Source organism: Prionailurus viverrinus, chromosome B4 (assembly GCF_022837055.1).
Source record: "Prionailurus viverrinus isolate Anna chromosome B4, UM_Priviv_1.0, whole genome shotgun sequence".
Taxonomy (NCBI): domain Eukaryota; kingdom Metazoa; phylum Chordata; class Mammalia; order Carnivora; family Felidae; genus Prionailurus; species Prionailurus viverrinus.
Window position 1 is genome coordinate 69,550,059 of NC_062567.1, and position 288,358 is coordinate 69,838,416.

A 288,358-nucleotide genomic window follows, 5' to 3' on the forward strand; every position below is an offset into this window, starting at 1 on the left:
CACTGTTTTCTTATTGAATTTCTGCCTGGATGGTCTATCTACTGATGTAGGTGTAGTGCCAGAGTCCCCTACTATTGTTGTATTACTGTCAATTTTTCCCTTTATGCCTGTTAATATTTGCTTTATGTGTTTAAGTACTCCCATGTTGAGTGCATAGGTATTTATAATTGTTATATCCTCTTGTTGGATTGACTCCTTTATCATTATGTAATACTAGGGCACCTGGGTGGCTTGGTCTGTTAAGCGTCTGACTTCGGCTCAGGTCATGATCTCATAGCCATGTCAGTCTCTGTGCTGACAGTTCAGAGCCTGGAGCCTGCTTCTCATTCTGTGTCTTCCTCTCTCTCCCTCCCCTGCTCACACTCTGTCTCTCTCAAAAATGAATAAGCCTTAAAAAAATTATCACTATGTAAAAACAAGGGCACTTTTTTAAGATTCCATATTGATGAGGCATTTTCATGGAGTGGGTGGAGCAATCAGCTTTTGGAGTCGTACATTTGAATCCTAGTCTTGCTGCTTGTGCATGCGCTCCTTGTTTTTTGTTTTTTGTTTTTTTAATGTTTTTATTTATTTTTGAGACAGAGACAGAGCATGAGCAGAGAGGGGCAGAGAGAGAGGGTGACACAGAATCTGAAGCAGGCTCCAAGCTCTGAGCTGTCAGCACAGAGCCCAACATGAGGCTCGAACTCACAGACTGTGAGATCGTGACCTGAGCTGAAGTCCGATGTTTAACCGACTGAGCCACCCAGGTGCCCCGCACTCCTTGTTCTTAAGACCTGTGCTCGTACCTAAGGAGGAATATAGTGTCAAATGACACAACTAACAGCTTAGTAGAGTTTGATTCAAGGGTAAACAGTGCACAGATTGGGGGAGTACAGTGCATTACAAACACATTTCCCACGGTATTTGGGGCAAGAGCGAGTTTTGCAGAGCATTAGAAGTGGCAGTGCAGAAAGAGATTATGAATGACTTGGGTTGCATAGCTGACCTTATTCAAAAAGATGAAGGAAAGAGGAAATAAATATGGAGCCCAAAGTTTTCTTGGTGTTTGGGGATTGGCTCAGTAGATGTATAGCTGACCCTTGCACAACACAGATTTAAACTATGTGTGTTCATTTATATGTGGGTTTTTAAACTAAATCCAGTACAGTACTGTAAAATGCATTTTCTCTTTCTTACAGTTTTCTTAATATTTTCTAGCTTACTTTATTATAAGACCATTGTATGTAATACATACAACATACAAAATATGTGTTAATCAATTGTTTATGTTATTAGTAAGGCTTCCAGTCAACAGTAGGCTATTAGTAGTTAAGTTATTGAGGAGTCAAAAGTTATATATGGATTTTCAGCAGTGCAGACAGAGGGGATTGTCACTCCAACCCCCTTGCTATTCAAGGGTCAACTGTCCTGTGTTTCTGGTCAAGCAGAGCATTTATAGGAACACAAAAGTTTGGTTTGCTGACATGACAGCCCAGACAGGAGTGGCTTCATTTGGGGCCTGGAAATTTATCTCAACAACAGCAAATGTTTAGAGGCACAGATGCTGGAGTCACACTGCCCAGCTTTGAACCCCAACCCAATGGAAAGATCTGGTGTTCCCCAGGTAGCTTAGCGATCAAACTTAACACCAATAATGGTAGGACAGTCTGTCAGCGGACACCTCCTACTGTAATGCCACATGAAGAACACAGCATGTTCTATGACAGATTCTGGCCAAAAATGTTTTACTAAAATGTTTCCAGTTAACAGGAAATACTAGACTTTGAAAAACAGTAGTAAGCAGAAGAAATCATCCACAGCTGCTCTGTTCTCTTGAAAAAGTCAAAGTCAAAGTCACTGGGAAAAAAAAAAAGTCAGGGAATATAACCAATCACAGTATGTGAAATGTGGTTGGGTGTTTGTATGAAAAACCCGACTATTAAACTCTCTGAGACTTGGATATGGAATGGGTTGATATGAGGGAAATATTGTTAAATCTCTTTTATGTGAATATGTTATTTATGTAGGGATGACATATCATGAAGTCTGTGACATTAACATGGTTCAATGAAATATATACAGAGAGACAAATAGATAAATCAAATATAGCAAAATGTTCACAACTGTTGAAGCTTGGATGGATGTATAGCTGTCTGTTACATTATTCTTTCAACTTTTCTATATGTTTAAAAACTTTCAAAATAAACATTTTGGGGAAAAAAAGACAGCTTCCACAGCTCCTACCAATACACCTACCAATATGCCTGCATCTATATCCAAATACTATATTTTCCCTATGGTTTTCATGATACAATTTTATCCTGCTTTTTACAGCCATTATCTCCAGTTTACAGGAACTCATCACTTTTACCTACCCAAGGACATCTCGACAGCAATTTTCCCTTCTGTCTTCTACATACCTCCTGTAGGCCCTACATACCCTTCTATCTACTACTGCATTTATCTACTACCCTTTACAGAAAAATTCAATTCAATTTAATAAATATTTATTGAGTACCTACTCTGTGCTGGGGATATGGTAATAAAAGACAAAAGTACTTGCTTTCACGGAGCTTATCCTTTAGTTGATGAAGACAGATAATACAGAGAGTAAGTAAACAAATGATGTAGTATATAAGAGGGAACTAGGTAATAAGGAGAAAATGAAGCAAAATAAGAAGGAAGGGGAGTACATGTGTAGTGGTATCCAGGGTTCCTGACAACCTGTGTAGAAGCCTGTAGAGACCTTTCACCAAAGCATGTGGCTTGGCGGGTAGAGGCTGAGCTAGCTATCAGGCCTCATTTTACTCCCCTTGCCCAGGCACCTGTGTACAGTAAACATCTTGCACAGTCATCTGGGGTAGCTCTGGAGATTTTGCAATTTAAATAGGGTGGCTTTCAAAATACCTTAGATTTTCCTACAGTTCAAATGGGGAGCTATTGCTGGTTTGAGCAGAGAATATGATCTGGCTTATGGTTTCATAGCATCACTTGAGCTACTGTGTTGAGAATGGACTGTGCGGGGGACAGAGGTGGAAGTAAGGAATTTAGAAAACCAATCCAAGTAAGAGAGGATGATGTCACAGATGAGATGTTAATAGGGAATGTGGTGTGGATGGTCCAATTCTATATATATATTTTAATAGATCTGTTGATGGAGTTAATATGGAATGTACAAGAAAGAGAGAAATCAAAGATGATGCCAGGCTTTGGGTACTGAGCAATCAGAAGGTTGGAATTTTGATCATCTGAGATGAAGATTATTGGTAGACCAGGGTTTGGGAAGAATATCAGGAGATTGATTTTGGACATTTAATTTTAGCTGCCTATGAGAATCCAAATGGAAATGAGTATAGAAGTCTAGAGATCATGGGTTTCAAAGAATTTCAAGGATTCTCAAAAGAGTTGTCTATAGTCATTTTTACCATTTCTTTTTCCTTCGTTCTTCTGTGAACCCATGGTATAGCAAGAAATACATTTGCTCTTTGTCCTTAGTTTCTGGTACAAACCTCCCTAAACTCTTGGAATTTTCTAAGTGATAAGAGTGTCTTTTGTCCTTCATTTGGAGCCTTTTTGGGCTTACACTAATGAAGTGACTTGGGGTAGTGCCCTTAGATAGCCTCAGGATGGGGCTGGTCATCCAAAAGACTAAGTGATTAGAGGGTTGAAACTTTCAGTACCACCCACTGGTCCCTGAGAAAGGGGTAGGAGGGTGCTGCAGATTACACTCTATAAAAACTCTTTAACAAGATTTGATGAACTTACAGGTTGGTGAACACATGCACGTTCTAGGAGGGTGGTACACCCCCGTTCCTTGGGGAAAGAAGCTCCTGTGCTCAGAAACTTTCTGGATCTTGCCTTATGGACTTCTTTATCTGGCTGTTCATCTGTACCCTTTATAAACTCCTTAATAATAAACTGATATATGTAAGTAAATGTTTCTCTGAGTTCTGTGAGCTGCTTTAGCAAACTAATCAAATCTGAGTTGGGGGTTGTGGGAACCTCCAATCTATAGCCAATTGGTCAGAAGCACAGGTGACAACCAAGACTTGTGATTGGAGTCTGCAGTGGTGTGTATGTATGTGTGTGTGTGTGTTTGTGTGTGTGTGTGAGAGAGAGAGACAGTTTTGTGGGACTGAACTCTTAACCTGTGGATCTGATGCTATCACCAGTGTCAGAATTGAGTTTACTGTAGGAAACCCAGTCAATGTCCATTGAGAATTGGAGAGTTGCTTTGTGATCTTGTAAAAACTACTTTTGTCCCCTATCACACTCCTCCGAAACTGCTTATGTCACCTATTACCTCCCACTGCTAAATCCAATGACAAATTTTCTTCATACTCAAAGAATGCTATTTGAGCTACAGAAGAATTTGCAGTCTTTATAAAGCCACTTTATCAGAGTCATTTGACATAGAAGATCATTTCCTCTGGTTTTGAAAAAAAAATTAACCAAACTTCACCCTTTCCTGTTCCTCATTTTTCACTGGACATGCTTTCCTTCTTAGTCTGCTTTACTGGTTTTTCCACATTTTCCCAATGCAAGTGTTGGAGGGCAAAGTCCTAGAGCTCAACACTTGGATCCTATCTCTTTACATAGATTAACCTTCCATGCAGTCCTGGCTAGTTCAAAGTTTCTCTCTAGTGCAGATCTCTCCTCCAAGCTCCAGACCATGACTGCTGGACATCTTCATGTGGATGTCTAGCAACAAATTCAAACTTATGGGTCCAAAACCAAACTCCCACGCCCTCTTACTCTCCTGTAGTCTTACACATCTCAAAAATAGCAACTCCATTTTCACAGTTTCTCAGGTCAAAATCTTGGATTCCCTTGACTCCTTGACTCCCTTTTTTCCCCCTCAGACTCATATCCAGTACCTCAGACACTCTTCAAATTTATTTCAAAACATACCTATTATCCACACCCACCACTACCATTCTGGTTCAAGGCCATTATCCTTTACTTGTATTAAAGAACTAGTTTCTTTAAAAAAAAAAACAACATGTTTTTAAATGTTTATTTAATTTTGAGAGAGAGAGTGCACAAACGAGGGAGGGGCAGACACAGAATCCGAAGCAGGCTCCAGGCTCTGAGCTGTCAGTAACAGAACCCCATGTGGGGCTTGAACCCATGAACTGCAGGATCATGACCTGAGCCAAAGTCAGACGCTTAACCAACTGAGTCACTCAGGTGCCCCTAAAAGATTAGTTTCTTAACTGGCCTCCATGCTTTTTACATTTGCTCTTCTATAGTCCAGAAGACTGTAGCCATCAGAAAGATCATTTTAAAATAGAAGTTATGCCACTGATGTAGTCAAAACTTTCCAAGGCTTTCCATGTTATCCAGAATCAAAGCCCATGTCCTTCTGATGGCCAAAAATGATTTGCCGTATGCCCCCTCCTCTGCCGTCCATGACCTCCTATCACTCACCTCCTCCATCACTATGCTACAGTCACCATGACCTCTGCTTTTCTTGAAGACTTTAAGCTTTTGCACTTGCATTTCCATCTTCTTATAACTCTGTTTCTGGGGCGCCTGGGTGGTTCAGTCAGTTGAATATCCGACTCTCGGTTTTGGCTTAGGTCATGATCTCACAGGCCTGTAGGTTCAAGCCCTGCATCTGCCCCTGTGCTGACAGTGTGGAGCCTGCTTGGGTTTCTCTCTCTCTCTCTCTCTCTCTCTCTCTCCCCTACCTTGCATGAGCATACTCTCTCTTTCAAAATAAATAAATTAAATTTTAAAAAACCTGTTTCCTCAGGGACTTACATGTTTTTTCCTTACTTTCTTCAGATCTCTGCTAAAATATCACCTTATCAGAGAGTCTTCTCCTAACAATTCATTATAAAGTCCTTCTCCCAACCATCACTCTCTATGACTCTTGCCCTGCTGCATTTGTCTCACTAGTACCCATCATTTCCTGACATGTACTTACTTATTTGTCTCTATCCACTGGAGTGGAAAGTCATGATGGCAGAGATGTCTGTTTTTGCTTTTTGGTTTTACTATTGAATTCCCAACACCCAGGAAAGTGGCCAGCATAGTTTGTTCTCAGTAACTAAGAATGAAGAATGATATATACAACAGTGATAGTGGACCAACAGCCTCCAAGATGGCTCCCAATGATCCCTGTGTCTGGTATTCATGCTTTTGTATACACCCTTCCCACAGGAAGTAGAACTGATTGACCTGTGTCACTAGTGGCAGAAATGACAATGAGTGACTTCCAAGGTGAAGTCATAAAAGATGTTGTGGCTTCTATCTTGCCCACTCTCTTGCATTAGTCATTGCGTCAGGGAAGACAGGATTGTGTCATGAGGATGTTCAAGTGGTCTACAGACAGGCTTGTGTAGGAAGGAACTGAGGTCCTGCTAACAAGCAGCACCATTCAAAAGTGAAGTATTTTAGGAGCAGATTTCGAACCTTAGTCAAGTTTTTAGGTGACTGCAGCTTTGGCCGACATTGTGACTACAAGTTAGAACCTAGGCCAGAACCCCTTGATTACCTTGCTCCCGAGTTCCTGAACCACAGAAATTGTGTGAGATGATGCCTGTTTTTTGTTGCTGTGAGGTGCTAAATTTGGTAGAAATGTATTATACCACAGCTACTAGAGCCTCTTTGCTGGTTCTCCTTGGGAATTTTGCATTTGCTTTCCCTTCTGCCTAAAACTTAATTCCCTTAGATAGTTTTATGTCTTAATCTCTTACTTCCATCATTCTTTAGCTAAAATGTCATGCTATGCAGTTATGCACCAAAGCAACAGTGGATACAGGATGTGATATCTGGGAGGTATATGTAATAAGATTAAGTAACTGATTGGACATGGGGGATAACAGAGAGGAAGAAGTCAAAATGATTCTCAAATTATTGGCTTATGTAACTAGTTTGTGCCATTCCCAAATTTTGGGAAAGAGGATTGGGGCAGAAATTATACATTGAATGTTGGACCCACTAAATGTGAAATGTCTAAGAAATAGCCAAGTGGAGATATCCAGCATGCAACCAAGCATACCATTTGCAACACAGAAGAGAGATCTGGGCTGGAAACAAAGACCTTGAAATCGGGACCAGCTATACAATTTGCAGTGCCCAGTGCAAATGAAAATTTGCAGGGTTCCTTGTTCAAAGAGCGCATGAGGTCCACCAGCTGCCAGATCCCCTTCCCACCAATTTGTAGGACTGACAGACCATGCCCTGGCTGAAGGTGGGGAAGTGGAACCAAGTATCTCCCCTTCTCATGGACTCTAGGCTCCAAACCACATTAAAGGGACAGCCTCCAAGAGATTCCAACTTCCATGCAGGATGCCCTTAGGTAGAGGATGGGCAAGAGGCTCACTCTTGCTGGTCACCCAGCGGGTGCACTGTGGCACTGCCACTCTAGGGCAGGAACAGCTGCCATCTGCCCCAGCTTACGACACCATGGATGCACGCACATGACCCCGACCTTCCCTATGCCTGTGCCTACGTCCTCTTGGTGCTAGTGGTCCTGGTCCTGGGTAGGACAAAAAGGAGCGTGGGCAAGGCTGAGACCCTATCCCTGGGAGACAGAGAGTCAGTGTGGGGCAGGACTGTATGAGAACTAGCACACTTCTCTGTCTCACTGAACTCCAGATATAAAACAAAAATTCAAAGATAATGTTATTAAGAATTTTAAGCTGGCAACCACAGAGCATTAAGACCCCAAGCATTAAGTCCCTTTGAGCTCTGGAACCTCTGTAATGGAACTGTTCCTATGCCCATGAAACTGGCCCTGTTTGGAAAAGATGGTAAATTTGTAAGACTGAATGACTTCAATAGGGAAAGATGAGAAGGAAAAGGGACAGGATCAAAGCCAGAGAAGCAACAACATTTAAGAAATGGGCAGAGAAAGGGCATCCTGTGGTGAGGCAAAGGTTGTAATTAATCAGAAGACCAATGAAGGAGAAAATACTCGGTCTACCTCCCCTGATTTGGAAAAGCTTTGCAAATCCAATAACCTGGCCACATATTATTAGGCACATTTTATTTCACTAACTATTCACAACATAATGATAGTTTTTCAGGGTCAAGGGTGTGGTTCTTACATAGGCCTATTACCTTGATTATGTTTGAAGCATATATTATTCAGTTGGGAAAAAAATATTGCATGAGAGAAGCTACAGGAAATAAAATAGATTGAATGAAAGAATGGAATTTACCAATGATCGACTCATAGGTAACCTAAGTAAATAATTAATTTCCCTTCCAGCAACAACAGTTACCTTTACATATAAGGCCAGCAATGTCTCTCTGCAACATTTATAAAGCACCAAAATGTAAACCCTAAAATCTATGAAGAATTTCAAATGACTCATGGGACCTGTTACAAAACCCACCACAAGAGTTTTATAACTACTAATGGAATTTGAGCAGTCTTAGGCCATACAAACCAGACCATTTGGGGAGAGAACTATAGCACAAAGTTGATGAGACTTTAAAAGCTTACAATTGATGGGGAAAAAAAAGTGATTTTTTTTTTTAACGGATTCAGAATGTCTCTGGAAGTGGTTTATAAAATGGCCAAGAGCCCAGATTCTAGATGCTTGGGTTAGAACCCCAGCTCTGCCACTTACTTCCTATATGTGACTGATTTTGGATTATTCAGTCATCCTGTGTTTGAGTAAACGTGGTAATAGCTCCTAGGGTTGTTATGAGGATTAAATGCATGACTATAAAACATTAAAAACACTATGGTTGGCACATAAAAAGCACTATGTACACATTTGTTAAATGGAAATTGTGATAACTGATCATGTCACTAAAATGTGTCGGGAATTTCTACTTTAGTAGGTCTCATAAAGCTTTGGGGAGAGAGTTGACTAAGAGAAAACATTCTTTTTTCCCTCCTTCTTGTTCTTTTTTTCTTCTTTATTCTCCCAGCCCTCCCCCCTTCAGATACTGGATATTTTCTTAAAAGTAATTTCCACATTCCTTATGGTGCATATTCATGGCTGTTCTCCACTTATGATTGCTCTCAATGCTTTATTTCTTTCTTACAGAAACTCAAAAAATAAGTATATGGGAGCATATGATGCACAGTAGACTTAGTGTTATCATAATAATCATAATAATTCTGCTACATTAGTGGAAAAAATATAACAAGTTTCTATGGGAAGTGTTAGACAATGAATGCAACAAGGATCTCAAATATAACTTCTAGCCCTTTTGACAAGTCAAAATGGACACATCTGAATTCGTCAGCTTCTTTGAAAACAGTTCTGCAGACTCACAATCCCAGAAACCTGCAGTTCAAAGTACCCCCGTGTGTCTTAAAAGTAGAAACCCCTTTGTATTTGTCTTAGTGCTTCCTTTGGTCTCCGGGAATACATTCTTCCACTCTGCCTCAACTTTACTTTAGTACTTTCTTTGTTTCCTCTGGTTATTATAGTGTCCCCCCCCCCCCCCCCCCCCCCCGCCTTAGAGTTTGCACCTAACCATTGTCGCGTTCTTTGGCCTCGTTTGCATTTTTGATACGGAGGACTGAGCTTTCATGGCCCAAACGGGCTGCAGGATGATCCTCTTGCGACCACTCCCTGCGTGTGCTCCCGCGGGCGGGGGTAGGGGGCGCTTTTCTCGCCTCCTACCTCTCTTTATGCGGAAATCTTCCTGCCTTTTGTGAACACGCTTCTTTAGATCCCTCTCTCTCACTCTTTGTCTTTTTTCTTCTGTTGCTTATTCTCTACGAGTTTGCCTCTTTCCTGTATAATCTCCCTCTCCCTTGCCCCCCGTGGAATACACGTTCCCTCACTTTGGAAGCAGAGTAATTGATGCTTGAAGATCCTCCATTGGCTCCACGGAGCCTTTAACCCCGTTCTGGCGTGCTCATCTTCAGGGTTCTTCACCTGAGACGTGGTGGCGTTTACTGCAGAGGCAGTAACACACGTCAAAGAAAGCAAGCCCCAGTATGTGTCCATATATGACCTTAGAGCAGAATTCGGGGAACCCTGTCCACTCCCACCCTCGTGTGCTCTCCCCCCTCCGCCCTTCCCCGAGGTCAGTCGCAGGCAGAACGCTAGCGCCGACTACTCCTTTTCGCGTCCCGACTTCCTTCTGAGAGCCCAATAAACCCTGGGGAAGTTTAATCATTCCGCAGCGAGCCCGGGCTCTCTCACTGGGCATGCTCAGTGGCCGGGCCCCGCTCGGCTGGCGAGTGGTTCGTCTGGGGCGCAGGGCTCGGGTCGGCGGCCGCCTCGGCTGGCTTCCAGGAGCGCGGGCTGGGCACTGCGGGCCCTGAGCCGGGAGCCAGAAGCACCCCGCGGTCCTCGCCGGGACGCAGGGCCCCGCCAGAGCCGCGGTGTTCCGGAGCCCGGGGGCCCCCAACTTCGCTCCAAGTTCGGAACCGCCTTCTGGGGGAGCCATGCAAATGATGACCAGGGACGTTCTGCTAGAAATGGATCAGGAGGAGGAGGACGACGACGACGGGGATATCGGTGAGCGGGGGGTTCTCCGGCGTGGGCCGGGGCCGGAAGAAGTTGGGGACTGCGCGCGGGCGCTGCGCTCTGCGCGGGGGCGGCTAGCGGGGACCCGCGGGCGCCGGGGAGGTGGGAGCCTGCACCGCCGTCCCGGGGCCGCAGTGCGGCCGCTTCGCCGCTCGGCTCTCAGCGGGTCGGCGCCCGGTGGAGGCCGGGAGGCGCGGGGCGCGCACGGGCCCCCGACCGCAGGATCTGGGCGGGCCGCGGACGCAGCGCCTAAGCACTCGTGCTGGATACGGGGAAGTCTGTGGACTCTGAAGCGGCAACTTTTGGGTCATTTCCTTCGCCTGGAACCTGCACTGGGGACCCGGCCCCGTTCAGAGAGCAGGGGTGTGACCCACCTGCATCCGCTTTAAAGTGAAAGCAAGGAGCTGCTCTGGGGGGAGGGTGGGGCGCCTCGGTAACTGATTTGTGGCCGCGGGTGGCAGCCCGGGATCCTTTTTTCAGCCGCAGAGCCCGCGGGGGAAGTGATTGGAGGAAGAAGCCCTTGTCCGGGGTGGGGCTGGGGGGGATCTCTAAACATTTCCTGCAAGTCCAGAGGGCCCTGGCGCTTGGCGGGGTGGGGAGTGGTTGGGTGGGGCAAGCCTGGGGTGTATCATTTCTAGTTTGAGTTAAAAATGTTTAGAAGTTGTAGACGGAACGAAGGGAGAGCTGTTTAAGAGTGAAATAACTACAGCAACAAACAAAAGGGATTGGAGGAGGTGGGGAAGGGGAAAACAATTGGAGGAGCAGGGAGAACATCACTGTCAGGGAATGATGACATATTGGGTCTCTCCAGAAGACTGGCAATTAAATTACCGTGCTGGTCTGTTCAGCGACTCCGAGTCTGTTTCCTGCACGCCAAATCAGTTTAAAGCGAAACAGTTCCTGCTCAGATCCTGAAGTCCTATTCTTCACTAATAACAACTTTATAAGTAACTTAATTCTAGGAGCTAGGTGTGGTTTTTCTTTATCATTTTATTTTTTTTATCATTTTATTTTTTTTCCAGCTGTATTGAGCTACAATTTACATAGAATATTTTGCAAGTTTAAAGTGTAGAACACGTTGAGTTGATACGGTTACATGTTGCAAAATGATTACCACTATGGCTTTAACCAATACCTCCATCAACTCACAAGTAACTGTTTCCTTTTTGTGGTGACAGCATTTAAGGTCCACTCTCTTAGCAACTTTCAACTACATGATACAGTATTAATTATAACCACTGTGCTGTACCTTTCATCCCCAGGACTTGTCTTATGGCTGGAAGTTTGTGCCTTTTGACCAACATCTTCTCCCCTCCACCATTCAATTTCACCTATAAGTATTTGTCTTTGTGAGACTTACTTCACTTAGCATAATGCCCTCAAGTTCCATCCATGTTGTCCCAAATGGCAGGATTTCCTTCTTTCTCATGGTTGAATAATATTCCATTGCCCACATGCGAGGGTGAGGAGGTTGAGGATGGTGCTGGTGGTGGTTATTATATACACACACACACACACACACACACAAACACATCTTTATCCATTCGTCTATAGATGGACAGTTTTCATATCTTGGCTATTATAGGTATTGTTCACTTAAATCAAGAGAACGTGGTAATTTCCTTGTTGATGAGGAACAAATTGAATAGAGGAGCTTATGCTCCACGATTTAGCATAATTGTTCTCAATTGAGAACAATTTATTAGATGGAGGGAGCAAGTAGTGTTTTTTTTATTAGAAAGCTGAAGCTCACAGGTTGATCTGCCTAGCTTTTCACATAGCTAGTAAAGATTCAAAACCAGGTTTTCTGACTTGCAAGACCTATGTGGATTAATCCCCTTTCCACCTGGTCACCAGCAGTCAGATAATATATAATGCTACTATTTAACAGACTTTACTGGTAAATCATAGTTACATAAAAATATAAATCATAGGAGCAGACTGTAAAAAGTTACAGTAAACTAGCACAGTCCATTTCATAGGAAAATACTCTTGCCTGTTATGGTGAGGTATCATCACTGTTTATACTGAGTATTGTGAATAAATAGGGTAAAAACCCAAATGGTAACTGAAATAAGAGACTCTGACCTTTGTTTGTTCCACTGTGCCATCAACAGATCTCAGTTTAGAAAAAACGACTTTGGTCTAGTCTGTGTTTACCAGATGAGGCATCATAAAATTTATCTTAAGTGTGTGGCAATAGGTTATTTTTATTTAAGTTTATTTACTTGAGAGAGCGAGCACACGCACATGACCAGGGGAGGGTCAGAGAGGGAGACAGAGAATCCCAAGCAGGTCCCACACTGTCAGCACAGCATTCAACTCAGGGCTTGATCCCAGGAACCATGAGATCACGACCTAAGCCAAAAATCAAGAGTCCATTGCTGAACCAACTGAGCCAACCAGGTGTGCTGGTTCTTTTTACTTTTTATTTAAAAAAAAAAAATTTTTTTTAACGTTTATTTATTTTTGAGACAGAGAGAGACAGAGCATGAACAGGGGAGGGTCAGAGAGAGAGGGAGACACAGAATCTGAAACAGGCTCCAGGCTCTGAGCATTCAGCACAGAGCCCGACGCAGGGCTTGAACTCACGGACCGCGAGATCATGACCTGAGCCGAAGTCGGACGCTTAACCGACGGAGCCACCCAGGTGCCCCTTATTTTTTTAATTACAGATGTAATTTATGCTGGTTCTATCAAGTCAACCAGTAAATATGTTTTAAAAAGTTAAATATCTCGGGGTGCCTGCATCTGACTTCAGCTTAGGTTCATCTCGTGGTTCGTGAGCTCGAGCCCCGCGTCAGGCTCTGTGCTGACAGCTCGGGAGCCGGGAGCCTGGAGCCTGCTTCAGATTCTGTGTCTCCTTCTCTCTCTGCCCCTCCCCTGCTTGTGCTTTGTCTTTCTCTCTCAAAAATAAATAATAAACATAAAAAATTTAAAAAAAATATTTAGAAAGTTAAGTATCTCTATCCCTCCATCACCCCTCCCTCTGTGGGCTACTGATATTATTACTTTACTGTGTGTAGGGGTCAATTCAACATTATTTTATGTTAGGCAACAGATATCATTTAAGTAGGTCTCCACAATTTTTGTTTGTTATACAAACTCAATGTGGATTGCAGTGATTTTATATCAAGTGGAAATGTTTACCATGTCAATAGAAAGTTTATGACATTGTAAAATAGGTAAGTCTTTTTTTTAAAGGTTAGAAGTAGGCTGATGGTATATAGCCTTTTACAAAATAATTGTAATTTTTTTTTTTAATTTTTTTCAATGTTTATTTATTTTTGGGACAGAGAGAGACAGAGCATGAACGGGGGAGGGGCAGAGAGAGAGGGAGACACAGAATCGGAAACAGGCTCCAGGCTCTGAGCCATCAGCCCAGAGCCTGACGCGGGGCTCGAACTCCCGGACCGCGAGATCGTGACCTGGCTGAAGTTGGACGCTCAACCGACTGCGCCACCCAGGCGCCCCATTATAATTGTAATTTTCAACTTAGGGGAGGTTGTGGTGAAATGACGATTATAATTTTAACTTGTGCCCCTAGTTTCATATGCAGAACTATGGTTAAGCTGTTGACATCTTTCTCCTAGTACTTGTCATTACTGATAGTTGTATAATTTAAAATCCACTCAGGTACTGAAGATTTCTACGTAATCCCTCTATCAATATTAACTTTATAATTCAGAACAATAGAGTTATTTTTGACATAGTTCCTGAGTAAAACATTTATCATCAGCTAATTTACAAAGGATGAAAAGAGAATCTTTTTAAACTAGATGTGGTCCCTGGTTATATCATATGAATGTTTTACATACATATATGGAAGTGTTCCTGTAGTGGACTGGGACTTAGGGCTCCCCCCCCCCCCCCCCCCCCCCCCCCCCCCGCCAGTGGGTTTCTGCTTACCTTTACCTTTAAAGCACTATTCAGTGCTTTAAGTGTAAGGATTACCTCCTTGTTTGACACGAACCTGTCTAAAGAATCAAAGATGGTAAATGTTACTATGAGCGTCTTTTCCATATTTGCTTAACTCCTTGCCACCAGAAATTGGTCCCAGAGGTTTGTGAATGAGGCAGCCTGTTGGTATAAGAGCATTTTTTCAAAAGACCACTTATTTTCTAAATCAGCTCCAGCAACCGAATGCAGTTGTGATCCCTGGGCACTGGTGGCAGGAAATATGTGACTTTTAGCCCTTATTTCACTCATGCTGGTGGAGATCACATGGCAAGGCAGGTTTTGTGCACTTGGTGTGCAGAAGAGCATTCCTGGCTGCCTTTCTCCCTCCTCCCGGCCTTTAATCAGTGAGTAGAATGCAACATTTCTTCCTGTTCGTGTAGAAAGTGACAGAAAACTCTTTTACGGCCAAAATGTAGATATTTTGTGTGCTGTTTTTATTTTGCGTATGTAGATATTTTGTGTGCTGTTTTATTTTGCGTATGTGTGTGGTTGTTTTGCTTTTGCATTTCTATGGTTCAGACTTCGCTTAGAGAGAAAAAGTGTTCTCAGGAATAAGTCATGTAGTTCAGGCAAAAAGATTTTGTTTAGATGCTTGGCTGGTTGCTTTGGGATCCCCGTCTGTTTATGATAGAGTTTAACTCTCTGATCCCCACAGCTGATGGTCATGTCATTGATTTGGGGGAGTTGTAGGAAGAAGCCCATCACCTCCGAGTGATGATGGTCCAGCTGTATCTCTCAAGTGTCATTGTCTCCCTTTTCGCTTTTGCATTTTTACAGAGACTTCTTCATGATTTCTATCCCTTCACTATAAAGTTTGCTTAATCACCTACAAATATGGTCCTAGCCTCAGTTTTGCTTAGTCAGTATTAACTGAGAAAACTTTCTGTGCCAGGTCCAGGATTAGGTGCTGGGCTGGGTGTTGGGAAACTAAAAATAAGTGTTGCACCCCTTGGCCGTGGAGAAGTAGGTTCGATGGAACCAGTCACTTGCAGGAAGTGCTATTACTGAGGTATGTACACAGCTGTGGGAGGATAATGGGAGGCATTTTCACAGAAGAGATTGCTGGGCTGGGTACTGAAGGACCAGGCGGGTGCAGTGGCATAGCAGAAGGAGAGTCTGGATTTCCACGTAGTTCCCTGTGGTGGAAGGCAGCTGCTACAAGGCTAGGGAGGCAGGCAGGGGCCACACCATGAAGAAGCCTCTGTATGTTTTAAGGATTTAGGATTTGGAGCTACTGAAAGATTTTAAGGAAAGGAGTGATGGGATCAAATTTGCCTTAGGAAAAGATCTCCCTGGCAGCATGTTGGAAAATGGGATTGGAGAGGGGACATTGTAGAAGTAAGTCTTTCTAGCAGTTGGGTTTGGAAATGCCTGTAGTGGCCATGGGAATAGAGGGGAGTGGTCTGAGAGTTTAGGAAAGAGGTGACATCTCCGAGGCATCAGACCCATGGCTTCCAGAAACATCGTGACTCTTAGACTTCAGCTGAGTGATTAGGTAGAAAGTGGTGGCAGGTGTGCAGGGGGGGAACTTCTATTGTTCCAGCAAGTCTTAATACTTTTCCCCTCTGCTTTAGCTCAGACCAATTCCTTTCTTTGGTAATACCAGACTTACCTCCTCTGTTTTTCAGGAGGAGCCTGTCACAAAACCCGGAAAACTGTTACTGATCTTCATTGTCCAAAGTGCCCACTAATGAATTGTCACACCCCTTCTTTTTCTGTGCTACACAATCAGCATTCACTTTGTATTTTGTCTTTGTTGTTCATTATCTTTATCTGCACAGCTAGAGTGTAAATTTCTTGCATTGGAACTAGGTCATCTGAGCCTTCTAGAGATCATGCAAAATATCCCAAACATTGTAGACATTCATTGCTATAATTAAAAAACAATTTCTCTTCCTCACCTGCCTCTAACATATCATAAGCTCCCTGAAGGCAGGTGTCTTGTGTGTTTTGTGTTCCAAGCTATGTCCCTCATGCCTAGAATGGTGCTTGCTATTGAGTAGAAGCCAAGCCAAGCATTATTGAAAGAATCAAGTGAATTGCTCTTTTTAAATAATTTGATTAACATTCTGCTGAGTGGTTTTATGGCTCTAGTAGACTTCCCTTCCATGGCACTTTGAGATTCCCTACTATCTGTTATAACAATGTTGATTGTACCTACTCTGCCAGGTTCCTGGGTCCTTGACCCACCAGTACCTCACTATCTCAGAAGGAGGCAGAGACATGAATAGATAATTGCAGTAAGTCTGTGATTAATGCTGTAATCAAGATGTGTACCTGGGTAGTGGTGGTACCAAGGAGATTCTCGCTGCAGGGACTCCAGATACCAGCCCTGGGAGGGATGAGAAAGAGATAAGGGGCTGGGGCTAGGACAGTGTGGCTCCAGCATTCTTAAATGTGATTTCTTAGAAAGTAAGCTTTGGTGCTACCTTTGCCTTATTTGCTCTGGCAAAGGGATCATAGATATATATTATATTCTCTACCAGGAGAATGATAGTTAACAAACAAAACAAAGTAAACTATCCTTATACTTTTTTCTTTGAGTATAGTTTTGTCCTTTTTTTTTTTGTTTTATAAACCTGTTACTTTCAGTTTCAAGTCCTTAGTCACAATTTATCTGATGTGTTCTAACTTTCAAGTCCAAGAATTGCTTTCCAAAAGGTTTCTTGTCTCCTTTTATAATTCCCATTGTTGTTTAAACCTGACACAAACACAGCTCTAAAAAAGTTCCACATGACATTCCTTTCTTTTTTATCCAGTAGTTTCAATAGTCATTTATGTTGATTGCCGTGTGTGTGTGTGTGTGTGTGTGTGTGTGTGTTTTCCTTTTGGAAACCAGTAAATGTAGACCAAAGGCTCCTGTGAAGGTTTCTGTCAGATATTTAAACTCTGACATTCTTGAAGGGAGATTATAATACATTATTAAGAATCTCGCAATCTAGCTTGAAGTTAAAAGTTGGTCTTAAACTTTCAAAGGGTGTTTGTAGCATTTTAGATTAAAATGATTACATTTTCATAAAGGTTTCTACTCCAGCTAATAATTGAGGTTTTCTTCTGTTATCGGTGCTTATCAGTTTTGTGTTTTGTATTCTAGCTGATTCAATCATACATCTGAAGGTAAAGCTTATATAGTCTTAGAGGGAGAAGTGCTGTCTTACCTTTGTACTTCACAGCCTGAATATCATGCTTTTCACATAGTAGATACTCAACAAACATTTGCTGAGGGACTGGTTTTAAGGTTTTAATGGAAGCTTTGTATGCTGTAGATTAAGGCTTGATCTGCTTTTTTTTTTTATTTAGCATTTATTCATCTTTGAGAGAGAAAGAGCACAGGGGAGGGGCAGAGAGAGGGAGACAGAGGATCCAAAGCAGGCTCCATGCTGTGAGCGCAGATCCTGATGGTGGGCCCCAACTCATGAACCATCAGGTTCATGACCTGAGCAGAGCTCTTATGTGAGCCACTCAGCCCTTTGAACCACCTGGGCGCCCCAGCTTGATCCGCTTTTTGATACAGGCCTGAGTCTGGAAAAATCACCAGTTTTAGAACAGAAAAACATCATTTCCAATTACTTTCAACCAAGGAAATGTACTTCTTGACTGGTAACTCATGTAAAGACAGAGATTGTGAAAATTTCATGCAATCAAGTGATTCTCTCAAGTCGTTATCATTATTACTGCTCTTCCTTTAGTTTTGCCTTGCTTTATAATACTGCAACTAAAATTAATTAGACTCCATCCCAAGAAGTAGCCTATTGAAGAAATACTGGATGCAAATGTCAACAATAGCATATTGTGGATGTGTACCAAAGAGCAATTCAGATACTCCTCAGCCAAAATATCAGATGGAACGTTTGCATAGGAGACTACTCGAAGGGTTGATAGGCAACTTTCTCTGCCATGGTCTTTACTACTGCTCTGGCTAGGGGTCCAAATGCTGACTGGGAGAGCTAGCTGCAGGCAGTTATTCAGTAGGTAAAAATCCGAATGAAAGAAAATCTATTCTTTGGTGAAACCCAGATGTTGTTTTATATTTAATGCTTGTAATCTAGGACATTGAAACTCTACCGTTTCCCACATTATTTAAAAATACAAATACTTGAAATTGGAAGGAAAAGGATATGGATCTTTAAAATTATCTTTTTTATAATTTTAATTTTAACCTTGGCAGAACGTTAGCCATTGGTCAGGCGTGCAAATAGATGTTCTTTTGCAAAGTACAATTATGCAAATTATAGGCCTGTTTATAAAGCTTGTTTTATATAAACAGATTGTATTTGTATAATTGAATTTATCACAATTTCTCCAGACATTCTATCTAGATATTTGAAAAATAATCTTTGGCTTGGCACAGACAAAATGATGGCAAAATTTTTCTCGTGGCATTATATAGACACAACCTTAAGTATGTTTTTTTTCTCTGATTTGTGCTTAGATTTTAAGAAAACTAAATTCTAAACAAGAATTATACACCCTTCTGACATATAGAACTCAGACCTTTAACATTATTTTACAAGTTTATATATAATAGGTATATTATACAATAATTTTTTTCATTTGTATCATTTTATTTCTTCCTACTGTTACTTATTAAATAAACAAGTCTTAGATGCTTAATTTGTGTAAAAGGTCCTCTTTTAAGAAAAAAGATTTTTTTTTAATGTTTACTTATCTTGGAGAGAGGGAGAGATAGAGTGTGAGTGGGGGGAGGGGCAGAGAGAGAGGGAGCTACAGAATCTGAAGCAGACTCCAGGCTCTGAGCTGGCAGCACAGAGCCTGATGCGGGGCTTGAACTCAGGAACTATAAGATCATAACCCGAGCCAAAGTCGGAGGCTTAACTGACCAAGCCACCCAGTCCCCCCGATCCTCTTAGTATTAAAAGAAAAATCAACAAACAAGACCGACTATTGTTTCTAAGTGATACAAATAATGAAGAAATAGCATAAATTGACTGATGGTAGATGCTACCTAGGAAAAGTAAGAGATTTTAAAGAGAAAGGGTGGAAAGTGAATCCCTGAAGAGGAGGGCAGGGGGAGGGAGAGTTTGTGAAAGCAGTGTTGATGCAGAGTTGGGAGATCAGGAGAAGAGAAATGGGGAGTGGGAAAGGAAGGGCTGGCAGTCAGAAGACCTGAATTTGTGGTTGGCTTTGCAAGCCTGAGGCAAGTTTCTTGGCTTTTCTGAGCCTGTTTCTTCAGCCCCATGGGGTTGCTAGAAGGATGCAAGGTATATGTACAGTGCTAGGTATTTCCAGTCACACTCCATGAGTGGCACTTACAGTGTCACCATCATAATGAATTCATATATTTAAAAGCAGTCATGGAAATGGCTACTGTTTTAATTTTTTAAAAAAGATAATCTTATTTTATTTTATTTTAATTCCAGTGTAAGAAATGGCTACCCTTAACCTCAGAGATCTCTAAGTCCTTTCCTCATAAACATTGCTGTCTGTTCTGTGTTGCTTGTGTCACATTATGCGTGCAGAAAGTGCCCACTAAGTGTCAGGTTAAGGATGATCATGACAGTGGCTGTGCTGCAGGCACATGTGTTTAAAGATAAAGGAGTTGAAGAATAGCATGTGGGTTCTGCAAAGAGATAGTTATTGTGTGTGTTTTTTCCTCTCACAGATCTTCAGACAGATGGACAGTGTCCTCCAAATTCTCTCAGGGAATCCTAGCAAAAAATCCTAAGGGCTGACACTTAGTAGGCTCCCAGTAAATGCTTCATAAATTTAGGAATTGTTTTACCATCGGGAGTACCTGTGGCTTATCCCATTCTCTAATTGCTGTCAGGCAGTTCTAGCCCACGTATGTGTGCTCCTGTGTGTCACCAGATAATTGTATGTGCTGTAAGTGAGGAAGGAGACATTTAAGTAGGAAGTAAATAGCTTTTATTGCCAATTGAATATTGTAGAACAGAGGAGAGGAAGATCAATGATGAGATTCTCAGTGGTCAGGGTTCTCCATGACTCTGGTACTACTACTGAGATGTGGAAACATGGAAGATCACTCAGAGATGTTCTCCATTCAGTGAAGGGAGGGCAGTCATGTGGCACATGGTGGGCATGGTTGTTGACTTTATATTAAAAGCCCATTTGACATGGGGCTCCTGGGTGGCTCAGTAGATTGAGCATCTGACTCTTGATTTTGGCTAAGGTCATGATCTCACAGTTTGTGGGATTGAGCCTCATGTTGGGCTCTGCACTGACAGTGAGGAGCCTGCTTGGGATTCTCTCTGCCTCTCCCCTGCTCATTCTCTTTCTCCCCTCCATCTCAATCTCAAAATAAATATTTAAAAAAATTTTTTGACTCTATATCCTTCCCATTGCCCTCACCCCAGTTCTTGACCATTGTATATGCAGGCAGTCAGTATTGGCCCCTCATTTTCTAAATGTCTTTAGAATTGGAAATGACCTTGTGTCCTGAGCGAGGACCTTCTCAGCTACCTTGTTATTCCAGCACACCCAAACCCCACTCTCTGATGGTTTTGGGGATGCCTTGGGAAGCTACATCCATGTGGGTCTGAAGGGGAAGGGGAGAGACCTGGCCCTTTGTTTCCCTGTCTGAGGGATCCACCCTCTCCCCTCAAAGCCCTGGATAAGTCTAGGTATTAGGGATCAGGTGAAAGTGCTTTTTTCTTTTTTTATTAAAAAAAATTTTTTTTAATGTTTATTTTTGAGGAGGGGGGAGGGGCAGAGAGAGAGGGAAACACAGCATCCCAAGCAGGCTCCAGGCTCTGAACTGTCAGCACAGAGCCCAACATGGGGCTCGAATTCATGAACTGTGAGATCATGACCTGAGCCTAAGTCAGAAGCTTAACTGACTGAGCCATCCAGGTGCCCCAAAAGTGCTCTTTTCATGCCTTTGGATTTACAGGTGAAAACCTGAATTTGGTTAGAGGTAATTATACTGGAGCTTAAAAGAAAAGGATGACTCTTTCCTATGTTGAAAGATTACTTCTGCCATCTATCTGTTATAGATTGCCTTACTTTGGTTGAAGGTGTGGACTGGCATCTCATACCGTGGCTGTCTATGGTGAGGAAGAAATGGGCCTCTCTGCTGGCCTGTGTTCCTTTTTGTTTATCTTCCATTGGCTCCTCTTCCTGCTCCTCATTTGACCATCCTTCTCCTTAGAGTCCTGTGTTCGACCTCTGGCCCAGTGTTCCCATTGGACAGATGGGCTTGCACAGAGATAAAGACCCCTACCGTTTACACTTCAGTTTTATACAGAGGTGATTCAAATTCTAGCCCAGTCATTCACTAGCTGTGTGACCTTGAGTGATTAACATAATGTTCCCCTCTGCACAGTGGAGCTACTGTTAGAACTGACTTCTAGGGTGACTGTGTCAATAATGACACAATTAAAAAAATCTTAACTTTGTAGGGTTGTGATACTTGACACACTGAAAGCCTCCATAATTAGATGCTAATGATGCCAATATTATGGGTAGCTGTTTTTACTCGTATCTCAACCCAGGTTTACCTCTCTTGTTTTCCACTAGAGGTTTTAACCTTTCTCCCAAGGCTGTACCTTCCATTTATATAGCTCATTGTATTTGTCTTTTTTTTTTTTTAATGTTTATTTACTTATTTATTTTGAGAGAGAGAGAGAGAGAGCAAGTGGGTGAGGAGCAGAGAGAGGGAGACAGAATCCTAAGCAGACGTCACGTTATCGGCTCAGAGCCTGATGCGCGGCTTGAACTCACAAACTGCGAGATCATGACCTGAGCTGAAACCAAGAGTTGGACGCTTAATTGACGGAGCCACCAGGTGCCCCTGTTTTTGTCTTTTTCATTAAACTGTGAGCATGTTGAGAACTGTCCCCTCATTGAGCAGCACAGCGTTGGGCACATGCCAGGAGATCAGTAAATTATTACTAAATGACTAAATTGATGAAAGATATTTATTTTTTATAATAAAAATGTATTGTTGAGGGTTTTTTTAAGTTTATTTTGAGAGAGAGAGCGTGAGCAGGGGAGAAGCAGAGAGATGGGGAGAGAGAGAGAGCAAGCTAGCGAATCCCAAGCAGGCTCCACACTGTCCACACACAGCCTGACGTGCGGCTTGAGCTCACAAACCATGAGATTATGACCTGAACTGAAATCAAGAGTCGGATGCTTAACTGACTGAACTACCCAGGCACCCCGAAACATACTGATTAGAGAAGGACTAGATTGGAAACATAGGCCCTTGTATATAGGCTGATCCTTGGGCAGGTCTTTATAACTTTGGAGCCTTGGTTTCCAGATCAGAAAAATGTCATAGAGATAATATAGAAGGGGGAATGATACTTATATTATAGAATTGTTAGAAGGTTTAGTATATTAAATATATTAATATACTGTATATGAAAGGACAAGGGACAGTTCCTGGCACATAGTAGACCAACAATAGAGTCATTAAAAAACAACCAAAAATGGGGAAATACAGTAAAAATGACTGGCGTAACTTAAGTTAGATTTTCCAGTAGGTAAGTGTCACAATATAAGTGTATAATCCCTTGGAATGTATATAATTTTAGTAAGAAAGGTAAAAGAATATAGTATAAAGGTTCATAATGGAAATTTAAATGCTACTTTGATAGTCTTTACACTAGAGAAAATGTGAAAGAAATAAGAACATTTTTTAATCTAGCAAACTTAAGATTTTAAAAATATCTTGTATTACAGTCTAAAGAGTGGTGTTCTTGATATTGAGCATGTGAAATTTTGATAAAATAAACCTTTAATAAAATATGTAGTTTTAAAATATGTAATATCACTTGAATGGTCAGTTATTTTAAATGGAGAAATTCTAAAATGTCTAATTTGCCCACAGGGCTAAAATTTCTCTTCATTAAGTATTATTAGAAAATTTGAAGTCAATAAAAACTGTTAAGATATAAATGATACAGAGCAAAATGATACAACTGAAGACAAGAGCACACGAAGAAATCATTAACTTTATGGTTTGAATTGTTTTGAATTTAGTGATATAAAATAAAATAATCCTTACCTAATTTGCAAAATAGGTATATGAAATAACATTTTTCTTTTTGTGTTTTTGAGGTTTGGGAATGATTCAGCCTATATCCAGTTGTCAGAACTTAACCCCGTCAGACCCCTTCCAGCAGCATCAGCCCTAAAAAAATTAGATATGCCATTTCATCTGGGTAGACCAAAGCAAGATGAAAGGAGGAAGCCTATTTTTTTGTTTTGTTTTGTTTTGTTTTTTGAGAGAGCATGAGTGTGTGAGCAGGGGGAAAGGCAAAGGGGTGGGGGGAGGGAGGGAGAGAGAGAGAGAGGGAGAGAACCTCAAGCAGGATCCACACTCAGTGCAGAGCCTGATGTGGGGCTCCATCCCACACCTTGAGATCATGACTTGAACTGAAATTGAGAGTCAGATGTCAACCAACTGAGCCACCCAGGCACCCCAGGAAGGCTGTTTTTATCCCCAACCAGAGTTAAAATTTCTTTATAGTTAAGTGTTGATAGAATTGACTTTCCAATTAAAGTTAAAATTTCATCTTTTGGTTACTGCACTTGGAATTGCAGTTCTTATTGCCCATGGATTTCAACCTATATTCCATCCAGAAGATTGCCAGACTGTCCCATATTTCTTTCATCTGTTTAAATTTAAATAGTATATAGTACCTGTGGGGTGCATACTTCTATAATGAGTACATTGCAGCTTACAAATCACAGAGGAGATGTGAACATTTCTAACAGGCCTTGTCATCTACTCTAAGGGCAAGCAACACAGCAAATGCCTTTTGAGCAATGGGGTAATCATGGTTTTCCTGAGAGTTACAGTTGCCTAAACTGTGGCTAGTGGCTTGTTTCATACTCCAGGATACTTATTTTGAAGAGTTCAATCACAATCTTGGCTAAGTTATTTGGCACACATACAAAAATCCCTTTGAAGGCTGATTGCAGAATTTGCTACTAGTGGTCTTCATAAATCAGGACTATTGCTCTTTTAAAAAGTCATGTGCATAGAGATTTCATTTAACTCAGAGCACTAGATTGATCTCTTCTCGCAATCTTTATTAATTCAGAAAATATTTACTGAAGACCTCTTGTGGGTCATGTACTATTTAAGGTTGGAGGGTACAGAACTAGATAGAATTCCATCTTTAGGGGCGCCTGGGTGGCGCAGTCGGTTAAGCGTCCGACTTCAGCCAGGTCACGATCTCGCGGTCCGTGAGTTCGAGCCCCGCGTTGGGCTCTGTGCTGACAGCTCAGAGCCTGGAGCCTGTTTCAGATTCTGTGTCTCCCTCTCTCTCTGCCCCTCCCCTGTTCAGTCTCTGTCTCTCTGTGTCTCAAGAATAAATAAACGTTAAAAAAAAAAAAAATTAAAAAAAAAATTCCATCTTTAATGAAGCTTGTTTTCTAGTAAGTGATAAAATAAAGCCCCAAAATGCATGCAGAAATATCCATTCATTTACCTAATGTCTATTCAGCACCGTCTACATGCCAGGCATTGTGCTCTGTGCTAGGAATTCAGCAGTACACAAGCCAGAAATGGCCTCTGCCCTCAATGAGTAGGCTGACTGGCAGGGAAGACAAACATGCCTACAGATTACCAGCAAATTATATTTAAAGATTGTGAAAAGAGACTCAAGCAGGATGGCACAGCTGAGAACAGGACTCGGGTGTTTCCAAAGCCAGTTGCCGTCACTGGGGGATGACATGTGCAGCTGTTATTCTCATAACTCTAAAAATAACATGGCCTTAGACTGGAATCTTCAGAAAGTAGGTCTATGAGAAGGCTCAAGATGTACATTAGATGAATGTGTAAAACACCACAAATGTTTTCAGGCTCACAACTCCACTTGTGCTGTGCTGGGGCAGTCCTCCCTGAGGAAGCTTTGTTCATTACTGATTTCTACAGCTGTTAGTGCACTTGAGAAAGCGAGCAACTTTGTTGCTGTTTGGTCCTGTGCCCCTTTATTCTTGGTACATTGGCCAAACTATTAGCACTGGGTTGGAAACCCACAAAATCCAGTAGGTCACTCCCAGTTCCTTTAATTCTTCCTTTATAGCTCAATTTAGCACACTATTCTCCCTTTCTTAAGTTAAAGAAGGGGCTGAGAGGTTGGGCTGCAGCGATTCTGCGCAGTTTCCCTGTGTTGACAGAGGAGGAGGAGGAACAAGAAGGTGCAGGTACATCTCCCCCCCCCCCCCCCCCCCGCCCCCGTGCTCCACCTTTTCCTCTCCTGACTGGAATGGGTCAGGGAGCTAGCAAAGAACACCTTTCTTGGATTTTCAGCCAGGGACTGGTTCTCCAGCCATCCTGCCCTGCTTTGCTAAGGGATGTGACTCATTCAAAGTGACTGACTTTGGCTGGGAGTTCTAACCAAGCCCCTGAGACATGAATCAGAATTTCTGTGAGGGTGGGGAAGCCCCACAGGAACCCTGGTGTGCTCCCTCAGGGATTTTCCTCTTGAGAAATCCTAATACCAGAGAATCACCCTCTACAAGTCCTTCTCTGTAAATAGCGAGTACCCTGGTAATGGAGTAAGTAATAGGGAATATGCAAATGAAAACTTGTTTTGTTTTCAGTTGCTAGGGCAGAAAGAAATGGATGTGAATGCTGTTTTCATTTACTATTTAAAAATCCTGTTTCTTCTATGTGTTAGGATCTTTCATACATGACTGAAGTCCAGCAGGCACTGTGACTGCATTATTAAACTGTTTTAGCCATTGCCTCTCATTCCTTCCAAATTGGGAATATTTTCTTTATAAATGCCACAGAGATCAAGTAGAAGAGATACTACCATTAACCCTTTGCCATGCTTTTACCTGAGCCCTCCGTTCTTACTAATGTTTGTTTAGTCCTGTGATATTTTTTTAACATTTAAAAGGCATATTTTACAGACAGGAAAATGCATAGTTAACTGTCCAGCTTGCTAACTTTTGACATACTTTTTATAAGCACCACCCACAACAAGATAGAGGACACTTCCTTTGCTCTTTCAAGTCCTGCCTTCCTCCCCCAGTCCAGGTGAACACGGAATGACTTCTACAATAAATTGGTTTGCCTGTTCTTGACATGCATGTAATGAAACCCTATAGAATGTGTGCCTGACTTCTATTATTTTTGGAGATTCATTCATGTTGTGGGTATCAGTCATACTCCAATATATTTTACATGTAAGAATATCTGGAAAAACATTTTGAATTAAATTGTGAAGCAGTACATCTCTCATAGGTGACAACCTAATGATTCTTAACCTTTTAATTCTGTCTTTAATGTCAAGTATTTTTTTGGTCTTAGTTATTTTTATAATTCTTTTAGCAGTTCACACAGTGCCTTGCCCGTGATAGGAAATGAGCAAATGTTTTCTTAAGTTGGAAAGGAATGTGTGAGGAAAAGTAACTCATATCTCATTTTATAGAAATTTAGATTTTAATTGCTGTGTTGTGATTGTGCAACAAGAATGCACATTCATTCTGAGCATTAGCCCACTGATGATTTTACTGATGAGTGTGATACCATTCCAAAGTGGACTCTTTGTGGATGCTTTCCTTCCATGCAAGGAGTTCAGGTGTAGTCATTTGTTTTTCCCAAAGGTCAGCTCTTATTGATGTTTTTGACTGGTAAAAATATTCCAAACAGATATTATCAGCCTCAGTTGGTAACTGAAAAGCTCTGAGAATAGAAAAGTAACGGTGACCTATCCAAAATGAGGGAGTGGTTCAATGTTGGTACAAGATATTAGATTCCAAATATTTGTTTGCGTGCATGTGCTCCAAGTTCCCAGAGAAGTTATTGACGCTGACGTCGTTTCCCTTAAGGATGACTCATGATTTCTTGGGCCTGGTTTCCACTGTTAGTCATCTTCACGGCTTGGGTTAAAGCAGACTTTCTGCCTGGATTCCAGCCTTCACAGACCCCACTCCCCACCCCCTTGATTTCCACCTCCTGGCTCAGCCAAACAGCAGTCTCTGCAACCAGTTCTGACTCTAGGCAAGAAGGATCTTAAACTTCAGCATTTAGTAGCAGCCCAGCACTAACCTTGTGTTTGTTTTTCCATTTTGATCATTTGGCCTGTCTTTTTTTCCCAGTTGCCCAAACTCCTATCTCAGAAACATGCTTAGGATCCCAGTCTCTTTATTCTTCAGGTCCTGTCTTATTTAGCAGTGTCATCTAATTGCCTTCATTCCCTGGATGTGAAGGCCTCCTCACTCCCTGGGGGGTGCTACCTGCCCGTGCTTGTACAGACCCTGGTAATGGCCTGCCTGTCTCCCCAGGTGTTTTTTATTTGTTTATTATTTTTGAGAAAGAGAGAGCCTGAGTGGTGGGGGTGGGGAGGGTGGTGGGGTGTGGGAGAGGAGAGGCAGAGAGGGGCTGCGGCCAGAGGATCCAAAGCAGGCTCTGTGCTGACAGTAGAGGGCCTGATGCGGGGCTAGAACTCACAAACCATAAGATCATGACCTGAGATGAAGTCAGATCCTTAACTGACTGAGCCACCCAGGCATCCCTGTATCCCCAGATTTAATGACTCAAGCTCTACTTCTGTTTTCTTCTTTAGCTGCTATACTAGTGGTACCTTAAATCTTAGGCCCTAAATTGTGAACAAAGTGCTGTTTATTTTCATGCCACTAACTTAGTTATGCTGCCATGGCTGCTGAAAGGGGGGCTGTAAGAGTGGGATAAAGTTTCCTACAGTAAGAGATAGGAGACTTCACTTCAACCTGACACATAAGAAAGATCAAGTGTTTACTGGAATGTGAGAGAACCGCCTCCCGGGCATAGTAGAAATCTGTGCCTCCAAGTAAACAATTCTATTCAAAAGCAGTTCCCCAAGGTTGGGGAGTGACCTAGTTGAGCAGCAGGGTATCTGAGCAAAGCTAACTCTCAGCTAGGAGGGCTGTAAGCCAGCCCTCCCTGTTATTCAGCATGGGAAATAGATATTTTCTCAATCTTGTACAGACACAACTTAAAAAAAAAAAAAAAGGCCCCTATTCAGAATTTCCAATATTTGAAAATGTGCAGGGAATCACACAAGGAGAACCACCAGTCTTGCCTTTTTCCTTCTCTCCCTGATGCTGGTGTTGTTCCTGAACTAGCCTGCCTGTCTCTACATTTCTCGGTTACCACATCCTCTCTCAGGTGGCCTTCCTCCTGGCTCCTGCCCTGGGTTTATTCCCAGGCCCTTGGTCTGCCCTTGAGTCAGGCTTCATTCCTCCCAGGCAGGCTCCAAACTGTAGATCTTAACTAAAGTTCTCATTTTACCTGGCCAGCCCATCTTGGGAAATGAAAGACTGTATACGAAGGGAAGAGAGATCTTGTAATCCTTCAGAGAGGGAAATCAGTTCTAAGTGATTGCACAGGCAAAACAGCCCTAACCTTGTTGTGATAGAACCTAGATATCCAGTTTAAATTTTAAGGGGAAAAAAAATGGTAAATGCTCTGCTTAGGTGAACTGTAGGCTTGTTGTGCAACTAGAGCGAACATATGCCACTATCATTTGTTTTACTAAGCTTTATGAACTCTTCAGAATAGATTCAGAAAAGTTCCCTTCTGAAAATTTTACTTTATGAAATAAGTAAGGTTACAGTGTTTCACATGTCTTTCAGTAAAGTTGATTGTAGGGGCACCTGGGTGGCTCAGTCAGTTAAGCATCCGACTTCGGTTCAGGTCATGATCTTGAAGTCTGTGAGTTGGAGCCCTGTGTCAGGCTCTGTGCTGACAGCTCAGAGCATGGGTCCTACTTCAGATATGTTTCCCTCTCTCTGCCACTTCTCTGCTCACACTCTGTCTCTTTCTCTCTCTCCCTCTCTCAGAAATAAATAAGCATTAAAAAAATTTTTAAAAAGATGAAAAAAGTCGATTGCGACTTCTGACTTTTAGTTTTTTTTTAATGTTTACTTATTTTTGAGAGAGAGACAGACAGACAGAGCATGAGTGGGGGAGGGACAGAGAGAGAGGGAGACACAGAATCCAAAGCAGGCTCCAGGCTCTGAGCTGTTAGCACAGAGACCGACGTGGGGCTCCAACCCACAGACCATGAGATCATGACCTGAGCCAAAGTCAGACGCTCAACCAACTGAGCCATCCAGGTGCCCCATGACTTCTGACTTTTTAATCTGCAACTAGTGTATCAAAAATATACGAATCAATATTTTACAAAATAGGTAGAAGGTCCATTACCTGTGCCTTCTGTGTCCCATGTTAATTTATCCAGTAGGAGTGAGGGACAATTTAAATAATAAAATAATTGTGATAAATTGCTTTGTAGCTTTTTAAAGTCTGAGTGAATTTGTTGCACATAGGAGTTACCTTGGCCATGCATTCTGAACTTTTTTTTTTTTCTTTTTTTTTTAAATTTTTTGACAGCCTGGGCTGATTTGAAATGACCCCATTAGGTTGTGGTTCTAGTGCCTGGTTGGTCCAGTTTGAGAGGCCCTGCCTTAATTCATCTTTTAAATTTGCATTCTGAACTTTTAAAACCACCACTTTCTAGGGCACCTGGGTGTCTCAGTCGGTTAAGCATCTGACTCTTGATCTCGGCTCAGGTCACCATCTCAAAGTTGGTGAGATTGAGCCCTGTGTGAGGCTCTGTGCTGACAGCACAGAACCTGCTTGGGATTCTCTCTCTCTGCTCTCTCCACCCCTTTCTCTCTTGCATGTGCACACATGCTCTCTCTCCTCTCTCAAAATAAATAAACTTTAAAAATTAAAGAAAAACTAAAACTACCCCTTTCTCAGTCTTGTCTAGCCATGACAACCTGGACTAAAGCATTTAATTTTTCTACGTATCTCGCTCCTGATATCTAAAGCTGTGATTGAATTTACCTGCTTTTAGGTCTTATTAGAGATGTTTACAGATAAATTTTTAGTATAATTAATTACTGCTGATTAAATTGGAGAGATTCAGACATAGTACAATTGCCTTCTCCTTTGTAGCAAGTTACCCATTGGAAATATGCAGTACAGAGAAAATAACTTAAAGCTCATTTTCTCGTAGGAATTGTGTATAAAGGGAGATTATACCAAGGGCCCTTTGTCCTTTGTTTTATAGAAATAATTACAGATACTTTATATAGTATAATATAAATGCTATGCAAAGCTTTCCTAGGAACTTAAAAATTGATGGGACAGGGAAATATAGTAGTAATATAAAATCACATTTGATTTTTTGAATAGTAAAAGTCTCTGTTCATGTTCTTCATGATTCCTGCCCCATTTTTATTATAACCATTAGAAGGTGAGTAGATGAAAGACTTTTTAGAGGCGAATATCTGTGAAGCATCTTTGAGGGGACTTGTGGGAGCTTTAGACATAGAGGATGACCTTTTTGAGAAACTGATCAGAAAGATGCTGGTCACTCCACATCTGTTTCTCATAGTGCCCATGCACTGGTCCTATGTGGGTTCTTAACTTGGGGTCTGTAGGTCTTCATGTGTAGGCTTGGGGGCAGGAGAGTTTTTCAGTCCCCAGACTGTATGGGAACTGTATTTATTTGGGTATTTCTAGGTCTCTGGTGAAGAGAATCCATCACTCTCCTCAGATTCTTTTTTTTTTTTTTTTTTTTTTTTTTTTTTTTTTTTCCAACGTTTATTTATTTTTGGGACAGAGAGAGACAGAGCATGAACGGGGGAGGGGCAGAGAGAGAGGGAGACACAGAATCGGAAACAGGCTCCAGGCTCTGAGCCATCAGCCCAGAGCCCGACGCGGGGCTCGAACTCACGGACCGCGAGATCGTGACCTGGCTGAAGTCGGACGCTTAACCGACTGCGCCACCCAGGCGCCCCTCTCCTCAGATTCTTAAGGGGTTCCTTGATCCAAAAGGACTGAACTGCCAAAACTGGGACAATTATGATACAGATCTCATGAGCTAAGGTTTGTCAGCTGCAGAGTGGTGTAAAATTGTTAATCCACACTGCTGCCTTTGAAACTGAAAGCCTGTTTTCGTGTGCTGTCCTCCTCAGCAACCACACTGACAATTCCTGAGGCCCACCACCTGCTTTACAATGTGTGCGCTATAATGGATTTCCTGAGGTGGTGGTAGTGAGGGAAGACTAGAAAAGGAACAGAGAATGCTGTTATGTTTTTCTGTTTCTTTTTTTTTATTATTATTTTAAAAAAAATTTTTTTTTCAACGTTTATTTATTTTTGGGACAGAGAGAGACAGAGCATGAACGGGGGAGGGGCAGAGAGAGAGGGAGACACAGAATCGGAAACAGGCTCCAGGCTCTGAGCCGTCAGCGCAGAGCCTGACTCGGGGCTCGAACTCCCGGACCGCGAGATCGTGACCTGGCTGAAGTCGGACGCTTAACCGACTGCGCCACCCAGGCGTCCCTGTTTTTCTGTTTCTTGATGTGTGCGTTGCTTTTTTAATTTGGAGTCTTTGGTCACAGGGGACAGAAAGCCAAGTCGAATGGCCTTGATAATGAGGGAATTTATTAGTGTAATAACTGAAAGGTTCAGAGGTACTTTGAGCCGCAGGACCCAGCTTTGCCCTCAGGTTTCATGGCAGGGATTCCCACTGGTTCCATCGTTGTACTTGCCGCTAAGTGGCAGCGGTGGTTTCCCACCTGTTAATTCCCTTTCACCATGTCATCCAAAGGAAGAAAGAGTTCTGGTAACTCCTCTTCCCTAGAAATCTCAGCAAGTAGCTCTCATGGGATTATAAGCCCATCCCTGCATCACCATCCTGATCGTGAGTTGCAGGTGTTGTAGAAGTCACTTTAGCCACATCACTGACAAAGGAGACTGTACACACCTCTTTTGAACTTTTGTATTATTACCTTCCAAAACTAAAATGGCAGTGAAGTGTATCTGTCAGTTCACTGTACTGAAATGCAGCATTTAATATTCAGAATTAATAGTTTTATATTTGCTTTTCTTAATGTAAAAATTGGAGACATCAGATATATTCTGTTGCTCTGTCTTAAAAACAAAATACCTGATTTTTTGGGTGGCCCTCATTAGAGTCCTCTTCTCTCATTAAATTGGTGGTGTTGGCAGCTCCTTCTAGAAAAGTTATGGCTAAATCTGCTCTGTCACTCTGTTACCACAAATGTTTTTCAATTATTTCACTAATACAAAGCAGTAGAAAAGGCTTGTTGGGAAGGGTTTCTGATGGTAGCATGAGAAAATTAAAATCTTTCCTCTGATACGTACTGGTTGGGTAACCTTAAATGAGTTGTTGAATCTCTCTCAGCCATTCATTCTCATTATAAAGATAAAATGAGATAATGCACTTAAAGGACTTACTATAGTGCCTGGGAATAGTAGCTGTTTCTACTAGCCAAACTATGCAAATCTCATGATTTCAAATAACATTATTATAATATGTACAAGAACTTAATTACAGGCATTCATGAATGGCCCCATGGCTAATTACTATGGCTATAGAATGAATCTATTCATAGTAGTTTTCCATGGATTCTCTTGGGTAGGATTCCAGAAGTTAGATTGACATTTTAGTCAAAAAAACCAAGAAGATTATTAAGTTGACAGAGATGGCATATGGTACATTAATATTGCTAATAAGCATTACTTGTGTTACTGAATTAGGTCTGAAAATATCAAGAGGGAAATTAGCTTAAAGCACTGAATTTCCAAGTCTGTCTGAATGTAAGTACACAGTACATCTTTAATTGATTTTATTCCTCAGGTGACTTTATTCAGTTTATACTGGGGCTCAATTTTCATAATTTTATAATATGAATGAATAAAAATGAATATATTTACTTTTTATAATAAATAGTTCCGATTAGAATTGTTGAATTAGAGACCTTCTTTGGAGCCACGACTGAAACCTATTGAAAGTTTACTTTGTGGTTTTTGGTTTTCTTGTACTTTCCAGTGTAATCCTTTTTGAATTCTTCAGGATTTTTTTAACCTGGGTCAATATAGTGCCTGAAATATTTCTACACTTGGGAATTCAAGTCAAAATAAATATTGCTGTTAGGAAAAACTAATGGGACCAAGGTTGCTGGGCTTTGAAAAAGAAGGTTGACTTGTAGACTATAATGTAGAGAGGCCAGCTGTGGAAATGGGTAGAGAGGGAATCCTAGTGGAATTAGGGAATTCATTCTTATAATTAACCTAGTGGTACAGATTGTTAAACACTTGATGAAGTCCAAATATAGACTTTTCCCTAAGAATGTTTAAAAATAGATAAGGCAGTGATTGGTCTGACTTTGATACAGTGCTGCTTCAACTGGGGCTAGACCAGATGGCTTCACATGGGTCAGTTCTATTCTTTCTGTTTTTTTTTTCTTTTTAAGTTATTTATTATTTATTTATTTATTTTTAGAAAGCGTGTGTGTGCATGCAAGTAGGGGAGATACAGAGGGAGGAGGAGAGAGAACCTCAAGTGCTCCACACCCAGCAAGGAGCCCAGCATGGGGCTAGATCTCACTACCTGTGAGATCATGACCTGAGCCAAAATCAAGAGTCCTGCACTCAACTGACTGGCGTCCCAGTTCTATCCTACTTTCTAGTGAAATCCATTAACCCAGGATTTAGGCATCTGCTATATGTCTATCAGTGATAAAAACTTAAGGTGCCTAAAAAGAGTAACCTATATTAAATGACAGGTATAATTATAAATATGTCATATGTATTCGCATGTTTAATAGTTAATGCAATTAAGTAGGTGCTAATAACCTTTTTATGGATGATAAAAATTGAGGGTCAGGAAAATTAGGTAACTTGCGATAGTCACACAGCAAGTAAATGGTGAAGGCAGGATTGGAATTTTGGCTCAATCATTAAGCTGATTCCTAGACAGTCTAGTCATGGGTACAAACATGAACGATAAGAGCAGTGTAAATATTTGATTAATAAACTGGAGAATTATGAATCTTCATAATCTATAGAATCTCATTGCCATTAATTTTGTTTCATCCACTTGAAAATCCTACTAATTTTTACTAGGCAGAAGGCTGATTTAGATATGACAGTACTCCTTAGAGTTAATGGAAGGAAAAAGTTTGATAAATACTACTGTAGAGTTACTTTTTTTCTGACGTGTGTATATAATGGTAATAACTTCATTATGTATGGCTGTGGTACTTTACAGTTAACAGGGTACTTGTGTTATTTGATTCTTATACAACTACGTACAGCTGGCAGGACATCTATTTTATGGATGACGAAACTGAAATGCTAAGTCACCCTGAACTTTTGCTATTACACTCTTCTGTTCCCCAGTTTAGAAACTTTCCACCAAGTAGTACAGCTGAATTTTCTTTGTGTCTGTAGGGAATATACATGAGGTGATAAAGCAAGTGTATTTCACGATTATGAAACTTTTTAGAAAAAAACAAAACCAAGAATTTGGGAGTCAGTTGACCTGAAGGAATATGGAGGAAGACTCTGGCAAAACTCATTTAAACAAAGCATTGTGCCACTAACTAGTACATGGTCCCACTGACTCAGTCTTAGAATGCTATTCCAATTCAAGGACATTTGGTTTGGGCCCATGTGGCCAGCCTTAGCCAAAAATAAGACCCACCTTGTATAATACCTCCTTCTTTTGGGATGAGTCTGCTGCAGAATTGGAAGCTGTTACCCTGAGTCAGGGTTGTAGTCTGTTGATGTAGCTTAACCTTTCTTGTCTAAAAGTTGTCCTAAAATCGTAATAATATGTATCAGTGGTACCACATAGGAGACTTTTTGTGAGAACAAAATGATAGAGTAGATGTTAAATTGCTTTGAAAGATTTTGAATTGTAGGCTGATAGAGGACGTCATCCCAACTGCTATAATGTCCTGGTCTTAGAATGCTTTTTTTTTTTTTTAATTTTTTCAATGTTTTTATTTATTTTTGAGAGAGGGAGCGAGCAAGCGAGAGTGAGCACAAGTGGGGGAGAGGCAGGGAGAGAGGGAGACACAGAATCTGAGGCAGGCTCCAGGCTCCGAACTGTCAGCACAGAGCCCAACGTGAGGCTTGAACTCCTGAACTCCAAGATAGTGACCTGAGCTAAAGTCACTTTAAAGATGCTTAACTGACTGAGCCAGCCAGGCACCCTGGTCATCGAATGCTTCATAAATACAATAACTTAGTTTCTGAAGCTGCAATTTACATATCAGAGAAACAGAATCACAAAAATGCATGATTAAAAAGTGATTATCTGATAATAGGAAAGAGTACACTGTATCGTAAATTTGCTTAATTTGTATCCTGTTCATAAGATGTTCACAAATACCATTTTTTAAGTTGTGATCAGCATTTCATTTTGAGCAGTTCTTCTGAGCTGTTTATTCCTTTGGATTACAATCTGCCATTTTGAATTTGGTTTATTAAATATTCTGCAAGTGTATAAAAGGTTTCCAAATTCAGAAAATCCTTTGTAATGTAATAGAACTCTTTCAGTTCTCAGGAGTACAGTCATGCATTTGAAAAATAAATTTTTTCTGAGGGCAAATTTATTGGCAGGACAAGCCATTCCTATTGTGAGGCGTTTCAGGGGTCTCTTTTTTGCGTGGAGGATAGGATATCAAAGGTATAGTTTTGTTTAGGGAGGAAGAGGACATCCATCAGGTAATAAACTTGTTTTTTTCAAAAATCTTGATAACATTTCGTGTAAATTTAAAGTAAAGCCGCTTCTGGTGGAAAATGTTAGACATTGACAATTCTCCAAATCATTCAGGCGTTTGTGGTCATCTGACCTTTAGATCCTTACAACGTGCTAGTTGCCTGAATGCCTATATCTTAACCACTTTTATTTTTAAATGTTTGCTAGAACTTGTTTCTTGATCTTTGGAATTGTCATCTTTTATTTGTTAACAGTTTAATGAACACGGTATCCAAAAGACTAAGGTACTTAACGAGAAAGCTTCTTACCTAGCAGATCATTAATCTGCAATTTCAGGTTCATATGGAGCCTAACAGACATCTGAAACATTTCCTGTAAACATTCACACAAAAGGCTTGGGAAGCTCGGTGTTGCTTTTAATATGTATTTCAGCTAACTAAAGAAATGAAACTCAAGAACCGTGTTACTAGATCCAATAAAAGGTCATACTTTTTTTAAAGAAGCTGGGATAAAATATTGATTGTGTAAGTACTGGAGAAAGTAACACCAAAGTTTACCTGAAGATATTTCATGTGAAAAGAGAACAAAGAGGTGAAATCTTATGCATAGGGTTTGAGGTTAACACTGTTTTTCCACATGACTGCAGCAAATGTTGGTCAGAACTTTTATTCCATGCTCTCCAAACAGTAATTCTTCCCTAGTTCCACTGAAGGAAAGTGTTTAAGATAAAGGCATAAGAAAGAAAATAGATCAGAATTATCCTTAACTTTTATTTTTTTTTTTAATGTTTATTCATTTTTGAGAGAGAGAGAGAGACAGAGCATGAGCACGGGAGGGCAGAGAGGGAGACATAGAATCTGAAGCAGGCTGCAGGCTCTCAGCCATCCGCACAGAGCCTGATGTGGGGCTCGAACGCAGGAACCATGAGATCATGACCTGAGACGAAGTGGGATGTTTAACCAACTGAGCCACTCAGGTGCCCCTCCTTAACTTTTAAAAATAAATAGAAGAGGGGCATCTGGGTGGCTCGGTTGGTTAAGCGTCCACCTCAGATCATGATATCACGGTTTCGTGAATTCGAGCCCCACATTGGGCTCTGTGCTGATGGCGTGGAGTCTGCTTGGTATTCATTCTGTCTGTGTGTCTGTCTGTCTGTCTCTCTCTCTCTACCTTCCCCCCCTTACACTGTCTCTCTCTTTCAAAAATAAATACATTTAAATAAATAGGTAGAAGAAACTTGTAAGAACATGGACTGGTACTTTTTGAGGTCACGCAGAACAATAAAAAGGTGGAGGTGGTTTGTTGATGAAACCCAAGATGGACTCTTGAAAGAACAGAACTGGGAGCCTGGAGACCTGGGTTCTAGTTTTATCATGATTGCTAACTAGTGACCTTGGATATTTAACCAGTTTGGATCATAGTTTCCTCAAAGCAACCAGTGTTTCACCAGCAGATCTTGAAAGTCCCTTTCAAATTCTGTGATTCTCTGTGTTGCATAGCAAACTCTCTTAAAGCTTAGTGACTTAAAGCAACAATGATTTTATTAGATCTCTTGATTTTACACAAAGATTTAGCCAGGGCTTGGCTGAGTAGCATTGAGTTGGCAGGCAGTATGGTCCAAAAAAGCTTCACTCATGTTTCTCTGACCTAGGTAGAGGTGTCTAGAAGGCTGAGCTTAGCTGGAGCTGTTCATTCAAGTGCCTACTTGCAGCCTCTTCAGCATGCTGGCCTCAGGGTAGTGAGAGTAACCCATGGCAATTCAGGGCTCAGAGAGTAGCATTCCAGGGAACAACACAGAAGCTGCATGGTCTCTTAATGACTTAGCCTTTGATGTCACAAGCACCATTTCCATTGTACTCCATTGAAGGAAGCAGTCATAGGCCTGTCCAGACTCAAGAGGAGGGGATATGAGCCTCTACCACCTAAGGAGAGGACTTTCCACGAATTAATGGTGATATTTTAAAGTTGCTGTAGTCCTGTTCACCATGTATGGTGAAGTTTGTTCAACTGTGCTGTGTAAAGCGTGCTGTTTTAAATTTAGCCTTCCAAACTCTTAACAAGATGGAAAAGTCATCCTTATTCTCTAGGACCAAAATTAATATCCTTCTGTTCCTTCTTTCTTGTCCATTCTCCTGTAGTCTTTGCTTATTATTTGATATTTTAAACTTTTATTTGTTCAGCCTATGGCTCAGAGTCCCCCAACCACCACTTAAGCTTTTTAAAATTGTTGTTTAATATAAAGAATACTGAGATCTTGAAAAGTACAGTTTGAGAGCATTTTCTTTTTAAGTTTATTTATTTATTTTGAGAGCGAGTGTGTGTGAGCAGTGGTGGGGGAGAGAGACAGAATCCCAAACAGGGTCTGCACTGTCAGGTTGGAGCCCAATGTGGGACTCGAACTCATGAACCATGAGATCATCACCTGAGCCGAAATCAATAGTTGGACGCTTAACCAACTGAGCCACCCAGGCGCTCCAATTTAATTTTATTTTAATTCAAGTGTAGTTAGCAGTTAACATACTGTGTTATATTAGTTTCAGGTATAAAATATAAGTGATTCAACAATTCTGTATATTATTCAGTGCTCATCAAGATAAGGGTACTCTTAGGGCTCCTGGGTAGCTCAGTTGGTTAAGCGTCTGACTTCGGCTCAGGTTATGATCTCACGGCTCATGGGTTTGAGTCCCACTTTGGGCTCTGTGCTGACAGCTCAGAGCGAGGAGCCTGCTTGGGATTCTGTGTCTTCCTCTGTCTGCCTCTCCCCTGCTCATGCTCTGTGTCTCTCTCTCTCTCTCTCTCAAAAAAAATAAATAAATAAATAAAGGTTAAAAAATTTAAATTAAAAAAAAGATAAGAGTACTCTTATCATCTTTTATTTCCCCCATCCCTTCACGCACCTCCCCTCTGGTAACCTTCTGTTCTCAATAGTTAAGAATCTGTTTTTTGGTTTGTTTTTTTTTTCCCTTTGTTTCGTTTCTTGAATTCCATTATGACTGAAATATGGTTTTTGTCTTTCTCAGGCTGACTTATTTCACTTAGCATAATACTCTCTAGCTCCATCCATGTTGTTGTAAATGGCAAGATTTCATTCGTTTTTATGACTGAATAATATTCCATTGTATATTTACCAAATCTTCTTTATCCATTCTTCTTTTGGTGGACACTTGGGCTGCTTCCATAGTTTGGCTATTGTAAATAATGCTGCAGTAAACATAAGGGTGCATTATATCCTTTCAAATGAATATGTTTATATTCTTTGGGTGGATACTAAGTAGGGCAATTACTGGATCATTCTGTTTTTAATTCTTTGAGGAACCTCCCTATGTATCCCATAGTGGCTGCCCCAGTTCGTTGAGAGCGTTTTCCATGACCTGACTTGGGGTGAAGTGCATAGGACATTTCCCAGCCTTTTCATTTCCAATAAGTGGTTGCTTGAAATAAAGAAGCTGATAATAATGCTGACATCAACTGGCAGAGCACATAGACAATTGCACAAAAAATAATTTCAGTTAGAAAACAGTAATTTATGATTAAACAACCAAACTGCCTGATGGGATTCATCCTCTCTTTCCATAATTTTGAAGTTATGTGAAATGCTTTGAGCTAATCTCTCCTGGAGACCTGTATTTATCTTGACTATAACAGGTGGTGGTGTAAATGTTTTAAAGAAATTATTAAGCAGATATTACAGGAAAGTGGTCAGAAAATTCTAAACATAAACATATCTGCATCTCCAAAGACGCTTAATCGTTTTTTTGAAGCCTAGGGAATTTTTTAAACTACTGTTTTTAATAGCTGCAGTTTATAAGAAATGACATCTCTCCATTGTTTCTTAGGGGCACATGCTGAAATTTGGCTGACTATCGGTGTTCTCATTAAATTCTCATTTCACTGCTGTGAAGGAGTTTTGTTACCCAGGCCCATCAAGCTTAGAGTTGCTAGAACATAATTACATAAAGCGGTATACTTGGATACAGGTTGGGAACAGCCTTCACAGTAGGTAATTTACCCTTCTATTAGGTCAAAACAATTCTCACATTTATGTGAATCTCACTGTTAACTATAAGGAGGTGGTGGGGGAAAATCAGCATTTATTTTATTTTTTTAATGTTTTTTTTTACATTTCATTATGTTTTAAATATAGTGGTTTGGTCATTGACACATTTAAATGTAAATATAAATTTCAGCTCTGAGAGGTAAGTCACAGTAAGGATAAGATCTTTATAATCTCTGTAACTTTGGAGATTCGTGGAAACCGTCACACAATAGGGAACTTTAATTCTTGACTCATTTGAGAATCAATGTCTTTTTTGTCTTTTTTTCCTTTTTTTTTTGAGAGAGAGTGTGGCGGGGGGGGGGGGGGGGTGGGGGGGTGGGGGGGTGTGGGGAGAGCAAGCATCCTGGATGCTTAACCAAATCAGTCACCCAGGCGCCCCTCGGTGTCTTTCCGTTGAGGCTTCCTCCAGGAAAAAAGTTACCACTGTATTGTTTTTGCATACTCTCTGCAGGTGCTGACATAATTAATACTGCTTTATTAAAGGCTTATTGTGTCTATTTTTTAAAATGATAGCTTTTCCTTGTTCTGTGAAAAAAAAAAAAAAATTCTTCACTATATTGATAGTGAGATATTCCAGAGGCGTTCTGTAGACATTCTGTAGATTGAGGCATAACCTCAATTAAGATCCTTACAGGAAGTAGTGAGCATTCTATAATTTGGCCTGTTTAACATCACATTTATTTAATTGCATAAGTATTACATAGGCACAGGTTTATATCGAGAATGAAATAAAAAAATCTTTAACAGTCCATATGGTGCCAATACAGGCACCAACTAATCAGAATGAGCTCTGGCCTTACATAACACCTACTGTCTGGTTAAAATTGGTCTGGGGTTGTATCCCTCTGAGTGTTTGCACACTTGTAGACTTGCTACCTATATTTTAAACAATCGTCTTTATTACCATGGCCCTCCCTACCCCCATAAAATGTTTGTAGGCTTCGTAGGCTGATTCCACCAACTAAATGTATGTATGAGAAATAGAAGTTGAGTCTACAAAATTGAAAAATAAGATTATTTACTTACCTATGAATTTCCTTTTCACTTACCGTGTTAAACATATAAGCATGGAAGATTTCCATTTAGTAAATGTAAGGTGACATGTTCATCCTTTTAAAAGCAGAGCACATTTTAGGAAAAGAAGTTTAGTTTTACAGATTATCCTCTTCCTGCTCATTCCTACTGGGCATTCCCATTTGAAGTCAGTGGGAGTCCAGAGCTTGCTTCTCATCTCCCTCCAAGCCTCCTACCATGGCTCTAGTTGCAGAGAAGAAACAAATAGAATTCAGAAATCTTTAAATATATAAAATTATTCGTTGTTTGAGCTAATTTATGAAAGGCATGTTGATGCCATTAATAACAATGAAATGTGAAATCGAGGTCCATGGAAGAAGCTCAAGATTTAAAAAGCTTAAATATTATCCCAAGTCTGTTCATGATTGTAAGTTAGAAGATATAACAATATCATTAACAACCTCAGTGGTTAACCTTTTGTTATATTAGAACATGAAAATGTATAATTAAGGTGTTATTTTCAAGCCACATGAATGCATTAGATTACTTTGAGTCAATTGTTATTAAAAAAATTTTTTTTAATGTTTGTTTATATTTGAGAGGAAGACAGAGCCTGAGTAGGAGAGAGGCAGAGAGGGAGGGAGACACAGATTCCAAAGCAGGCTCCAGGCTCTGAACTGTCAGCACAGAGCCCGATGTGGGACTTGAACCCATGAGCTGTTAGATTGTGACCTGAGCCAAAGTCAGACATCTAACCGAGCCACCCAGGTGCCCGAAGTTAGTTGTTATTTTAGTTATCAGTGATCATCAATATCCTAGTTCTTTTATCTGTGAAATGAAAGGTTTGGACTACACTATATCCAAGAGCCCTCCCCAACTTGCTCATTCCATAGTTGTACATTAGTAACCCTGACAGTGAGGCTAGAAACATTTGGTTTATGCTTTAGGTATTTGCAAAAGATTTTCAGAGATTTCAATGTAATAATTCCAGATATCTCATCAATCTTATAAGTGATCATGGAAGTTAATAGGTGCTGGATGGTACAGAAAGGAGAAGGCAGTAGGGAAAGACTTATGAATTATAATGTGGAGAGCTAGGGAAAAGTTACTCCAGGATTCTGGAAACCCAAATTTGTAACACATTTGTCCACGTCTCCTGACGGTGAGTCAGTAAGGGAGAGAGGAGGATGAGGACATTGTTGATGATTATTGCCGGGGAGGCAGTACCTGCTAGATCATGACTTTGGCCCAGTGAGGATGATTTTTTTCTGCCATGTTTCACACCAATGTCATGGGCATCCAAGGAATCTAGGCCACAACACTACATAATTGTATGTTTTGAATATATCTTCTTTGTTTTGACTGTCATCTATGGGGAAATATTTACCTTGGTGGGTTATTTATTTATTGGCTTATTTTTGCAGCTGTTGTAGTTTGCTAAAAGCCTGCTAAAATTAGGGGTCACCGTGAGAGGGAGCATCAACATGAGTCAGAACACTCATACGTGGGAATTTCCTGGTCCAGTCCTGTGTCTACCTCTCACTAGCCTGGGGCTAGTAATTGTCTTTTTATAGTTCACCAAAAGCATGCGTAGGTCTTAAATTTTAATTACGGTATGCTGAAATATGGTATTATATTATTATTGGTTAGCCCTGAGCACTCAGGCATGAATTGATTTTTGTTGAATGGAAAGCTCATGAAATAGATGACAGCTATAATAATGAGGATGATGATGATAATAGTTATAATCAGATAATATTAAGCCAAGCCTTACTGAACATGTACTGTGTGCCGGGGCTCTCCTAAGTGCTTCACATTCATTCATATGCTCCTCACAACAACTTAGATTGGTATGCACTGTTATGATCCCATTTTTACAGTTGAAGAAACTGAGGCACAGAAAGACTAAGTAACTTGCCAAAGTCATATGATTAGCAAGTGGCTGAGCTGGGAATTGAACTGAGGCCATCTGACTCCAGCATCCATGCCCTTGACCACAGTGCAGTACTCTGTCCTAGCAGACAGGTCTACAGTGGACTGGGCAAGTTTGTTGAAGGCATCGTTGATACCAACAACTGCTTGTAGTTATAGAACCAACTCTATCATCACATTTCAAGTTTGTTTTTGGGAAATAACATTAGTACGGTTTAGTTTGCATAATTTGTTTTTGTTTTATTAGAGGGAGCATGAGCTGGAGAGGGGCCGAGGGAGAGAGAGAGAGGCTCCACATGGAGCCTGATGTGGGCTCAATCCCATGACCAAGAGATCGTAGACTGAGCCAAAATCAAGAGTTGGACATTGAACCTACTGAGCCACACAGGTGCCCCTGTTGTTCCGTTTTTAATTTGGCTAATTAAGTGTTTATCACACTTTGGAGGGAGCATAAAATGGTGATACTTAACTAGTTATCATCAGTTGAAAGTGAGGTAGAAATATGCATTATGACCAAGTTCTTCTTAAAGAAACTCAACATATTTGTTTTTTTATTTTTCTTAATTTTTTATTTATTTAGAGAGATAAAAAGTCAAGCACAGGAAAGGGCAGAGAGAGGGGAGAGAGAATCCCAAGCAGGGTCAAGGCTGCCAGTACAGAGCTTGTGTCAAGGGGGCCTCATCCCACGAACCGTGAGACTATGACCTGAGGTGCAATCAAAAATCAGACGCCCAACCTACTGAGTCAACCAGACACCCCTAAACTCAATATATTTGAATGCATAAAGCAAAGTTTCCTGGTTCTGTTGTTTAATTATGTATTTTTACCCAAATGCGATGCCATAAAATAATCACTTTTTAAAATAACCCTGATTAAGATTTGAGTCATCAAATTTTTTTTTTAATTTTTTTTCAACGTTTTATTTATTTTTGGGACAGAGAGAGAGAGAGAGAGCATGAACGGGGGAGGGGCAGAGAGAGAGGGAGACACAGAATCGGAAACAGGCTCCAGGCTCTGAGCCATCAGCCCAGAGCCTGACGCGGGGCTCGAACTCCTGGACCGCGAGATCGTGACCTGGCTGAAGTCGGACGCTTAACCGACTGCGCCACCCAGGCGCCCCGAGTCATCAAATTTTTAATTCCCTAACATAGTTTGTAATTGAGAATAAGCTAGTTTGTTACTTAAACATGCCATATGTAGTGTCTCTTACATTGTAAACACTGATGAATTAAGTGCTCATAGTTTTTGCATGTCTAGATTACCAAGCTCAATAAGACTTTACTCCTATTTACCACGGTTTTCTTAATTTTCTAGTATCTACTTTGTGTCATTTATTTGTTTAATTCTTTTTCCTCTCCTTGCTTTCCTGCTTTTATTATTCCGGTCATTTGAGTGTTTGATGTATTGGAAGCCCTTCCTGTTGTTCACCTTTGAAAACGTAGAGAAGATTAGCCATCATTATCACATTCTCTCTCTTCCTTGGAATTCTCTCCTCCAATAAAAGCAGAAGTGTTGCTGGAGAAGGTTGAAATGGACATTACTCATCGGTCACCACCATCATGAAACCGTAGGATTCTCCTCAATTTAGAAAGAATCACCCCAAAGTCATTTTCGTTTTATTGAATTATAGTCTCTCCTAGTGGTGACTCCCAGTTCTGGGTGATAGTTAAGAAGTGAAATTGTGACTCCATGACTTCCTCCTGGATGAACATCTCTGGCATCTCCCTCTGGCCCAAGTCTCTCCACTGTAATCTGGAAGTTCTTGCGTCTCATCTTCTGATTAGGATGCTGTCAGTAGGTTTGTGCACATGCACATGCATGCACAGTGTTGAGAAAGATGACAAAAAAGGAAGAATCCACAGTATTTTGCCTTTCCTGGCTTCATCAAATTCTGCCGCGGTAATCATTTCAGATTCTGGTGCTTTCCTGGCTTTCTAAACCACATTTAGAAAGGTCATTTATTTTCATATCTGTCTGTCATTGCACTGGTCCTTTGGAAGGGCTAGTGTTTTCCATTTATTTGTTACTACTGTTAATCATTACAAAATCTTATTATTACTGCCCATATATAAATCAGGAAAAACAAATTTGATTTCTAGCATTTTAATGTGGTTAAAAAAATTCATGAATAGAGGAAACTTCTTATGCAAATATAAGCAACTGACAGAGAATAAATATGGGCACAAACTCTTGCTATTATAATCATCTTTTGACCTCAGCCACCCTCTGGATAGCCAAAGTAATGACTGTTTGATATTTATTATAAAGCATATTAAATTCCTTGATTAACTGAACCTTTCATTCCTCTTTTTTGTTTCATGTAGCAGTGAAAATAGATTGTTCTATTATCATTCTTGCCAGGACATTTATAAAATGTATAAAATTATTCATAAATGTATTTTAAACTGGAGATATATTAATGTATTATTGGGTGTACTGAGCAGAAAACATTTCTTTTCACATTTGAATGGCAGGCACCTGATTATAAATTCACTTCCTACTGAATATTAATCATCAACTCCATATGGCTGGTGGATAAAACTCTAAGAGGCACAGCCAGGAGATGTAAATTCTTACCCTCATCATGGACTTTTTATGTGATTTTGTTTAATTTTTAAAATAGACCGAGTGACCTTTGAATTAAAAAAAAAAAAAAAAAGTCATTCCTCCCGAGAAGTCCAAGGGCAATATGATCTCAAGATGGGTTGTTATTTTCTTCCACTCCCCTTTTGGCTCCTGTGATCTGGCTCTCTTGGCCCTCTTCCTACATCTGATTGTTCCTTCTTGGTCTCCTGCTTCTTCTGCTCTGCTTAAAATGCTCGTGTTACTTAGAGTATGAACCTCAGTCCACTTCTCTTCTTGCCCTTGTTTTCTCAGGGCTTTCCCATTCACACCTGCAGTTTAGAGGTTCTGGCCTGTTCTTCGACTCTAGAGACCTCCCTGCCCCCAGGCCATTTCCACTGGGATGCCCTCCCTTCTGTACTTCCTTCTTTCTCCTTCACTCTGTTACCCCCACTCCACCTGTCCTGTGATGACCTCAGTGGCTTGACTGCCGACTCCCCAGGACTCAGCCAGGCACTGGCATAAAGTTGGCACTCAGAATGTGCTCAGTGATTTAATGTCCACGGTTGAACCCCTTATCCTCCTGTGTCCAGTAGGCACACACTCAAAACACATGTCTTCCTGTGTTCTCTTTCTGAACGAATGGCATCACCATCCAGTTTCCCCTCCGACCTCTCTCTTCTCACACCACCCTGCTGCTGCTTTTTTTCCACATCCAGCCCTTTCGATTTTTTTTTCTTTTTTTGTTTATTCATTCTGAGAGAGGGAGCATGTGTGGGAGGAGGGGCAAAGAGAGAGGAGAGAGAGAATCTCAGGCAGTCTCCGTGCTGTGCTGTTAGTGCAGAGCCTGACACGGGGCTTGAACCCACAGACTGTCAGATCATGACCTGAGCCGAGATCAAGAGTCAGACACTTAACCGACTGAGCCACCCAGGTGCCCCAAGACCTTTAAATTCTATCTTATGTGTTTCTGAGTCCATTCCCTTCCTTCGCAAATATCACTACCGTGGTCCTTGGCTTTCCTCTCTCTCACCTGGACTGTGGTCATATCTCTTTGTATTTTAGCCTTCCAGTCTTCTCAAATCATCTTTCTTCAGAATACTATTGCCAGATTAATCTGTCCAAAGAACCTATGTGAACATGCCACCCTCCTACACTTACAAACCTATGAGGAAGAAAACTGCAAACTTTACCAAGACTACAAAAAGAAATAAATGCCGGGCGTTTTCTGTGCTCCCCGTATGGGGTGACAGTAGGAAAGTGTTGATGCTTTGTAGGCTTGTTTTTTTTTTTTTTTTTTTTTTTTTTCAGTTTACTACAGTGCTAATCAAGAACCCAAAGGGAGTTTTCTGAGAAAATTGGATAAAGTGATTCACTTATCTTATAAAATAAATGTGTGAGAATAAATATGAGAAACTGAAGTATAATTATCGCCTTTGAGGTAAGGAAACTTGGTGTTGAACCTCAGCTCTGGTACATATGGTCTTGTGCACTTACCCCCTGCCCTTTACTATGTCTTCCTCTTGAAAATGGCATTATGGTAGGAACCACCTCTAAGAATTTTTGTGAGGATTAAATGGCATAGTGGCAGAATGTGGGTAGTATATTTCACACAATGTCTGGTACCTCAGAAATGCTTCATAAATATTAGCAGAGGCAAAAGAACATGAAAACCACAGCCACATACACATACATACATGTTTACATAATATATGAAGATGAAAGAATAGTAATAGTGGTTGTCTCAATATGGTGGGGTTACAGATTTTTCTTATTTGTACCTTTTCTCCATTTTCTATAACTATCATTTGTCACTTTTTAAAAAAAAAAATTTTAATATTCATTTTTGAGAGACAGAGTGTGAGCTGGGGAGGGGCAGAGAGAGAACGAGACAAAGAATCTGAAGCAGGCTCCAGGCTCTGAACTGTCAGCACAGAGCCTGATGCGGGGCATGAACCCACGAACTGTGAGATCGTGACCTGAGCTGAAGTTGGAAACTTAACCAACTGAGCCACCCAGGTGCCCCTGTCACTTTTTAAACAGAAATTTCTCAGTGACTTTCCACCTTTATGCAATAAATCCAGATTCCCCTACACTTCATTCAGTGCCCTCCATAACCTCATTCTGTTTTACTTCTCTATCCTCATTGATTATGACTTTTTCCTGCCTACCTTTGAAGTCACCATGAATCCTGAATTACCTTACTCCCTGTACATATGGTTTCTTGCCTGCATGCCTTGCTCTCTCCTCTGTCTGTAATGTCCAATCCTGGCTTTGTCTTATTTCCTGTAGCTTCTCCTTGAAGATTTAGCTTATAGTCACTCATCAGATGAAGCATGAGGAGCACCGTGTTGAAAGTATTTGATCCCGTGTCTGTTTTCCTCAGTGCGGTGTTTTTCTCCCGAATGAGGATTTTACCGGAATCTGGAAGCAAAAGTTGATTACATTATAGTCCGTACATTCAGGTTGCTTATAATTAGCAGGAGGAGAAAGGGATAAATACACGAAGCCAGTAAATATTGTAGGATCTCTGATACAAGTACCTGCAGAGTTCAGTAGGGCAGAAAGAAGGGTGCAGGTAGTCCTTCTGGGGGCAGGTGAATTAGGGTGAAGAGTTCATGAATGTGTTCATTCAAGAGGTGATGCTTAAGTGGCTGAATAATGTTTCCTGGGCAGAACACGTGGGACAGGTGTTCTAGGCAGGGTGTGGGAGAATGATGACGAGTTGTGTTTGAGGTGGGTCACCATGGTGCTTGGCACCGTAGAAGCTCAAAAATATTCAAACTGAACTGTATGCCCCCTCCTAGTATCCAGTGATTCGGAAGTTTGTGAATCCCCAGAAGTTGGATACCATATTTTATGTTTATGTGCTTCTGAGAATTTTTCTGGAGAATTTCACCTGATTTTCCCAGGCAGTTGGACGGCCAATGAAAGGTTTAAAAATGTTTGACAAATATTATAGCACAGGAAATAGGGGAAGTGAGGGGTGGAGGATAGAAAATGATGTGCAGATAAGCTGACTCATGCTGCAGCTGGTGGTCATGCCCCTGGCATCTACAGGGCAGTTACCTGCTGGAGCCACTGAGGGCCTGGTCATGCAGGCACTTCTTGTAATAGTCCCACACACTCTCTTCTCGCTCCTTTCACCAAGCAGGCTCATTCCTATCTCTTTATTTGCTCCCACTGAGCCATTACAGTGTTCTCTCCCTGAGAGTCAAAGCAACTCTCCAGGGCAGGAAACATTATGGGGTTGAAAGACTGGGGAGAGAATGGAAGCACCATATGTTTTATTCTGAAAATAAAGTAAGGAGGTGAATATGTGAGAACAAGAAAGCAAATACAGTAACCAAAGCAATTTGGAGGAAATGGTATTAAATAGACTGCATTAAAAGACTGCAATGGCATTAACCTCCCCAGAGACACTGTGGGTCAGCTCATTCATTCCTCAGAGCTGGCCAGTAAAGCGATGTGTGAATTATCCAACTCTTAGAATCCTCTTGGAATCCTTAGAATCCAACTCTTAGCAGATCCAGGGTCCTCCTTCTCTACCCCTCTGTGGAGCTATAATAATACCCTCTATTATACCTTTGTTCTAGAACATATTGCACTCTGGCGGTGTAATTGTTGATACTCTTTTCTTGTATAAGGCATGACTGTCTTATGTTTGAATGCCCAGCATTTAGTGTTGGGCTCAGTTCATGTTTGTTAGAAGAATGAACTTGAGCTTTCTAGCCTGAAGGGAGTAGAGTTCATGGTTTAGCCTGCACACACCCATACACACAAACCCAAACAGCTGAAGATTTCCATTATCCTTTGCCTAAGGAGGCCCTCAAGTAAAAGCGCTAATCAAGGAAGGGAGCAGATCTTTTGCAAAGACGGGCTGTTCTTTTGAAGGGAGGTATTTGGTGCAGTATTGAGTCTGATGCAATATCAGATGCCGTCAGCTTGCTAACCGGTTTTGGTCAGCACAGGCAAAGCAAAGGAAAAAGGTTACTGGAGCAAACACAGCGGGCACTGTTGGTCACACTTGGATCTGCCTCAGGAGCACCCACACACCCTCATTTGTGGCCCAAAGTGAAGTAACCTTCAGAAGCATAATGATTATGTAGTTGTATTTTTCAAAGCTCAGCACTCCAGGCATGAAGCAGGCGGCTGGTTGCCTTGCATGATGCTCAGGTCTGTTCAGAGGCATTCAGAGGATCCCCAGCTAACAGGGTGTGTGGGGAGCTTGCGGAGGGCTCAGGGGAGTCACAGATGTGTTTAAAGGAATGGAAGATTTAAAAATTAGAATGTCAAAGAAGGAACTGAAGGGGCGCTTCATGGTCTCAGGCGTATGAAGTACACAGAGAATAGTGATTAGTATTTTCCAATTACTGAGGAACAAAGAACAGGAAAATTGTTCTGAACTATATCATGAGGGCTTCTGAAACGATGGAGTGTATTTGAAGATTATTGAAAATATCTTGATATATCTCTATCATGTTACCTTTATTAGTTATAGATAGCTGGTCATTTTAGACATTCAATTCATTTACACTGTTGCTTTTCCAGATTAGACACTTGCTGTAAAGAAGGAAAGGAAAATAAACTAGGGGTACTGCCTGAGCATCTCCTGACAACAGGCTCTGGGTTTTCCAACATCTCTGATTTACAGACATCATACCATTTTAACGCCTGAGGGGTAGGTATTACCATCCCCATTTATTTATGGGGAATCTGAAGCCAGGAGCATGCAAGGTGACAATCAGAGGTGGCAATCCTCAGTCTATGTTGTATGGTACTTCAGTCCTAAGTCTGTGTGACTCCAAAGGCCTTGCTTCTAACTTGTCTGTGAGATACAATGAGTCTAGTTTTCCTGAGGCTGTCTGGATGCCTCATTCTCCATGAGGAGAGACCTGGCCTGTCCCAGGTCCTGAAAACCTTCGCCTCGGAGTATAACTGTGTGTTTGTTCCAGTTTGGCATTTACATGTCCAAAACAAGCGTCTATTGCCATTTCTCAGCCTAGGCAAAGGATACTTACGGAGTAGCAAATCTGTAGTGCATGTTTTCTGGCATAGCAAAAAGAAAAAGAAGAAAAATAAATCTAATAAATAAATATCAAATAAATAAATCTAATAAATATCAAATCTAATAAATATCAATAAATCTAATCTAATAAATATCAAATTTTGCCTCCGCTGGCATGCCTGTGGATGATCTCCACTGTGAAGGCAAGCAGAGGTGGAATGTGGTATGTAAGTACATCAAGGATCTTAGCAAGGTGAATGATTCCCATGTACGTTGAGTTTGCTGGTGAGCAAACCTTCCTATCCCTGACGCTTGCTGTCCATATCTTTTTCTGATTGTATGCATTATACATGGGCATTTGTGGATATTTTGGAAAACACGGAAAATTTTAAATAAAGCAAAAATCCACCCCCCTAGTGCAACCACCCTAGGATAAACCAAACATGAGTACCTGAGTATGCTACTTTCTAGCCTTTTAGAAACACAGATGTAATTTCATGTCGTTTAGACCTAGGGTACCCCACCTTTTCATTTAACTTGCCTCATAAGCATTCCCTAATTATTTTATTTTTCATCATGGTAAAATATACATAACGTGATATTGGCCATTTTCTCCATCTTCGAGTGTGTAATTCAGGAATATTAGATAGTCACTGTTCTGTGTGACCATCGTTGCTGTGCATCTCCACAGCTTTTTTTTATCCTTGGTATTCTCTATATTTAAAAATGCTTCACAAACCACACTTAAAACTGCATAATATCCAGCCATAGATAACTTACTTGAAAGCATTTACTACTAAACTTTCAACAGATGCTGATTTTTGTGCTCACTGTGATGTAGACTTTATGGCTAAGGTAGTGAACCAAATGTGGTTTTTGCCTTCTTCTTGGACCTTAAGCCTGGTGAAGGAAGTAGCCAGAAGTGGACAGTTGGAGTCCTGCACAGGGTGAGCGTGGGGGCCGGGGGTGCAAATGGGAAGAGAGCCCCTAACTTAGGTATAATGTACACAATCTTTCCTTGATTATTGTAGATCTAGTGTGTAGCAGATTTTTTTTTAGCTGTTATAAGTAATATTGTGAGATATTTGTAGGTGTAAATATTTGTTCACATTCAGATTATTTTATGAACGTTTTGAAAAGTGGAATTACTGAACTACTTACTACAACAGCAAAGTAAGAGGTATTCTTTTGGAGCACTGGTTATTGTTAACCCAAACTTCACCATTCTAAAGGTTGGGAGCTGCCACCAAGCATTTCCCTTGCCTGTTCCATCTTGTGAGCTCTACTGACCTTTTTAAATAAATGTATGTCTGACTTGTAGGATTATATGAAGAGTTGGGGCTGAGAAGTGAGTGTATCCAACTGGGACGAGCTAAGGAGGACAGGGGCAAAGGGAATATGGCTGAGGTTGACATTTAGTGTCACAGGTGACATTTGAACTGTCCAGCTGATTGACTCCCATCAAAGGCCTTGGTCTGACTCCTGCTTTAGGGCTGTGCTCTATGTGTGTGCTGACAGAGTTTGGCTTCCTTCTGTGAAATTCAGACTTGCAGACTTGAAGCTCATTGTGAAGTAAAAAGTGTATAAAAAAACAAAGTATCTGTTTATCATCTAAACAGAAATTTTTGGTCTATTATCAGCTGGAAGAGAGTTTTGGATAGTATATAATCTTCCCTGTTCAGACCATAGATGAAGCTTCTGAGGTTTTGAAAACTTAAGAGACATTCTGAAGGAAACCAGTTGGGTTGATAGAGAAATCTCTCTTGAGTTCTCTTGTGGTTTACTCCATAACCTGCCCTGTGTTTTCTTAGCCTTTGTTCTTGTCCTTGGAGTTCTTCTCTTCTTTTAAATTCCTGATTTGGCTTTCTGCCATTTTCTTCTAAGATGCTGTTCATCTTCAGTGTTGCATACATAGATGTGTTGGTTGATGTCTATCAATAGTCATCACGTTCTGCTGAAGTGTTTGCATGCCTTTTTCTGTGTTGGTCTTAGCCTACTAATTTGTTTGCCAACTGCCGTCTTCATCTTAGCCTAGGTGTTTATTGGAAAGTCCCTGTTGGCTCTGGCAAAAGTACCCAGTGATGTTTTATTTTGCTCCCTTTGTGTTAGCCCTTTTGAGTAATTTTGTAGGGTTTTGTTTTTTTTTTATTAATGTTAAGTAGTACAACTTCCGGTGATGTAGTAAATATGGAAACCTGGTCTGGGGCCAAAGAGTAAATAGTTTTTAAATAGATCATTAATATTGAGAATCAAAATAGTACACAGATCTCTGATGTATTTATTTTATGATGACCGATAGATAACAATTAAGTTGGTAAAGCTTTACCACAGATACACATCGTTATATACATGTGCGTATACTTTTTTATGTATAGTAAATCTTGTAAGGTCAAACTTACAAAAAAGTTAACATTGCTTTGTGTTTGACAAAGTGCCATTATCTTCAGTAGAGCTTCATATCTAATGACTCTAAATATAGGACCAGAGGCCGGCCCCCTGACAATAATTAAAAAAAAAGAACTTGAAAAGCCAGAGCACCAAATTTGGGCTGAGGCTGTCAGCCCCAGTATGAAGTGATTATTATGTAGTTGGAAAATCCTGTAGCTTAGATCCTAAACAATTTCTCGTAATCCATAGCTCAAAATAATTCACAGAGTTATCAGGATCTTTCATTTTTGAGAGAAAGGAATGATTTCTCATTTATCTTAAGTCTTTTATGTTGGCAATTCCATCCTTAATTAAAAAGGCGTTGGCATTTTCATTATGAAAATGGTTTTCCTGGACTTATAGCTGAGTCCATTAATTTAGTGTTTCAAAACTGATTGGCATTAGCCTGTTAGTTACTTTTATATAAAAACAACTTAAAAATTCATTTTCGAGTGTCTTGATTTTAAAGACCATTCCAGACATCTGTTCCTCCTGGGTCTACTGGATCGATGTGTTAAGTTCTGGAGAACTAGGGTATAAATATAGCACACTCCACTTCCAAAAAAGATGACAGCCATTATCACTGTTTAAGGCACTTGAGGAGAGCCTAAGTAGATGCACCCTAGATGAATACCTTACACTTGTAATCTCTCTCATTTTCTTCCATATCTTTCAGTGTAGAGAGATAAATGTAATAGCAATGATATTTCCTTAAATGCTTACTATCAAGCCATGTGTTATGTCCTGTTAGCATTCATAACAGTCCTATGAAGATAGGTAGTATGATGCCCATTTCACGCATTGGGAGGCTGAGCCTCCCCAAGAGGTCACCTGATTAACCCCCTGACACCTCTTGATTGATCGATCCTTGTCATTCCCCTACCACCTCTGTTCCCTTCTGCACATCACTGCTGGTCCCATCTGTGTTCTTTGTAACATTCTCCTCCAGACACACCTTCTAAGAGTCCACACTGCATAGGGATAAAGCCCAGATTTCAACATGTGTACAGGTTGACCCCGACTTCTTTGACTTTATACCCCACAACCTCCTTACAAGAATCTGCACTAGATTCTTACACAAAGGTGTACTTCCCCAGCTGTTTCTCCTGCAAATGGCTATTATTTGCCAGACACTCCGTTAGGATCGTAGGTAAAGTTCTTACCTTCAAAACTTTAGACTAGTAGCAAGATAGATGTGCACATACATCACTTCTCCTTAACTTTTATGTATCTAATCCCAGATTGGCTTACAGCATTTGCCCTTGGTGAAAGTTTCCCGTACCATTCAAGGCAAAAGTTGATTCCACCTTTCTCTGAATGAAGCCTGAACTGACTGTACCAAATATTTATCTTCAAGTTTTAATCTTATTTTCATGTGCCTGGATCTTAGCCCACTTCTCGGTTGTAGACTCTATAGGCAAAGTCTGTGATTTTAATATATCTTTGATTTTTAAATTCTATTTTTAAAGAAAAGATCAATTTGTAAAACATCTATAAAATGTCATAAAGAAATTTCAGCATTGGGCCGCCATATTTTTAATATATTGCATGATGGTCTGAGACCACATGTGTTAAAGTATAAAAAATAAGGTTGGCACACAAAAGTGGCATGTCATTTGTTTTTCTGGATGTTTAAAAAAAAACTCTGGCACCAAGGTTTTTTTTTTTTTTTTAATTTTTTTAATTGAATTAATAATATTACTGTGATACCTTCCTTTTCACTAGTTATCAGCACAGGAAGAAAGCCTTTTGAACATGAACCAGGCCTTTAAAAGACGCTAATAAATCTCTTGAGTGCTAGTCCTTCAAGTTATGGGACTTGTTAAAAATACCATAAATGGTAAGTGAATGAGCAAATGGAGTCCTGACTAGGGAGTTTGGAAACCTGTTCTGTTCCTGACACAAGCCACTTAAAGGGGGGTGACTCTGATGTCAGAGGCACAGTGAGCCCCGGTGTCTTTGCGTACCAAATGTGGCCCCGATTTCTTTGTCCGCTATGATGCATGCCAAGGGATGAATCATAGCAGACATTGTGGGTTTTTGACACATTAAATACTTTTATGGGTGCCTCTCCCCATGTTGTGTTAGTTGAACTTCATTCATCTGTTGGTTTATAGATAAATTTATTTTCTCATAGTTCTGGAGGGTGGAAGTCCAAGGTCAAAGTGTTGGCACATTTGGTTTCTTCTGAGGCTTCTCTCCTTGGCTTGCAGCTGCCACCTTCTCGCTGTGTCCTCATATGGTCTTTTCTCTATGTGTGCATATCTTTGCGTGTGGGGTCTTTCTGTCTGGATCTTCTCTTTAAAGCCAGTCAGCTTGGATCAGGGATCACTCAAATGGCCTCATTTTAACTTCATCACCTCTTTAAGGTGCATACAGTTATATTCTGTGTATGGGGAGTTAAGGCTTCAGCATTTTGAGGATTTTGAGGAGACACAATTTAGCACATAACATCTATTTAAAATAACCTTCATTTATTTTATATAGAGACTAGTAAAAAGAAGAAACCAAAAATAGCCTTCTACCTAGTTAGTGCCTATTGTTAAAGAGGGAGGGTAAGAACATGAAAAGATAATTCAAACTGTATTCAAGGTTATAAAAGGAAATTGAATGCTCTCCTAGTCCCTTCCTTCCACACTAAGGCAACCTCTTTAAATATATTTACACAAATGTTTACTATGCGGAGTCCAGGTACATTTTTTCTCTGATCTTAATGTATCACACAAAACACAGATCTCTCGGTATCTACACACCCTCTGTATGACTACATTGTATTCCATTGTATATGTCCTGTATTTTAATGTAACTAGTGACCATTTAATGGGCATTTAAGTTGTTTCTAGGTACCTTCCCCAACCCTTGCCTCCATTACAAATGATGGATTTGGATTCCTTTTAAATACACATTATGGAGAGAAGAGGGATGAGCTACCTAATAAAAACAACTGACATTCGGTTTGGGTAAAGGCAGCCCTTTTTTTCACCTTCCTGTTTATTGGCCCTTATTAGTTGCTGTGAAAGGTATTTCAGTCTTCCTTACCCTCCAGCCCCTGACCATATGCCACAACGTCCTTCCTGAATAATGTGGAAGGAGGGGCTTCCCCTGGCAGCATTAGGTCATATCACGCCGCTGTCCTTCCTCCTATGGAAGAAAGGTCTATCTGAATCATGAACAGGCAGAAACTATTTTTAGTTAAGTAGAACAGTTTTTCTTGTAAGAATTGCTGTTTCCGTGCCCACGATGGCACATGAATCCTTTCTGGCTGCTTCTACCCTTTGGAGAGGGGCCAGCTTTCTAATGGAATGTAAGCAGTCTTACTGCTAATCAAGATTTACAGCTGAGACTGAGATGACCGGCCGCTCATTGGATTTGCAGACCCTCTAAGCTAGCAGCGGCGACTCTGAGACGAAGTGCAGTGCCGAGGCCACCCGTCCTGTTCTCCAGGCCCTCCCTCCGTCCTCAGGCCCGGCCTCTCAGCCACGGGTATCATCTGGCATTATTTTGTAAGCTGTGCCACGGTGCAGATGTTCTTTGCTGAAGAATTACTTTCATTTCTGACTCATTTCAGGAAATGAGGCAGTCTATCAGAGGTGTTCTTCATTTTCAGACCCATGGAGAATTCATTTTCTCCTGGGATTTCTAACCACATGTGGGCAGTGCTTTATTTACCCAGATGTGAGAAATAACAGTAATGAACAGCCCTCTTCCAAAGCAGGCCTTCCTTCCCGGCAGAATCCAATGTGAAGACCCACAGGAGCTTATGCTCTTATTAATGTAAATATTTCTGAGGTTTTGGTTTTGTGTGATGCTTGTGGACATGCTGTGTGTATGGGCTTCGGTGCAAGAAAAATATAATTTAGCAACAGAGTTAAAAGGTAGTCTGGAGTGTTTCTAATTACTGTTTGTTTAGTTCACCATTGCCCTAATAAGTGGATTTAAGTAACCTTGGGGGTAGGGAATGTAATGTTCATATTCTAGTCAGCCATGCAAATCAAATTCTAACTCAGTATTGCAGAAAACACGCCATGGAGTCATTTTATATGTATTCCACTGAATTTTAAATTTAGAACTGAGAGCATTTTGGAATGGGCATTTTTTACCTGTCCTGCATCGGCATGAATTGTGTACAGGTCCAAAATCAACTCTACTGTGTGCTACAACCTTATTAAAAATTTTTTTTCAACGTTTATTTCTCTTTGGGAGAGAGAAAGAGAGAGAGAGAATGAATGAATGAATGAGCAGGGGAGGAGCAGAGAGAGAGGGAAACATAGAATCTGAAGCAGGCTCCAGGCTCTGAGCTGTCAGCACAGAGCCCGACATGGGGCTCGAACCCACAAACTGTGAGATCATGACCTGAGCTGAAGTCAGATGCTTAACCGACTGAGCCATTGAGGCACCCCACTACAACGCCATTTAAAATCCATCAGTGGTCTTTGACATTCAGTTCTCTTTTTAATTTGAAATAAAAGAGAGGGAGAGACTTAAAAGTTTCTCTTTCCTTTTTTTCCCCATCCTTCAGTGGCTGTAATAGGAAATGGAAGTATTAAGGGGACCTAGAGCAGTGGTTCTGTCAACCTTGGCTGCACCTTGGAATCAGCCTGGGAACTTTAAAAACTACAAATGCCTGGGTCCCACACGCAGAGATTCTGGGTTAACTGTTTGGCATGCAACCTGCCTTGGGATTCTTCAAAAGCTCCCCAGTGGATGTTATTGTGCTCTAGATGCTGAGAACCACAGACATGAGAGACCTCTCATCCAGGGGTTCCCAGCCCTGGCTGCAGAGTAGCATCACCTGGAAAGCTGTTGAAAGAAACACAGATGCCCCCCAGTTGAAACCACATTTCTAGAGGAGGGAGCCAGTATTGCTAGAAAGCCCCCAGATGATTCTGGTGCACAGCAAGGGTTAAGGCAAGCTGACATAATCTAGCCATCGCATATCACAGGTGAGAAAAACATGGTCGTATCCCAGTTGTTGCAGGAGCAAGTTTGGGACTCAGGTCTGACCCTCCAACTGGTCTCTGCTGCTCGACACCACCCCCTGGTATTTGTCCGTTGTATTTATTGATGCTTCCTCATCCTTCAGGTGATGTTCCTGCCTCCAGGAGGCCTTTTCTGACTCCTCATACTCTCCACTCATCCAGTCGGGGTAAGATGCCCTTCTTTTATATTTGAACAGCGCCTCGAGCTCTCCTCTAAGACTGTCAACTCTGGGATGACAGGAGTCGTCCTTTCTGTAACATGCTGGCAAGATGTAGGCTCCCAGATAATTTGTTGAGTCGAGGTTCCCTGATTCTTTATTTTTCAGTTAGTCCACATGGACTGCTAACAAGAATCCATTTCTATATGTTAGCTTCTGAAAATAGCTTCTGAAAGCAAAAGTCATTTATTTTTCTAGGGCCCACTGTCCTGTGGGTCAAGATCTCATACACAAGGACTCCCCATCCCTACCTTCCAGAACAGAGGTTTGGGAGAAAAAAGAATTCATGGGGCTTTTGATAACAATGAAAATAAAATTTCAGTGACCTCACAAGTTGTTACTTAAAACATCTGGGGACTTTTGGATAACGTACTTATGAGTGTGTATGGCATCAGTGGAAGGGAGTATGTGGCATTTATTTTAAGACAAAAAGTTGTATGAGGAAAATAATGCTATTTCATGGAAATATGTTTTAGGGATTAAATTATGTCCTTTATCATACTGCATATAAAACTCTGAGAAGCCACATTCTGTTAGCATAGCTGAATTAAATCCTTTGGTTTCTCTGGATTCATACATTAAATTCTTTTCAGTTGATTTAAAAAAAAAAACTGTCTTCTGTCATCCCACTTTACTTAAGGTCATGCTTGGTCAGTGTCTTATTTTTATTTGAAAAACATTTCCAGGTTTGCAGTATTTGTGTTTATTCTTGTAGCTGTACCAGAGATTTGTCTCAGAAAGCAGATTGCAACTAGTATCTCTTCAATTGAAGAGGCCAGGAGGCTGCACACAGGAGTAACGGAGAATTTGAGGCTTATGTGGAGAATTTGAAGCTTTTGGAGCCTAGACTATAAACTGGACTGAGTTATATATAGGGTAAATGTGAAAATGATGTTAAGACGTTGCAGCCAGGAGAGAATGATGGGAGTGTGTGGGCTCGTTCTGAAGTCTTAGACTTCTAGGCTACTGCTTTATCCACTCAGGTCATGATCTCATGGTTTTGTGGGTTCGAGCCCCATGTCAGGCTCCGTGCTGACAGTGCAGAGCCGGCATGGGATTCTCTGTCTCCCTTTCTCTCTAACCCCACCCCCCCCATTCACAATGTCTCTCTCTCAAAATAAATAAATAAAAAAAAACTTAAAAAGGAAAGTGGCAGTGTGGCAGCAGGTAAGTGAAGCCACCATATAGTCGGGAATCTTCCTTAAACAAATATTCTTAAAAATTTCAGGAAAAAGCTAAGTCATTTAGCTGGAGGGAAATGTAAAATGCTTTTATATTAAAATATTTTTGATTATACTGTGGAATATAAAGTGCAACCTTTTGCATGACTTTTTTTTTAAAGGTGAAATATGAAATTTTAGAGAAGCACTTCTGTCCAGTCTCTCCTTTGCTGCTATTTGGGTGGAAAATGAATAGACTGATACAACTTTGCTAAGGAACCAGCCTCTATCATGCTAATTTCAGAGGCTCAGCAGTATACTGTGGAAGAGAAGGGGAATGGGGGAGAGGAGATTTATTAAACACATAAGACACCGTGTTCAGTGTTTCAACCATGTTGTGTCATCAAATCTTTAGGACTACCCTGCAAATTAGGACTTAATTCACACCAGCTTTTATGTGCGAGGACATATATATGCACCTGTCCACTACCGAGCAGAGCCAGAATTTAAATCCAGGTCTGTCTGATTCCAGAGTCCCTGTAATTTTCTTAATAACAGGACCTCTTAGTCATGAGAGTGGAAAAGTCTCCAGAGGACAGTATTTACTGTAGAAGTGGGCTGACTTTCAGCTTCCTTTACAGTTGTTATTGAACATTAATAGGTTAACATTTATAAGCTTCTGTGACATGGTTAAAAGCACTTCTTCATAATGTTCTATAAAGTTCTGACTTTAAAACGGCATGCCGGGGTGCCTGGGTGGCTCAGTCGGGTGAGCATCCGACTTTGGCTCAGGTCATGATCTCGCAGTCTGTGAGTTCGAGCCCCGCGTTGGGCTCTGTGCTGACAGCTCAAAGCCTGGAGCCTGCTTTGGATTCTGTGTCTCCCTTTCTCTCTGCCCCTCTCCCGCTCATGCTCTGCCTCTGTCAAAAATAAACAAACATTAAAAAAAAAAAAAAAAAACTTTAAAAAAATAAAAAATAAAATAAATAAAACGGCATGCCGTTGTTGCAGTGGTCTAGAGTTCAGGCGTATTCATCGCCATGATTTGAAGAGGGGAAAGGAATAGTCAGCAATGACCATTTTTGGTCCAAACACAGGCAGAATTTTGTAAATTCATCTCTCAGATGTCACGCATTTGACTTGAGGGAGGCAGCAAAGCAAAATGGTTGAGAGTTTGCACTTTGCCATGTGATTCCTGGGTTTGAGAGGCCTGGCCCTGTTGCCTACTAGCTGTGTGATCTTGGACAAGTCACCTAACCCCTTGGTGCCTTAGTTTCTTCATCAAAAAGGCAGGGATAATAATAACTTGATTAAACTTGCTGTTTTGAGAATTAAATAACATAAGGCATATAAAGAGCTTGGAACATTGTGTGAGAGAAAGTAAGTGCTCAGTAGATGTTTAGCTATTCTCAGTGGACAGAAGCTAGATGCTACATGACCCAGCAACCCCACTGCTAGGTATTGACTTGAGAAATGAAAACCCGTGTCCACAAAAGACCCTCTAGTGAAAGTTTATAGAAGTTTTATTCATAATTAGCAAAACGTGGAAATAAATGTCCACCAGCTGGCAAATGGATAGCTATGGTACATCCACACAATGGAATAGTGTTCAGTAGCAAAAAGGAACAGATTACTGATCCAGGACAACAACATGGATAAATCTCAAAAGTGTTCTGCTTAGTGAAAGAAGCCAGATAGAAGAGGCTGTGTATGATTTGATTCCGTGTATATGACATTCCGAAAAGGCAAAACTGTAGGGAGACATCGGATGGTTGCTTGCCAAGGACCAGAAGCAAGCAGAGAAGATTGAGTGTGGAGGGGCAAGGGAAGGCTCTTTGGGGTGATGGAAATACTCTGTATCTTAATTGTCCTGGAGGTTACATGACTACACATTAGTCAAAACGCATCAGACTTAGGGTAAATTTTTTTCCCGTGTATAATAAGTTAAACCTTAGTAAACCTGATTAATAATAATAATAAAAAAAAAAGTCAGGTGCTGCATCATATGACAAATAGTGGGAGAAAAGGGGTTTAGAAACAGTAATCGGAAGTGGCAGAAACTGAAGATATTTTGCAGTTTCAAGGACTATGGAAGATGGGTGGAATGATTTCATTAATTTTTCTCTCACAGGCTGTGAGTTAGAAAAATATAGAAACCTGTGGAATGGTTCTGTCCTACCCAAGCACACCTGATTCTCTTTGCTGTGCGCACTGGTCTGCTACCCCATTTCTTTTAAGCCTACCCACGAGAGCTGCTTGTATTTCTCAGGCCTGGGGATCTCCTGGGTTGCTTCCCAGGAGAATCCTGAAGGAGGGAGGGCTGGCTGTGTGATGAGGCATTCATGGAAACAGAGCATTGGTGTTCTAGATGAACTGAGGGTTACTATTCCGGTTTATTAAGTAGTCTGAGTGCATTTATGGATAAGATATGTTATCTCAGCGCATTGTTCATTCATCATGAGTCATGGAGGCCCTGGCCCTTGATCACGGAGCTCATGCTTATCGTTAGCAGCACTGGGCACAGCTGACCACTCCCTCCTTCCTGAAATTCTTTCTGTGCATGGCTTCTGTGGTGCTGCTCCATTTTGATTCCGCTTGCAACCGCGCTTGTCTTTTCTGTCCCCTCTGCTGGATTCTTCTCTTCCTAGTCCTGGCCTCTAAACGTTGGAGTGCCAACAGCTTTGTGCTCTGGCCGCTTCCCATCTCAGCTCACTACTTAGGTGATAGTCATTTCCATCTATTTGGTAATGACTTCCATATCTGCCTCCCTGATCTCTGTCTCTCCCTGGCTTTTCAGCTGCTTGCTTTACCTCTCCACTTGGCTATACTCTTGCAAACATGGCATCTCCAAAACCAACTTCTGGTTTGTTTTCTAAACCTACACTTCTTCCTCTTTTCATCATCTCGGCAGTGACTTCACCCAGTTGCTCAATCCCTCAAACCTAAAGTCTTCCTGGATCGCTGCCTTTCCTTCACACCTCATGTCGGACCCATTAGCATCTATCCCAAGCCCAAGCACCCCTCATCTCCCAACTCGTACCTGAGTCTAAACCCAGGCCTTCACCATGTCTTGCTGGGACTTCGAATCACTTCCTCAGCCCTCTTCCTGCCTCTATTCATTACCTTATGATCTGAGTTCACACAACAGCCATGGGGATTCTTCTGTATTATACTTTTATACTAGGTGCAGTGGCTTCTCTACAAACAGTATGAAGTGCAGGCTCCTAACCGTGTACCATAAGACCTCTGCCACCTCCTTGTCCCCATGTCTTCTTGCTATGCCTGTCTCTCATGGTGCTCCAGCTACACCGGCCCCTCACTGTCCCTCGATGTGTCCCCCTCCTTCCCGGAATGCTCTTCTCATCCTCCTCTCCACCTGCTCTCACCTCCCAACCCTTTTCTGTCTAGGATTCTTGCTCTTGGGGCTTCATTCAGTTCTCCTTCAGATGCCACCCCTTAGAGCTCGCTGTCCTCCCTTACTCATCGATCCCAAATAGCACTGTTAACTCTCTGTTCCCTTCACCTGCTTTATTTGACTTCAGAGCATTTATCTCTACCTGAAATTAACTTTGTGTGTTTTGTTTATTGCCTCTGTCCCCCAGTAGGTCATAAGCTGCATAGGAACACTGTTGTGGTGCTCAATAAGTGTCTTTTGAATGACTGAAGGAATAAGTGAATTAATGCTCAGATACCCCTATATTAAAAATTAAAGAACCTTCCTCAACCCTAATATCCCTCTCCGTCTCTCACCCCATTTTTCTATCTTTGTTAAGGGAGAATCCCTAAATGTTGTGTAGGGATACTACCCGTTTCCTCTTCACTCTGCTGCGATCTGGGGTCTTTTCCCTTCACTCTGGTGAAATTTCTCAGGGTCATTCAAGCTGTATGTGTTGCTGCTTCTAGTAGATACATTCCTATCCTGTCATACATTTAGTTTTTTTTTTTTAAGTTTATTTATTTATTTTGAGAGAGACAGAGATGGCACGAGGGGCAGAGAGAGAGGGTGAGAGAGGGGCAGAGAGAGAGGGTGAGAGAGAACCCCAAGCAGGCTCCGTGCTGCCAGCGCAGAGCCTGATGTGGGGCTCGAACTCATGAACCAGGAGATCATGACCTGAACTGAAACCAAGAGTTGGACGCTTAACCAACTGAACCACCCAGGTGCCCCCTTACGTTTAGTTTTATTATGGAACATCAGTTTCCTGAAAAGGGACTTTTTCTGTGTTGTTACCTGTTAATGTCTTCTGCATCTCGCACAGTGCCTGGCACATAATAGGTGCCAGAAGTGGCGTTCTTGTGTTTCTACGTGTCGTGTCCTGTTGTGAGATGTTTGACATGAGTCCTCACTTCCAGTTTTTGTAAATGGAAAAAAAATTTTTTTTTTACTTTTGGCAAAGTGTTGTATATAATTATTTTTTAAAAGTTTATGTAAGTAGACGAGTGAGTAATACAAGATTTGTTGTGAAAAAGAGCATGTCCCCCTCCAGTTTTTGTTCCTGAGAGGCAAGTATTTTTAACTTTAGCTGATTATGTTAACAATCACTTCTATATCTTTAATTAACATAAATTAACGTTTCAGTGGTTATCTACTGATGAAAAAGTTTAGCCCGGGTTCATCTACCCCTGCTCCTCTCCCCTCTCATGCAAATTTCCCAACCCCCATCCTCCCAATATTGTAATTGTATTGTAATTTTGGTAAGATCAATATGCAGCATTTACTTTGTTAGAACTATGTCGTACTTTCCACAGAGGAGCCCTGGAATGTAGTTTGATTACTTTTCCTCACAAAACTACACAGTGAATACTGTACTGACTTTTTTTTTTAATCTCTTCATTTTGGATGTACTTAGGAATATTCAACCTGAGACTCTACCCCAGTTGTAAATCTCTCAGTCGACCACATAGTGAATGCACCAAGTTCATCTGTTTGGAGTCAGTTCCTCTCAGACCCTTCTGATCTTGTCTCTGTCTAGGTTGCTTTCTTGGCCCCCAAACAGCTAGGGCTTCCCCTTCACTGCTCTCCTGCAGACTCCTTTTGCCTCTCTTGTATCGGAGCCACTGGTCTCTGGAACTTAATGACTTACTCTTTGTTGGTTCACTGCTTCACACAGTCTCCAGTTCCTTATGGAGGAAAGGTGTAAGAAGAGCTAAGTTTTTGAGACTTGCAGGTCTGACAATGCCTTTGTTCCCCTGGCTTTTAACTGACGGCTTGACTAACTTTATAATTCTTTTTTTTAAATTTTTTTTTTCAACGTTTATTTATTTTTGGGACAGAGAGAGACAGAGCATGAGCGGGGGAAGGGCAGAGAGAGAGGGAGACACAGAATCGGAAACAGGCTCCAGGCTCTGAGCCATCAGCCCAGAGCCCGACGCGGGGCTCGAACTCCCGGACCGCGAGATCGTGACCTGGCTGAAGTCGGACGCTTAACCGACTGCACCACCCAGGTGCCCCCTAACTTTATAATTCTTAAGCAGAAATCATCTCTACTGAGAATTTTGAAGCCTCTGCCTTCCAGTGTTGTTCTTGAGTAGTTCCTGCCATTTGGACTTAAAATCCTTGGTATGAAAAACTCTTTTGGGAAATTCCATTATGATGTACCTTGGTATAGTTGTTCTCTTTGCATTTAATGTGCTGGAAACTCAGCCTCCTCGCTGTGGAAACCCGGTCCCCTTCCCTCTCCCCATTCTTGTCTTATCTTTAAAGGGAAAACAGCGTCCTTTAGTTCTGGGTGAAAGATGTCCTCCAGTCCTGGGGGGAAAAATGCCCTTTGATGCTGGGAAATTTCTTTCCTTTGCAATCACTTCCCCTCCATTTTCTTTGATGATGAACACTATTTTTTGGACTTGGCTATTGTGAATTGTTCCCCAAACTTTCCAGCTTTCCATCTCTGTTTTTTTATTCACCTTTCTTGGCCATTTCCTGAATTGTGTCTTTCAAGCCTTCTATTGACTCTTCAATCTGTCATCATTTTAATTTCTAAGACTTAATATTTTTATTTCTCTCTCTCTCTTTCCGATAATATCTTGTCCTTATTTCATGAATGTACTTTTTCTCAGATATCTGAAGATGCTAGAGTTTTGAATTTTTTTAAACTTTCTTCTTCCTGTGATTTTTCTCTCTCTTCCAAGTTGCTTTGTTGTTTCTCTGTTAGGTGTTTTACCTAATATCCAGAAAGTCTTATTGTTCCCTCCTGTTTTAGATTAGCTATCTAAAAGGATGACTGGAGGTTCTTTGATAGCATATTGTGTTTAGCTTCATTCTAGGATGACGTGGCTGAGGTATTTGTTTTTGTTTTGTTTAGGAAATCCTAATGTTAGTATTTTTACGTTTTTCATTTTTATTTGTTTATTTATTTTTTGTTTGTTTGTTTTAACTGACCAGATTCTCCAGAAAAAAGATGACTAGTGAGAAAGCCAAGTACAAGGCTAGGGTGTCTCAACATTCAGTAACAATTGTAGCGTGTAATCTCTCTTCAGTATGGAATCCCAATCCTCACTTATGCCTAGAATCCTCTAGTCCAAAAATCCCTTACTGACTCTTTTCAGACCAATCTTCTAGGTGGGGCATGGGGGGTTGGAGGCAGTTACTTCAAGGAGTGAGGGAGAGAATTGGGTCTCTCTACTTCTTAAATGGACTTTCAGCCAATTCTGTGCCCCACCTCTACCCCCACTTCCAGAGGAACCTGATGCTACCAGTCCCTCAGCGCCTTTATGGTTTATAATTTAAATGAAATTGCTTCTAGATAGTCCTGGTTTTCTCCAGTCTGCTGAGCCATTGGCCACTAGTCTATTTGTTCTCCGGCTTCCAAAATTGTGTTACTATCTCTTCTCCTGTTCTCTTTATATCTGTTTATTTTCCAGTGGCATTGAGGTTGAAGCAGGACTCTGTGCAGGTGTTTCATAGTCCACCTTTAAATGAAATCCTCACTTGACGTGTTTTTCTTTGTTGTTTATGAGGCATTTGATCACACTTGTGAATCTCTATTTTCACCAACTCTAGTTCTTTTCTTACATACAGTTGGGGTTGAGTGTGGTGGAACGCTCTCTGGACCATGAGTTAGGAAGCTTGGGTTCCGTTCCCAGATTTCATATTTAATCCTGTGCATTCTTTCTCATCATTGTTTTCTCATCTGTCGTTCCAAGGCATTGAAGTAGATGATTCTGAGATCTCTTTGTACCCAAAAATTGCTTTTATTTGTAAGAAGTTGAGATAATCATGTGTAACTGAACACCAAATTAGGAAACAGAGTTGCAGTAGCCAGCTGAAGAAATGCACGAGTTCAGCCTTTCCCTGTATTAGTCTCTGTAACTCTGGTATCTTAGAAGTCTCAAGTAAAATTGCAACCCACATTTCATGAACAAGAAGCTGTTAAAAGGTTAAAAATTTTGAATTTTGTTTTCCTCTGCACTATTTTCAGCTGATAGGAGTTCAGCTGCAAAGCATACTTGGATCCATGTTCTCGATAGGGAGATAAAGTGTTAGTTTTGAGCCAGAAGAACAGGGAAGATAATAGAGAAAGAGGTCTGTTTTTTTCCCTTTTCCCTTGTAGCAGGGATGGCCATTCTTGGTAGCACCCCACCAGGAAATTGTCCTTCCTATGGAAGCCATGTGTGAGTACATGATAGCCACATCTGTATTTTCTCTCTCCTCCATGTTGCTATTTCTTGTTAGATGGAAAGACAGAGTGGACATTGCATGTCACTGTGGTTTTGACTGGCTGCTTTGATCAGTAACCCAGTGTGCTCAGCAGTGGTCATTACGGTGACTGAGGAGAAAATGTGATCTGTGAGGCCAGTGACCCTGTGGGCCAGAGACCAAGGCGAGGCTCCTTAAGGCAGTGCTTCCCAAACTGAGTTGCACACCAGAGCCACCCCTGCCCCCTGTTACTAACACAGAATCTCTGTGGGGTGGGACACAGGAATTGTTTTGTTAGAGTTTTCCAGGCTTTTAGGATACGCTTAATTCTTATACTGACTCTGGGGAACTATTGTCTTAGGGACAGGAGGCCAAAAAGAAAATCAGACTCTTGAGCGTTTGCAGAGCTCCGGAAAAAAACCACAGAACAGAACCTGAGCCCTGCACACCTAGCCAGCTGACACTCGTATCAGTCTTGGAAAGGATTTCCGACTCTCGCTGCTTTTCTCATGTTCATATTTCACACTCTTTTCCCTCATTCTTTGTAGATCATCTTGCTTTTTATTTTTTTTATTTTATTTTATTTTTTTTTAATTTTTTTTTTTAACGTTTATTTATTTTTGGGACAGAGAGAGACAGAGCATGAACGGGGGAGGGGCAGAGAGAGAGGGAGACACAGAATCGGAAACAGGCTCCAGGCTCCGAGCCATCAGCCCAGAGCCTGACGCGGGGCTCGAACTCACGGACCGCGAGATCGTGACCTGGCTGAAGTCGGATGCTTAACCAACTGCGCCACCCAGGCGCCCCGATCATCTTGCTTTTTAAACGCAAAGGGAATAGAAACCCTCAGGGGATGCTGCCTCAACTTCTTTTCTTCCCTCAAAAAAGAAACTGTGTGTGTGCAATGTGTAATGCACAGATAAATTTATGTTTACACTTAACTTTGCTTCCCCGATTAAGGTTAACCCCTCTGCCTGTGCCTCTCTCCATCAGTGACCCCTCCTGTGTATTTTTCTTTCACCCTTTCCATCAGTATTTGTGTATATGTATGTGTATGAGTATGTGATATATGTAATATGAATACATATTTCATCTTACAGGACAAGGTGCAACAACAAAAATATGCCTTCCTCAACTCTGTGGCCAGCCTAGGTTTATTCATTCAGTCATTCATCTGGTTAGGCCATATTTATTAGAGCCAGCTATGTGCAGAGACCTGGCCAGGCACTGGGCTTCAACATCAGACTAAACAGACATAACCCCCGCTTGCACGATGCTGATGGTCTCTTTGTAACCAGAGTCCTTTAAAAATTATCGTTCTTGGGGTGCCTGGGTGGCTCAGTCATTTAAGTGTCTGACTTCGGCTCAGGTCATGATCTCACGGTTCGTGTGTTCGAGCCCCGCATCGGGCTCTGTGCTGACAGCTCGGAGCCTGGAGCCTGCTTCTGATTCTGTGTCTCCCTCTCTCTCTGCTCCTCCCCTGCTCACACTGTCTCTGTCTGTCTCTCAAAAATAAATAAATGTAAAAAAATTTTTAAAAATTAAAAATTGTCGTTCTTACTTTCCTCCTTTACAGAAAGAACACATGCTTGTGATCATAAATTTGAAAATAGCTTCCTAATGGGAAGCCACGAAAGGGTTTAAAGCAGAAGAGTACTGAATTTCATTTTCAGAATTTCATTTACAAAGGTCACTGAGGCTACCGAAGGGGGAAAGGATTGGGAGGGGTGGAAATTGCTGGCAGGCGATCGGTCAGGGAATTTCTGCTCCAGCCCAGATCAGAGCTGCTTGGCATTGTAAGGAGAGAGGAAGACAGACTCAAGATCTGTTCAGCATGATAGGTTGGTGAATATTTGGTTGTGGGGATGAAGAAGAAGGGGGAGTCCAGGATGACACCCAGGTTTCCGGCTTACCCAGCTGCGTGGGTAGTAGCGCCATTTACTGAGACAGGAAATAATGGAGAAAGAGTAGCTCTGTGCGTGTGTATAGACCTAAGTCCTGTGTGAATGCTCCGTGAGTCTGACATGTCTTGGAAGTTTCTAGGTGGAGGGGTCACATAAGCAGCTGGATGTATGAGTCTGGAGTTGAGAAGAGACCACTTGAAATAGAGCAGTGCATTTGGAACCTTTAGTCTAAAGCTGCCAACAGATGCTGTGGGTAGATTACAGAGGAGCAGGCCACAGGTGGCCACCTGAATATTTTCAGAAGTCAAGCTCCAATCAGGAAGGATGCATCAACAGAGGGGACCAGAGAGATGAAAGAACCTCTAAGGGAAGAAAAGCAAGAGAAGGTGTCTTCAAAAACGGTTACGGTCAGCTGTGGCAAAGGTTGTTGTGATGTCAAATAAGGCACAAATGTAAAGCAGATGTTAGGTTCAGCCACGTGAAAATCGTGGATGATCTTAGCCAGAGTCAGGTGGCAGGTGGTCACAAGTGGAGTCCCTGGGAGAGGGGTGCCAGCTCATCTAAAGCCCTGGCAAGAGTATTAAGGATTTTGGACTGTGTTGTAATGTAGTAGGTGCAGTGGAAAAGGCTGATTAAAGTTGTTTTTCCTTTCTATGATAGCCTCTTATCTTTATTGTTTTATTTTGGTTATCAGAGCAATATGTACTCATTGTAAAAGTTTAAAACATGTAAAATATGACTCACAGTGGAGCGTCTGACTCTTGATTTCAGGTTGGGTTGTGGTCCCAGGGTTGTGGGATCGAGCCCCATGTTGGGCTCAGTGCTGAGTGTGGAGCCTGCTTAGGATTCTCTCTGTCTCCCTCTGCTCCTCTCCCCTGCTCACATGCCTGCTTTCTTTCTGAAATTAAAAATAAAAAATAAAAATTAAATACAAATATGACTGACAACAATCTTTATAAATGCATTCCCTCATATATAACCACCATATATTCCCTCATATATAACCATATATAACCATTAATAGTTTGGGGTATATCCTTGCAGGTTCTTCTGTGAATGTGCTATCACATACATACATTGATACACATTTACTTTCCAAAAATTGGGCTTATTGCCATATAGTCTGCTAAAGCTTGTATTTTTACCTGTGTATTTCAGACCTTTATTCACATAAAGCAGATGTATGTAGTCTGCTATTGTGCTGTAGTATATTCTCTAAATTTTTGAGTTTTATTTGGAAATCTTTGCTTTCTCACACTATGCTATACTGAACATACTTGTACATGTTTACCTGTGTTTTCCTTATATATGTGTGTGTGTACAGGAATCTTTGTAGAATAAGTTCCTAAAATGGAATTGTGGGGACAAAGGACATGTGCATTTGACATTCTGATAGTGTCACAGTGCCCAAGGAGAGGGGCTTTTTCTTCTTTTCTTTTCTTTTCTTTTCTTTTCTTTTCTTTTCTTTTCTTTTCTTCTCTTTTCTTTTCTCTTTTCCGTTTCTTTTCTTTTCCATTTCTTTTTTTCTCTTCTCTTCTCTTCTCTTCTCTTCTCTTCTCTTCTCTTCTCTTCTCTTCTCTTCTCTTCTCTTCTCTCCCTTATCTTAGTTGGAAGAATTTTGAGCATGAAAAATGTCAACAAGGGGCAAATGAAGAGCAGGTTGAAGTCACAGGAAAAAGTACTGAATGTCTTCTAGAAAGAAGCCGGTGGGAATGGGAACCAAAGTGTGGGAGGAATCTTCAAGCCAAGGAGGAGAGGGTGGGAAGCAGGGTCTTCAATCACCGCAGCAGCCCCAGAACCTTGATGGGTGCTGGCACCAAATACTTGGTGGTTGAATGAATAAATGAATGTAGTTTGGTTGATTTGGCAGTGGAACTTCATGATGTTTCTCTCTGAAAGCATCTAGTTTTGTACTTTTTCTACAAATCAGAAGGTTAAGATTTCTTACTGAAACCGGTAAAGGAGAAGTTGGAGATTTGAAAAGCCCTTCTTGCTTAGCGAACCCAGTTGCCCAGGTCAGGCAGGACTCCCAAGACAGGGCATCTCTAACCTTCCTCCCCAGTCACCTGCAGGGCCTGTTGATTTTAAGGCCTTAATATCCCTGGACTCCGTCTAATTCTGTTCATCCCCACTACCACCATCATTATGTTAGTTCCAGCCTGGATTTTCTTAGCAGCCTCTTAGATGGTCTCTTATGTCTTGTACATGGCTCAGAACTTGGTGTAGGGACCACCTACCTCCTCCAATCCCCCAGCCAGGCTGGCTCAGGAGCACCTTCCAAGCCTTGTGTGGCATCTCTTCTCCCTGGATGGTCACTTGTATGTTGCTTGCTTGTTTGTTTTTTTTTAACCTAAAACCTTCATATGTGAATGTCTTAACATTTTTACATCTCTAACACCTATAATGCTTAGCTCATGTTGCATGCTGCAAAAATGATTGATGTTATTTTGTGTGAAAGCCTGATGCTTATATAAACTTGGTACACAGAAAAAGGGGAGGGGATAAGGACAAAAGCAGGCTTGAGATGAACTCACAAAGGACTGGTAATTTAAGACATTTGATCCTGGAACAATCCTCAGGATTATTACTCCCTAGGGAAAGTCAATCTGCTCTAAGAGTCATTTGTATTAGTATTTCTGTAATTAGCATGTTAAATGCAGATTTTGAAAAATTGGAAATACCTCGCATCTCTAAGGTGATTTAGTTACATTCAGGTGATCTGTTTAGTTTTACAATCTCAAATAACTACTGTGTGGTATTTTCTAGAGTAGAAACACTTGAACCTCTTTAGTTGCATCTGGCCAGCTGGAGGATAATCACATGATTGAAGTCCCTGATGGGATTCTAAAAGAAATGGCCTTCCAGCCCATTAAATTAAGAGTTTCCAAATTAGGATTGGAATGTTCCTGTTCGGGTCTGCCTGCTTCCCCACCCCCATCACTGTGCCCCATGTCATCTATGGGAAGAGTACTGGGAGATCCTTACCAGCTGGTATTTCAAGTTACAGAATCAGAGTGTAATGAAAGAAAGAGACACACAGAGTTGGTTATTTTTCTGTGGAGCAGAGGGCCTGGGTTCATTCCCTAGGACAGTCTGGAGGGCGCTTGTCTGAGGCGTGCTTCTTGCTGTGATTCCTCTCTCCCCATCCAGGGTCTGTTTCCCTCAAACGGCTACCTACTCATAGCACATTCCCTGCATCCTCGGCAGTTAGGATGGCCATCCCTCCCACCACTGCTTCAGCAGAAGGGCATGACTGGAGCAGGGTCTGAGTGCTCACTTCCCCGAAGGCCACTGGGCTATAGAAGAGTAAAAAGCAAGAGGATGAGGTCTTTGCTGCTAGGGTTGCACTTGACTCTGTCGTGTTTCTGCTGAGCAGTGGCAGCACAAGGGACAGTGGCCAAATATGAATTTAAATCACCTTAACCATATAGACATTTGGGTCTCTTTAGCCTAAAATAGTATGTGGCACTATTAAAACTAATCCATTTGGAAGGAATTTTTGTCCTCCCAGTTTCTTATTTAACCGGCAGCTTAAAAAATATGCCCATACATCCAAAGTTTAAGTTAGGAGCATGATTTAGAAATATTTAAGTAATAATACAGTAGAGAATGCATAAAAATGGATTTACATGTTTCTTGAATCCTCTTTGTTTTCCGTATTAGACTGAATTTACACTTAACCAATTTTTTTCAAGTTTGTTTTTTTTGTTTATTTATCAATTATTTGAGAGAGAGAAACAGAGCTCGTGTGCAAGCCAGGCAGAGGAAGAGAGAGAAAGAATCTTAAGTAGGCTTCATGCTCAGCGCAGAGCCCGACACGGGACTCGATCCCATAACCCTGAGATCCTGACCTGAGCTGAAATCAAGAGTTGGACGCTCAGTGACTGAGCTACCCAGGTGCCCCACTTTCCTAATTTTTGATGTAACAGAACATTTAATAAACTGCTGTCAGCATTCTAATTTCTTGGCATAGTCCAAAGGCTGTAACCCTTTTTAAAAAAAATGAAAAGAACTTCAGGAAGGTTCAAACATAGCATTTTCCCCCCTTTCATTATATAATACGTGTAGCTAATATTCATCTAGTATTTATATGTGTAGGTACCATGCTAAACATTTCACATGCCACAACTTATTTCATGTTCAAAACAACCCCAAGAGTAAGTACTGTCATTCCCATTCTTCAGGTGTAGACTTCAAGGCATAGAAAGGTTGAATAAACTGCTCAAAGTCATAGTTAGGAAGTGGTAGGTCTGGGATTTGAACTCAGGTCTGTCTGACTCCAGCAGCCAGCTATATAGAAGTTATGCATCCATTTGGTAAGTCATTCAGCAGGTAACAATGGAGTACCTAACGTGGCTCAGGTACTGTTCTAGGGAATTTGGCTGTGCTTGGGATTCAGTTAGAAACAAGGCGAAGTCTTTTCCTCATGGAACTCAATATATAATAATGAAGATATTATTAGGTACTAAAGGAAAGTACAGCAGGGCAAGGTGGCAGAGAACAGTGGCTCTTCTTTAGAGCTGGAAAAGTTAGGATTTCAGGGACAGCCTTTCTGAAGCAGGGATATTGAACAGAGACCTGAGTAATGCGAAAGAGCAACTTCCTAAGGCCACGGGGCAGTGTCCTATGGCTACAGGCATAGTTTATGAGCTTCTAGGTTCAAATTCTGATTCTCCTGCTCATCAGCTGTGTGATCTTGGACAAAATATGCAACTTCTCTCTGCCTCTTCGTTGGTGATGTAAAGGTAAATATAATATTTATTAAAAGAACTTAGCTATAAAACAAGCACTGGAATGTAACACTCTTTTAAGTGTTAGCTGGTAGTCTCTAGGCACTATGGGAATTGTGAGAAGTAGCTGCTCTCTGGGTCTGTTATTTAAGTAAGTTAAATCAGGGACGCCTGGGTGGCTCAGCTGGCTGAGTGACTTTGGCTCAGGTCATGATCTCATGGTTTGTCAGTTCAAGCCACCCTTCTGGTTCTGTGCTAACAGCTCGGAGCCTGGAGCCTGCTTCTGATTCTGTGCCTCCCTCTCTCTCTGCCCCTCCCCCACTCACACTCTGTCTCTCTGTCTCTCTCTCACTCTCTCAAAAGTAAATAAACAATTTTTTTTAAGTAACTTAAATATTAAAATTTGGGTAGTTGAAAATTCAGCTGACAGGATTTATTGAGGAATTAAATGCAAGGGTATGGGGGAAAGGAGCCAGGGATGACTCCAATAGTTTTGGTCTGATTAATTTGGTTGATTTGGGGGCCATCTACTGAGATGGAGGAGATTTGGGTATAGCAAGTCTTTTTGGGGGGGAGAAGGTATACTGGAGGGTGACAATCAAGAACTTGGCTTGTAGTTAAGATTGAGTTACTTCTTAACACGTTCATGTTTTTTATTCACTGTAGAAAATTGGAAAACGTAGACAAATAATAAGAAAATGAAAACACTTGATATCCCATTACCCATTATCTTTTGCTTAAATTTATTCTTACCCCACAGAAATTTAGATCATACAGTATATATAGGGTTTTGTTTGTTTAAAGTTTATATATTTAGAGAGAGTGCGAATGGGGGAGGGGCAGAGAAAGAGGGAGAGAATCTCAAGCAGGCTCATCTCGGCTAGCATGAAGCCCACTGTGGGGCTTGAAATCATGAACCATCAAAAATGACCTGCACTGAAACCAAGAGCCAGGAGCTTAACTGACTGAGCCACCCAGGTACCCCTTTTGTTTGTTTTATATACACTTCAGTTTATTGGAAAATGGCTCCTGGCAAAGGGGAGAGGTAAAATATAGGCAAGGTGATAAGAGCCCTAGCCCTGTGAAAGCCCTCTACACCTGCCATCACAGACAGCAGGTATGGACTCAAGCCTTCAAAGAGCTCTCCAGCTAAGGAGGGTAGAGCATATGATAGATCTTGTTTCTGCTCTTCTGTCTTAGGACCCCCAGCACCTGCTAACCTGTACAATTTCATCCACAATTGTTAGCAGGTTGTTGTTGTTTTATTTTTTTAAACTATACAGTACTTTGTTTTCACTGTGGAGAGGGCACATCACCTAAAACTTACCATTGTGGCTGTTTTTAAATGCACAGTTCAGCGGTGTTAAGTACATTTACACTGTTGTACAACGGTCACTAGCATCCATCTCTGGAATTTTTTCATCATAGAAAATTGAAACGCTATACCCAGTAAACACAATTCCCCATGCTTCCCTCCTCTTAGCCTCGACAACCACTGTTTTACTTTCCGTCTCTGAATTTGACTACTCTAGGGATATCAGATAAGTATTTGTTCTTTTGTGACTGACTTATTTCACTTAGCATCGTGTCCTTAGGATTCATCCATGTTGGAGCATGTGTCAGAATTTGCTTTTTAAGGCTAAATAATACTGCATTGAAATTTTGTTTATCCATTCATGTGCAGGTGAGTACTTGGTCTGCTCTTACCTATTGGCTGTGGTGAATAATGCTGCTGTGAACACGGTATATGGATATTTGTTTGAGTTCCTGCTTTGAATTCTTTCGGCATATACTATATGCAGTTAAAAATGTTTTTTGACGTTTTTATTTATTTTTGAGAGACAGAGAGAGATAGACTGTGAGCAGGGGAGGGGCGGGGAGAGAGGGAGACACAGAATTTGAAGCAGGCTCCAGGCTCTGACCTGTCAGCACAGAGACTGATATGAAGCTTGAACCTACGAGCAGTGAGATCATGACCTAAGCCAAAGTTGAACGCTTACCTAACTGAGCCACCCAGGTGCCCCTAAATGCACCTGGCTTTTTTTTTTTTAGTCTGGCTTTTTTTTTTTTTTTTTTTACATTAAAGTACATTGTTAGAATTTTGTGTGAATATTTTTCTACAAAATTATTTTAAATAATTGCACTATATATTATCAGTAGCTATATTTTCATTGACTTAAGCAAGAATTGTTTCCTGGAGATAGAATTGTAAGGCAAAGAGTATGACTAATATTAAAGGTTTTGCTACATTTGCCAAATTGCCAACCAGAAACTCATACGACCTGACATTAGTAAAATCTGTATGTATTCCATGCTCCTTTGCTAATATTAGGTATTGGTCATTATTTTCTGTCAATTTGATCATTTAAATCCTGGTTTTCCTTTTATGCAAAGTTAAGGTTCATTTTCTGAGTTTTTTTTTGTAGCCAATTACTGGGAAGATACTGATTTGGTAAACGTTCAACTTGCGAGATGATGACAGATGATGGCTGCCCATGGGATTCTTCCTAGTCCTTAATTCTCAGGCAGTTGCAAGCCTTTTGCTCTGTGTATATACGACAAGCTGTGTAATCAGGTTTTGAGTTCTTCTGTTTTGTGTGCTAAATACATTCTTAATAGTTAAAATTTCACAGTTCCTTATTTAGAATTCAAAAATCTAAAAAGTGCTGAAAAGAGGGCCACCTGGGTGCTCAATTGGTTAAGTGTCCGACTTCAGCTCAGGTCATGATCTCATGGTTTATGAGTTTGAGCCCCTCATCCAGCTCTGCACTGAGAGTGTAGAGCCTGCCTGGGATTCTCTCTCTCTTTCCCTTTTCTCTCTGAACCCCTCTCCCCTTACTTTCTCTCTCTCTCTCTCTCTCGCTCTCAAAATATATAAATAAACTTAATAGAAAGTGCTGAAAAGAAATTTTTTGGTAATTCATTTGGTTATAAAACCTAACAGATCATAACACTGTGTGTCAACTATACTCAGAAACAAACACCTGACAGATCTGAACTCATTTGGTGGAGAAACCCGACCTCAACCAGCATGAGACTGTTAATATATTTTATTTATCCCATTTAGAGTGACTGCTCATATTTTTGGCTGCAAAACATGACTTTGTTTGAGTAAGGGGTGCTGTCCCAGATCCCACTGAGAGTGCATATAGTGTATACATATTGGTTATTTTGAAACACAGTGGTTTGGGCATCAAAGATTTTGGATAAGGGTGTATGGACCTATAATTTTTTTTTTTCTTGCATTTATATGTTCTCATCCCTCCTAGGCTTCAGAAACTGATTTTGAAATCAGACCTACTCTGGTAGGTTAAGCGTGGAGTTACAACTCAATGTGCTTTAAGTTTAAGGACAATAGAAATTTAAGTGGGGTATCTTCTTTGATCCCCAGGGCATGTATAATCACTATAATCTGGGAACTGACAGGTCAGTGACTAGAACCAGGTTTTAGCTGAACTATAACTAACTGCAAACTTAGGGTAGCATTCAGCTGGGAACCCTGAGGGTCTTAGGAGGAGACCAGTTGAACTGTGAAGTGACAGTAATAGCTTTCCAAGATTGGAACTTTCCAATTGTTGGAACATATTTCTATAATTAATACCACTTGTCCTTTATAGAACATAAACCGTCTTAGCCAAGCTTTTAAAAAACAATATCAAATTGGTAAAATTAAGTAAAATCACTCTTCAGTTATATGATTATTACTCATGTTCTTAAGTCTACATTTTTAAAAAAGTATTTATTAAAATAGTGAAGGTTGCAGAAATGGAAAAGCTGACTTGAATTCATATGGAATTGTAAGGAGCCCTGAATAGCCAAAACAATTTTGAAAAAGAACAAAGTTGGAGGACTCACATTTCCTGATTTCAAAATTTACTTCAATGCTACTATAGTAATCAAAACAGTGTGGTAATAACATATGGGTAAACATCTAGACCAGTCCAGAAGTAAATCTATACATCTACGGCCAATTTATTTTTGAAGTGTGCCAAGTACATTCAGTGAAGAAAGAAGAACCTTTTTATTTATTTATTTTTTAAATTTTATTGTTAACAGGTTGGTGTTCTTCCTGGTTCGCATTTTTATTTATTTTTTATTTTTTTTAACGTTCTTATTTATTTTTGAGACAGAGAAAGACAGAGCATGGACAGGGGAGGGGCAGAGAGAGAGAGAGGGAGACACAGAATCAGAAACAGGCTCCAGGCTCCGAGCTGTCAGCACAGAGCCCGATGCGGGGCTCGAACTCACAGATCGTGAGATCATGACCTGAGCCGAAGTCGGGTGCTCAACCGACTGAGCCACCCAGGCGCACAAAGAAGAACCTTTTTAACAGATTATGTTGTGACATCTGGATTTCCACATGCACAAAGAATGAAGTTGGACTCAACCTTACATCATATACAAAAATTAACTCAAAATGGATCAACAACTTAAATATAAGCGCTAAAGCTGTAAAACTCTTAGAGGAAAACAGGGGTAAATCTTTATGACCTTGGATTTGGCGGTGGATTCTTAGACATGACACCCAAATCATGAGCAACAATAAAGTAGATACATTGCTGATGGGAATGTGAAATAGTAGAGCCACTGTGGAAAATAATTTGCTGGTTCCTCAAAAAGCTAAACATAAAATTATTATATGATTTAGCAATCCCATTACTAGGTGTATACACAGAGGAATTGAAAATGAGACTCAGATACTTGTATGCCATTGTTCACTGCAGTATTATTCATAATAGACAAAAGGTGGAAACAACCCAAGTGTCCATCAACAGATGAAGGAATGATAAATAAAATGTAGTTTATTACACACACACACACACACACACACACACACACACACACAGTAGAATATTCAGTCATAGGAAGGAAGGAATTTCCGACACATGCTGCAACACGATGAACCTTGACATCATCATGCTAAGTGAAATAAGCCAGAAACAAAAGGTCAAATATTATATAATTCCACTTACATGAAACATCTAGGAGGCAAATTCATAGGGTCAGGAGTAGATGAGACATTATTATGGCCTGGGCGCAGGGGGAAGTGGGAGTTACTGCTTGGCAGTTACAGAGGTCTCTGATGTGATTAACAAAAAGTGTTGGAAATAGCGGTGATGGTTGCACAATTTGTGAACAGAATTAATGCCACAAAATTGTACACTTAAAAATTGTGAAAATGGCAGTTTTTCTGTTTTTTGTATGTTACTACAATAAAATTTTTTTAAGATGGTAAAGGAGCTAATGAGTTGGAATCTGAGAGGTTTGTGACATACATTGGGCTTTTCTGTAAAAGCATTAGCTAATCTGGGTGGGATGTGAGAATGAATAATGTGATGATTGTTCCCAGCTCTCCAAAAGGAGACAAGTTTAACTTCCAGGTATATTTTTGGGGCGAATTATTGAGGGAGGGTTGTAGGAACAGGGAGAGGCAGTGCATAAGAGGAGCTAAAACACTAATCCTAGAAATATAACAAGACGAAGAAAATTATGCTTATCAGAGCTCTTCTCGGGGATAATATAATAATAATATGTGTCGATGGAAGAAATCCTTAGGGCTGCCACCAGGATAGGGCTGGAAGGGTGAGATGCCCTAGCATCAGATGCCCTCACTGAACTGTGTGAGAAATAAGTCCACCGACCCAACCAAAGAAGGGACATGGAGACTCGGAGCACAGTGAAGTGAGGCTTAATCAGTGTTCTTGCAAGAGCGGGTCTCTGATGATAGGCACACTCGGGGCAGTTACAGCAGACAATTTATCTCCTAGTGTGCAAGCCTCCCCTCATTGGCTGAGTACTACAGAGGTGACAGCCTTGCCCGGAAGTTGCCTATGCCCATGTAAGGCAAAAAGTAGTCTGATTGGAACAAATGTACATTCTGTGAGGTGACGCAGGGACTTCCGTTCTTTGGTGCCTGCTTATTGTAAAGCCCATGAAAATAAGCCTGTGAAACAGAGAGGGGAAGAACCAGGAAGTGAAGTGTCCAAGGGTTGGGGACTCCGTTGTGGGGTAGCGGTGTTCGTACATATTTCCAATAGGTTGTAAACCTATTGTTAGCTAGACAGCACAGCTTTTGTTTGATATTTCTGAAATTGAATCATCACCCTTACTTCTCACACTGTCCCTCTTTTGTTCTTCTGTGGGGTCCCTTGTCCTGTGGGAAGAAGCACATTCCTGTTTGATGCATTGCTAGAGCAGTGGGCAGGTTGGAGGAGAGGCAGAAATCCTCCTTTTCATAAATATCATCAAAATATTTGCAGAATATTATCTTGGAGGGACAGTATGTTATTAGCCTGCTCTGAGTATGAACATACCTCCCTGTGGCCCAGTGCAATATGTTTCTGGAAGTGCAAAAACTCTTTTATCATTATGTAAGTAATTATATTACATTCTGAAGAATTGAAGAACACTAGTAACTTTTCTAGAATGACAAAGGGTTTATAATTCATTCCATTATTGGTTCACTCACTTATGGAGCCTCTGTTATATACTAGGTATTGTTTCAAATTCTGAGGAGACAAAGTAGAATAAGACCATGACTTTTCGTCTAGGAGCTCATGGTCCAGTAGTGAAGAAAAATAAGTCAGGACCATACACTGTGATGGGGGGGTGGACCCCTATGTTTTCCCCAGATTTTGTCTTCTGTGGTGGTGGCCAATTGTGAATGAGTAACTACCATGTGATTATTTGATACCCTGTTCAGTGTAAGCTGCAAATTTGTTTATAATCACTCATTTTTATTTCTCTCTCTTCCATAGTCTAGAGGACCAACTGAAAAATACTGTATTTTACTAATCAGCAGTTGAGTTTTTGGACACCTATAGTGGCCTGACGGGTTTTACTAGATAATGCAAAGTACTATAGGAGCATGAAGTCGAGGCAAGTAACTTAACTTGGTACATAAATGGTGACATTGAAATAAAAAGGTAAAGAAAGGGTAAAATGTGTATATGGGTCGGGGAGAGGGTGAAGGGATGTGCATACCAGATAGAATATCCTTAGGATGAGGTTAAATATAAAAAGGATAAAATCTGGTGACCCACCAAACATCAAGTGACGGAAAGAGAAAAGTGAAGAATGGCTCCCGCTCTGGCTTAGGCAGTCGAATTGATGCCAATACGATACGTTAATCAGAAAAGGCAAGCCCAACAGAGGGAACCTTCAGAACAAGGCCATTTTTACCATAATGTAGGAAGAATATGTAGTAATTTTCTAAATCACCTGATGGATAGGACTGAGTTTCAAACAGAGTCAAAATTTGCTTACCCTAACAAACTTGGCATCTTCATGAATGACTTTTTTCCTTTGCCTCTTTTTCTTTCCCCTTTAGCTAATCATCTGAGAGGGAGAGCACGTACAAGAGAGCGAGGGAGCGCACTTTTGCCTTAAGAGGGGAAAGATAGAACTCTAATAGAAACCATCAACTTGAATTTGAAATTGCATTGCAGAAATGATTTGAGGATAATGTCATTTTTTTCCCCCATTAAAATATTACCATCATTGAGTGGAAATGCCAGTAATAAACTGGGGTAAAAAAAAATGATCCATCCAGATTCGGAAAAATAAGGAAACATTTCCTGAGTCCTATCTCTTTTCATTTCATCGTAAGTAGTAGCCAACAGTGCATAGGACATTGAGGTCATTAAAAAAATATTTGCTGAATTAATGTTATCTTTTTTTACATTTGAATTTATTTTATTATTAACAAAAGCAAATAGTCCAGATAAAAAGTGAGGAGGAAAAATTGGTGCCTAACAAGGTTAAGAATGACAGAATTTATTAAAGATTGAAGTAAAAAAAATAATAATAGCCAATATTTATATAGTACTTCACACTTTTCAGGTCACTTTTATATATGTATCCGTTAATTTGTTCTCTACAATGACCTTGTGATGTAGGAATTATAATTTGCACTTTTATTGACGGGGAAAACAAATTTAGAGTTAAGTGGTGTGCCTGAATCCACAGAGTTATACTGTGTAGAGGTCTTACAGTTCAAGTCCACTCTCCTGTGTGGTAAAACACAGCCATCTTAGCCTTGAAAGAAACTCTTCTGTCTTTATGTTTTATGTTTCATTATTAACTTTCTTTTCATTTATGGTGACTCTTTGGCCTCATTTTAGAATTTCATTTAATACAACAGGGTCTGTAAGCTACAGGCTTACAACCTCTCGATAATATGGGAAATAGATTTTCCCCTACCTAATTGTCACCAAAATACAGTAGATCCCGCTAGACTGAGGCCAGAGAAAGAGGTACTGGAACCTGGGCACCAACTATGGCTACCACAGGATGACGGTGATGTGGGTTGTAAGATGAGGTGGGTCCACATAATACCTGGAAAGTATGAAGTGATAGGAAACGGTGGCTCAAGTGTATAGTTAACTTTAAAAATAGTGGTGGTTGGGTAGTAGCATTCAGGTCAAATATCAGATATGTGCTGAGACCAGTTTTCAGAGGCTTCTAGACAAATGGAAGAAGAGTTTCAGGTACAGGACTGCCTGGCACATCATTAGGCATCCTTCCCAATCAGGATGTATGAATATATCCTCATTTTCAAGGTGAATGGGCCATTCCTTTGATATTTCTTTAATTGTACATTGACTAGATTGTGGAATTCCTGAAGACAGTTTCTGTACTTTTTTTTCATCTTGATGTTTGTACTCCTGTCACCTGGTTCCATCCTTGACACATGCCTGTCTTTAGCCATTTGCCTGAGTATTGTATCTGTTTTCTTATTTTGTGGAGCTTTTCCATTAGTTCTAATTGTGCTGGCTATATCAATAAATTTCACTATTCTGTCATTAGTTTTTAAGATACATTAGTCTGTTATTTGTTAATACTTATTTGACTTATGTGTGCAATACTATCTTAATTCCTTATCAGGTTACATTTAGCAGTGGTGAGCCCCTTGGAATTATTCACAGCAGCCCAGGAGACAAATCAGTATATTCAAAAAGATGTTCAATTGTGGAAGTGGACAGATTCAGATTCTCATTGTGTCATTTCTGGTCTATTCTGGTAGTTGACTTTAGGCAACTCATAACCTCAAATTTTCATCATCTGTGAAAACAAAGACAAAAATAGGATTAAATAAGATCAGACATTTAGAAGTGCCAGGCACAAAATAAGACACTCAGGAGATTTCTGTTTACATTTTTTCATATCTCTGGGTCTGTGTACAGGAACTTAATTTATGGTTATATGCTGCTGTATTTTTTTTTTTACAACATGCTTTTGAGTTGTCATTTGTATCCTTTGCACAGCCCCGTGAGATAACAAGGGAAAGTAATTTTACTACCAGCTCCAGATAAATAAACTGAGACTAAGTTAATGGCTAGGGGAATGTAGTTAAATTGTAGAATCAGGACTTGAACTCAGTCTGTCCCCTTAAACCATGTCCAGTGCCCTTTGCACCAGATTCATCTATTTTTATCTGCCGTCTCTCTTACGTTCATTGTGTGTCTGATCCTTTCAGTGGCAACGAATCACCATTTAGACCCACTGACTTCCATGCCTGTCCTTTTAGATAAAGTGTTGAATGCCTAATTCTGATTACTTTTATTGCTAGGGCACCGCTTATCAGGCACTTTGTTTTTTACTTATTAGTTTCCTGAAAGGCTTTTTTGTGTTTTCTGATGAATAATAGATGGTCTATGTTTTAAAATTATAGATAATGGCTCCTTTTATCCCTCACTTTAAATAAGTCTCCAATTGGCTTTGCTGTAGAAGTTCTTGATTTTGCATATGAAATAAAAAGTGTTAGTTACTCCATTTCTTCTAATTGATAGACAAATACTCCTATGAATTGCAGCTTTCTGGTGAGGTTTCCACTGCGTTGTTATGAACCCATTAATGTGACTAGACTTCGAGATAGTGGCCCCTTCATTTTGTTCTGCCGAATAAGTCAGGACTGGTACCACCAATGACCATATTGCTTTAACCTTATTATACTAACTGTATTGATAGTTTTTAAAATATGCTATTCTTTTGCTTTTAACTAATTGTGATGTGATTATAAAATTTAGGAAAAGTAGAAATTTAGTGGGTTTCTTTTGCCCCAAACCCTCAATTATTTGACTTGTACCTACACAAACCAGTTGCTAAGTGTGTGTATAGTATTTTCCACAGTATTCCTTTGGCACTCCATAAATCTGTCTAGCTTACTAATTAGCTTAAAATTAATATTCATCATGTCTCAATTTCTTTTTCTCAAGAAGATGGAAACTTGCTTGCCTGGTTCTTCACCAGGGCCAAACAGCACAACGGCTGTGTAAAATTATAAACAACGTAGTGAATGTCAGTTGAACCTGACTTTCAGCTGTCTTTTCATTGTACATCCATACAAAATTCCACTGACAGGTCAAGACTAAAGTTTTTTCACGATACTGGAATAACTAGTTTTCAGTTCTCCAGTCAGCTTTTTAACGAAAGTTACATACAATAGAGGTCCCAGAAACATACTTTTATGTTCCAAATGCTTGAAATTAAATGAACAATCACGAAGCCATTCATGGTGGTACTTGGGTTGTATAAAGTGAGTCATGGTGACAATACTAAAGATACATTTCAAAATAGTGCATGAAAAATGATTGACATAAGGAAAAAAATAAAATTAACATTTTTACCTTATTAGAATGTTTTTTCCCTGATTCTGCCCTATTTTTCACAAAAAGCCCTCAAAGTGTCACCTTGATTTTGACTATTTTTGCTGAGAAATGAACTTTTTCAGCTGTGTTAGATTACCAGAAATGAGACTATCAAACAGTAACGGGAGCCCTCAGTAGTGGAGGTATAATTATCATATTAGCATCATAAATCGTTTGCTCCTCAGCACTGTATTAGGTCATGAGAGCAGCAGCTGCATCTTTGTTCTACCTAGATGATGTTTCACTAGAGCCATTTCTGTTTTTATTCACTCAAATTTACAGTTTCTCCTTTGTGTTGACATTAAGCAGTGAATCTATTAGTTTCCATTACCAGCAGAATAGCTAAAACTATACATAGTTCTATATTTTCTCTCACAAACCCTTTCACACTGCATAGATACCTTTACTTTGATAGAACATCTGGGCAATACATCTTGTTTCTTCTCTGTGTTTAGGCAAATGCAAACTTTCTTAAGCCTTCCCTTAAGAAAAAAAGAAAAAGGAAGAAAAGAAAAGAAAAATCCATAGCAGCTCCATCCTATCTTTTGACCTCAGATTCCTGATAGATAAATTGGGCATCTAATTGTAAAGTAATCCAGGTAAGATGCAGAAGTCCTATCACTCCATCAGATTTACAATACTCCTTTAAAAAATATCTGCTTTATTATGTTTCATTGACTTGCTGGCTCTCCCAAAACACCAATGTATCATGAATACCACATACATAATTTTTCCATATCTAAATATTATAAAAAGGTTAGTTTTTTTTCTCAATGTAAACCAAGCTGCAAAACACCAGTTTAAAAGAGTGTCATAGGGGCGCCTGGGTGGCGCAGTCGGTTGAGCATCCGACTTCAGCCAGGTCACTATCTCGCGGTCCGTGAGTTCGAGCCCCGTGTCGGGCTCTGGACTGATGGCTCAGAGCTTGGAGCCTGTTTCTGATTCTGTGTCTCCCTCTTTCTCTGCCCCTCCCCCGTTCATGCTCTGTCTCTCTCTGTCCCAAAAATAAATAAACGTTGAAAAAAAAATTAAAAAAAAATAAAAGAGTGTCATAGCCACTAGTATAAACACATTTTAGCAAGTTCTAGAGGCGGCTTTCAAGAAGGTAATTATCTTGGACCACTGTTGTTCTGATGTTGGAATAAACCAGTTTGCTATGGTACAAGTTGTCTAAGTGTGGCAGACTGTGCAGTAACTGTCATAGTTCTCATAGGGTTCTCAAAGGCAAGCACCCTAATTCTGGTATTGCCTGAAGTTCTGTAAGCCTTGGTTCACCTGATCTGTTTCTTGTTTCTGCCTTGGTTTACTTTTAGGGATTCTGTGATGAAGTCAGTTTTTAATCACTTGTTTATGTTGTCTTTATCTACTGGCATTTTTTTATTCCAGTGCATAGGTATACAGTGATCAGATACAGTGGGCAAGATTCTGAGTAAATCTGAAATCTAATCAAGATATTGAGATGTGCCAAACCTAAGATGTGCCATCTTAATGATGTGCCAAACCTAACTATTTGGTAGCTGAATTGTTGGCTGATGTTTTGATTATGTTAAACAGTCACTTAGAAATCTTTTAATCTTCCTGGTTAAGGTTTCTTTTGGGCCACTGAAGGGAATTTTTCTGGATTGATAGGGACTCAACCTTTTCCTTCACAAAAGCCTCTAGTGGATTTTTTTAAATTAGTATGCATTAAAAAAAAAGTCACTGCAAAGCCAAGATTAACATCACACTTCATAATATTAAAAGTAATTTCTTAACATAATTTAATGCTTATTCCATACTCAGTCTTCCTATTTTTGATAAATATGTCCTTTCCAGCTGGCTTGTCCAAATTTGGATTCAGTTGAGTATCCCATATTGCTAATGGTTTTTGTGATATTGTGATTTATATTAAGAAATATATATTTGGTCTTCCTCAGTTCCTGGCACAGAGCTCCTACAACTCACATAATTTCCTAAGTGATGAAGTAGGTAACGGTGCCTTTTGTTATGTTGATGAGGTGACTTTGGGAAAGCCTCAAGGTAGCCCCGGGTGGAGGCTGGTTGCTAAGGGAACTCATCACAAGATTAGAGGGTTGAACCATTCAGTCCCACCCTCTGACCTCCAAGGAGGTGAGAGGAGAAAGATTCAGTCAGTTGCCAAAGGCCAGTGATCAATCAATCATGCCTAAGTAATGAAGCCTGAGTAAAAATCCAGAAGGACTGGATTTGGGGAGCTTCAGGTTGGTGAATGTGTACAGGTATGAGGAGAGTAGTGGCCTCAGAGAGGGCACTGAAGCCTTGTGTCTCTTCTCACATACCTTGCCCTTGTACCTCTTTATCTGGCTGTTCATCTGTGTCCTTTATAATTAATTGGTACATGTAAGTAAATGTTTCTCTGAGTTCTGTGAGCCACTCTAGCAAATTAATCAACCTGAGAAGAGGGTGGTGGGAGCCTTTGATTTATAGCCGCTCAGTCAGAAGCACAGGCAGGTAACCACCTGGGACTTACTGGTGGCTGTCTTGGGGGACTAAGCCCTTAACCTGTGGAATCTGATGCTGTCTTCAGGTAGATAGCATCAGAATTCAGTTTAATTATTTGGTGATGGGGGGGAGGGTGGGAAACATACATTGGAGTTATATTCTTTTGGCTGTTTAAATCTCTGCCTTTTTTATGTGATTGATTTATTGAAGAGGCTAGACCTGCTGATAAATTAGAACATTAATTTACTTAAATGCTTAATGTTTATTTAAACACATTTACATATTTAAGAATATTTAAGTTCTTTTAATTAAGAACATTTTCCTACATAGCCCAGATTACATTGTTACACTTATTGATGAGGTTTGGGGTGATAATGCGGTCCAGAGCTGACAGCCAAGAAAGAATCCTTGAAGAGGTCATTGGTGCAAAAAGGTGATTTTATTAAAGCATGGGGACAGGACCCTTGGGCAGAAAGAGCTGTGCTGGGATTGTGAAGAGTGACTGGTTTTATACTATGGAATTGAGAGAGGTAAAGACCAAAGGGAGGCTTCCAAAGGGACTTTGATACGGTAAAGAGGACTCGGTAAAGAGGCCTCGGAAGATACTTCAGGCCTTGCTGTTGTCAAGCTAAGGTTGTTTTTCCTCTAGTAAGGCCTTAACATCAGATGGTAGGGGGTTCCTGGAGAAACGTTTTACTCTGTCTGCCAGAAGTATTTGTCAGTGGGCTGTAGGTTATAAGGAAATTTAATGGTTTCTGCCATTTCCTTCTTGCCTTTGTTCCCCATATCACTATGGAGGGTGATGTTGGGGCTCCAGGAAACTGAATCTACAGGTTACTGGAGATTAGTCTATTGATAAGATTACCTTTTTCTTATAATTTACCAAGACATTTGTAGAGAGACAAATGGAGACTCATGGAGAGTCATGGAGACTCATGGCCTGCATGACTGTGATCTCTGTCAGTTAACCATTTGTTTCCTTTCCTTTCCTTTGTCCTTGGGCAGCCAGGAGTGCCTGAGGAATATCACCATATCCCCCCTGGGGTGGGGGGTGGCTGCTGTTAGCTTGTACTTTGCCCTTAGGCTGCCTTATGCTCCCTCATCACTTATCAATACTAATAATTCCTGAATATAATCCAACACAATCAATATTCACATTTTTCTAATTTGTTTTTAAGTCTTCTATATCTGGTCTGTTTAAACCAGGATACAGTCTAGAAGCATGCACTGCAAATGGTTGTTTTGTTTTCTCCTTATCTTTTCATCTGGAACAGTCCCTTTTATTTATATCAGGAACTTGTAGACAAGGTGAGACCGGTGTCTCACAGAACAACCCAGCTTCTGGATTTGCTTCCTTTATCCCTTCCACAGGGTGCAGTGACCACTAATCACATGTGGCTGTTAACCTGTTGAAATGTGGCCAGTCCAAATTGAGATGTGTTGTGGGTATAACATACACATTGGCTTTCTAACACTTAGTATAAAAAACGTAAACTATTTCACTAATAAATTTTTATATTGAATACATGTTTTTTTTTTTGCTATTTTTTTCATGTTTATTTAATAATTTTTGAGAGAGAGAAAGAGAGAGAGAGAGTGAGTGCAAGTAGGGGAGGGGCAGAGAGAGAGGGGGAGACACAGAATCTGACGCAGGCTCCAGGCTCTGAGCGGTCAGCACAGAGCCTGACAGGGGGCTCGAACTTGCAGACTACAAGATCATGACCTGGGCTGAAGTCGGACACTTACCTGGCTGAGCCACCCAGTGGCTCTTCTTGAATATATGTTTTTTTTGTTTTGTTTTGTTTGTTTTGATATATTGTCAAGTTGGCTAACATACAGTGTATACAGTGTGCTCTTGGCTTTGGGGATGGAGTCCCGTGATTCATTGCTTATATACAACACCCAGTGCTCATCCCAACAAGTGCCCTCCTCGATGCCCATCACCCATTTTTCCCTCTCCCCTCCTCCTCCCCATCAACCTCAGTTTGTTCTCTGTATTTAGGATTCTCTATGGTTTGCCTCCCTCTCTTGTTTGAAACTATTTTTTACCCCTGAATATATGTTTAAATGGTAATCTGGGTATATCAAGTTACAGAAATCATTTTGCTAAAATTAATTTTACCTGTTTATTTTTCATTTTCTTGATATACCCTACTAGAAAATTTTATTTGGCTCCCAGTGTATTTCTACCCGTGCTATTCAACAGATTTTAAAACAGAAAATTGCTACCCCAAAATGACTCCACATCAGTTCCCTGAGATGTAGTTGAAAAAAGAATATCAACAGGCTGAAATGTTCCTAAGCTAGAGTTTTGTGACATAGTTGTAAACATAGTTGCTGTGTCCTTCCATGTAGAAGATAAATGATTTTGCATAGATTGAGCCTACAGCTTTTTAAGACTGAGTATCCTAGAAACATGGCCTTGTCCAGTGGATGAAATAGCTACTGAAGATTTTGAGTGTCCCTGATAACTGAAAGTGTTAAATAATGTAAACTTAGAGGTGTGCCGTAAATGCTAAATACAGTTGTTAAGCCTGTACTGATGACTTAAAGGCAAAAAAAGTGTATGAGCCAGTGAAAGTTATGCTTTATTTATTTCTTTATTTTTAGTGTTGGAAAACCTTGAACAGACAGTTGTCTCCAGTTTTGGAACCCTGGAAAGTCAGCCTGATTTCCAAACCCCAGAATTTGTAAGTACTCCTACTCTATCTTAAATTTGAATTGGTTAGCGAGAGATTTCTCACAAAATGGAGAAAAGGGTTTTTTGTGAAATCTTGCCTTTGGCGCCCGTAGATCTGGCACTGTCTCACTTGCAGTGGCTGTGTATTTAAAGCTCCAGTTCTCTGGGGGACAAGTTACTGAACTACGTACAGTGCCTTGGCATCATGCTCTGTAGGCTTGTTCTTCATACTGCTTGTAAACAGCAAATGGGAACTCTTTCTGCAGGAAAGTAGCGTTGTTACTGCCCAGACTCCTCCTTCGTTCATTAATAGCCTTGGTATCTGTTTCTGCTGTTAGCAACTCTGGAAACCAGTGTTTACTGAGCACATATAAGTGCATTGACCAGTCTGATTCCCATTTCACCCTGGAGCCTACAGTCATACAACCTGTATAGATGTATCTTCTAGGGCTAGGAATATTTTATTGGTTGTTCCTACCAAGAGGGGAACTAAATGCTCTCACTAAATTAGACTCATTAAAGATTAGCCATGGTTCCTACCCTCGAGGAATTAAAAATCTTATTAGATGCTACTGTGGTTTTATTAATGCCTTGTTTAAAGAAAATTAAGCACATAGGATGCCTTGTGCAGAATGTCCTTACTAAATAGATTTTATATTAGGCTCATTTGAAGAGGGGGATGGGAAGAAGTGTTTCTCTGACTCATGTACCATATTATTGCCCCAAATGTATAGGAAAAGCATGCCAGGATCCACCTAGATTTACTTATTTTTGCCCCTTGCTGTAAATGGTTCAGCTACCATGTTAGCAATGCAAAAATCTTTTTTTTTTTTTTTTTGCTTTCTTTTCAAAGTGTGATATACGGTCGCCACTCTAGTAATTGGCAGATCACAATTGTATTATTGATAAAGACACACAAAAAAAGAACTCATTATGTGTTTTTCCTCTTCTCACTCATTCTTTATGGATTACGTACTCAATTGAACCAAGAGTAAGGAAACTAGGCAGTGCTCTGGACTGAAAAGGGATCGCCCATAAAACTATATCCACAATGTCACTTTATTTCACAGTGTGGGACTCCTGTGGTGTACTAGCAGATTGCCTACTGTGAAAAGCACTTGGATATAATAGAAAGACATAGTATTCAATGACTTCCCTGTTATATTCAATGAGATTTTCAGTGAAGGAAAATTGTGAACGCTCACCAATATTCCCGTATCTTAAAGTAGCAGAGCAACTTTGCAGTTTTTCTAACTTTTACAGTTAGAGCCCCTAAAGCAGAATTGACACAGATATGTCACATTTGAATGTGGAATTGGCACAGACTCGTGGAGCTGGTCCTTTCTTGTTTCATTTTCTAACTGCTTCTTATTGGTACTCTTTAAACACTATAGGTAGTCTAAAAAAAGCTGTGTGCAATAAAGTGTCGATGTGCTTGGTAAACACCTATTTAGTTCACACTGATTCCCTGTGCAAAAATAAAAGTATTTTTCTCAAGAACAGCTTTTAGTAGATGATGATGTTTGAGATTGGCGTGCCTCAGCAAAGTCTTTGCAATAGATAGTCTACACTGGTAATTACACTGGTGATGTTATTCAACCTTCAGCATTAACTTCTTGACTCTACTGCATTTTCCTTTCCAAGGGTGAAGCCCTAAGCGACAATAGTCAGGCGTCGAACTTGAGGAGTGCAGAATATACTTCTATTTTGAGAGATTTGTCCTAACAATGGGTCTGAGAACACCCAAGTTGAAAGGAGATTTTTAAGTTAAATCCCCATATTTTTATTTTTCCCTGTCATACTTCAAGAATATCTAGAATCTTTAGACCACATTAGTGCAGGTAAAGCTGTTAATCATGGTTTCCTTATATGTGTGGTTGATAACAAGATTTCTAAATCCAGCTATTCTCTTTCTCTAATTGTGTGTCCTACCATGTGTAGTAAGGAGTCTGTGATTTTCTGGTGCATATTTATAGATGTTCACACATCTGATGCTTATTGCATGCCACATCTTTGGGTTACATGTACATGGCTGCTGGTATTTTCTCATCACATCACTGGAGCCCCTGCACTTCCAGTTCCCCAGTAAACGTGTATTTCCCAAACTGTTGTCTCCTTGATAAACAAACAGGAGATGTATAAAGTGCCTTGGGAACCGAGTACTCGAGGGAATCCAGCACGATGTTTAAGGGTAGCCTTTTTTGTAGGCAGAAAGTTGCAGCATCAGTGAGAACGGGTCGTTCCAGCGTGTAGGCAGGTGGATTGGGCAGATGCCAGGACAAAACCAGGTAAGCTGATCGAAACCAAAAATTTTCATCAGAAACAGGGGCAAGAGTACAAACCCAGGAGCAGAGGGAGCCTGGCGCAAAGCAAAATTGAAAACAGAAAGAAGGTGGGGAAGGTGGTAAAAGGAGCTGAAATATCAGTGCTGTTTCTCCGTCTGGCATTTGGAAGGTGCACCTTCCGTTTGCGGAGGTGAGCTGAAATAAAGTGAGGCACAGACCGTGCTTGTTCAGACTTTATTCTCAAGTCATTCAGATTTTAGAAGGATGTTTTCATACAGCGGAGTGTATTTATATAGTCTGGCCAACATGGAGAACAAAATGCTTATCATTATTTGTTTCCTTCAGGATTTCTGTTGTTCTTTCGTTTAAAACAAGGCCTAAGTGAGCAGTGCTGGTCAGGGCGCCTTGGTTACCGGCGTGAGAAGCACATTAAAGCTTTCCTTCACAGCTCAGGTGTCTGTAATGTGACTAGTCAGGCAAAGCCATTGTTGCTGATAGCCTGCGTGAATCATGGGTAAATAAATGCCACTGTGAAGCTCCTGGGTGTCTCCAAGACACACAGCAGGCCGCCTTTCTCGGAAGGGCCCACCCCGACGCTCCTTCTCAGGGTCCCTGCAGGGTTTGTCCATCGATGACAGGTCCCCTGCGTACCTGTGTTGTTCCTCTCCGCCTCTCATTCCACTTCGCAGACCGAGGAGAGTGAGTTTTGCCAAAGTATCTGAAACGCTAGGCTGTGAACAGAGATGTGGACCTAAAGTGCCTGTGTTCTTGCTACCCCAAAGCTTGTGACGTAGCCCCACCTGGAGGTGGGGTGGGTGTGTGGGTGGGGCTCAAGGTGTAAGGGGCCTGGCTGAATGCTGACTTTACAGAGAGTAACTAGCTTATCTCCTTGTGGTAGGACACCATCTTGATCCTGGTTTGTTATTTTGTTCAAATCCAGTGGAAACCTGTTTATAATCTGCTTTATTAACTTAATATTTTATCCTGAATATTTCCCACACTTGTTTTTCCAGTTGTATTGGGATATAATTGACATGTAGCACTGTATAAGTTTAAGGTGTTCAGCTCCATGCTGTGTTTTTTTTTCTCTGAAATTATTGTTATCTTCTCTAACATCTGTTCTCTTTTGTTGATGAACTATAATTAATCAACATTGTAATTTTCAGAGTAATTAGTTCAAGGGAGATCTAGTCAAGGAAATGGTGACATGGCCAGATGTTCTGGAACCCTGTGATTGGTGGCCATCATTTAGGGACATGTGTCCTGAAAATAAACTGGCTTCATGATGACAAGCATCAGCCTCTGGAAAAGGAATTTGGCCAAAGTGAGGCTGGGGAATGGTTACAGATAACCTTGTAGAGTTCAGACTTTGAAGTAGAGTCTGCAGAACTAGGCAGGCTGAACCAACAATGAAGAGGGGCACCTGGGTGGCTCAATCAGCTGAGCATCTGACTCTTGATTTCAGCTCAGGTCATGGTTCCAGGATCATGGGATCAAGTCTCACATTGAGCCCTGTATCAGACTCCATGCTGAGCATGGAACCTGCTTGAGATATATTCTCTGTCTCCCTCCCCCTCCCTCCCCCTCCCTCCCTCTCCCCCTCCCTCCCCCTCCCTCCCTCTCCCCCTCCCTCCCTCTCCCCCTCCCTCCCTCTCCCCCTCCCTCCCCCTCCCTCCCCCTCCCTCCCCCTCCCTCCCCCTCCCTCCCTCTCCCCCTACCTCCCTCTCCCCCTACCTCCCCCTCCCTCCCCCTCCCTCCCCCTCCCTCCCTCTCCCTCCCTCTCCCTCTCCCTCTCCCTCTCCCTCTCCCTCTCCCTCTCCCTCTCCCTCTCCCTCTCCCTCTCCCTCTCCCTCTCCCTCTCCCCCCCTTCCTCCCTCCCCCCCCTCTTTGGCCCTCTCCCTTGCTTGTGTGTGTGTATTCACTCTCTCTCTCCAAAATTTAAAAAAAAAAAAAAAATGAGGATGGGAGCACCTGGTTAGCTCAGTAGGTTAAGCATCCAACTCTTGATTCATGGTTCATGAAATCAAGCCCCGCATTGGTCTGTCTGCTGTTAGCACAGAGTTTGCTTCAGATGCTCTGTCCCCTGCCCCTTGGCCCCTCCCCTGCTTGTGCTGTCTCTCTCTCAAAAAATAAACATTAAAAAAAAAATGAGGATGAGGAGCCATCCACATGGTAATGGAACAGATAAAGGTTTTTTCTGCATTGTGGTAGCATTGCAACCTAGGTTTCCCCTGGTACTGTTAATTTTAGGTCTGCTTAAGAGCAAAGGCAATCTGACGGGTTAGTCCAGAGGCTCATCCGTCATGGCTGGCCCAGAGGACCCCAGGTTCTTTCCAATCCCCAAGGAGTGGGAAAAAAGTAGGGGGAAAGTAGGGGAAAGGTTGAGTAATGGTCAAGGCTCTTTCTAGAAACCCTGACTCTGCTGGTACTGACTCAGGAATGCTAATGGGCATGATTGACTTGAGTACACAAGGAGTGAAGAATGTGATGAGGGGAGGAACTCTGTGGACCGGTGAGGAATCTGCTTGTAGCTGGCTGGATGGAAACTGTGGTCCACACAAAAGCACAGAGAAGGAAAGGCAAGGCTGTGGAATTATATTTTATGAGCTGGTTCTCACTAGTAATATCCCCTTTTCCAGCCTTGCCAGAACTTAAGGGTTATGTATAACTCTTCTGGCTTTTTAGAGGCAGGACGATTCTTAACCAGCTCTTGTTTCATACCAGTTGATGAGGTTTTCCTTGGTTTAGCTTCTGCCAAATTTGGAGTAGATTATAGGAGTTTGGGCTGGCAAAAGAATATTAGGATTATCATGGAATAAACCAGGGAAGATGATGAGAGACCACAGGATTTAGGAAGACTAAGCTAAAACATAGACTCGGGAAGATGAGGATCAAAGTGGAACAAAAATACATCCCCTTCATTTCACACCTGTGGTTATGTAGAGAGAAGGAGGTCTGAAGAGTCATTATCCTATTTGGGATTTCGTGTAACTGGTTCCCTTTTTGAGGGAATATACTACTTTATAAAAAATACGGTTGATTTCCTGAAATTCAAGTTTGATTGTCTTTAACTAGATGAAAAGACATGTGATCCTTAAAAATTAAAATGTTAGGGGCGCCTGGGTGGCGCAGTCGGTTAAGCGTCCGACTTCAGCCAGGTCACGATCTCGCGGTCCGTGAGTTCGAGCCCCGCGTCGGGCTCTGGGCTGATGGCTCAGAGCCTGGAGCCTGTTTCCGATTCTGTGTCTCCCTCTCTCTCTGCCCCTCCCCCGTTCATGCTCTGTCTCTCTCTGTCCCAAAAAAAAATAAATAAACGAAAAAAAAAAATTAAAATGTTAATCTATTTTAGGCACTGTAGTGAATACAAAAAAATCCCTATACTTGTGGAGCCTACATTTTGGTGGGAGAGACGTAAAAGACAAAATAAATAAGATATATAACATGCCATAACAGGGTAGGTCCTTTAGAGACAAGTAAGGTAAGGATTATAAGTGTGTGTTAGGGGTGTGGGGGTTGGCTACAGTTTTAAATAGAGTGTTCAGGTGATTTCTCAGCAATAGAGTGGTCAGAAGGTGATGAGTCAAAAGACCCGAAAGCAGGAGTGCTGAAGCAGAGTATTTGGAAATCCAGATGAAGGGCATTCCAGGCAGAAGGAAGAGCATAGACAAAGGTTCTGAGGTAGGAGGTTGCGATATGTTTGAGGAAATGGAGGGAAGCCAACATGACGAGCAGAATGAAAGGTGGTGAAAATCGTAGATAGTGGGGACTTCACTGTAAACACTTTGGTTTCACTGTGACTTGGGAGATCATTTGAGGTAAGCCTTGGGAGGATAAACTGGGGGGTTTTGAGCAGAAGAGGGACTTGACCTGCCCTGCCCTGTGTTTTAACAGGACCGCTTTGGCTGTGTTGAGAATAGACCATGGAGGAACAAGAGCAGAAGCAGGGGGACCAATGGGACTTTTCAGGAACCCAAGTGAGAGGTGGTGGTGGCTTGGCCCTGAGTGTGACTTATATGGCATTAGTGAGACATACTCAAATTGTCAGTATGTTTTGAAGAACCAATAGGATTTGTTGACAGAGCAGGTGTGAGGTGTGTGAGAAAGAGCAGTCAAGCATGACTCCATGGGTTTTGACCTGGGAGGGGCTGGGGAAGGAGCAGTCTGAGGGGAGGGGAGGCGGCGGAAAATAAAAATTCTGTTTTCAACATGGAAAACTTGAGACATCCAAATAGAGATGTCGACGTGCAGTAAAATATATGGGTCTGGAGTTAAAGAGAGCTAGCGATGTGGGAATTAGCGCACAGGTGGTGTTGAAAGCTGTGGACTGAATGAGAACAGCAAGAGGCAGGGCGAAGACACCCCGGACTGAGCCCTGGGGACTCCGGTGTTCACAGGTCAGAGACAGGAGGAAGCAGCAGCAGTGGAGTCTGAGAAGGAGGAGCCAGTGAGGCCGGAGGGAAACGAGGAGAGTCCTGGAAGCCAGATGAAGGAAGTAAAAAGTCCGGGGGGGGGGGGGGGGGGGAGTGACCAAATCCGCTGATGAGGATGGGAAATTGGATTTCGTGGTGTGGAGGAGACCTTGACAAGAGAAGGCTCAGCTGAACGGTGGGCTCCAAAACTAGGGAGGATTGAAAACAGGATGGGAGAAAAGGAACTGGATACATAGCATTTAGATAACACTTTCCATTTTTTTTTTTTCTTCTGAACACAAATGCAGAGCAAGAGGTTATTATGGATTAGGATGAAGAGAGGTTTTGTTTGCCTTGTTTTCTGTTTTTGTGTACAGTTAGTGTTAAGATGGCAGGAATTGCCCCTGCCCCACCAGCTGGGTTAGATTGTAGGGCCAGGATGGCGGGCAGAGCTGGTTCCAGCCCGTGCTCTGCCTGCCTGGGAGCCCTACCAGAATATCCTGTCTTCCTCGGTAAGAGCTGTGGCAACATGCTGTTATTGGATGGTGTCATCCAGCATACAGAGGAAGGAGTTCTCCTACCAGGAGATGGCAGCCAGCCTGTGCCTCCCCTGCAGCCATCCCAGCCCATGCCAGGTGCTGACCATTGCGTGTGGGGATGGGGATGCCCTGCAGGCTGTGGTGAAGCGTTCCTCTGGGGAGTCCGTGGTCCGGTGTGAGATTGACGAGGATGTCATTCAGGTCTCTAAGAAGTTCCTGCTGGGCCTGGGCTGGACTCCTCCAGTGCCAAGCTGACCCTATACATGGGCGGCGGTTTTGAGTTCATGGAACAGAACCAGGGCACCTTCAATGTTATCCTCACAGACTCCTCAGACCCCATAGGCCCTGCCTAGAGTCTCTTCAAGGAATCCTATTACCTGGACCTCATCGAGGAGATGCGGCAGTTCTGTAGGTCGCTCTTCCCTGTGGTGGCCTATGCTTACTGCACTGTCCCCACCTTCCCCAGTGGCCAGGCAGTCTTCATGCTGGGCAGCAAAAATCTGAGCACTAACTTCTGGAAGCCCGTGCAGCAGCTGACACAGAAGCAGGTAGAACAGATGCAGCCGAAATACTACAACTGGGATGTGCACCAGGCAGCCTTTGTCCTGCCTGAGCGTGCTGCCGAGACCCAGGATGATGTAAGCTGAGCCCAGGTGCCACTGCCCAGGACGTTGGGCCAGGGAGCCTCCAGGACTCCTGGGCATGACCAAACCCTTTTTCCCTGCCTGTGTGCCCACCAAGCAAGTGTTACAAGCCCCAGAATGCTGTCCGGTGGGCCTGGCTGGGCGGACGGTCTCTCAATGTGGTGTTCAGCCTCCAGGCTTATGCCAGCTGTGTATAGCCAAAAACAAACAAACAAACAAACAAACCACAGGAATTACTGTTTGTAAGGTGATGGGAATAATCCAGTAGGGAGAGAAAACCTGACGATGCAGGAGTGAGAAGGAAAAATTTCTGGAATGACATCCTTGAGAAGGCAAGAAAGGAATGGAATCTGGTCCATAAGTGGAGAGGTTGGACACCCTTCATGGCCGTAGAGACCATTCATTCTTATAAAAACACCATATGGGGACCCAGGTGGAATTAGTTCAGTAGTTTCGCTGGTAGGATCTTGTTGTTTTTTCTTGATTGCTTCTTGTTTACCCGTGAAATGAGAAGCAAGACATTAGCTAAGATTGAGGAAGGAAGAGAGGAAGAGACCTGGAGAGAGAGGAGAAGGTGTGACACAGTCATCTGAGAGTGAATGTTCTGGGAAATGTAGTATAATTTCCTGGCAGCACTGAGAGCCCACTTGAGGTTCCTGGTCATGATGAGTGCGTGCTTTTCCCATTCAAGTCCAGCTTTGGGAAACAGGTGTACAGTAGGCAACGAGTTTGATTTCACCAACTTGGGGGTTTCTCCCAAGTCAGTTCAGTGAAGCAAGACAAGGCTAAGAGAGTTTCAGGGTGTTTGCAAGAGAGCAGAGGACCAGGGACAGGAGCCGGGTGAGACAATAGGATCAGGAGAGTTAGACCTTAGTGGGGCTTGATAATTTTTGCAGTTGGGGTATTGGAGAGAGTAAACTGGAAAAATAGGAAGTGTTGGTTGGAGAATCCAATCTTTCTCACTGAGGAAGGAATTACAATAACCAGTACAGACAAGGTCTGGGATATGAGCATTGGAATGAGGGGCTGGGGCAATGTGGAGTTGCAAGGACAGGGTGGTGGAAGGATCACATGTGCATGTGGAAATCCCCAAGAATTATGTCAGGAGAGATGTCTTGGAGAGGTTAACAGTGAGGCAGGGCTTAAATCTTTAAGGAATGAGGGGTAGTGACTCAGGAATGAGTAGATGGCTGCCAAATGAGATGACCAGAGGTAGGAGAGGAATCTGAAGAGGGGCAGGCTAAAAACCAAGAAACAGATGGAAGTGGTGAGTAGCTTTAGGAATTCAGTCATATCAGGATTTCTCAGCCTCAGCACCAAATTTTGGGCTGGATTTCTCTGTGTTGTGGGAGCTGTCCTGTGCATTGTAGGCATTGTAGGGTGTTTAGCAGCATCCCTGGCCTCTACCCATGAGATGCCAGTGTTCTTTACCCACCTGTGACAACCAAATATGCCCAGACATTGTTAAATGTCCCTGGGGGCAAAATTGCCCTCATTTAAGAACCAGTGAGTTAGATGAATACTGAAAAAGCATTGGGGTCCCTGGTGTCCTTCCCCAAAGCTCTTTCTAGGGAGTGCTGGGGATGCCATTCTAATCCAGATTAGAGCAGATTATGCAATGAGCAGGAGAAAAAACAAAGTACCTCTCTTTCTAGGAGTTTGACTGTGAAGGGCTGGAGGATGAGAGCCCAGTGAGCAGAGGAGACTCTGGAGAACCAAAGATGATTTCCTTCTGTGGGTCAGATGGAGCCATAAACAGATTTAAATATTGATGAGAAGGATCCATGTGAGGGGAACAACTGACCTAGAGAAAAGAGCGGTCTGAAATGGGCTGTGGAATGGTTTGTAGATGTGGAGGAGTCAACGTTAGATCAGAGGAGCAGCATCTCCAAAGATCCAGGAGCAGCAGGTGGATGCTGCTGGTTTATGATTTGTTGGAGAGAAGCAGAGGGAGTTCTCATCCAACAGCTTCCATTTTCAGCTGCTGAGAGTGAAGAGAACAGTGAGTGCAGGGGCGGAGGTGGGGGGGAGTTGGCACGTTGAACCAGTTGTGAAATGGGAGACCAAGCTGGCTTGGAAAACCTAGGAAAAGTTCTAGGATGTCTGGGCAGTGGCGAGGGCCTGTGTGGGGCTAGCGACCTGAATTTACAACTAAACCAACCTGTGCTGCTGTGCTTTCTCCAGCATCACTCAGACACCACGAAAGCAGGTAGCAGGATTCAGCCCAAGTTAGGGCTTTGCTAAATGGTTGTGATGGAAAGAGCAGAATATTGGCAAGAGTGTTATTAAAATGATGAGCTGGGAAATGTAACTATACAAAAGGAGGGGAGGGAAAGAAATGCAAATCTGCAGATTGGTTAGAAAATGTCACAGGGCCTCTGAGGTCATTGTGCAATTAGGACAGGATGTTAGTGGTGGTCAGAAAGGGGGATTCCTGAGTAAGTGATTTTGGAAAGGCAATTTGTCAAGTAATAACAAGGTCTAGGTTGGGACCATGGAAGTTAGTGCATGAAAGGGAGAACATCATTGGTGATAAGAAGTCAAGTTACTAAGGGGTCAAGGTGGCCCAGTCATGTCTGTGGATGCAGATGTCCTTCTGGATGAGGGAAAACTTGGAATGGAGAGGGAAATGTGAGCCAGGGGCCAGATTTTCTGTGGGCCGGGAGCGTTAGCTGGCAGGTAGGAGACGATAGGCTCTAGGAAACTCTGGGGTCATACTCTGCTTGCATGGACCTAAGGGGAACTATTTTCATCCCAAGAACATTGAGGACTAATGGTCTGGAAGCAACATATAGAATGAGGTGAATGTCAACCTTACTTTCTTGCCCCCAGTGTGAAAGGTATAAAAGAATAATCAGAGCCAGCTCCTCATATGTCTGCATATTTTTGTTTGCAGGCTTTGTTTCAGAGTGATTGATCAAGTTTTATTTCAAGGTGGGTTCCCACCTTCATCCCCTCCCACCCCCCCTCCCCTCCCAAATCCAGACGTCGTTTTGGTTATTTCTAGCCTAAATGGCCCTGAGGCAAATGAATTGATGTTGGGGCTATTGAGAGAGATTATAGTTTATTTTATGGGCTGTCCAGAGTCTTTCTGGCTAATCCCAGAAATCCAACTGAAGTACCAAGATCTGCCTCAAGCTCACAAGATCTTCTGGATCTGGAAGACTGGGAATAAGGCAGGACCCTTCTGCTCAAGCATTTCTTTACTTGGATTTTTGCTCTTGTATCTTCTACAAAGAAATAGGATGGCTTTGCCTTGTACCTTTTGGCACTAAGTTCACCAAAATAAAAAAGAAAAGGAACTAAACCAAAAAAGGAAACCAAACAAAGGAACGGTGATTTGGCAAAAGGAACTCTCAAAAGAAGAAAGGAGACCAAAGATAGGCTAGTAAGAACTGCTCAGTTAGCCCATTTGCTATGGCAGCAATTCACATGGCATTTCAACTTTGAAAGCATTTTGTACATTTAAGAGCAAAAGGTGAGGGAATGTGTACTTTGCCTGAATATGGAGGGAAGGGGATGTACTCTTTTGTTTTATGTGGCTGATTCCAAAGCTACATTTGTTGATTTGTTAGGATTGGAAGGTAGGAACAAGAATAGGCGGCAGTCCAGCATACAACGTCTCAGTCAAAAATCTTTCTGACTCACTTCTTTGGAATGCAGAATGTATTTTCCCAGAGAAACAGTCATAAATGGTGATTGGACTTCTGGGTCCAGCCAGCCAGACTAGCTAAAGCCAGTTTAACTCAGAGTGCTAACAAAACTGTCATCCCATAATAATAGTTCGCTGAAACACTCCAGTCTTATTTTTTCCATTATTATTAAAATTTTAGAATAAACCTCAAGTCCAGAGTGAGTGCATGAGTGGAACATTGTGGAAAAAAATGCTTAGCATGATGAGTGGAAGAGAGGATTGGTTTTGAGTTATTTAGATTCTGAAGCAGTGTTCTGTCCAGAATTTGAGGAAGACAGTGTAATGGTATGAGGTAACAGACAAGAGCTTATCAGCTTCCATATTCCTTTTGTCTTTTCTGCTAGTGAAGGTGAACTTTAGATTGAAAGGTTCAAGTCCTGGGAAGGAGCTGTAGAAGTCCATGCTAGAGGCGCCTGGGTGGCTGTCTGTTGAGTGTCTGACTTCGGCTCAGGTCATGATCTCACTGTTCCTGAGTTTGGGCCCCATTTCGGACTCTGTGCTGACAACTTGGAGCCTGGAGCCTGCTTCAGATTCTGTCTCTCTGTCTAAAAAATAAATAAACGTTAAAAAAAAAAAAAAAGAAGTCCTTGGGACACCTGGGTGGCTCAGTCGGTTGAGCGTCTGGCTTCGGCTCAGGTCATGATCTCACAGTTCGTGGGTTCGAGCCCCGTATCGGGCTCTGTGCTGACAGCTCGGAGCCTGGAGCCTGCTTCGGATTCTGTGTCTCCCCCTCTCTCTGCTCCTCCCCTGCTCATGCTCGCTCTCTCTCTCTCTCTCTCTCTCTCTCTCTCTCTCTCTTTCCCCTTCAAAAATAAATAAAAACATTAAAAAAAAGTCCATGTTGCGTGAGACTGTTGTAGGAAGGTATATCATTATTCCAAATGAGTTTAAATTTCTTAGCTAGAAAAATTATATATCAACCAGGGTATTGAAAGAGCAGGTGAATTCGCTCGTGGAATCACAGTTGCTAATGGAGGTGATATGAGGGCTGGGGCAATTACCAGAATAATAGAGGGACAAATGTGACAATTTTCCAGAAGGGGTAGGGTTAGGGTAGAAGTTGGACATAAACTAAATTCTGATAAATGGAGACATTGACAACAGAGTATTACTCTCCAGGAATATCACAAGATGAGATTTTTAAGTGGGTGGTTTGTGAATGTTAGAAAAAGGAAAGGTCATCAGGAGCCAGTGCAAGTTCAATATAAATAAGTCATGTCAGACAGAGCACATTACCTTTTTTTTGTTTTTTAATGAGGGTGATTATAATGGTAGAACAGGAGAAAGCCACAGACATGTTTGTGTTTTTTAAAAATTGGAGTATAGTTGACACATTTTTGTGTGTTTTGAGTTTAGCAAATGGTATGAACAAAATTGAATTTAAATACAGAATGAAGAAATGTGGACCTAGTAAGAGTATACTTATCTGGGCAATTGATCTTGGTACCAAGACTGTGGAACAATGGCTGGAAATCAATTTCTAGAGGAGACAAAAATCAATATGAATTAAAGTAACGGCCTGCTCCTGATTCACAAATATGTGCTGCCTAAGTACAAATCATAAGAGCTGAAGCTAATGACTGATTATGTGAAAAGACTAGGTGTTTGGCTAATTAAATCTTAGTATGAATCAAGCATGTAATAACAATGTCAAAAAGTTTATGCAAGTTTAGGTTGCATTTGCACCTATGTGTCCAAAACAAAGAAATTACTAAGCTTCTCCCATTCAGTATTGGTAAAGCCACTTGGGCCCTCCATTTTAAGGAGGGGAGGCCATGTTGATTGGGGAAAAACAAGTGGTAGATCCTGACACTTAGGCAAAGCAGGACATCAAGTTTAAATATTTGATAATAGCAATTGGTGGATGGAGTTGCAAAATATAGTATTAAGACCTATGACTCGGAGGTATAGATAGGCAGACATTTCATTTTAGTGGAAAGATGTTTAATTCTTCAGAGGAGTTTAAATATAGACAGACTGGATAACAATCTAGCAGATGATGTATGCTTTAACCAGGATGTATCAGTGGGGATGGGAAGGAAGAACATACATGTTTTATGTGTAGCAGGACTTGGTAGCTGATGGCAAGCAGGGAATGACAGAAAGACAGGATGTTTCTGGGAATATAACACCCTAGTAAGTGACTCACTGTTGAATCTGAGTTGCTTTTGTTTTATTTCCCCCCCTCTTTCAACCTATTGTCATCATCAGCCAAATTTCCTCCTTGTAACAGTGTTCATTCTACTGTTTTTCCCCCTATTTTCAGAAAGCCTCCACTGAAATGCCTTGTGAATTCTTGCCCCACGCAGTATCCCATTTGAAATTCAGTGATCTATCCATTATCTGGGGAAATGTCAACATTAATTTGACAAAAACAGGCATGAGGAAAGCAGGGAGCCCTGGGCATTCTGAACAAAGATGTAATATCAGTATTTACCATGGAACTCATTTGATTATAAGTCATCTAGAAGCGTGCCACAATAATGGCCAGAAAAGCCCACAGAAGCAAAAGAATCAAGTTAAAGTTGAGAGTCTGCTGGTAAATAACCTGACTGCCATGACCTAAAAAACAGCACTAATGGAAGAAGTTGTAATAAAAATTTAAAGAGAAACACAGAACTTGGCAGAAACGTATACACAGAATGGATTCACAGGATTCCTGAAAATTGAAAAGGAGAGAGATCTGTAGGATTTCAACTATAGCTATCCCTCCCCCTGTACCCCAAACCCCCGTATTTTGAATTTGTAATTAGTTTGAAAGGCTTAAGGGCTCTGGAAAGATCATTTAAAATCCCTTTATTTCTGAAGTCCTACTAGCTAATTGCAATTTTCCTTGTTTTGACAAATTAATAATAAAAAAGTGCATCTTTACTGTAAGTCTCAAATGTATTCCTTAAATCTGTCTCTGGTTAAAAAAAAACAAAAACCTGTAAGATAGGTTTTTAATCAAAAAAAAATTCTAATGGCCCCTTCAAAAGGAAAATGCATTTACAGTTCCTTCTCCCAAGGCACTTTTTGAAATGTAGATTAATGTGACCTGATAGATTGTAATAACGACCAAAGAGCATTTTCATTAATTATAATGAGCAAACCAATAATATAGATCTTTACAGTGTTAGTATGAATTAGAATATATCAAGACGATACTTGCAGCTGGAGTAAAATTTGACTGCTAAGTCCAAATCCCTTAAAATAAAAACACATAATGAAAATTTTGACAGATTATTCAGTGATGCTAATGGTATCACCACCATTTCATGATTTTTAACACAGTCTTAAGTGTTTTTAAAAAGTAAATACACTGTCTTGTGACATAAGTAGTAAGAAGGTTGAAGAAGAGAAAAGTGAATGAGAGGAGGTACTTCTGAGACTTTGAAAAGTGTTTTTCTTTTTTTTTTTTTTTTTCCTTTTTTCTTTTTTGTTAGAGTCATTTCTAAAGGTCCCCTCCCCGCCAGGAAGTTGAGCATGAGGTAGAATTCGAGGGATTTAGAAGCCCTCTTCCGGTTCTGCTCTCAGTCCCCTATGGGCTTTTTCTTTTAGGACCTCAGTCTCCTTATGTGAAAAAGCAGAAAAATCAGCAGATTTCCTCACTGGGGTGTTGTTCAGTGACTGCATGCACAGTGATTGAAAAGCATTTTAGCTATCTTAAAAGCATATTCATAAAATAATAATATAGTGAGAAGCCTTATCTAAGATTTATGGATGCTTATAGCCGGCAATACAGATTGCGGGCACCGGGATAGCCAACCTTCAGATGACCACAGCCCCACATTGCTCATCCCAGCTGTACCCCTTCCTGTTTCCTTTCAACTGAAATCGGATGGTGTTGGCATCAGAAATTGGTTCTGTTCTCCGTAGAAGAGCACACGGGCATTTGTGACTCAGTGCTTCCGAGAAAGTAGTTACAGGCATTAGATATCTACCAAGTTTTCACTGGGTTGAGAATTAATCCTACTCAGCAATATTGTAAAATACCAACAGTACAGTCTTATCAATAAATAAATATGTTGGGCACTTACTAACACTTGCTAATAGGATTTTCAATTGAACTAGAAATAAGAGCTATTTAAATTATGCACTATTTTGAATAAACCGCTATCAGCTTCACTAAATTTTGCCGTGAAATTTTCATGTATTCATTCATTCAATATTTATTAATCAAAGTGCTTTGAGGAATACCAAGCAGTATATCTCAACGTTTCCCCTCAAGGCCAGGAGTGGGTATACTGTTGCCTCTGGCCCCTGCACAGTGTCTTTGTATCTGACAAATGTTAGTCCTGCAACCACTGCTGGTTAGTTGGTTGAAGGAGAGAATATCAGGCAGTGTGCAGTGTTTGGTGACTTAAAGGCACGCACAGCAAAAGTGCTGGAGGAGTTCGGTTAGGATGGCAGTCCTCAGCTCTGTTGTGCATCAGAACTCCCCAGAGAGCTCTTTGGAAAAGTGAAGGTCCAAGCTGACCTTTATGTGCTAATATTGCTCTTGGTTAAAACCTGAATGTGTTTAAATAAAGTTTATGAAGGTGACTCTAATGTACAGCTAGTTTTAAGAGCCATTTTCTTTGAAAAATTTGTAATTAAAATTTTTTCTTTTAATTTTTTTAATGTTTGTTTATTTTTGAGAGAGAAAGAGTGCAAGCAAGGGAGGGACAGAGAGAGAGATACACAGAATCCCATGCAGGCTCCAGGCTCAGAGCTGTCCGCACAGAGCCCGATATGGGGCTCGAACTCACAAACAGTGAGACTATGACCTGAGCTGAAGTCGGATGCTTAACTGACTGAGCCACCCAGGCGCCCCTAGGTTTGTAATTTTAAAGGAGGGGTGGTATATAGCTCAACCTTGAAGGGTACATTTCACTAGGTACTGAAACCTGTACCGAAAGGTATACCAATCCAGAAAACAGAATCAGTAGTGTATATATATATATATATATATATATATATATATATATATATATACACACATAGGTACACACAGGTGCACACACGTTCAAATGTGTATGTATAGTTGTATGTATCTGTACATACACAGAGATTTAATAAACAGATGTATTTGTTTTTAAACTCTTTTGAGAAAGAGAAAGCACAAGTGGGGGAGGGGCAGAGGGTGGGGAGCAGAGCATCTGAAGCAGGCTCTGTGCTGACAGCAGAGAGCCTAATGTGGGGCTCGAACTCACGAACCGCAAGATCATGACCTGAGCCAGACGCCTAACCAACTGAGCCGCTCAGGCACCCCTGATTTATTAAACAGAGTTAGCTGAAGGAATTGGTTTATGCAGCTGTGGGGTATAATCCACAGAGCATGCTGGCAGGAAGGGCAGGGACGGCTGCTGCAGTCCATAGGTGGAACTTCTTTTTTTTTTTTTTTTCAGAGAAGCCTCAGGATTTTTTTTTTTTAAAGACCCATCAACTGATTAGGTGAGTCCCACCTAGATCATTGAGACTAATGTCTTTTCCTTTAAAGTCAACTGACTGTACATGTTAACCGCATGTATACAATTCCTTCACAACAACACTTAGATTAGTGTTTAATTTCATAACTGGGTCCTGTAGCCTGGCTAAGCTGACACACAAATCTGACTGCCACAGTGGATATATTACAGAGGGTATCCTACTTGCATGGGCAAATGAATGGAAGTGGAGATGAGGAAGATGTGTCCAGTTTGTATCCAGTTGATCTAGGGTAGTGGGAGGAGATGAAGTTAGTTTAAGGCTAAATGTAGCTGTATTGGACTTTTGAGCTGAAAAGACAAAGCAATGCTATAGCAGCACTGTCCCAACAGAATTTTCGGTATGATGGAAATGTTCTGTCTCTGTGGTGGCCAGCACCATAGCCCCTTAGCCACGTGCGGCTGTGGAGACACCTGAAGGGTGTTAGTTCCAAACCTCCTTGGGACCTTCCTGGGTAAAATCTGAAAGTGACGCCGTACTTGAAGAGAAGGAAAGACTAAAGAAAGAGGCCACTCCATATCAGGAGGTGGACAGTTTAATGAGCAAGGGAACTTATGAGGCTTTTCTTAGGTGGACCTAAAGGCAGGAAGATCTCCACCCCCGCCTGCCAGTATCTTAAAAGTTGCTATAGAGGCCTTAACTAGGTTCAGTCATGTATATGGACCAGATGGTCTGAATTCCACATCACTATCTCAAGGTTGTGTCCTTGGGGCAACTTCTGGGAGCAGGGAAGGCAAGTGGAATGTACTTTCCAAGGACGGTGGGTGGGAGCTGAGGCGGGGGGGGGGGGGGGGGGGGGGTGGTGGTGGTGGTGGTGGTGAGGAACCTCTGATTGTTGGAGTCCAGCTCCTGGGTCAATCAGCGGTCATGTCCTCTCAGTGACCTACCCTAACATGTGATTAGTGATACAGAGGAACTGAATTTGAATTTTTTAAGGTTTATTTATTTATTTTAAGAGCGTGAGAGAGAGAGAGAGAGAGAGAGAGAGAGAGAGAGAGAGAGAGAGTGTGTGTGTATGCATGCATGCAAGCGGGGGAGGGGCAGAGAGAGAGGGAGAGAACAAGAATCTTATGAACTCACCATGAGATCATGACCTGAGCCAGAATCAAGAGTCTGACACTTAAGCGACTGAGCCACCCAGGCTCCCCACAGAGGAGTTTTTAATTAATTTAAGTAGCTCCGTGTGGCTAGTAGTTACTGTTGGACAGTGCAGCTGTACAGAGGTCAGTCTGGCAGGGGGTATACAGGATGCACTGGAAGGCGAGAAAGAAGGCAAGCGGTCCAGTTAGTAGACTAGTCGTACCGTCCCAGGCAGGGCGGGCAGTGCAGGAAGAGGGAAGGAAGGGAGAGAGATGGGAAATGGAGGAGAAGGGAACCAATGATGATCTTAGGGTTGACCACTTCTACACCTTCTTGCTTTCCCCTTGTCCACCTAAACCCTTCCTGTCAGGCAGATGTCCGCAGCTCCTCTTTTCTCGCCGGCTGTCCTCACACAGGCTTCCCTAGCTCCAGTTACCACAGAACTCTGTGTTAACAGCTCCCAAGATTCTACTCACAGTCTTAACTCTTTCCTCTCAACCTCGGGCCCCTGATATCTCCACTGGGAAATCTCACAGACTCTTACTGGTCTCCCCTCCTACCCACACTGCTTTTTCAGTTTTGTGCATTTTGGTACATGCACAAAATATAATCACCATCCTCTCAGCTGCTCAAGCCAGAAACCTCAGACTCCTCCTGATACTGTTCCCGATCTGCTGTTTCTTTAAATTATTTATTTATTTATTTATTTATTTATTTATTTATTTATTTATTTATTTAGAGCATAAGTGGGAGAGGGGCTGAGACAGAGAATCCCAAGCAGGTTCTCTGTGGTCAGCTCCAGCGCCTGACTTGGGGCTCGAACCCACAAAACCACGCTATCATGACCTAAGCTGAGGTCAGGAGTGGGACGCTTAACCTACTGACCCACCCAGGTGCCCCTAACCTATTTCTAAGTGTAAGTTACAGCTTGTCTGTCTCTGTGTCTTCATTTCTGTTGCTCCCCCCTCAGACAAGGTCACGTCTTCCCTGGACTCTCACAGTCCCGTCGCCACTTTTGCCACCCGCATCTCTATTCTCTAACCACTTCCTTGAAAAGCAGAAATCAGGGGCGCCTGGGTGGTGCAGTCGGTTAAGTGTCCGACTTCAGCCAGGTCACGATCTCACGGTCCGTGAGTTCGAGCCCCGCGTCGGGCTCTGGGCTGATGGCTCAGAGCCTGGAGCCTGTTTCCGATTCTGTGTCTCCCTCTCTCTCTCTGCCCCTCCCCCGTTCATGCTCTGTCTCTCTCTGTCCCAAAAATAAATAAACGTTGAAAAAAAAAAAAAAAAAAGAAAAGCAGAAATCAGATACTTTCTTCTGTGATGCGTAACGTAATTTCCCCCCTGTTGCTTTATCTGTAATATTACAAAATATCGCAGGATAAAGGGTTAATTAATTTCAGTTGATTTATTTAATAATATTTATCCATTTAGTATTTCTATAACCCTATTAAGCAGGTACTATTGGGAAATATCACTGAAATATCCCTTGGGGCATATATTCTAGTGAGAGAAACAGATATTAATCAAATAATTACACGAATAACTACACAATTAAAATTGTGAGATGTGACATTTAAGGAGGAATATAAGGTGCTCTGAGGGTATATGAGGAGGAGAGCTAAGCTAGCCAGGGAGCTCAGGGAAGGGCTCCATAAGGAGGAGTTGGCTAAGGAAAGGGAGAGATTCTAGGGAGTGGGGACCACATGTGTAAAGAGAGAAGGGAAGTACTTTATTTCAATGGAATACAATGTAATGATTAAAAACTTTAATGGAATAAAGAACCTGACAACTGCATTGGGATGGAATATGGTCTTAAATTTTTCAAGCCATCTGGAGCAGCTTTTGGAAACCAACCAAACTTGTATAACATGGTTCTGTTAAACACTTTGACTTGAATGTGATCTCAAGTCAATATAGCAAGTATCTATCTGTTGGCTTACTTTCCTGGGGGTTATAAGTTAAAAAGAAAAAGCGGGATTTTTTTCTCTTTATTGTTATAATCCAATAAAAATGATAATATGCATACATAAAAATAGATGACGTACTCTATAGGTATTGTATCATACTATTATTATAATTTATATAATGGAAAATTAAGAGCCAGAATTAATGGTATGAAATGGTGGTTCTAAAGGTTTTATATTCTTTCACTTTATACTCTTAAAAGTATGGACCCCAAAGAGCTTTTCATGTAGGTATATTGATATTTACTATAGTAGAACTTAAAACTGAAAAAAATTAAATGTATTAATTTACTTAAAACTAATAAACTCAATATATATAAACATAAAACATTTTAATAAAAAATAACTTTTTTTTTTTTTAAAACAACATAGAAGAGTGGCATTACACATGCATTTTACACATCTCTTTAGGAGAAGGCAGCTGGATTCTTAATATCTGTTTCTGTAGTTAAAAGTTCCAGTGTGTTGTTTTGGTTGAAGTATGTGAAGTAGACTCAGCCTTACACAGATAGGTGGTCAGAAAAGAGAGTTGTTTATAGTCTTTTCAGGTAATTCTAGATATTCTTTGATACACATTGAAACTTGACAGGTAGTAGCATCTTAAAGGTTCGTTGTAATATGAAATGTGAAGCCATATCAACAAATTTTTGTATATTAAAAACCTGTCTTGCATTTTGAATGGATCTTTACCCAAGCCTAATTTTTATCACTATTCACAGGGCAGTTGAAAACATTGGTTCACTGAGTTAAGTAGCTCTTACAAATGTTGACCCATTTTGTTATACAAGGTGAAAAAAATGACGTTAGTTAACACAGCCCCAGTCTCACCAGTGAAGCTAAGGAATATTGGGAAGCTGTGAAGTGCACGGTGGTGAATACAAGTTGTCCTAAATTCTAATACTTGTTTGAAAACTTGAATTTTTTTTTTCAACGTTTATTTATTTTTGGGACAGAGAGAGACAGAGCATGAACGGGGGAGGAGCAGAGAGAGAGGGAGACACAGAATCGGAAACAGGCCCCAGGCTCTGAGCCATCAGCCCAGAGCCTGACGCGGGGCTCGAACCCACGGACCGCGAGATCGCGACCTGGCTGAAGTCGGACGCTTAATCGACTGCGCCACCCAGGTGCCCCGAAAACTTGAATTTTATCATAAGCAATAAATATTGTCAGTTGTTTCTCCTGAAATGACAGTTTCACTTTGTTCATTTTCTGCAAAATATCTACCAAATATCCAAGTCTATACAACTGAATTTTGTTAGTTATCTGTCAAGTGAAGTGGTATCTGTGAAAAAAAATTGGCAACTGGAAAATTATATAAGCACTTTTCCTCAAGACAGCCATCATACTGCAGTGTGCATCAGAAGTGCTTTATGGTTACTTCCATTTCTTCACACAGAATATTGAAAAGCCCGGTACTCAAGGGTCAGGATTTAATAACGTTAGTCATTGTTACAGCTTCATCAAGAACATTCTTAAGTGAAGAATGCATACACTACTGTATGCAGTGGTAAAGAATACAATGACAACTAGGCCAGTTTGGTGCCACTGCTGAGTTTGCTAAGATGCTGGGAATTTTACCCGCCATTGTTTTTGCACCATCATTGCAGGTGTTAACACAGTGAGGAAAATAGATAACATCTTAGTATTATAAAAATGGCTGTGACCCTATGGGCCCCCTGAAAAGGTCTCAGGAATTCCCAGAAGTCCTCAGAACACACATGCGTTGGCACAGACAGTAGTGTAAGAAAGAAAGACACAGAAACCCATTGTTAGGAAGGCTTCATGAGCGAACGGACTTAGACTTTAAAGCAGAATTAAGATTTTGATAGGTGGAAAAGAGAAGGGAAAGGGATTTTAGGAAGGGAAATCATGTGAGTAAAGGAGTAGAGGCAGGAAGCCGCATGATGTGGCCAAAACACTGAGGAGAAAGGATGGTTGGGTTGGAGGGTTAGGAATGGAGAGTGAGTGATTATTTATAAAATATGGGATATGATGATATTACGGGGGAATCTTGAATACCTATCAGAAAAGTTTGCATTTTTTCCAGAAGTTACAGGAAGTAATTCAAGGTTTTTGAATCCTGTGACATGAACATGTTGGTTTAGGACCATCCATACGGCGAAAGTGTATAAGGTAAATTTGACAATCAGGACAACTGGATGCAAGGAGACTGATTGGAATATTAATTTAGTTTGTGAGCGTCAAGAATACAGACTAGAGAGGGGTGCCTGGGTGGCTCAGTTGGGTAAGGGTCCAACTTAAGCTCAGGTCATGATCTCCCAGTTTGTGGGTTCGAGCCCCGCGTCAGGTTTTGTGCTGACAGCTCAGAGCCTGGAGCCTGTTTTGGATTCTGTGTCTCCCTCTTTCTCTGCCCCTCCCCCACTCACGCTCTGTCTCTCTCTGTAAAAACATTGGGGGAAAAAAAATACAGGCTGGAGAGATGGCAGTAGATGGACCAGAGTGAAATGTAGACCAATTGCTTCAAAAGTAGAAGTGATATGAGAACTGAAGAAGAAAAAGTCAAAGGTTACTTGCATATTATATTTTATAACCCCATTTCCTTGCCAAGGACATTGTTAGGGAAATGAACAAAAACTGGGCGTTTCTATATAAGGTCTCACATGAGACTTTTTCCTCTCCCCAAAATCAGAATGCTTCCCCTTTTTCTGATAGCAAGAACTGGATCATTGAACACATTTCCTTTTTGACCTGGAGCCAGGAGGCTTTGTGCCAAATATCATATTAAAATCATAACAATTACACTTGTCCCAGTGGTTAGTACATTTCTTACTTCTTCTTTCTCTGGCCTGATTCTCTTCTTTCTTTCTTTATAATTCATTAATCTTACTATTTTCATTCTATTTAATGCCAGATATCAGAAGACCTTTTTTGAAAGAGGTTGACAGTGGGAGAGTCTTTTAGGGTTCCTAATACCAATTCCAATGTGAAGGGTTATTCCCCAATGCCCAAACACTAAGTGATTCTTGCACACCAGTTGGGTATCAGAGAATTCAAGTCAATTCTGACACTGTCTACCAGGAGATAGCATCAGATTGCACAGGTTAAGGACTCAGTCCTACAAAATTGCTTTCCACATCCCACTTCAGACTCCAGTGGCAAACCTCAGGCTGTTACCGGTGTTTCTGACCAACTGGCTACAGATTGGAGCTTCCAACAACCTCCTTTTTAGGTTCAACTAATTTGCTGGAGCAGCTCACACAACTCAGGGAAACATTTACTTATATTTACCGGTTTATTAAAGGGCATGAATCAACAACCACATGAGGCGATACATAGGGCAAGGTAGGGGGAAAGAGCATGGGGCTCCTGTGTCTTCTCTGGGTATGCGACCCTCCTCTCATCCCCATGTGTTCACTGACCCAGAAGCTCTCCAAACCCAGTTCTTTTGGTTTTTGTGGAGACCTCATTGCATGCCCATGATTGACTAAGTCTTTGGCCATCAGCCAATTCAAACTCCAGCCTGTCCCCCATCCTTGGAGGTGATGGGGGGGCCTGAAAATTCCAATTCTCTAATCACATGGCAGCCAGTCCCCCACCCTTGGGTGGGGTCCAAAAGTCACCTTCATTAATAAGATACCCATTTCGCCTTTATGCCTGTGAAGCATTTTCAGGAACCGTGGATGATTCTTAAATCATTATATCACAGGGAGAAGAATATAATGTAATGATAATCTATTAATCCTTCACATATTTTGTTCATTGATAGGATAGGACTCTACATCAGTCACATTTTACTGAGAACCTTAAGAAAGCTAAAAAGACTCTGACATTGAAAACCAAAGTACCAAGGTTAAATTTCAAATTAAATAAATTCAGTTATTCTGGTTTCCCAATTCAAAGCAGATGAGAAGCAGCAAGTAAAAGGGTAGTGAAATACCTACTAAAACTGGTAAAATGAGAGTGTTTCAGTCAGTTAAGCTTCTGACCATCATCTCACGGGTTTGTGAGTTCAAGCCCTGTGTCAGGCTCTGTGCTAAACAACTCAGAGCCTGGAGCCTGCTTCCCATTCTATGTCTCCTTCTCACTCTGCCCCTCCCCTACTCTTGCTCTGTCTCTCTCTCACTCTTTCTCTCAAAAATTAAAATTAAAATTAAAAAAAAAAATAGGTAAAGTGATACCAAACGAAATGACTATTCATAACCAGAATAATGTCAGAAAAAGCAAGATGCGGGTGCAAATTCCTCAGGATTATGAATTATGTGAATGCACGCAACACAGCTAGTAATTAATAAAGGACTGTCACATGTTAGAGAAAACTAACAGCTCACATTTCTTGTGCTTTTACTATGTTCCAGGCTCTCTGCTATTGCTTTTCATATATCATTGTACTTAATCTTCACAATAACCATGCATTTCTATGATTTTCTCCTCTTCACAGATGAATACTTTTAAAGAAATAAAATATATACAGAAAGGTACACTGCTTTGTATGTGGCAGAGTTGTGTTTTGAAATGGGCTCAGCTGGATAACAAAGCCTATGTTCTTTATTCTTATTTGGGGGCTTCCTTCATGTTTACCTCAATAATAATAATAGCTAAGTTATGTTCAATATCCTTTTAAAAGATCTCAAAAAATACTGTGTACTGTGTTTGAGAAAATTTAGAGCACAAAAAGGCTAAAGTAATCTTTTTTTAATTGGTATAATGTTTATTTAAAAATACATTTCCTCAGAGAACTTTATTTCTTGAAAATTCCCAACAATGGGCTGGAAGTTTTGTAAAATGTTATTTATTATCTACAGTCAGTTTCAAACTTTTGTGCCATTGTTTTATTATTTTTAAAATGTTTTTAACGTTTTTATTCATTTTTGAGAGACAGAGACGGAGTGCTAGCAGGGGAGGGGCAGAGAGAGAGGGAGACAGAATCCGAAGCAAGCTCCAGGCTCTGAGCTGTCAGTAGAGAGCCTGACACAGGGCTTGAACCCATGAATGGTGAGATTATGACCTGAGCCGAAGTTAGATGCCTAACCGATTGAGCCACTCAGGTGCCCCATTTTGTGCCATTGTTTTGAATGAGTCCTGTGGTTTTTTAAATTTTGTTTTGGAAACCTCTGTGTATCCTCATTTTCATACCACAAAGAACAGCCATTCTTGTAAACTACTAGTGAGTTAAAGGAAAAAAAAAGTTCTATCTCTATAAAACATTAACCAGCTGATAGGCAATGTCACAATTCTTTGCTTTGCTGGGCACTAGATGCTCTGATTTCTTTTTCTTTCTCTCGCTTTGAATGAGTTTGTAAACATCAGTTGTCAGAGAAGTAGTCTGAGAAGATTATGGACATGGGACATAACAGTCCATGGGGGAGTAACTGTTGATGACAGGACTCTAGTGGTGCAAACTCAGAGCAACTGAAAAGCTAAAAATAACCCGGGGCAATTCTTAGACTAGAAATGGAAACATCCTGTGAAAGATGAAGAGCATCTGGGAGTGACGGATTATAACTTTAAGGAAGTCTGCAAAAGAAGAATGATACATGATCCTAGTAAAGAGTGTGATTCATTGCCTCAGTTACACCCTCGGTGATACCTTTGTTAGCTTCCTCAGCTTGACAGTCTGAATGGCCAATTTGAATCTCCATTTTCTTTTCATTCTGAGATTATAATCACCGGCTAGGGGATAAGGTTTTCATTCACAAGCATGCATATTCAGGGACTGGTCACCCTGGTCACATGTGACTCAGGTGACTAAGAAAGGGGAGTAGTTCATAGCCATGGATATGGTAACTACCAGTAAATATTTTTTCATCATAACTGGGTAGTTTTCCAAGTACTGAAAGTACTTACATGTGTGAAAGCCAGTTGAAGTGTGTGGTTGACTAAGGAATAGGAGGAAGGTGGAAGGAAACCTGTGATTATGAAGTCACGTGAAAACTATTTTACCTTGAGACTAATGATCTGAACATTGTAGATGGAATATTGTGAAAGTCCACTAAATCATGAGGGATCTGGTTGTAGCAGTATTATTTTGGTTCTGATTCCAGAATAGAAGATTGGGAGTTATTTCTTAAAGGTCCAAAAAGTGTAATTTAGGACAGCCATCCTGCCTAGGTGGGAAACCTATACAACGTTTTTCCTCGAGAGGTAGTACAAACTGAAGATGCTAACAGATTCAAGACATATTTAAGAATGTTAAATACATAATGTGGTATTAAAGCAAAAGCAGGACACTTTGGGGATGTTGAAACCTTAAGAGGTTAGGCGCTAGGAGGATAATCATTCCCTTTCAGAAATATCCTCATACATCACTTGTCTTGTTTTATCATGTCTGTCACTTTATTTAAGACTTTAATGGGAATATTTTGCAGCTTAATCTCTCCCACAGTTCACCACTGTTACCATTATCAGATGAGAACTGTGCAAACAGGTGATGGCTTCTTCTAGAAAAGGAAGAATATGAAAATAACCACTATAGGCATTTTCACACTGTTTTTTTTTCTTTTGTGACTTTTCTTATTCTTCTTTTCTGCAGATCACCTTTAAAGAAGGCTAAACAGGGGTTTTAAAATGGTGGGAAAACAGGAGAGCAAAAACAAACCAACCAACCATCCGTGTAGTCTTGTTAATAAAAATCCCAATCCCCTGTCTCACATTTGACTGCGGGGTTGAAGAAAAGGTTCAGGCAGAGTCCCTCCCCTAGGAGGACCCTGCTAACTGAGCATCTTCCTGCAATCTTCCTGAAACCCTAGTCACTTAACTCCTTTTAAGGAAGTCTTATTTTAAAGGTCATTAAAAGTCCTATTTTCGTATTTCGTCAAACTTGCTTCAGAAATTTTAAGAATATTTAAAGCCATATGAAAACTTTATTTAATCAAACTACTGTTTCCATGGCATGGCCTGCAGGGAAATATTTAACAATAATTATGCTTAAGGTATTACGGCCTTTATACTCACCCAGCATCTTAAATGTGATGTTCTAATAATAGAACTCCAGAGTTTAACACAAGCAAAAGGAAACAAAAGCAAAATGCATGTACCAAATGAAGAGGCTGCCGGCATGTGAACATTCCCTTGTGTGTATAACCAAAAAAAAATAAAATAAAATAAAAAGAAGCAGCAGCATCTTTAGGCACAATCTAATGATATTTATAAGTGAACCATATCCCTGTGGACAAATTATGGAAACTAGTAAGCTCAGCTATTTGGGAACTGGTTATAGCCATGCAAGACTGTTTTTTAGGAATTTGTGCATCGATTTTTGACTTTCAACAAAAATCACTTGTAAATAACTATTAAGTTCTAAAAAAGTTTTGAGTAAAGATATATAACTGATATGTGGTAGTTACAAAGGTGGCATGGAAGCTGTAAGGGAAAGTATGTCAATCTGGGGTAGTGATCTCTAAAATTTGTATCAGCACATTCCAATTCCATGTCTGAATTTCAGACATGTCTACGTTGTTGAACCCAGGACTGATTGACAGTACCCTAAAATATTTGTCCCTTTTCCTTTTTGGGACTTAGTTGGTAATTTTATGGACCCCTTTTATATCGCCATTCATCAACTCGCCCCATTTGCCTGCATGGTTTTTAGGATCTCATCAGTAAAACCCAAGAGAATCTACTGAATAGAGATTAAATAATGAGATAGTTCATTTAGGTCAAGAATGGTAATTGGCATTTCATAAAAGCAGTAATTCATTTGGGCAGTACCCATAAAAATGTTGGTGCTCCCTAATTAAAAAGTACAAATGAAAAAAAAAATATTTTGACTCTCAAGGAGACAGTGAAACTAACAGAAATCTGGTAAGGGTGGGAAAGGAGACTTTCATGTGCTCTGCTGGTGGAAGTGTTCATTTATTATAAATATCACGGATGAAAATTTGGCAATGTATACATCAAAAGCTCTCGAAAAAGCCGTGCCACTTAAAATCTGCTTCTAGAACTTAGCCTAAGGAAATAGTAATTGAACATGTGCACAGATACATATGTACAAGGATGCTCATTGCAGTGGTGTTTATAAAAGCAGCAAATTGGAAACAATTTATGTGTTCATCAGTGGAAGAAATGTTTATATTGTAGTGATTAAGCATGACTCAGAGCTTTAATATGAAGCTAGAAAAATGTGATAGATGTTTATAAAACAGTATGTAGGGTATGGTACCATTTTGGGGAGTGTGTATGTGAGAGAGAGGGAAAACCTGAAAGGATGCAAAATATTAAGCTCAGCTCTACGAGGTTGGATTACATATGACTTCTGTTTTTTTCCTTTCTTACTTTGCTGCATCTTCAGAATTTTTTAGCAGTTAGTATATATTACTTTTATTATCGGGGGAAAAAAGAGGTTATTTTTATTCTAAGAAAAAAGTAAACTGAGCTCCTGCTACCTGCAGTGCTCAGCAGAGAACTCAGGGTTGGAACAAGACCCGGCCACCAGTCTTCAGAAGCTAATAGTGTGGATAACAGAGTGGGGAAAGAGACTGTGATTTGTACAAATATTCTGGGTCACTCTTGAGTACACCTTGATCATTACAGAGTCACCATCAAAGGGTGTTCATGGAACATCCTGACATGCTTGACTCTAAAACCAACCTAGAGTCCTTGCTTCTGGATACCCCCTCCTCCTTGAATGGGCCTTCTGTCCACTGCACTTCTCTCCTATCAACATTCCTGGACGCCTGAGTCCAGTCAAAAAACACGCTTATTCATCCCCAGTTACTGAGCTGGTTTCCTCCTTGGCTCCCATGTGTGTCCACATATGTCTCTTTATCCCTGTTAACAGGTTATTTCCTCTTCTTCAACCCTGCTTCCCACAATACTAGTCTTTCCACCTTCAGCATCAATCCTTCCATATGGACAGTGCTTGTCATTTTTCTTTCAACTTTGCATTTTCTCACTATTACATGTTCTTACGGGCTGAGGAGGAGCTCTCCTCAAAGGAACAAATTGGTCCTGGTCTCTTCGCTTTGTGCACAATTGTATAAAGTAAAAATGTCCCACGATTACTTATGCTTTGAATCTGCCTGCACTCTCCCACAGTTAGGGAAAACAGAGTATATCTCATTTATAACTGTATGGCCTGCAAATAAAGTTTCATTGTGCTCTGTGTTTTGTGAGATCTAAATATTTACACAAAGGCTTTTGCTTCAAAAGTTTGGTTTCCCTAGAACTTGCTACATGCATGGATTCAGGGTTTACTGAAAAATCAAAGATCCAATATTTTCACTTTAGTTCTCTGCCATGATTAAAGTTTGCTTTTTTTTCCTGTTGTGTCCTTCTTGGATTTAATTAGTTTTGTTTTACTTAAGGAGGTGTTAAACACTACAGAGAGCCACGTGTTTTTTCCACATTTACATATCAGTTGCTCTTTAATTGTGTGAGTGTTTTGATATTGTTTATTTTTCGTCATGTAATTCCTCAACTATTATCGTTAGATCTTAAGCCTTTTTTGTATCCTGCTTTGTATAAAGGTCGACACCATTGCCCAAATGAGCTTGGACTACTCTCCAGTATCATAGTAAATGACAACCATATCAGATCAGGAGTAGACTATTTGAAAATTCTGGAGATACAATCAGAATATCACTTGCTGTCCAAGGCAAGTTTCAAACACCCTCACACATAAATAAGAGTTTGAGCAAAAATACCAATTACACTGCTTTTTATGCAGATCTTGGACAAATAACTTAAGTTCAGCATTTTAAGCTCTCGAAATTAGATGCCTCTATTGTGAAAGGGAACTTCCAGTCTTGTGTTTTGCAGGGTTATTTGGGGACCTGATTTTGTGGACACTTGAGAAATATGAGATTGAACAAATGTTAAGCAGCAAGTTATGTTGTGGATTTACCAAGTGCTGATATCAGGGATTCCAGGAGGGTGCTTAGTGAGACAGGCTGCTCACCTAGAACTAACCTAAATGCCACAGAGCAGTCACACTCAGGAAACAGTGACGCCTGTTTCCTAGGTCCTCTCTTACCCTGGTCCTTCTTTCCCCACCTAGAAGAGAGACCTCATCATGTCACCCTTCATTTGCCTGAAGCATCTATTCAAGGAGAGGTCTAATGCCTCATTTCATTCAGAGATTACTTATGAGAAATTTTCCTACTAAGTAATTACCATCTTTGGATCTGTCTTTGTGTCCACTAGGACATTCTTTCTCAATCGCTTGTTCTATACTATGGAGGTCTGAACCGGGCTCCAGGTACAGGACCAGCACCCACTCATACTTCTTAGCCAAGAGCAAAAAATTTTCATGTTCTTAAATTCACGACTGTAGCTGGAAAGCACTGGGCACAGTATTTTGTTGCTTGCATTTTTTATCCTGATTTGGTTAAGGAGGATCCTGCCCTGTGGGGCTCTTTTGTTGAAGGAGCCGCCCCATAAATAAAAGGAGGAAAGAAGCCAGCTGAGAGGAGGGAGGCCTGGAAAACATCGCTTGTATGAATCACACCTGACCTCCCTACTTATTCCCTCTCCTTCTCTCCTCAGCCAAGCTGTTACTGCTCAGACCTGTATGTCTCCTCTGCATCCCAAGTATGAAATGTCAAAGGCAGCAGCCAAAGGCAGAGGTAGTCAGGTCACTATTTCACAGTGGTTGCCACCAGTTCTGGTGTACGGACAATGAACGTGGGTGGGGTTTTTTTTAACCTCTGTAGCCTTTAACTTTCAGTACAGCGTTAGGTCAAGTGGCTACCCAGGAGTAACTGAATGCTAGGTGGGTGAGATCTAGCATCTTCGGAACCAGAGAGGGCATTGGGTATGAACAGGTAGAATATAGTATAGACTCCAAACTGTAATTGGATACTTATTTGATATTTTTCCAGAAAGACGTGAGTATTAATAGCTAGAGACTGTTTACTTCCTCGACATTTGAGACATTTGCCTAACACCCTAGTGGGGTCGTCCTAGTGGGGAAGTCAGTAACCATACAGAAGCCATGATCTCTAAAATAATTTTACCTGATAAATTTTCAACCTCTCTGCAAGTGTTTTTAAACTTAAGTTGCTGAACAGGAAAGATTGGCTTTCAGGGTATTTTTGGTTTTGTTTTTCCAAGTTTTTATTTAAATTCCAGTTAGTTAACACAGTGTAATATTAGTTCCACGTGTAGAATTTAGTGATTCATCACTTACTTACAATGTGTGGTGCTCATCACAACAAGCGCCCTCCTTATTACCATCCCCCCCCTACATCCCCTCCAGTAACCCTCAGTTTGTTCTCTTTAGTTAAGAGTCTGTTTTCTGGCCTTCCTCTCTCTTTTTTGTTTTCCCCTATGTTCATCTGTTTTGTTTAAATTCCATGTATGAGTGAAATCATACGGTATTTCTCTGACTTATTTCGCTTAGTATAGTACTCTCTAGCTCCATCCACATCATTGCAAATGACAAGATTTCATTCTTTTTGATGGCTGAGTAATATTCCACGGTGTGTGTGTGTGTGTGTGTGTACCACATCTTCTTTATCCATTCATCATTTGATGGACATTTGGACTCTTTCCATAATTTGGCTATTGTTGATAATGCTGCTATAAACATCGGGGTGCATGTATCCCTTCGAATCAGTATTTTTGTATCCTTTGGGTTAATACCTCCCTAGTAGTACAATTGCTGGATCCTAGGGTAGTTCTATTTTTAACAGTTTGAGGAACCTCTATACTGTTTTCCAGAGTGACTGCATCAGTTTGCATTCCCAACAACACTGAAAGAGGGTTCCCCTTTTTCTGCAGCCTCACCAGCACTTGTTGTTTCATGTGTTGTTAGTTTTAGCCATTCTGATAGGCGTGAAGTGGTATGTCATTATAGTTTTGATTTGTATTTCCCTGATGATAAGTCATGTTGAACATCTTTTCGTGTGTCTGTTAGCCATCTGTATGTCTTCTTTGGAAAAACGTCTGGTTTCAGAGTTTTTGTATTTCATCTTGATGCCATTTGACTTGGTAGAAAAGAGTAAAGATAAGGTTTTGAGTAGGTACCAAGAAAGGCATAGAGGTCAGGACTTGAATAATTCATCACTGAATAATCAGTCCTTTAAAGAAGTGTATCAGTATTTATCATGAGAGACTATTAAAATTTTACTTCATATAAAGCAAAACTGTAGGAAAGGAATTACTTTTTAGTTCTCTATTATTTCAGTGTCCTGATGGGTGAGTTAGGCCTGGAGTAGAATTACTACTGAAAAATCCATCCCTAAAAAAAAAAAAAAAAAAAGTTTTGTTTATAAGTCAGTCTTTTAAAATTCAGACCAGGCCAGATTTCTTTTTTGTTATGTATTCTTTCCAACCCTACACTGAGTTTCTCCCTTTCTCCCAGTTGCCTAGCAGGGCCTTCTGCCAAGCGATGGGAAACCTGGATTTCACAGCAGCACAAACCTGGTGCCCTTTTCCCTAGCATTGCATTCCAGTAAAACCATATCAGAGTTTGACCTAGTTATTTCACACAGACAGCTGTTGCCAGGTCATTGAGGCTTTCCTCCAAATAAAGGACCATGGTCTTCTGTCACACAGGAAAGACGTGCACGCAGACCAGACTGTCCTGGAGCTGCCAGCCAGCCTGTGTGGCTGAGCAAGGGCCAGGCAAGGGAGAGTGCCTGGAGCCGCGTGCAGATGTGGATCTTATTCCAGATCTCCTCCTTCAGACCTTCGATGAGTCCTGCTGGATGCCACCAAAGGCAACAGAATGTGGGCTACAGAGAACAAGTGGCTTTTGTATACTTTTCAGACATCTGTAATGATGACCAGGTTTTCATGACTAAATTCCACCCCAGTTCACCTCCCCCTTTGTCACTGCAAGGAAATTTTTCATTTTTTCCCCCTTCTGTGTAAAAGTTTCCTCTAGCAACTGCCCTGATTGTCACCAATAGTAACATCCTCATTGAAAGGAAGAGAAATCGGGGCACCTGGGTGGCTCTGTCAGTTAAGTGTCCGACTTCAGCTCGGGTCATGATCTCACGGCTTGTGGGTTTGAGCCTGACAGCTCAGAGCCTGGAGCCTGCTACGGAGGAGTCTGTGTTTCCTTCTCTCTCTGCCCCTTCCACACTCATACTCTGTCTCTCTCCCTCAAGAATAAACATTTAAAAAATTAAAACAAAAAAAAAAGAAGAGAAATGGAAGGAGCCTGAAGGACTTTGTGGCTGAATTGAAAAAGATAGGGCTTAGCATTTTTGTATAGCTTTAAATACTCTTCAAGTTTATGGGTGTTAAATAGCTGCAATTGTAAATTAAAAGAGTTGGGGAGTGGCCCCAGCCTAACATACTGTTGTCTCTTTTGTCCTGGCCCCTCCCTGCTCCCAGCTAGTGTCTCAAGGCAAAGTCACACTGTTTGTGATTGGAATCCTTGGTTAAACGGCACTGTGATGGGGGGTGTTCTGAGTTAGGCCAGCAGCATGCACTCCACACGTGAAGGAACCTACTAAATGGGATATGTTTTGAATACTAGCAAGAAACCTGCCCCCACTCCGTGGTGGAAAAGACAGGAATTACAAGTATCAGGCTGTATACCCTCAGCAAAAGATCTGTCTTTTCAAAAGTGTGAAGTAAAGGAGGAAGGAGTGCTGGTAAAATTAGGTGAGTTTTTTAATTAATTGATGGTAAATGCAGAGAAGAATTAATCGCATTTAATGACTAAGTGTTTCCACCAAAGGACTGCAAAATGCAATCTCCCCATGAGTTTTTAATGGAGAAAGAAGTTAAAAATTTTTAAATATTACCTATCAGTTAAAAAATAGTCTGATTCTTAAACAACAGCAACAAAATTCTCATGAGCATCCTGACAAGCTGTGTGAGAAACACAAACCCAAGTTTTTGCTTAGAACAAATTAAAATAATTCTATCCAAGTCCACATGGTAACAAAAGTTGTTTGACTCTAGTAGGTCCGAGTTCTGCCATTATTTCTTTGTTTTTAAGCCATAAAGCTTTTATGCTCTGAACTAAAGTCTTATTTATTTATTGATGCTGCCAGGGTCATTTGTTTATTTGTTTTGTTTGCTAGGAGTGAAGGGGTATCTTCTGTGGATTCAGGAACATATACCAACAACCATTGTAGCTTTTGTGTTTATCAAAACACAAAATGTGTTTATGCATCATCTGGCATATGTTTAGGGTTATAAAGTGGTACCTTCTTAAAGTGGTGAGGTCCAGAGAGAAGCCATGAAAATATGGCTTAGGAAGGATGGGATTTTCATAAATAGTGCTTTGTCTTAGATTTTTCTTCTTGCTAAATGAACCTCCGTACTTCAGATAGGCACCTCTGGTTATTGTGTTTATTTGCAAACATTATTCTCCTTTGCTGTTCGAGGAGGGAATAATTCTGAGATGATTGTGTTTACATACATAATACTGATAGTTTCCCATGTGTTTGTAGAATAATCATAAACTGCTTAATTCAAGGACTTCTTTCACCCAGAACAAACTGTGCTCGCAAAGATCATGGTGACCGCGACCTCTTAGTTAAGTAACTAGCAGTGGATTTCTTTTTCTCAGTAAACACGCTGATGTATCTATTAAAGCTAGAAAATAAACACTTATAATTGACACTTTGAAAAAATTATATTAAAATTTGTTTTCCCACACAGGAAGAATTTAATGGAAAACCCGACTCCCTCTTTTTTAATGACGGTCAGCGAAGAATCGACTTTGTTCTAGTGTATGAAGATGAAAGTAGAAAAGAAACCAATAAAAAGGGTTCAAATGAAAAACAAAGGGTAAGTTTTTTGTGTGTGCTATTTTCCGTTTTATTTCTTATAATATCGTGAAATGAAAAAAAAAGTGCTATTTTTATGTAAGCAATAAAGTGAAACTGGTATTTGAAATATGATATACCAAACATACTTTCATATTTTCTCTGCTCATCATTCCCTCAAGGCATGTTAACAGATATATATATATTTTTTAATTTGAAGCAGAAACTTCCTCAGGCTCTTAACCTCAGTTGGTTTCACAGCCAAAGGCAGACTTTATTCCAAGGAATTGCATTTTCTATCTGTAGAAGAGATTTACATTAAAATCATACTTGGCTATTTGCAACTAGGTTGGGAAGGGATGCTGATGATTAGTGATGACAGCCAGTGTAGTAACCACTAGCCTTCAGTGTGCTCTCACTCATGGATGCTGGGTGCCTTTTGTATGCATTGTCTCGCTTAATTTTTACATAACCTACGAGGTGCCTTCTGTTATCGTACCATTGTAGATGACCGAGTCGACCCTTAGGTTACAATGATTGCCCAAGGTCGCCAACAAATAGTGGAGCCATGGTTCAAATTCTTGTCTTGACTTTAGAACCTGTGCTAGTCACCTCTTCCATTTTCTATCACTTCCTTTTCATCCGTTGCCATTCAAGCTGCTCCTCCTTCCCTTTCCTCTTCTTCAAGTTTTCTTAAGTAACAAGACTATTTTTATCTTGAGATATTAAACCATTTAGTAGCCTAGGGTTATAACATACCTGGATCTACTTTACCTGAACCCAAACTGTATTAAGCTGAAACAGGACAAAAAGAAGAGAGCATGCATAGGTCACTTTTCCCCCACTTTGAAAACAACTCTCTCATTCTTTGTTTGTTTTTCTCACATCTATGCTATTCATATACACAGCTTAAATTATTCTCTCTGGACTTTCTCTCTGAAATACATCATTCTTAAATCTATTGATTTCTGCTCATTATTTCAAACCAGCTGATGAAACCTGCTTAAAATGAAGCAATCATGCCTGTTTCGTGTGTTTATTTTGGAAGGGGTAAGTTTCGTGTTTTGCATTCACATGGTATCACAGAGTAAACGCAGGCACTGGAACTTAACATTCACATTCTAATTCTGCCACTCCAGTTATTTGGAGTAATTCTAGCTGATATGATAAACTAGTTCTGAATTACAATGTCTTAACATAATAGACGTTTACTTATTTCTCATGTCAAATCAGAGGTAGCATCCCTGTTTGGCAATATGGGTTTAGGGGTACGGGTAAGGCTTGGTTCCTTGCAGTCATTCAGGGACCCAGGCTGACACAGAAGCTTTGCCATATTCAACAGGTAGTTTCTAAAATCATCCTAGGAATCAACATAAATAATAATTTAAGAGAGAGGATGGAGAGGATGTGCTTCGTTACCACTTTGGCCTGGAAATGACGTCAGTTTTGCTACATTCTATTGGTCCGAACTCTGGAAAATGGAAAATGTATTTTCTGGCTGGACAGCCATTTCTCTGTAAGAACGCCACATTGTAGAAGTGGAACATGAATCTTTGGTGGACAGCAGGCTAGTCTTGGCCATACCTATTAACTGGCTATATGACTTGAATGAATTTTCTGGTCAGTATCATATTTCATTATCATTTTTGAGATGCATATTATTTTTACATTTTGACATCTTTAAAATCAGGGTATGTCTTACAAATGGCATATCATAATTTCGTTGGCTGAATTTTTCTTATGGATATGTAAAATATTGGTTCATCACACACTAATGGCATCTTAGAGTCAGGGAATGGGAATTCCAATACCTAGTCCATAGGCTTATGGTAAGGATTAAGTAAAATATTATGTAGAAATGTGATGTAAATTTTTAGCACATATTAAATCATATTAGGTAATAGTAATTCCTATGCCCTTACTCTTATTTGTGGCTTTCTTAAAACAGTGTGCTAGCATGAAATGCATGACTCCTCTTTTGTTATTATATGATTTCATCACTAGAGGAATGTAGCTTAGAGTGTTTTATCATTTTCCTGTGGACACTAAGATATATTCTGTGCAGTCATAGTCACCGTCATCAAATATTCATTAAGCACCCCTATGCCAGTGGAACTGCACTAAGCACTATGTAAAGTAAGTTAAACAAATCTAATCCATTAAAGTGTAAAGGAAACAGTTCTGGTTTTAGACAAGAGCTTCACTGCCATGGTGAAGGGGCCCTAGAGCTGCTTACATTATTAATAAGTGCTGCATTTGCTTTACCCAGAAACAGGTCCCAGGGTAACTCTCATAAATCAGGAGAAAAAAAGTCATTAATTTGGCAGTCTCTGAACTCATGGATAGATGTACCATGATGTTGGTTTTTCTAACCCGTGCTTTGAAGTGCTTTGAGACTGTGTTTGTACATATTCCTTAGACTCCACCAGAATTTAAAGCTCAGCTTTGGAATCACATTTTTATTAATCAGAAACACATTTGTGAGTTCCATCATACCCTCTGTCAGGCCTTATTCAGGATTTAGGACTCCACCAAGGAAAGGCAATTCCAAAATCCTGTTTTCTTTGAGAGAAAAAAAAAATATGTGTAAATCGTACTGATTTCCTAAAGCAACACCAAGGTTGACTTTGTCAGTGGCTAATCTAAAGAGTATTGTTAAATACTTTTCTAGAAATGGAGAAAGAAGTAATAGGGCCACAAAACATAGAGGAGTAAAAGGCTACATCTTCCCATGAGCAGAAAAGAAAATATTTTTTCTAGCTAAATCTCCAAATAGCATGTCACTTTGTCCCTTTATATTAGTGAAAACACCTCAGGAACTTCACACCTTCCTTTAAAAAGTACAAATCAGGGCACCTTGGGTGGCTCAGTGGGTTAAGCGCCTGACTTTGGCTCAGGTCATGATCTCATGGTTTGTGAGTTCGAGCCCCATGTAGGGCTCTGCTCTGACAGCTCAGAGCCTGGATCCTGCTTGAGATTCTGTGTCTCTCTTTCTACCATCTCTTTCCTGCTTGCACTCTGTCTCTGTCTCTCTCTCAAAAATAAATAAACATTAAAAATATTTTTAAATAAGATAAAAAGTGTTAATCATTTAGGCATGGGGAATGATAATAAGTTGTTTCAATAATGCATGCCCATTTAGCCTACACTATCCTGGGCACTGAGTTTGAATGGTTTTTGTTTTTTGTTTTTTGTTTTTCTGCAAGAACTCAAAATGTCTTAAATGCTAAAGGAAATAATTTTCTCACTTAAGAAATAGCCCTCCATTAAAGCATCTGGGCACCTGGGCAGCTCAGTCAGTTAAGCATCTGAATCTTGATTTCAGCTCAGGTCATGATCTCACTGTCGTGAAATCAAGGCCCAAGTCGGGCCTTAAGACAGAGCATGGAGCCCACTTAGGATTCTCTCTCTCCCTCTCCTTCTGCCCATTCCCCATGTGCATGTGTGTTCTCTCTCTTAAAAAAAAAAAAAATGTAGCCTAGAGGTAAAACCATTTCTGGGTTGGATAATTTATTGGCTTAAAGAGGTCGTCAGGAATTGAACTCATAACATCCTTTGCCCTGCCAGCCTCATTATGTTTCTGTTCTTAAACTGACTTCACTTGGTTACAAGATGGCTCTTGTACTCAAGGCATCTGGAGGTGAGAAGAGGGAATGCCCTTTTTTAAGGGGGAAGAAAGCTCCCCTAGAAGGGCCCTAAGCAGACTTGCCTTCACAGTTCATGGTCTGTCACAGTCTGTTCCAAAACTTCTTGTTGGCAAGACAGTGGAATTACTACTTCCCATCATTACCACAGACACATGAAGATTAGCCTTTCATCTTTTGAATTGCCCGATCACCCAATACCTGGAAAACCATCAGGCTTTTCTTAGCAGTGAAGAAGGGGGAAGTGACTGACTGTTCAGTAGGTAGCCAGCAGTGTGTGGCATAGTACATGATTAGTGATATCTAAATATGTTCCATGTACATTATGAAGAGCAGAGATGTCCTAAATAAAACAAGTTTCTGTATTTCTCTCCAACCCCTTCTGCTTAGTTTTGTTAGCAATGCTTCTTCCACTTCCTTTTGCTAGAACCGCGAACAAGTGGCAGAATCGATCTATTTTGAATTGTGTTTCATATGACCCTTGACCTCCCTTCTAACATATAAGTTTATGACCAAGTAAAGGTAGAATTCGGGGGATGGTAAAGAGGGTGGAGGGGTCTAGGTAGCATAAAGACCATATAAGCAATCCTGACTAAGTGTTTTATTCATTTAATTTTTTATCTGCACAAGCCATTCCTAAAAGTTAACAGAAAATTCATTTCCTTGAAGTTAGATGAGAATTTTTGTATGGAAATGTAAATTTGTATTTCTTATCTGACTTTAAGAATTCTTTAGTATGCAGCAGAAGAATCTGGCTGGTGGACACCATAGAATGTGAGGTTTTTGAGAAATGAGCAATCGAACTAAATTGTATCCAAACTTTCAAATAATGTGAGACAGCTAACTAATTGGTTCCAGATCCTGTGAGCTTTTTAAAACTGTTATCCATTGTTTTAGATGAGTTATCATGAGGCTGGAAATGTTTGCCTAGAAGCCGGAAGAGATCTCTTTGGACATGTTTCAAAGTTCATCAAAAAGTTCTACTACAGTGAACACATTATATCTCTCCATTTACTGAGGTTTTATACATTTTTTTAAGTTTTTTTTTTAATGTTTATTTATTTTTGAGAGAGAGAGACAGAACATTAGCTGGAGAGGAGCAGAGAGAGAGAGTGGGAGACACAGAATCTGAAGCAGGCTCTGAGCTGTGGGAGAGAGAGAGTGGGGAGAGAGAGTGAGCAGAGAGAGAGAGTGGGAGACACAGACTCTGAGCTGTCAGAGCCCAACGCAGAGCTCAAAGTCACAAACTGTGAGATCATGACCTGAGCTGAAGTCGGACGCTTAACCGACTGAGCCACCCAGGCACCCCTGAGGTCTTATATTTTTTAGTAAACTTTTATAACAGTGTCCATGAAGATCTTGTCCATTTTTTTTTTTTAATTTCAGGTGTACAATTTAGTGATTCAAGACTTAGATACCACACCTGGTGCTCATCACAATAATTATAATCCTTAATCCCCATCACCTATTTAACCCATCCCACTCTCCTCCCCTCTGGTAACCATCAGTTTGTTCTCTGTAGTTAAGAGTCTGTTTCTTGGTTTGTCTCTCTCTTTTTGCCCCTATGATCATTTGTTTTGTTTTTTAAGTTCCACATATGAATGAAATCGTATGGTATTTATCTTTCCCTGATCTTGTACATTTTTACTATTCTTTTTTAAAAAAAATTTAATGTTTATTTTTGCAGACAGAGGATGAGTGGGAGAGGGGCAGAGAGAGAGGGAGACCCAGAATCTGAAGCAGGCTCCAGGCTCTGAGCTGTCAGCACAAAGCCTGATGCGGGGCTCAAACCCACGAACCATGAGATCATGACCTGTGCTGAAGTCAGACGCTTAACCTACTGAACCACCCAGGCACTCCTTAACTATTTTTATTTTAAAATTGTGTTGATATTGTCAGAAGCACTTTAAATTGTGGTTTGTGATTTATTGTGTATAAAGTCCATTGGTTTTCATAAGTTCTACCAAGAAACCTTGATAAACTCTTTTTAGTTCTAACAACTTGCAATGGATCTTTTAAGTGTTCTCAGAAAAAGACCACGTTATCTATGAATGATGAGAGTTTTGCTCTACCTTTGCCATCTTTATACTTCTTTCCTTTCCTTGTCTAGGTGCAATGGCTAAGACCTCTTGAATAAAACCAGGAACACATAGTAGTTACTATTACAGGGTTCCTGATTTTAATGGGAATGTTTCTAAAGTTTCCCCATTAAATATCACAACTGCTATCAAATTTTGGCAGTTTTCCTTCAAAAAAGTTAAAGGAGTCGCCTTCTAGTCCTAGATTGCTAGGAGTTTTATAACTGGATTTTCAATTTTATCAAATGCTTTCTTTTGTATCTATTGAGGGATCACATGGCTTGACTCCTCCTTAAGTCTTATGTGCATTAAATATATGGTCATTTGTGGCCAATAGATGATAACAGTATAGATAACTCAAAAATCATTTATTATTGACTTCAGCTCGCAATGTACATTTTTCCCAGTCATTAGCTCCTTACTTATGCTAATACTACATTAACATAGTTTATTTATAATTCGTTATAAAGTATTTGAGGTCACTTACAGAAATAATATCAAGAATGAAAAGTAATTAGATGAGAAACACAGAGTGACAAATGTAAAGTCCAAGAAAATAAAATGAAGCCAGGTGTCAGAGTAATAAAGTGACTTTTTAAGTAACCAAAGGTCCTGTTCAGAAGTTAGTGTTGAGCTATAAATTTGCCTCTGAGTTTCCTAGTAGCCAAAGAAAATGGGAGATGTTATTAATAATACAGTCTAATGTCTTAACACAATAAAAATAAAACTGTCCAAAAGAAACATAATGTTTTGATAATCTCCCAGAAAGAAATTTATTCCATGGAGCCTCATAAAAGGGAAGCCATGATTGACTAGACTTAACATCTTCTCCAAATTGAAGAACCTATCTTCTCCAAGCCATGATTGACTAAACTTAACATCTTCTCCAAATTGAAGAACCAAAGGGATGGCAGAAGGGGATTATGAAGAATCAGAATAGTATAAAATAATTCCTGGAAATGACATGTTCACCACAGATAGTCCATGAATTGGAAACCTGAGGCTCATCTTAGGATAGGTTAAGAAGAAATAATGGTAACCATCGTTGGCTGGTTTTACCTTCCCAGATAACTTTTGGTAAGTGTTCTCTCTTCTATTGTAGGGAGCAAAATCAGGTTTAGCTTCAACTCGTTAGCATTTTAGACTAAGGTAGGGAGCCCTTTATATTTTTATCTCCTTTCTTTACACCCTCCTTGCTTATACTAGGATTGTAGGTTAAAAGGAATAAAGTAAACTAGAATCAGCAGTTTCACATCACAGCTACAAAACGTGTCGCCTGGTATAAGCATGTTTGGTTTTATTTTTGAGTACTCAGCGTAAGAGCAATGAACCCAAATCTTCTTATTCCCAAAATGGGAAGTGTCCTTGGGCCCAGACTGTCCTTAGAACAGACAAACAAAAAGGACCGTGAAATCCTAACAAGTAAAACCTGATTCTTCCACTTCATCTCACAAAGATGTGGAGAACAGAAAATCCTTTCCTTTCCCTGCCTGGTCCTTCTGAGATCTGGCCTTAGGTTTGAAGGAAGAAGCTGTCATTTGCCCTGTCCCAAACATACACATGTGTCTCACTTTTTAAAAGGTATAAGATGGGGAGAAAGAACTATGCTGAATTTTCATAAGGATTAGGCTTGAAAGGGCTAAACCATCACAAAAGAATAGCTGCTGTATATACATAGAGAAGGCGTGTTTTAAAAGTAGTGTTTCTTAATTTTGTCTGAGAAGAGACACTTGTTTTGCTCCTTGAAAGTAGATTGTTCAGACAGCATTGTGTACCTACTGAGTCAGAATCTCCAGGAGAAGAGCCCAAAAATCTGCATTTGAAGCCAGTGCTCCAAGTTGTTTGTATAAGTAAGTACATTTGGAAAACCTTGCACTAAAATGTTTACAGTAGTTATCTCAGCAGTGAGATGTTATTAGATGATAGTTTTCCCCTTCTCAGAAAATTTCTGTTTTCTAAGTTACCCACAAAGAGCATTTGTTTCTTTTATAATTACACCTAAAATGTTAATTTATAAAGAAAATTTGAAGTGAATTTCAGCTAAATATTTGCTTCCATTCCATGCTTATTATTTAGAATGCTCATCTTTTTTCTGTCCCCTAGAGAATACACACTACCTACTTGAGTAAATTCCTCATCAGATCAGTCCACTCACATTAAATATTTTATCACCAACATGTGAACTTAAATTAAATCCCAATTAAATAATTTATTCCACTTACCAAACCTTGAGCACATGATATATAACTAATAAATAGCATTTAGAGTAATTAGACGGTAATTTTTTTTGTACAAATTAAGTACCTTTAACTTATTCCTCATTCATCTTTGTAGGCTTAACCAAGATTGGCAAGTTGAAAAATACACTGACAGCATCATCAGTACTTTGCCTAACAAAGCTGTAAGAATATGTGAAATTAATCTATGCATGTGTTTCATTAATCCCAACTGATTTGTGCTTTATTATCATTACAGTGTGTTCAGTAATTTCACTTTGTAGGCATTACAACCCCTATTTTTTTATCCTGAAAAAGCTGGGTGACATAAAGAAAATAGTAGATTGGTGTTTACAATCAGTATTATTGCTGTGTAATTCACAAGCCAGTCTTCCCCACAATGACTTTATTAAGCCAAATGAGATGTGTAATCTAAGGTGCTTAGGGACAGAAAGCTTCCTTAATTATGCCCGTCTGTCCTTTGTGATTTTGATTGCTTTTATTCTTCATTTCTCTGACAGCTGTATTAACCTCTCAAAAGAGATACGAATAAAATTCCAGTTTCTGGGGTGGAATAGAGGTTCTTATCCCCCAGCATCATTCTCCACCAATAGTAATAGAATCACATCCATCTTTTTCATGATGTACACAGATCCTCAATGATTACAGTCATTTTGGCTTTACTAGAAGTAGGTTAAAAAAAAAAAAATCCAGGTTACAATGCCGCTGAATTTGTTCCCCTAGAGACAGAAGAATTTATAGCACAGTCTGAAGTATGACTGGGCATTTTTCAGAGCCAAAAGAGTCTAGTTTGGTTATTTTGTGCTGCTAAATACAAACCGTAGACTATAGAGCATGGCACATAGTTTAGGTTCACATATGTAAGGCTTTCCAACAAGGCACATAGATCACTTTTAGTTAGAAATTGTGTGACCTTATATTTCACTTTTTCAACAAGTATTTATTGAACAATGGCCATGTCAGGCAGTATGCAATATTAACTTTCTTTCATTGTAACATGGAAGACAGCGCTACCTTAATTTTTTTTAAATGTCAAGAATGCTGTTGCTTATCTAAGTGTAAATTCTATGGAGAAGCAAAGATGATGATTTTATATTAAACAGATTTAAGCAATCTTAAGTAGTCTTTTCCTGATATGTGCCTGTTTGACAAATACTGTGCATATGCTAATTTACTTTAGCTACCTGACAAACCCAGAAAACTGGTTTGATCAATTTTTAAAATATTCCACTAGTTCTTTGTGAATTGCCTTGCCAAAGGAAAATAACAAGAACTGTCTTATTAAAGTAACTCCAAGGTGATAGATTAACATGTTTAAGCAAATAAAAATGTCCTATCCTTGATTCAGCTGTTTAAGTATTTATAGTGAGTGGTAAAATAGAGGGCATTATAAACCAACTCCAAGGTCTACCAATTATCTTGAGAGAAATCAGGTAAATATCTCAGGAGTTCTTTGTAAAGAACTAGATAAAAACTAAAATAGGATAAATTAGTACAACCTTTCTGGAGGGCAGTATGGCAATACATATTAAAGAACTTAAAATTGCATGTGTTCTTTGATTTAACAATTCTGCTTCTAGGACTTTATCCCAAGGAAATAATAATGGATGCACAAAGACTGTTCTACAATGATTTTCATAATAGTGAAAATTAGGAACAACCTAAATATCCACCAATTTGAGATTTGTTAAATAAATTACAGTACATCTCTCCAAGAGAATATTACCAAGTCATTAAAATGAGACTGAAGAAAAGTATTTCTAAGGTTTTCTGCATCTATAATATTCACATGTGCTGTATACTCTTATCAGTGACCTCCCTTATTATACACAGAAATGAGGGAAAAGCAAGGAAATGTAAAGATGTATTCACAACTTTCAGAGAGTGAAGAGGACACACACACACACACACACACACACACACACACACACATTCTCTTACACACATATACACATTCATCAGATATCAGAAAAGGTAGTCTGAGGACTGGGATGACCAAGCAATACAGGAGAGTCAAGAAGAGGGCTGAGTAATTCAGCATTAAGGTCCATTTCTTGGAGTTCCAGTATAATAGTGTTATTGGCGACCTACTGGAGGATTAGGGGGTCACTGGTGCACACAGTGTGGAGGCCAAGTGAATTGAGGTTAACTAGTTTTGTTTAGATATTAGGCATTAAAAAAGAGAGATGGACCTCTAAAGCCTGCAGGGGAAAGAGGGTTTATTTATTTATTTATTTATTTATTTATTTATTTATTTATTTATTTAATGAAATAAGGGAAGTTGAGCAAATTTAAAGGCAGAAAAAGAGGATATGGCTAACATGTCTAAGGTTTATTATGGGTCAAGCATGATGCTGAGGACTGTTTACTCATGATCATATTCAATCCTTAAAAAAACCTGGGATAAAGCTATTTCTTGTCCAATTTTTGAAATGAAGCCACTGATACTGGTATGATTTAGATTATTTGTCCAATGTCACAGAATCTGGGTTTGAATTTTGACTCTGCATCTAACCATCATGCCATTATTTTCCAAATGGAAAACCAAATTGGTAGGAGCTAAAGGGGCGATTTGGTAGAGTAAAATCTGAGAGGAGAGAGTCCCATGAAGCCATTAAGGAGTTGTAGCGTCAATTTAGGCATTCCATAGAGGAGGAGACATGTCTTCAGTTCAGCATGTTACTACCACAGTCATGGTGATACAGCTGATACAACCAAGACAGGAGTGGTTTGTGTTTGGTATGTTGGATGACAGAACCGCCCTCCTGTGAGGTTGGTTCATTTCCAGTTCTCTAAACCATCCCCCTTTGTCATCTAATAATTCAGACTCCAAGGTATCTGGAAATCGCTTGATACTCTGGATGTCCCTGAGCTATCTTGTGCTAGCACACTCCAGAATTAAACTGTATCTCTTCTTTGTTATACTCTATAATAATTGTAAGTAAAAGTTCGTGGAACATTTTGTGGGGGCTCAGGAAAGGGGAGCTCAGTTGCTACAGTCAGTAGCAACTCAGTCCATTCCTGTATAATAGGCAGCCATCGATCCACCATCCACTCAATTTATTCATTCATCAAGCATTTATTGCAGGTTTTTTATAGGTCTGTTCTAAGTGCTGAGGATCTCAAGATTAAAAGACACATCTCTAGAGGCAGGGATGGTAATCGAAGAGTAGGTAGGGCCATGGAAGGATTTAATATTCTTAAGGATGGGAAACGCTTAAAGTGTTTGTTGGCTGAGGAGTAAGAGCAATGAAGAGGAGAGAATAAACAGAAAGAGAGAAGATATTGCTGAAAGCTCAAAAGAAGATAGGAAAAGGATGTAGTCTTGTTACTGCAGGAGAAATGGCAGCTAGCTATTGATAGGTAGAAGGGAAGACACTAGCAGGGGTTCACGTGAGTGGCTGCCATTTTCTCTGCAAAGAAGGAGGCAGGGTCACTTGCAGAGTGTGCAAGTCTAGAGTTAGGTGTGGAGTGTGAGGATTACCTTGAAAGTTTGGAACAGCTCCCTGGTGGATGAGTGGGGGCCAGGAAGGAGTGGACCTAACTGTAGTGGTAACTGAATTTGTAAGAACGCCAGTTAACACAGTTAGGTGATTTCGTAATGCCAGCACTTATTAAAATAGCCATTTAGTCACCAGAGAAGTCCCTCTTTTGACGGATTCTCCTGCTCTTCTAACTAGAAAGACATTTGTCTACAAGAGTGAATATCTTTGGGCCTGAGCCTTCACATTCTAACTGAAATTTTTCCTGACTGACTTCTAAGGGATACAGAAGACACAGTCATGGATCCTGTTAATGAGACAGTCTGGGTTGCCCTTTGTACAGCTTCAGGATGAGTCATCTTCCCTGAAGGAGAAGAAGTCAGTGTCTGGTCTACTCAGAATACCCACCCCCTCCCCTGTACAGTGATTTAGGTTTTAGGCTAACAAGTTTTCCCCAGTTATGGTTACTGTATCAGTCAGGATTCTGCTGGCAAGTAACAGAAATGAGCTCTAACTTAAGCAGACAATGAGTTCTTCCGAAGAGTGTTAGGGAGCTCACAGGTTCTTCTGAAGGGTTAGACAAATAAGTCTGGAAACCAGGTATTCAGGAGCAGCACTGACTGGCAGTGATGCCCACAATCTGCCATAACCTCTACTTCTGTTCTCTCTGGGACCGGCATTCACTCTCCCAATACCCAGCAAGATGAGTTCTGCTTGGCCCAGCTTCTTTGTGTTGCCAGCTTCAGAGTGAGAGTCTGGAGTGCTTGGTCTGATGGACAAGGCCTAGCTCGTATGCAAATAGCTGAACTTCACAGGAGACCAGGAAGGAGAGTGTCTGAGTTTTTATCTACTCTAGTGGACATGGGCTCTGGGGAGAGTTGAAATGTTGGGTGGCCATAAAGAACAACAAATGCCCATCACCGTATCATGAAACACATGAAGAAATGTTTCAGCCCTTCCATATTGGAAGGTCGTAGGTCACTGGGTGCTGGTTTCTCTATAGTCCCCCTATAGCAAACTATTTTAGATTCTTCTTTTCCGTACTTTACAGGATGCCTCTCAGGAGTGTTTGTAGAATGAATTAAGAAGCATTTGTTGAATATGTTCTTTCAACAAGCATGTATGGAGCAAATACTCTGTGGCAAGCACTATGTTGAACATTGTTTACAGGATCGAAGAATGCTTTTAAGCAATAGTAAAGAAAGGTGCAGTCAGGTACAAGGACTGGACCACCATGCCAGAATGAAAATGTGGGTTAGGATCTAGACTGAAGAAATACTGCTTAGGTAGAAGCAGGATGAGTCTGAAGGAGCTTCCCAAGTTGAAGCTGGGGATATGGCAGGTCAGGTCGCTTGTTCATATTTAGGGAGGTTGGTAGCACTTGCTGGTTTTTCTCTAAATGACCATTGCACGCTCAAATTGTAATAAGAAATTAAAAGTATTACGTTTGGAAAGCCCTTAGACCAGTCTCTGCCATGTTGTAAGTACTGTATAACCATTTATTAAATAAATAAAAATTAAAGCAATGTTCTGTTTCCATACTTCCACAAAATATGTTAGGATTCCACTTGGACTCAAATTTAGCCAAATACTAGGTATATTTTTTTCACCTTTGGTCTTTGTCATACAGCACCCTCTCTTTTCTATTTATTAGCCACTTCCCATGTTCTAGGCACTTTGATAGCACAGCAACTCAGCCACTGCTCTGCCCCTTCACAATCGGCAAGTTGTGAACAGTGCTCCCTGGGCAAAGTCGCCTGACTGCTGGATTACCAAGGCCATGATCCACTAATTCCTCTATCTTGTTAACTGCTGAAATCAAAAAATGTCTCTTTTTAAAATTTTTTTCTTAACGTTTATTTATTATTGAGAGACTGAGAGAGACAGCATGAGCAGAGAAGAGGCAGAGAGAGAGGATGACTCAGAATCGGAAGCAGGCTCTAGGCTCTGAGCTGTCAGCACAGAGCCTGACATGGGGCTCGAACTCACAAACCATGAGATCATGACCTGAAGTTGGACACTTAACCGGCTGAGTCACCCCTAAGAAATATCTTTTTTTTTTTTTAATCTAGCTTTTTCAGTTGTCTTCAGTGGGAGCATTGGTCCAATTAACTTTCTGTGATGACTAGAAATGTTAATTCTAGTATATGTGTTTTGGGTGGTTTAAATCATACAATCCTCATGAGACCCTCAAAAGGAAGAGTGAGGTTTTTTCTCCATTCTAAAGAGGAGGAAAATGAGGCACAGAGAGTTGGTTTCCTGCCAAGGGTCAAGGAGCTGATAAGTAATGGCACCAGGATTTGAACACAGGCAGTCTGCTTTCAGGGTTTGTATGCTTCACCCCGTCTTCACTCATTTTCCTGCTTTCATGAAGCACTATAGCTGTGTCATCCTCACAAGTGTGCTTTTAAAAGGTTAAACAAGTTTCTGCCTCGACATGATTTCCTTACAGCTTAGGACACAGCTTGACAAAAGCCTATCCAGGTACAATTTAATATCAACGAATACAGTATATTCTGCATCTTTTCAAATAGCTGTGTAACATGGATGGAGCTGTTATTGATGAATTAGTTCCCAACTTTTGTAGATTTAGAGGACTGTATCTTCATGTGCATTTCAGTCTTGCAGAGAAACATTCCTTTGAATTTTGTCAAATTTGTTTGTGTTATTTTATTGAATTTGTTCAAGGCATGTAGAGATGAAATATACATATCCAAAAATTGGACCATTTGAATGTCTGATATGTCTAGAATGTCAGATCTGGGCTAACTGGTAAATAACATCAGTGAATGGGACTCAAACTCCATTTGTGTGCCAAAACGCTTATAAGTTAAAAAAAAAAAAAAAGTTTCTGGAATTGTGCTGAAGCCACAGACTTTTATGCATCCCAAATAGCCAGAAATCCATGGAGACAACCAGGGCCTTCCAGAGTGATAAGTGAGTCTAAGTATACTCCGTGGCATTTCACCTTGGAATCTAATACCCACAAATCACCAACAGCCAGAGCACCTTCATTGCTTATGTGCCATTTTGAGCAGATATATCTCTTCCTCAGATACAAACTGGTTTTGTTTTTTTCTTCTTTGTAAATTTATTTTGAGAGAGAGTGCATGCATGCATGCACAAGCTGGGGAGGGGCAGAGAAAAAGAGAGAATCCCTACCAGGTGCCACGCTGTCAGTGTAGAATCTGATGCCAGACTCAGTTCCACGAACCCTGAGATCATGACCTGAATTGAAATCGAGTCCAGCACTCAACCAACTGAGCCACCCAGGCACCCCTGGTTTTGTTTTTCTTAAAAAAGACTTTTTCTGCCCTTGGTAAAACTAAAGGGCCTAACATAGTTTCCAATTTCTTTTGACAGAGAAAAAGAAGAGCATATGAATCTAACCTCATCTGTGGTGGCCTGCAGTTAGAAGCGACAAGATCGGTAAGTGTTGGACCCTTCCCAATCTTTGGCTGACTTTTGCTCTTGGGAACCTGCGTGTGTTTTGCATTTGAAACTTGCAACTCCAGCCAGGCCCTAGTTGTAGGCTGGGACAGAGAGTCCGTTAAAATCTGCATTATAGAAGGTGTGTTTGTTTCTGATCAAAGATAGCACATCTTTTTTAATAGCCAGAGAATGTAATACTGAATGCATGTATAGGTGATTGTTTTCTTCTTTTATATACAAAAAGCAATCATTTACAAAAAAATTAGAAAATGTAAGAATAGCAAAATTAAAAATCCTTTGTATTTTAATCATCCATAAATAACCTTGTGGTCCTCCTAAATTCTTTTATTACCCAAAATATATACATTTTTCCCTTTCAAAAAGGAATTATTTCATGGTTGTATAATTTGCTTTTCTTCCTGTTAATGTGTAGTAAATGCATTTCTACATCAACATCTTTTTCTAATGAACACATAATATGATATTTAACAGATATATAATACATTGAAGAATCTTATAATAGGTTAGAAAATTTTAAATTATCATTAAACTAACACTGCAATGAATATTCTAGTGTTTTTCTTTTTAGTCACCAATTTGGATGGAATGATGGGCAAATTAACAAGTTTGTTTTTCTTTACTTAAAATAATAGTAATTTGGGGACCACCTGGATGGCTCAGTCGGTAGAACATCTGACTCTCGATCTCAGGGTCATGAGTTCAAGCCCCACATTGGCATGGATCCTACTTTAAAAAACAGTAATTTTATGAGGGGAGTATGATAAGGAGTGTCTAATTACTTGCTCAATAATTTGAACCAAGAAATTATCTTTAAGGCAAATATGTATGATGGCGGGCAAGACTGTTTTTATTTTATCTCCACTTTTCCCAGTGGCCTGTGTTTTAACTGCCAGCAACATAAGAAAAATCCGTGTGTTTTAAAATCATGAAAACAATTGTTTGGTTTCCTGGTTTGTGTGTTTGTTTTTCCAATGTAGATTTTGGATGATAAGCTTGTATTTGTAAAAGTACATGCCCCATGGGAAGTGTTATGTACGTATGCTGAGATAATGCACATCAAATTGCCTCTGAAACCCAATGATCTGAAAACGCGGACCTCAGCCTTTGGTAATTTCAGCTGGTTTACCAAAGTCCTCCAAGTGGATGAAAGTATCATCAAACCAGAGCAAGAGTTTTTCACTGCCCCATTTGAAAAGAACCGGATGAATGATTTTTATATTCAAGATAGAGATACTTTCTTCAATCCAGCCACCAGAAGCCGCATTGTAAGTCTAAGCCAAGTTCAGTTGCTGTCTTGGAGTGATTTGGAACATGCTGTTTGAATAATTAGTGGTCTGGTTTGCTTGGTTTATTTTTGTTTTTAAAAACTGCCCCCCCCCCCCCCAAGAAAACAGATTCTAGTTACAATAGTAAAAAATGGTTTGTTAGTTACGCAGAATAAAGCATGCATTCTATTTTGGAATTTTTTTTAGGTTTACTTCATCCTCTGTCGGATCAAGTATCAAGTAAGAGACAATGTTAAAAAGTTTGGGATTAACAAACTTGTCAGCTCTGGGATCTACAAAGCCGCTTTCCCTCTCCATGATGTAAGTCAAATGGCAAAAATGAAATGAGAGAAGGGCTAATCTTCTTGAGCTTGAGTTTCTTCTTCCGTAAAATGAAGATAGTATATTGCAAGACTACAAGCTCATTTAGGGCAGGAACCAGGGTGTTTTGTTCACAGCTGAATCCCAGGCAAAGAGAAGACCCTTGGTTTAAATGAGTGAATGAACGAAGGAATGAAACCATAGCTGTCCCATAGTTCATGTGGAAAGCAGTGCAGTTTAGCAGTTAAGAGCATGGACTCTGGGCCTTGCTCTCCCACTGTCTAGCCGGGTGACCTTATAAAAGTCATTTAGCCTCTCTGTTCTTCAATGTCCTCATCAGTAAAATGGGGATCATAATCATACCTACCTAATAGGGTTAGTTGTCATGAGGATTAGTGAAATTAATCCATGTCACATGTTACAGCCATCCTTGGTGTAGAGTAAGTACAATGTAAGTGTTGGCTACTTTCCTAATTACTGACAGATGTTATTATCAACCAGAAAAGTATTCAGTTCTTTTAAAGCAAAATATGTGTTAGATCTTCTTGTGTATCATTTTCTGTCACAGACGTTTTCCCCCTGAAATATCTTCTCGCTGTGCCCTGGAATATCACAAGGCTTTTAAAAAGGCATCTGTCAGAGTTCTTGTCGTGATGGCAGTACTGCATAGTGTTGACATTTTTTAAGGACTGCGCTCAGAGATGACAGCAGCTCCTCAAATTCAAGAGCACTTCTCTGGCCGATAACATCGTTCATGAAATGAAAATTTTAAAATGTGGCTGCTTCAGACCCTTAATGATTCCATAAATGCAGGGATGTTCTATCGAAGCTCTTTAAATAAATTCTGTCATTGAAATAAATTAAATACAATATTATAGTGCACGGTTGCCTTGTTACATTCACGATCATTTTATCTGAATCTCTAAGACCAAGAAAGCCAAGAGTGAGGTTGATCATTGCTACCGTGTAGTACGTGTTCTTGTGGATGAAGACATTATTGAAATGTACTGTATATGATAATAAACTAGGACACAAAAGAGCCACTTGATACACGTGTGTAAATAGAGAACAGCGAGCTGAGTGGAGAAGGTTCTGAGCTTCCTGGCTAAGAGACCCAACATGGCAGCCCGGCCTGACAGTCCACATGTTTTATTTTTTTTTTTTTTTAATTTTTTTTTCAACGTTTTTAATTTATTTTTGGGACAGAGAGAGACAGAGCATGAATGGGGGAGGGGCAGAGAGAGAGGGAGACACAGAATCGGAAACAGGCTCCAGGCTCCGAGCCATCAGCCCAGAGCCTGATGCGGGGCTCGAACTCACGGACCGTGAGATCGTGACCTGGCTGAAGTCGGACGCGTAACCGACTGCGCCACCCAGGTGCCCCAGTCCACGTGTTTTAAATTTGCACCCAGAAAAATTAGTGATTATAACATGACATGAACTTTGGGGACACTTGCAAATAGCTGTCATGAATATTAATCAGGGATGCCAGAGTTCAATGGTATTCAGTTGGTATCTGCCCATGCCCAGTTCTTTTCCACAAAAGCTTCTTTTAGGTGCAGTGATCCCAAATCCAGGCTAAGGAATGGCCTCCTGTAGTATTTGGAAGGGAAGTGAATGGCGGTCAGGACCCATGTGAAGGCTTAGCTGGTACAGGAGGAAGGAAAATGAGTCAGATTGGAAGAGTGACTGAATTTATGTAGACGCAGGAATCTTTGTTTCTTTGAATAAGCTAAGTGTGTCACTTGTCAAAGTTCTTTGTGTTTTATATTCTACGTGTTGTCACAGAATAACTGCTGAATTGGGGGGGCAGGTACGAAGATGCTGGGGTTTTAGAATTGACCTTGGCACTAACTAGTTAAGGCCCTGGTTCCCCCGGGCATCTAAGGAGGGTGCTGGATTATCAGGTGTTCCTGCACTGTGGCAATTTGGGCATTTGAATAGCCCAATTTTTAACTGTTTAGGAGTGGCACATTATAGGACATAAAGCCTCTCTGGGTCTCCCACCAGGTACCTGAGGTGTTCTCCAGGATTGTAACAACCAAGCATTCCTCCCCACCCACATTTTCAAATGGCCCTAAGTGATTAATAATACCATTGGTTGAAAAACACTAAAAATTAGATGATCTTCCAGTGAGTGCCCCTTATTCAAATAAATGCCTGTGAAGTCTGAGTGCCACATTGACTAAACAGATTTGTGAACACATAGTGATTGTATGTTCCCTTGTTTGCTTCTGCTTCATAGTGCAACTTCAGCCATAAGTCAGAAGATCTCAGCTGCCCGAACGAACGGTACCTTCTGTACAGGGAGTGGGCTCATCCTCGAAGTATATACAAAAAGCAGCCCTTGGATCTTATCAGGTGAGGTGTTGTAGAGAGCATGCCAGTGGGAGGACTCAGGATTGCTCTAATGGCATCTAAGGATGACAGTATACGAAGAGTATGGCCAACGGGGGAAGCTCACCCGCTGTGCTTCATTGCCTAGGGTTTTTACTGAAGCTTCATTATGTAGGCATGACTCATTGAATCACTGCCCATGTGGCTCGGTCTCCAGCCCCTTCCTCTTCCAATATGCTATGGCTCAAAGCCCCAACTCTCTAATCACATGGTTGGTCTTCCTGGCATGGCCAGCCCGCATCCTGAGTAATCCCATTAGCACAAACTAGGGGCCCTCCATGAGTCACCTCATTGGCATAAACTGTTAGGTGTAATCCCAAGGGTTCATCATGAATAACAAAGATATTCCTATCTTGGGAAAATCCAAGGTTTTTTTTGTTTTGTTTTGTTTTTTAACATTTATTCATCTTTGAGAGATAGAGAAAGAGAATGAGTGAGAAAGGGGCAGAGAGAGGGAGACACAGAATCCGAAGCAGGCTCCAGGCTCCGACCTGTCAGCACAGTGCCTGATGCGGGGCTCGAACTCATGAACTGTGAGACGAAGCTAAAGTCAGACACTCAACTGACTGAGCCACCCAGGTGGTCCAGGAAAATCCAAGGTTTTAGAGGTTACGTCTCAGGAATTGGGAATGAAGACCCACCATATTCTTCATTACACAGGAGTAGATGTTAGATTTAGCTTAAATTGTATGGTGAGGTATACAAGTTTTCATGGCTTTCCTGTATCTGCCATTAGATACTATTTCACTATATCTAACAAGGTGTAATGACTAGCCCAGCGCTTGTTTTTCTCAAAGCACTAATGTCAGCTGCTCTCTAGAAGTTTTTGATGTTCGGATAAGGCTGCTGGAGATAGACCAAAAATAACCAATAAATAAAAATAAGGAAGTAAACAAAATTTCTGATTGCAATGAAGAAAATAACAGTGATGAGATGAGGTGAAGGGAAGGGGGTGAAAAAAGTTCTGTTTGAGCAGGTGACATGAACGGACACATGGATAGTGAAAAGGATCCAGAGTTCATTCCAGGAGTAGGGGCAGCTTGTGCAGTGGCCCAAGCCACAGGGACATCGGCAAGTTTGAGGAGATACTGCAGACCTGTGCTACTTGAGAAAAGAGAATCATGAGACACAGGTTAGAAGGGGGTAGCAGGAGTGTGGAAAAGCATTTAGACATTAAGTACAATGAGAAGCAGTTGTGATATTTTAGATATTCAAATAATTTTACCTGATTCACATTTTGCAAAGACGGTGTGGAGAATGGATGACGGGGGCCACAGGAAGCAGGGAGCCCAGGGGGTAAGCTGTGAGGGTGGCTAGAGGAGAGCTTTTGGGAGCACAGTTGGAATGTGTTAGAGGGAGAGAGTTGACAGGTCTTGGTTATGGCTCAGATGTAGAGCGAGGAGAGGAGAGTCTGGTTTCCCCCAGGTTGGCCTAGGGCCCAGGGCCTATTCTTTCTACCATACCTCAGTACCCACCTACTTGGGAAAACCACTTGACCTTAAAAGTGAGAGTTTCAAACACTGAATAGTTTTTGTTTTGCTTTGTTTTACATTTTATTATGGGAAATTTCAAACATCTACAAAAGGAGAGAGAATAATACAGCAAAACTGCATATGCCTCCCCAGCTCTAAAATTGTGAACCCATAGCTAGTCTTGTTTCATTTTTTTTCTCTGCCTCCTTCCCATCCCTTTCCGTTGAAGCATGTTGAAGAAAATCCCAGATATTGTTATATTTCATTAGTATCTATTTCTAAATGGCAGGGTCTCTTTTAAATGCAACCTGAATATTTAAAGTCATCAAATAATCAGTGTTCAGATTTTCCTGATTGTCACAAAAACTATTTTTGTAAACAGTTTTTTTTTTTTTTAGTTTAAATCAGAGATCCAAACAAGGTCCAAATGTTGCAATTAATGTATCTCTCAATTGTCTTCTAATCTATGAGTTTCCCCTATTTCTTTCTTATTTTCTTATACTTGAGGAGGTTCTCCATTCTCTATATTGCTGATTTCATTCTCCCTTGTGGTGTCGTTGGATTTGTTCCTGTGTTCTGTGCATTTGCTTTCGCTAAGTAATTTGAGCCTCATTTAAAAGTTTGATCTGGGGGCACCTGGGTGGCTCAGTCGGTTAAGCCAGTTAAGACAGCTAAGTCGGTTAAGACAGTCTCTCTCTGTCTCAAAAATAAATAAACATTAAAAAGAAATAAATAAAAAGAAATAAATAAAAATTTGATCAGATTGCGGTTTACTTGGTACAAGAATACTTGGTGTGGGAGTTTCATACTTATGCCAGAAGGTATATAAGATCCTGTTTCCTTTTGTGTGTGATGATAGCAGCTGTTAATGATCATTGCTTAGATTCATTTCATAAAGGATTTTGTTATTTCATTTGGTCATACTCGAACTTCTTCATTTTTTAACTGGATTACAATTATGAAGACGCACTTTGCTCTCAACTCTGGGTATCCTATAGAATAAAAATTTAAAAGAAGATGATTGTACATGTGTAGACATTTGAAGCTGACATTCATGTGAGATTAGTTTGCTTTTTTTTTTTTTGTTGTTTAATGTTTATTTATTTTTAGAGTGAGAGCATTCACAGAAGCGGGGGAGGGACAGAGAGAAAGAGAGAGAGAATCTCAAGCAGGCTGCACACACTGTCAGTGCAAAGCCCAGCCTGGGGCTTAATCCCACAAACAATGAGATCATGCCCTGAGCTGAAATGGAGAATCGATGCTTAACTGACCTAAGCCACCCAGGTGCCCCAGATTAATTTTCTTTTACGTTAAACTTGTAGCATCGGCAGGGTGATGGGTTTGATGGGTTCTTAATCATTCTTTATGGGGTTGTTGTTTTTGTTTTTCTGGTAAAAGAACAATTTCCCCGCTATTTTAAGTATATTTTGCTAAGAAAAATACATTTTTTAACTATTCTGTGTCCCTGGTCCACATGCTCCGTTCATTGCTTCTCCCTAATAACCCCTGGAGCATTCAGGCTGTTAAACCGTCATCTATGGTCTCCAGGGATTACCAGAAGGGAAACGAGTTCTTTCCCAAAAAGCAAACCAAACAAACCAAAAAAAGCAACCTGGAGGAAACAAGATTTAAAAACAAGAAATTTTTTTAATGTTTTATTTATTTTTGAGACAGAGAGAGAAAGAGCATGAGCAGGGGAGGGGCAGAGAGAGAGACACACACCGAATCCAAAGCAGGCTCCAGGCTCTGAGCTGTCAGCACAGAGCCCAACACGGGGCTCGAACTCACAAACCGCGAGATCATGACCTGAGCCGAAGTCAGACGCTTAACTGACTTGAGCCACCCAGGCGCCCCTGGAGGAAACAAGATTTTGCACAGGAAAAAAAAAAAAAAAAATTCCCCCCAAACTGCCATTTTTACCCTCAGAGTGAGAAAAGAAGCTGTGATATTCGTAATGCAAAGACAGGAGTTGTATAGGAAAGGGTCATTCCAAAGGTAAAATGTAACTCTTGAAATTAAAAATGTGATAGATCGGAAAAACCCCAATTGCAGTGTTAGAAAATGAAGTTGAAGAAATTGTACAGAATATAAAGCAAGCATATAAAGAAATAGAAAATAAAGGGGTAGGTGCAAAATTAAAAGATCAGGACATGCAGTGAATAAATAATAGCAGTAGGAACAAGAACAGAGATAATGTAGGGAGGAAATCAGGTGTCTGAAGAACTGTATTAAAGAACTATAGAGAGCATGATAGGGTCACTCATGTTAAGCAATGATGTCGGGAATCAGGAAGACAGCCAGAGGTGATGAGCTGAGGATAGACAGCACCAGGACATGCTGGTGGTACCAAGAATCAATAATTAGCAAAGCCAAGAGATGATGGAAGAACCAAGAACTGATGATTACTAGAACCAGAAGAGGCCTGGAAAGGCTAAAAAGACTGATTATACTCCTTTAAAAAGGGAAAACTTCTGCAGCGAACTGTCAGATTCTCCAGATTTGGACTCTTCCTTGCCTGACCACATTTGAAAGGCAATGGGCCCATTGGTCTCTGAACGTAACAAAGACCCTCCTCGGCTTGCATATAAGAAGCAGGAAATGACTCGGAGGGGCTGGGTCCACATCTCAACTGTGTGCTCACGGACTGACTGCATTTGGTTCATTAATTTCTCACCCTCATTGTATCTTGTTTGTTGTGTGATTTTGTATCGTATCTTGTCCCATGTGGCATGTATGGAGCCAAATTAAATGCATAGTGAAATGTCATTGAGTTTGGAGTCCTGAACCTGTTACAATTGTGCAAATCCTGCTTTATAATGAATAAAGCTAACAGTAGGGAAAGACACAACTCATGTGTATGTGGCTTTATAGCACGCTCAGGACAAGAAGTAAATGTGATGAGTCTCCAGGTGGAAGGATCCTACTGAGTACTGAGCCCAGAGGATAAAAATAGAGCCAGCCAGTCACCACACCATAACATCTCAGGACACTGACGACAAAGAGAAGATCCTGAGAACCTTCAGAAAGAGAAACAGGCTTCATTTGAAAGAGCAGGACTCAAAATAACACTGAACTTCTCAATGACAACACTGCAGGTAGAAGAAAAGAGAGCAGTAATTTGAAATTTCCAAGGGAGTTGATTTTTCACTTTACAGTTCCATGTATGGTCAAGCTGTTAATTAAGTGCAATGAATTTTCACAATTTAAATGTGCAAGGTAATGCTCCACCAAGAAAGAGAAAAACATGGCTTTAGTAAACAGAGATTCCCAGCATGAGAGAGGAACAGAGAGATCCCAGGTGACAGCTCTGTGGCAGGGCTAGAGAATCATTAATCCAGATTGGAGAGGATCTGATGGGATTTATTCAAGGAGGTGAAACTGATCAACTACCTCATATGTTTGAACTTGCTGAGAAAGTTACACCTTAGGTCAAAGTCTAGGGCTGAATTGTTGGTAAGTACACAGAAAATTAAGCAATGAACCGCCATGACAATTACTAGAACAATTTGGCCCCTACTGAATATATATTTATAACTCTGATTAAAAATCAAAGCTCAGTTTTTAGAAATTGGTGTTAAGAATTGGGATGTTTTTGGCAGAGAGAGATAATGATCAGAGTATCACATTTGAAGGGATCCTTATTATACCCAGCCTTTCAGCAAGAACTTGGAGGCAGGTTTCTGTTTGAGATTAAAAAGTTCTTTCTGGGGGCGCCTGGGTGGCGCAGTCAGTTAAGCGTCCGACTTCAGCCAGGTCACCATCTCGCGGTCCGTGAGTTCGAGCCCCGCATCGAGCTCTGTGCTGACAGCTCAGAGCCCGGAGCCTGTTTCCGATTCTGTGTCTCCCTCTCTCTCTGCCCCTCCCCCGTTCATGCTCTGTCTCTCTCTGTCCCAAAAATAAAATAAAAAACGTTGAAAAAAAATTTAAAAAAAAAAGTTCTTTCTGATCTTCTTTCCTGCAATATAATGTGGATGCCTTTAGAAATAATGAACTCCCTGTCACGGTAAGTATCCAAGCAGGGACTGCCTTACTAGCTCTGTATGAGGCAGAATATTTTTAATACCAAGGGACCAGTAACTTCTAAGATTCTTTCCACTTTTAAATGTGGCATTTCCAGTGTGAATGGTTGATAAGAGCATATTTCAGAAAGCCTAACAGCCAACATGTTGCAAACCCATTGCCAAGCTTTTCTTTCTCAGGCACTACCCTGAGCCTGTCATTTGCCTGCAGTCTCTGAGCCAGACGGCAAAGCCCCAGTCACATAAAAATGGAACACTTTGTTCACCCTGACTCCTGATTCCATGTCTGTGTCAGCTCTTCCTTATCCCCAGGGATGTGGCCTACACTCAGGCAGGCTACAACCTATGGAGCTAGTTTCACAGTTTCCCTGTGACCACGGGTTCAGCCCAGAGATGTTCCTGTGTGAAATCCCCCAAGTCTCCAGGTTATTCTCAGAGCTTAGTCCCTACCAGGCTAAGTCCAAGGACCTCAGCCCAGCTCCATACTGAACCGGAAGTCTCACATAGGACTCTAAGTAAGCTAAGAGCTTAAGTAAATCTACAGCTTGTATGGACCAGTAATGAGCCAAGAGAGAATCAGTCTAAGAAAGCATCTGCAAGAGTCACCAAAACAATCACGTCACTGTGCTCTCCTCACCCCTGTGCACTTTCTTTATGCCTAACTGAAACTGTCTCCCTCTCAGGAACAATGTGGCAGGCACTACTTCATGCCCTGCATCCTTTCTTCCAGTTGTGCCTCCCTGGCCTCTTTTCATTGACCAGTTTTTAAAACCTAGAAAAAATGGAAGTGCTAGATGTAAGGAGTCCAGGGCAGGGGATTCCTCAGTCATTATTAGTGACTGATCAGTCACTTTCTTGTTATAATTTGTGATTTACATTACATTAGTTCCAAGGAGATTCCCTAGATAAGCAAAAGCCGGTAACTGGGAGCAGATTGTTCATGTTTACTTGTTTCATGCATGTTAAAAATAATCTTTTGGAAAACGTGTCAAATGTGATAGTCTTTACAAAGAACGACGGTAACGTTCTCTATTTGCTCACCATTTAGCACTTTTTCCTTCCTTTGCCCTATTCTAATTAACTTGGCTTCACCAATCTGACCAGTGATCAGTACTTCTATGATATGTAAAATACTTGTTTCCTAATGGAATTTGGGGTCTCTATGAAAATGAATATTTTTTTAAGCATGAGTCAAGTAAGAAGTTTGAGCTTAAAGTCTCCTGTATTTAAAATCAGACATTAATATTAGAATGAACCTGCAGAGGGGTTCTGTGTGACTTCTAAAGCCAATTTCTGTCTTCAGGAAATATTATGGAGAAAAGATTGGAATCTACTTTGCGTGGCTGGGATATTACACTCAGATGCTCCTCCTGGCAGCGGTAGTGGGAGTGGCTTGCTTTCTCTATGGATATGTTAATCAGAACAACTGTACATGGAGGTAAGTCGTGTTTATTCCTTGTTACCATGCCGAAAAGTTGATTGGACATAAAATTAGTTTCAGGGTCTTAGACTGTTTTTGGTAAAAGAAAACTCCTCACAGAGCACTTACTGCCTTGGATGATCTATCCCTTTTGTCCTGAGCATAATAACTAAGTGAAGTGGAAATTTTTTTTTTTTTTTTTTTTTTTTAGATAATGCAGCCCAGTTTCTGACAGGAATATTACCCTTAGGAAACATTCCAATTTTTTAAGACAATACTTTATTTGAAAAAGAGAGGCAGTCTAGAAGGAGAATTGTCCTTGAACTTCTGGCCCCCAGAGGAATGCTTCACTCAGCCCTACAGATTGTGAGCCAAGAGCAGCTTTGATTTCTTCAGGGTTTCAATAGCAAAACTTGATAAAATTGGTGTTTTTGTGCTTTTTTAGAAATAACTTTTTAATATATATTAGGAAATAGATGTTTAAAAATTCAAGTAAACAGTACTTTTGTTTCTGTTTTACTTTTTGAAAATTAGCCCTTACAGTGTTACGGAAAAAAAATAACTGATAAACAATTAGTTTATGCTTGATGTTAGAATTAAAATACCAGCTGCACTGTTTAAAGGGAAATGGATGCCAGAACACTGAGTATCACCATTACTATTCTGAATTGTGTCATTATTCCTCTGCTTTTGGTAGTCTCAACCTTTAGAAGGGATGCAGCACTGAACCAGGCATTTTCTTGTGTTCACCTGGCCTCTCTCCAGCTCTGACAGCCAGATCAAAATTTCTGGGCACCAGCAATGAGCTAGCTGATGACCAGATTTTTCTAGCCCCAAGCATATCAGCCTGGCTCCCGAGGCAGGAAGCTTACATGGCAGCTCTTATGTATAGGCATAATTATCCATTCTATTTAACAGCGAATTCTGAGCATTTTGTACCTATTATGGCTTCTTAGCTAGAAAGCTGCAGATGGTCTTTGAAGTACTCTTATCTCTTCACTGAAAATAAGAGTTCAGGGCCAAAGGCTGAATTTTGATACCTTGTGCCTAAATTTGTCTTTGACTTCTCCATTGTTTTATATACTGTTCCAACCAAAAAAAAAAAAAAAAAAAAAAAGAAAGCCATCTCAAAAATATACTTTCAAAGTGCAAGAGTAGCATTTTTACAAGGTTCTTGCATTGTGGCTGTTCTCATTACAATTCATTTTATAAAATCACCCTGACAGTCACACCATGTGTTTCTTACAGTTTCACACAGTTGAACTTACAGAAATCCAGGGGAGGGTCTTGGGGATAACTCCCTGTGCTCAGAATTATTGGGGCTTTAATTACTTACATGAAATATTTTTAAAGTATTCTAAGTATATGCATTTAAATATTTTCAGTTAAGTTTATTGCATGCTGAGTAGATTCCCAGGAATAGAAAATGTATTGAAGGTATAAGGAATAATGATCTCTTACCAGTTTAAGAAAAAGAATGTTACCATTACCCAAGCAAAGTGCTTCCTTTGACTTCAGTCCCTCCCTTTGCACTTTGCAAATAAGAACTACCCTAAATTTTGATTTTTATCATTCCTTTACATAGACTGTATATTCTTTATCACATATATTTGTCTCCCTACCAAATATATTTCTGTGTGCTTTTGAAAATATGTATGCGTAAGTAGAGGACACTATAGGTATTTCCTCTTGTATAAAAGGTCTGTTTGAACTTTATGTCCCCTTTAACGTAACAGCTTTATTGCGATAGAATTCACATACCATAAAGTGCACCCTTTCAAAGTGTACAGTGGTGTTAAGTACATTCACAGAGTTGTGCACCTATCCCCACTATCTAATTGTGCAACATTCTTATCACACCCAAAGGAAATCAGTACCCATTAACAGTCACTCCCTAACCCCCTCTCTCTCAGCCCTTGGCAACCACTAATCTACTCTCTGTCTCTGTGGACGTGCTTATTCTGGACATTTCATCTACGTGGAGCCATACAGTAGGTAGCCTTTTGTGACTGTCTTCTTTCATTTAGCGTACGCTTTTTAAGGTTTATTCATGTTGTAGCTTCGATCAGTGCTTCATTCCACTCTGTGGTCAAATATGCCATTGTGTGGTACATACCATATTGTTTACCCATTCACCCATGTCAGTTTAGGCTGTTTCCACTTTCTGGCTATTATTACTAATTCTGGTGTGGACATTCATGTACAAGTTGTTGTCGAAGAATATGTTCTCAGTTCCTTTGAGAATATATTTTTAAAGAAATGGAATTGCTGCAACAATGCACAGGAACTCTATGTTTAACATTTTGAGGAGCTGCCAAAATATTTTTCGAGGTGACTGCACCATTGTACATGTGTAATAGCAGTTTATGAGGATTCCAATTTCTCCACGTCTTCACCAACACTTGTTTCTGCTGGGTTTCAAAAATGCATATGTATTAGTCATCCTGGTGGGTATGACATGGTTGGTCATTATGGGTTTGTTCGTGTCTCCCTAATGCCTTCTGATGTTGAGCATCTTTTCATGTGCGTATCTGCCACTTGTATATCTTTGGAGAAACGTCTCTTCCTCCTCTGCTTCTCTTAGTTGTGTTGTCTTTTTTTGTCTGTTTTTAACTGTTCCTTATCCTGGATAAAAATCCTTTATCAAATACATTGCAAATGTTTTCTCCCATTCTGTGGATCGCCTTTTTCACTTGCTTGGTGGTGTCCTTCGAAGCACAACCGTTTTAATTTCAAGGAGTTTAGTTTACCTAGTATTTTGTTCCCTTACTGTTTGTGCTTTTGGTGTCATATCTTAGAAAGCTTTTGTAATCCAAATTCATGAGGATTTTGTGTTTATCATCTATAAGTTTTATAGATTTAGGTCTAGGATTCATTTTTTTCTGGGTGTATATCCAGGTGTCCCAGCACCATTTTTATTTATTTTTTTATTTTATTTTTTTTTATGAAATTTATTGACAAATTGGTTTCCATACAACACCCAGTGCTCATCCCAAAAGGTGCCCTCCTCAATACCCATCACCCACCCTCTCCTCCCTCCCACCCCCCATCAACCCTCAGTTTGTTCTCAGTTTTTAACAGTCTCTTATGCTTTGGCTCTCTCCCATTCTAACCTCTTTTTTTTTTTTTCCTTCCCCTCCCCATGGGTTCCTGTTAAGTTTCTCAGGATCCACATAAGAGTGAAACCATATGGTATCTGTCTTTCTCTGTATGGCTTATTTCACTTAGCATCACACTCTCCAGTTCCATCCACGTTGCTACAAAAGGCCATATTTCATTTTTTCTCATTGCCACGTAATATTCCATTGTGTATATAAACCACAATTTCTTTATCCATTCATCAGTTGATGGACATTTAGGCTCTTTCCATAATTTGGCTATTGTTGAGAGTGCTGCTATGAACATTGGGGTCCAAGTGGCCCTATGCATCAGTACTCCTGTATCCCTTGGATAAATTCCTAGCAGTGCTATTGCTGGGTCATAGGGTAGGTCTATTTTTAATTTTCTGAGGAACCTCCACACTGCTTTCCAGAGCGGCTGCACCAATTTGCATTCCCACCAACAGTGCAAGAGGGTTCCCGTTTCTCCACATCCTCTCCAGCATCTACAGTCTCCTGATTTGTTCATTTTGGCCACTCTGACTGGCGTGAGGTGATATCTGAGTGTGGTTTTGATTTGTATTTCCCTGATAAGGAGCGACGCTGAACATCTTTTCATGTGCCTGTTGGCCATCCAGATGTCTTCTTTAGAGAAGTGTCTATTCATGTTTTCTGCCCATTTCTTCACTGGGTTATTTGTTTTTCGGGTGTGGAGTTTGGTGAGCTCTTTATAGATTTTGGATACTAGCCCTTTGTCCGATATGTCATTTGCGAATATCTTTTCCCATTCCGTTGGTTGCCTTTTAGTTTTGTTGGTTGTTTCCTTTGCTGTGCAGAAGCTTTTTATCTTCATAAGGTCCCAGTAATTCACTTTTGCTTTTAATTCCCTTGCCTTTGGGGATGTGTCGAGTAAGAGATTGCTACGGCTGAGGTCAGAGAGGTCTTTTCCTGCTTTCTCCTCTAAGGTTTTGATGGTTTCCTGTCTCACATTTAGGTCCTTTATCCATTTTGAGTTTATTTTTGTGAATGGCCCAGCACCATTTTTAAAAAGACTGTTCTTTTCCTATTGGATTGTCTTGGCTCCATTGTCAAAAAACCAATTGGCTATAAGTGTAAGAGTTTATGGACACTCAATTCTTTTCCATTGATCTTTATGTCTGTGTGATCTGTATTTTTGCAAATACACACGAGATCGATTACTGTAGCTTTGTTAGTGAGTTTTGAAATTGAAAACTTTTTTTTTCTTTTTCAAGATTGTTTTGGCCATTCTGGATCCCTTACATTCCATGTTCATTTTAGGATCAGCTTGTCCATTTTTTTAAAAAAGCAAGAATTGGGGCGCCTGGGTGGCTCAGTCGGTTGAGCATCCGACTTCGGCCCAGGTCATGATCTCGCGGTCCGTGAGTTCGAGCCCCGCGTTGGGCTCTGTGCTGACAGCTCAGAGCCTGGAGCCTGTTTCAGATTCTGTGTCTCCCTCTCTATCTGGCCCTCCCCCGTTCATGCTCTGTCTCTCTCTGTCTCAAAAATAAACGTTTAAAAAAAAAAAAAAAAAAGACAGAGAAGGAGAATAGCCAACATTTATTTAAAAAAAAAAAAAGCAAGAATTGCATTAAATTATTTTTAATTCTATTAACAAACTGTTTTGTATTTTTTAGTGTATAAGTTTCACACTTCATTTCTCAGATTTATTCTAAATATTTTATTCTTTTTTGATGCTATTACAAATGAAATTGTTTCCTTTATTTTTGGATTACTCATTGCTAGTGTATAGAAATATAATTGGTTTTTGTATATTGATTTTGTGTCCTGTAACCTCGATGGGCTGGCTTATTAATTTTAATAGTTCTTTGGTACATTTCTTAGAATTTTAATACACACTATATGTCATCTGGAATTGAAATAGTTTAACTTATTTCTTTCTAGTCTGGAGGCTTTTAGTTTATTTTCCTTGTGTAGTTGCCATGATTAGATTTGCCAGTACAATGTTCATCTTAAAAGGAAAGCATTCAGTCTTTCACCAGTAAGGATGACACTTGTTGTGGGTTTTTCATGAATGTTCTTCATCTAGTTGAGGATGCCTCGTTTTTCTTGTTATTCTGTTAAAACGGTGTATTAAATGAGTTGATTTTCATGTGTTGAACTATCCTTGCATTTTGGGATACATCTCACTTGATCACAATCCTTTTTATATATTACTGGTTTTGATTTGCTAGTATTTTTTTTGAGGATTTTTGCATTTTTATTCATAGGAGATAATAGTCTATAGTTTTCCTGGGATGTCTTGGTGTGGCTTTGACATCAGTGTAATTTTGGTCTCACAAAATGAATTGGGAAGTGTTCCCACCTCTTTATTTTTAGAAGGGTTTGTGAAGCATTGGTGTCAGTTTTCTATAAATTGTTGATAGAATTAGTGAAGCCGTGTGGGGCTAGGCATTTCTTCACTGGAAGTTTTTGTTGTTGTTCTTTTAAACTACTAATTTAATCTCTTTCTCTTGATCCATTCAGACTTTCTGTTTCTTCTTTTCTTCTTGAGTCAGCTTCAATTATTTATGTCTTCCTAGGAATTTATTCTGTTTCATCTAGATTAATTTGTTAGCATATAATCACTCATAGTATTCCCTTATAATCTTTTTTACTTTTTTAAGGTCAATATTAATGTCTCTCCTTTCACTTTCACTTCTGAATTTGAAACTTTTTTCTTTTTCTTGATTAGTCTAGCTAAAGATTTGTCAGTTTTGTTGATCTTTTCAAAGAACCAACTTTTGTTGATTTTTCTGTTGTTTTTCTATTCTCTTTTTTTGCCTTTTGTTGGAATGTTTAATTCATTTAAATTTAATGTAATCTTTAATAAAATTGGATTCACATCTATTTTGCTATTTTCTATTTGTCTCAGGTCTTTTCTTCCCTATTTCTTTATCACTATCTTTTTTTGTGTAAAATAGATATCTTCTAGTATACCATTTTAATTCCTATTTGTTGTTTCTTTTACTCTTCTGTTGTGATTGTTATTTTCTTAAGTGGTTGACCTGAAGATTATAATTAATATCTTGTTGTAAAGCAATTTCATTCAGTTTTAATGCCAGTTTATTTTCAGTAGTATGCAGAAACTTTGCTTTGGTATGGGTCCTTTCCCTCCTCACTCTTTTGCGCTATTATTCTCATAAAAATTACATCTTTTATGCATTATAAGCCCATCAACATAGTTTTATAATTAATGTTTCATGCAACTGTCTTTTACATCAGATAGGAGAAAATGATTACATGCAAAAATATATTTATACTGTGTTATTTGCCTGTGTAGTTACCTCTGTCAGTGTTCTTTATTTCTCAGGTGAGTTTGAGTTACTGTCTAGTAATTTTTATTTGAGCCTGAAGGACTTTCCTGAGTAGTTCTTGTGGAGCACATTAGCTTGCAACATGTTCTTTCAGGTTTTGTTTATTGAGGAATGCCTTAATTTCTCCTTCATTTTTTGAAGAATAGTTTTGCTAGATATAGAATACTTTGTGGACAGTCTTTCAGCACTTTGAGTATAACACCCCACTGCCTTCTAGTCTTTATGGTTTCCAATAAGAAGTCAACTGTTTATCTTACTCAGGACCCCTTTGTACATGCAGAATCACTTTTCTCTTTCTGCTGTCAAAATTCTCTTTGTTCTCCTCTTTGGACACCTTGAGTCTGATGTGCGTATGTTTGGATATCTTTGAGTTTATCCTCCTTGGAGTTTGCTGAGCTTCCTGGATATACAAATTAACGTTTTCATCAAATTTGGGAAACTTTCAGTTGTTATTTCTTCAGATATTCTTTCTAACTCCTTTCTTTCCTTTCCTTCCCTTCCCTCTGGGACTCCCATTATGTGTATATTGGTATTGTTGATGGTGTCCTGTCTCTGAGTCTGGGTTCATTTTTCTTCATTCCTTTTTCTTTCTGTTACTCAGACTGAATAATCTCAGTAGACCTAGTTTTGAATTAGCTGTTTTTTTTTTCTACCGTCATCTGCAGAGGAACCTCTCCAATGAACTTTTCATTTTAATTATACTTTTGTATCTCTAGAATTTCTACTTGGTTCTTTTTAACAACTTTATTGATATTCTCTGCATGGTACAATGTTCACGTAGTTAATTCTTTAGCAGAGTTCCTATCAGTTCTTTGAACATACGTTTAATTGCTTATTTTAAGTTTTTTGTCCAATAAGTCCAACTTCTGGATTTCCTCAAGGACAGTTTCTATTGACTCCTTTTTGCCCCCGTGTTATGACCAAAATTTTCTGTTTCTTTGTGTATCTCGTCATTTTCTGTGGAAAACTGGGCATTTTAAATTTTATAATGTGGCAGATCTAGAAATCCTATTTTCCCCGCTCTTCGCAGTTGTTGCTTCTATTGTCATCACTGCCACTGTTGCTGTTCACTTAGTTACTTTCCTGGACAAATTCTGTAAAGTCTTCATTCTTTGTTGTGTATGGCCATGAAGTCTGTATTCAGTAAGCTTAGTTGTCAGCTAAGGGATAGTGATTCCTTTAAATGCTGGGAACCAGTCATTTGAGCCTTTGCCAGGTGACTCTGTGTATGTCTGTGGGGAATGCCCTTAGCACTTTAGTGGGCAGTTTGCACTTCTTCCTTAGCCTTTATTTCCTGCTTATGCAGAACCTCAAAGCCAACCAGAGAGGAGGGATTAAGGTTTTCTCAGGTCTTTCCTGGCCACCTGCACGGTCCTATATGCAGGACATGCCTTCTACACATGCCTTCTACAATCCTAGGAATTTGTTAGAACTTTTTGAAATCTCCCATGGATACCTCATTTCCCAATTTTTCCTTTTAGGTTTTTTGGTGGGCACCTTGTTAGCCCTTACTGGTGTTGCTGTCTTGGGCAGCTGTAATGTTAAATAATTTCTGCTAGTGCTTTCAACAGGCCCTCTGGGGATAGGATTGCTGGCATAGTAGGAGCTCTGAGACAGGTCAAAAATGACAAATCCTGAGAATGGAGTTTTTCCAGGGAGCTTCCAGACTCATCAAATAGTGACAGTTCTCTGGGGGTGGGTTTTTGGTAGCTTCAGATCACTTCTGCCTCCTTCAGTGGCTGCTATGCTACCATGGTCATGGGGCTATTGTCTAATAACACCACTGTTAGGCCAAGGATATGGGGATGGGGATAGGTCAAATAAAAAGCTGACAAAGCTCACTATTTTTATGGAGATTTAGCTGTTTTTACTCCTCAGATTTCTGTAAGCCCTTGTTTAATTTCCAGAGTTCTGCAGAGGTTACTTTTGACAAATTTTGCCAGTGTTCTCATTGTGTTTATGAAGGAGCAGGTTTTTTCCAAGATCTTTATTCAGATATCCTAGAAGTGTTTTCCCTGCCCATTTGTTTTTAACTGAGTTATTTGCAAGGCTACCAAATTCTGCAACTCCAGTCCCATTCACATAGGAGTCCATCTTAATGACTTCTCCTAAGGGGAGCAGTTTACAACCTGTTGTAAGCTTGTTAGTTTTTTTTCTTATTTGTAGGAATTATTTAAATACTCTAGTGAAGAGTCCTTTGTCATTTTTATGTGTTGCAAAACTTCTACCAGTTTGTGGCTGCTTTTTTCTTCTCATCCATTATCCACTAACGGTCTTTTAATGAAATTCTCACTTTTACACGACTTTGAACCTATCACGACTTTGAATATATCAGTATTTTCCTTTATGATTTATACTTTTTGGTTTCTCATTAGTGAAATTTCTTACCCCAACTCCTTTTTTTTTTTTTTTTTTTTTTTTTTTTTTAACAAGTTCCTACTGCTACATTCCTGTTTTCTACTTGGAGTTGATTTATATGTGATAGGATTTAGGAGTTCAGTTTCACATTTTTCCATATAGATACTGGATTGCAGCAGCCCCATTTGTGGAAATGTCACTTCTCACCTTACTGGTTTGCTGGACCAGCCTTGCCCTAAGTCAGTTTCTGAATATGTAGAAGATTGTTTATGAATTCTATTTTTTTTTTTTTTCTTGCTCAGCTTTTCTTAACTTATGTCAGTAGCACTTTGTTCATTAGGAATGTCTTGACTGTTCTGAGCCTTTTGCCCTTCTATTGAATTTATGGCTCAAATGGGGGACGAATAACATCTTCAGATATTGAGTCTTCCAAATTATGAACATGATGATGTGTCCATTTATATAGATCTTTTTCACTCGTTCAGAACAGTTTTATCATTTCCCCCTATAAATCTTATACATCTTGAATTTGATTTATTCCTAGGCTCTTTATTTTTTTAAGCTGTTTAAAGATGGTATTTAAAACGATTAAGTCCTTATTGCTGCAGATCTCTAGGGACATAATTCCTTTTACTGGCCCTATGTATAGTTTGAATACCGATGCTGTGTCCAACATCTTGTCTTTGGTTTTCTTGACTTACTGTACTGGCAAGGCCCTAACTGAAAAGAAGTAGTGATAACAGGACACTTCATCCTGATCTAAAGGAAATACTTTTAGCATTTTATCATTAAGTATAATGGGTTTTTTTATAGGTTTTATGTAGCAGCCTTTATTAGATTAATGAAGTTCAATTCTTTTCCTAGTTTTATGAGAATTTAGTTTTCTTATCACAAATGGATGTTTGATTTTATGCTGCTAGAAAGGAAGTCATATTTATTAACATTTTTAAAAATTTTATTTTTCTCTTTTCTTTAGCAAAGAAGTTTGTCATCCTGATATTGGTGGCAAGATCATCATGTGTCCTCAGTGTGATAGGCTTTGTCCATTCTGGAAACTCAATATTACTTGCGAGTCCTCAAAGGTAATTTTTGTTATTCCAAACATTTGTAACTAATGAAAGATTTTTTTTCCTTCTAATAATTTTAGCATGGTCTGGAATTATTTTATTTCTCTGTGAAATTCAGAAAGGTAATATTCAACTAAACCTCCAAACATTCTGAAAGGTAGATATGTAATGCATGTGTTTATTCCTCTTTTACAAATAGTAAATTGAGATTAAAAGCCTTATCTAAAATCTTCAGGCAGGTCAGTGAGGAGCTGTGGCATTGAAACTGTTAGAGCATTTGAAGTAATCAAAGCAGAAACCTCAAACCCACCTTATCTCATGAGTACTGTTTCATAGGTTTACTTATTGTAAGTATCTTCCTTAGTTCAAATAAGTAGAAACCTGAAATTTGTACTAGTGTTTTCCCACTTTCAAAATGTACTGAAACTAGCTTGTTTTTTTGTTTTGTTTTGTTTTTTAAACCTGCTTATCAGATTTAGGCCTTATCTATGAATATGCATAAGAAAGGCTTTGTATATAAATGAGAACAGATATTCACTTTGTCCCAAAACATTCCCACAAAACGCAAATGGTTCCCTTAAGCATGCAGATGATCTTGAGCTATAGGACTTCTTAAAATCCAAGAGGCTTAGGACAAGTATTGAGACTGGAGGTAGCTTAAGGAAAGGCATGCCTGAAACTCTAGCTGGGAAGAAAGATGGTCATCTTGCTTTGGAGAATTTTCCTGGCAACTTTGACCTACTGTTCTCCCATGTTGTGATCTTTTCTCTATCCCCTTGTTCCACCATGAAAGCTTAGGAATCTTTAAATGATGTTAAAATATTCTGACCTACTCCATCTAAGTCTTATTGTAACTAAATATGTTCCTATTATAATGTCACTTTAAATTTTATATTTTACAAAATTCTTGAACTTATATGATCACTTTTTTTATGTTATCACTTTGACACAGTAACCCTGTGAGATAGGCAGAACAGTTATTACATCCATTTTACAGATTAAAACACTGAGGATCTGAGAGATTAAATGATTTGCTCAAGTTACCTACCTAGCAGATGACAAAGCCAGAAATTGACAGCAAATCTGCGTTTCTTGCCATTACTGTGTTCTTCACCAGCTGACGGTAGTACCAACCACTTCACTCACAAATTGAGCGCTATGTTTGAAAAAAATGTTCTGCTACTTAATTAAGATGATTGCAGGGTATTGTCGACACATGGATTTTTACACTTAACTTATGAATTAAAATAGATTTCAGTGCCTCTCCCCTAGAAACCAATGCAAGTCTAGACTATAAAAATCTGCCCTAGATCACACAAAGTAAGACTTAAAGGTAGCAGGAGGGAAGCTGCCTTCTGGCGATGTTGACTCATAAAGGTCACTAGTTAGTGGATATCCTTGGACACTGGATTTAAGGCAAATGCCAGTGATAATACCAGAAGCTAACTATACTCCACAGAGTACAATTGGAAATTCCATTTTCCTTAAGAAATTCTCTTTCACTCACCACACCCCCATCTCTTCTCTCAGTTCTTCTTTTCCACCAACCCATCCTTAATTAAGGACATGACTTTCAAATCTGTCCCTGTGCACAGTTTTTTCCATTGTTTTGGAAAAAATGAATCTTTCATTCTATCCCAATTTCCTGAAGAATCCTTTGAGTCTTTAGAGTGACTTACAAAGGGAAGGAAACACATAAAAGAATATGAGTTAAAAGGATTACATTTTTAAATTGTTAAAAAGGAGAAGAAAAGAGGAGCTTTTCATGCTTCTCTGTTGGCTGATTCAATCATCTATCTCGTCATTCATACACTTATTTATGTATTCATTTCTACCTCTTTCTTTTGGAAAGAGCTGGAGTATTCACTAATTAACATGAATGCTAAAAGGGTTAATAGATGAGAAAAAGGAAATTAGGATCAAGAAAGTGAGGGAACAGTTATGGAAGTAATCAAGATTAATGTTGTTTTTGTGATTGAGCATTAAATAAGGCTCTTAGCTTTTTGGCTGGCAAGATAAAAGGGAAATGTAACTTAAAATATTTTTTTATAAAATTTTGGTTTTGTTCCTTAGAGGAAGAAAGCATAACAAATGGTCACTTTTCTAGATTTTCGTTGGTTCTTCTGCTTAAAATGGTCATGCCCTGCATTATGTAACCATCTCTTCCCTTCCCTCTTCCATGTGACTTAAGCAGCGTGCTGACTGGGGCTACTCAACACAGCTTTCCTTCTCTGTGCCATCCTGGCAAGTAAGCTAAGCTAAACTTTTTGCTGAGAAGGCCCCTTGCTTACCTGCTCCTCTGATTTCTGCCTATGGGGCAAATAGAGAGGCCAGTCATCTTGTTTTTTCTGCTGGGTCCTTGATCCTCACAAATATGGCAAAAAATGGTAACTTAATGCAGGCCACCTAATTCCCTCTCGTAACAGTACAAAGCACATCTCTTGTCTTCAGCTGGGTGACTGGAGTGAACTCGGCATAAGCCATAAACCAGCTTTTTCTTGCTGATGCTTCTTTCTTTCTTTTTCTTTCTTTCTTTCTTTCTTTCTTTCTTTCTTTCTTTCTTTCTTTCTTTCTTTCTTCTTTCTTTCTTTCTTTCTTTCTTTCTTTCTTTCTTTCTTTCTTTTTCTTTCTTTCTTTTCTTTCTTTCTTTCTTTCTTTCTTTCTTTCTTTCTTTCTTTCTTTCTTTCTTTCTTTCTTCTCTCACTGACAAATAAGCTTCCACTGGCTTTTTCTCAGCATACTAGGACAAAGAATTCATAGGTAGGCTTTTTCTTTCTGGAGTAGGTAGTTAGAGGTGTCAAGGCAAGTAGGGAGGTATCAGATAGAGAGAAGCTTGCAATGATTCCTAAAAGAGTAGGGTTTAACAGAATCTGCAGTAATAGCCCTATAACACACAGAATAGTTTTGCATAAGATTTTTCTTATAATAATTTTCGCTGAGGGGTAAGGCATAACATTAAATGACAGTTTTGGTTCCATAAGAGTCAAAACTGAAAGATTTGAAATACTGGTCCATCATGGATGGAATGCCAGGACGAGGAGAATAGGCAGAGAGGGGTGTTCCCCAAATGGCCACTCTTTTATTAATTCTGTCTTCCTTGAGCTGATTTTTGGGAGGAACCATTGGGTAACAGACAGTCCAGGATTATGCTTTCTGATCAGGGTCCAGATAGAGTATTGAGGGGCATTTGTATGCTTTGGAAAACACATGTACAAGATGATGGTTAGGTGGATATTCTTTTGAAAATAACATAATATTTTGACATAGATGAACATTTACTCACTTGACATCATTATATAAAGGGCAACCAAAAAAGTTACTTAGAGTTTTCCTTAGAAGCAACTTTGAATTTTCTTTGACAATTAAAGAGTTTGGGTTTTTGTTTTGTTTTTTTTTTTCATCCCATAGCTTCATTTTCTATGCAGTCTTCTTTACTCTATGATCTATTGTAAAGTTGACATTCTGCACATTTGCCACTTTTTCCAGTACGTTTATACTTTATATAGAGAGTTTTTAGGAGATGTAAAAATGTTCGCTAGTGAAAAATTAGTAACTAATTGAAGGATTTTCCAATAATCCATATAGGGAGTATTTAAATACTAGCAAAAAAAGAAAAAAAAAAGAAATTTAGCAGAATGAGTGAATAAAGCCTTCTTTGTGTAGGTGTATCATCTATTCAGTCATGGTTGTTGTACCCACTGTAATGTCAGCAAAAGCCCCTGTGCATCCTTAATCTAATGGAAACCTCTGTCATTGATGGTAGAAAGCCATAATTGGGTTTGGGGAAGCAGAGCTGTCCTTGGGCAGAGCTGTCTCAGAATAAACCCCAGCAGTGTGCTTTTCTCAACAAGAAAAGCAAGAATTCAGTAACTTACCCTCTGACCAGGATGAGATGATGATAAGATGCAAATTGTAAATCTAAAAGTTGCTTTGAGTTCACTGTATTTTTAGAGCTATCCTACTTCAAGTTCACTATGACAGCTTATCGGGAGAGGCCATTATTCAGAAGTCTGATAGAGACTTTAAATGAAGTGGAATCTTAGCAGCTATGCCAATTTCTTTATCATGATGGGGAAAGATTCCATTGGAAAATGCACTGTGATAAATGCGGCAAAGGCTGTTTGCTCTCAAAACAATAAGAAATCCCATCTGTAAGTGTATAGTAGTATCTGCTTTAAAAGAAATTCAGACTAGAGAATACACAAAGCATTACATATTTGCTGAATTCTAGTGAGTAGAAAACATGATTAATTTATATGTCGTTATTGTATTTTCTAGAAATTGTGCATCTTTGACAGTTTTGGAACCCTAGTGTTTGCAGTATTTATGGGAGTATGGGGTAAGTTATTTTCCTTTTTTTTTTTTTTTCCAGTTTACTTTTACATCTTAACATTAAAAGAAACAAACCTGAGATCGTATAGGCATCTAATTTAATAGCATTTCACAGTTTTATATAAGCTATCAAAGTAACTTACTTTTAGGACCTTGGATTCCTCAAGCTTCAGCTCCCTTAGAGCTCCATTTACAACTCTAAAGACCAATGTATGAATTACTGCATAAAAAACTACTTGACAATATGGTTACTTAAAACACATTTATTATTTCTCATGATTCTCTACATCAGCTGGGATGTTCTCCAGTCACATGCTGGCTCAGCTGATATCTGCAGTAAGCTAGCAGCTCCGCTGGGGTAGATGGTCTGGCAGTCACCAGTCTGGTTTGGTCTATGGGGCTCAGCTGGGCTGGCTAGTCTTGATCTACATGGTGTCTCATCCTCCAGTGAAGGTTCTTCACATGGTGGTTTTAGGGTTCCAAAGAGAAGCAAGAGAGGGCAAACCCCAATACACAGACATTTTTTGAGTCTGTTGTTGCATCAAGTTTGTGAATGTCCCATCAGCCAAAGTAGGTCATGGCCAAGCCAACAACAATGTGAGGAGGTCAGAGGACTGACTGTCCAAGGACTTGGATACAGGGAGACATGGTTCATTGGGAGCTATTATTGTAATAGTCCCCATAGCTGTGATCCACCCTTTCATGGGGTTGGGGTTTGGGGGGAAGCCACAACACAGAGATTACAAGTAAGCTTTCTTCTTTATACTCTTTTATATGAGTGAGTATTTAATAAGTATATGTTACTATTATAATAGTAAATAATAATAATAAACTATTTAATAAATATAGTCCTAAAGAATATAATTCTTCTGTAGGTGCTTTAACACTATAGTTGTATTATTTACTTTGAATAGCATCATTAATATAATGAGGCAATTACCATTTTCTTTAAATGAAGACATTTAAATGTTTAATTGACATAAATGTTCTACCATAGAAGAAAAAAATTCCATTTTCACAGACAAATGTGCTTCCAGTTTTATTGTGTAAGTCAAGGGGGAGCTAGAGCTCAGGTTATATAGATAGCTGGGAGAGGAACATGACTCGGGTCTCTTAGTCTTGAGAAGATGACACATGAACACATGCAGCTCACGAAACAGTTCTTCCTCAGTGTCCTCGAGAGCGTTTCTCTTTCACAGTGGTTATGCCTATTAGAAGTCACCAAATGGATCCCAGAACAGATGATCTAATAGTTCTGGGCACTGTTTACAGATTAGTTCCCGCTCCTGGGGAAAGTAAACTATAAGATGGCCAAACTTACCTACAAAGTTATTGTCCTGCAGACATTTACCTATGTTTTGGCTACAGACCAAACACTAGCTAATATTTGATACATAGAATAAAGATCAAATTCGTGCATTAAGATCCTCTTTACCCCTCCATTGTAAAATATATTTCTTTTGGGGCACCTGGATGGCTCAGTTGGTTAAGCGTCTGACTTCAGCTCAGGTCATGATCTCGTGGTCTGTGAGTTGGAGCCGTGCGTCAGGCTCTATGCTGGCAGCTCGGAGCCTGGAGCCTGCTTCAGACTCTGTGTCTCAGTCTCTCAGCCTCTCCCTGCTCACGCTCTGTCTCTCTCTCCCTCTCTCTCAAAAATAAATAAATGCTAAAAAAATAAGTTTTTTTAAAATATGTCACTTTTATCCTCCCCCTAATAAGAGCAGAGGTACCGAACACCTGGGTGATGGTCCTTTTAACAAACCAGCACTGATTTGTAAAGTATAAAATTCTGACACATCTGTTGAACTCCATAGATATCCTAATGCATGTTGACAGCCCTAATTTAGAAATACATTTTAAATAAAGCAAAAATTTATAAATTAATCTTGGCACTGCAAAGATAAACCTCAAATTTCCTAGCTGACTTTGCTTTCTGTAACCATCAACTCCACCATGTTTGTAGAACTGACTTAAGCATATTCAGCTGACTTTATTTCATCAGATTTTAGAATGCAGAAAACATTTCAACACTGCTTGTAGCAGCATATGTGCATCTTTAAGGATATGTATGTATGATGAAGTCTTTATTTTTAAAGTGTATCGTATTGCTTTTCCTGTTACCTCTGCCCTTATGATAACCGCTGCTGTGAACCTTGTTACAGGAAATCAGAAATTGCAGAACCAAAGAGGCAGGAGGACCATGTGAAGTCTTTTATATCACTACCATTCATATTCCTCTAGCATCTCTTGTGTGCCCAGGTCTATTAGAGTATTGTTAGTAGTTTTGGCTCCCTCAGAATTCTAAAAGTTGAGGGCTGTAAGCCTTTTGTAGCAAATGTAGCACCAACCATACTTACCTGAAAAACGTCCACCCTTTTAGGCCAAGCCAGCCTACCCGTTCATACTGACTTGGAGTCCTAAACCCATGGCAGAAGTACCAGTTGCTAACATATCTGCTCCTCCTCATTCCTTATTGCTCCTTACCTCCTTCCATTGGATTCTCCCTGGCTCCAGGCTCTTGGCTGCATGGCTGCATGGCTGCAGTTTTTAATTTTCACCTTGGAGTCTTGGGCTGGGCCTAGTGATGTCCAGAAAAACACCAGACACTTGGCTTATGGGGGGGCTGGGGAGTCAGGAAGGCATTATCCTAACCTGCTACACTTGGGGATCAGGAAACAGCTATAGCCAGTTAGTTTGAGAACTCACTCTACTGTTCCCACTGCATCCACACCAGCACAATAATGCCGCTCCTGCAGCCATCTCTGCCTCCATTCAACTCCGTTTCGGATTTAAGTGACACATAAATGCATCTGATAGGCATTTTATAAAATCATATCAGGAACCCCAGCTGCAAGAAAGTCTGAAGCCATGTGGTTTTTAATCTAGTCTTAGTTAGGAAGTTGGAATAGAGGCTGAGCAAAGCTCATCTATCTTACTACCTTTGTGAGTAAAGAGGTCTAACTCATTTCAAGGCCTCGTAAAATATCCCTGCTCTCCAGCAGTAAACGTCTAGTGACTAGAACACTACCACGTGCTACAGTGTACCCCTTGTCCTTGGACACCGCTGGATGGCACCACCAGTGCTGTATATGGCTCTCTTCTTCATGTGATGCATACTTTCTTTAGATGTAGTAATACCTTGATTAAGAGGACAAGCTGTTCTTGCTTCCCAAGGTCCTAGGCAGCCTTCCCTCTTCTCTATTACATGTCGATGTAAGAGCCCTGTGTCTCTCTAATCAATAAGTACCTCATGTGTGTGGTTTGCCAGAGAACATAGGTGCAGTGCTCCCCGCCAGAGGAAGAGCGATCCAAAGACACAGGACAGGAAATTCCTTTCTGACATCATGCACAGTCACCCGAGGCCCTGGTGCTCTGGGCTCCCCAGCGATGTGCATCGGCAGTGCTGTGGCCCATGAGCAGTCTAAAACCTTGAGTGGTTATTATACGTTACCAATGTCTCCATGGGCCCTGAGAACTAATGCCCAAGGGTTTTGTAGACTTCACCCTCCAATGTCCCGCCTAGCTAAGGAGCAGGCAGCTTGAGGCAATACCACATGGTGAGGAAGCAGAGTTTGGGTTCTGGAGCCAAGAATGCCTGGGTTTGATTCCTGCCTCCAAAACTGTAACCTCGGGCAAGTATTTTAACCTTTCTGTGCCTCTCTCTCTTTGTGTCTAAAATGAGGAGAGTGATAGTTACCGTAGAGGGGTGTGAGGGCTTTTACCTATGTCATTAAGTTCATAACAGCCCTGTGAGGTACGTCTTCTTGCCCCCCATTTTACAGAAAGGGAAGGGGGAGCTCAGAAAGTTGGAACATTTTGACCAGGAGTCATACATCTGATAATTGTCAGAACCAGAATTTGAACTTGATTCCAACATCTGGGTTATTTCTACTCTCACTCATTGTACTGGAAAATTAGTAAAGTTAAAACAAACACCACTGGGAGGTGAGTGCTTTCCCGATTTCGGTTGTCTTCACCACTGGGGAGTGCTCAGTTCATGCCACTAGCAGCCACTTCCCAGGGTCTCCTTCTTTATCTCTGGCTGCCCATCTGAGATCTGCAGGATGTCAGGCCAGCTTCTCTCTGCTCTCCACTCTGGCGATTCTCAACTCTGACTGATGTTAGACCTTTGAGACAAAACAAAACACAATGTTCATGCCCCTATTCTAGTCCAATATAATCAGAAACTCAGGGATGGTGCCTGGGCTCACTGTTGTTTTTTTTAAAGCTCCCAAGTGCTTCTCATGTGCAGCCAGGATGAGACCCACCCCTCTACACCTCATTTAGTGATCTCATCCATGCCTGGCCTCAGTTACTACTATAAAAAGTATCCGGTTCAGGGGCACCTGGGTGGCTCAGTCAGTTAAGCATCTGACTCTTGATTTCAGCTCAGGTCATGATCCCATGGTTCGTGAGTTTGAGTCCTTCATCAGGCTCTGTGCTGACAGTGTGGCGTCTGCTTAGGAGTCTCTCTTTCTCTCTCCCTCTCCCTCTCCCTGCTCACATTCTCTCTCTTTCAAAATAAATTAACTTAAAAAAAAAAAAGTTCCTGGCATACCTTAGGTCTTTCTCCCAAGTTGTAGACTTTTACATACCTACTAGACATCTTTTCTGTGGCCCAGAGGCACCTGGTTAGAACCAAACCTGTTGCCTTCTTGGACTCACTCCTCTTATAGCCCTTCGCATTGTGGGGTATGGCACTAGAATTTAGGACATTGCCCAAGCCAGAAACATGGCTGGCATCCTAGACCTCTTCCTTCCCTTTACATACCTGCATCTTTCCAACCATTCTTCCTGCCAAATGTGCTGTCTTCTCTCACCTCCCCACCGAGGCAATCAGGTCTCCCTGCCTCTAGTCTCCAGACCACCTGCAATATCCCCTCTTCCTTTAAGTTACAACCTGAACTTCTTTCAAGGCATAGAGTCCTTTGTGATGTGCCCCGGCGATCTCTCCACTGGCTGCCCCAGCCTTCCTCATTATACCTTGCACTCACTTCCAGATATTTGCAGTTTCTGGAAAGTATCTGAGTCTCTGGCTTCCTTGCCTGTGCATGCACAGCTCCCACGGGAGATGACTTTAATATCCAACCTTCACCTGATCGAATCCAAGTCGGTCATCTCAGAGTGGCTGTAGTGGCCCCTTCTCTGGGAGAGCCTCGGCTACTCGTTGGTCACTCACCCAGAGCCACCTGTGCTCTTATCCTGACCCCCCCCCCCCCCCCGCTAGTCTCTGATAACTATCATTTCACCATCATTCCTACACACCTAGGAGCTCCTTGAAGCACGGCCTGTGTCTTGTTTCTCTTTATTCTCCGCACATAAAAATACTTGTGTGTGGAACAGTGGCAAATCCAGTATTTCTATATAGGAAGAGCTTAGGGGTACCAGTCTGATTGAAAGGACACCTGGGTGGCTCAGTCGGTTGAGTGTCTTGACTTCGGCTCAGGTCATGATCTCATGATTCATGAGTTCCAGCCCTGCATCGGGCTCTGTGCTGACAGCTGAGAGCCTGGAACCTGCTTCTGATTCTGTGTCTCCCTCTCTCTCTGCCCCTCCCCTGTTTCTCTCTCTCTGTCTATCTCTCTCTCTCTCTCTCAAAGAATAAATAAACATTAAAAAAAATTTTATAACAAAGAAAGGTCTATGGGATTTACCCTGAAACTATATTTTCAATCAACATTTAATGTTGTTTTTATTTAGTATTTTAAGTTTCAGGTCTTAAAAGATAGTAAAGAGTTCTAAAAATTATTTCATTCATATTTCACACAAGATTGAGAAAAGCATCATTTTTGCAGATTTAAGAATATTTTTTTAATCCGGGGTGGCTTGGGTGGTGGTAAATAGAGATATAGGGACGACTAAAGTCCCCCCCTCCCCCACCAGGCTCTTAGGAAAGAAGAGAGGGAAAGGGATGTAGGGAAGAACAGGCTGAAGGATGGATGGACCATAAACTGTTTTTGAATTATGGCAGTTATTTGTGTTTTTTAGTTGGCAACAACATGCTGGTAGCAGATGTTCTAGCGTTAGACACACTCACGTGCCTTCTGACCATCGTGTTGTTGTTACCTTTCCAGTGGCTATAGTCTGTTTTCACAAGCTGAGTAAATTATCAACATCATCTTTAAAAAAAAAAAAAGTAACTTGTTTTTCTCTTCTAAATCATAGTATCACCTACTAGATTAGGTTTTATTGACCGTGTACAAAAGTGTTATGAGTAATTACAATGATTAATAATTCAGGACAGCTTTGTTGACGGTCCCCATGCTCCTGTTCTCTCTCTGTTAGTAACCTTGTTTCTGGAGTTTTGGAAACGGCGCCAGGCAGAACTGGAGTACGAATGGGACACTGTTGAGTTACAGCAGGAGGAGCAAGCCCGGCCAGAATATGAGGCCCGGTGCACTCACGTGGTGATCAACGAGATCACTCAGGTAAAGTGGACGTTAGGTCGATGCACTCTAGCCTGTTTATTACAGCAGTTCTCAGCTTTGGTGGCATATTGTAATCACCTGGGTACCTTAAAAAATGCCGATGCCCGGAACCCATCACTGCGTGCCCTGATGGTACTTGGTGGCCTGGGGTGTGTTCCAGGCACAGGGATTTTTTTAAAGCTTCCCTGGTGATTCTAATGTGCAGCCAAGCCAAAGAAGTATCGCTTAGAACAGTGGACATGGGAGATAAATGTGACCCTTCTTTGTTGTTACCTTTCCCGTGGCTATAGTCTGTTTCCACAAGTTGAGTAAGTTATCAACATCCTCTTTAAAAAAAAAAAAAAAAGTAACTTGTTTTTCTCTTTTAAATCGTAGTATCACCTACTAGATTAGGTTTTATTGACCTAATCTAAAGTAAAAGTGGGGGGAAAAAATTAGACCCTGACTTAAAATGTAGAAGAAAAGATGCATTGGTTTGTGTCCTTTCATTCCGGTAAAAAATGCAGAAAAGAAAAATCAGACTCCACGAGCTCGTTGTATAGGGAAGTATGCATTGGATTTTTTGGTTGATTCTCAGTTTTTCACATGCACCTTCATTATTACAGCCCCTTTTTCATCCTAGACCAGCCACCCTTTGTGCTGCACTAAAGCCTCAGCCACTGCTCCACCTTCTGGTTGGGACGCACGCGAGACTGTGCGGCTGTCATCCTCAAGTTGTAGAAAGACTAGAGGAAGAAGGGAAACAGTTGTTGAAGTCCAACTATGTTTAGGCCTGTGCTAGGCATTTTATATAATTGGAAAGGTAAATTCCTTCTGCTACTGCAAAAATAAAAATAAAACAAAGCTATACCTCTCGGTAGAAACATTCCAAAGCCAGTGAAAGATAATTTTTGAGTCATCTGCATTAGTGCTCTTTTCCATCAACACAGAAAATTTAGAGCTGATTGTTCTTGCAGTCATCAGTATAAGGACAGTCAGTTCTGAGTACGAATAATTCTTGGAAAGAAAATGCTTTTAACAAGAGCATCTGAAAATGTCCCCAAGTATAGATTTTATAAATTGAATCAGAGATTTACAGAAGGCCGACACTAAAAGGGACTGGAGGGAGCAGTTCAACCTCCTCATTTTATAAATGGAAAAAAAAATGAGGTTCAGTTATCAACAGAAGGTGACGTTTGTCTTTTACAACATAACAAGCTTCCAGCGATTCCCATTTTGTATAGTTCTCACTGTTTACTATGGAAGAGGATGGGGTCAAACCATGTGCTGTTGAAGGACAGCACATTCAGAAATGAAGGCAGAAACTTACATAAAATTAGATGTTGAAAACACCTTTTATTTTATTTTATTTTTTTAATTTTTTTTTTCAACGTTTATTTATTTTTGGGACAGAGAGAGACAGAGCATGAACTGGGGAGGGGCAGAGAGAGGGAGACACAGAATCAGAAACAGGCTCCAGGCTCTGAGCCATCAGCCCAGAGCCCAACGCGGGGCTCGAACTCACGGACCGCGAGATCGTGACCTGGCTGAAGTCGGACGCTTAACCGACTGCGCCACCCAGGCGCCCCTGAAAACACCTTTTAAATAGTAGGGTAGAAAAAGCTTATAATATTGGCAACAGAAAAGGTGCTGAAGAAAGACAATTTGGTAATTTAAAATTGCCAACGAATAAGTTAAATTTCCGTTGAAACATAGCTTGTTAAAAAATTAAAGATGAAGGTTCATTTTTCTTTATCTTTTTTCCTCGTTTTACTTTCATTGCTAATGCATACTCAATTAGGCTGTAGTGTGGTAATGAAGTCTTGGGAATGAGACTGCAAATCTAAACAGCAACTTACTAGCCGAATGATCTTCGACAAATTATTTAACTTCTCTGTGCCATAGCTTCCTCTATAAAACGGGATTGATAGAGTTGCTTCCTCACACGGTTGTGGTTAGGATTAACTGAGTTAATGTGCAGAACCTACTTAGAATAGTACCTGGCCTAGAGTAAATGTAAGTATTTGTGGCTACTATTATACTATAGCTACTGTTACAATCCAGATAAATCTTGAGAAGTACTGATCTCCAGTCTTAAAAATTAAATATATTCTTATGAGTTATGGAAACTTTTAAAATTCATAGCTATGCCAAATCAATATATAAAGCTCAACCAAGAAACACATAGTAGGTACCTAGTATTTGCAGACACCGTGGAACTCACTGTCCTGCGTGGGCTCTGTGCCGTCATTGCCACCATTTCTAGAATCTGAGACAAGCTCAGGAATGTAGTTTACAGCTTAGCGTTGTCAGATAGACTCCTGAGCTGAGATCACAGCAGACAAACGGTTCATTGTTCATGCTCACATTTTCAAAAACCATTAAAATGAGCACGTACTTGTTATGTGTGTGTTTGAAATCAACAACAACAACAAAATGCAGTTATGAGTAAGGAGGCTGTTTGAAAACTAATTTTTACAAATATTAAGCTTAGGATTTAGAGACCAATCAGGGCAAAAATCATTTCACCAGAGTATACCTTTGATTGACTAAACTTTTTTTTTTTTGTTTGTTTTTTTTTTTTTTTTAGGAAGAAGAGCGTGTGCCCTTCACTACCTGGGGAAAATGTATCCGGATAACCCTCTGTGCAAGTGCTGTCTTATTCTGGGTAAATCAGTCACAGACTTTTTAATATCTAATTTTAAATATCCTGGAAACTGAAAGCACACTGGAAACTGGTAGTCTGATAGAAGTGTTTCCAGAGAACCACTCAGCCACCATGTGGAACAACTCTCAATATCTATCTGCTCACAGTGGTTCTTTCAGTTCCTGCCACCTCATGTGTTTAGATCAGATCAATGGTTCTGGATTTTCCATTTTCTGGTGAAGAGACCAAATGGGGGGCATTAAGAATTCTAAAATTTTCCAACAGTAATAGCTAAAATAAAATGTCTAGGGATAGCCTTAAAAGGATAATAGGAATTATCAGAGAAAATGTAAAAACTACTGAAAGATACAAAAGAAGACTTAAACAAATTATTGTAGATGAAAAGATAATATGCCTGGATTATCAGGACTTTTGAAATTAATTTGGGGTTTATTATTAATAAAGTCATATTAGTAATATAATAATTAGTAATATATCAAGAATTTTATTGGCTCAAAAATAGCCGAATTAGAAAATAGGACATGAAGCCCAGATATGGGACCTCCTATCATTAACAATACACAAGAAGGGAGGCATTATAAATCAGTGGGATAAGTAAAGGTTATTTAATAAATGGTGACGGAACACTTGTTAGCTACTTGGGAGAGAAAGATGGAAACCATACTATTAACATATATTATAATTCCAGAAACAATCAAAAGATAACACCATAAACTAGAAATAAATATTGGTGAATATGTAATCTCTAGATATAAAAAGACTTTCTAAACATAACAGCAATGGAAGAAGTTTCAGAGGAAAATATTTAAAGATTTCCACACATCCAGGCACCTTGGTGGCTCAGTCAGTTAAGCATCCTATTTTGGCTCAGGTCATGATCTCATGGTCCATGAGTTTGAGCCCCATATCAGGCACTGTGCTGACAGCCTGCTTCTGATTCTCTCCGTCTCTCTCTGCCTCTCTCCCACTTGCACTTGCTCTCTCTCTCAAAAAAATAAATAAATAAACATAAAAAAAAAAAACCTTTAAAGATTCCACACATCAGAAGTGTTCTAAGCTTAAAACAGCAGAAGAAATTTTTGTTAACCAATAGGGCAAAGGTTTACTGCATTCAATACATAAGAAGTCCAGATCACTTGTCAGATAACACCAAAGATCTCAAGAGCTACAGAGGCAGAGAACATGAATACCCTTTCACAAAAGAAAAAACACCCTGGCAACTGTCAAGCCTCAATCCTAATTAAATCAGTGCACACTAAAATGAGATACAGTGTTTCACCTATTAAGTGATAAGGCTCAGTGTTTGTGAGGATGAAGTGCAGTCATCAGCTGCTCTCATACCTAAGCTATGAAAATTTTAAGCTGCTTCTGGCCTTCTTAGCAGTATGACAGTAAGTATCAAGAGTCAAAAATATTCATGTGCTTTAATCCACAATTCAGCATGTAAAAATTTTTAATCAGGAACTCTTTCAAAATGGTAAGTTAGTAAAGATTAGTTACATACAGATTTATTACAATATATATATATATATTTATTTATATACATTATTATCCAGTAAAATCCTGGACTGCGAGTAACTTGTTCTGCAAGTGTTCCACAAGATGAGCATACATTTCTAACTTTAACTTGATAAACGAGGGATGTCTTGCATTATGAGTAGAACGTGATGCCAAACATCACATGATCACAACTGAGCCAATGGTTCTTGAAATTTGCTTCGATATGCAAGTGCTTTGAATTACAGGCACGTTTCTGGAACAAACTATGCTCTCAGACCAAGGTTTTACTGTGTATATATAAAATCTGAGCCAAAATACTCTACTTCTAATCCTTCATACAGTAGAATATAGTGCGGCCATAAGAAAGTATGTCCATAAAAATATTTGACAACATGTGAAAATGTTATGGTTATGATAGGTTTAAGGAAAATACATAAAATAGTTTTTAATATGCAAACAATGCATAGTTCTGAAGGAATTATGCCTGTATATAGTTAGTAGATACATTTTTTCTGTTTCTTTTATTCCTTTATTTAAAAAAAAAATTTAATGTTTGTTTATTTATTTTGAGATAGAATGCGTGTGTGGGAGGGGCAGAGAGAGAGGGAGAGAGAGAATCCAAAGCAGATTCCACACTGTCAGCACAGAGCCCAATGTGAGGCTCGAACTCACAAAACTGTGAGATCATGACCTGGGCCAACCAAGATCAAGAGTCCGGTGCTTAACCAACTGAGCCACCCAGGTGCCCCTATAGTTAGGAGTCTTTCAATTATAGGTGACAGAAAATCAATCTCCAGTTGGTATAAACAACACTGATGACAACAAAATGAACCAATAAATGGTTCCTGTAACTAAAAATCTCGGGTCTGAGGTATGACTTCCATTAAGGATAGATACTGCAGCCCAGATGACATCAAGAGCTGTGTTTTGTTCTGTCATCATTCTCTGTTCACTGGTCTCCTGGCTTGGTGGGTGTAGGCACTACCTTATAGTCTCAAAATGGCTGCAAGATTCCAGATCTCCCATCCCATTCAAAACAAGAGAGGTCTCTGTCAGCAGCTTCCTTTATTGACAAGCAAGCTTCTCTTTCCCATGGATACTAGCAGATCTCTCCTCACATCTCACTGAATTTTATTAAGATATTTCTCAATCCTTGAATCACTTGCTGAGGCCAATAGGATGAGACACCTATTTGCCTCAAACCAATCAGGATCTACCTGTAAACCCTAGGGGAGGAGGGGGTCAATCCAGCCCAAGCCATAGGACTGAAAATGGAGGAGAGATTATTCTCTCAAAGCACAATCTGGGTCTGCTTGTAAGTCTGGGAACAGATTCAGGGCAGCAAACACAACCAGTGTCCACTATAGAGTAATTTCAAATATTCCCTAATAAGCATATATTGAAGTTATAGCCAGAAAGATTTGTAAGGAACTTAAGAATGAAGATTCATAAGGACTTCCTTCTATGAAGAAATACTGAACCTGTCAAGTACCCTGAAGAAGTATGAAAACATACCAAGTTTATAAAAGCTCTGAAAAGAATGAGAATTCATTTCATAAACCATGTAGGAAGCAGTGCCACGTAGAGTTTAGTGTGACTCCAGAGTCTTGGAGTAACTCAGTTCTTTTCACTTATTAGTTGCTTAATTTGGGTCAAAGTCTTATTCTCTGGGTCTCTTTTTCTTTGTAAAAGATACAATACTACTTACCTCACAGGGCTGTTGAGGATTTTAAAAATATGTGCTGAGTTGAATAGTAAAATTAAAAATCTCAGCCATTATAATTAATAATTTAAAAATTATTATGGAGATCTTTTAATTTTTTTTAATTTATTTTTTTTTTTTGAGAGAGAGAGAGAGAGAGAGAGAGAGAGAGAGAGAGGAAGAGAATCCCAAGCAGGCTCCGCACTGTCCGCACAGACCCCAATGCAGGGCTTAAACCCACAAACCGTGACATCATGACCTGTGCCAAAGTCAGGAGTCAGACACTTAACCGACTGAGCCACCCAGGCACCCCTATGGAGATATATATTTTTTAAATATGTACCATTTAGGGGCACCTGAGTGGTTCCGTTGGTTGAGCAGCCAATGTTAATTTCAACTCAGGTCATGATCCAGGGTCATGGGATGGAGCCCCATGTCGGGCTCCGTGCTCAGAATGGAACCTGCTTGGCATTCTCTCTCATTCTCTCTCTCTCTCTCTCTCTCTCTCTCTCTCTCTCAAAAAATAAAATAAAGTAAAATATATACACTTTAAATGGCCCGCATTTGTTGTTCTCAGAGAGGAAGACTGGATATACCTTCTCTAATACATTTTCTTTAGCCTTGGCGAATTTTCACATATACTCACACACATAAACATGTCATTCCTTTCACAAGCATTAAACCCTAACTGTAAGAAAGGAGATAATGAGCAAAATTATTGGAGGAGATATAATGCCTTCTGTACAAACTTTAAAAGTAAGAAAAACATCTTGTTAACACTTCAGCCTCCATAACCACAGCTCACATGTATATAGTACTTTTCGTTTGCCTGGGCTTCGTGTTCTAAGTGTTTTTACCTGGAGTAATTCATTAAATCCCCACAACAGTCCTATAAGTTAGTTCCCATTAGGATCCTTCATTACGTGGGCAAAGAAGTTGAAGCCCCAAAGGTTAAGTGATTTGCACAAGGTCCCACAACTAGAGGCATATCTGGGATTCGAATGCAGGAACCTGGTTCCAGGACCCTGCCTGTTAATCACTCCCTTTACTGCTCTCCACAGGTGAAAACCAGCCTCTCTGTGTTGCTGTAAACAACAGGGCAGCTTTTACTTGGCCCTGAAATTCACATTTTTTGTAGCTTTTGTCTCTGGTAACAGTCTTCACAAGCAGTCAGACACATCGAGTACATGCTTTGGAGTAAGTCCAAGAAAGTAGATGTAGGGAAAACAGTTTAAACACAGAACCTTTAATATGCATTACCCAGTGGCCGGAGAAAACGTGCCTAGGGAGGAAGCGACATCCTACCAACCGTGTACAAACCGTGCTTCAGACCCCCTCACTGACACTGGTCTATGCAGTCAAAAACAACAGATGAGTGAAATGAATCTTGTGCAAAAGCAGGTAGGAATAACTGCCAGTTTCAGATCTTAAGATCCAAGGGGAGAAGTGTGTGAAGCTTTCATCAGCAGTTACCTGTGGCCATTTCCACGTTTCCTCAGGGCACCTCTGCAGGCTCCCCATCCTGTTCAGAATCTCACCTCCTGCAGGCGACCAAGACAACAGGTAGCACCTGCTGACCCTTGAACCAGGTGATCTGTTCTCTGCTGGAAGGAAACCTATCCCCTTCATGGATTATAACTGAGCAAAAACTTGAATGCATATCCTAAAGAATATCACTTTAGGATATCCCATCACCCATCACTTTACATGTGTACCTTGTCCATTTGAGCATGGGGTTAATTTTTAAGTGTAAAAACACTATTAGTGAAGTAATAGTGCTGTGTAATTAGTGAAGTGCTGTCTTTATTGTGCTTCCAGATCCTATTGATCATCGCCTCAGTTATTGGGATCATTGTCTACAGGCTCTCAGTGTTCATTGTATTTTCTGCAAAACTTCCCAAGAACTTTAATGGGACAGATCCAATCCAGAAGTACCTGACTCCACAGACGGCCACGTCTATCACTGCTTCCCTCATCAGCTTTATCATCATCATGATTTTGAACACCATATATGAAAAAGTAGCAATCATGATTACTAATTTTGGTAAGGTCCTATTATACCTTAGGTCATTTCTAAGACATTTTTGGAACCTGGTGAGAAATAGAGACTGTCTCTTTTAGGCATTTCAATTTCCGTATGTTACAAATTTTAGAAAATTTCAAGTGTAAACATATTTTATCTAACCTGTGTGGGAAATGAATTATCTACAGCTTTGCATTAGTAAAAGGGACAAAGCAAAGACAATCATTATAATGTCCAAGCTCTGTGTAAACAGATCAGTGCTGAATAATATTTTCAATTACATTAGATCACGTACCCTATTGTTGAAAGTAAATAGTCTCTTTATTACAAATAAGTGGAATAGGGTCATGGTTCCAGTGGCAAATATGCTCCTTTTTTGCTGAGAGGACAAGTAATCACAGTGTTGTGTGGCTTCCCCCCATGCTGTTCATATTAATATAGCTCTGTTCTCATCAGCTCCAGCTTTTGTAATAAATGTTTCTCTCTCTCTCTCTCTGGCTTGTATCCCAGGCAGCTGCTTCCTGGCCAGAGTTAAGCGCTCCCCACATGCTGCATATGCCTGGGTCATTCTCCGAATGGTCTGCTCAGTGGTCATCTTCTGAAAATGATCAGACTGATTTAAATTCTCAACTAGGAGGATGACCTGCTTCCTCTTCCCCAAATTCTCGTAACAAGTTCCCCCTTGTTTTGTTTGTTGTTTCAACAGTCCTACCTTTTTGCAATTCAGGAAGACAAGAATATCATTTAGCAGGCTGTTCAAAAATAATTTTTTGTCCACTCAGACCTGAGAGAGAACAGCCTTTGCCCATTTGAAAACATTGGGCTTGTAAATTTTAAGGAACCCTTGAAGATTTTTGCCATGTGGGATATTGCATTCTTGGGGGAGGGGGCGGACTCTTGTAACAATGTGTGAACTTAACACAGCAGCTATATTAAGGAATTTAGAACAGCTTAAATGAAAACAGTGTGAATTGTATTTTTTTAACATGTTAACTCATGTATCAGTGTCTTCGATTAGGGTCTCAAAGCTGTTCACAATTCTAAAATCTTGCCTTTATTTAACTACAGAACTCCCAAGGACCCAGACTGATTATGAGAACAGCCTGACCATGAAGATGTTCTTATTCCAGTTTGTCAACTACTATTCTTCATGTTTCTACATCGCATTCTTTAAGGGCAAATTTGTAGGTTATCCAGGAGACCCAGTCTATTGGCTGGGAAAATACAGAAATGAAGAGGTATGAGTATAGAACTGCAATCTCTTGACTGTTTAAGCTGCTTTGTGTTTTCTCCAAGTTGCCCAGTGAAGAGTTTCTTCACCGTATGTTCTTCAGATTCTTTTTGCCTCAGCAGAATAAATATCAGAAAAAAATAAAATTAATCCTTCTCGATTTCACGTTAGACCCATCTAAAATTTAAATGAGATTTTCTTTTTAATATTCCAGTGTGACCCAGGTGGCTGTCTCCTTGAACTGACGACACAGCTGACAATAATCATGGGAGGAAAAGCAATCTGGAATAACATACAAGAGGTGTTACTTCCGTGAGTATTAAGTCGTATAATCTTGGGGATATGATAGGGGATGGGAGAGCCCACCCATCCAAATCATTTGCCTATGTGTTCACACAGCTGCATGCCTACCTCTAAAATGGAGTAAACTCTATTTAGTAAAAGTCTCCAGACAAGATGGTCCAACCAACGGTGTGAACGTATCCAGTGTTTAATAATTATGTTTTTAAAAAACCTACTTCTCTCTGTTTAACTTAAATCTCCATCTGCAACACTTTATGCGTATTAGCCCATTGTTGGTAGCTGACTGATCCCAGTCCATGGAGAGTTGGCCTTTTTTGGGACTGTGAACTATTTCCCTCACTTCTCAGGACTTTCTCCTCCCTTTATAGGATGGTTTAAAAAATCAACAGTTGTGATTTGTTGAGTTCCTAGTGTGTGCCAGCCACTTGTATTAAGTGCTTTGTAGATCTCTCTCATTTAATTTTTCAAACAATTCTTATTTTTATCTCCCTTATGCAAATGAAGATTCTTTGGCTTAAAGAGGTTAAATGATTTATCCACATTTGCCTTGTCCATAAGAGGCTACTGTGGGATTCAAATCCAAGATCCTAGGACTCCAAATCCATGTGCTTTCAAGAAGAGCGGTTCTCTTGTGGTCCTAAGGCACCAGGATTACATAATGTTTTAAGAGATAATCATCTAAGATGATAACCACAAATGTTTTGACTTACCGTTCTTTCCCTAAGAAATGAGAACAACAGATGTTGGTGTAGGTCACACTGTCCTTTTCAATTTTCACTGAAGCCCTATCTTGTATCAAAGCGAATAGTCCAGGGCCATCTCAATTTCTGCACCTTTTCAGGGGGCTTATTATATTCATCTTTTATTGCTAAGATTGCCACCAACTTAATGGTAATAGGACAATGAAAAAAAAAAACACAAAACAACACAGATTTAATATCTCACAGTTCTAGAAGTCACGAGTCTGACAGGGGTTTCAGTGGGCTAAAGTCAAGGTATTACCAGGGATGTGTGCTGAGCATTGAGCCCGACTCGGGGCTTGATCCCATAACCGTGATGTGATCATGACTGGAGCTGAAGTCAAGAGTCAGCCGCTCAACCACTCAACCAACCGAGCCACCCAGGCGCCCCAGGCTTTGTAGGCTTCAGGCTCTGCTGCCTGTCTTTCCCCCACCACAGACAACTTCCCTCTCTTTCTTTCTCTTCCCTCCCCTAACTTCTCCTCTCTGTTCCCCATTACCAAGTTCCTGTTCTTTCTCTTTGCAGAGCCGTTAACCTCTTTTTTTCTTTTCTTTCTGTATTTGTAGAGCAGGAACCTTTAGGTATCAATGTGTCCTTCTAGATTTCTTCACCAGGCTCATCCTCTGCCTTCTGCATGTGGAGAAGTAAATGTAAAGTATCAGGGTCTGTCTCTAAACAGACACCCCCCTTTCCCACCCTAGCTCTCCCTTCTCCCCTCTCCCCCCTCATAAAAAAAGGGATTCTGGTCTTAGCTATAAAATTACTATTTTGGAGCCTTACAACTCAGTAAACAACCTTACCTTCACCGAGTTCATATTCAGATTTTTCCAAATGAGTAAAAGTAGGTCATGCACAAATATTGGGTTTATATATGAGAATAAATATATCAAATAGAGGAAAGGCTTAACTCAGATTATTAAAAAGCATTTTTCTGAAGGAAGTAGGCTAATTATTTAACACTAAATTTTGATGACTAATTGGTTGTCAGTGAGCTATTTTCTGATTTGAAAACCATAGTGGCTGGGTGGCAGCGGGGGTTGGGGAGGGGGAGTAGATTTCTTAAACTGGTACTAAGAAATTGGTATGAAATGAAACTTATTCACATGAAATATTTAAAAATAAAGGAAGTATTATGTATCTGTGGTCTGTTTATACCTGCACTTCAAGTGAGTCTTCTGTCACACATTATCGCGACCTGAACTTTTCATTTGGATATTTCTACTCCTGGCCTAAAATACTTAAGGGCAGTGTGTTTTGAGTTATCTTTCCCTTGTCTGAAAACTGGGAATGCTAGATGTTAGCACTTGAGAGAGCAACAGGGGCTCTTCTCATCTCTGCTTCTTTGCGTCTGGCTGCCAGCTTCCTTCTTTCTTTCTTCACACAAAGTGAAAGATCTATCAGTTATCCCTGCTACCCACAACTACCCTCACCCCCAAAATACACAGGGATGGAGAGAAAAGCCTTGTTAGTCGGTGACTGTTTTCACACTGTTAAAATATGTCAAAACGAGCACAGTGAAATGAATGTCACCACAAACTTAACCTTCTTCCACCCCCACACCACCTGAGGTCCTTGGCAAGGACCCTTGGAGCAAACGGAGCAGCACATCTGGCACCGTGACCCAGCTTCCTTTTGGGGTCCCGCTAGCACCTAAATCGGTAGCTCGTATTTAGTGGGCATGCTCTAGTGTGAATGAGTGACTCCCATCCTTCAGATACAGCACATCAGCAAAGTAACAGAGTTGTTTGTTTGTACCCAGAAAGCAAGCTCAGAGCCCTTTGGCCTTCCCAGCCTCACTTAGTATTTTGATATTTGAGGCATTCCTGGGAATTCTGTTCCGTATTTGACAAAAGGCTGACACAATCCCTGCATTAAGCCATTCACTCTGGAGAAATTTATATGCTAAAATGTTAAGTAAAATAATTAAATATCCAGAATGCCAGTAGCATTGTTCTTTGGCATTTAGATGATGGAGGGCTGTAATTTTCATCCTTTATATGTTTTCTGTATTTTCTACAATGGGTATGCGCTACTTAAAGCAGGAAAGTGAGCTATTACAAGGGAAACTATCCCTTCTCAAGATCTGATTTGGCTAGAGGATGAACCAAAGATACACTGAGAGAACCTAAATACAGTTATCCCTCACTATCCATACTCACTCTTTACATTCAGGAACAGTAAAATAGATTCAGATAGTGAAGGATGCTTATAATCAAAATTAGCAAATGGAAATACTGTAGAATATTCTACACAGAAATTGTGATTATCTGTAGTATGTGGATTAAATATGATAAAGATACAAAGAGAAAATGAGGTGTAAAGTGCTTTATATCATGCTTTACACATAATAAGGACTTAACGGAAGGGTAACCTTTTACAATGCTGTTATTGCTAATGTACATGGTAAATTCCTAAGAAAATTGTGTTGTAACCCTGCTAGCAGAAGAAAGATCCTACCCGTGTCTAGCATCTGTATTTTTAAAAAGCTCTCTAAGTGATTTTCGTGTGCAGTCAAGATTGAGATCTCTGCACTAGAATCTGTTATAACCCACTAGAAAACCCAAAAGGCCACCAACAGTGATGGATGAATGACAGCCCAAGATTTCCTACTACAGATGAGTGGTTCAACTCAGGAAGACTGAACAAAAGGCTCAGAGCCTGGAGCTCAGAAAAGAAAGCTAGTCAGAAAGACTTCTAATATGACCTATTACAGGTGGAGGAAGGCAGTATCTTGAGAGAGGGAAGTACCAGCCCAGCCGGTCATGCGAGTGGTTGCCGGGACAGAGGTTCCATCCTCAGTCCAAATTGTAATGGATTTGGGGCCCTGATAGCAAAAGACCTGCTTCTCTGGGGCTTGGAGACAGTTCAGTCAAGAGGCTGAGGCTGGAAGCGTGAGGCAGAGCCAAAAACAAAACAGTAGAAACCAGGAATCTCGTTGGATGTCCTGAAGGGTGATGGATGTGTCGACGTTGATGCCACCTGCCTCACAAGGGTTCTGTCATGTGTAAAACTGTAGGTTCCCAGGCCATGCTTTAGACTTGACTGATGCCAGAGCTTCAGGTTGGGATACAGGAAATAGCACCAGCAACAAGCATTCTGGGCCATTCGAAGTGCTGACGTGAGATCCACCGATCCAAGCATTTTCGTCCCCTCGTCAAAATCCTGAGTAGCTTAGGCTGTATTTACAGTCGTCCTGGCCTCAGCCAGTTAGCCTGTACTGGACAAAAGAAAATCCTGTGAAGGGGGTTTTGGTGTGTTAGGAAATGTGCTAAATATTTTACCTGTTCTGAATTAGTTAATCCTGACAGAATTTTATCCCGACAGGGTTTTATCACCCATTTTATTTGAACTTGACTGAAGTTAAATAGTAAGCATTGAAGTGTAGATTCACATTCAGGGGTGTCTGAGACCATGTCCCCTCCACTTTCTACAGCCGCCTGCTGTGTCCGTCATGTCATAGAAGAGAAAGAAATGGGAAAAGATTGTGAAGCCAGGGGCACCGTCTGTTGTAGAGAAATCTCCCCTTTGTAAACCTCGGGGAGTGGTCAGTGAAGTTGACACAGACCAGCCAGCAGTGGGAAACCTAATAGCATAATGAGCTATTTGTAACACGTATCTCCGTGGGGGGCAAGGGGAGTGCACACCCACACAGGTGCGCGTGCAACACACACAGTTGTCTTTACAGTAGCGTGAGGCCTTCTCATTTCCTGAATTTGAAATCTGTACAAGTATATTGTTTAATCAGCCAAAGCTTGGCCCAGACATTTATATTTGACATTCTTTGCTGCTGTTGTGCCTCTTCTGGTGAACTCCATGAGTAGACCACAAGCCAGCTGTTGCCTTAGGGGACAACGGTTCTTCAGGCTACAGGTGCACACCTCATTTCACTGCCAGACTTCAATCTATTTTCAGGAAAAAGAGCCATAGAAAAGGGGGAAACATTTATTTGGAGGCTTTGAGAAAGAAAATAACATATAAGACAAGAGACGACTCTGTGGGGCCAGTGTCTGACAGAGCAGAGCACTAGGCTGTGTTTTCAGCCAGCTGTGCACTATGACTTTGAGGAGGCATTTTGCTTCTCTGGTCCTTGATTTTTTCAGCTTAAACTAGGGTCTTGGACCTGTTTCATCTAAAATGAAAATACATCACTTTTCTCTCAGAGCCCTTTAATGGCTCCCTGTTTCCCCCAGAGTAGAAAATGCCCAGATCTCCACAGTGGTCTCTTAGGCTCCCCACTCCTCAAAACTTCCAGCCTGGTTTCCTGCTAGGCCTGGACCACACCAGGCTCCATGCTGTCTGTCAGATGTAGGAGGCGTGTTCCTGCCTCTGGGTCCTGTAGTTGCTGTTCTCTCTGCCTCTTCATATTTTCATTCAAATGTCACTCTTGGTGAGAGCCCTTCCCTGCCACCGCCCCACTCCCCTACCACAAATGCCAACACTCCACTCCTTACTCTGCTTCGATCTTCTCCAGGGCACTGTTACCAGCTCGCATACCATGTCTGTCTTCATTTTATTTTCTCCGGTGGCTTCATTCTGGAAAGACCATTGTGGATAATGGTAGGGAAATGGGGGAAAAAAATAAAGTTGATCAAATGAAAGTCTTTTTAAAAACTAACTGTCCATGGGGCACCTGGGTGGCTCAGTCATTTGAGCATCCAACTTCAGCTCAGGTCATGATCTCATGGCTCCAGAGTTCAAGCCCCACATCAGGCCCTGGTGTCAGTTCATAGCCTGCTTCAGATCCTCTGTCTCCCTCGTGCCCCACTCATGTACATACATGCGCGCACGCTCTCTCTCAAAAATAAAAACATTTAAAAAAATCAACTGTCCACGTGGAAAGGAGCTGGGAGAAAAAAATAATAGCAGTTACGATCTTAAAACTCAGTACATAGTGCTGCTTTTCAAAATACTTTCGGGTAAAGAGGAAGGAACAAAAAGAAATTTAGCATGAAACCGAGAAATTAATTTCTTGGGAGGATTATGTGTTTAGCTTGAGATATCTGCAAAGTAATTGGATAATATTCTAATTGATAGTTTGATCTTTTTGACAGCTGGGTCAAGAACCTGATTGGGCGATGCCACACAGTTTCCAGAGCAGAAAAGATAGCCCCGCGATGGGAACAAGACTACCACCTGCAGCCCATGGGCAAACTGGGATTGTTTTATGAATATCTTGAAATGAGTAAGTCCTTACTGAAGTTTTAGTTGATATAAAAATTAGATTGGAGTATGTTTTCGATCCCACATAATTACCTGGCATATTGAAATGAAGAGAAGCATGTTTTTCTCCACTAGATCAAAGTACACAATCAGGCTTTCAGATAAGGTGACTGTGTGGATCCTTGTCAATATGTATGTTGTACAAAGCTAAAGATTTATTACGAAGCAGTGGCCTGGAATATTCGTTGAGATACCTCCTCACCATACTCAGAGCACTCTAACCATGTTGTCTGAGAATGAACTCAGAGCTATTATTAGAGGTGATTCAGCTTGTGCTGGAGTCCACGCAGGCACAGCTGTTGGCCGATACACTTCTGAATGAGTCATTGAAGCAGGCCTGGACAGAGAGCCTGTAGGCACATGCTGTTTCGTGGCAGGCAGGATCACAGGGTTCCCCTCTGACACCTCCCACCTGCCTGTAACAGCATCTCTATTTCTTCTGGCCCACGGTTTCTGCCTGGTTCTTTGACCTCATGGATAATCACTGGCTTGAATTCAGAACCATTTTGCTGGTTTGGGATTAAGAAGTTAGCACAGGTCCCCTCCTTCTTGAATGCTTTGTCCACTTGTGTAGTATTTGCTTGGGCTCTGTTTCTGTTCATTGGACTTGACCCTGAGCTCTTAGGTGCCTTTAAGTGGACACATCTCAAAACAGATTTCCAGAGGAAACACCATCTTTTCTATTATGCATAACACACTTACATCTTATTAGGAGGCTAACGATTTATGTGTTTTAGATCTGTGCTCTTTCAGCTAACCATTGCACTGAACTATAATTTTTTTCAGCTTAGGGGATTAGGAAAGGAGGCAGAACATTTTGGTTGACAGGCTGTGCATTTATGCAGAGGGGTTTGTGTGTTTGCAAAGATACCCCTTTGCAGTTCCTGTTTACAAGTCTGCAGATAGAGGATGGTTTTTATTAAATCACATTCTATATATAAAATAATTGCTTTTAAAAATATACATGAAACATGGGAACACATCTGCTTCTTTCAGTGAGTGAAAGGTTCATCTTGTAGCACCTTCAGTCAACAATACTTTGCAGCCTGGAGTTTGATTTAAATTTCATTTTTGCTTTTGTTAGGTTTTGGGACCAGGTTCGTTTAAGGGTGTAGCTTCAGTACATAACGTAGAAGCTCTATTTATTTATTTATTCTGTTAATTTTCAAAAGAACTGTAAGAAAATTACCTCTGATTCCAAAATGAATCATAATTGTAAATATTTCTTATTGGAGCTATTATCAGCATTAATAACAACAACATTCTGGGGCAGAATATCATTTGTTATTTTAGCACCGAAAACATACCTTGAAAAAATAGAGTTATTTTTCTGTAGTTGATTAGTCAAATAAAGAGCATTGTGAGAAAAAGTTATAGGAAAAGGTTGTGCTTTGAGGAGAAATTGGTATGACTTTTAGAGTTTCATAGTCTCATTAAAATAGTTACCAACAAAATAATTCGGCTTCATCCCACCCTACAAGAAAGGATAGAATAACGACTATTACAGAGATATTTTTTAGATTTATTAAATTGTTTTCCTATTATCTAAATAATACCTAATGAATTAGAAAAATTAATTTTTGAAAGCAGTCTGTTCCATATTCAATACCAGAGTGAAACTATTTTTTGTTATTTTACTTTGTGAGAGAGAGAATTTCCAAGTGCCTCTTGAATTATTTTTGTTCCTCTAAAATAAATATAGAGTGCCTTTGTCGATGGCCTCATTATAGTTTCCTCCTGCTTCTTCCCATATTCATTAATGACACCACCATCTACCTTCTTAATTATGCCTCCTAGCTGCTGAAACCAAACATCTTCTGGCAAATGAGCCTGGAGCCTTGTATCCAACCACCAGCTCTAGTCCCCTCTGCCCAGTGGAGGGGACTAGATCTCCCTTCTGCCTGAAACACCATTCTCTTCTCTTCCTGAAGAACTCCTGCGAAGCCTCAGTAGTAACCCTCAGCTTTTCACACAGATTTGCTGCTCTTTTCTGTAGGCATTAATAGTACTTGGTTCCTGCCTTGATGGCATCTGGTTGTGGGTATGCCTGTCCCCTGGCTAACTAATCCTGTTCGAGGTAGCTACAAAGCCTTTGCATCTCTCAGTCTTCAGCTGGAGCACCACTGTCTGGACCTAATACTCATAGATATTTATTCAAGTGACCTGAGCTTGGAGTTTCAACACCTACATACAACTGCTAGTTGAGTTTACGTTAATATTGCCCCCACCATCCCAGTGAAGTTCTTTTTTTTTTTTTTTTTTTAGTTTTATTTTTTAAAATTTATATCCAAATTAGTTAGCATATAGTGAAACAATGATTCCATGAGTAGATTCCTTAATGCCCCTTACCCATTTAGCCCATCCCCCCTTCTACAACCCCTCCAGTAACCCTCAGTTTGTTCTCCATATTTATGAGTCTCTTCTGTTTCGTCCCCCTCCCTGTTTTTATATTATTTTTGTTTCCCTTCCCTTATGTTCATCTGTTTTGTCTCTTAAAGTCCTTATATGACTAAAGTCAAATGATTATTGTCATTCTCTAATTTCACTTTGCATAATACCCTCCAGTTCCATCCACATAGTTGCAAATGGCAAGATTTCATTCTTTTTGATTGCCGAGTAATACTCCATTGTATATATATATACCACATGTTCTTTATCCATTCATCCATCAGTGGATATTTGGGCTCTTTCCATACTTGGGCTGTTGTTGATAGTGCTGCTATAAACATGGGGGTGCATGTGTCCCTTTGAAACAGCACACCTGTATCCCTTGGATAAATGCCTGTAGTGCAATTGCTGGGTCATAGGGTAGTTCTATTTTTAGTTTTTTGAGGAACCTCCATACTGTTTTCCAGAATGGCTTCACCACCTTGCATTCCCACCAACAATGCAAAAGAGATCCTCTTTCTCCTCATCCTCGCCAACATCTGTTGTTGCCGGAGTTATTCATGGTAGCCATTCTGACAGGTGTGAGGTGGTATCTCATTGTGGTTTTGATTTGTATTTCCCTGATGATGAGTGACGTGGAACATTTTTTCATGTGTGGGTTGGCCATCTGGATGTCTTCCTTGGAGAAGTGTCTATTCATGTCTTTTGCCCATTTCTTCACTGGATTAAACTAAAAGGCAACCAACAGAATGGGAGAAGATATTTGCAAATGATATATCAGATAAAGTGTTCGCTTCCAAAATCTATAAAGAACTTACCAAATTCAACAGTAGTGAAGTTCTTTATGGCATGTTTTTTGGGTTTTATTTTTGAGCGAAATTTCTGTTATCTTTAGTGAATTCCCCACCATCCTTTGAGATTATTAAAGTAACCCTGGTCTGTTAACCAAATTGCTTCCCCGGGTGTCTGGTCTTAACTTCTGAGAATTCAGACACAGGACATAGAGAGATAGTCTGTCAGTCTAAAATCTAGCTTCAAAACCAGAAGATACCATTTTGTACTTACAGCACAGACACCCAGTCTCTTGTGAACTTGGTGAGGCCTTCCTAGGGGGCGGGTGACATAAATGAAATGCAAGAAAATGATTGAGTGGGCCCTGTTTGTCTCTGGCCCTGCCTCCTCTATCCTTGTTAACTTGACCTCATCATCCTCCATCTCCAAGTTAATTTTCAAAGATCTATTCAAACAGTGACCTTCATATATTATTTTCTCCACCTAATTTACTATAATTAGTACCAACTCTTCTTTAGCATTTCCTTGTGCCCACCCATTTTCCTCTTTCTCCAGTGCTAACCCCACCTCAGCACCCCACTGTACTTCTCCAGGACTCAGGCCTGTGTTCTTCCATTTCCTCATCTCCACTGTTTCCTCCCACTACCTGCATTGGTATTTCCTCATTTTTGCAGGCCTCCTACCTCGTTATTCATTCATCTGATAAACATTTATGGAGCACCTGCTATGCCAAATACTCTTATCAATTGCTGGGGATACCAAGACAAGTAAGACTTGGTGCCTGCCCTTACAGAGCCAAGTGAGGGGTGGTCAGTATTTGGTGGATTGTCAAGAAAGTAAATGCAGATGGGACTTTCTAGAGCACATGAGATTTGAATTGGATTTTGAAGAGTGAATGGAAGTTGTTTCAAGTATGGTAAAGGGAATGGACATTTCATGTAAAGAGGTGGACATTTAAAAGTACAAGGACATGAAACAGCTTGGCCAGTTCAAAGTATGGCGAGAACAAAGGATCCATAGGTGGGAATGTCAGGTAAGCAAGGACTGTGTCATAATGGGTCTCGTGTGCTCATCCAGGGAACTAGAACTTCTCCTTAATGAACTTATCCTTACCCATGGGAATATTTGTAAGCAAGAGAGCTATATAATGTTTATGTTGACAAAGATCAGATCATTCTGGCAGCAGAATGGAAGATATTTTGGTAGGAGAAGGATATTTTGGGAGGCTACACCAGGTAACCCACACAACTAGGTAATCCCCACACCTAAATAGAGGCAGTGGGTATGGGCATAGAGATCAGGGAGACAGATTGGACAAGTGCTAAAGAGATAACTAGTATGGTAGGTGAGGAATAAAATTGGTGAGATAATTTCCAGGAGATTGAATGTGCAGGTAAGAATATGAGTAGAGGAGCTGGTGTCAAGGAAATGGTTCAGTATTGAATATTTCAAGTGTGAGGTGTCCATGGGATGGATCCGTAGAAATGTCCATTAGAAAGTTGGATTCCCCAGGAGCTCAGAGAAGCTACAGGTAAGACCCTGGGGGTGATTCAGGCATGCCAGACACAGAATTGATGATTAGGCCCTGGGGAAATGGGGCATTTAAAGGGTAAATGGGGAAAGAAATCCACAAAGGAAGAATAGCAGAACAGTTGGAAGAAATGTAGCAGGGAGTTACTCCAACATGGAAAGCTTAGAAGGTGAGAATGTTGCTTAAGAGGAATTTGAACACTGACTAAAAGGAGCATAATGCAAAATAAGCGGGCAGGGTGGGGAGGAAAGAGTTGAACCCACACTTAATTGCTGGCACAGTGGGAAAAGGTAGAAGGCGCACTACAGGTAGTGTTTAAAAGAAATTATGTGCATGCATGCGTGTGGACGCATGTGCACGCGTGCACACACACACACCTTCGCTTTTTAAAATTATTTAAGTAAAACAGAAGTCAGGGGGAAGGCATTCCACTGAGAGGGAAATGTTTGGCCATATCAAAAGCTGCCTAGCAATCAAACAAATAAGGACTGAAAATGTACCCTGGCTTTGAAATCTGCAGCCACTGCATAGTGAGCATAGGGAGGGCCGTGGCAGGATGTAGGGCTTTGAGGAGGGAATAAGCAGAGAAATAGTTGAGGTACTTTTTCAAGAAACTCAAAATGAAGAAGTAAGCATAGAGCATTTTAGCAATATAGGGTCATGGAAAAGTTTTAGACAAGGATTATTTTTGTTTTTACATTGGGTATTTATTTCCTTGCAGAATCGGTAGGTCTTTTTTGTTCTTCATTTCAAAGCTTAGAAAGTTCTTCTCGCTTGAATATCAAAACAGATGATACCATGTTGGTTTTTCTGGTGCATTATTTTTCAATGAATCCATCTCTCTTTTGATGTCAAAAGGGAGGACTCCATACCAGTTTTTTCCAGTGATGTAGCTGATTGCTCCAACACTTGAATCCACTGATTTGAAGCATCACTTTTTATAATATAGTAAACTCCCATGAATATCTGCATCAATTCTGTTTAATTCATCCTATTAGTTCTAAACTGTTTCAATTCCAGAGCATAATAATATACATTATTAGAATCTCTCAGAGGTAGACCTATTGTATTCTCTTCCAGATTGTCTCTCCTGTCAGTTGAAGCATTCCTTTTCATTATTTTACTTGTGTACTTGTGTATATTTCTTGGAAAACTTTAGCATCCTCTTTCAGCTTTAAAAAAAAAAAATACCCATTTGGGATCACTAACTGAATTTGTATTGGAATTCTAAATTATACTTTGGAGAAAAAAATTGATATAAGTCCCCCCATCTTGACTCTGCCCAATTAAGAAGCATATGGTACATCCTACCATTCATTCATTTATCATTATTTGTTTTTATTTTTTAAGACCATTACCATACCTTGTTAACATTTCTCACTAACTTTCTCCTAAATAGTCTATACTTTTGTTGTCATTATAAATAACATCTTTTCTGTTTTGGATTTTTAACTGGGCTGACTGCTTGCATAGTCCTCATTTCTGGCTTCTCTTGAATAATAAGATCAGGCAACATTGGACCCTCATTCCAACATGGCAACTGTATGCAGTCCCTTCCATTTCATTAGGCTATGCACTTGCCAGTTTACCACATTTGACTGCACCCACTCCACACATTTCTATTACTTGCCTGGCCCCTAGCAGGCAGATGAATTCATTTAGGGGTAGGTGATGCATAGACACAGTCAGCAGCATAATACCAAGCATTGGTGTCAACATCTATGATATCATCAACTCCGGTAATTGTCTGTCTTCCCTGAAGACGGTGGCTCTTGCCTGGCCTGTGGACCTGCCAGATCTTTCCAGCCCTCTCTGTTCTTCTGCAGCATACCCTGGCTTCTCAGACCAGAAGAGCATGCCAGCTCCTTCTACCTACATACCCCTCCACAGTCTTGCCCTTCCTTGCCTGATTGGTCCCTGCCCCTGTTCTGAGCAGTAGCTGTAAAGGGGCTGTAAATCTTCCTGGCATTCACAGCCTTAGTCCCATATCTGTACTCGTTTACTTGAAAGATTTCTTTTAGATCTCTGGCGTTATTTTTAACCTTTACCTCCCTGTGGTACAGCTTGCCCCAATCTCTGCTGCCCATCTATAGCAGTGCCACCTAAATTACAAGGAGAAAAGTACTTCTAACCCCTCACTTGGATATTTACTTAATATGACCACATAGATGGCAACCACTTCCAGATAAAAATTCTTGAAGGATTATATCTTGCCTTATTAAGATAATTTTGTCACATACATTTCTGTGATTTGTAATAATATTACAAATTCTCTGAAGGCATGGCAACTTGCGTTTGCAGACTCAGGGAAGGTTGCTCATTTGCCTATTTGCAGCATATTTCCTCTAACATTCTCTACACATAGCCTTCCCAAAAGTACATTTCTTATTTCTTTTGAACTTGTTAGATACTTCCACAATACTCCTTTTCTTTTTTTAACCCAAAATCATGAATCATGTTCCAACATTCTGTTATTTCAACAGAGAATGAGTAACATACTGAGAGTGTCCCAACTTTAATACCAACAAATAACTTGAGTTGATTAAAGATTTTAGGTATATTATTCCTGTTAATATATTTAGGTATATTATTATTCCTGTTAGGTATTATATTCCTATAATTAGGTATATTATATCATGTGATAGAAACTGGTTATAATTAGTCTTCTTTCCAGAGATTTCATATTTGTCTTTTGTTGAACATTGTTATTACCATGGATGTCTTTTCTCTTTGGGATTTAGTTCGTTTGCCTTTTTCTTTCTTTGTAAGAGTAAAGGAAAATACGTTGTCCTTCCATCCATCCACCACTCCATGATGTGTGTCCATTCCATTGACAGTTATTCAGTTTGGGTTCGTCACCTTATTTGTGGCCTCTTTTCCACTGGCCCCCCTGTTGGCTCTGGTGAACAATATATTGGAAATAAGAGTGGACGCATGGAAAATGACTACCCAGTATAGACGCATGGTTCCAGAAAAAGCCCAAGACATCGGAGCCTGGCAGCCCATCATGCAAGGAATAGCGATTCTGGCTGTGGTGACCAATGTGAGTAAACATAGGCTTCGCAGGGTAAAGACCTTGAAAAGTCCAAAATGCATTAGTGTCGCTACCTAAAGAATCAAATGTTTGATATTTTTTTCTAATGGGAGGGAGGTGCTGGTACTATCATCTGTATAAAAACAGTTGTTATAACTGTAATTGTTATTATTTTTTTAATGTTTTTAATTGTTTGTAATTATTAATTTACAAAGTCAAGAGCTCTTACAGAGGCAGTTGCTAAGAGTGACCATGATACTATCATTGCTCATTTGCTAACGTTTTTATTTAACAGGAACATAGTAATAGTAATAACAGTAAGTACCAACTCTCTTAATCCTGATGCGACTATAAAAAGAGCTATACAATAGTGCTGTCGTAATAGAGATAGACATCTGCCCACTTACAGTGTTTACTGCCCGCAAATAAGAACTATCCTTCTACCATATTTTACTATATATTCCAAACTATCAATTTAAAATATTGACTATTTGATGGTGAAGTATGTTCACGCACTTTGTGTGTTCCAATCATGTCTCCTAGGGTTCTTCAAGGAGGGGGGGCTGTAGGATGGGTCCCATCTCTCCTCCCCACCCCGTCTGTCCCCTTGGCCTTTGCTGGCCACCCTCTAGTCATTAGCTAAGCAGCCTCATACCCTGCATGTGTCCCAGCTCTGAGGGAACAGAACAACCTGTATAGATTTTGGACCAATCTGAACAGTCTCTCTTTGCCCACCCCCGCACCCTCCTCCCCCGCCCCTTTTTTTTAAAACACAGGCCAGCAGGGAGTTTTCAGGGAGAACAATTTCCATGCCAGCCCAGCAGGGGGATGAGCACTTTCCTTAGAAATATGCTTACAATTAGGGCTATTTCCTCCCTTAGTTCACTACCCATTTTACTCCTGGGTCACTGACAATCCCCAAAAGATGATATCCCAGTTTTCATTTCTTAGTTAAGCCACACTTGCCCTGAGTCCCCAGTCTTTTCCCACAAGCACCTGTAGAAACAGAACAGAACTCAGTGCCTGTGGGTCAGTCTTCTGGATGAGGGAACATACTCAACATTGCAGTCACAGGCCAGACTCTCAGTCCACCTGTCAGTATTGTAGCTTCCCAGCTGCATGACCTTGGGCCAGGCCTTAACACTTCACAACTTCATTTTATTGTTTGTAAATTGAATAATTCCCTATCGCATATTTTAAGAATATTATATACCATAAAGGATGACCAAGGACTTCAGTGAGTTAATGCATGGAATGCACAGAGCCTGGTCCTCATGGAACGTTAGCTGCTGCTGTTTTATCATCATTATCCATCATCAGTAATAGTGACTCTGTGTAGACTTCCAACAGGTGTCTAAACTAAAGGCACAAGAATTTTACAGTTCTTGTGGTTACAGTTTTACACAACAAAGCAAGTTATCTGGAACCCAGCTGTCACCACCCGTCAAGAACCCTCAATTTATCTGAATTGTATGTTATCCCTACTTTTTGGAGAAAGTTACAAATTGCACACACACACACACACACACAAAAACAACTGCTAGGTTGTATCATTTTCCATTCACCCAAGTAACCCACACCTTCAACGTCCACTGTGTTACAATCATGAAAGAATTAATCTGTCACATTAAATATGCTATACAACACTAAGCAAGGCAGGAACGTGGAATTGTGTACGTTAGGAAAATTTTAGCAACAAGGTTTGAAACTAAAAGCGTTTTTGTTTGACCTTCAGCTAGCCAGAAAATTCAAATGACTCTTACTGCCCAGTCCTCAGCACTCTGGTTTGCTTGTGTCAGGCACCTTTTCCTAGTATCCCCAGGATGGCTCCACTCCATTAGCACAGATGGGGTACTGGCTGTGTTTCTAGGTCTACTCTGTGTGGATGTGTCTGTGTATACACACACAGGCACATGTGTGCTTGCTAATTGGTGCTGCTGGTTCTTATCCAGTAGTTGTTTCTTCTTACAACTTAGGCATCGTTTCATTGTACCGTAGGAAAACTGCTTTTTAGATCATTGATTGAATGATGGACAATCCTTTTCTTTCCCATATTATTAGGATTTGTTACAGCTTCCAAGATGCAGGTTCTGTGGACGTTTGTATATATGCCTATAAGAATGAAACATGTAAATTATCCCCTCACACTCCTAATATGTGCCTCCAAAATGTACTGGGCACTCAAGTGCTAACTTTCCATAATAGGGGAGCTTTTAACTGTAGGAAGAAGAGAATAGCCACCAGGGATGAGAATGGACATCGAATCATTCATTTTAAAGCTGCTAGTCCCCAGCAAAGAAGCGGAATTGACACGGTTGTATCAGGCCATAGTATCTGCCGTTGAAGACCAATTTTAATTTAGTTTGATATAAATGGAAAATTGTGTTCAGAACAGCATAGGAAATGAAGCACACTGCATTTATTTGTACTCTTGCAGCGTGTCTCAAAGCAGCTCAATTCAGGAGGAAAAATATCTTGTCAGAAGACAAGAGAATTATCTTCCTTGTTGGAATTTTTGCAGCTTCCTGGAGCACATCTGCAGGTGATTCTGTAAAAAGCTATAGCTAAATGATAACAGGAAATTTTAAACTATTCAAATCTGGTAAAGTAAAATATTCTTGCCTTACCCCCTCCCCCCTCCACCAGCCAGAAGCAGACACAGGCACACTTGGGAGGAAATGACAAAGCTGGTCTACTAGTGGGGGTCATTTTGCAATAGAAAAGCCCCTTAGTTGTTTTTCTTGCTCTGACTGAGATCTTGTTTGTTGGCTTGTGGTCTCTGCAGCTAAACCACATGTTCAGATGAATAGTATTAAAAATCACGTTGTGCCAAAAACCTGTCTTTCTGCCTCAATAAATGACTGAATCGTTTAACTTTGTTTATTCACATAGAATATGGATTTAAGTATATTCCTTACTTGCTCCTTCCTTCAAGCCAGTTTTACACATTGGAGAGTTTAAAGCCCAAATTAAAGAATTTTAGAGAAAATTCATGTAATTCATAATAGCTTTGCATCCTAATAGAGGTCTGCCAGACACAGGCCCACGTTTAAAATTGACCTATATTTATTCCTTTAATTTGAGAACATAACTATGATAATGTTCATAACTTTGTCCAGTTAGCCTTTTTGAAGCTTAGAAGCTTAGACATTAGATCTTTTTTTTTTAATTTTTTTTTTTTTTACGTTTATTCATTTTTGAGACAGAGAGAGAGCATGAATGGGGGAAGGTCAGAGAGAGAGAGAGGGAGATACAGAATCCAAAACAGGCTCCAGGCTCTGAGCTGTCAGCACAGAGCCCAACGCAGGGCTTGAACTCACCGACCGCAAGATCATGACCTGAGCCGAAGTCAGACGCCCAACCGACTGAGCCACCCAGGCGCCCCTAGACACTAGATCTTATAAAATAGGCATACATTTGACTATGTGAATGAAATAACTCCAGTATACTTTCTTGCTTCCTACATTTTAAAGTTAATTTAAAAAATTCTTGTTTTCTAATGAAGCAACATACATAAGTATATACTGAGAGTTTAAAATGAGACTATAGGTTGACTTGTATAAATAAATCAAGACACTCTAGGGGAAAAAGTATGAATTTGAAGACCATTATTAGATCAAGGAAATATATTTTATTCAATTTATATTCTATTTTTAAGAGTCAAGGGATTTAAAAGATCAGTTTTATATCAATTATAAATTCTACAAAGGAATTGTATAAGGCCAAATTATTATAATATTGACCCTAATATTACTTCTACAAAACGGTCTTCTAAATCATAAAAGAGAGCTGAAAATTATATCTAGTAGAGTTCCAAGATTGATTGAATTGTATAATATTCTAATTTATGAAAATCTAATTTATATATAATATATGCAAGCAACTCGAGTTATCCAGGATACGATGGTCTACAATTATTCTTGCTGTACTTAAGAAACAGGCAACTTGGGGCACCTGGGTGGCTCAGTCGGTTAAGTGGCCGACCTCAGCTCAGGTCATAATCTCACAGTCCTTGATTTCGAACCCGTGTCGGGCTCTGTGCTGACAGCTCAGAGCCTGGAGCCTGTTTCAGATTCTGTGTCTCCCTCTCTCTGACCCTCCCCCGTTCATGCTGTCTCTCTCTGTCTCAAAAATAAATAAACATTAAAAAAAAAAAAAAAAGAAACAGGCAACTTGCCAGCTTTTGCTTTCCAATTGTAGGTGGACTTCTGGACAGCCCTTATTTGAACTGAAGACAAGAGGAAGTAACTATTCTTTAAAGCAGCTGCTCAAAGACTTTAGGACATTCACTATCTACGTCCATTAGACAGGAAAGAATTAAAGTTTCTGAATCTTTCAATTTAAAAAAAAAATCAACTGATGAAACTATAATTCTGACACATTTGTTAACCATAGCTATAAAGGCTCTAAATTAATGTCCCCTTACTGTTTTCCTCCCAATATAGGCCATGATCATCGCTTTCACATCAGACATGATCCCCCGCCTGGTGTATTACTGGTCCTTCTCCGTCCCTCCCTATGGGGACCACACCCACTACACCATGGAGGGATACATCAACAACACTCTTTCCTACTTCAACATCGCAGACTTCAAAAACAGAAGCAAAGGAAATCCATATTCTGGGCTTGAAAAACATACCACATGCAGGCAAGTTCTGCTGACATGTTTAAAAATGCACTTCGGGGCGCCTGGGTGGCGCAGTCGGTTAAGCATCCGACTTCAGCCAGGTCACGATCTCGCGGTCCGTGAGTTCGAGCCCCGCGTCGGGCTCTGGGCTGATGGCTCAGAGCCTGGAGCCTGTTTCCGATTCTGTGTCTCCCTCTCTCTCTGCCCCTCGCCCGTTCATGCTCTGTCTCTCTCTGTCCCCAAAATAAATAAACGTTGAAAAAAAAAAAAAAAAAAAATTAAATAAAAAAAAAAAAAAAATGCACTTCATCTTTTAAAGGACTTTTATTATAATGTAATTCTAAATAAAATTGCTGGAGACATTTTTTTTCAGCCAAACTTAAAAAAGGAAAAGATCTAAAAGTTAATACAGACAGAGGTCAGAACTTTCAAATGAAACAATAAAACATGATATAAAGATGAGGGTTTCAAATGATTACAGGGATACTGATCCGAGAGAAAAGTTTTGTTTGTATCTTAGAAATTAAGAAATGCAAGGAGTTCCAAAAAACAAGTTCTTTCAGTTGGTATGACGAATCTGTTATCCAAGCACAACCTGATGTATTTAGTGATGACAAACTATCACTCTCACTTCAAGAAATACAAAAATGAGAAATGTAAATACCTCAGCCTAGCCCAGAAGTATTCTCTGAAAGTATTCCGAGCTCTCTGCATTGATTGTAATGGCCGGTAAGGTCAACTGTAGTCAGTAGATGTCAAGTAAATCACTAATTGATAGTTTGTTCACTATAGGTCATAGAGTTTGTTTTTTAAAATCCTTTAAAAAAATTTTTTTTAATGTTTATTTTTTGAGAGAGGGGCAGAAAGAGGGAGACAGAATCTGAAGCAGGCTCCAGGCTCTGAGCTGTCAGCACAGAGCCTGACATGGGGCTTGAACTCACGGACTGTGAGATCATGACCTGAACCAGTCAGATGCTTAACCAACTGAGCCACCCAGGTGCCCCAAGAGTTTGTTTTTTAAATCATAGTCTTAACCCAGAAGAGGCTCTAAATACTCATTTAGCTCAACTCCTCAAACCCTTTTCTGGTTCAAATTCTCAGCAACACAACCAAGAAACCAGAAAAAAGCCCCAAATAAGTGTTTCAAATTTACACACTGTAGAGCCTCTTGAGAATCCCACGTCGAATCTGCTTACTTTTACTTGACATAATTCTAAACAGTTGTTAGACTCTTCTAGGTCAAATAGATTACAAGTAGGAAATTTGAGATGTGCTACCTGAGGGAAGACACCAACAGCAGTAGCACATGACATCTCATAAGGACAAGAGTTTGAAAAGTGTAACAAGCAGATGGGTGCTACTCTTTACAGAGAGAGATCGCATGTGGCTGAGTGAAGCCTGAGGATACGTTATATAAATAAATTTATAAACCTGTTTCTGAAAATACGCTGAATCGTTTTAGTTATACTCTTTTGAGAAAGCAAGGATGAAACTGGCAAAAAACAATGTTAACACTTTTGTTTGTTTTCACATAGATGGAATACATCATTACCATCTTAGGTTAAGTGAAGTATTACGGGAGTAGTTATTTCAGGATTTTGTCAGCAAATTAAACTCTGAGAAAATTTATATGATGTCCAACTTAAAAGAGCATTGTATTAAATATGACCTCTTTTGAAATGGGCCCTTGCTTACAGTAGTTAGTCAAGAAGAATTATCTCCTTATATCCTTCCATTTTGTTTCCAGGTATCGTGATTTCCGGTACCCACCTGGACACCCACAAGAGTATAAACACAACATCTATTACTGGCACGTGATTGCAGCCAAGTTGGCTTTTATCATTGTCATGGAGGTAGGAGACGTCTACTTTGAAATAGTCGATAAGGTAGTATATTTGCAGACCTTTTGTTGGCATTCAGTGTTGCCAACTCTGACTTCAAATACATTCTTATCTCTTGCTAATAATTAGTTTAGGACATGTATTAATCAAATTTAACATGAGAATGCCCATAATGCTCTAATAAAATGAAATTGGCTGTCTGCTTGAAAAGGTGAGCGCATGTTTGCTAAGGGGATTCAGTCCCTCTCAATTCAGTATTGAGTGCCTTTTTTTTTTTTTAATTTGGGGCACAGGGGCTGCATGATGGACTGTGAAGGGTCTTAGTTAAGACTACTAAGATGTGATCTCTGCTCTCGAGAAACTTTCTCAGGGCACATCACATTATGGCAGCAGCGTGAGTGCTACAGCTCCAGAGAACACATTTGTGTTCTAGACAGTAAGGAGAAAGAAAGGTGAGGCTAGCTGTATCTGTTCCTTTGTATCAGCAAAGAAAATGCTTTTCCAGAAGCCTTCAGAGCAGACTTCCACCTGTATCACACTGGCAATAACTAGAGCTCACGGTTCCTCCCAGCAGTAAAATAGGCTGGGGCAGGAGGTATTTGGTTTGCTCTGAACAAAATGAGAATCTGTTAGCAAGAAAAAAGTGTGGGATAGGCTGCCTGCCTGGCTTTGACAATTTTTCTAGTATTGTTTGGTAGCTATTAAACAAACATCAACAGAAGAAACAATTCATCATTAGCTCACCAGCATCAGTGGTTTCCTGTAGTATCTGCTATATCAGCAAGAATCACTAGTTTATATTCAAATATGGAGTTGCCAAAGTATTTACACTGCTGCTTCTGATATCAGGTTTGACTAGATACCGTGAGGGGCCATTTCACTACAAGACATTTAGAATAAGCTTAAATCTCCCAGAAGGGGGAGAGCAGGGAGGACAAGGAACAGGAAGAAGGACAGAAACTTCGAGGAGGGGCCGTGGTGTGGCTCCCGGGAAGAGCCATTACACGATGTCGGCATGTGGGAGGGCCCCCATCTGGACGCACGCCGCCAGGGAGTGTGGGAGCGAGTGAGGGTGCAGGTGGACTCAGAGTCCCTGGACGAGGAGGACCGCTGAGCCCTAGCAGCCAGGCCCACCCGTCACACGTAAATGCCCAGGCCTGCCTCCACTCCCACTGGCCACCTGTGGAGCAGAGACCTGTTGGGGAAGCATTGTGCTTCCCCTTTGTGTCTGTCCCCTGGGCTGATATTCTAACTCCTGTGATTTCCAGCTAATAATGAAATGAGTATAAAGGGTTTTTTTAATGAGAAAAGAAAATGTCCTTTGCACTTTTGAACTCACTGGAAGGAAGGAGAATCCACAAAGAGGAGGGGGAAAGGTGTGGTGGTCAAAATAGAACAAGTGCGGTTATCAGTGATGCCATCTACAGGCTCAGGAGACCCAGCAGTGGGTCAGAAGTGAGGTGGACCAGCTGAGCTAGAGACTCTTGGATTCATCCAGGGGCCCCCAAAGGGCTCAGTTTGCCTCATCGTAGAAGGAAATGTGTATATTCTCCGCAGAAAAAAAGTGTCCTCAATTTAGACCACAGTTTTTTCTCAGATTGAAATAATCAAATATGAACTTCCAAAGATCAACAATAACCAGGGGAAATAAGGAAAACCAGGAGTGAGATTCAGCCAAAAAAAGAAAAGCAACTAATTTGGACCCTCAATAACTTCAAGAGTATCTGTTATCAGATAAGGAATGACCACGTTTAAACAAAGAAATGACAGATTCAAAAATGAGCAAACAATAAGAAACTAAAAAACTACTAGGCAATTTTGAAAAATATATAGTTGAAATGAAAAAAATTAACATATGCATTAAACAGAAGTTTGAAAACAGAATGAATTGGGAGATAGGTCTGAAAAAAATTATTCCCAACACCTCACAGGGAGAGAAGAAAGTGGAAAATACAGAAAAGAGATTAAGCAATTTTCACAAGATTCACAGAAGAAAAAAAACCATGGATCATAGAGGAGAGGCAATTTGAAGAGTTAATGGCTCAAATTCTTCCCAAATAAATGACAGGTGTCTGTGAACAGAGCAGAAAGCACAACAGACATCAAGAAGAATACAGAAATCCGTGCTTCCACAGATTGGGACAGAAGTGCAGCTCACCAAAGATAAGATCATAAAAGTGCCCAGAGAACAAGGACAGATGACTGATCAGGAAAATTATAATTGGAGTGAGAGTAGACTGTAACAGCAACACAGAGGTGAGAAGAGAGTAGTCGAATCTCTTCAAAATGCTAAAGAAGATAACTGTAAACCTAGAATTATAGCAAAACTCTGAGTTACTGAAAAATCTTTCCATAACGAAAACACTAGGCCATATGGTTTTACAGGAGAGCAATACCATACTTCCTAGAACAGATCGTTTTCGTTTCCTCCAGAGATTAGAAAGCGGAAACACTCTCCAACTCCGTATACATCTTAAAATCAGACAGGAGAAAGAGAAAGGGAAATTCTAAACCAGTCTCACTCATTACATAGACGCAAAGATCTTCCTAAAATGCGCCAATTGAATCTAGCAATATACTTCTTTTAAGTTTGTTTATTTTCAGAGCAAGTGAGAGAGAGCATGCGTGCAAGCAGGGGGAAAGGCAGAGAATCTAAAGCAGGCTCTGTGCTGCCAGCACAGAGCTTGATGCAGGGCTCAGTCCCACAAACCATGAAACCATGTCCTGAGCCAAGGTCAAGAGTCGGACACCTAACTGACTGAGCCACCCAGGTGCCCCAGAATCTAGCAATCTACTTCTTAAAGGTGACATCAGACCACATTGGTTTATCCCAGAAATATCAGGGTGACATAACATAGAAAATCCACCTATCTATAAATATTACCTACCTCAGAAATAGATAGAAAATAAAAACCTCTCTTGCCCACAATATTGTTTGCCTCTTCACTGTATAATTTCCATAATTGAGACACACTAGTACCTCTCATCTCGAATATTCTCCACCCTCATATTACCTAGTGTATCGAAGCATTTGACACACAAGCTGATCATTCTCTCTTCCTTGAAGTTACTGTTACTCCTCACTTGGCTCCCAGGAAAACACTTTTTTTTTTTTTTTTTTTTTTGCCTTTTCTCTTACCTTAAGTCCCTTCTTAATTGCATTGCTAGTCCCTTCCTTCTCTTAGTGATCCTGGGGCTCATTCCTTGGTTGTCATCTTTTCTCTCTCCTCACAGCTTTGATGATCTCATGCAGTCCGTTGGCTTTAAATGCCATCTATATGCCAGTGACTCACAATATATGTATGTAGATATATAGATATCTCCGGAACACCTCTCTCCTGAACTCAACCCGTGAATCCAAATGCCCACTTGACCTTTCTGCTTGGATATCTAACACATAAATCTACTGCCCCAAGTGCCCATATTTTCTTAAATTCAGTTGGAATGTTCTCTCTGTCCTGCCCTAAATGTTCTGTCCACAGTGAGTCTGCCCCCTCTCAGTCATGGCAGTTCCATGTCACTGCTTGCTCAGGGTAGAATTCTTGGGAGTCTCCCCACTTAGTCCACATACAGTCCTGTTGGCTTTTCCTTTGAAAGTACATCACAGATCTGAACACTTCTTACCAACTCTGCTGCTACCACCAGGTTGGTAATTAGGCCATTTTTGGCCTGACTTAGGGCCGCAGTCTGCTAACTGGGCTCCCTACTGCCTTCATATGTCACGGAGTAAAAGCCAAAGTCCTCACTGTGACACGCAAGGCCTCACACAGTCTAGCCAAGCTCTGTTATCATTCTCAAGTCACCTTTCCTCACCCGCTCCACTCCTGCCTTGCCATTACTTGAAATATAGCCTGTAGGCTTTCGTCACATAGACTCTGCACTGGCTGTTCCCTCTGCTTCGAATGTCTTGCCTCTTGATTTCTGCATGGCTGTTTCCCTCACCTCCTTAAAGTCTTTGCTCATTGAGGCATATCCAGACTAATCTGTATGAAATCTATATGAAATTTGCCTCCCATGTAACACAGAAACTCTTACCACTTTAACACCGTGTACAACTTATTTATGTTTAACTCTGTTTATTGTATCTTATCTATCTCCTTGCTAGGTCAGAGACTTGTGAGTACTGAACAAATAAAAAAGTCTTCAACGTCATTAGTCATCAGGGAAATGTAAAGTAAGACCAAAGTGAAAGCCCATTTTATAATCTCTGTGTTGGTTTAAAAAAAAAAATTGATGACAAGTGCTGTCAAGAATATACAGCAAGGGGCGCCTGGGTAGCTCAGTCGGTTAAGCAGCTGACATGGGCTTAGGTCATGATCTCACAGTTCATGAGTTCAAGTCCTGCATCGGGCTCTGTGCTGACAGCTCAGAGCCTGGAGCCTGCTTCAGATTCTGTGTCTCCCTCTCTCTCTCTGCCCCTCTCCTGCTCGTGTTCTGTCTCTCTCAAAAATAAACATTTTTTAAAACTTAAAAAAAAATAGAGAGCAAATGAAACTATCACACACTGCTGGTGGGTGTGGAAGCTGGTTTAACTGGTTTGGAAAATACTTTGGTACCATCTTGGAAATTTAAACATTCATGTAACCTAGAGTCTTGGCAGTTATACTCCTAGGTCATGCCCTTGAGAAACTCTCACAGATATCCTCCAGAATCCAAGTGCACAAACATTCCCAACATCATTTCTCTAATACAAACACAAGAAACAAGCGCAATACGTTTTGATGGGGGAATGGATAAATTATAGCGTATGCAAACAGGAGAATATTAAGCAGAATTGGTAATGAATGGACTATAGTTAATGTACAATAACACTGATGAATCTTAGAAACTAGTTTTAAAATGAAAAAACAATTTTCCAAAGACTGCCATACTTTTTTATAAAGCTCAAATCAAACAAGACTAAACAATATATTCCTGTGGGATATATACATATTTGTTAAGCTCGTTCTCAAAAATAAGATGATACAGATATACTCACACACAGGGTAGTGTTAACCTTTGGGGAAGAGCTCCCGGAATGAGCTAGGAAAGGAACGTCTCCAAAAATACTACAGCATTGGCAGTGTCATGGTGAGTGTCAGAGACATTAGACACATTATCTTCTACATATCAAATAGTATTCTTGCAATTTTTAAAGTAACAATGGAGCTCGTGGGTGGAGGCACATCGCGCGGGAGAGATTGGATATGTCTGTAGAATGCCCAGCCCCGTGTCCAGATCTGCTGCCAGATGACCTGCAATGGAAGGAACTCTGGGTTCCCCTCCATTTTGTTGCGGCTGACCTTTTTCTTCTTCTCTCCCACAGCACATCATCTACTCTGTGAAATTTTTTATCTCCTATGCAATTCCAGATGTATCCAAAAGCACGAAGAGCAAAATCAAGAGAGAAAAATACCTAACGCAAAAGCTTCTTCACGAGAATCACCTCAAAGATATGACAAAAAATATGGGGGTCATAGCTGAGAGGATGGTGGAAGTGGTAGATAACAATTTACGACCCAAATTAGAATAAGAGCTTTATGTTCTGAGAAGCACTTTACAGAATTTAACTCCGTCAAAATATATTATGAATCACTAATGAGGATGTCTGAGTGAAAACACTTTGGCAAATAGGAGTCTTAGCTATTGCCATTTTCATATAGATTATTTTTCGGTTTCAGCCAGCCACGCAGGAACTGGAAAGTGCGAAACTTAGATCAAGAAGTGCATAAAACTAATCACCTGGAAAACCAGAAATGTTACCCTTTTTTGATAAATTTGAATTTCAGTAACACAGAAAAAGTCTCTTCGTGTGCTTAAAAACTACCCCTTCTGAAGCAGAATGGATTTCTGTCCCTCCGTCTGATTATTTTCATTTCTTTCTGTTCTCAAGCACATGGTCCCCTTTAAGGCAGTGTTTCATTTCTTCACTTAGCCAAATCTGTGCCAGAGTTCTCTTTCCCTTACAGTACTTTTGTTAAAGACGAGACATGCTTCCCTTTGTGTGATTAAAAATAGCTAACTCAGAATTTCAGTTTGAATGCCATATTAAGTGGCAGATAGACTCAAGAATTCACAATATGTCGGTGTGTTAGCACATCCCTACAGAAAACGAAACCTCACTTAGTAAGAGGAAATAGTTTCCGTCTCCAATTTGGCCTATCTTTTCATCTCAAAGAAACACACTTAATGGATTGGAATAAAGATAGCAAGGTTCTGAAGTGTATTTGTGCTAATCCGCAGTGACACTTTTTATCTTCCAGGAGCACTCTTAGAACATTCTGTGCCTAATCAGTGTTGACTGCTTTGCAGATCTCAAGGGAGTCAGATGACAAAAGTAGGGAAAGTTATAGATTCAAATAGAATTGTAACTCATATTGACCAGAATAATTAATGTACCTCTTCTAAAGATACGTAGTTTCTTAAAATTACATTTTTATCAACATAATGGTCCGGAAGGACAAGCCCATCAGTTTGCCACCAGTTTCCTTTTATGCATTAGATCCAGAAGGTACAGCATCACAGATCACCGGCATCGCCAGGAACCGCTCACTGTGCAGCCACTGTGACATGAGGGCGCTGTGCACACGCGCTTAACAGTACAACCGGTGCCCTAATTGTGAGGTGCTCGGGGTTCCCTGCGTGGGGAGCGCCTTTTCCACAAGGATTCCGGGTATCCAAGTGATGAGCATACCAAAGCATGTGCCATGGTGAAGGTGGTTCCCTGCAGCCTCCATTCCCTTGTTCCCAGCCCAGTAACTTGTAACTGCACGCACCAGGGGAGTGGTGGGGAGAGGAGAGAGGCAGGGATACATCCGCATCACTCCCAATCCGGAAGAGACACTCTGGTGTTGATTTGAGCTTCCAGCCTCCCTCAGGCCGCGGTTTGGTCACAACCCCTTCCCTGAGCTGCACGTAACTTCCCGCTGAATGCCTGCACCACGCACATCTTGCCTTCAGGTGGTTCAACTCAGCAGTCTTTACTGTGCTTTACTGCCTTTCAGGTGCAAGGCCCTCTGGTAGGCTCCGGACAGGACGCGGGGCCGCACCGCTCACCCTTGACTGGTAACGGGGGAGTGCCGGGTGTAAGAGAGGGTGTCTGGCACTGGGTTCTTACCGGGTGGACTGCCACCCACTGGGGTGCTGCTACATGCCCAAGTGCCATAGGAGCCGAGCCACTCCATCCCAGCAGCAGAGGAAAAGGAAACCTGTTGCAGCGAGCAGATTTAGAGGCTCGATATAATAGAGCTGCTTAACTCAAGGTCACGATTCTAAGTGCCTGCCATGAATGTTCAAACAGACCCAGAAACCAAAATCACTATTTATGTAGGATTCATAAAGCAGTATCCTGGACTTTTGCATTGTCCCAACGGACAAGGGACAACATTTCACTAACTTTCTTGATCATGTTAACAATGTGAACGAGTGCTCACAACAGGCCGCACGCGCTCTGACTGCACAGGGAGTAAGAAAGGAGTTTCGTCCCGGCTTCTCGTCCCGCCCAGACTGGGTGCAGCTGTTCCTTTCCCTGCTCACCTGTGACACTGCTCCTGAAAGTGGTGTCACTTCTGCCCCTAGTACCTCAGCTCTTTGAAGCGCAGGACTATCTCCTTGTGTTGGATTTGCCAACTACTCACTGTTTATGGGAGCATAGAGAAGGAAATGTTTTTTGCCTTATCTCCGTGTATATAAACTAGAACTTTAAAAAGTGTGCATGTGTGTTTTTCATAAACCATCTTTCGTAAATTGCCTTCATAGTTTAAAATGTGCTTTTGTGGACAGGAGGGGAAAAAACTCTACATTTTTAAAGGCAGAAAATACGTGTGACACTGCCAATAGTCCCCTAAGCGGCGAGGTAGTGGGGATCCGGGGTCACCTGTGACACCGACAGTGTTAATGGAACTCTAGTGCTGACTTGTCAGTGTGAAGACAAATGTGGGACTGTGTCTGCAGGCAGTCACTGGGCTGGGTCTGTAAATGTAAGCAGCAGCACCCCAAGAAAAAGGGGGTGTGCGACAGTGCCCCTGTGAAAGGAATACCTGGCCCTAGACCTGCCCAGTGTTAACCACTAGAGAACATTTCATTGTATATCCTTTTGTAATGCCTGTGAATTTTAACAGATTGAGGCATTAGACCAAAATACTCAGGAGATTTTCCTTTAAATATCCCTCAAATATTTTAGATGTGTCAATAGAAAGGGAAAGCTATCGTTTTTGTTTGAAAACTAAGCAAGGCCATCTTGTAAACCGTCACCAAATGCCTTCCCTTGTAATTATCTGTGGGTGCATCTTGGATTTCAGAAAACATTAATTCACGTGGGGGGGGGGATGGGCAGAATGTGCTCTGTTATTGAAACACTGCTTGTACCATTTTTTCATTGTGCCTATTATATGTTAAGATGTTTGAAAACTTAAAATGTATGAACAGCTTAACGAAAGTAGAACTGAAATATACATGATGCTTTCATACACTGTGGCATAAGATGTAAAGTTTGTAATGTTTTGTGAATTTCTGTGCATTTTAATATTCTTTTATAATTATAAGCATTTTAGTAAATTCGTTTTTAAAAACAGCACTGTGGTCTACTCTGTCTTCATGTTTTTAAGGAGAGCATATATATCTCAATCATCACCTAGATAACAAATGTGTGCTTTTGTGTAAATGATATTTTTCACAGCCTACACTTAACTTTAAACATGATTTTTCTGGGAAAAAAATTGGGTGTGGGTTTTCAGCCACAACTGCTAAAAACCAGTTGTTGGGATTGAGCCCTGCCCAGGATACCAAGCCTGAGACCAGGTGGGAGCTGAAAACCAGCCCACCTCTGCTCACCACACCAGGTACGCCGGAGTCAGGCTGCGTCAGCAAGGAGGAAGAGGCATTTTTCTCTAAATACATAAAGTTGGCTTCTGTATGCTAAACCATGATTGCAGGGGACAGTGCTCCTCAGAGAGGGCAAGTCGCTAATAATCCCAGAAAGGCTCTGAACCTGCTGTGGCCCTGGGTACAGAAAGGGAAATTACGGAAAAGAAAATGAACATCTCATTATAAAAATCAATGTTTTTATCCTGTACAACCTACCCAGATTTTAACTCATTCCATGTATATGTGTATGTATTTGATTTAATTAGCCAGCTTAAATCTCACTGGGCTTCCAGGAAAACTCTATAACTAGACCAACAGGAAGAAGTCTTTTCTGATCCTTATGTGACACTCTTGAGACCAGCACTAATGTTATTCTCACCGTTAAGTCTTTTAAGTTCAGCAAACGGCTGACCAGAAGTTCATTTCGTAAGCTAAGAAACCCCTCTCATTTGCAGGGGATGAGGAGATCTTAAATACAGTTGACCCTTCAACAACTCCTGTTTGACCTTGATAGGTCCACTTATATACAGATTTTTGTTATAATTTTTTAAAAATACAGTACTATAAATGTATTTTCACTTCCTTATGATTTTCTTAACATTTTCTGTAGCTTACTTTAAGAATACCATAACATACAAAGTCGTTGTTAGTTGGGCTTGGCGTCCTGGTCCAAGATGGCAATATGGGAGATCCCGAATTCATCTCCCTCCACAGACACATCAAACCAACACCTATCTTAGAGCAATTTCTCCCGAAGAACAAGACTGACAGAACGAACTTTTGCACAACAAAAGACCACGAAGAGAATAGCAAGAGACCCAACGACCTGGTAACAAATGGAGCTGCCATCCTCATCGCAAACCGTAGTGAGGAGGGATAGTTCAGAGGGACCCTGAGTAGATTCATTTGCCCTTGGACACGAGAAAAGGCCACGGTTTACAAAGGCAACAAGAAAACACAGGAACCAGCCCTAGAACCCTGTCCAATAGAGGGGAGCTGCTAGAACTCTCTCTGGGTGAGAGGCACTGGTGAGCCCCATGGTTTGCATTCACCCTCCACCATGACAGCACAGACAAGAGCAGTCAGGGTGTCCTAGCCAGACTGCAGTGAGGCCCAGATCCCTAGTGAGGCCCAGATCCCTGGCCTCAAAGGCCAGGGGGCACAGAAAACCACTGCTTAAAAGGGCAACTAGAATATAAAGGATCCAGTCCTAGAATTCTGCCCAATAATAGAGTTGCTGCTGAAACTCTGAGATGGAGAGGCTGGTGAGCACCATGGGTGGCATTCTTCTCCACTTGACAATGTGGACAGGGATGGGGTCTGGGTACATTAGTGAGCCTACCATATCGGTGAGCTCCAAACCTATACCAGCCCCAGATGTCCCACCAAAGTGGCCCCCTTCATGGAGCACAGAAGGACACTGGTCAACACCCACTCCAGCTCCAGCCATCTCACAAAGGTGATACAGGTGCAAAGCACCCCAGAACACTCCCAGGTCACACCACTCTGGTTGTAGATGACTTGCCAGGGCACCCCCAGCTCTCACTTTGGCTCCAGACAACTCACCAGGGGGCCCTTTGTGCAGAGTGCCCTGGGACACCACTCCCTACCTAGCCATGCTCTAGCTACACTGCTGTAGTGTCCCTGCTCACCAGAACACTCCGATCCACAGCCACCCTGGCACCCTCTACATGTGGACTCCCCATCTTGCACCAACTTAGCATCAGCTCTTCTGCTGGGACACCCTCTGTGCAGAGAGCCCCTGGACCTCCCCCAACTGGCACCCACTTGAGCTGTTGGGCAGGTTATCCCTCTACAGAGAGGCCCCAGGACTGCCCTGGTTTGTACCCACTTCACCTCTGGGCATCCCACCAGCATGGTCCCACTCCAAGGCCACAAAAACCACAGTTCCCACCAGCCAACTAGCCAAAGTCACCAGGCATACAGTCTATACAGGGATGACCATGTACAAGATCATTCCTTGTAGTTCAGGAATAGTAGTTCTAGTATTGTTCTTGAAAGAACAAGACAAAACCTCAGGAAAAGAACTAAATGAAATCAGATAAGCAATATGCCTCATAAAGGGTTTAAAGTGATGGTCATAAAGATGCTCACTGGACTAGATAGAAGAGTTGATGAACTCTGTGAGAACTTCAACAAAGATAAAATGTAAATACTTGAAGAAAATATAAATCTTAAAGAATACAATAACTGAAATAAAAAATACAGAGAGGGAACCTCTGGGACATAGCAAAGGCAGTCATAAGAGGAAAGTATATAGCAATCCAGGCCTTGCTAAAGAAGGAAGAAAGGTCTCAGATACACAACATAACCTTACGCCTTAAAGAGCTGGAAAAAGAACAGCAAATAAAACCCAAGACCAGCAGAAGACAGGAAATAATAAAGATTAGAGCAGAAATTAATACCATTGAAACAAACAAACAAATAAAAAACAGATCAATGAAACCAGAAGCTGGTTCTTTGAAAGAATTAACAAAATTGATACACCATTAGCCAGTTGGATCAAAAAGAAAAAGGAAAGGACCCAAATAAATAAAATCAAGAATTAAAGAGGAGAGATCACAACCAACACAGCAGAAATAAAAATAATAAGAGAATATTATGAGGAATTATACACCAATAAAATGGGCAATCTGGAAGAAATGGACAAATTCCTAGAAACATATACACTACCAAAACTAAAACAGGAAGAAATAGAGAATTTGAACAGACCCATAACCAGTAAAGAAATTGAATTAATAATCAAAAATCTCCCAAAAATCAAGAGTACAGGGCCAGATGGCTTTCCAAGGGAATTCTACCAAACATTTAAGGAAGAATTAACACCTATTCTCCTGAAGCTGTTCCAAAAAACAGAAATGGAAGGAAAACTTCCAAACTCTTTCTATGAAGTCAGCATTACCTTGATTCCAAAACCAGACAAAGACCCCATTAAAAAGGAGAACTAGAGACCAATTTCCCTGTTGGACATGGATGCAAAAATCCTCAACAAGACATTAGCCAACCAGATCCAATAATACATAAAAAAATTATCCACCACTACCAAGTGGGATTTATACCTGGGATGCAGGGCTGGTTCAATATCTGCAAAACAATTAATGTGATTCATCACATCAATAAAAGAAAGGACAAGAACCACATGATCCTCTCAATAGATGCAGAGAAAGCATTTGACAAATACAGTATCCTTTCTTGATAAAAACCCTCAAGAAAATACGGATAGGAGGATCATACCTCAAGATCATAAAAGCCATATATGAAAAACCCAATGCTAATATCATCCTCAATGGGGAAAAACTGAGAGCTTTCCCCCTAAGGTCAGGAACAAGACAGGGATGTCCACTCTCACCACTGTTATTCAACATAGTATTGGAAGTCTTAGCCTCAGCAATCAGACAACACAAAGAAATAAAAGGCATCCAAATCGGCCAGGAGGAGGTCAAACGTTCACTCTTCACAGATGACATGATACAGTGTATGGAAAACCCAAAAGATTCCACCAAAAAACTGCTAGAACTGATTCATGAATTCAGCAAAGTTGCAGGATATAAAATCAATGCACAGAAATTGGTTGCATTCCTATATACCAACAATGAAGCAACAGAAAGAGAAATCAAGGAATCGATCCCATTTACAGTTGCACCAAAAACCATAAAATACCTAGGAATAAATCTAACCAAAGAGGTGACAATCTATACACTGAAAACTATAGAAAGCTTGAAGAAGACACAAAGAAGACACTATAGAAAATTGAAGAAGACACAAAAAAATGGAAAAAGATTCCATGCTCCTGAATAAGAAGAACAAATATTGTTAAAATGTCAATACTACCCAAAGAATCTACATATTCAATGCAATCCCTATCAAAATAACACCAGCATTCTTCACAGAGCTAGAACAAATAATCCTAAAATTTGTATGGGACCAGAAAAGACCCCGAATAGTCAAAGCAATCTTGAAAAAGAAAAGCAAAGTAGGAGGCATCACAATCCCAGACTTCAAGCTGTATTGCAAAACTGTAATCATCAAGACTGTATGGTACTGGCACAAGAACAAACACTCAGATCAGTGGAACAGAATAAAGAATCCAGAAATGGACTCACAAACATATGGCCAACTAATCTTTGACAAAGCAGGAAAGAATATCCAGTGGAATAAAGACAGTCTCTTCAGCAAATGGTGCTGGGAAAACTGGACAGCAACATGCAGAAGAATGAACCTAGACCACATTCTTATACCATACACAAAAATAAACTCAAAATGGATGAAAGACCTAAATGTAAGACAGGAAGCCATCAAAATCCTTGAGGAAAAAACAGGCAAAAACCTCTTTGATTGTGGCCACAAAAGCTTCTTACTCAACACGTCTCCGGAGGCAAGGGAAACAAAAGCAAAATGAACTATTGGGACGTCATCAAAATAGAAAGCTTCTGTACAGCAAAGGGAACCAATCAGCAAACCAAAAGGCAACCAATGGAATGGGAGAAGATATTTGCAGAAAATATATCAAATAAAGGGTTAGTATCCAAAATCTATAAAGAACTTATGAAACTTAACACCCAAGAAACAAATACTCCAGTGAAGAAATGGGCAAAAGACACGAATAGACACTTCTCCAAAGAAGACATCCAGATGGCCAACTGACACATGAAAAAATGCTCCACATCACTCATCATCAGGGAAATACAAATCAAAACCACAATGAGATACCACCTTACTTACACCTGTCAGAATGGCTAACATGAACAACTCAGGCAACAACAGATGTTGGCGAGGATGCAGAGAAAGACAATCTCTTTTGCATTGTTGGTGGGAATGCAAGCTGCTGCAGCTGTTCTGGAAAACAGTATGGAGGTTCCTCAAGAAACTAAAATATAATAACCCTACGACTCAGCAATTGCCCTACTAGGTATTTATCCAGGGGATACAGGTGTGCTGTTTCAAAGGGACACATGCACCCCAATGTTTATAACAACATTATCAACAATAGCCAAAGTATGGAAAGAGCTCAAATGTCCACTGATGGATGAATGGATAAAGAAGATGTGGTGTGTGTGTGTGTGTGTGTGTGTGTATATATATATATATATATACACATATATATGTATATATATATGTATATATATACACATACATATATATACATATATGTACATACATACACACACACACACACACACACACAAAATGGAGTATTACTTGGCAATCAAAAAGAATGAACTCTTGCCATTTGCAACTACGTGGCTGGAACTAGAGGGTATTATGCTAAGAGAAATTAGTCAGAGAAAGGCAAATATCATATGACTTCACTTATATGAGGACTTTAAGACACAGAACAGATGAACACAAGGGAAGGGAAGCACCAGTAATATAAAAACAGGGTGGGGGATGAAGCATAAGAAACTCTTAAATAAGGAGAACAAATAGAAGGTTACTGAAGGGGTTGTGGGAGGGGGAATGGGCTAAATGGGTAAGGGGCATGAAGGAATCTACCCTTGATATCATTGTTGCACTATATGCTAACTAACTTGGATGTAAATTTAAAAAATTAAATTAAATTAAAAAATTTTAAAAAATGTTATTCATAGCACAATAAGCACCATGCATGTAATTAAATGAATTATATATACATAATTAAATTAAAAAATACACAGAAGGAATCAACAGATCAGTGGATGCAGAAGAGATTAGCAATCTGGAAGCTAGGGTAATGGAAAGTGTCCAAGCTGAACAACATAAAGAAAAAAGAATTTTTATTTTTTTAAGAAAAAAGAATTTTTAAAAAAAAAATTTTTTTTTCAACGTTTATTTATTTTTAAGACAGAGAGAGACAGCATGAACGGGGGAGGGGCAGAGAGAGAGGGAGACACAGAATCGGAAACAGGCTCCAGGCTCTGAGCCATCAGCCCAGAGCCTGACGCGGGGCTCGAACTCACGGACCGCGAGATTGTGACCTGGCTGAAGTCGGACGCTTAACCGACTGCGCCACCCAGGCGCCCCAAGAAAAAAGAATTTTTAATAATAGGTCAAGATATATCTTGGACAACATCAAGTAAACAAACATTTGCATGATAAGGGTCCCAAAAGGAGAAGAAAGAGGAAGAGACAAAATTTATTTGACAAAATAATAGCTGAAAATGTCCTTAACCTGGGGAAGGAAACACACATCCAGGTTCAGGATACAGAGAATTCCAAACAAAATGAACCCAAGGAAGTCCACACCATGAGCTATATTAAATGTTAAAAATTAAAGACAAAGAGATAATTTTAGAAGCATCAAGAGAGAAGCAACTAACTACATACAAGGGAAACCCCTTAAAGCTATCAGTTAATATTCAGCAGAAACTTTGCAGGCCAGAAGGAAGTGGCATGACATTTAATGTGCTAAAAGGAAAAAAATTACAACCAAGAATACTCTACTCAGCAAGGTTATCGTTAAGGAAAAATTAAAGGAGAGATAGTGTTTCTAAAGACAAAAACAAAACAAAACAGTTAAAGGTGTTAATCATCACTAAACCATCCTTATGAGAAATATGTAGGGACTTCTTTAAGTAGAAAAGAAAAAGCCATATTACAAACAAAACTATGAAAGAAAAAAATGTCATGAGTAAAGCAAACATACAGTAAAGGTAGTAGAGCAGACACTTATAAAGCTAGTATAAAGGTTAAATGACAAAAATAGTATAAACAATTATATCTAAAAAATTAGATAAGGGACTAACTATAAAAAGATGTAAAATATGACAACAAATATATAAAAATGGAGGCGGAAATAAAAATGAAATTCTTTTAGAATGTGTTTGAACTTCAGAGACACCATCAACTTAATAGAGAGTGCTATGTACTTAAGATGTTATATATGAATCTCACAGTAATTACAAACTGAAAACCTATAATAGATACAAAAAACTAAAGCAAAAAAGAAAAAAAGCAAACCATAACACTAAAGAAAGTCATCAATCACAAGGAAAGAAAGGAAGAAAAGAAAAAAGGAACAGAGGAGAACTACAAAAACAACCAGAAAACAGTTAACAAAATTGCAATAAGTACAAGCCTATAAATAATTACTCTAAATGTAAATGGTCTAGGAGGAGAGACCAACATGGCAGAGAAGTAGGGGGATCTGAAGTTCCCTTGTTTCTCAAACAAAGCAGTGTTGAAGCCAAAGGACTTTGAACTCCAAGAGCCCAGGAGGCAAAGACACAGAGTTGCTTCCAGAAACTCACCAGGACAACCTGATGGGCCATAGGTGTGTTATTGCAAATGGGGAAAGATAAAATGAATAGAGAGGGATCCCCTTCTGCAGAGAGATAAAGAGAAGAGAAAGAGAGGCTGGGGATGCACAGGACTGTATATGGACAAGAGAAAAACCCCGGACCAGGATGGAGAAAGATCCAATCTCTTAACTACACAGCTTTCTCCAAACTGGGGCCATCTGCCGGATCAAGCACCTGGGGAGGAAGGCAGCCAGCCCCAGGCTCAGTGGCTAGGTCAGGGGTGCAGTCCACAATAAGAGAAAGTGATCCCCTCCCTGGAGTGATGTGGAACAGGACAAAGACTGTGCCCACCAGCCAGAGACCATATATTGGGAGGCACAGAGCCGCACTCCTCCAGTACCAGGGCACACAGAACAGGAGTTTGAAACCCAGCCAAGCCCCAGGGCCTGGGAGTCAGCAGAGCAGGACAAACTGCCTCATTTGAGCCACGGCACAGTGAGGACAGCTTAAACAGAGTGGTTTGGGACACCTGGTCAGTGGAGGAGAGACTGAGGTGTCGCCATTTTTCTCCCCATGGCCACCAAAGTGGGGCTTCAGACAACAGACAGTGGTCCCACAGTGGAGGCGGGACTGGCCTATACCAAACCACACTCCTCCATGCCTGGTAACTGTGTATGTACTGGAGCAGGATGGATGCTGAGGAACCAGACAGACCCTCCTGCAGACCAGTGCTGTTGCATTGTCTGGTTTAATTTTCAGACAATCCTTATTATATACATATATTCTTCCTTTCTTTTCTCTTTCTTATCTCTTCCCTTCTCTAGTCTGGTTACTCTAGTTGTTGGTTTGTTTAAGCAGACATGTTTAATCCATTCTCTCAATACATGTTCTACAGCTCTTTTTTTTCCTTTCTCTCTCTCTGGATTAAGCCATATAGTTTCCCTGTATGGTCAATTTTATTTTCTTTTTCCCCACCTCCTTTATTTTCCTTTCTCTCTCTCTGGATTAAGCCATATAGTTTCTCTGTCTGGTCAATTTTTATTTTTTTTCTTTTTCCCCACCACTGTCATTTCACTTTTTATATGGGATAAGGCCTCTTCCATAAGTACTACCTCCACCCTGTTAACTTGTAGCTGTTGTTCCTGGTTTTGTGTTTTTGGGTTTTTTTGTTTGTATGTTTCTGTGTTTTTGTTTTCTGTTTGTTTGTTTTCCTTTCCGGGGCTACTTCAGTGAACAAATCAAAGCACACCTGGTGGAGGGTCCAAAACATCACTACTAGTAGGGAGATAAAGTAACCAAAGTCACAACAGAGAGAAAGTAACACTCTCCAAAACACACCTCCTGAAGGACCAGGCCCTGGGCAGTGTATGATCCCCTCTTTAATATAGTAGTGCTTGCAGGTGCAGGCCACATAACAAGCTTTTAAAACACACAAGGGACAGAAAACTAGCCAAAATGACAAAATGGAAGCATTCTCTTCAAAAGAAATTCCAGCTAAAGAAGAAACGACAGCTAAAGATTGCTCAAAACAGATATAAATAACTGAACAAGAATTTAGAGTAATAGTCACAAGATTAATCACTGAGCTTGAAAAAAGCATAGAAGACAGCAGAGAATCTATTGCTGCAGAGATCAAGGAACTAAAAAATAGTCATGATGAATTTAAAAATGTTGTAAACGAGGTGCAAAATAAACAAGAGGCAGTGACAGTGAGGGTTGAAGAGGGAGGGGGAGAATAGGTGAAATAGAAGATAAAATTATGGAAAAAGATGCAGCTGGGAAAAAGAGAGATAAAAAAATTCTGGATCATGAGGGGAGAATTAGAGAACTAAGTGATTCAATGAAATGGAACAATATCCGTATCATAGGAGTTTCAGAAGAAGAAGAAGAGAGAGAAAGGGGCCAAAGGTATACTTCAACAAATCATAGCTGAGAACTTTCCCAACCTGGGGAAGGAAACAGACATTGAAATCCAGGAGGCACAGAGAACTCCCTTCAGATGTAACTTGAATTGATCTTCTGCATGACATATCATAGTGAAACTGACAAAATACAAAGATAAAGGGAGAATTGTGAAAGCAGCTAGGGATAAACAGGCCCTAACCTACAAGTGTAGACACATAAGGTAGTAGCAGACCTATCTACTGAAATCTGGCAGGCCAGAAAGGAGTGGCAGGATATTTTCAATGGGATGAATGGGAAAAATATGCAACCAAGAATCCTTTATCCAGCAAGGCTGTCATTCAGAATAGAAAGAGAGATGAAGGTTTTCCCAAACAAACAAAAACTGAAAGAGTTCATGACAACTAAACCAGCCCTAAAGAGAACCTAAGGGGTACTCTGTGAGTGGAATGTTGCAAAGACCACAAAGGACCAGAGACATCACTACAAGCATTAAACCTACAGATAACACATTGACTCTAAACCCATATCTTTCAATAATAACCCTTAATGTAAATGTACTGAATGCTCCAAAAGACATAGGGTATCGGAATGGATTAAGAAAAACAAGACCCGTCTATTTGCTGTCTACAAGAGACCTATTCTAAACCTGAGGACACCTTCAGATTGAAAGTGAGCAGATGGAGAGCCATCTATCATGGTACTGGAAGTCAAAAGAAAGCTCAAGTAGCCATATTTATATTAGACAAACTAGATTTTAAACTAAAGGCCTTAACAAGAGACCAAGAAGGGCATTATATAATTATGGGGTCTATCCATCAAGAAGAGCTAACAATTACAAAAGTTTATGAACCGAATTCAGAAGCACCCAAATATATAAAACAGTTAATCACACACATAAGCAATTGGTAAGAATGTGGTAATTGGAGGGTACTTTAATACTCCACTTACAACAATGGACAGATCCTCCATTGGCCCTGAATGATACACAGGACCAGATGGGTTTGACAGATATATTTAGAACTTTTCATCCTAAAGCAGAATACACATTCTTCTCTAGTGTACATGGAACATTCTCCAAGATAGATCACATAATGGGTCACAAAACAGCCCTCAATAAATATAAAAGACTTGAGATCATACCATGTACACTTTGAGATCACAATGCTATGAAACTTGAAGTCAACCACAGGAAAAAGTTTGGAAAACCTCCAAATACATGGAGGTTAAAGAAATCCTACTGAGGAATGAATGCATCAACCAGATAATTAAAGAAGAAATTTAAAAACACATGGAAACAAATGAAAATGAAAACACAACAATCCATACCCTTTGGGATGCAGCAAAGGCAGTCCTAAGAGGAAAATACATTACAATCCAGGCCTATCTAGAGAAACAAGAAAAATTCCAAATTAAAATCCAACAGCACACCTAAAGGAACTAGAAGCAGCCCAACAAAGAAACCACAAACCCAGCAGATGAAGAAAAATAATAAAGATCAGAGCAGAAATAAACAATATAGAATCCAAAAAAAAAAAATAGTGGAACAGATCAATGAAACTAAGAGATGGTTTTTTGAAAAAATAAACAAAATTGACAAGCTCTTAGCCAGACTTTTCAAAAAGAAAAGAGAGAGGACCAAAATAGATAAAATCACAAATGAAATGAATTTACCACAACCAATCCCTCAGAAATACAAGCAATTATCAGAGAATATTATGAAAATTTATGCCAACAAACTGGACAATCAGGAAGAAATGGACAAATTCCTAGACACCCACACACCATCAAAATTCAAACAGAAAGATATAAAAAATTTGAACAGACCCATAACAAGCGAAGAAATTGAAGCAGTTATCAAAAATCTCCCAACAAATAAGAGTCCTGGACCAGTTGGCTTCTATCCTTCTCAAGCTGTTCCAAAAAACAGAAATGGAAGGAATACTTATGGACTGACTCTATGAAGCCAGCATTACCTTGATTCCCAAACAAGACAGAGACCCCACAAAAAAGCAGAACTATAGGCCAATATCCCTTATGAACATGGATGCAAAAATTCTCAACAAGATACTAGCAAATCGAATTCAACACCATGTAAAAAGAATTATTCACCATTTTCAAGTGGGATTCTTTCCTGGGCTGCAGGGCTGGTTCAATATTCGCAAATCAATCAATGTGATACATCATATTAATAGAAGAAAGGATTAGAACCATATGATCCTATCAATAGATGCAGAAAAAAACATTTGACAAAATACAGCATTGTTTCTTAATACAAACCCTCAAGAAAGTCAAGACAGAAGGCACATACCTTAACATGACTGAAAAGCCCACAGTTAATATCATCCTCAATGGGGAAAAACTGAGAGCTTTCCCCCTCCGATTAGGAACGCAACAGGGATGTCCACTCTCACCACTGTTGTTTAACATAGTGTTGGAAGTCCCAGCATCAGCAATCAGACAACAAAATGAAATATAAGGCATCGAATTGGCAAAGAAGAAGTCAAACTTTCTCAGACGACATGACACTCTACATGGAAAACCCAGAAGACTCCATCAAAAGACTCCTAGAACTGATACATGAATTAAACAAAGTCACAGGGTACAAAGTCATAGTATAGAAATCGGTTGCATTCTTATACACCAATAATGAAGCAACAGAAAGAGAAATAAAGAAACTGATCCCATTTTCAATTGCACCAAGAATGATAAAATACCTAGGAATAAACTTAACCAAAGATGTAAAAGATTTGTATGCTGAAAACTATAGAAAGCTTATGAAGGAAATTAAAGAAGACACAAAGAAATGGAAAAACATTCCATGCTCATGGATTGGAAGAACAAATACTGTTAAAATGTTCCATACTACCCAAAGCAATCTACACATTCATTGCAATCCCAATCAAAATTGCACCAGCATTCTTCTCTGAGCTAGAACAAACAATCCTAAAATTTGTATGAAACCACAAAAGACCCCAAATAGCCAAAGTAATATTGAAGAAGAAAATCAGGGCAGGAGGCATCACAATCCCGGACTTTAGCCTCTACTACAAAGTGGTAATCATCAAGATAGTATGGTGTTGGCAAAAAAAAAAAAAAGAAAAGAAAAGAAAAAGAAAAACACAAAAACAAACCACCAGACACATATACCAATGGAATAGAACAGAGAACCTAGAATTGGACCCCCAAATGTATGGCCAACTTCTTTGACAAAGCAGGAAAGAACATCCAATGGAAAAAAGACAGTCTCTTTAGCAAATGGTGTTGTGAGAACTGGATAGCAACATGCAGAAGAATGAAACTGGACCACTTTCTTACATGATACACAAAAATAAACTCAAAATGGATGAAATACCTAAGTGTGAGACACCTAGAGGACCTTGAAGACCCTAGAGGCAGGGTGCCTGGGTGGCGCAGTCGGTTAAGCGTCAGACTTCACCTCGCGGGCAGTGAGTTCGAGCCCCGCGTCAGGCTCTGGGCTGGTGGCTCAGAGCCTGGAGCCTGTTTCCGATTCTGTGTCTCCCTCTCTCTCTGCCCCTCCTCCATTCATGCTCTGTCTCTCTCTGTCCCCCAAAAAATAAATAAACGTTGAAAAAAAAAATTTGAAGACCCTACAGGAGAAAGCAGGCAACAAGCCTTTTGACTTCAGCCACAGCAATTTCTTACTCAACACATCTCCAAAGGCAAGGGAAATAAAAGCAAAATGAACTATTGGGACCTCATCAAGATAAAAAGCTTCTGCACAGCAAAGGAAATGATCAATAAAACTAAAAGGCAACTGACAGAATGAGAGAAGATATTTGCAAATAAAGAACTTAACCAAACTCAACACCTGAAAAACAATCCAGTGAAGGAGAGGGAAGAAGACATGAATAGACACTTTTCCAAAGAAAACATCCAGATGGCCAACAGACACATGGAACGATGTTCAACATCACTCATCATCAAGGAAATACAAATTAAAACCACATTGAGATACCAGCTCACACCAGTCAGAGTGGCTAAAATTAACAACTCAGGAAACAACAGATGCTGGCAAGGATGTGGAGAAACGTTAACCCTCTTGCACTGTTGGTGGGAATGCAAACTGGTGCAGCCACTCTGGAAAACAGTGTGGAGGTTCCTCAAAAAATTAAAAATAGAACTACCCTATAACCCATCAGTAGCACTACTAGGAATTAACCCAAGGGATACAGGAGTGCTGATGCATAGTGGCACATGTACCCCAATGTTTATAGCAACATTTTCAACAATAGCCAAATTATGGAAAGAGCCTAAATGTCCATCAATTGATGAATGGATAAAGAAGATGTGGTTTGTATAGACAATAGAATACTACTTGGCAATGAGAAAGAATGAAATCATGCCATTTGCAGCAATGTGGATGGAACTGGAAGGTATTATGCTGAGTGAAATAAGTCAGTCAGAGAAGGACATATCATACGTGTTCACACATATGTGGAACTTGAGAAACTTAACAGAAGACCATGGGGAAGGGAAGGGGAAGAATAGTTACAGAGAGGGAGGCAAACCACAAGAGACTCTTAAATACAGAGAAAAAAACCAAGGGTGGATGGGGGGTGGGGGAGAGGGGAAAATGGGTGATGGGCATTGAGGAGGGCACTTGTTGGGATGAGCACTGGGTGTTGTATGTAAGCAAATTTGATAATAAATTATATGAAAGCAAAAGAAAGAAAGAAAGAAAGAAAGAAAGAAAGAAAGAAAGAAAAATGTATATGTTCTAAATGCTCCATCAAAAGACATAGGGTCACAGAATGGATTTAACAAACAAACAAAAAAAGACTCCTCTTTATGTTGCCTACCGGAGACTAACTTCAGACCTAAAGACACATACTGACTAAAAGTGAAGGGATAGAAAATGACTTTCCATGCAAACAGGAAGGTGGGAGTGGGGGGAAAAAAAAGCCAGGGTAGCAATACTTATGTCAGATAAAATAGACTTTAACACAAATACTGTAACAAAAACTATAACTGTAACTGTAAAAGAAGGTCATTATGCAATGATAAAGCGATCAATCCAACCAGAACATATAACAACTGTAAATATCTACACACCAAACAAAGGAGTAGCTAAATACAGAAAGTAATTTTTGGCCAATAAAAAGAGAGAAATTGACAGGAATACAATAATAGGAAGAGACTTAAATACTCCTTTTACATCAATAGATAGATCACCCAGGCAAAAAGGTCAATAAGGAAAGAGTGTCTTTGAATAACACATTAGACCATATGACCTTACACTTATATACAGAACATTCCACCCCTCAAAAAACAGAATAAACATTCTTTTCAAGTCCACATAGAACATATATCTATATGATAAATCACATATTAGGCCAGAAAATAAGTCTAAATTTAAGAAAGTTGAAATCATATCAAGTATCTTTTCCTACCACAACAGTATGAAGCTAGAAATCAATTACAAGAAAAAACTGGAAAAAACACAACCACATTGAGGCTAAACAACATGCTACTAAACAACTAATTGGTCAATGAAGAAATCAAAGAGGAAATCAAAAAGTATGTGGAGACAAATGAAAATGAAACAAAATAGTCCAAAATCTTTGGGAAATAGCAAAAGTAATTCTAAAAGGAAAGGTTATAGTTATACAAGCCTACTGCAAAAAAATTTTTTCAATTAATCAATCTGACTTTACCTCTAAAGGAGCTAGAGAATAAAGAGAAAATAAAGCCCAAAGTTAGTAGAAGAAAGGAAATAATGAAGACCAGACTAAAAATAAATGACAGAAGACTAAGAAAAAAAAAAAAAGAAAAAGAAGGATGGAAGGAAGGAAGGAAGGGAGGAAGGAAGGAAGGAAGGAAGGAAGGAAGAAGGGAAGAAGGGAAGAAATGAAAAGATCAGTGAACCCTAGGGTGGGTTCTCTGAACAGATAAATAAAATTTATGACCATTTAACCAGACTCAGTAGAGAACCCAAATAAATAAAACCAGAATGGAAGGGAAGTAACAACAGACACCACAGATATACAAAGTATTCTAAGAAGCTACCATCAGAAATTATATGCCAACAAATTGGACAACCTAGAAGAAATGGATAAGTCCTAGAAACATACAATCTCCCAAAAGGAAATTAATAAGAAGCAGAAAATCTGAACAAATTACTAGTAACAAAATTGAATCAGTAGTCAAATTTCTAAAACAGAAAAACAGAAGTCACAGACCAGATGAATTCACAATTGCATTCTACCAAACATTTCAAGAAGAGTTTATACCTATTCTCAAAGTATTCCAAAAATAGAAACAGAAGGAAAGTTTCTGAGTACATTCTACAAGGCTAGCATTGCCCAGTACCAAAACCAGACAAAGATACAACAAAAACAGAAAACTACATGCCAGTATCCCTGATGAACATAGATGCAAAAATCCTCAACAAATATTAGCAAACTGAACTTAACAATACCTTAAAAGAAACACTCACCGTGATCAAGTGGCATTTATTCTGGAGGTGCAAGAATGGCTCAATATTCACAAATCAATCTACATGATATACCACATCAACAAAAGGAAGGATAAAAATCATATGATAATCTCAATAGACACGGAAAAAGCATTTGACAAAGTTCAACATCCATTCATAATAAAAACTCTTCAATAAAGTGGGTTTACAGGAAGCATACCTCAACATAATAAAGGCTGTCTATGAAAAATCCACAGGTAACATCATATTCAATGGTGAAAAACTGAGAGCTCTTGCTCTAAGATTAGGAACAAGATGAGGGTTTCCACTCTCACCACTTTTATTCAAGATAGTACTTGAAGTCCTCACCTCAGCAATCAGATGAGAAAAGGAAATAAAAAGCATCCAAATTGATAAGGGAGAAGTAGACCTGTCATAATTTGCAGATGGCATACTATACATAGAAAACCCTAAAGAATCCACCAAAAAAAAAAGCAGTAATCAATGAATTCAGTAAGTTTCAGGATACAAAATTAATATATAGAATTCTGTTGCATTTCTATACACTAACAACAAAGTAGCAGAAAGAGAATTTAAGAAAACAATTCCATTCACAACTGCACCAAAAAGAATCAAATATCCATGAGTAAACTTAAGCAAGGCCTATACTCCAAAAACTGTAAAACATTGATGAAAAATAAAATCAACAATCATAAATTTTTTATGGAACCATGAAAGACCTTGAATAGTCAAAGCAATCTTGAAAAAGCAAACAAAACTGAAGGTTAAGCATCCAACTCTTGATACCCGCTCAGGTCATGATCTCATAGTCATAAGATCAAGCCCCATGTCGAGCTCTGCATCAAGCATGAAGTCTGCTTGGAATTTTCTTGCTCTCTCTCCTTCTGCCCCTCCTCACACACTCTCTCTCTTTCAAAATAAATAAATAAATATTATTTTAAAACTTAAGAAATCAAAAAGTCCTTGTAGAAAGCACAGGCTGTAATTTCTCTGACATTGGCCATAGCAACTTTTTTCTAGCTAGGTCTCCTGGGGCAAGGAAAACAGAAGCAAAAATAAACTAGTGGAATTACATCAAAATTAAATGCTTCTGCACAGTGAAGAAAACAATCAACAAAACTAAAAGGCAACATAGGGAATGGAAGAAGATATTTGCAAATGACACATGTGATAAAAGGTTAGTACCCAAAATATATAAAGAACTTCTAAAATTCAACACTCAAAAAATGAGTGATCAGATTAAAAACAGCAGAGGACACAAATAGACACTTTCCAAAGAAGACTTACAGATATCCAACAGACACATGAAAAGATGCTCAACCTCACTAGTAATCAGAAAAATATAAATCCAAACCAGAATGAGATATGATCTCACACCTGTCAAAAATGGCTAAAACCAACAACACAAGAAACAACGTGTGTTGGCAAGGAGGTAGAGGAAAAAAGGACCAAATGTGAGATCTCATGAACTATTGGTAGGAATGCAAACTGGTGCGGCCATTGTGGAAAACAGTACAGAGTTTCCTCAAAAAGTTAAAATAGAATTACCCTATAATTCAGGAATTGCACTACTGGGTATTTACACCAAAAATACAAAAACAGTAATTCAAAGCAACACATGCATTCCTATGTTTATTGCAGCATTATTTACAAAAGCTAAAATAAGAAAAGCAGCCCAAGTGTTCATTGATACATGAATGAATAAAGGAGATGTGGTATATATATATATATATATATATATACATACAATGCAATACTATTCAGCCATAAAAAGGAATGAAATCTTTCCATTTACAACAACACAGATGGAGCTAGAGAGCATGATGCTAAGCAAAATACATTAGTGAAAGAAAAATAGCATATGGTTTCACTTATATGTGGAATTTAAGATACAAAACAATGAGCAAAGGAAAAGAGAGAGAGAAACCGAGAAATAGGCTCTCACCTATAGAGAAAAAACTGATGGTGGAGGGATGGTTGAAATAGGTAATGGGGATTAAAGGGACACTTATGAACATTGAGTAATGTACAGAATTCTTAAATCACTGTATTGTACACCTGAAACCAATATGACACTATATGTTAACTATACTGGAATTAAAAATGAAAAACTTAATTAAAAAACAAAACACTTATGAAAGAAATTGAAAATGTCACAAACAAATGGAAAGATATTCCATGTTCATGGATTGGAAGAATTAATATCATTAAAATGTCCACACTACTGGGTGCCTGGGTGGCTCAGTCAGTGAAGCGTCTGACTTCCACTCAGCTCATGATCTCACAGTTCGTGGGTTTGAGCCCCGCGTCAGACTCTGTGCTGACAACTCAGAGCCTGGAGCCCGCTTCACATTGTGTCTCCCTCTCTCTCTGTCCCTTCCCTGCTCAGGTGCTCTCTCTCTCTCTCTCTCTCTCTCTCAAAAATAAAATAAACATGAAAACAAAATTTTTTAAATGTCCACACTACTGAAAGCAATCTACATATTTAATACAATTTATATCAAAACACCAATATTTTTCACAGAACTACAACAAATAATACTAAAATTTGTTTGAAACCACAAAGACTCTGAATAGCTAAAGCAATCTTGAAAGAAGAACAAAAGCTGGAGGTGTCACAATCCTAGATTTCAAGATATACTACAAAGCTATAGTAATAAAAAACATTATGGTACTACAACAAAAATAAACATGTAGATCAATGATACACAATAGAGAGCTCAGAAATGAAACCATGATTATAGTGGTCAATTAATCTATGACAAAGGAGGCAAGAATATACAGCGGGAAAAGAGTCTCTTCAACAAATGGTGCTGGGGAAACTGGACAGCTACATGCAAAAGATTGAAACTGGATCACTTTCTTACTCCATACACGAAAACAAATTCAAAATGGATTAAAAAACATAAATGTAAGACCCAACATCATAAAACTCCTAAAAGAAAACATACACAGTAATCTTGGACATCAATCTTAGCAACATTTTCTAGAGATGTCTCCTAAGGCAAAAGAAACAAAAGCAAAAATAAACAATTGGGACTTAACCAAAATAAAAATCTCTTACATAGCTAAGGAAACCATCAACAAAATGCCATGGCAACCTACTAGATGGAAGAAGATATTTACAAATAATATATCTGATGAGATGTTAATACCCAAGTATATAAAGAATGTATACAGGGGCGCCTGGGTGGCGCAGTCGGTTAAGCGTCCAACTTCAGCCAGGTAACGATCTCGCGGTCCGTGAGTTCGAGCCCTGCGTCAGGCTCTGGGCTGATGGCTCAGAGCCTGGAGCCTGTTTCCGATTCTGTGTCTCCCTCTCTCTCTGCCCCTCCCCCGTTCATGCTCTGTCTCTCTCTGTCCCAAAAATAAATAAACGTTGAAAAAAAAATGTATACAACTGAATACCAAAAACTAAATAATCTTATTAAGAAATGGGCAGAGGACCTGAACATTTTTCCAAAGAAAACATAGAGATGGCTAACAGACACATGAAAAGATGCTCAACATCACTCATCATCAGGGAAATTCAAATCAACACCATAATAGGGTATCACCTTACACCTGTCAGAGTGGCTAGAATCAAAAAGATAAGAAATAACAAATGTTGGTGAGGATGTGGACAAAGGGAACTCTCATGCGCTGTTGGTGAGAATGTAAATTGGTGTAGCCGCTATAGAAAACGGTGTCAAGGTTCCATAAAAAATAAAAAATAGAAATACTATATGATCCAGTAATTCCACTACTAGGTATTTACCCAAAGAAAATAAAAACACTAATTCAAAAAGATATACCATACCCCTGTGTTTATTGCAGCATTATTTATAATAGCCAAGATTTAGAAGCAACCTTAGTGTCCATCAATAGATGAATGGATAAAGAAGATGAGGTGTATGTACAACAGAATATTACTCAGCCATAAAAAGGAATGACATCTTGCCATTTTCAGCAATATACATGGACCTAGAGGGAATTATGCTAAATGAAATGATCTGATTCATGTATATGTGGAATATAAAAAATAAAATAAAGCAGAATCAGATCTATAAATATAGAGATCTGGTTGGTTGTCAGAGGGAGAGGGGGAAGGGGATGGGTAAAATGGGTGAAATGGAGTGAGAGATACAGGCTTCCAGTTAGGGAATGAATAAGTCACAGGAATAAAAGGCACACCATAGGGAATATAGTCACTGATGTTGTAATAGTGTTGTATGTTGACAGATGGTAGGTACCCTTGTGGGGAGCATAGCACAATGTATAGATTTCTCAAATCAGTTTGTAGTGCACCTGAAAAGAATATAACAATGTATGTCCACTACATTTTTTAAAAATGTGTTGACTGCCTTTATGCTTTCAATAAGGTTTCTGGTCAATAGCGGGGTAGTAGTAGTTAATTTTTTGTTGACTTGAAAGTTATATACGGATTTTCGACTGCACAAGGTCTTGGCACCCCTAGCTCCTGTACTGTTCAAGGGCCAAGTGTAATTGGTGGGGGTCATATAAATACCAGGAACTATGCCAGATGTTTATTTACATTTATCTCACTGCCAACATTTTATTGAAGATAAATGTTAAGTAGCTCTTAAAAAATTATTCCAAAGGAAGTATATGATTATAAAAGCAGTGCAACATGTTGAAAAATCCCAAGCTGCTCACAGAGGCTGGGCGGGAAAACCAAGTCCTGCTCTCACCCAGCCCAGCCCACTCCAGAGGTCCCAGGAAGTGTGAGTTGTGGCCATTGGGGTAGTCTTTTTGCCCAAAAGAGACTTCAGAGATTTGGGTTTAATAATTATATTTAGTGTATTAAAGTTACAGGTCATGGATGCCTGGGTGGCTCAGTTGGTTAAGCATCGGACTTTGGCTCAGGTCATGATCTTATAGTTCGTGGGTTCGAGCCCCATGTTGGTCTCTGTCCTGACAGGTAGGAGCCTGGAGTCTGCTTTGGATTCTGTGTCTCCCTCTCTCTATGCCCCTCCCCAACTCACACTCTGTGTCTGTCTCTCCCTCAAAAATAAATAAACATTAAAAAAATAATATAAAATAAAGCTACAGATCAGAAAAGCTACTTCTTTCCTTACATTTTTTTTAAAAGTAGGCTCTATGCCCAGCGTGGAGCTCAACGTGGGGCTTGAACTCACGACCTGAGATCAAGACCTGAGCTGAGATCAAGAGTTGGCTGCTAAATGGACTGAGCCACCCAGGCACACCTCCTTACACTTTTAAGTTCAACCCAAATCCTATTGTTTTCATAAATTTAGCAAATTTCATCACTTTTTAAGGGAAAATTTGAATGGTTTCACTTGCAAACTTAATGAAATGCTTTAAAATATCTGGAAAAGTAGTTATAAACTTAGTTTATTCCAGTTCCTTTTTATGTACTCCAGTTTTCTGACCTACTGAGGCCAAGAGGCCATAAGTGAAGGAGTTACAAACTCTCTTTCCTGTTCTTCTCTTTATTTTATTTTTCTTGTTTTATGATTTTTTTTCCTGCTTTTCTCTTTAAAGTATACCTTCCACAAAGGCATTTAGGCCATATTCTCTATTGTTACCCTTTGTTACTAGGACACTGACTAGAGAGTGGAAAATGGCCAGACCATATATAGAAATAGAATTTTGACCCACAACCTGTAGCAAACAGCCCAGGAAACCAACCCCTTAACTACAATAATCAGACCAGGAAGCCAGACAGGCTTATAGGATGTCAGACTGTTTTATCTCCAGTGACAGTCCAGGAAGCCAAACAATAACCCCTAAAACAATCAGCCCCAAATGGCAGGAACTTGATTAATAACTGACAGCTTTTCTATTTTTGCCCTTACATCCAGCTTAGAACCAATCAGAGAAAGCCAAATATGTACCCTAACCAATAACATAAGACATCCTACTTCTAGTTAGCCTGCCTCCAGCTTTCTCACACCAACCGCCTCCAACGAGCACACCTGAAGCCTTCCTTTTTTTCCACTATAACGCTTTCTCACTCCTATTTCTACCATTGAGTCTCAGCCACTTGGTAGTGGCCAGCTCCTTTGCTATATAGCAAACTCAGAATAGACTTTACTTGTGCTCTCTTGGTTGGTCTTTGTTTATTTTATGTTACTATCCAATACAAGTTGTTGGGGGAAGTGTTTGCTGGGTGTGTAGGACAAAACACAGTGAAGTGTTACTTTGGCTGACCCCAGCCCTTGAGTCATATTGGGATGGATTGGGGAGGAAGGGTTGGTAATTATGGAAGATGAATCTTCTGGAAGAGTAGATCGGACCACCAGGTGTAAAGCTGTGAACTTAACACAGAGGAGTTTTGCCTTTATAGGAAATGGAGAACCTATGAAAGACTTCAGAAGGGAAAACTGGGAGCAAGAATCTCATCTTTGCCACTGGTGAATATTCATTTCCTTTCTGTCTAAACTCTCACCCCTCTGAGATGCTCTTTGAGCTGAGGCACCTTGAGATTCAAGGAGTTTGATAGCAGTTCTCAAAGTAGGGAAGCTGTTTGACAACATTCCCAAGGTAAGGGAAACAGGAGGGTTGACCTCACCTCAGAGACTTCAGATTCCACAAGGCATTCAAGCATAAGTTGGAAGGAAAACAATCCTGGGGTAATAAGCTGTGGCCATGATGACTTCATTTTATTTGGGGACATGTTTTCCTTTGGTTATGAAACAGATTTTGCAAATGCTCTTAAAAGACCAGCACTTCCATTTTCTACCAGAAGACAAGGTAGATGGCCCTATACACCCCTTGCCCCATTCTTAAAACTGCTCAGTACAGGGGCGCCTGGGTGGCGCAGTCGGTTAAGCGTCCGACCTCAGCCAGGTCACGATCTCACGGTCCGTGAGTTCGAGCCCCGCGTCGGGCTCTGGGCTGATGGCTCAGAGCCTGGAGCCTGTTTCCGATTCTGTGTCTCCCTCTCTCTCTGCCCCTCCCCCGTTCATGCTCTGTCTCTCTCTGTCCCAAAAAAATAAATAAACGTTGAAAAAAAAAATTTAAAAAAAACTGCTCAGTACATGGGATCTTTTATAATGCTGGCATGATTTGATTTATTTTGTCATTTAATCTATTGGGATCACCTAAAATCACCTCACCCTACCCTTCATTTCTCATTCACTCATGTGGGCACTTTGCTATGATCACACCTGGTTCTTACAATTAGAGCCACTGCACCAAGAACTCTGAAGCAGATAGACTGTGATCCCTAATCTTGTTCAGCATGGATAAGCACGTTTATGACTACAAAATATCTTGCCGTTACGCCCTCTTCTCTCAGTATCACTTGTGGTGAGTCAGAGTGATGAGTCTCTGTTACCAATAAGGAAACCTCATATAAGTTGCCTACTCAGTGGTACAGACCAAGCTGCAAGTGCCAAGCACACCAAGATTTACAGGCTGACCTCACTACCAGGCCTTCTGTCCTCTGTTTTTAAATCGACAAATCATATTTTTACCCTCAGTGTTTTGGGCCCTTTGGAGCAATCAGTGTCTACTATTCTGGGGCTCTAGCTTCAAAATCAAAATCACAGAGCAACACTTTTTCCAAAACTGGTTAGAAGAGGAGGTGGAAAGCAGTCTAATGAGTACAGTGAAGTAAACAAGGAAAAGAGCAAATCTCGTAGGAAATCCAGCAAGTGGTGGGAGGCTCCTGGTCCCTCATTTCTGCTATGAGAAAGCTGCTGGATGTAACTATGAAAAAAAACTCCATTTTGGTTGTACCTGAAAATAAAAGTAAACATTAAGGAGCAGCTCCCAGGATATTGTTTAAATCGCCCACTTCACTGGGGGGCAGTAAGGCAGATATAACACCAGGAGCCTCACTGGGACCCAGAACAAACCATCACATTAATGCTCACCTTCATTAATAATAAGGCAGAGTAACATATTCTTGGGACTTCGATCTTCTTCCCAAGGATAAATCACTTCATTACCATTCTTGTTTTAATATAGGAGATTGCCCTGAAAACCTAGAATAAAATTTTTCCCAGATAATACTTGTCCATACCAGTTTTTGAAGTTCCATCACTCATTCAATGTGAATAGTAGAATCCCTAACACTTGATGGTGAACTAAGAGGAATGAGTCCTTGCATGTTTCTTTAGAGCTTTCTCCCTGGGTTTTCCTGTTGTATTTACAGCTCTAAACCTTTATAATTTGTTAGCCTCCACAACACCAGAGTATCATTGTTTTCCAAAACTTGTCCTGTTTAACATCTCCATTCATTCACAAGCACCTAATTGATTAATATTAGTTTCTCTGTTTTCTGCCACCTGCTGCACCTGATAGAAAGAAAGACACAAACCACCTTTAACGCAGCCGAGGAATACAGCCTGGATGACCAGTCTCTTACAAACATTTATTTTCAGTCTCTCTTTTCTCAAGAACTGTCTTGCCATGCTAGACCATCCCAACTAAACCAAATCTTTGTCTTCTGTGAACCAGGGCCTGGGGCAAATTTATTCCCCTACCATCTCTTCCCTTCCTGGGCATTGTAAATGATGAGAGAAAGGAACAGAAACTTTGCCTGGGGTATAAAGTTAGGATTTTAATCTAGTCATCAAAGTATCTCAAGAATATAGTTGACATCACCAAAAATATGTTTTATTAGAGACAACAAGTACCTTTAGAATATAACAGAAAGTCACTGAAACAAATGAAGGCAATATTTGTGTACAAGATACTACTGATTATTTTATCTGGATTCCAGGAAGTCCATGTGGGGTATGGGAAAGCAAATAAGATTTAGAAATAGAGGACCTTGGTTCAAAGCCTGGATCTGCCATTGCCTAGCCCTAGAAGCTTCATCAAGTTGAGAGACTGAATGTACAAATAGACAATGGCCAGGCCATATATAGAAATAGAACTCTGACCCACACCTATAACAACTGGTCCGGGAAACCAACCCTTTATCCATAATAATCATACCAAGAAGCCAACCACACTTGTAGGAAGTCAGACAATCCCTAGTGACAGTCCAGAAAGCTAAACAATGACCCCTAAAACAATCAGTCCCAAATGGCAGGAAATTGATTAATAACTGACAGCTTCTCTAATTTTTACCCCTACATTTAACTTAGGACCCATCAGAGAAAACCAAATATGTACTCTAACCAACCACATAGGATGCTCCACTTTGGGTTAGCTCACCTCCAGCTTCCCCATACCCACAGCCTCCAATTAGAGCACACACACCTGAAATCTTCCCGTTTTTCCACTATAAAGCTTTCTTACACCTATTTCTGCCTTTAAGTCTCTACCAAAACACAAGTAAACAGTGGCTGACTCCTTTGCTATAGCAAGCTCTGAATAAACAAATTTTGCTTCCTTTCATTTGGTTCATCTTTATCTTCACTAAGTTATTTAACCTCTTAGGCTCTAGCTTCCTAATTCATTAAATGGGGTTATTTGTTCCTAGCAGGCAATGTCACTTTGAAGTCCCTAATGTCTCACACTGGATTCAGTGTGCCAGGCAGTATAAAAAACCACAGGATGAATACAAGGCATCTTCTTTGAGGTGAGGGTATCAATGTTTAGGGAAGAAATGACCATATTAAAACAAACACAAGTATGTTATAGAATTGCATGTAAAATGCGAATGAATTTGTAATGGCAAATAACAAAATTCAGAGGAATTTCATACTTTCGTTGAGCTGCTTCATCTAGACCCCTGGGTTATGCCTTTCCTTTTCTCTCTTCATTAGAACTTGGGTGGAAGAGTCTGAGAAGTATTGATGTACATTGAAAGTATCTTGCCAGCCTTGAGATTCTACAACAGTGGTTTTCAAAGGGTAGTCTAGGTTCCCTTAGGAGGGTTTGAGACCTTTTCAAGATGTCTACAAAGGCAAAACTACTTTTACAATAATACAGACACATTATCTGCCCTTTTGCTCTCATTTTCTCAGTATGCAATGGAGTTTCCAGAGGCCACACAACGTGAGATACAGCCGTAGATTGAACACAGGAGCAGTTATGAGCATCCAGCTGCTTTCTATTAAGTCAGACATTAAAAATATAAAACAATGTACTCTTCTCACATTACTTTGAAAAATAGTTATTTTTCATTAAAACATGCAGTGAGCTTATTGTTATTCTGAAATTAAGGAAAAAATTTAATTTCTCAGTTTTGGTTTCTAATACACTAAATATTAATAGATACAATTCACACAAACAAAAGTTTTTTGGGGTTCTCAATACTTTTTTAAGAGTATGAAGGGGTTTGGTGACCAAAAAGTATAAGAATCACTGTTTTATAACAGTAAAATTTTGAGCCAGAGCCAATCATGGCATTCACATTTAACTTGGGCAGTACAACTCGAAGTGTGAGGGTGGCAGAAAAGACCAATGCAAACTTTCTCCTCTCAGTGCATGTGAAATCCATGTTCTGGTCAATGTCAAGGCCCCTCACTGAAGCTTGGGCTCCAACACAAGTGCTGTATTGGTGCTTCTGCTCAGACAAACCCCTCATCCCTGACTGATACCTGCTGAGTCCTTGATCTTTATTTCCTAGCTGTCCGTCCTGGGCTGCATGGTTAGATAAAGCCTGGTGTAGTCTCCTCTGTATATCCTGCCACATTAAGCACATATTTGTGTATATATGTTGGATTCCAGGCTGTTTTACTTAGAAATTCTGGGGTCCCAAGGGACGAAATGTGACCATTAATATACTGAACTAGCATGCAAAAAGTGGTCAGAACTACAAAACCTGATGCTGTTTAGAGGCTCACTGTCAAAACACAGTATACGTTGGTCCTACAAGCCATACACAGGGAACAGTCTCATGAAATATATTTCCTTCAAACAAGGAGGACAATGTATTTATTCTTTATTGTATCTATAGCAGACCTGGCAGAGAGTAGATGTTCACTAAACAGTTGTTGACTAAACACATGAATGAATGAATGAATGAATGCCTTAACCTTCCCTGGTATCAGATTTTTTCAGCCAAGAGATTTAGAAAGCATACCTAAGAAAGTAAAATAAGGTTAAAGTGGAAATGACAGTTGATCGTGCAAGATACTAAATCAAGATGGGTAGAGCAGGAGATGTTGGCTTGGTACAATGGCTGAGCGGGTAGAAGTCCTAATTGTGAGCTGAGAGAAAATGTCTTTACTATAGATGTTGCTCCTTTCCACCAGTGAAATGAGTCACAGTCCAATATACAGCTACAGGTGTGTTCTGAGGTAGGTTGACACAATGATTTTTCTTAAAGGACGTGTAGAGGCCAAAGTAAAAGGCTAATGAAGTGGATCTGGGAAGCTCTTAACCCCCATGTACAAATGCTTTATTGAACAAACTCCTGAACACATCTGCTGTGTGGTTCTCATGACTGAATCCCACTTGGTCCCTCTCATTGGAAGCAGATCCAACCAAAAGGTAGCTTAAGCAGGGCTATCATGATTTAAGCACCTTGTTACTCCCTATTCACAGGAAAATGGTAAAGGAGAGTCTTTCTGGGCATATGGGCACTTTAATTTAAGCTTTTCTCTATCTATCTATCTATCTATCTATCTATCTATCTATCTTTTATTTTAGAGAGAGAGAGTGTGTGTGCAAGCAGGAGAGAGAGAGAGACAGAATCTTAAGTAGGCTCCACACTCAGAGCTGAACCCGACATGGGTATTAATCTCATGATCCTGGGATCAGGACCTGAGCCAAAAATCAAGAGTCAGATGTTCAACCAACTGAGCCACCCAAGCTCCCCTGAATTTGGGCTCTCAAACAAACTCTCAAAGGTAAATGCTGACTCTCATTTTCATTCAACCTAAGTGCAAACAATAAGTACCAGGGTATGCAGGATATGATTTGACTGCCATTTTTTGACATAGGTTTGTCCATGAAATTAACTTTTGAAAGAACCAGATTTTGACTTTGCTGACTCACTCTATTATGTCTTTATTTTATATTAAATATATCTTATTGCTATTTTCTTTGAGTTTAGCCTGTATTTTTCCCTACATATTTTCTTCAGTTAGATTCATTTGACAATTCACTCAACAAATTGTGTATATTGTATGGAAGGCATCATTTTACATACAATAGATTTGTGTTGTTTACCTCACTAATTAAAAAACATTTTTTTAATATTTATTCAGTTTTGAGAGACAGAGAGACAGACCATGAGCAGGGGAGGGGCAGAGAGAGGGGAGACATAGAATCTGAAGCAGGCTCCAGAGCTGTTGGCACAGAACCCCAACATAGGGCTCAAACTCATGAACCATGAGATAATGACCTGAGCTGAAGTTGGCTGCTTAACCCACTGAGCCACCCAGGTGCCCCTTCAGTAATTTTTTAATATTGGTATTTAAGACCATAATTTCCCTGGCCTTATTAGGAGAAATCTCCCTCATGGATCCAGTCAGCAAAGACTGAGAGAAGTGGCTGTTTTTTAAAATGCCCAATTTTTAAAAAATATAATTTATTGTCAAGTTAGCTAACATACAGTGTATACAGGGTTCTTTGGCTTCAGGAGTAGATTCCCATGATTCATTGCTTACATACCACACTCAGTGCTCATCCCAACAAGTGCCCTTGTCAATGCCCATTACCCATTTTCCCCTCTCTCCCATGCCCCCCCCCCATCAAACCCATCAACCCTCAGTTTGTTCTCTGTATTTAAGAGTCTCTTACAGTTTGCCTCCCTCTCTGTTCAAAACTATTTTTCCCCTTCCCTTCCCCCATGGTCTTTTGTTAAGTTTCTCAAGTTCCACATATGAGGGAAAACATACAATATCTGTCTTTCTTTGACTGACTTATTTCACTTAGCAGTTCCATCCACGTTGTTGCAAATGGAAGGATTTCATTCTTTCTCATTTCCAAGTAGTATTCAATTGTATATATAAACTACATCTTCTTTATCTAGTCATCAGTTGATGGATATTAGGGCTCTTTCCATAATTTGGCTATTGTTGACAGCACTGCTATAAACATTGGGGTAAATGTGCCCCTGTGAATCAGCACTCCTGTATCCTTTGAATAAATTCCTAGTAGTGCTATTGATGGGTCATAGGGTAGTACTATTTTCAATTTTTTGAGGAACCTCCACACTGTTTTCCAGAGCAGCTGCACCAGTTTGCATTCCCACCAACAGTGCAAGAGGGTTCCCATTTCTCCACATCCTTGCCAACATCTGTTGTTTCCTGAGTTGTTAATTTTAGCCACTCTGACTGGTGTGAGGTGGTATCTCAATGTGATTTGGATTTGTATTTCCCTGATGATGAGCGATGTTGAATATCTTTTCATGTGTCTGTTGGCCATCTGGATGTTTTCTTTGGAAAAGTGTCTATTCATGTCTTCTGCCCATTTCTTCACTGGATTGTTTTTCAGGTGTTGAATTTGATAAGCTCTTTATAGATTTTGGATACTAACCCTTTATCCAATATGCCATTTGCAAATATCTTCTCCCATTCTGTCAGTTGCCTTTTAGTTTTATTGATCATTTCCTTTGCTGTGCAGAAGCTTTTTATCTTGATGAGGTCCCAATAGTTCATTTTGCTTTTATTTCCCTTGCCTTTGGAGATGTGTTGAGTAAGAAATTGCTGCAGCCGAAGTCAAAGAGGTTGTTGCCTGCTTTCTCCTCTAGGGTCTTCAAAGTTTCTTGTCTCACACTTAGGTCTTTCATCCATTTTGAGTTTATTTTTGTGTATCATGTAAGAAAGTGGCCCAGTTTCATTCTTCTGCATGTTGCTATCCAGTTCTCACAACACCATTTGCTAAAGAGACTGTCTTTTTTCCATTGGATGTTCTTTCCTGCTTTGTCAAAGAAGTTGGCCATACATTTGGGGGTCCAATTCTAGGTTCTCTGTTCTATTCCATTGGTATATGTGTCTGGTGGTTTGTTTTTGTGTTTTTCTTTTTCTTTTCTTTTCTTTTTTTTTTTTTGCCAACACCATACTATCTTGATGATTACCACTTTGTAGTAGAGGCTAAAGTCCGGGATTGTGATGCCTCCTGCCCTGATTTTCTTCTTCAATATTACTTTGGCTATTTGGGGTCTTTTGTGGTTTCATACAAATTTTAGGATTGTTTGTTCTAGCTCAGAGAAGAATGCTGGTGCAATTTTGATTGGGATTGCAATGAATGTGTAGATTGCTTTGGGTAGTATGGAACATTTTAACAGTATTTGTTCTTCCAATCCATGAGCATGGAATGTTTTTCCATTTCTTTGTGTCTTCTTTAATTTCCTTCATAAGCTTTCTATAGTTTTCAGCATACAAATCTTTTACATCTTTGGTTAAGTTTATTCCTAGGTATTTTATCATTCTTGGTGCAATTGAAAATGGGATCAGTTTCTTTATTTCTCTTTCTGTTGCTTCATTATTGGTGTATAAGAATGCAACCGATTTCTATACTATGACTTTGTACCCTGTGACTTTGTTTAATTCATGTATCAGTTCTAGGAGTCTTTTGATGGAGTCTTCTGGGTTTTCCATGTAGAGTGTCATGTCGTCTGAGAAAGTTTGACTTCTTCTTTGCCAATTCGATGCCTTATATTTCATTTTGTTGTCTGATTGCTGATGCTGGGACTTCCAACACTATGTTAAACAACAGTGGTGAGAGTGGACATCCCTGTTGCGTTCCTAATCGGAGGGGGAAAGCTCTCAGTTTTTCCCCATTGAGGATGATATTAACTGTGGGCTTTTCAGTCATGTTAAGGTATGTGCCTTCTGTCTTGACTTTCTTGAGGGTTTGTATTAAGAAACAATGCTGTATTTTGTCAAATGTTTTTTTCTGCATCTATTGATAGGATCATATGGTTCTAATCCTTTCTTCTATTAATATGATGTATCACATTGATTGATTTGCGAATATTGAACCAGCCCTGCAGCCCAGGAAAGAATCCCACTTGAAAATGGTGAATAATTATTTTTATATGCTGTTTTTTTGTGTTTATTTTTAATTTTGAAAGAGAGACAGAGCAGGAGTGGGAGAGGGGTAGAGAGAGAGGGAGATATAGAATCTGAAGCAGGCTCCAGGTTTTGAGCTGTCAGCACCCCCCCACAGATGTGGGGCTTGAACCCACAAGCTGAGAGATCATGACATGAGCTGAAGTGGGATGCTCAACTGAGTCACCCAGGCGCCCCTCTTTTTATATGCTGTTGAATTCTATTACTAGTATCTTGTTGAGAATTTTTGCATCCATGTTCATTAGAGATATTGGCCTGTAATTCTCCTTTTTAGTGGGATCTTTGGTTTGGGAATCAAGGTAATGCTGAATTCATAGAATAAGCCCAGGAGGGTTCCTTCCATTTCTATTTTTTTGAAAAGCTTGGGAAGGGTAGGTGTTAAGTCTGCTTTAAATGTCTGATAGAATTCCCCTGAGAAGCCATCTGGCCCAGGACTATTATTTGTTGGGAGATTTTTGATAACTGCTTCTATTTCTTTGCTGGTTATGGGTCTGTTCAAATTTTCTATTTCTTCCTGTTTGAGTTTTGGTAGTGTGTGGGTGTCTAGGAATTTGTCCATTTCTTCCAGGTTATCCAGTTTGTTGGCATATAATTTTTCATAGTATTCTCTAATAATTGTTTGTATTACTGTGGTGTTGGTTGTGATCTCTTTTATTCATGATTTCATCTATTTGGGTTCTATTTTCTTTTTGATAAGTCTGGCTAGGAGTTTATCAATTTTCTTTATTCCTTCAAGAAACCAGTTCTTAGATTCATTGATCTATTCTACTGTTTTGTTTTTTGTTTTCTTTTTGTTTTTTGGTTTCTATATTGTTTATTTCTGCTCTAATGTTTATTATTTCTCTTCTGCTGGCTTTGGGGTTTCTTTGCCTCTCTACTTCTAGTTCTTTCAGGTGTTAGGTTAGGTTTGTATTTGGGATTTTTCTTATTTCTTGAGATAGGCCTGGATTGCGGTGTATTTTCCTCTTAAGAATGCATTTGCTGCATCCCAAAGGGTTTGGATTATTGTATTTTCATTTTAATTTTCTTCCATATATTTTTTAATTTCTTATTTAATTTCCTGGTTGACCCATTCATTCTTTAGTGGGATGTTCTTTAACCTCCATGCATTTGGAGGCTTTCTAAATTTTTTCTTGTGATTGATTTCAAGTTTCATAGCATTATGATCTGAAAATATGCATGGTATGATCTCAATTCTTTTATATTTATTGAGGGCTGTTTTATGACACAGTATGTGATCTATCTTGGAGAATTTTCGATGTGCACCAGAGAAGAATGTATATTCTGCTGCTTTTGGATGAAAGGTTCTGAATATACCTATCAAATCCTTCTGATCCAGGATATCATTCAAGGCCATTGTTTATTTATTTTCTGCCTAGATGATCTGTCCATTGATGTAAGTGGAGTATTAAAATCCCCTGACATTACTGTATTCTTATCAATAAGAATGTTTGTGTTTGTGATTAATTAATATATTTGGTGGCCTAAGTTGGCATAAACATTTACAATTGTTAGCTCTTCTTGATGGACAGACAGCATAATTATTATATAATGCCCTTCTTCATCTCTTGTTACAGGCTTTAGTTTAAAATGTAGTTTGTCTGATATAAATATGGCTACTCCAGCTTTCTTTTGACTTCTAGTAGCATGATAGATGGTTCTCCATCCCCTCACTTTCAATCTGAAGGTGTCCTCAGGTTGAAAATGAAACTCTTATAGGTAACATATATAGATGGATCTTGGTGTTTTAGCCATTCTGACACCCTATGTCTTTTTCATTGGGGCATTTAGTCTATTTACATTCAGAGTTATTATTGAAAGATATGGATATATTGTCATTGTGTTATGTGTAGGTTTAATGCTTCTGGTGATGTCTCTGATCCTTTGTAGTGTTTGCACACTCAGATAGTCCCCCTTAGGATCTCTTGCAGATCTAGTTTAGTGGTCATGAACTCTTTCAGTTTTTGTTTGTCTGGGAAAGCCTTTATCTCTTCTTCTATTCTGAATGACAGCCTTTCTGGATAAAGGATTCTTGGCTGCATATTTTTCCTATTCAGCACATTGATTATTTCCTGCCACTCCCTTCTGGCCTGCCAAGTTTCAGTGGATAGATCTGCTACTTTCCTTATGTGTCTACACTTGTAGGTTAAGGCCTGTTTTTTCCCAACAGAATCCTCTTTTTATCTTTGTATTTTTCCAGCTTCACTATGATATCCATTGTGAAGACCTATTCTTGTTGATTGTAAAGGGAGTTCTCTGTACCTCCTGGATTTGGATGTCTGCTTCCTTCCCCAGATTAAGGAGGTTCTCAGCTGTAATTTGTTCAAATAAACCTTCTTCCCCTTTCTCTCTTCTTCTTCTGAAATTCCTATGATGTGGCTATTATTACGTTTCACTGAATCACTTAGTTCTTTAATTCTCCCCTTGTGGTCTAGTATTTTATCCCTCTTTTTCTTGGCTTCATCATTTCCCACAATTTTATCTTCTATTTCACTTCTTCTCCACTCTGTGGCCTCCATTCTTGCTGTCACTTGATCTAGTTTATCTTGCCCCTCATTTACAGCACTTCTTTATTTGCCATGACTATTTCTTAGTTCCTTGAGCTCTGCAGCAATAGATTCTCTACTGTCTTCTATGCTTTCTTCAAGCCCAGCTATTAATCTTATGACTATTATTCTAAATTCTTGCTCAGATATATTGTTTGTATATGTTTTGAGCAAATTTAGCTGCCATTTCTTCCTGGAATTTCTTTTGAGGAGAGTCCTCCTGTTTTATTATTTTGGCTAGTTTTCTGTCCTTTACATGTTTTAATAGCTTGTTAAGTTTTTTAAAATGTTTTTTTAAATATTCAATAAGAGAGAGACAGAGCATGAGTGGGGGAGGGGCAAAGAGAGAGGGAGACACAGAATCTGAAGCAGGCTCCAGGCTCTGAGCTGTCAGCACAGAGCCCGAATTGGGGCTCGAACTCATGAATCATGAGATCATGACCTGAGCTGAAGTTGGCCACCCCATGTTTTAATGGCTTGTTATGTGTTCTGCACCTGTGAGTGCTAGTATATTAAAAAGGGGTCACATAATGTCCAGGTTGTGGCTCTACAGGAGGTGTTTTTGGAGTGTGTTGCATTCTCTCTGTTGTTGTGACTCTGGTTGCTTCATCTCCCTACTCGTAGTGGTGGTTTGGACCTTCCATCAGGTGTGCTTTGATTTGTTCATTGAAATAAACTTGGAAAAATTTTAAAGGGGGGGTGGTGGTGGAAGAAGCCTTACCCCATACAAAGAGAGAAATGAGAGGGCTGGGGAAAAAGAAAAGAAAAAAAAAATTGACCAGGCAGAGAACCAGGAAATCTATATGGCTTAATTCAGAGAGAGAGAGGAAAATAAAGGAGGTACAGAAGAGAAGATTCAAAATGTCTGCTTAAACAAACCAATAACCAGAATAGAGAAGAAAGAAGGGAAGAAATAAGAAGAAAAGAAATAAAGAAAATTTATATGTATATATATATATGTTTATGTATATATATATAAATATACATATATATGTATATATGTACACACACACACATACACACACACATACAGGAATTAACCAAGAATCAAATCAGAAAATGCAAAACTGCTGGACTGTTATCTGATGATGCCTTGGAACTGGTGACTGCACAGGTCTGGAGGAGGGGCCATCTGATTTGGTCAGTGTCACTCTTGCTCTGTTAGATACGCAGTTACCAGGCATGGAGGGCTGTGGTTTGGTGTAGGCTGGTCCTGCCTCCACTCTGGACCTGCTGTCCATTCCCTGAAACCCCACCTTGTTGGTGATGGAGAGACAGAAATGGTGACACCCCAGTCTCTCCTCTGGATCTGGTGTCCCAGACCACTCTGTTCAGGCCTTCCTCACAGTGCCCCACAGGCTCAAGAAGGCTGGTTTGTCCTGCTCTACAGTCTCCTCAGCCTCCCAGGCACTTGATTGGGATTCAAACCCCAATGTCTTAAAGGATCCCACTCCACACACCCTGGTTCCAGGGTTGTGCCACTCTGCCCAGCTGACAAAGGGCCTCTCTGTCTCACAGGCACCTGCAGGGTCTTTTGTCCTTGGAGTGACTATATACCTTCTTCCTACAGCACTCAAGGAGGGGACTGCTCTCTCTGACTGCACTTCTGACCTTGCTACCCAGCCAAAGGCTGGCTCCCCTGCCCCCCAGGCAGGTGTACAGAGCAGCCAGCCCCAGTCTGGAGAAAGTCCCACAACCCTGGATCGTCACTCTTAAGGCTGTTTGCAAGCTATAAAATTGGTTCTTTCTATGGTTTTTCTATTCCCTGGTTCATGGTTTGGAGAGGTTTTTCTCTTGTCCAAGTACAATCCTACACTTCCATAGCCTCTCTTTCTCTTCCTTTGTCTCTCCACAGAAGGGGATCCCTCCTCTCCATGCCTATGGCACCCATTTTATCTCTCCCAATTTGCAATCATGTACCTGTGGCCCGCCAAGCTGTCCCTGTGGACCGCTGGAGAGGTTTCTGTCACTCTGTAGCCCAGATTCTTGGAATTCCAAATTTTCTGGCCTCAATACTGCTGTGTTTGAGGGACTAAAATGCCCAACTTTCAACAAAATTCCCAAGGCATGCAAAAAACAGGGAGGTGACATCACCAAGATGGTGATGTAGGAGACCCCAACCTCCAACCCCTCACAAAAATCAATAATTAGACAGCTATCCATGAATAAAACCAGGAACTTTGGAGTCCACTCAAGAAACCTTAGCAACAAAGTGGAACAGAAGTCCTGAAAATAACTACACAAAAAGTGAAGGAAGACAGAGTTATTTTGTCTGCATCATCCCACCCCCAAGCCAGCATTGCTCAATGCCAAAGGAGAATTTCACAACCAGAAAGAGTTTCTCTCACTGGAAAAATGTTAATAGGGTGACTGACCAGCTTTTCTAGCCTTTTGAGGCACCACATGAAGGTCTCACTTCAGTTTTACCCCCCATATAGATGGGGTATAGGATGAGTTATATAGGGATGGCTAGGAACAAGGAAGAAAAGCAGTAGCAGTCACACAAAAGGAATGATCACAGTTCAGTGACCTGCTTTATGGATAAACCTTGAAGCCTTCAACATGGAAGAAGGAACCAATGGCCAACACTTCTGCTGTGGGCCTCTTACAGATTTCACCAGTTTTCTTCCCACATGTATTTGGATTCACTGGTACCAGTCAACTGAGTCCCTCCCTGATCCTTTCTCCTGCCCAGGAACAGCACTGGCAACCAATCAAAGCCCCTGTGACTGCAGGAATACCAAACACCAGCCTAGATTCCCATGGCTGACCCCCTCCCCCACCATGAGTGTATGTGGGGCTAACCCCTCCAGCTGTACACTTGCACACTGCAGACCTGATGCACATCACTGGCCTCCACTGCAGTGTACATGCCCAGGGGGAGATCGTGCAGCCATAGAAGATCACACTGATAGCCAGGGCCACCTATAGCTTTCCCTGACTCTTGCTCCTACCACTGTGTGTGTGTATCTGCAACCTTCCCCTGACACATTATGGACACCTGCAGCTGGTCCCCACAGCTATGTGTGCACACCACTGGCTCTAGCCACCACTGCTACCTGCTCTGGTCCCTAGCCATGGACATGAAGGCATCGTTGAGGACTCCAATGGTCCTTGTAGCCACTGCATATCACCAACAGTACTTGCCAAGGACCCCACAGTTCTCAAAGCTATTGACCCCACTGGCTTGAGCCAAAAAGATATCAAACCTCCTTAGACCCATCGCCACCACATGCCCCTGCACCACTAAAGCTAGGATTACAGCACACTTCAGTGTGTCCTCACATGCAAATGAAAGTCCTGCCTTACCCCAAATAGTCCACAACGTCTGGAAGAGGTGACTTCTTCTTCACATGTGCAGCGCCCTACACAAAGCTACAGGAATTACAAAGAATCAGGATAAAAATGACATGGCCAAAAGAAAAAAGTAAACCTCCAGAGAGTGGCCCTAAATGAATGAGAATCTAGGAATTGTCCAACAAAGAATATTAGATAATTCTTCTAAAGATAATCAGAGAATTGCAAGATAATACAGATAAACAATTAACAATATCAAAAAAACAATACAAGAACAAAATGAGAAGTTTGGGAGATTTAATAAACAAACAAAACATAAAAAAGAACGAAACAGAAATTGGAACTGTAGAATATATTAACTTGAGAATTCAATTGATCAGCAAAACTAAAAGGCAACTGACAGAATAGAAGATATTTGCAAATGACATATCAGATAAAGGGTTAGTATCTAAAATCTATAAAGAGCTTATCAAACTCAATACCCAAAAAACAAATAATCCAGTGAAGAAATGGGCAAAAGACATGAATAGACACTTCTCCAAAGAAGACACCCAGATAGATGATTAACAGACGCTTGAAAAGATGCTCATCATCAGGGAAATACAAATCAAAACCACAATGAGATACCACATCACAACTGTCAGAATGGCTAACGTTAACAGCTCAGGCAACAATATGTATTGGTGAGGATGTAGAGAAAGGATCTCTTTTGCACTGCTGGTGGGAATGCAAACCGGTGCAGCCACTCTGGAAAATAGTATGGAGGTTTCTCAAAATATTAAAACTAGAACTACCCCATGACCCAGCAATTGCACTACTAGGTATTTATCCAAGGATACAAGTGTGCTGTTTCGAAGAGGCACATGCACCCCAAATGTTTATAGCAGAACTATCAACAATAGCCAAAGTATGGAAAGACCCCAAATGTTCATCGACAGATGAATGGTTAAAGAAGATGTGGGGTGTATATATATATATATATATATATATATATATATATATATATATATATATAGTGGAGTATATGGAGTGTATAATGGAGTATTACTTGGCAATCAAAAAGAATGAAATCTTGCCATTTGCGACTACATGGATGGAACTAGAGGGTATTATGCTAAGTGAAATTAGAGAAAGAAAAATATCATAGGACTTCACTCATATGAAAAATTTAAGATACAAAACAGATGAACATAAGGGAAGGGAAGAACCAATAATATGAAAACAGGGATGGGGGACAAGACATAAGAGACTCTTAAATATAGAGAACAGAGGGTTGCTGGAGGGGTTGTGGGAGGGGGTATGGGCTAAATGGGTAAAGGACATTAAGGAATATACTCCTGAAATTGTTGTTGAACTGTATGCCAACTAACTTGGATGTAAATTTAAAAATTAATTAATTAATTAAAGAAAAAAAAAGAATTCAATCAAGAGCTTCAACAATAGACTTGACCAGGCAGAAGAATAAGTGAGGCCCAAGATAGATCATTAAAATTGTCTAAATCAGAGGAGCAAAAAGAAAAAAGAGGAAACAAGGAAAGAAAGCCTGTATGATCTATAGGATACCATCAAAAAAACTATTTGAGAATTATTAGAGCTCCAGCAGAGGAGAAATAAGAAGAAACCAAGAAGGTGCAAAGCTTATTTAAAATAATAATGGTCAAGAACTTTCAAAGTCTGGAGAGAGATTTGGATATCCAAGTCCATGAAGCTCATAGGTAACTAAACAAAATCAATTTAAAAAGATCTTCTCCTAGACCCATTACAATAAAAATGTCAAAAATCAAAGACAATGGGAGAATCTTAAAAACAGCAAGAGAAAAAAAAACACTTGTAACTTACAAAGGACCCCCCTATAATGCTATCAAAAGATTTCTCAGCAGAAATTGTACAGTACAGGAGAGTGTGGGAATATATTATCTAAAGAAAAAAGAAAAAAACACCTGACAGTCAAGAATACTTTACCCAGCAGAACAGAAATGAAGGAAACATAAAGACTTTAAAAGACAAACAAAAGCTGGGGAACTTCATCAACATTAGACCTGCCTTACAAGAAAGGCTGAAAGGAATTCTTCAAGCTTAAATGAAAAACACTGATTAGTAAGTGAAAACATATGAAAAAGTACAAAACACACATACCAGTAAGTGTATAGTCAGATTCAGAATACTTAAATGTTGTAATATGATGGAATGTTAACCACTTCAGTATAAAGATTAAAGGACAGAGCACTAAAAGTAATGATAGTGACAATAATTTGTTAATAGATACACAATATAAAAAGAAGTAACTTGTGACATGAAAACATAAAAGGAGGAGAAATAAAATGGTAGAGATTTAAAATGTGCCTGAAGTTGTTAGTGTAAACTGTTAAATCTATCAGATGCAATAAGTAAGACATAAAATAACCATGAGGCAAAAACCTACAGTAGACTCACAAAAGATAAAGGAAGTCTACCACTCTAGAAAATTATAATTCAGAAAGGAAGCCAGTTCAAAAAAAAAGTCTGGGGCAGCAAAACTTATATTAGACAAAATAGACTTTAAAACAAAAACTGTAACTAACAAAGAAGAACATTACATTACATAATGATAAAGGGATGAATCCAACCAGAGGATATAACAATTATAAATATCTACACACTCAACTTAGGTACACCTAAATACATAAAGCAATTATTGACAGATACAAAGGGAGAAACTGACAGTAATCATTAATAGTAGGAGACTTTAACACCCCTTTTAAACCAATGAATATATCACCCAGGCAGAAAATTAATAAGGAAATAGTGGCTTGGAATGACACATTAGACCAGATACACTTAAATATATACAGAACATCCCATCCAAAAACATCAGAATGCACATTCTTTTTAAGTGCACATAGAATATTCCCCAGGACATATCACAGGTTAGGCCACAAAATAAGCCTCCATAAATTTAGGAAGAGTGAAGTCATCAAGCATATTTTCTGACCACGACAATATGAAACTAGAAATCAATGAAAAAAAAAAACTGGAAAACACCCACAAACATGTGCAGGCCAAACAACAGGCTACTCAACCACCAAAGGGTTAAAAAAAACTCAAACAGGGAACAAAAAAAATACCTGGAGACAAAGGAAAATGGAACACGATCACCCAAACTCTTTGGGATGCAGCAAAGGGAATTTTAAAAGGGAATGTACAGGCCTACCTCAAGAAAGAAGAAAAATCTCAAATAACAATCCAAACTGACACCTAAGGAGCCAGAAAAAGAACAAACAAAGCCCAATGTTAGTAGAAAAAGAAAATTATAAAGATCAGAATGGAAATAATAAATAAATAAATAAAATAAATAAATAAATAAATAAATAAATAAATAGTATCAATGAAACCAAGAGCTGGTCTGTGAGAATGTAAGAAAAATGGATAAACCTTTAACCAGACTCATCAAGAAAAAAAGGAAGACGACTCTAAATAAAATCAGAAATGAAAGAGGAGAGGAGAGCCTGGATGGCTCAGTCAGTTAAGCCCCCTGACTCTTGATTTCAGCTCAGGTCATGGTCTCACAGTTTCCTGAGTTCAAGCCCTGTGTCAGGCACTATGCTGGCAGTGTAGAGCCTGCTTGGGATTCTCTGTCTCCCTCTCTCTGCCACTCCCCCACTTGTGCTGTTTCTGTCTCTCTCAAAATAAATAAACTTAAAAAAAAAAGAAAAAAGAAATGAAACAGGAGAATAACCAAAACCACATAAATATAAAGAATTATAAGACATTACTACAAAAAATTATATGCCAAGAAATTGGACAATCTAGACAAAATGGATAAATTCCTAGAAGATTTCAATCTTCCAAAACTGAACCAGGAAGAAATGGAAAACATGAACAGATTAGTAAAACAAAATTTAATTGGTAATCAAAATTGTCCAAATGAACAAAAATCTAGGACCAGATTGTTTCACGGGTGAATTCTACCCAATATTTTTTTAAAAGTTAATATTTCTTCCTCTCAAAATATTACAAAAAATAGAACGAAAACTTCCAAATTCATTCTATGAAGCCAGCATTACCCTGATACCAAAACCAGACAAAGACACCATAAAAAAAGAAAGAAAACTACAAGTCAATATTCTTGATAAACACAAATGCAAAAATACTCAACAAAATATTAGCAAATCACATTTAACAATACATTCAAAGGATCATTTACCACAATCAAGTGGAATTTATTCTGGGGATGAAAGAATGGTTCAATATCTGCAAATTAATCATTGTGATACATAACATTAAAAAATGAAAGATAAAAGTCATATGATCATCTCAACAGATGGAGAAAAGCATTTGACAAAATCCAATATCCATTCGTGATAAAATTCTCAACAAAATAGGTTTAGAGGAAACATACATACTCAACATGTTAAAGGCTGTATTTGAAAAAACCCACAGCTAACATCATATTCAATGGCAAAAAATAGCTTTTCCTCTGAGATCAGGACCAACATAAGGATGTCCACTCTCACCACTTTTATTCAAGATAGCATTGCAAGTCCCAACCACAGCAATCAGACAAGAAAGAAAAGGCTTCCAAATTGGTGGGAAAGAAGTAAAAGTGTTACTATGCAGATGACATGATACTACACTTAGAAAATCCTTAAGACTCCACCAAAAAACAATTAGCAGTATTAATATATTTGGTAAAGTTGCAGGATACATAATAAATTTCTAGAAATCTGCTGCATTTCTATACACTAATAATAAAGCATCAGAAAGAGAAATTAAGACAACAATCTCATTTACAATTGCACCAAAAATAATAAAATACCTCAGAATAAACTTAACTAAGGAGGTAAAAGACCTATATTCTGAAAACTATAAAACACTGATGAAAGAAATTAAAGATGTCACAAAAAAATGGAAAGATAGTCCATACTGAAGGATTGAGAGAACAAATATTGTTAAAATGTCCATATTACCCAAAATGATCTGCAGATTTAATGTAATCCCTACCAAAATACCAATAGCATTTTTCAAAGAACTGTAACAAATAATACAAAATTTTATCAAACCACAAAAGGTCTCAAATAACCAAAGCAATCTATATAAAGAACAAAACTGGAGGTATCACAATCACAGATTCCAAGATATACTCCAAAGCTATAGTAATTGAATTAGTATATTACTGGCACAAAAATAGACACAGAGATCAATGGAACAGAATACAAAGCCCAGAAATAAACCCATGATTATATGGTCAATTAAGCTTTGACAAAGAAGGCAAGAATACACAATGGGAAAAAGATAGTCTCTTCAACAAATGGCATTAGGAAAACTGGACAGCAACATGCATAAGAATGAAACTGGACCACTTTCTTACACCATACACAAAAATAAGCTCAAAATGGATTAAAAACCTAAATGTGAGACATGAATCTTTAAAAATCCTAGTAGAGAGAACAGGTGGTAATTTCTCTGACATCAGCCATAGCAACATTTTTTCTAGCTTTATCTCCTGAGACAAGGGAAACAAAAGCAAAAATAAACTGCAGGGAAAACAACAATATAAAAAGCTCCTGCACAGCAAAAGAAACAATCAACAAAACAAAAAGACAGCCTGCTGAATTGGAGAAGATATTTGCAAATGACATATCCAATAAAGGATTACTACCCAAAATATATGAAACCCCACAAATAATCCAAGTAAAAAAATGGGCAGAAGACATGAACAGGCATTTTTCCAAAGAAGACATACGATGGTCAACAGCCACATGAAAAGATGCTCAACATCACTCAACATCAGGGAAATGCAAATAAAAATCCCAATGAGTTATCACTTCACACTTGTCAGAATGACTAAAATCAAAAACACAAGAAACAAGTATTGATGAGGATGTAGAGAATGGGGAAACTTCATGCACTGTTGGTGGGAATGCAAACTGGGGCAGCCACTGTGGAAAACAGGATGGAAGTTTGTCAATAAATTAAAAATAGAATTACCATATGATCCAGTGATTCTACTACCAGGTAATTAATGAAAGAAAATGAAAACACTAATTTGAATAGATATATACACCTCTATGTATATTGCAGCATTATTTACAATAGCCAAATGATGGAATCAGCCCACATATCCAATGATAGATGAATAAAGAAGATGTGGGGTGCATACACACAATGGAATATTATTCAGCCAAAAGAAGTAATGAAATCTTGCCATTTGCCCCAAGGATCCTGAGGGTATAATCCTAAGTGAAACAAGTCAGAGAAAGACAAATACCATATGATTTCTCTCATATGTGGAATTTTAGAAATAAAACAAACCAAGAAAAGAAGATAAACTAACAAAAACCCCCATACTCTTAAATATAGAGAACAACCTAGTGGTTATCAGAGGGCAAGTGGGTTGGGAGATGGGTGAAATTGGTGAAGGGGATCAAAAATACACTTATCACGATGAACACTGAATAATGTATAGAAATGTTGAATCGCGGGGCGCCTGGGTGGCGCAGTCGGTTAAGCGTCCGACTTCAGCCAGGTCACGATCTCGCGGGCCGTGAGTTAGAGCCCCGCGTCAGGCTCTGGGCTGATGGCTCAGAGCCTGGAGCCTGTTTCGGATTCTGTGTCTCCCTCTCTCTCTGCCCCTCCCCCGTTCATGCTCTGTCTCTCGCCGTCCCAAAAATAAATAAACGTTGAAAAAAAAAAAAAAAAGAAATGTTGAATCGCTATAGTGTACACCTGAAACTATATAATATTGTGTGTTAATTATATTGGAAGTAAAAAAAAGAGGAAGAAGAAAGCATACCAATAGCTAGCAGAAGGAAAGAAATAATAAAGATCAGAACAAAGATAGAATAGAGTCAAAAAACTAATGAAGAAAAATCAATAAAGCCAAGAATTGATTGTTCTAAAGGTTCAACAAAATTGACAAAACTTTAGCTAGAGTGACTTAAAAAATGGAAAAGCCTCAAATAACTAATATCAGAAATCACAAAGGGGACATTAGAGATTTTACCGAAATAAAAAGGATGAGAGGATGCTATGAACAATTATACATCAAATTAGATAATCTCAGATAAAGTGGACAAATTCCATAGAAACACACAGAAAAATTAACAATACTCCTCAAAATCTTCCAAAAAATTGAAGAAGAGGGAGGACTTCTAAACCTATTCTATGAGGGCAGCATTATACTGATACCAAATCTCAACAAAGACCATTAGAAGAAAACTGAAGACCAATACCCCTGATGAATATTGCTGCTAAAATCCTCAAGAAAATACTAGCAGACAGAATTTAACAGCACATCAAAAAGATTACATACCATGACCACATGGAATTTATTCCTGGAATGCAAGGATGGTTCAACAAATAAAATTTTAATTGATGTAAATATCACATTAATAGAATAGGGGTGAGAGCATCTTATGATTTTCTCAGATGATGCAGAAAAGGCATTTAATGAAATTTTAACACCTTTTCGTGATATAAACACTCAACAAACTAGCAGTATTAGGTCACTACCACAACATATAAAGACAATATTCTGAAAAGCCTACAGCTAAGCTAACATATTTCATGGTGAAAGAGCTTTTCCTCTAAGATCAGGAATTAGACAAGTGTACCTATTTCATTCACTTTCGTTCAACATAGTACTGGAAATCCTAGCCAGAGCAATTAGGCAAAAAATAGAAATAAATAGCATCCAATAGTAGAATTACCTCTGTTCACAAACAATATGATTTAGTACGGAGAAAACCCTAAAGATTCCACAGACACACAAAAAAATTAAAATATGTATATTTAGCAATGTTATAGGATACAAAATCAACACACAAAAATCAGTTGCTATTTGTAAAACAAATAACATACTTGACTAAGTATGTTGTTGTTATTATTATTATTATTATTATTATTATTATGTTATTATTAGTAGTAGAAGTAGTATGTTATTATTTAGGAATAACCTTGACTAAGGAGTAAAAGACTTATACACTGAAACCCAAATATTGCTTAAAGAAATTGAAGAGAACACCAGTAAGTGGAAAGGCATAGTTAGAGGTTTCATACATCTTGAATTTAAATGTACAGTAACCAGACATATTAAAATCTACTTATATCCTGCATGTATAATTCCATATTAGAAGGTCTTGGGTATCTAGTTTTGCTTTTGTTGTATCTGCTAACATTGTCATACATAATGGTCCATTTCTTACGTGTTTTGAAATTTTGAACTATGAAGTCTTATTTGGGATTTAATCTGTAAGAATCCTGTAGAATCTGAGTAAGGAGACAAACCTTCACAGGGAATGTGAATTTGCTTTTGCCAGGTGCCCTGGAGTCCTCTCGAACAAGAACCACTTTAATTCCTCAGACTAGGATTTCCTAGATATTCAGGTAGTATAAATTCAAATCCCACACCCACATGTGGGAAGGCCTTAATTACATGTTTTTCAATCTGGAGCTTAGGCCATAATAAACAAGTGTCATTTTCATTTCTGTTTGCCAGCAGGTGGATTTTTTCCTAGTTCATTTCTTCCTTCAGAATGTATCCCTTGAGGTCTTAGCTGTGGAGAACTCTCTAAGTTTCAATTCCCCAATCCTGCATGGCTCTGAAGCCTCATCTTGTATCTCCTGTCCAACCATTAAAATGAAAGCCTACAGATTATTAGAACTCACAGACACTCCCTAGGAAGTCAGCGTTTCTTCAGGACAAACTTCAGGATGAACCACACAGGTTTCTAGTCCCTGTTTGTTTTTGACCCTGGATATTTCTCTTATATTCTTACAATTTCAGCTGTGTGTTTCAAGGATGTTTGTTATATTTAAGCTAGGATTTCTAGGAATTTTGAGTTGGGTGGGTTTTCAGGGTATTTAACACGTTGCCACATGTTACTGTTGTAATAAGAAAAAAATAAGTTTTTTTCAAATGAAAATGAAAACATGGAGGAGTCTTAGAGCAGGGTCAACTATTATCTTTATCTTATCATATAAACTCCCAAGTTCACTTCTGTTAGGTCTTGTTTCCCAGGCTGCTTTAGAAGTAAAGCACATAAAATGTGATGGATGTGGGCCCACAAGGATGCCACTACTGGGCAGTGAATGTTGGGGTAGATGGAAACTCCATCTTGCTTGGAGTCCAGACTTGAAAAAAGAAGAACTCCATGGATTACAATGGAATAGGGCAGATGTCAGGAGAGAGGGGGGAAAAAAACAAAAACGAAAACAAAAACCTAGGCTGAGTTCTTAAGGTCTATCTACAATCAAGAGAAAATACAAGAAACTCATCAAAGGCTGACAAGGAACACCGGATTCACAAGTTGAAAATACATAAATGTTCAGGCAACAGGGGAGAATTCTTAGCACCCCTAAATCAGGTTACTCTTACCCTGCCTATTTATCAAGTATATTTACCCAGATTACCTCCAAGATTAAATAAGGACTATCTAGCCTTAGATAGATGTTTTCTGATCTCTTCAGGAAACAAAACAACCCATAGAGAATTGAAGTAATTGGCACCAAAGCCAGTTGTTTGTCCGTCTTTCAGCCAGGAATGGAACTCAGGATTGCTAGCTTTTGCATCTCTGTCCCTTGGACTTTTCCTCTGTCCCCACAGCTCTCTCCCACCATCACAAAGGAAAGAAGTTCACACTGTAACATGAGGTGACAAAAAAATTTCCCAGAGGATGAGAGCATTTCAGAGGACAGTTGTGGACTTTCTGAGTAGCTGTCGGGTTTTAAATTGTTTGGTACAACTCTCTCTAGAAGAGGGAAGATAATGCTGGGCATCTCAAAGACAGCAGGTCAGCATAGCTTTTCTATATTCATAAAATTAATTTACTTTTAGGAAAACAAAAGGAAAGAAAATCAAGGTAAAAACTTCTTCAACCAAGGCTTTAGCAAACTATGGGCCATAGGCCAAATCTGTCTGGTCACTGGCTTTATAAATAATGTTTAATTGGAACACAACCACATTCATTTGTTTATGTATTATCTATGGCTGCTTCATACTACAATGACAGAGAAGTTGTGACAGAAACAATGTAACTTGGAAGGCTAACATAAGTATTTTACAGAAACCAGTTTGCTGATCTCTGTCTAAACTCACTATAGCAGTCTTCTTGTCTAATCATGATCTAATATGGCCAAAGATAATGAAAATGTCTCAAACGAGGTTTCCTCAGTATTTTGCTAACAACATCCCAGTCTTTATTTTCTTCCTTGCCCCCACTATACTGCTCTTCTACTCACTGTATCTCTAGCTATGGTTTTCCCATTTCTAAAAGAGAACATATGTAATACCTTCTTCACCAGATTATTGTCAGAATAAAAGGAGAAAGGGTCAATTGCTCCATGTAGCATTTGACACATTGTAAACATTCAGTAAATGGTTGCTTTGATTTAAATCTACCCATTTGTTCAGCACATATTTATTGACTTTGTTATGAATTGAATTGTGCCCTCTTCCCAAATCCATGTGTCGAATTATTAACCCCCAATCCTTCAGAACATTGGAGATAGGTAATTTTTTTACAGCAGTAATCATGCTAAAATGAGGTCACTGGGGTGGACCCTAATCTAATATGACCGGTGTGCTTATAAGGAAAGGAAATTTAGATACAGACACTTACAAAGGGAAGACAATGTGAAGACACAGGGAGACAATGGCCATCTACAAGCCAAGGAGAGAGGCCTGGAGCAGCTCTTCCCCTGACAGCCCTTGGAAGGATCATCCCTGCTAACACTTTGATCTTGGACTTCTAGCTTCCAGAACTATAAGACAATAAAATTCTGTTGTTTGAATGCTGTGGACTGAATATGTACCTCCCAAATTCATCTGTTGAAACCCTAACCCCCAGTGTGATGGTATTTGGAGATGGGGCCTTTGGCAGATAATAGGGCACAAGAGAAAAATCCTCCGTGGTAGGATTAGTGCCCTTATAAGGAGAGACCCGAAAGAATTTCCTTCCTTTCTCTCTCCCTGCTGTGTGAGGACACAACCAGAAGGTGTCCATCTGCAAACCAAGAAGAGGGTTCTCAGCAGGAAACAAATCAATGGCCACCTTGATGTTGGATTTTCCAGCCACCATAATTGTGAGAAATAAATTTAAGTAATGTATGCCACGCAGTCTATGGTATTTTTCTTACAGCAGCCTGAAGGAAGACATTAAGCCATCTGGTCTTTGATACTTCGTTACAGCAGCCCTAGAAAACTAATATAGATTTTAATAAGAAAAACAAACAGAAGTTAAAGTAAGAGGTGCTACTTTGGATAAGTTACTCTTCTCTCTGAGATATTTGTATTGTGACCTCAATAGTTACAAGGAGCAAACCATATGCAAATCTGGGGAAAACATTCCAGCAGGAGAAATGATAAGTGCAACGGCCCTGGAGCAGGAATGGGTTTATTGTCACAGCTTCTATCTCTTCTACATTTTTCTTGCTTTGAACATGGATGAAATATATGTGATCTCTAGAACTACAAGAGCCATTTGGGGACCATAAGAGAACAGGCACAAGATCAAACACCACCATACTAACGATGGGAGAAAAAAAAAGAATCATTAAACAGCTGCACCAATACCACCAACTGCCTACTCAGGATTTCTTGTTCTTTGAGAAAAATTAATCACTTTTTGTTTAAGACACCATTAATTAGTTTTTCCATTTCTTGGAGCCAAAAATATTCTTAACAGACATAACATTGTACAATGTGGTAGGGATTACTAAACTTTGAAGGTTTTTAATCTGGGGAATGACAAAATCTGGTTTAAGTTTTTAGAAGAACATTCTGTAAAATTAAGAATTATAGATAATATGGTCATGGAACTCAGAAATAGATCTCTTAAGGCTTTGTAGGCTATGACAAGCTCAAGTTTTATTCTAAATATAGTAGGAAGCTACTATAGGAAATGTAAAAACTTAACTGTTTTTTAAAGGACCCCTTTGGTTGCAGAGTTAGGAGGTCAATTAAAAGGTAATTATAGTAGTCAGGAAAAATATGATGGTGATGGACAAGGGTGATATCAGTAAAGATAGAGAAAATTGGGGGGGGGGGAAGAAAATTACTACTAGATGGAGACAAACCTGGCAGCTGTAATAGCTGAAGGAAAATGGAGCTCAATGGATTAGGAAACATTTGGGTGTGGTCTTGAATGGGCTTGCTAATGAATTGAATGTGCCATAAAGAGAGTGAAAGACAGGAGTTGAGAATGACCCATATTTTTTTGCCTGAGCAACTAGATGGGTGGAGATGATATTGTTTAAGAGAGGTAGGTATAAATTTAAGAGTTCTGTTTTCATCACATTTTAAATTTCAGATTTTAATAGGACTTCCAAGTTAGGATATTAAGTAAGCACTGGATATATAAATGTGGAATTCGAAGATGCTTTTAGACCTACATATGTAAGTTTGGATTCATCTGCATGCATGTATAGGACTGGATATGATCTCCTAGAGAGAGAAAAGAGGATTATCCCAAACCAAGCTCTGGCACTTGTCAATCATTTAAACACTGATCAGGATGGGAGGAGGAGGAGAAAGCTGAGAAGAAACGGTTGTGAGAAAGGAGTAAATTTACAACTGTGTGTTATTGTGGAAGGTAAGAGAAGATGTTTCAGGTAGAAGGCAGGGTGTTATCCATCTCCAATGCTGACAGGTCAAGATAGGTAAGAAGGAAATTTGGATTTGTCAGAGTGACAAACCTTGAAAACACAGTTTCAGTGGACTGATAGGGTCAGACGCCCCCATTCAAGTGGGGTGTAGAAATCATTAGCCATAAAAAAGAAGAGACAGTGATCACAATTATAATGGGAGAGCGGGGCGAGGTGGGGGGGGGGGACACCTGGACTTTGCTGGAGGACTACATTCTTTACACTTGATTTTTTTTAAGCTGTTTTTCCCTGCTGTTTCCCTTTCTGCTATGTGGTCCTCTGAGTTAGTGTCAAAACCCAGAGAGAAGTGGTCTGGGAGCCCCAAGTGTGGTGGTCCAGGACAAGGAACAGACACAGTTCTTCCTCTTGCTGCCTTTCTAATTGCACGCCAGCACTGAGAGTTATCTGATCACAGTCAAAAACCATGAATTCTGAATTTTCTGACTCTATTGTATGTCAAATCTTCAGCCTAGCCTCACCTTCATTTCGTTCTCTCGTTTAATTTACTTAGTTTCTCAAAAGCAGCAGAGAACGAGTTGTATTTGTGTCAGTTTATTTTAATGCATAATGAGTGATTCAAATGATTGCACATCACACATTCAAATTTTGTTGAATGTGTAATCATTTAAATGAACACAGGTGCCACGCTCCTGTGTGTGCCTGGAAAAACCACCCTCTGTGCTTCATGTGGAAAGATGATGTACTTGGCTGTACAAAGCTCATATCTTAATTTCTTTTTAATTTTGTTCTTCCTCAACTGCTTTGTTTTTTCCATCCAGTAAAACATCCTGAACCCTGGGTGTTGTAAGGTAGATATTTGGCCCAACAGCTAACCTGAAACCATTCTGAAACCACACGAAACAGCAAGCTTGCAAAGGTAGAGTATATTTTTAACTTGGGGGATGAAAAATTTTAAATCTGTGCTCTTTAAAATTAGCATTTTCGGGAAGGTATGAAACCCTGGAAACAAGGATGAAAGGAATTAAATGATCCTCTCTGATGATGCTCCTGTGAGGTAGGAATAATGGTGCTGCAAGTTCTTTTATGTCGTTCCTGACAGTTTAGTATCAATCCTCCCAGGCAAGCTAATGTAATCAACCCTGGCATGTTTCACCGTAGTGCTGACTGGTATGGCATTATTAATATGACCATGTTATTTCATAATTAACTTACTTTTTATTTTTCAGACAGGAACTACATCTAGGAAAATGAAAGCACTTGGGTTTTCCCTGAATAGGCTGCTGAACTGTTTATACACAGATATATCACTAAATCCCAGTCAAAGCTCAGACGCAAGACACAATTCATTCTCACTACCTAACCTGTTCCAGTCACTATGGGAAAGTCAGGTGTCTTTGTACATTACTGTAACTAAGTGTCATCAAAGAAATTCTTCACCGCTAACCACTTGTTACACCTGAATGTGTGTTAATACTCAGCTGAGCAACCAGGGCTTCTTAACGTTTATTTATTTTTGGGACAGAGAGAGACAGAGCATGAACGGGGGAGGGGCAGAGAGAGAGGGAAACACAGAATCGGAAACAGGCTCCAGGCTCTGAGCCATCAGCCCAGAGCCTGACGCGGGGCTCGAACTCCCGGACCGCGAGATCGTGACCTGGCTGAAGTCGGACGCTTAACCGACTGCGCCACCCAGGCGCCCCAACCAGGGCTTCTTAAACTGAAGTATGTGGACCACTTTCAATGGACTCACCTGAAGAGGTTTTTAAAAAGTATTGATCCCAGGGTTGTGGAATCAAGTCCCATATTGGGCTCTGTGCTAAGTGTGGAGGCTGCTTAAGATTCTCTCTCTCTCTCTCTCTCTCTCTCTCTCTCTCTCTCTCTCTCTCTCTCTCTCCCTCTCTCTCAAATTAAAAAAATAAAAGTAAAAATGTATTGATTCCTTCTTGCTACCCATGAAATCAAGATCTCTGGAGGGAGCTGTGTCATCTGCATTTTAATAGACTCTCCAAGGGTGAGAAGCCTAATTCATTGCTTAGAAGCCAATAACTATTTTATATTAGCCATTTTTCACATATGATACCACTTTATTGCCATTAAGCCTTTTCCAGTGTGTGTGCATATATATATATATATATATATATATATATACACATTTTGGATGCTACTATATCACAATTAGGATGGGTGACTAGGTGCCCAGCCAACACTCTGTTTCTTGGCAGTGCTGCTTTCATAGACTCTGCAAAAGTAAGTAATGTATTTAGTAGTCATGGTGCCATCACATTTCTCAAAACTGATTGGGCATGGGCTGGACCTGTGACCCAAGCTCAGTTAATTAGAGCCTCTCAATTTAAACTGAGATAGCAGAACTGTAATAATTAGTGGTAGTCACCGGAACTGGAGAGTCATGTAGACCCTCAAGGCTGGGAGTTTGGGGACTGTGTGGGTGAGCACGCACAGAGAACCAGACCACGGTAAAAAACAGAGGTCTCAAAAGAAATAGAAATGAAATACACTGTGGAAAGAAAGACAAGCTAAGCATGGGTGAGAGAGAGAGGACAAAGAATGGCAGTCTTGGTTCCTGAAGACTTCCCAGTCGATAATCCCAACCTCTCATAATATTCAGCTATACTTCCAGTTCTTAGATTCCATTGACTTAACCTGGTGGTTTATTGGCTTTTGTTCTTTGCAACCAAATGGCTCCTGAATTCAACGTGGAGTTTTTGCTTTTCAGTGTTCATGATAAGCTAAAAGAGTTCCTAGTCTATTACCAGGACCTTCCTGGCTTAAATTAAATTAAAATAATAATAATTGTAAAAAAAGTAAGCTCTCCTGGTTTTTTCCCTTGCAAAACTGCTCTTTTATGCTGCTAGGCAGAGGACAATTAAACTCACAAAGCAGTATGCTGAATATGTGGGTCGCAAGGCCACCAGCCAGAGTAGCTTTCCTCGTTCCCTGCCCTGCCTTTGGAAAAGTTGAGGGACAAGCTGGCAGGAAAAAGTCCAGTTGCCTTCAAGGGTCATCTATCTGCTTCTAAGCCAACAAACACATCCATAACTTGAAACCCCGCAGCTGAGATCAACTAAAAACAAACCAAAAGAAAAAACAAACTCTGAAATCTTTGCTTAAAATACAAACAAAGGAAAAAAGCTGCCAGCACTGACAGCGGCCAACACCTGGCTGGCTTGCTAATGGGGTGCTGGGAACTCGGGCTTCTGTCCACTTACTGTGTTCATTAAGCAGAGAAGAGTCTTCACTTCCCCTCCAGATAGACTCCAGTGATTGGCGGAAAGCTCTGAGAAGAGCCAGCACTTTGCTCTTCCCCCATCCACTCTCCTTTTTCTCCCCTCTTCTACTCCTCACTCTCCCTGCTGGCAGCTGTTCCAGAAAGAGGAGCCTGGAGCAGGAGGGCCCCAGGCTGGTCTGTGTAACAACAGGCTGTGCCAGGTTTTCAGCTGCAATTAATTTTCCAGATAAGCTCTAAACCTCTGAAACACGCTTGAAATTGAAATACTGATACAGTCATCAACCACCACAGTATACAACCATAAATCTTTAGTACAGATAGTTGTTCGTTGGTATTAACGAAGTACAATATATGTTTAATTAGTGTGAGATTTAAGAAACGTGCAGCATAATAAAAAATATTCTAATTAGGGTTGGGGAAACTTGTTTGAATACAATTTGTGCAGTACCATCAAAGGAGGTCTTATAAAATACACTGAAATCTGTTTTACTAGGCAAAAAAAACCCCAAAAAAAAACCCAAACAGAAAAGACAACTCTTAGGCTATTGAATACTAGTCCCAGGGACAGCACCAGATTAAAACCAAATGCTTGGGGGAAGTGGAGTAATGAGCCTAGGGGGATAAAATGGAACCCCAGGGCGAAAGTCTTGGCTTGACTGTTAGTAAAAGTCCAGCTTGTCCTCACACCTTAGTTTATTTTCCTGTGAATTTATGCTCTAAATTCCCTGATTTCCTGTTCAAAACCTATCATTTGTTACCTGGGAATGTCACCTGTGCCCACGGCCAAGGATGCTGTGATTGTTAATGAAGCATTTCGCCAGAGTCCCCAAATCCTGCTTCCAAAGGAGACAGTAACCTAAACCCTCTGTGAAAGAACAGCCTAATGGGAAAAAGGCATCTGGGTCAGGAAATTTAGATTCTAATCCTAGCCTTGATTGTAACACCCTGTGTGACCTTAAGCAAGTCAATTAACACCTCTGTGCTTCAATCTCCTTATCTGAAAACTGAGGATAGCTGGGTTTCATCTGGATAACATTTTATAGATCTCAGATAATTCCTCAATTCTAATGAATGTGAGTAAAAAGTGATAGGAGAAAACAAAGTTATATAGACTCTTCCTCTCTGTCACATACATATACATACACACACAGACACGTAGACACATACATAGATGGACATATAAGAATTGGAAAAAGGGCGCCTGGGTGGCTCAGTTGGTTAAGCAGCCAACTCTTGATTTTGGCTCAGGCCATGATCTCATGGATGGTGAGTTGGTGCCCCGCATGGAGCTCTGAAATGCTAGTGCAGAGCCTGCTTGGGATGCTTGCCCTCTCTCTGCCCCTCTCCCACTCATGCTCTCTCAAAATAAATAAACTTTAAAAAAAAGAATTGGAAAAAAAAGGAGATTTTTAGCTTATTGAATTGGTTTTTGCTTATCTTTTAAAGGAAAAATGCAGAGATTCTTTAAAGTTAGGGTACTTACTATTTAGAAATAGATTATTTTAATTGTAAATCAGAAAACGTCCCTTGGATCTAACAACCCACTTTAAGAGGGTAAAAATAATTTTAATACCTGCTAAAGTAAAATCTAGATGATAGGAAACTTTCGGAAAAATAGATCTATATATTTTTTGATTTGGATTCAAAAGACCAAGTACAAAGTTTTTGTGTGATTTGGGGCAAGTGAATTAACCCTTCTGTGGCTGTTTCCTCATTTGCAAAATCACTGCCTTATTAAGAGAGTGTTGAGGAACAACTTGGCCAGACTAACATCATTTTTTTCTCTTCATTTGGAAATATTATTATATGAATATAAATTATATCATAGAATTTCATATCTGGTATAATCCTTAAAAGCCACCTAATCTAGGGGCGACTGAGTGGCTCAGTCAGTTAAGCATCCGACTCTTGATTTTGGCTCAGGTCATGATCTCATGGTTCATGGGATTGAGCCCCATGTTGGGCTCTGCACTGACAGGAGCCTGCTTGAGATTCTGTCTCGCCCACTTACGCATGTGTGTGCTCAATCTCTCTCTGTCAAAATAAATAAACTTTTTAAAAAAGCCACCTGTTCTAAATCCTTCCTTTTATAGATAAGTAAACTGAGGTTCAGAGAGATTAAATGACTTCTCCAAGGTCACATAGGTGTCCAGGTCTTGCCTGTCCGTGTGCAGTCCATTTCTGTCACATCACAGGTTCCTCATGGGGAAGGAGTTAATGCCCCTCCAAACAATAATCAGGGGAGTCTGCTCATAGCCACCTGGTACAATTTGTCTCAATTCCGCAGTACCTCATATTTATAAAGATATTGCCAATCTTTTTTTAATATTGAAAATATATCAGGTGATATTACCATTATTTTTGACAGTCAGCTAGAAATCCCAGAAAGAGAAATTAACAGCTTATCATTTTAGAACACCTCATAACACTATTAGGAAGAGTGATTTTGACATTTTTATATGATTAGGTGCGGTTTGTTGTAAACACTGCATTTGCTTAGCTAAAATCTATTTTATCCATCCTTGATTTCTGCGGAGAAGCCTCACCAATTTAAGATGAAGTTCACAAAACAAGCAAAACCAAAACTGACAACAAAATACAGCCCTGCAGCATAGCACCTGATTAGTATGGGTTTCTCATAGGACATGCTCTGCTGTCCTTTCGGCCACCGGGCAGGGCCTTTGACTACAGATTCGTTTAACCCTCAGCTAATATTCATCTTCTTCTACATTTGACTTATCTGCATTGAGTGAAGTCAATGGATTGTAAAGGTGGTTTCCTAGCGTGTGGATTCTTATGCCATGAAAATTCTGCACCTACGCCCACACTCCACCAAAATTAGGAACCTACATAAGATTTCTAACTTTCAATTTTCCAGCCAAGTAAGAAAAAAAAGCAGCTAACCAACTATCATGTCATTTCCAAAAAGAAACAATTGAAACAAAAAAGGGAAAATATCACATTCTCAAAATACAGAAGTTTCCAAACTGAATACTTCGACTTTATAAACCACTAACCGTCGTGTCCTTATTTTACAATTCAACAGTGATGCCTCCACCACAGAAATCATCTGATGAAGTATATTTCAGATATGTAATTGATTGAGAGAACTTAAATGTATTGGACACAATGCATCTACGTTATCTGTTTCCCTTTCTAGTCCCCTAAGCTGGGAGGTCAGCGCATTACCTGTGTTTAATATTTTAAAATGTCTGAGCTGTACCCCAGTCTCCTGGAGGTGAGTCAGAACCCATGCTATCCTGGGTGTGATCTTATTGTGGAATGGCAGCAGTACGAGAAGCCAAGCAAAATACTCGAGAACATTGAAAGTCTCTGCATTGTGACACCCCATTGGTCCAGCCCAACATCGATGAGATGAGGAAATATGCTGCTCCTACTCTTGTGAAGACGTTGCAACATCAGCACAGCAAACCGCCTCATCTTCCACACACTTAGGCAAGATTTCTATTCTTCCAATTAATGGTTTCCTTAGGAAATCCTTTCCTGAGAAAGGTGCACAGTAGTGGGCCTGCTCTTGGGTTTCCTTCTTCCAAAGAGGGTGGTCTGTCATATTTTATATCAAGAACAAGGTTTGCTTTTTGTTTTTCTTTTTAATAATTTTAATGCTAAATCCTTGCTAATATGCACTGTACCATTTTATCATTTAGATGAAAAACTCCTCAAGGACAGACCTGTCCTAGATGTGCTGTGTAGACCAGAACAACAATTTAGGCACCTGTTTTACTTCATTGCCTAGGGCTGTAGTTCATTAAATTTGACTCTCAGAGAGTAGGTCCTGGGCACTGGTATTTTTTAAAAGCACCTCCAGGTGATTCAGAAGTGTAGCCATGGTTGAGAACCACTGGCTAGGGCCTCTGACCTGTACACAAATAAAAACATCACAAAGAAGTTGTGCTCACACCAAACCTCCTCGTGCAAGAAAAAGCTATAAAGCTAGTTTGCAAGAAGGTAGGTCATTTCTGAAGTTTCCTCTAGGGCCCACTCAGACCAGCAGCATCACCTGGGACCTTGTGAGAAATGTAGACTCTACAGCCTCTCCACACACCAAGTGGATCAGGAAACTTCAGTTGAAAAACGTCCCAGGTGACTCATATTTATGTTAAAGTCTGAGAAGCAATGCTGAAAATCCTCAGTCCTAACTAGGCAAGACAAATCAGTTTCTCCTTAGAAAACATTCTTCCTCTCACGCCAGTCAGAGTGGCCAAAATGAACAAATCAGGAGACTATAGATGCTGGAGAGGATGTGGAGAAACGGGAACCCTCTTGCACTGTTGGTGGGAATGCAAATTGGTGCAGCCGCTCTGGAAAGCAGTGTGGAGGTTCCTCAAAAAATTAAAAATAGACCTACCCTATGACCCAGCAATAGCACTGCTAGGAATTTATCCAAGGGATACAGGAGTACTGATGCATAGGGCCACTTGTACCCCAATGTTCATAGCAGCACTCTCAACAATAGCCAAATTATGGAAAGAGCCTAAATGTCCATCAACTGATGAATGGATAAAGAAATTGTGGTTTATATACACAATGGAGTACTACGTGGCAATGAGAAAAAATGAAATATGGCCTTTTGTAGCAACGTGGATGGAACTGGAGAGTGTGATGCTAAGTGAAATAAGCCATACAGAGAAAGACAGATACCATATTGTTTCACTCTTATGTGGATCCTGAGAAACTCAACAGAAACCCATGGAGGAGGGGAAGGAAAAAAAAAAAAAAGAGGTTAGAGTGGGAGAGAGCCAAAGCATAAGAGACTGTTAAAAACCGAGAACTGAGGGTTGATGGGGGGTGGGAGGGGGGGGAGGGTGGGTGATGGGTATTGAGGAGGGCACCTTTTGGGATAAGCACTGGGTGTTGTATGGAAACCAATTTGTCAATAAATTTCATAAAAAAAGATAAATAAATAAAAAAAAAAAGAAGAAAACATTCTTCCTATCAGCTTCCTAAGATTCAAGTCCAGGATTCATCATTGAGAATGCTGCATGTGAATTAATTACTATAGTGATATATAGATAGATATAGGTATAGATGATATAGTTACAGACATACATATATGTGTATGTAATGAAATATAGTATATAATATAATAATATAATGCATAACATAATTTATCTTCCTTTCCAAATAAATTTATTTGCAGAGGAGGAAACCTTAAGTTGTGTTAGGAATAAAAAGCAGTAGCATCAACTATCTGTAACTACCCTGCATTTCATTGCCATTTTATTTCACTGTGGTGGAGAGAAAATAAATAAGATCTAGTTCTTGCCTTCAGGCTACTTATATTCTAATAAGAGATATTGACAAGTAAATAATTAACCAGAACTTCGTGCAGCCTAAAATCCTAAACTAGAAATACAGCAATGTGCTAAGGCAAATGTTAATGTGCATTACAATCACTCAGAAGGCTTGTTCAACCACAGACTGTCCCCGCTCTACCCCAGGTTTTCAGTAAGTCTATGGTGAGACCTGAGAATTTTCCTAACAAGTTTGCTACTGGACAGGGACCATTCTATGGGAATCACTGGGCTATGGAAACAGAGTAAAAAGAACAGAACGGGATTCTTGTGGGTAGCAAAGGATTAGCCAAACAGTGACAGGCAAGGGAAGAAAGAGAAGAGCTTTCCTGTCACAATAACCAGAGTGGGGAATATCTGAGCACCTGGTATGTGGGAGAAGTCTGCTATGATTGGAGGTGGGGATACATGAACTGAAAGATAGATGACACTAGCAGAATGGGTCAGAGCCAATTCATGGATGACCTAGATCGGCAATAAAGGAATTTAAAGTTTATTCCGTGGGCACTGAGGAGTGATGGATAGTATGTGAGGGTAAAAAAAAATTTTTTTTTAATTTTTAAAAATTTAAAAATTTTAAAAATTAAAAAAAAATTTTTTTTAAGACATGATCCAAATTTCACTTTAGGATAGTATTTCAGGCAGCAGTGAGAAGGATGGAGTGGAGAAGCAAGAGAACAGAAGTCAGGAGAGCACAGCAGGGAAGATACTTTCCCAATGATCAAGGAGAATGATCCACAAATAGGACCATTGCTAGAATATCTGGTGACCTCCACACTTCTGGGAAGCACTAGGGGAGCCCATGATTAGATAGTGGCAGAAAATGAGGGGACATTCATTTATTTAACACACGTATATTGAATTCTTGTTATATTCCAGGCACTGTGCTAGGCACAAAGGAACAGTGATTAAGGAGACAAAGTTCTTTCTCTTATGGAGCTCTTGGGCTAGCAGGGAAAACAAAAGCAATAAATAAGTTCAGCAAAGAAGAGGAGAGGCTATGGAACAATGTGTGTGATGTCAGAGCTGGGGGTGTGGGCTGGTTGCTTCACCCAGTTTGGGAAATGAAGGAAGGCTTCCAGGAGGAAAAGGCACTTAAACCTAAATTTTGCAATGGCTAAAATGCTTAAATGATCTGGGCCATCTCTTTATCTTCAGTCAATATCTTTCTCACTCTTCATGTTCTGGAACTAGACCCCTTTCAATTATTTTTAGCCTTTGGACCTTTGTACATGCTTTCTCCTTGGCTTGGAATTTTCTTATTTCCCTTACCTAAGGAGTTATTGTTTATCCTATGAGGTTTATCTTAAATAGTACCCCCACAAAGTTTTCCCCGTGTCTCCAAGATGAGATCAATACCCCTACTTTACTCCCTTGAAATTGTCCTGCATTTCAGCTTCCTATCACTTATCACAATAGTAATTATTTGAGGATTATTTGTTTAATGCCAGTATTCCCTCCTAGATTATAAAGTTTGTTGGACAGGATTATGTCCTCTCGTTACTTATATTCTGAGCAGTTAACACAATATCTGAAACCTGATAAATACTCAGCATTTCATTTTGTAAACAAAAACCAAGACCTAAAGAATAAAAAAGAATAGTTGGGAAGAGGGAGTAATAGGGTAAGAAATAGCAGAATGGAGGCCCTGAGGTAGAACAGACCACTACTCAGCAAAGGCACTGAAAGGAGACCAGTCTGGTTGGGTTCTAGGCAGATAGATGTTAAGAGATAAGCCTAAAGAGGTAGTCAATGTGAAGACAATGAAGGGTTAAAAACCAGGGAATCTCTCACCAGACCTATGTTTTTAAAAGCCTACTCTGGTTGCTTTATGGAGAGTAATTTCAGGGGAGCAAGAGTAAATAATGACATCATTGGATGGGTTTTCCTAGAGTCGAGGTGCTAATAACATTGGGTGGGGAAGTGGTGGTAGCAAGTGAAACATAAGGACACTCAGGCAAGGTATTTAGGAGCTAGAACTGATGGAGCTTGGTGGTGGACTGAATGTGGGGACAAAGGAGAGGAAAGGTTGTCACAGTTGACATGTAGATTTTTGGTTTGTAGATATATCAGCACCATTTACTAAAGGTGGGAACAATGAACCCCCTGGGTCACGTAGAGCTCCTCTAGCAATGTTCGAGTCCTTCTAAGAACATAGATGCTGAGACTTCAAGGGCAAACTTAGAGCCATGGAACTTTAGAGACCACCAGAGGGACCTTAGCGACCAATCCAGAATATGTGTACTCATAATATTTTTGTATTATATATAATACCGCTGTGCCATGGTGCCAATGCCCCTATACCTCAGTAAACTGGCAGGTGATTGACAATCCCTATCTCGTTAGTGCAGTATATTAGTGTGATTATAGATTTCTTTTTTATATCCAGAGGTGGACTTTTTGCTTCTAAATCTGGGGTTGGCAAAATTTTTCTGTAAAGGGCCAGACAGTAAATATTTTAGGCTTCAGAGATGATACAGCTTCTGTTGCAGCTATCCGACTTGGCCATTGCAGCTTAAAAGCAGCTACAGAGTGTGTAAACAAATGAACATTGCTGTATTTCAATAAACATGTATTTGTGGACACTCACTTTTGAATTTCATGTAATTTTCATGTCACAAAAGAAGTCCTCCTTTTGAGTTTTTTCAACCAATTAAAAATGTAAATCCCATTCTTAGTTCACAGACTTTACAGCTACAGTATTTGGCCCATAGGCTGGAGTTTGTGACCTTCTAAATGAGGGACTTCTGCACAAACACATGGAATCACAAAGTACAGGTAAAGAAAAGCAAGTTTTAATGTCATGTCCTGATTTCATGTAATCCAATGAGGAAAAGGGGAGAAGATTTCTAGCCAAGAAGAGGTATTAAAGTTTCTCATGATTCCAGGGAATTGTGAGCTTCTGAAGCAAAAGGAAAGGGGGAATCATTCCATGTTGTCTGGTTGGGAGCAGCAGACCTCAGTGGCCCTAAAATGGAGTGCCTCACGCTGCCAGGTACAGTTCTGATTCACATTCTTTTTTTCAATGTTTGTTTAGTTTTGAGAGAGAGAGAGAGTTTTGAGCGGGGGAAGGGCAGAGAGAGGGGTACAGAAGATCTGAAATGGGTCATATTCTTATTCTTACTCAGGGCTCAGGTACATCAAGTGAACCAGACATAGAAACTCACCAGTTCTTTTTAATGCTTATTTATTTATTTTGAGAGAGAGAGAGAGAGAGAGAGAGAGAGAGAGAGAGAGAGAGAATGCACAAGCAGGGGAGGGGCCAAGAAAGAGGGAGAGAAATTCCATGTAGGCTCCATGCTGTCAGCAAAGAGCCCAGTGCAAGGCTTGAACCCAAAACTGTGAGATCATGATCTGAACCAAAATCAAGAGTCGCACGCTTAACCCACTGAGCCACTCAGGATCCCCAGTTCTTTTTATATATAAGTTAAATGTCAATCACATTCTTAGTTTTCAAGCATAACACTGGTACCTAAATCCAAACCACTGTATTATCATCAAGTTGGCTAAACTAGCCTCATATAAAAGACCTACAGGCTTCAATGACTTCAGGGACAATAAAGATTAAAGAAAGATAGTATCATTACAAAGTGACATTTGCTTAATGAACTTCAAGTTATCTCTAAACCAATTTCTCTGGGTCTCCTAGCAAAACCTACAAACTCAAAAGATTATCTGCAGACCAAGAATATGTACATCATCAGAGCTGGATGTATATATATATCACCATATATGCTCATCAATGCTTTTTAAAATAAATTATAATTGTATGTATATAATTCTTTACATCAAAGTGTTTAACTTCTGGACTATGAACTACTTGAGACTAGGGATCTTATCTCTGAATTATCAGTATCTACCATAATTACTTCACAAAGATGATGCCTAATAAATGTTATTTGAATGAATTAATGAAAAGGTCAAAATATTATTACAATTGTTAATGGGGAAAAAGCAACATATACTTTTGTTGCAAAATACAAAACCTTGTCTTAAAATAGACACTGAGGAATAAATTTGTATATGCACCTATCAGAATTCTACTCTGGAGACAGAGGTCTATGATGAAATAAAGGCATAGAATTCTTGCTTACTTACCTGAGAACCAAGTGGGATTGTATTCATCAAATACCCCTGGGGCTACACTGCTGGATCTGCCAATCTCACCGGCTTCTCTCTTGCCACCTTCAGCAGCACAGGCTAAAAAATGTAGACTCACTTTCTCAGTTTCCGCTGTAGCAGGGAAGGTCATGTGCCCATATTATGGCCAGTGTGCTGTAACTTGAGGTCTCTCAGTGCTTTCCTGACAGAGTCTGATAACTGGAACCAACTTTCCTCTTCTTTCTGCTTTGAATATGGGGCAGCAGGAACCAATTTGCAACCATAAGGGTAAGGCCAAAAGAATGCCCACACACATTCTGGCATTACTGAGCTGCCAAACCAATGCCTGAATCTTTCTATCTCTCAACTTCCTATATGAGAAAAAGAAAATATATTAAACTGTGGATAGAATATATTCTTTGTCTTGCAAATGAACATAGTCCTAACTGATGCAAATCCTATTTTGCAAAATAAAAACTCTTAAGCACCAAGTAAGTACTTTATTTTTTTTAAGTTTGTTTATTTTGAGAGAGAGAGAGAGAGAGAGAGTGAGTGTGTGTGTGTGTGTGGGGGGGGGCAGGCATGTGTGCATGTGCGCGGGTGCCAGTAGGGGAGGGACAGAGAGGGAGAGAGAGAATCTCAAGCAGGCTCAATGGTCAGTGCAGACCCCAACATGGGGCTCCATCTCATGACCATAAGATCATGAGCTGAGCCTAAATCAAGTGGGTCACTTAACCAGCTGAGCCACCCAGGCACCCCACCAAATAAGTACTTTAATCTCCATATGTTAGAAGTCAGTCACTAAATATTATTACTTTATGTTTAATTACAGATTATTTGGAGGTCCTTTTTAAACTTCTGGTCCCCTAGCTCTTTAAACCACTGCCACTCATTGCTTGCTCCTTTAGCACCTCTGCACTTTTTCTGAGCACTAATCTCTCAAGAAAATCTTTCTTCTACTCAATTCTCTGAAGCACAAATACATTAAAATTCTATAATTTGTTTCTCTCTTAAATGATGTGGATTTATTTCATCCAAATTTGTTATGACATATTTCCAAAAAGATATAAGGTTACTTATATCAAAAGACTTACATAGAAGAGTGACATCAGCCAGATGGCACACTAGTAAGATCTATACCCTCACTCTCCCACAGAAACACCAAATACACAGCAACTTACACACCGAAGTAGCTTTGTGAGAATTCTAGAAATCAGTTAAAAAGTTGTAGCAAACAAGTGAATGACTAACCAAAGAAAGTCACACTCAAAAGGGTAGGAAATTTCAGGATATCTCTGCCAATCCTTGCCCCATTTCATCCCCAGGGCACTGAGGCACTATTGGAAAATGCCCAGTTGTGAATTCCAACCTCGGGGCAGAAAGAAACAAGAGGAAATTGCTTGTGATGTTCTGTCTTGTCTGGAGGATACCTGAGGGATTGGTTTCTGTCTCACCTTACTAGGGGACAGATGGGAATGGTGGCATAGTTTGGATATCAGGTCAGAGGCCTGTGGAAGCAGTGGTGGGTACTGTGGCACATGAATGCTGCAGGAAGGCTACACACCAACAAATACCTGGGTCAAGAGATTATGGACAGAGGAATACAACGGAAATCTGAGGCCTTGAGAAGAAGAGTTGGGGTGTGACTCATAGGAAAATAAGACATCTAAAAGCAAACAGGAAAACAGGGAAATTGGGGGAAAAACACACACATGGGACTAAGGAAGACACATCCTCAGAAAAGGCTTGAGAGGATCTTGAGCCTTCATACTGAACTAATTAGGGAATATTTACCCCTTCCCAGACCCAATCCACAAAAATCTAGAGAGGGGCTGTTCTTTTCAAATGTCCAATTTTCAACAAAATATCACAAGGCATACAAAGAAACAGGGAAAAACGGCCAATTAAAAAAAAAATGATACACCAGAACTGAAAGTAAAGAATCATAGACTTACTTCACAAAAACTTTAAAATACATGTCTTTAAATATGCTTAACGAGCTAAAGGAAACATGATAGACAAACAACATCTGAAAAATGATAAAGGAACAAAATGAGAATATCAATAAAGAGATAGAAACTATTTAATGAGATATGAGAGATAGAAATTATTTAAAAGAACCAAATGCAAATTCTAGAGCTGAAAAACATAATAACAGAATTAAAAAAGTCTCTAGAGGGGTTCAACAGAAGACTTGAAAAGATAGAAGAAAGAATCAGCAACTTTGAAGTCAACTTATTTAAAATTATCAAGTCTGAGAAGAAAAATGAATGAAGAAACATGAAGAAAAGCTAGGAGACTTATGGACACCATCAAGTGGACCACAAGACTGTGGTCAGAAGAATGAGAGAAAAAAAACAAAGGACTCATCTGAAGAAACAATGATTTGGAATCCCCCAAATTTGCAAAATAACATAGATATGCATATACACAAAGTTCAACAAACTCCAAATAGGAAAATCCAGAGACCCACACTAAGACTCATTATAATCAAACTGTTGAAAGTCAAATAATTCTGAAAGCATCAAAAGAAAAGTGACTCATCATGTACAAAGGATCCTCAATAGCATTATTGGTGGATATCTCAGCAGAAACCTTACAGGCCAGAAGGCAGTAGGATGATATATTAAAAGTACTGAAAGAAAAAAAACTGTCAGCTGAGAATACTGTCCTTTGAAAAGGAGGGAGAAATTGAGACATTGACAGATAAACAAAACCTGAAATAGTTCATTACCTCTAGACATGCCCTATAAAAAATGCTGAAGGGAGTCCTTCAAGTTGAAATGAACAGACACTATGCAGTTATTCAGAGCCATACAAAAATATAAAGTTTTTTTTGATAAAATTAAATACATGGACAAATATAAATACCTGTATATTGTATTTTTGGTTCACAGCTCCACTTTTATTCCATTATAGGAATTAAAGACAAAAGCATAAAATATATTATAAATCTATATTAATGGGCACATAATATACAATGATGTAATTGGTGGCCTTAGTCAAAAACAAAGCAAAGTGCAGAAATATAAAGGAGTAGAGTTTTTGCACTCAACTGAACTTGAGTTCATAAGAGTTTAAAATAAATTATTATAATTTTAGGATGTTTTGTGTAATCCCTTTGGCAGCCAGAAAGAAAATATCTATAGAATGTACCACACACACACACACACACACACACACACACACACACACACACACGAGAGAGAGAGAGAGAAAGAGAGAGAGAGAGAGAGAGAAGAGAATCAAAATGTGTCACTCCAAAAAACCAACAAATACAAGGGAACATAAGACAGAGAAAGACAAATACCATATTTTTTCTCTTATATGTGCAATCTAAAAATAAAAACAAATGAATAAACAAACAAACAAAAAGCAAAAGTAGACCCATAAACACAGAGAACTGATGGTTGCCAGAAGGGGAGTGTGTAGGAGATGGGCAAAGTGGGTGAAGGGGAGTGGGAGGTACAGGCTTCTAGTTATGGAATGAATAAGTCACAGGAATAAAAGATACAGTATAGGGAATTAACCAATGGTATTGTAAAAGCATTGTGACAGATGGTAACTATACTTGTAAGTATAGCATAATGAATAAACTTGTCAAATCACTATGCTGTACACCTAAAATGAATGTAACATTGTATGTCAAGTATACTTTAATAAAAAAAAAAAGAAAAAGGATAATCATGATAATAAAATAATGTCACTTAGGAAAAAAAAGAAAGCAGTAATGGAAGAAACGAGAGACATAAAGCTGTAAGAAGTACAGAAAACAAATAATGCCAATAGTAAGTCTTTCCATATCAGTAATTATTTAAATGTAAATGGATTGAACCCCCCAATCAAAAGATGTAGATTAGCAAAAAGGTTTTAAAAAATAGGATCCGACTATACACTATTTACAAGAGACTTACTTTAGATTTAAGGACATGCATAGGTTGAAAGTAAAAGGATAGAAAAAGATATTCCACATAAATGGTAACAAAAATTGGGCAGGGGTGGATATACTAATATCAGACAAAGACTTTAAGTCAAAACCTGTTACAAGACACAAAGATGGACATTGTATAATGATGAAACTATTTACCAAGAAGGAATAAGCTGTACAAAAAATATGCACCAAACACCAGAGCTCCTGATAGATGAAGTAAACATTGACAAATTTGAAGCATGAAATAGAAAGCTCTACAATAACAGTAGGAGACCTCAATAACACATTATCAATAATAGGACAACCAGACAGAATATCAACAAGGAAATAGAGATCTTGAACATTATAGCCCAATTCGACCTAACAAGCACATAAAGAACACTCCACTCAACAGCAGCAAGATATATATTTTTCTCAAGTGCACATGGAAATTTCTCCAGGTTAGACTATATATTGGGCCACAAAAAATGTCGTAAATTTTATTGTTTTTAATTTTTTTAATGTTTATTTTTGAGAGAGAGAGAGAGACAGGGTACAAGCAGGGGAGGGGCAGAGAGAGATAGGGAGACACAGAATCTGAAGTAGGCTCCAGGCTCTGAGCCGTCAGCAGAGAGCCTGATGCGGGGCTCAAACCTGCAGACTACGAGACCATGACCTGAGCTGAAGTTGGATGCTTAACCGGCTGAGTCACCCAGAAGCTCCAAAAAATGTCTTAAATTTTAAAAGGTTGATCATATAAATGATCTCTGCAACTAAAATGGGATGAAAATATACATTAATAGAAGAAGGAAAACTGGAAAATGCAAGAATATTTTGAAATGAAACAGTACCCTTTTAAACAACCAATGAGTCATAGTGGAAATCAAGAGAATTTAGAATATTGAGACAAATGAAAATGAAAATATATCAAACAGAGATTCAGCAAAAGCAGTGCTAAGGGAGAAATCTGTAGTTGTAAATGCTTATTTAAAAAAAGAAGATCTCAAATTAACAGCTTAACTTTATGCTTTAAGGAGCTGAAAAAGAAGAACAAACTAACACAAAGATAGCAGAAGAAAATGAAACGATTCAAACAGAGATACACAAAATAAAGAATAGAAAAACTATAGAGAAATATCAGTGAAACCAATAGTTGTTTCTTTGAAAATGTGAATGAAATTGACAAGCCTTTTGATAGACTATGAAAAAAAGACTCAACTAAAATTATAAATGAAAGAGGGATACTACAATAGATTTTACAGAAACAAAAAATATTATAATAGAGTATGAACAATTGTACACCAACAAATACCCCACATGAAACGGACAAATTCCTAGAAACACAAAACCTACCATGACTAAATCATAGAGAAATAGAAAATCTGAACAGATCTCAAACTGTTAGGAGACTGAATGAATAATCAAAAACCTTCCAACAAATAAAAACTCAGGACCAGAAAACTTCATATGTAAAGTCTACCAAATATTTAAAGAAGAATTAACACTAATTCTCCTCAAGCTCTTCCAAAACATTGAAAAGGAGGGAATACTTCAAACTCATTTTATGATGCTGGTATTACATTGATACCAAATCCCAACAAATACATTGCAAGAAAACTGTAGACCAATATCCCTGATGAATCTTACTGCTAAAATCCTCAAGAAAATACTGGCAGACAGAATTCAACAACATATTAAAAGGATAATACATCATCATTAAATAGGATTTATTCCTATTTAATTCAAAGATGGCTATTCAAAGATGGCTCAACATACAAATATTAAATAATGTAATACAACGCATTAACAGAACAAAGGGGAAGAAACCAAACCAACAAACAAAAAGCCCAAAACCAAAAAACCGTGATCATCTCAACTGATGCAGAAAAAGCATTCGACAAAACTCAACACTTTTTCATGATATAAACACTCAACAAACTAGGAATAGAAGGTAACTGCTTCAACATAATAAGGCCATATTGGACAGTTAACATCAGTGGTGAAAGACTGAGAGCTTTTCCTCTAAGGTCAGGAATCAGACAAGGTGCTTACTTTCATCCTTCCATTCAACATAGTACTGAAGATCTTAGCCAGAACAATTAGGTGAGAAAAAGAAATGAAAGATATCCAAATTGGAAAGGAGGTAGTGAAATTATCTCTGTTCACAGACAACATAATTTTATATGTAGAAAGCTCTAAAAGTTACACACACACACACACACACACACACACACACACACACACACAATCTAACAGAATAAACGAATTTAGCAAAGTCACAGTATACACGATCAACATGCAAAAATCAGTTGCATTTCTCAGCATTAGTGAATAATTAAAAAAGAAATTAAGAAAACAATTCCATTTATGATGACATTAAAAAGAATAAAACACTTAGGAATAAACTTATCCAAGCAGGCAAAAGACATTTCTCCAAAGAAGATTTCTAAATGGCCAAGAATATGAAAACATGCCCAACATCACTAATTGTTAGAGAAATGTAAATCAAAACAACAGGATACCACCTCACACCCATTAGATGGTTACTAGCAAACAAACAAATAAATAAGTAGTGTTGGCAAGGATGTAGATATTTTTGGAACATTTGTACACTGTTGGTGGGAATGTAATATGGTTTAGTACTCTGGAAAACAGCATGGCAATCCCTCAAAAAATTAAAAAGAGAATTCCCACATGATCCAACAATCCAGCTTCTCAGTATGTACCCAAAAGATTCAAAAGCAGGCCCTTGGAGAAATATCTGTACACTCATGTTCATAGCAGCATTATTCAGTGGCCCAAATGTTGAAGCAACCCATTTCCATCAACAGATGAATGGATAAACAAAATGTGGTGTATGCATTTAAGCCTTAAAAAGAGAGGAAATTCTGGGACATAGTGCAACATTCATGAAATTTGAAGACACTATAAGCAATATAAGCCAGTCACACAAGTACAAATACTGTATGAATCCATAGGTCTGTACCCAGAATAGTCAAAATCATAGAGACTGAAAGTAGAATGGGAGTTACAAGGGACTGAAGGAAGAGGAAATGGGGAATTGGGGTTGTTTTATGGGTATACAGTTGCAGTGTTTTAAGATGAAAAGAGTTCTTTAGATTGGTTGTACAACAATGTGAATGCATTTAACATTACTATAGACTTAAAAATGGTTACAATAGTAAATTATATATATATATATACATACATATATTTTGCTACAATTAAAAAATTGTTTAAGACTTATACAAAAAATCAGTAAAATAAATAAAGTAATTGACAACCAGAAACAACAGATGAAATAAAATTCAGATATTCTATCATGTTAGTTAGCATGACTCCAGTGCTTAATCATCATAGCTTCCTGTCATTCAGGGCAGAAAGAGAAATGTGATAGCTTTCATAACTCTTTTACTGAAAGGGTGGGAAAATCAGTTCTCTGGAAGAGGTATAGTTTTCCTTAGCATGAAATCCTGATTCTTACTCCTTTGTAGATATCTCAGTTATTTTGTTTGTTTTGTTCTGTTTTTATTGTTCACTGGAAACTTTTGTGATTTTTCTCTTTATCTTCAATATGCAAAATTTTGCTATGATGTGTCTGTCTAGGTCTTTTTCCATTTATCTGGCTTCTGGTGGGCACTATAAATCTGATGATTTATGTCTGGGGAATTTCCTTCCATTATTCTTTTGATGATTTCCTCTCCTGGATTCTTTGTGTTCTCCTCTTCTGCCACTTCTGCCATTCTGCAACATCTACCATAATGATGGAGTTTCTGGGAACTATTTTCCATGTCTCTATTTTCCTCTCATATGTTACCTTTACCTTTTTCCTCTATAATGTGGAAGAATTCCTTAATAATTTTTGGGGGTGCCTGGGTGTCTCAGTTTGTTAAACGTCCAACTTCGGCTCAGGTCATGATTTCACAGTTCATGGGTTTGAGCCCCATGTCGGGCTCTGTGCTGACAGCTCAGAGCCTGGAGCCTGCTTCAGATTCTGTCTCCATCTCTCTCTCTGCCCCTCTCCTGCACACTCTTTGTCTCTCTGTCTCTCTCTCAAAAAATAAAATAAACATTTAAAAAAATTTTTAAATAATAATTTTCAATACTCCTACTTTGTAATTGGATATTTAGTTATCTCATTCTTCTGACAAGTTATATATTATTTATGTATCTATTTAGATTTTTATAATTATGTTTATATTTCTAGAATCCCCAGCTGGCTCTATTTTATAATAGTATTTCTCATTTTGTGGATATACTGTCTTCTCTTACCCCTCTGAAAATATGACATTATAAAGATTTTTTTTTGCCTATTAACTCTGCTCAGGTGTTGACTTTTGAATTTATCTGCTGTATCTCTTTCATGGTGTTGCTTTCCTAAGTGGTGAGTTTTAGTTTGTGTTCATCTTTGTGGTTGAGACTCCCTATTCTCCTCTCTGTAGTTACTTCTTCTATTTACTGCATGTTGACAATTGCAGTTATGGGCAAAGATCTAAAAATCCATGTCCTCATGTCATGTCCCTGAAAGCATTTTCATATGCAGTTTCAAATGGTCTAGGCTGCAGTCCTCTGAATTGTGCTCAAGGCTTCAATAAAGTCTTATTAAACAGGCAGCCTGGACCTGGCTACTACAATGGGGAATTTAGGGATGGATGCCTGCACATCTGTGCCCATGCCTGAAGCAAAGTAGTGTAGGGAGAACAGCCGCAGCAGCTAGAAGAAAATCTATCTCAAGGCAGTGAGAGGGGCCTGCAGTGGAGCTAAGTAGAGGTCGAAGCCAGATGGCCAGCTAAAGTGAGCCAACCAGGATACATGGGTGGAACATGTAAGCATGAGAGAATATATTCTCAGAGACACCTGAAAGAAAGAAAGAGGATTTCTATAGGAAAAAGGAACAGGGATTCAGATTACTGAAAGTTGGACATTAAAGGGAAATGAAATGTGGAATATTTGGATTATGTAATAAATGACATAGAGATAAACTTGAAGTGTTCATGTTCTTGATGATGTCAAAAAATGTTAATAAAGAAAGTAGATATTTTCACAAGGAAGTTCACACAATACCATTAGAAGAGAATAATAATCAAGATTCTGTATACCTCCTTGACAGAAAACCAAAAAAATCTTATTTCAGGAACAGAATGAGTAAGAGGCCCTGGTTAAGCACAGTAATGAACTACAGAGGACAGATGACTAGGTTATATGGTAGGAAATATTTTGAAACATTTCATAAAATTTATATTAATCAATAGATACATATATCAATGAAGCAGAATAGAGAACAGAAATAACCTACACAGGAGACCCAACTGATTTTTTACAAAGGTGGAAAAGCAATTCAATGGAGGACAGTCTCTTTAACCAATGGTACTGGGACAACTGGAATTGTACAGAAGAAAATGAACTTCAACACAAGTCTCATACCTTATGCAAAGACTAACTCAAAATGAACCATAGACTTAAATTTAAAATACAAACTATAAAACTTTTAGAAAATATCATAAGAGAATCATTGGGACCTACAGCTTAGTGATGTTCTTTGAGATATGACACCAAAAGCATAAAGGAAAAAAATGATAAAGTGAAATTTATCAAAATAAAAAACTTTTGCTATGTTAAAGAGCTTAAGAAGATGAAGAGACCAAGCTAGAACATGGAGAAAATATTTGCAAACTATGTACATGACAAAGGACTTGTATCTTAATGTAGAAAGAATTCTCAAAACTCCACAGTAAAACAAACAAATAAAAAACACCTGATTTTAAAATGGGCAAAAGACATGAACAAACATTTCACTGTGGATATATGGATAGAAAATAAGCACATGAAAAGATGTTTGACATTACTAGCTATTTATGGAGGAAGTAAGCCTTAAGCCTGTCCTTAGATGAGTAGGGTTTTATAAATAGGAGTGGTATAAAACATAAGCTCAAGTTGCATCCCAACAACATTCTTTGGCAATATCTTCCTTTAAATTTTTCTGTTAAGTTACATAGCATTATGTCTAGAATAGTGCTTTTGTAAAAAGAATTATATATTATCTATCTATCTATCTATCTATCTATCATTGGGAAAATTTGAACACTAGGTGATTTGATGTCATTTAAGAGTCATTTATTAACTTAAAATATTTTTAAAAATTGTAATGTTTATTTATCTTTCAGAAAGAAAATGAGCGGAGGAGGGGCAGAGAGAGAGGGAGGCACAGAATCTGAAACAGGCTCCAGGCTCTGAGCTGTCAGCACAGAGCCCAAATGTGGGGCTCGAGCTCACAAGCCATGAGATCATGACCCAAGCTGAAGTCGGCCGCTTAACAAATTGAACCACCCAGGCACCCCTACTGAAAAATTTTTGAGTGTGGTCATGTATTTTAAAAGTCCTTAATTTCGGGGCAACTGGGTGGCTCAGTCGGTTAAGTATCTGACTCTGGATCTCAGCTCAGGTCTCTCACAACCCTGAGTTGTGAGTGCAGGACCCACATTGGGCTCTATGCTGGGCATACAGCCTGAAGCCTACTTAAAAAAAAGAAAAAAAGTCATTATCTTTTAGAAATAAATACTGAAGTATTTACTAAGAAATGTTATTATGTCTTAGATTTGCTTACAAATAATCCAGTGAGGACATGAAGACAGTGGGTGGGAGTATGGATGAAACAAGACTGACTATAAATGTGAAGTTGATAGGTTAATATTGGTTCAATATAATGTTCCATTTCTTTAAGTTTGAAATTTTTCATAATAAAGATTAAAGTAAACTAAAATATATTTACATATATGTTCTATGTGCATAGAAAAACAAAATCTAAAGGACATGTTTCAAACTGTTAACCCTGAGGATCTCTGGAGTAGAGAATTGGAGTGAGTGAAAGGAAGGGAAATTTATGTTTTTCACTTTATGCACTTTGAGATTTTTACAGTGAACATACAATTTTTAATTAGAAAAAATAATGAGGGGTGCCTGGGTAACTCAGTCAGTTGAGCATCCAACTCCTGATTTCAGCTCAGGTCATGAACCTGAGGTTGTGAGACTGAGCCCCATGGCAAGCTCTGTAATGAACATGGAGCCTGCTCAAGATTCTCTCCTTCTGCCCCTTTCTTCTGCTTGTGCCTACTCTCTGAAAAATAAGAAAAAAGAAAAAAAAACAATGAAAAATTAAAATGTATGATTGCTTTTTTACATTTAATTCTTTTAATTAGTTATACATTATAGAAAATTTTCAAAAGTATAAAATTTTAAGGAGAGTCAAATATTGCTAGAAATTTATGGAAGGAGAAGCATGTAAAAAATGTTGTGAAGCTAAACTTGAGAATCTTCTTATATACAACTTGATACAGATCTTATGGCTTTTAAAAGCAACTAAAATAACCCAACTGCATGGACTCATCCATTAGATTTATATTTCTTGAAGGCATCAGAATAAGGCTGAGCAAGTCACCTACTGGAAATTTAAACAATGATCTGGAAGGGTGACTTTACCTCAGGCTCAGTTCTTGAAATTTGAGTCTTAGAAAAATACTTATTCTATTCGTAACCACTAGGGCTCAGTGTCTTCTTTAAAATGTGAAATTAATGCATTTTAGAAAACAAAATAATCACAACACTTACTTTCAATTGATACTGAATAGAAAAGAGACTGTCTTTGTAATAGTCCCTGATCTTAAAATATTCTAGGGAAATTTTGAAAGAAGGGGATGGGTCATCATTAAGACACTTCTTTTATTTTCCTTTCTCCTGAGATGAGTGAGGGGAATTTTTTTGTATATTAAAAAGAAAACTAGAGGTGCCTAGGTACCTCAGTTGGTTGAGCACCCAACTCTTGATTTCGGCTCAGGTCATAAACCGAGGGTCATGGGATCAAGCCCTGCATTGGGCTCTGCACTAGCGTGCAGCCTGCTTGAGATTCTCTCTCTCTCTCTCTCTCTCTCTCTCTCTCTCTCTCTCTCTGCTCCTCTCCCCCCTGCTTGCATTCTCTCTCTCTCAGAAAGAAAGAAAGAAAGAGAAAGAAAGAAAGAAAGAAAGAAAGAGAAAGAAAGAAGAAAAGTAAGGAAAAAGAGAAAACTATATTGCCCTAGAGATGGATTTAAGTTTTTAGTCATTATTTGAATTTCTTCTTTTAAAGTGTTTCCTATATTGTGATAGCCAAACTCACGGAGAAGAACTGAGCAGAATTGAACCTCCCATCATATGACTGTGGGTAAATTGAGGCAAGTAGGTAGGGGCTCTGCATTTAGATGGCTGGCACTTTCTCTTTCCTTATTTATAGGCAGCCTTTCAACATAGAACTTCATATTTTTAGATTTCCAAGGGACTTCAAGGTAAACACAACTATTCGAATACACTTTATGGGGTGTTCAAATAGTTCTGCTGCCGAGTGGAAACCTTTCGGTTCTCACAGTGAATCTCTCATGTTAGCAAGCTTAAAGGTTTGTCACATCTATCAATAGTACTGACAACCTTGTCCTGTAAATACCCTTCCCCCAAAGCAGCATTTTAGGAAGTAATTATGTTCCTCTTTTCGTATTCCTGTGCTGACATAAAGAGAAGAGAAGGTCTGCAAATACTTTCTCTGTGACAAGACAGTGTTAGAGAGGCAGCATGCACCCCCACTTGCCCTGACTCCCCTCCCAAGGGAAAGAAGTCTGGCGGATCAGACCGGGCAGTTATCAGGCCACGCTCTCTACTCAGTGGCATACTCAGAGCCACTGCACACGTGATGTGTGTCCTCTCACTAGTATGGCACAAAAGTGCTCATCTGGTCTGTGGGCACAGCTAGCAGGGCCTGCCCTTGCCAAGGCCACCAGGTGTCTATTCTCTCTCGGCATGAAGAGTGGGGATGTGCTCTGCAGGTCTGCCGTCTTCCTTTGAGATGGGTGGTGAGAGGCCTCCATCCCCAGGCTGGCCCTGACCAGAACGTCTTCTGATATTTCATTCCCTCTGTCAACCCATCTTTTGTCTGTTCATCAAACAGGATCCTGGGGAAGAAGAGGCGGGGGGAGGTGAGTAAAAGAATGCATGTACAGAATCTCATCACAAACCCTCCAATAGCAATTTATACAGGGAATCACAATATACCCTAGAAACTCATATTGCCTTCACATATAGAAATAGTTCCACAATGTAGACTATGCCCAGTTCTGGCAACATCCGTGCAGATTCACAAGTGACTCCATCAGGGCTTGCCTTTAGCACAGCAGGTGCCTTCCCTTCCCTGGGTGATGTGAGTAAACAAGTACTTCTTTGGTTTTCCCTTAGACCTCTCTAATGGTCAACTTACTGATACGTGCATTTAGTTTTAAGATTTTGAGGAATAATTGCATGAGAAAAGATTTTCAGAGGAAGGGTTTTTTTTGTTTGGTTTGGTTTTTTTGTTTTGTTTCTTGTTTTGTTTTTTTAGTTTACCCCCACATCTCCTGACAGAATAATCTGTTTATAATAGAGCACTGTAGTGTTCTACAATTAGGATTACCAGATTTAGTAAAAACAAAACAAGATGCTCAGCTAAATTTGAAAATTTTTAAACATTTTTTATTTATTTTTGAGAGATGGAGAGAGAGTATGAGTAAGGGAAGGGCACACAGAGAGGGGGACACAGAATCTGAAGCAGGTTCCAGGCTCCGAGGTGTCAACACAGAGCCCAATGCAGGACTTAAACTCACAAACTGTGAGATTATGACCTGAGCCAAAGTCCAGGTGCCCCTGAATTGAATAAAAAATACTATATTTAGTATAAATATGTCCTATGCAATATTAGGTTGCATACATTTACTTTGTGGGACATACTTACACTAAAAATTATTTGTGTTTACCTGATATTCGTATTTAACTGGATACCCTGTATTTTATTTATAGGGTTCTATACAGGCAACCCTATCTATAGTAGGGTTTGTTCTCCATATTCATGAGTCTCTTCTATTTTGTCCTCCTCCCTGTTTTTATATTGTTTTTGTTTCCCTTCCCTTATGTTAATCTGTTTTGTCTCTTTAAGTCCTCATATGAGTGAAGTCATATGATTTTTGTCTTTTTCTGACTAATTTCTCTTAGCATAATGCCCTCCAGTTCCATCCACATAGTTGCAAACGGCAAGATTTCATTCTTTTTGATTGCCAAGTAATACTCCATTGTGTGTGTGTGTATGTGTGTGTGTGTATCTATATCTATACATCTATATCTATATCTATCCCACATCATCTTTATCCATTTATCTACTGGTGGGCATTTGGGCTCTTTCCATACTTTGGCTATTGTTGATAGTTCTGCCATAAACATTGGGGTGCATGTGTCCCTTCGAAACAGCACACCTGTATCCCTTGGATAAATGGCTAGTAGTGCAATTTCTGGGTCGTAGGGTAGTTCTATTTTTACTTTTTTGAGGAACCTCCATACTGTTTTCCAGAGTGGCTGCACCAGCTTGCATTCTCATAAATTTTTTTAATGTTTATTTATTTTTGACAGAGAGAGAGACAGAGCATGAGTGGGGAGGGACAGAGAGAGAAGGAGACAGAATCTGAAGCAGGCTCCAGGCTCTCAGCTGTCAGCACAGAGCCCAACACGGGGCTTGAACTCACAAACCATGAGATCATGACCTGAGCCAAAGTCGGACACCCAATTGACTGAGGCACCCAGGTGCCCCGAAGCCAAAGATCTTTTAAAAGCCCAGATGTTTATTAAATAACTTCTTCTTTATCTTTAGGCAATTAATATTCTCTCCTTCTTTCCTTTCTTCAGCAAATGTTTAGTAAGCATTGACTACATGCCAGATACTGTGTGTGTGTGTGTGTGTGTGTGTGTGTGTGTGTGTGTGTGTGCTGGAATAAGAAAACAAGGAAGTCAGAGAAAAAAATTAAATATAAATAATATTTTTAAATGATGATGAAAATAAAACGGGTGACATGATAAAGAATGTCTGAGTGGAGCTGGCTGCCTTAGCTCCAACTATCAGGGAAGTCCCCCCAAAGAGGTACATTTCACTTGAGTCCTGGGGAAAAAGAAAGATGCAGACATAAGAAGGTTTCATAAAAATCAGCTATAAGCAGAAGGAACCATAAATATAGGAACCATGGTATATTAATTTTCTATGGATGCTGTAACAAACTACTATCATCTTGATGGTTTACAACAACAGAACTAATTTTCTCAAAGTTCTAGAGGCCAGAAGTCTGAAAACAACGTGTTGGCATGGCCACACTCCCTCTGAAGTCACCAGGAGAGAATCCACTCCTTGCCTCCCTCAGTTTCTGGTAACTGCCAGAATTTCTTGGTTTTTATTGGAATCGCTCCAATCTTCAAGGCCAGCATCTTCAAAGCTTCTCCTGTGTGATTGTCTGACTAATATTCCTCTCTCTCTTTCATATAAGGATACTTGTGATGGCATTGAGGGCCCATCTTAATCATATCTGTAATCCATCGATCAATCACATCCCTTTTTTGCCATATAAGATAACATCTGCAGGTTCTAGGGATTAAGATGAGGATATATTTGGTGGGTTGGTGGGGGAGGGGATAATGTTCGGCCTACCACAGTGGGTAGGAGCTCGACATGTCCTAACGGTGTGTGTGGCTGGAACAGCATGAACCAAGGGAGAGGCACAATGAAGAGGAGAGGTAGACAGGGCCTGTGGGCCCAGGTAAGGGAGACAGGTTTTACTTTAATGGCAATGGGCAGCCAGTGAGGGGTTTTAAGCAAAGAGTGACAAGATTTACATTTTAAAAGCATTTCTCTGGTCACTTTGTAGAGGCTGGACAGTAATAGGGGCAAGAGCTAAAGGAAATGAAATTGTTAGAGCTGTGTCTCCTACCAGAGAAGGGCAGGTTGAAGCACTGGTAGCTTAGATTTGGGGAAGAGCAGGGGAGGGACATTTGGGACAGAGGGAATAGATTCTGGAGACAGAACCATGAGGATTTACTGATACATTAGATAAGGGGGTGGGGGAAGAGAATATCATTCAATTCTCCTAGGTTTGGGGCTAAATGCTAATAAAAAGCCAAATGTTGTTGTTTGATGAAACTGGGTAAGAATCTCCAGTCTCCTCTGCAAAGAGGATTTCACACAGAGTTAAGAAAAGAAGGTTTTGTTTTGTCCTAAAATCCATTTGATAAAGTAAGCATGCTTTTGGGGAAAGAAATATTCTTTTTCTTCCTTCCAAAATTGAGTCTTAACAAAGGCATCACACTTCAGAGCACGGTTAAAAAGAATGAGAGCAGCGCTGTTACAAAGATTGATGACGACTTGATGTGCACCTGTTAAAGCTGCGAACTTCTCGCCTTCTGGGTCAGGTTCACTTGGCAGGTGGCATCTTTCACGTCCAGAGTGAAGAGTGGTTCAGCAACCAGGAAATCCTGTGTACAATGATGTTTTCCACCACAAGGTGTTCATCAATAAAGAGTGGATGGCAACAAATCAATTGCTTTGTTGCAAGTTGGGCAGAGATAAGAGTGATGGGGAGAACTCCTATCAGGTGTGGGAGTTAGTTCTTGTCTGTGTTCTGTCACCAAAGACCAGTGACCCATGACCACTGCAAGTCATTCCATCCTTCCGGCCTCAGTTTCCTCAACTGTAAGGGGTAAGAGTTGTTGAGAAAGTCAAATGAAATAATGAAAGTGCCAGAAACAATGCGATCTAACTACAACTTGTCTATATGATATCGTATCATATATCACACCATGTTGTATTATATATTTTATCATATCTGATTCCTCTAAAGCTCCTTGTACTTAATTGTTGCAGTACTTTTTTTAGTCAAATTTAATTAAACAGGTATAAACAACATGGCCATAAACCAGGTAGATTTGTTTGGCAAGTGCTGAGGAATTGATCATTACAGATTGGTACCGTGGTTTCCTGACTCATACGCATGTGTCCTTTATCTGAAGAGAAAATGGCCAGCCCAGCTGCCCTCAGTCTAACACAAAGGATTTCAGCCTAAACATGATACATGAGGGTCAAGTAATCTCAAATATGTTGTAGGTGACTTCATTAAAATATCAAAGTATTAATGAAGGTCACTTGCAGCCCAGTTTTAAGACTTGAAAGAGTATTCATTATTTCCAAAGGCAAGTTGTTGTGTGAATTTGTCTGACTGAAAGGATAAAAAGTTTCATATGGTTAGAAAAAAAGTTTCATATCATTCTTGATGATTTTATTTGTATAAAATAACTTATTGTTTCAGGTTTTTATCAAGTAGATTTGAAGAGATAACTGTGACTGACTGGACTCCGCCATATCTGTGGCTACCCTGAGATCCCACAGTTTGATATTGGAGAAAAGATAGAATTCTATGTCCTTCATATACAACATCATTTAAGAACAATAAAACATGAAGAATAAACTAAAATGAAATTTGATTTTCTCCACAACCTGTATCATTCAGATTGTTCACATAATTAAAAAGGTAGATTTAGGGGCCCCTTCGTGGCTTAGTCAGTTGAGTGACCAACTCTTGATTTTAGTTCAGGTCATGGTCTCATAATTGTGAGATCAAACCCTGCATCAGGCTCCACACTGAACACGGGGCCTGTTTAAGATTCTCTCTCTCTCCCTCTCTCTCTGACCCTTCCCTGCTTGCTTTCTCTCTCCTCAAAAAAAAAAAAAATAGACCTGTTTTTAAAGTTAGATTTATAAGCTAATATTCTAAAACATATGTTGTCTAAATTCACTAATTCATAAATGGGTTACCTTTTAAATATTTCCCATCTTATCTAGGAGCTATTGTCACATCTTTTTATATTTCTTTTCAAAAGTCCAAACTCTATCTTCCTTTTTGTTTTCATATGGCCATCTGTTTTGATTAAAAAGATGAAATGTCATACTTAATTTAAAATCGGTATGTTCTGAGGCCATGCTGCAGACAGATCTGGACTTGGACTTATAGTACAGTCCAACAGAGCATCCTTCCAAAAATATACCTTCAAAAATAATTTATCATAACTATGGCTTTAATAACAGGTTTGTGTGTGTGAATATTACATGTCAAAGTCCATCAATTTTATTAGCCAAGCCAGGATAGAATGTTATTGAAGAACTGATAAAGATATTTATAATAATTGTAACTGGTAGAAATAAAT

At 39.8% G+C, this 288,358-nt stretch overlaps 1 protein-coding gene and 1 pseudogene across 2 annotated transcripts; both read left to right on the forward strand.

Moving 5' to 3' along the window:
- The first annotated feature begins 10,008 nt into the window (after positions 1-10,008).
- On the forward strand, positions 10,009-208,515 carry ANO6 (anoctamin 6). 2 transcript variants are annotated; one of them, XM_047865899.1, is made up of 21 exons: positions 10,009-10,427; positions 57,956-58,018; positions 89,216-89,295; positions 123,872-124,000; positions 138,783-138,848; positions 139,850-140,137; positions 140,345-140,458; positions 142,704-142,819; positions 149,650-149,784; positions 159,534-159,639; positions 163,903-163,963; positions 170,242-170,384; positions 172,954-173,031; positions 178,052-178,277; positions 179,325-179,494; positions 179,702-179,799; positions 185,583-185,713; positions 193,300-193,505; positions 197,942-198,144; positions 199,871-199,976; positions 205,270-208,515. In XM_047865899.1, the coding sequence occupies exons 1-21, from the start codon at positions 10,355-10,357 to the stop codon at positions 205,474-205,476; spliced, it is 2,799 nt and encodes a 932-aa protein (XP_047721855.1). In that variant the 5' UTR covers positions 10,009-10,354; the 3' UTR covers positions 205,477-208,515. The 2 variants fall into 2 exon arrangements, with proteins under 2 accessions (XP_047721855.1, XP_047721856.1); XM_047865900.1 differs by lacking the exon at positions 57,956-58,018 and having other exon boundaries at positions 10,010-10,427.
- On the forward strand, positions 96,419-97,165 carry LOC125169786 (spermidine synthase-like; annotated as a pseudogene).
- Positions 208,516-288,358: the final 79,843 nt, after the last annotated feature.

What these genes read in the sequence shown, in the direction of transcription:
- ANO6 (XM_047865899.1), top strand. Translation starts at nt 10,355, where the DNA reads ATGCAAATGATGACCAGGGACGTTCTGCTAGAAATGGATCAGGAGGAG. An exon ending in CGACGACGACGGGGATATCG is followed by an intron (nt 10,428 to 57,955) that starts GTGAGCGGGGGG and finishes CTCATCCTTCAG; the next exon opens with GTGATGTTCCTGCCTCCAGG. An exon ending in TTACTTGCGAGTCCTCAAAG is followed by an intron (nt 159,640 to 163,902) that starts GTAATTTTTGTT and finishes TGTATTTTCTAG; the next exon opens with AAATTGTGCATCTTTGACAG.